Source organism: Micropterus salmoides, unplaced genomic scaffold (genome assembly GCF_014851395.1).
Source record: "Micropterus salmoides isolate LMB-PRFRI ecotype aquatic unplaced genomic scaffold, ASM1485139v1 Ms_hic_scaffold_10, whole genome shotgun sequence".
Classification (NCBI taxonomy): domain Eukaryota; kingdom Metazoa; phylum Chordata; class Actinopteri; order Centrarchiformes; family Centrarchidae; genus Micropterus; species Micropterus salmoides.
Window position 1 is genome coordinate 11,947,629 of NW_024040041.1, and position 211,272 is coordinate 12,158,900.

The window sequence follows — 211,272 nt, forward strand, 5'->3', positions numbered from 1 at the left end:
GACAATTCTTATTCTTTACAAAATGTACTTTGACCAACTTAATCATCAGAAAAGGTTTTTATCAACCAATGTAACTGAAACACTTGTGTCAATGTACTTGACATGAACATTGGCTTTAACTAGAGACCTGAGACTAGAGTCTTTTAAAAGACAGGTCCATTGTGAAGTGTTTTTTAAAAGAAACAAGTGACAAAAGAAAAACACATTCATATGTTTGATTCTCCTGAATGCATCACAAAGCATATTGTTTGCTCTGCTATTGACCTTTCCTTTAGCTTTTCAAGCTTCCAAAAGGCCACTAGACTGTAGCATGTTAATATCCGTTTTCGTATTTTTAAATCCAGAAGCCATATAATCATACCGTCTTTTCAAACACACTGTAACGTGTTATGCTCATAAATTCTCCAAAAGGCCATTGGTCTGCAATATGTCCATTTCCTTTTCTGTCTTTGAGCCAGTCATTATAGTTTGACAAGCTCTCTCATTCATTTTTAACAGCCCAGGAATAAAATCATACTACCCATATTCCTAAAGGCTTAAAGATGCTGTTCTCAAAGTAGCACAACATAAATCAGCCAGGGAAGAGACTACTTGGGGTGAGTGAAATGAAAGGGACAGAATGGAGCAGAATAGACCAGAAAACAGAAATAGTTTTGGCGGATGGAATTTAGTTTGCGGTGGTCATCTAAATTTTTTATTTTTTTCCTGAAACAGTATCTTGATTACTTGCAGTCAGTAGTTTTATTTTTTATTATGTATTCCCATTTAAAACTGTCGACATTATGTTCTGTCATTTTCCAGGTAATGAGGAAATATGTTATTGCAATTTGGGTGAACTGACCCTTTAAAACCACCTCATTAATTAGTGCTTTATCAAAGGGAGCTGCCGTGCAAAGGTCAACCAATCAGCAGCCTATTCACTGTAGTCCATAAATATTATCACAGTGACACATTCTCATTGTTTTGACTCCGAGGACATTATATTTGAAAGGAAACAATGACCTTGACAGTAAAGTACTGAGTTTTCAGCAGATGATTTAGAGCATTCATGTTCATCCATATTGTTCACATCCACATGTGTGAACATACTGTTGTCTAGAGACAGTGACGCACACACTGGAGATTATTCTCCGTTGATGCTGCTCTCCTGTGCTCCCCTCCCTTCTTATTTCCTCTGTTTAGCGTGATTTATCTACTCCGTCTCTTCTGTCTCGCTCTTTCCTTCCTTCATTAATTACTTTGATTCTCTTCTCTTTCTATTTCTGAGACTGGATCATTATTTACCATCCCAATCCGTCTACCCCATCTTCCTGTCTTTATTTATCACACAGCCATTCTCTTGTGCTTCACTGACTCCTACTGTCTGTCTCTCTTTTCCATGATTTCCTAATCACCATTTTTGTTGTTTTCCCTCCCTCTTTTCACCCCAATTATACTCCTTGCAACCTATATTCTTTCTTTCTCACCACCCTTCATCCTTTTCTTCCCCTCCTCCCTCAAACTTCAACTTTTATCCCCTAATTCCCCTCTCTGTCTCTCTCTCTGTCTCTCTGTCTCTCTCTCTCTTTCCCTCTTAACTGTAACAGTTTATCTTTCACAGTGGGATGTGTATCATATCAGAAGCAGAGTGATGAATTTGTGTCAGAGATGGGGATTTTGCAATGGCAGGTTTGTACACAAACAATGTAGCGCATGTATAACAAGTGAAAACGGATGAGAAATGGATTAAAGAGGGGGGATCCAACAAGAGAAAGAGGTAAAAAGAAAGAGATGAGGGGGAAAAGAGGGAAGGATGATTGACAAGGGGAGCAGATTAAAAGAAAGATGCATAAAGGATGCAAGAATGATTGAGAAGAGTAATAAAAAAAATTGAGAATGGTTGGATAGTATGATTGATTGAGGGATAAAGGTAGAAAGAAGGATAAAGGAGACATAAGCAGTATAGTCACCAATGACATTCCTTGACAATAGAGGAACAATTAAATTAAAAATTATAAGCAACAACATTTGTTCCTTTAGCCTTTTTCTTTCCACTCGCTCTTGTCCGATTGGCTACTTGTTGTCATTGGATTGTTGCTGACTGTTGTGACTATCCTGCTGCTGCATTGTTGCTCTGGATGGGGGGCATTAGCTAAAAGCCTGTGACTGTAAATTATGAGGCGAGAAATAGGAAGACAGGGCAGCATCTTGTAAACTGAGTAGCAGGGCATTATTTAAATAAAAAGCTCAAAATGGCCATGGATGGATGGAAAGATGGAAAGATGGAGAGAGGGGTGAATGGGGAGCAAGAAAAGGCAGTGTGGCAGAGTGTTTATATGCATTAGAAACATTTGCCTTTTTAAGTCATTGACTCACACTGAAAATGATTACCACTGTATAACTCAAATCTCTAACCACACCTCTCTGTACATCCGCCTGTAATGTACCTGATCACCATAAGTTTGCATGGTGGATTTTGAAAAACTATACTATATCTAACTTTTCAAAGCTTATTATTTTATGTTTTATATGTGCAGTTTATTACGTAATTTGTCCACAGTATATAGTAGTTCAAAATGCCCAATATTGCTAATTAGGGAATTTGACAAATGTTCTTACAATTCATACAATTAAAAGAGAAGTATGCTATTTAAAATGATGCTGTAAATCCCTTTATTTTAACAAAACATGGACTCCCTTTAATTGCTTTCTGATAAGGCTAAATAAGGATGCAATGTCAAAGTCATCAGTGTATTCTGGACATTGACAAAAATATCTCAGTCACAGAGTGGCAACAGTGTGAAGGTGAAAAAAGATGTCCATGTGACAAAAATAGGTGGTATTAGAAGCCCCTTTTCATAGTAATTATTGTTGTGTCCATGGCACAGCTCTAAGCATAGCAGGCATAGCAGGTATTATTACAGTGTTTGATTTGTTTATTGATTTGTAAAACCGCATCCCTTGTATTTGTTTTTTTGTGCAATACTTTTTTTGTGCTGCTTATTTTTACAATTGCTTTAGTGTTTTGTCCATAATAAATTATTAATTAATGAATTAATTAATTACATTTTTAAGTAATAAAGGACAATGTGTGTTCTCGTTTTAGTGTCATTTTAATTCACAGTACATTATTGTGTGTGTGGAACGGAAGGGGATGCAGGGTTATTATATAATCCAGTTAGGTCAGATTCTGAGGTAAGTATTGTACATGCGGGGCATGGGTAAGGAAGTAGTGGTAGTGGGGTGGGCATCCTGAACAGATTTCATCTAGGGCCCTAAAAATGTTAGGACTGGCCCTGGTATTGTGGCTGTTTTGATTGTGTGGCTCTTATTCCGCAGAACAGGGTTGTACAGTATAAATTTAAATCAGTCAATAGTACAAATTACTGCCTCTTAGTTTAGCAGAGTTGAGCTTCGGTAGAAGTGTCATGTATCCATCTCATCAATTTTGATGAGAATGACCCTTAATGTTGACACCATGTTCATGTTTGTGTGTGTAAATGTGTGATTTGTGACCCCCTGTGTCAACACAAATGCACGTGCCTGTGTGATTTGTGTGTGCAGATATGTCAGTGTTTATGTTTATGTTTGTGTACCTTTAAGTGTATTTTGATGTTCATGTGTGTATATGACTGAGGCCGTCCACGTGTGTCTTAGTTTGTATAAATGGAGTCATTTAAGTGCCTACATAAATGGCTGTGATGATGAAGTGTGTGGATCTTCAGAGTCAGTGCTACTCTGAATAATGCCTGAGGATGCATTTAGACATCTTCAGTGCCTCAGCAATCCATCAACGTAATGGGTTGTTTAAATGTGAGTCTACGTGTGTGTAGTGGAGGTTTGTGTCTTTGTATGAGTGATTGAGTATGTGTGTAAGTCTGTGGCTTCAGACATTTGTGTCCATTTTACAGAATTGATATAAACATGTTGTCCACCCCAAATGATGCGTCATCAATTCTGAAACACCAACCAGCGCTTTAGGGGTCAGATTTGACTTTTTACGCTGAATTTCAAAATTCATTAATTAGTTAACATATTGTTATTATATTCATAATTCTCAAAATGTGAAGTATTTATTGCAAAATCTAATATAATCGAGGGCAACCAACAAGTTATTGCACCATATATTACCTCGAATGTTTGAAAGCCATAGCTAAAGTGAAGCACGTTCCACTGATAGTATAGTTGTTAAACTAGCAAAGCATTGTCCCTCCAAAGCAGCCACAGATGTCTCTTACAAGGATTAGCATGTCACAGGATACGTTAGAGCCGGAAATTAGAGTTAAGTAAAGAAATTAACTATATTGAACCAACACTTGAACCAACACATCTCAAATTTAATTGGATGAGTCTCAGGTATCACCTCTACCATTTGTTTCTCCTCATGTACTGTAGATCCAGCTCCGAGTAAAGGCAGTGTCTTAATGAAACAATAATGAAATCACAATTTTCGTAGGTCCAGGTATATTACAAAAACTAAACAGAGTCTGGTGCAGTCTGCCGCCCCTCTTTCTCTTGAGATGTATAATTTATTTATGATTAGGCTGCTGGAAAAGCTCTACCTGCTGTTCATAACACAAGGGAACAAAACATTGGTTTTACAGTTCTTGTCCTTGCCATTTACACTGCACATACTGTATATGATGTATATACAGTGGGGCATGCTGTTAATCATCTGCTTAAAAATTGCTTCCTATTCACTTTCACGAATTACTTGTGAATTTGTTTGTCATTTACATTCAATGTATTTTATCAGTCATGTCATGTGGTACTGTTTTGTAATGTATCAGCATTAACCTTTTGTTCTTTCCCTGTCATGTCCATTGTATTCGGTGAATGACTGATTCATATTCAGAATTTGACTGACACACAAAGTTGGGGACACATGTTGTACTCACTGTATGCAGCAGGTAGTAACATAATTATTCCCTTTGTTATGGCTCTGTTGCTCTCCAACCTGCCTGCTGTTCATCATACACAAGGAGAAATATGTCATGTTTCTAATTAGCCACTGTTGGTAGAATTAAATAATAAAATTTAAAAAACATACCAGAGTTTCCAATTCCAATTTTTAACTACAAATAATACATGATTGATGACCATTTTTAAATACGGATTTTCTTTAGAATGCTTCTCTTACAGTTCCAGGCAGCCATTAGTTTATAATCATACATGCATACACCATGCATACACGATACACTATATATACACTATATGAATCAACTTTCCAAGTATAAACTTGCTTAAGTTGTGTAATTTATCTAATTAACTGCAGGTTTGCAAATTTCAGAGTTACATTATCAGTGCAGGGCAGTGCTGTGCAGACGTTCAAAATCAATTTGCACTTAAAGAGGTGGTATTATGCTTTTGGCTTTTCCCCTCTCCTTATTGAGTTATATCTCTTTTTTGTGAATGTAACTGGTTTGCAAAGTGAAAAAGCCCAAAGTCCAGGCCAAAGGGAGTTCCCATCTCCCACAGAAAGCACTGCTCTGAACCGCTTGAAAACAGCTAATTTGTAGTCCAGCCCTTCACTTCCTTTACTTGTGTCACAATGAAAATGCGTCATAAAGCTTGCCAAGCAGCTAGCGGGGTCAGGCACGCCCTCAAACCAAGCTAGTCTGAGTGGAGGCCCTTTGGCTCCACTCGGCTTTGTTTGGTTTTCCATTGTAGAAATGTTGTACCTGTACCTGCTTCCAGGTGCTCCAGACTACTGATTGGTCAGTGAGAATATTCACTGAATCATCATTGCGTGCACCAGACAGAGGCCAGCAACAGAAAGTTTTATATTTTACAGTTTTCACATGAAATTTCATCACTAAATCCACTTCTGAGAAGTTTTGAGGTGAGAAATCAGCTGGGTAGATTTTGAATATTGACAGTTTTACTAGAAGTGATGGCGGAACAAAAATGTGCTTGAATATTTTCGGAGTTGAGGAGCTCCGCAAGTGGCTGTGGGGGAAGCCTGCGCTAACCCACAGGAGGAGCGTGTGAGGCCGGCCAGCCGCCCGTCAGAACACCGGTAACAGTTGCAACTCCAACTCTGTTTGGGCCTGGAAATTCACAATCACAACCTGTAAGTATGCTTTATTCGTTGTGAATTATATTTAAAATAAACACGGCAATGTAACTTCAGACTGTTCAAGTGGGGAGTTGTTGTAAACATTGGCTAACACAGCTAAAGTTATAACTATAATGCTAATGTTACACACAATGTGAAACCTACTGAGCAAACGTTCAAATTGTTTGGCCAATTTCTATGTAAAATTGAGTTGAAATATGGTGATTTTTGTTGTGGTTTATGGTAAGATGTGGAGTAACTTATACCATCTGTTACAGTCGCAGTCTGAAGCAGCTTTGATTTGGATCACACTACCTTGTTTCTTCTGACCCGCCCTCTGACCACCCCTCTGCTTCTGATTGGCTAGTAGTTCTTACCTGGGAACTGCGCATGTGCAACTCCCAACAAAGATTTTGTACAAGTAAGATGCATCACTCTGTAGCTCAAGAGCGGAGCGTACAACACATAGGGTGAAAAGAGGAACTGCAGCAATGTGCAGTATGAGAAAAATATGGTGTTTTTGAAAATTAAACCATGTAAACCGGTTCTGGTAAAACCCCTAAATAAGATTTTGAACCTGAAAATGAGCATAATAGCACCTCTTTAAACAGCAGAGCTAATTTCTCTTTGCAAGGAGAGGCAAAAGATTTGACAAGAGATTCATTAGCCTTGGAGCTTACAAGTAATAATAATAATAATAAATTGAATTTTTATAGCGCTTTTCACGAACTTAAAGTCGATTTAAAGAGCAGATAAGGAAACATGACAAAAAAACAGAAAAACAAACAAAAAAAAGACAGTTAGGGATAGGCAGAGGAGAAGAGATGGGTCTTAAGGTGGGACTGGAAAATGGTGAGGGACTCAGAGGTGCGGATCTCATGGGGGAGGGAGTTCCAGAGCTTGGGAGCTGCCCTGGAAAAGGCTCTGTCCCCAAAACTGCTGAGCTTGGACTTGGGGACGTAGAGGAGAGCGGCTGAGGTGGATCTGAGGGACAGCGAAGGTTGGTAGGGGGAGAGGAGGACAGTGAGGTATGAAGGGGCCAGGTGGTGAATGGCTTTGTAGGTAAGGACCAGGATTTTGTATGTGATCCGGTGAGAAATGGGAAGCCAGTGTAGTTGTTTTAGGACTGGAGTGATGTGGTGCCAGGATTTGGAGCAGGTGATGAGTCGTGCGGCTGAGTTCTGGACCAGTTGGAGTCTTTTTATGTAGAGTGAGCTGATACCAAGGAGTAGTGAGTTGCAATAGTCCAGCCGTGAGGAGATGAAGGCGTGAATGAGTCTTTCAGCGGCAGAGGGTGTAAGGGTATTCTGCCAACTTGGAACCACAGTGGATCAGCTATTTGAACCCAACCATGACATACAGCCACAGTGAATGGGCCTTTCGTCACATTTTAACTACTGACACCAAAGTGTAACTATATATCTCCCCCATTTGAGTATCTTCATCTTTATTACGGTCACTCTTAACATCCCCATTTTCGTCTTCAACAAAGAAAGAGTCTCTTCTATTTCTCACTCATCCACCCCTTTCCTCTCACCTCTACTCCCTGTTTCAAGTGGTTTAATTCTTGTTTTGCACTTTCCTCTTGGCCGGGGGTCCTCCCACTTTTCTTCTTTGCTCTCTTTTAGCCCTGTGTTTTTCCTCTCTAGCTCTCCATTCCCTTGTACTTTCATCCTGTCTTCTCAACCCCCCTTCTCACTCTCGATATGACCTAGTTTCTAGCGGCAGCCAACGCAGACATCTGGGCTTCAGCTCACGTGCCAGAGAAGGCATGACACCCCTGCTGGGGAGGAGGGAGAAAGAAGGGGAGGAGGATAGAGTGACGCAGAGAAGGAGGGAGGTGAACACGGGGTAAGGGAAAGAGAGAGTGAGATGGAGTGATTATGCGGCTCAGGATAGGAAGGCAGAGGAATGTAAAATCTGACTGTAGTGAGCACAGATGAATGGGATGCTTTGTGGCTGCAAGAAGTGCATTCGAGGAAGTGAGGAAAAGGAGTTGACACACAGAAAGCCAGCCATGCACAGCTTGAAGCAGACAGGCAGCTGGCGTGTAATGGTTATTAGCTATTGGAGTTAGCATGGCTTAGCAGGGTCACCGTGGCCAAGAAGGCTAAGTCCCTGTGTAATCTCTATGTTAACCAGAGATCACGTCATGTATATGCAGATCAACTGCAAGCTGCAACCCACACACACCAAACACACACATCATACCTTCATCTCTGCCTTCATCTGCTTCCCCTCGCTCTGCCTTTCTACTCCCCCCCCCCCCCAATTGGAGAGGTATCAGGCTGCTGGGACATGATCTAAGCTAGTGAGTGTGTGTAAAAAACAAAACAAAAAAATACCAAGCCCTATTTGTCAACACTATTGTGTTGCCTTATCTAACATGAGACAGTGCTAGACACTGCAAATGCGAACCTGTACTGGCAGACAGTTTATTATTTGGTTGGAGACGGATTAAGGCTAGTAAAATAGAATCCTGCAATTCTGGCATAATTCTGCTGACAAAAAGACGGATTATCGCTCCTCTCGCCAAAACCCGATTTAATGTTAAACATTTCCTCCTAGATTCTCTTTCTGTGCCAATCTCCCTCTCCCTCAGTCTGCCCTTCTTGTCTCTCAGCCCCTTTCTTGTCCTTCCCTTCTTTCTTTTTTCAGTTACCCCTGTTCTGCCTCTTTTACCTTCTCTCATTTTTCTCCCTTGCCAGTATATGGCTCACCTGAGTGTCCCCATCACTCCCCTCCTCTCTTATGTTTTATCCCTTTATCCTCTCATATTTTCTTTTAATATCTCTCTCCCTTCCCCTCTCACCTTCCTTTTATTCCTGTTAATATCCTGTCAGGTCTCCATCACACTAGCCATCCCTCATTTATTCCATCCTGGTCTCACTTGGTTTTTTCCCTTGGGTTCTCTCAACTCTTTGATCAATGCTGACCTTCACTGTCCAGTTTAGACAGACTCTAGATCACTTGATCACTCTCTTCTGCGACACAATAATATAGACAGGTAGTTATTTTAAATAGACATATACTATATACATATGTTGATTGAGATATAGAACATTAATTGAGGTATAATTTTAACAAGCTTAAATCTTTCATTTTTTTCACATTATTTAAACAGTAATATCACAGATATTTTACCTTACCAAAGTTAGAATAAAGCCTGCAAATGTGTTGCAAGGTAAAATAGTTTAACACTTAAGATTTGCCCAATACTGAGAACAGTGCAATGTCATGTTTACTAAGGGACTTTTCACCGCTTTTTGCGTTAAGTTACATTACTCCTTCTCCTTCTAGTAGCCTTACTGTATTACTTACTTATTTCCTCCAAACTGCCTTTCTTCATCTTCATTCTGCTTTCACGTCTCGCCACTCTTTGTCATTATTTCTTCCACCTTCTCCCTTCTGTAATACCCCCTCTTTCTCCCTTTCCCTCTCAGTAGCTATCTTTCTACATCCTAATATGAGGTCAGAGTAGCTGCAGAAAAGGCCAAATTGGAGGTGAGCGAACTGAAAGATGCTGTGGATGAACACTTGATGGGGAAGTTTTAATGCATGTTTGTTCATTTCCGTGTGTGTGTGTGTGTGTCTGAGTGAGTGAGGCAGAGCGTATAATGGGAAGAGATGAATACAGAGGCAAGCAGATTGCCATCTGGTCCCTTTGATATCAGTTAGACTAAATGCAGACGGTTGCTCTCTAAGCCAATATAATCTGGTCATAGTAATGACTTGCTACTTACACCCAAAGAAACCAAGCCTGGCAGTAGGAGATACTGAGAAAAAGACAGCAGCAGGATTGCGGAAGAAAGGGCACTGTCAACAAACATATGGAAGCATTAGTTGAATATTTCTAACTGGCTCTAAAGGAAAACATAGGATTATTTCATAGGTTGACCCACTCTCAATTTAAAGGTTCAGTGTGAAATAATTCTGAGGATCTATTGACAGAAATGCAGTACAATATACATAACTATGTTTTCAGTGGTGTATAAAGACCTTACATAGAGAACAGTTATATTTTTATTACTGTAACTTAGAATAAGCCATTTCTATCGACATATACTGCGGGTCCTCTTACATGGAGGTCGCCATGTTGCGCCGCCATCTTTCTACAGTAGCCAAAAACAGACAAACTACTCCACAGAGCGCATTTCTTCTTGTCTTGTATAATTCCCGCAGTTTAGACGCTAGTCACTACTTTGAATGCGTACGAAGAAGAAGAGAAAATAACAATCTTCAGGGGCGGCAGTAGCTCAGTCAGAAAGGATTAGGCTTAGAACTGGCGGGTCACTGGTTCAAGTCCAGCTTGGACCAGATTTGTGGAGTATGCACTGGTACCTGAAGAGATGCCAGTTCACCTCCTCAAAGGTGGCCTTGAGCAAGCCCCTGCACCCCTAACTGCTCGGAGTGCCGAGTGGCTCACTTTGACGTCTCTCCATGTGTTGCTGACATAGGAGTTTGTGCGTGTGTGTGTTCAGATGTATGTGTATAATACTAACAATAACAACAGAGTGAAAAAACATTGAACTTCCCTTTGAGGTATTAATAAAGACTATATTATTATGTTTAGAAGAAGAAGATCTTCTTCGAAACATAATAATATAGTCTTTGAGTCGTCATCTGGTTTGTTAGTAGAATTTGGACAAGACAGATGTTTGACAGATGTTTTTAAAGCGGCGCTGAAATTATATAGTGCATATATTATATTATAATTATATAGTTAGTGCAAATGTGTCAACTGATAATTAACAGGGTAAATGCCCACTAAAAAACCGAACCGTTTTACCACAAGCTACAATTATGGCTACTACTACTTTGTGTTTCTATTGTATTTAAAAAAAATAAAAATAAACAAATACATTTTGGTATGGACTGTAGTACAGAAACAGTGAGGCTTACATTTTTCTGTTATTTGTCAGCGGTCAGACTTGCACTAGATGTGTTTTTGAGATGTTCTTCATTTACTTTGGCATATCAGTCCAGATGAGGCAACCCTCCCAAGATCTAACAAAATGTATGATAAAAGTACAGTAAAATAATGTTCAAGGCAACCATCATCTACGTATGGTGGTGAGAGAAGCATCGCAGGATGTAAGAAGTCACTGCTTGCTCAGAATTTTCTGGGCAACCAGTGACATCCAGGAAAGTCTAGCATGGATGTGTGGGGCTAGTGATCCCATATGCAGTACTCGCAAGAGGGCACCAAGCAAGAACATACTATTTTTCTGAACTCATTACTACACATAAACACAATCCCAGGTTTCTGTTTAAGACTGTGGATCAGCTGGTAAACCCAACCCCTCCTTGTGCCTAAGTAATGAGGACTGTGAATTGTTTTTATCTTATTTTACCAATAAGGTGGTGTCAATCAGAGCCTCTATTACCCCTACGGCTTCTTACTCAGAGGTCCCTCACCAGCAACAAGAGTTTTAACTAGTTTTATCCCATCGACTTGTCTGAGCTTTTAAAAACAGTATCACAAATGAGAGTGTCCTCCAGCCCACTTGATGTAATACCTACAAAGTTTTTACTGAAAGTAATAGATTCTGTTGGGCCCCATTTGATCTCTGTTTTCAACAGCTCCCTATCTACTGGTTGTTTCCCTGATTATTTTAAAACGGCTTGTGTGAACCCACTTTTAAAGAAACCTGGTTTGGATCCCTCCCTCCAACATAATTTTAGACCAATTTCAAAACTGCCTTTTATTGCAAAGATTCTAGATGAATTGTGTCCAAACAGCTGCTCACTGTACTGGAAAATAACAAATTATTTGAAAAGTTCAGTCTGGTTTCAGGAAGTAGTACAGTACTGACACTGCCCTGCTTAAAGTCACCAATGACCTTTTAATGTCTGCTGATGAAGGTATGTGCTCAGTCCTGGTACTCCTGGACCTTAGCTCTGCTTTTGACACCACTGATCACAACATCATGTTAGACAGACTGAGGCACTGGGTGGAGATCTCTGGTACTGCCCTAGAATGGTTTTCATCCTATCTGTCAAATAGGAAGTTTTGCGTGTCTGTAAACAACTATGTCTCTTCGTTCTGTCCAGTTAAATATGGTGAGCCTCAGGGGTCGGTCTTAGGGCCCATTTTGTTTTCCTTGTATCTGCTTCCCCTTGGACATATTATCCATAAACATGGCATTTCTTTTCATATATATGCTGATGACACACTAATGTACTTGCCTGTCAGATCCACAGACCCTGGAATGCTGAGTTCACTTACCGACTGCCTTTGTGAAGTTAAAAAATGGATGTCAAATAATTTCCTCCAGCTGAACTCAGACAAAACAGAATCAGGTCCCAGCAGATGGCAAACCAAATACTGCCCCAGTAAATCACATTAAGCCTGTTGCAAAGAACTGGTTTGATGGTAATTTAAATTTCGAGCAGCACACCACAAAGCTTGTTCAATCTTGTTTTTATCAACTTAGAAATATAGCAAAAATTCGATCTATGTTAACTTTTAAGGACACAGAGACCATTTTACATGCCTTCATCTCATCACGCCTGGATTATTGCAACAGCCTTTTCACTTGTTTAACCCAAAAATCTATTGATCAACTCCAGACTGTCCAGAACTCAACTGCCAGGCTTTTAACCAGAACAAAGAAATATGACCACATCACCCCTATTTTAGCTTCATTACACTGGCTTCCAGTGTGTTTTAGAATTTACTTAAAAATTTTATTGATTGATTATTGATTTTTATAGCTCTTCATGGCCTCTCGCCTTCTTATATTTCTGACCTTTCAGTCCCATACACACCAGCACATACCTTGAGATCCTCGGGCAGAAGTCTGCTGTCTGTTCCAGAGTCTCGACTGAAAACTAAAGGGGACAAAGCGTTTGCTGTCAGGGCCCCGAGACTCTGGAACAGCCTGCCTGAGGAAATCAGGTCGGCTGAATCAGTGAACTCTTTTAAGTCCCTTCTTAAAACAAAATCTTTTTATTTTATTTTACTTATTTTATATTTATCTTAAACGTGTATTTTAGTCTTTTCAATGTTTTCTTGCTTTTATCTTGTATTGTTTTTGTATTATTGTCTTTACATTTGTTAAAGCACTTTGTAACTTGTTTTTGAAAAGTGCTCTACAAATAAAGATTATATTATATATATATAAAGATACATCAGGCATCAGCCTCTGAATCTGTGGCCTTGGCGGTGGGGGCGCTAAGGCTAAAAGACATCATCGGGAGCCCATGTGAAGGAAGGCAAGGACTGGGTTTGACGCACTTCCAGCAATGGGGAAAGTCCAACTCACGGGAGAGGAGAGCCATGGTCCAGGCTGAAGTGAGGACCATGGAGGAGGAGGCAATGAATGCAAGAGATGCTGAGCTGGGGCCTCAAGGTGCCTGGACAAAATGGAACCTCCCTAAAAGAAAGCTATCATGGGCAGACCTGTGGAAGCTGGAACCATTCCGCATATCTTTCCTGCTGTGGGCAGTCTACAACACCCTTCCAACCCCAGTGAACCTGCATAGGTGGGGATTGAGGGAAAACCCACTGTGTGAAAGAGGGGAAGTATGGCGCACATCCTGTCGGGTTGCCAGACAGCACTGACCCAGGGAAGATACAGATGGTGGCATGACAAGGTGTTAACCGTGCTTGTGGCTACCCTGGAGCAGGAGAGAAGAAGGAAACATCAAGCTAGAGCAATGTCAATGCATGCCATCATCTTTGTTCAGGAAGAAGACAGGCCATCATCCCTGAGCACAGCAAAGCAAAACTTGCTGCAGTCAGCCCAAGGATGGGAGCAGAGAGTGGACCTGGCCTTGTGGTTCACAGAGGGAAAGAAGCTCATCCTCATTGAACTGACTGTGCCATGGGAGGACAACTGCCAGGAAGCAGCAGAGAAGAAACGTGCCAAATACCAGGATCTGGTGCACAAGAGCAGGAACAGAGGCTGGCAAGCTTGATGTTCCCATTGGAGGTGGGATGTAGAGGATTCCCTGCTCAATCGGTATGGAGTCTGTTGACAGAGATAGGAATGAGAGGAAACACAAGGAGATCTATAGCTCATGGATTGGGGGAGGCAGCTGAAAGAGCCTCCTGCTGGTTATGGAATCGGAGGTGAGCTGGAAGCCAGGAGGAGATGGGCAGTGATTTGGCCACCACTGCCGACCCACCAACTGGAGAGTGTTACGGTTAAAGGTCAAAACACTTGAGGAAGGTTGGGTACCGTCTGATGACATCAAGGCAAGGCAACCGTCATCTGCATATGATGGTGAGAGAAGAATCGTAGGATGTAAGAAGTCTGTTTGCAGGAGTATGCAACATCATGTAGCACTTAATTTATTGATGTTGCTGTTTGATGAACAAGTCACAATATCATTCAAAATGGTGTTACTGAATAATTAAGTATATGTCAAAAAACTTATTTAACTTTTGTTTGAGGAAATACATACAAACATATTCCATATATCTGTATAACATTCATTTGACAAAAACTGCTAATTAATAATATTTGGTCAGGGTTTAAAGTCAAGGTAACAGAGGTCAGAGTTTGTATAGATAGGACAGATAGTGTCACAGCCATTAGTGTGATTCTGGGTCCTAACCACGTATCTCTCTTTTTTCCCCCTCCCTTTTTGTTTGTTTGTCTGTGTGTACGTGTGTGTGTGTGTGGTAGGTGTGACTTCACTCTGGGCCCCTGGTGGATCTACAAACCTGTTACCAGTCAACTCATTAACTCCCTGCTCAAATACTCTTTAGTTTCTTGTGACTTGTCGCCAGATTATTCCTAACCACGTGTGGTAGAGTACTTCAGGCCATTTTGTCTCCAGTGTTCTTTTGTGAAGCTTGTTTTTGATGATTTCATGTACTGTGAGCAATCCTCATTGTTAATCCACATCCAGACCCGTTCCACACCACCTCAGTCCAGCCTGCCTCTTGCTTTTGTCAGCCCCACTAAACACCACTTCACCAGCATGTTTGTGAAAAAAAACTGTTAACTTTTACATTGCCTTCTGTGTTCTGTGTCCACTCTCGGGACTGCCAAACATGGAATGTAACAGATGCTTTCGTTCGTATGCACCATGCTACAGTTAGTTGTAGTTCTATGAATTCAAAATTAGAGTACCAGACAATATCACGACAGAGACTGAAAATTAAAAAGACTTACATGAAAAAGCTGCATTTTGTAAATGTTCACAAGTTCTAACTCAGTGGTGGAGGACGTATTCAGATATTTAAATAAAGTAAAAGTACAAGTCCTGTTTTCACAACCCGTTCTCTCTCCCAACTTGTCACATATGAAAACTTTCACGTTGGCATCAGTTTGTGACACACTGGTTAAAAAAAATAATAATGTAATCCTTTCAGACAGGAGGCCGGTGTTCATTTCCCATGTGAAACAAAAGGTCAATACTAATGTTTTTATGTAAGTTAAGTAGATTACGTAAGTTGCGTAAGTTACACAAGTAACATTACTTTACTCACGTAAGTTAACTGACAAGAGAATGTGTTGGTTTTCAAAATAATACTTAAACAAAGCTATATTTAATACTATTGTATTGTAGAGAAAATATACTTTAAGTGTGAGAAGTAAAAGTGCAGAAAATGGCTCCTGTGAGTGCTATACCATTATACATTATATATGTATAATGTGTTATGTACTGCTGAGTACTACTTAAATCTATGGCATGTATCATATTTTATAAGCTTACCATTTGTTTTGTGTGAAGGTTATTAATTTAGTAGTGGAGTAAAAATGTACTTTTCTCTTTTTGAACTGTCTAGTGGCTTATGCCACTGATTTGGGTAAACATAACCTTTAAAGTAAAAAGCAAAAATAAAAAACATTAGACTGCTTTATGTGACTAACGGATATTAAAATCTCTCTTGTTCTAGCAAAACACATCTGGCAGTCCAAGCAGACAGAAAAGACAGAGATGATAAATACTCGACTGGTCTGGAGTGCCATGCAAGCCAAGTGGAGCCAAGCTGAGCTGACCTCAGATATCACAGACAATAAACTCGGCCTCCCTAAATTGCCATTGTACTGCACAGAACAGAACATTATGTTCAAATTTTAAAAAAGCGAAACGATTGCAGTGATAGATGAAAAGAGAAGGGAGAACGAAAGAGAGAGCAGCTCGGAGAGGATAGGCAGGTCAATAGAGAAGCTCACACATACCAGCACAGAAACACAGTGGTACATTCGTGCAAAGTACATGTAAAGTTATATGTAAGTTTTGTTATGCAAGAAAGGGAACAGCTTGATTGACAGTTTGACTGACAATCAAACTGTTTAGTGTTACTGTGTGTGTGTGTGTGTATGCATACGCATCACAGTTTTCTTCCAGTAACACAAGGTGCCCTTGATAAAGCTAATCATTTTGTACCATGGTTATGTGTGGGTATGTATGTGTGTGTGTGTGTGTGTGTGTGTCTGTGTGTGTGTGTCTGTGTGCTTGTATAGTTATCCCCTGCCACCATCTGTTCTCTATAGGCTGATGATCATCTATCTACCCATTAACTGTCAGTCACTCAGTTCCCTGTTGACATCTCTCCTCTCAATATCCGAGCTGGTAAGCTACAACACCTCACCTTTACAGATACATAACAAGAAATAATGTCATAGCTTCTTCAGCCATCCAATTATGTGCATCTGTGTATGTACAGTTGTGGACAGTTAGAATGTTGAATCCACAAGGCATGGATCACATTTGCAGCCCCTCATTTATACACTTCTGGGTACATAAAATGCAGCAAGAGAACGTGGCTATTAAAGTGCTGAAGACATCCCCAACCCACAGACGTCAATAGGTGCTTTAAAGGTGCCCTGTTGTTCAGAAAATTGTGTATAATTTAAGTGTTACTCACCAAAACTCATTATGTGTATCCCTGAGCTTTAACATGCGTGTCAAGTGCATTTTCTTCTTCAAAAAATATTTGCAAAGCCATATCTTCTTAAAAGTTTGAACCTTACAGTGCTCACATCCATGTTTACTTGCTAGAATTCTTCTTCTTTGCCTTTATTGATACTTTGCTTTGCTTTGCATCACCCGTGTGACATTGCATGACAAGTGACAAAAAACAAAACTAAAAAAGGGACTCAATCATAATAAAAAAACAACTAGGGGTCAAAAACTCCACAGGTCACCTTTAACTTTAAAGAAAAAAGCTTATTGCTGTTTCCTTGAAAAATCATTGTCATTGTCTTGTCATTAAGTGTTAGCAAGTATGGGACACTTGACTGTAAAAGGATATTTTAGATTCCAAATAATCACACTTTATTTGGGTTTCATGCCTTAAATCCATGTTTAAATGATGCTTTGTGTTTTGCTTACATAATGTTTTGAAGGGCTATATGTAGTTGTATTTAATGAAATATATCACTTTTGTATTGCCTGTGTGTAAAGGGGTGGTAACCTCACATAAAAACCATCCCCTTTCCAGGTTTTTCTGTTACCTCTGAAGGCCAGTATGACTAATCCTATGGGAAAACTCTGGGTCGGATTCCCATGAAATCTCTTGGCTGTGACTGCAAGTGCGCTGATTCTGTACCGTACCAGCAACAACACAGCAGCAAACACATATAGTCCGCTAAAACCAGAAAAACAACCAGATCCCTGCACAACACAGACTTCATGTAAGGATAAAAAACAACAAGAAAGTTTTATGTGCTGAAGTCCCTCAGGACAAACGAGATCAGATCAACATTGGGTGAAAACACAGTTAACATCGGAAAGGCTTTGCAAGAGATTTGTTTTGAAATTGACAAAACCAGCACACAGTTGGCTTTCATCCTATTGGAAAGATAAACTAACATTACTGCAAAGAAATAAACTGTGATTTTGTGCTTTAGTTGACTTAAGCTAGATAACGTTGGCTTGCTGGCTAATGCCAGGCAGTTGACTGTGTTGATTTTAGCCTGCAAGAAATTTTGTAATGGCACAAAGAAAATGTAGTGCGATTTGTTTATATTAGCCTATAGTGATGCAAGGAAGGAGCAGCCAGCTAATGTAACATAAACATGGATCCGTAGCTGCTTCGTAATGTTCAATTTAGATTTATTGTTGTTTTACCGATACTCAGGTACACAGCCTCTCCACCGTCTCAGTCTCTGTTACTTACGTGACCCACGTAACATACAATAATGCAACATAACGGTGCGGAACAACATTACTTACTGCGGTCTAACTGTGATAAAGTGTGGCAACAATCTCATTTATAATATTCAGTCAGTCCAGCTCACTAACCCTTTTGTTATCATATTATAACGACATTGCTGAGCCTCCTGTGAAAGATAAACAATTAGTTGTTGAAAAGAGTAAAGGAGCTAATGCCCATATATCACGTCGGCTAAATGCAGTCAGTGTAACATTATCATGAAACCAGTTCAACGTCAAGCTAATTAGAATATTACTGTAACATGGCTGTGGGAGTTTATATAATTCTCCAGCACTTTGTGTGAAGCTGATGAGCAGATTATGCTCGCTCATGAGTTGGAGCATGCATGTGAGCACACACCTGAAATCAATCTAAAAACCGCATCGCTAGTGGCTGCTGAAAACCACATATAGCCACTTTAATTGATTATTTCAGAAATCTATACATTTTATCAATAATTTCAAAGATTAATTAAGCATTCAAATATTGTGTAGGTACGATTGCAGTTTTGCTATAATCCAAAGTAAGGCGGTGGAGGAGATTTTAAGGCAGAGTTAGACAACATATATATGTAGATCTCTCTGCTGTTTTGGAGGCTTCATCACATGTCGAGAGAGTGCATACTGAAGTATGAGGAGCAAGGAAACATATCACACCGTGATCATTTAAATAATTGCAAAGTAATGCATAATAGGAATGTCAGTCATTTGTAAAGCTCAGTTGCTGTATCTTTGCATCTCAGCCAGAATAGATTGTTCTGTTTTCCCATTACTAATTTGCTTTTTAGTGAAAACCTTCTGAGAGATCAGTTTTTTTAGTAGTTGCAAAGAACTGACTTTTGTTTCCATTTTGTACATCTATTTTGTGAATTGTTTACTTTCACTGTGGCTTGCATGGACAGACAGGGAAAAAATAATCATCCTGACCTGTCAGTCATTCTTTGTGTGAACCTGAATTGCAAACGACATCTGATACATGACTGTTACACATTGTAATATGTCATCCCCTCCCTTTACCCAACACATTCAAAATGATTTAGCTTAATCCCCCTTCACTCCCATCATTCCTTCCCTTGCCCCCCCATTCTTTTCTCTTGAAAAATTATATTTGGTTCTAGTAAAATATTCATGTCTTAGTCATAGTGCTGATACCATGAATCACACATCTGAAAATACTGGGAGAGCGAGAGAGGGGAATGAATGAAATAGATACAAATGTTATAACAGGAGGAGCAGGAGAGAGAGATGGGACGAGTGTCAGAAAGCAAGGGAAGAGAAGAGGACATGGATAGAGTAATTTATTGGGAACCAGAGGTGTAAAAGGCAGGGTGAGAGACTGGCAGATGGATGAATGGAAAAGGAAAGCAAGGTTACAGAAAGGAGCACAACGGAAAAGAGTTTACACTGGTAACCCAGAGGAGAGAAGAAGAAGGGGTTGAAGAAAAAGAGGAGAGGAATGGGTTTTAAAACTACAGTTGGAAAAGAGTTGGATGAAGAAAACAGAAAAGCAGTTAAAGTTATATTCCTTAAAGCTTTCAGTTCTGGCCGATGGGCAGACACCAGTGGTTACTTGTGGTATCACAAAGTCAGTAAAAACACTGCCCACACCTTGAGCAGCTACTTTGTCAGAAATATAATACAAGAGCAAGTAGGGTATCTGTTTATGAACAATTTATATCAGATTTTTTTTCATGAAAATATTAAGGATTATAACTTTAAGGGAAGAGAAGCAGAGAGGGTAGGTTGGTGACAGAGGAGGGGTATTGTAGAGACAAAAGCCAGAGAACACAGAGAACATAGTTTATTTTTTCCCCCAGAGACATATAATGTCAAGAATTAAAAACTTTTAGGGTAATTTGAAAATGCCTTCCACAGTAATATTATTCATCTAATTAAACATGAAAGGATGTTGTGTGGCAAAATGGCTCATATGACTCCTACTTGTAGCCATTGTACATTTGTGCTTCAACTGTGAAAATGAAAAGAGGATAACACAAGAGGAAGAGGAGGGTAGAGAGAGAAAAATCCCAAAAGATGCCAAAGACATACTGTACAAACAGACATGTGTGGGCACGGATTGCTTAGACCGGTGTTGTGAGTGAACATCTAGCGTGCCAAACAGCAGCGAAAAGTGTGAGCCAGCGTTTTCTGATTCCAGAGAAAATTTGTTGCTGATAAAAAATTCAGCACAGGAGCAAAGTGTTGGCTAAGTGACAGGGAAACTGAGATCCAGTAGGAGCAAGTATCCCTCAAGTGTTACAAAAGACCTGCGTAAGCTCTTCTGAGACAGAGAGAAAAGGGGGAAGGAAGCTGGAGAGAGAAGGCCAGGTGAAATAGGGTCAGCGCTCATCCTCCACTGAACCTTATGAGGGCTGATTATCTCCAACCCTCACAGACACACACACACACACACACACACACACACACACACACTCAGGACCCTGCAGAGTGTGCGTATGTGTATGTATGTTTGCCTCTCTCTCTTCCTCTGTGGTGTTATTAATGCTGACACACTGTAGCTACTGGCTATGTGCTTATCCTGTCCTCTGTCCAACTCTTAAGTTAAGGCAGATCACAGACACTGCTAACATACACACGCAAACATAACCAACATTAAACATATCTGTCCTGAGAGCGAAGTTAAAGGCAAAATGTCATCTGAGAGAAGATTGTTTCACATCGTAACGGTGTTTACTGTAAATATATATAGCAGCCTGTCTGCCTTAGTTTAGCCTTTGGCTATATAGCATATTAGTGCGTATGTGCAGATTGCCTGTTCTATAGAATAAATTGTTATCCAGTCTGTTTGCATTAGTAGCCATTTAAAAAAAATGTCTTGGGGTTACTCTGTTAGCCTCCGGCAAGTTTAACACATTCACACTTTCAAATTGTGGCTGGATTTTTTTCCCACTTTTATATAAGTAATGTTGAATTTCTTAGCGAGATTTCCCAAATGATGGCAACTGGATATATATCATATCTCCATGTCATCAATGATACACATATTTTGAACTTCTGTCATAGCTCAAATATGCTGTCTTTTTCTTGCAGCCAATTTAATGTCTTGAGTAATACAATGAAGAGGGAGTTCACCAATTCAGTGTCTCACACAAAATGGTGCCTGTTTTGTTTTGGTATTCCTTGTCCAGGTCTCCAGTCTTTTTACCTTCATGTCAGGCACCCTTGCAAGCTTTGGTTGGCTGAGCCTGTGTAGGTTGAAGCTTTTGTTTAGCTTTGTCCTCTCCATCTCCTGCTGCAGCAGTATCTTTGTGGTGCCTGGTATACTATTTTCATTTATCTATTTATTTATTTATTTCTATAAACATTTCATGCAGTATGCTCTGATGTTGTGTCCATTATTATGTTTTGGTGTTTGAGCCAGCCGTGCCATATAATACATATATGAACAAACTGCACTTCATGTTGCAAATATTGTCAAATATTCTATTATTACTTTATTATTATCTTTGAGTGCATTTTGAATGTCAAGGCTGACATGAAAAACATGTATAGTATGAAATATTGTACTTTGTTTAACATGCTGTGCATGAGTATGTTTTTGTCCAGCTGATGAAAATTTAAAACATACACTCTGGTGACAGTGCTGCAGCCTGATATCAGTATTTGTGGTCCCAGAATCAGCACCATGGACAGCGGTCGTTCTGTCGATGTTGGTTGCAGAATGTAGTAAAGGATGTATTTGAGCTGAGCAGGAAAGCAGGATGATTTGCATTATGTACTGCAATCCTGTACTACATGTCAACACTACCTATCTAACACAAACAAAAAACAATTTGGGAAAGAACATTTGATTCCTGTAAATACAAAAAGTCACCGGTTTGTAGGATTCTTTACTTTCTCTCGGTTTGATTTCTGCATTTTAAAGAGTTTATTCCTCTTCTCCCCTGTGCCTTTGTCTGTGTGCAGTATAATAGGCTGTAACATTATCTTAGACAGAGTATCATAGTCTCATACAATTTTAAAAAGTAATATAATGAGGTAGAATTGATGGTCTCTAAGCCACCTTTACTTCTCTAAACTTTTGCTACTCAGTTGCAATGACAAAAGGCAAAGTTAGAAGGACTGTCCCAGCTGGGAGGGCCAGTCCACTTCTAATTACCCTGTTCCCTTCCTTCAACGAATTGCTCTCACACAGAGGAGCAGAGGGGCCCTTTTTTCTGTACGTCATTTCCAGAGAGTTACTTACTTATAGTAAGAGTGGAACAGAAGGACGGATGTGCAAAAGTGGAACACAATCCAGCTGAGAAAGCTAAGACTTCATGAAAGGTAGTCCCATGTGGTTTCACTCATTCAGTCAGTTGAAAAATCTCCCAGCAGACCCTGAAAATAATGTTTTTTATAACTAAAATGAGACAAGCTGCACCAAAACCAAGGCTTTCATCCAGTCTTCCATTTTTTGATGGGGACAGAAGGAATCTTACCGTAGGATACACAAGGAGAGTATTTGTGAGCTGATTGTTAAAAGTGTCAAAGTGGTCTATAAACAATCATGCTAAATACCCCCCCCCCCCCCCCCCCAAAAAAAAAGTGTTGTATGTCTTAATACACATTCAACACCTGGTACTTAATTGTTTTACACATACTGACACATGCACACTGCAGCACATGCAGTACAAACCTCTTTAAGTAGTGAGCCATGGCTCAATCAGAGGAAAGACAAATTTTTTAATAATCATTTATGCTACAGCACAGTAGCTCCTGGCACACCTCTCAATTTTCTGGTCTAATTTCATCCTGCTGCTCCAATCTATACCAGCAGCTGTGGACAAGTATAGACATTTGACCTCGGCCTGAGCTTACCGGGTCTAAATGAATTATAGATTGTGAAATGTTAACATAGATTTAGTGGCTGGCAGATGGGACGGTGTTCCTGGATCCTAAAGCTGTAATGAGAGAGACCTTTCTCACACTACTTTCTGCTCACAAGCTTAACGTAGGAGTGTTAAATAGTCTGAAATGTGGCGGCACAGATCATCACCATGCTCTGACGAAACATTAATTGCATAACATAGTGTGAAAATGAAAGGAAAAAGGAAACAGCAAGCAGAAAGTTATACATCTGCTTTCCATGTTTCATTCTTATAATAGCTGTGTTAGGTGGTATGTGTCTGCCTCATTCTTAGGCTGTAGACGTGGGTGCAGAATATCTGAACACAAAAACAATGCTGTCAGTGTTGTTTCTTAAAATACATTTTTATACTAGATTGGGGTTCATCACTCACCTTCATCGTGTCAAATGTTGAAGACAGAAAATTAAACAGGTGTATAGAGCCTTGTATTGTATTGTAATGTATTTTTTGTTTTGTTTTCCAATGAGACGGCATCTAGCAGTCATGAGAGGACTTCATTGTTCAGCTGTTGTGTATTCTTGCTTGCTTCTTGTCATTATGGCATTATCTACCTGCAAGTGATAATAACCCAATACTGGCCAGCAACTGCTCGCCACATGGTGAGCATGTGAGGGAATTTCTTTTTCCATTTCATTCCACTTCTGTCTCTTTCCCAGTTTATTTCTCTGTTGTGTTTTTATTCATCTTCACCCATGTCACATATATATTTGACGTTTTCAATATTTCAGTAATATTTCAGTACTTCAGTACTCCCTTTGAAAGTCTGTTATACATGCCTCTGCCCTTACTGTCCTTGCTTTCTACCTTTTGTCTTCATATTCCAATATCACCAACATGTCCGTAGGGTTAGGTTTGAGCTGAAATGGTGAAGCTGACTTCCTCTCAATATTAGGAGGGAGGTGGGAAAGCCAGGGGACGACACTCAGGTCTAAGAGGTGAAGTGGCAATGTTCGTTGAACTTAAATGAAACCTGCAGTCCCGGACAATGATTTTTCATAATCTTTCATCTTCTCTTCTCCCTGTGTCCTTTCTCTTTCAGCACTTCTATTTTCATTACAAGAGCTTGCCCACCAAAAGGACCTGTTCTTCACTTTTGCTGTTTGACTACGGCTTTTTAATGCAAGAACTGTTTTCCACAGCTTGCATTTAATTTGAAGGTTTAATAGGATACTAATACAAGTGATTTTATTAGTTTTCACCAACTGTCCTTTAGGCTTTTCCTCCTAATGGACAATTGGAGACAAGTGTAAGATGATGAAAAAGTAATGTTAGCTGTAGATTAAAGGATTCATTTTCCTCCCTTCAGAAGAAGCAATTTACTCTCATTCAATCTTGTACAGTATAAAAAAAACAACTTCTACAGGGCAGCCAGATTGGTTCTGTTTCATTTTATTTCCATTGTGCTTCAGTTAAGTGGTTTCAAATTATTACTGCTTTATGCTAAACTGAACTTTTTCTTACCTTTCAATCACAGAAAGGCATTAATATCTAAAACATGTATGTTTCAATATATTCTTAAGTAAGTAGGAGATCCTGCCTTCACTCCCAATGCATTGTCAGTTAACCTACGTAACTTCAATAAAAACATTCACTGCTGGGTTTTTGTTTCACATGGGAAACGAACACCAGTCTTCTGGTTGAAAGTCCAGTTTCTGGCCCAACATCCACCCCAGCCACCCCCTTACTCTGAGTTTTCTGTTAAATATGCTACACCTAATTTTAGCGTTCAAAAGTAACGCTAGAGGGCTTTCCCCACTGCGTTGAACTGTGATGCTAAAGGGCTCCCCAGTGCATTACAAACTGACGGGTCCATTTGTGATGATTGGGAGCGGGAACGGGTTGCCCCTCCACAAAGCCCTACAGATGAATGTGTGCAGATTTGTCCATCCATCCATTCACTAGGTCATGGCTAAGTAGAAATGGTTTCACTATGAGTTCTTTCCACATAACTGAGCTGCTCACCCTGTCCTTAAGGGTAAGCATGGACACTGCTTGTATCTGCAATCACATTGTTGTTTGATCACTACCCAGAAATGGACAGACAAAAATAAATGAGAAGCCTCAACACAAATAGCTCCAAGATAAAATAGAAAACATCTAGGAATTCAGAACTTAAATACTAATGAAAATTAAGAAACGCAGTATTGCTAGCAACTGTGATCACTCCAGAAGTCATGCTGGTAGAGGTTGTGTGAAGATGGAAATTGAAGAGGGGAAGAAGGAAGTATGTGTGATGTGATGGGGAGGGATAGCTCGCTAACTCCAGTCCATAGAAAGACACAGGAAGAGAAAATGGCTGCAGTGATGATTGCATGATGACGAAAATGGGAACTCTTGCACACAAACAAGACCAGAGCAACACAAATTGAGAGTGACACTTTCCCTTGCACATGGCAGACTAGGTCATTTTATTTATCTCTACTAACATCCTGTTCTTTCTCTCGCCCAGTTTAGTTTTTTTCCCATGGAGTTACGAGTGTGGGACGCTCAGGAATCAGATACGTCATCCGTGGTAAAAACGCCACAGGGATTCTGTAATGAAACTTATACACTGGCAGGATTTGCAGTGACTACTCAAATCTGATTTCTCCACTTGTGTGACACAGACCTTATCTTGTCATTGCTATCTAAACAGTGAAATATCAGGTTCTGCTCCACTTCAATCCCCCTGTGAAGACGATGAGGCAGCAAATTAGATTTTTAACAGGTAGTCATTATAGAGGATCCCCATTTATTCTGCATTCTATCCTTCCATCACTCTTCTGACGCTCTTTAATCATTTTCCAAAACTGCACTGAAAGGAAGAAGAGACAAAAGAAGACAAAGAGATGCTACACAATACTCATTTCCCTTTCACGACTTGTTTCTCTCTCTCTGTCTCTCTCTCTCTCTCGCTCTCGCTCTCCCTCCGTCTCCCTTTCTCTGTGTGTGTGTCAGATGGTATTCATGTACCTGATCTATTTTGGAGAGCGGGCAACGGTGGAGACTAAGACACTAAGACACATCCTGCTGGCAAGGACCCTGTTTAAAAAACAGATACACACATGTAGCTTGCAAGCACACACATAACCCGCATACACACACACATTTGCAAGTTCATGCACTTGCTCAGGAGTTTTGTAGATATTGTGTGTGGCATAACTGGTTCATCCTCCTCATTCTATATTCTCTAATCCAGTATCTACAAAAAATTGTTTTTAGGAATTACATTAAAAATGCCCTGTTTTCATATTGTCATCATATCATCATAACATCATACATTTTGACACAATGCAGTGGCTTTGGCATGGATTTTAGGAATCTTGGCGACATAACTTTTGCTTGGCTTGAGGATGGGGACTCTGTTGATGCTCAGAGGTAATTTGTATATTTACTTACTCCTTCCACAAGGAGGTCTGAGATCAGCATCAGTTTTAGAACATTGCCTCTGGATGTGATAGAGATTCAGTGTTTTGATCAAGGCCACTTAAGTGGGGCAGATGTTTGGTTCTAGTTGGTATGTCTTAATATATATTTTATTTCTTTCGATGCTTGGGCTTTGAATATGCAGCCCAACTCTACTTAATTGTTAGTGGATAAATTTAGTGCACCTATACCGCAAAAATGCTAACATTTAAAGCATGTGCGCACAAGCATGCAATTTCCGCTGACATATACATACACAAAGAATAATGACAAAACACAACTGCTATAAGAATGGTCCCACAGAAACTGACTATGACACACTCGAAAAAAACAAGGAGAGAAACGTTACACAATGGCGAAATCACTGCGTGGATACACACACACACACACACACACACACACACACACACACAAAGAGGCATTCTTGTACATACACGGACAAACACAAATCCACATCCAGGGGTGCCATCACTGTGAGCGGAGCCACAGTTAGGGCAGTATGATGGTGTTACACAATGGGCCTGGCCAAGCACGGATAAGCATTTTTATCTGGGCTAACAACAACTCTACATTGAGTACACTGTCATGTGTGTTGAGAGATAGGAATGAAGGATGTTGAGGGATGAAATCAGCTACCGTGGCTAACCTAAGAGGTGTGTTGAAGAAAATGAGACAGGCAGAGTAAAAGGTTTAAAAACGGACAGACAGCAACACAGACTTAAAAGCCTCCTGAAGATTTGGTTAAGTGCAAGCAAACAACTTTTTCACAGCAGAGTTGTTTCACGGCAAGTCTAGAACAGGTGTCAGGTCAGTCTTAAGTCATCTGCGAACTAAAACTAAGTTTGAGGTGGTATTATGTGTCTACCTTTATGAATAGTCCAATTGGTCAGCAAAAGGAAGGGATGGTAGATATTACTTATAGCCTAGGGAAAATCACATGTTCTGTCATAATGACTAGATGACTTCAAACCTGGTAGAGGTCACCTATAGCTGTATCCATCTATATCTAAACATGTCAAACAAAAAAAATATTTTGGCTTTCTTTTTGAAGAATCAATATTTTAAATATTTTACAAAATAAGAACCATCTCAATAAATCAACTACATAAATTGAAAGCAGGAATTTTAAGGCTCTTGCTGTCTCTGAAAACTCTCATGTTTGAGCATCTTTAAACTCTACATTTCAAGAGAGTGTCACAACTGTATCACCACAAAAAGCTAAACTTACTTTGTTTACTGTGAATCAAGATGGTTTTTCAGTCTCAAAAAAAATGAATTAAAGCCTGTGCTTGAAAGGTCTACGGTTCCAATGCAGAGGTCTAAGACTAAAGGGGACCAAGCTTTTGCTTTTAGGGCACCTAAACTCTGGATTGACTTGCCATACAAACCGTTCTTTTAAATTGCTTCTGGAAACACATTTTTATGTAGAGCCATTTTTATGATCTCTTTTAAGTTTATAACTCTTATATAATTTGGGCAAATTTGTCAAGACCTACCACATCTGAGGGTTGTTCCCCCCTGAAAATCATGCTGTGTATTGTAAATAATATAATCATATATACTTGCAACAATTGTGTAAGTTTTAAAACAATACAAATGCAAACGGGCAACAAAAAGCGTTTTAAGTTGACTACCTGCTTTCCCACTTTAGGTCACCTACACACACAAGTCCGGAGGGAGAGAAAGTTTGTATCGCTTCAGTAGTTGTGGAACTCCAGCCAGCTATCAAGGCTATTTTATAGACTTTAAACACTGGATGAAGTGATTATTTTCTCTTTAATACTGATGATGGTGAGTCATTAGGGCTTTCCCCTACTAAGGATTTACATAGTCGAATCAGAATTGTCAAGTCTTGCCTATAGTTGACTGTAAGTAGAATTCTGTGTTTTTGTGCGCAACGATTGTGAGCGCAGGCAGGGTGCGGCTACACATGGTGGATTAGTCAGTGTAACTCACACTGTACATTTAGTGGCTTAATTGTTGACCATTTTCTCTCTGATCGCCTGCCATTCACTGGTATTGTGCAGAGTTTTGCGTGCATGCCGTGCCGCTGACAACTTAGTCACATCCAGTTACACGCATGTCGCGGTTCCTTGCGGGTCTATTTTAAGTAACTCTTTAAAACGATTTAATATTCTTTGTGTGGTTCAGATAAATGATCCGAAAGTCTGGAGAGGTGCGGACAACTTGCACAAGAGTGTTCCTCTTCTGCCACTACACACATACACACTACGCCTACACGTGCGCACTGATGCCCAAGAGTTAGTGTTACAATTTTGGATATATTCACGCACTTTAAAAAAAATGTTTATTTACAGCATTACACCATGAAATGCATATTATAATAGTCAGTATATGAACTTATTGGGAGAAAACTGGTAGGTCTATGTAAAATCAGACGCTGAGCACCACCATATCGCCATAATCGCATGATCCTCGTTTCGCTGCGAAGCTTCGAATGTGAGGTTGACAGTTGATTCAGGCTCCGCCCATCAAAGCATCAAATCTTCAACTATTTGGGGTCAGCCCTATGAGTCATTATTAATTAATCATGACAAAAAAATTATAATAACCAATGTATTTTTATCATGAGTCCACATTGTTAGCTATTATAGCATTACCTACATTGTTGGGTACCTTGTTTAATAGCTTGTTGGATAGTAAGTCACCCACTATAACTAACGTGGCGATAAGCAGTTGCGTGAACTGATAGGCTATTGTGGAGTACGATATTAAGTGACAAATCAGTGGACTTGATGCAACTATCTTTTGTGTTGTTGGCAAAAGTAAATAAAAACAGACATATCCTGTACAAGTACAATTTTGGCTATATGATGTCCCCTTCAAAAATTACCCTGTTAGATGAAATTTACAGACATTTACGCATGGTGAATGCATTTATCAACTTGTAAAACCCAGGTGGACAAATGTCTTCGTGCAGCTCATGCTGATACATTCAAAACATTCAACCATTAACATGTAAAAATGTTTTGAGTGAAAATAAATGAAAAGCTTAGAAGTGGGATAACACCTGCCCACCTGCCCGTACTTACAGATTCCCTTCCAAAGCACATATTTTGGGAAGATATTGGTATATTTGTTAACTTGTCAGAATATTAGTCATGTCAATTATTACGTATTTGCCTGTCTGTGCTGTTAGGGGACTATATAATAGTGAGAATAAATACATTTTAATGCTAACAGGCAGAAGGAGATAATGGTAGTATCACTGGAGATTTAGCTGTACCCAGATGGCCCATGTTTATCTAGAACATCACAGAGGTAGGAGAGGACAGCAAGAGACAGAGAGATAAGGAATAAAGAAAAAGGAGAGAGGAGAGATGAAAGGAAAGTTGAGTTATGCTGTGGTGTAATGTGTGTGTGTGTGTGTGTGAGTGTGTATGTGTGTCTTAGCCAGCAGGCAAGAGATCTGAATGGCTGTCCCAGATACCCAAATAAGTCTCCTCACATAATTCTACATCACAATTGCTTAAGTCAGCAGGGATGAGACACACATGCGCACACACAAACACACTCTTGTGCACATGATCACCTCAGCTTCATCATCCGCCATTTTCATCTCGCCTAGTTCGTCTGCCTCTCTATCACTGGCTATAGCATGGTTAGGTGGGACTGAGTGCTAATGGCAAACCATCTCAAACACAGATACACATATACAGTATCTCAACCCATTCACCCATTATGAAGTTAAAGATCAGAATATACCATATGGCTCCCAGAGCACTTATGATGTACATCATCTGCTGTTGTACCTTATTTGTGCTGCTTGCATATATGTGTGTTTGTGTTTGTGTGTGTATGTGTGTGCTTGCATGTGGCATCCTGTTGAGGCACACTGATCCACAGCAGGCGTTCTTTGATTGTGTTAATGCGCTGTGTTTCTACATTCTCCATGAGCAAACATTTTATACACCCACCCATCCACACCCGCACGCACGCACACACAGCCAATTAACACCTCAGTCTCCCTGCGGTATGCCGCAATCATGCCAAATATTTTTAATCAAATATGAGTGCTCCGTTCAGATAGCTGCACACCTGCACTGCACCCACATTCATATCCACCATCACACACACACACACAAAGATACACACAGTTTCAGTGATATGAAATCATATGGGCTACAAGTTTAGCAACAAATAATTAGGGTGTGTTAGTGATTAGTCTGATGCACAATTAGCCTCAAGCTCTAGCATACTCATTTATCACCATTTGCAAGGGCAATGCGATGGGACGGGAACACTAAGGTACTCATAGGTGCGGAGCACTTTACACGATTCCACCTGCTTTTTGTTGTAGCTTTCCACTGAGTAACATCATGTGCAAGTCCTGAATACCACTGCACCCTACCCTTTCAAACAGCATTTGAAAGGGTAGGGACAGCTACGGTGGCTGACAGCACAAAAAGTGTCTCTTCTGAGACAGCAAAGAGTAACCAGTAAAATAATTAGTTTTCTTTAACTATATTTATTAAGATATTATATTTAATTAATTATTCAGTAAAACGTCCATTGTCACATCATCACTTCCTCTTTAGTGGTTTTGCCTGCAAAATAAAAGTGCAAGAAGCTTGTTTGCTGTAATGCTTTATTTGGAGTTGAACTGAGCTTTTACCTTGAAAAATTCTGACCGATATTAAAAAGAGTCTGTTGCCTGCTTGCCACACCTGAAAGAAACGTCAGAATACATGATTTCCCTAAATGTCCTCTGCCTGGAAATATGGGGGAAATAAAAAAGCGTCCGTAGGTTGATGGATGCGGCTCAAACACTGAAACACAAACACTGCAGCGTATGCTGTAATGTGAGTCTGAAAAACAGCTGCTACAGAATCCATTTGTTGAAGAGAGAAAAAGTAAATTGCCCAAAGGCAGGACTGAACACACAACCTTCAACCTTGGTAAGAGTCCAATGCACTACCAACTGAGCAAACCAAACACAGTACCATTGGCTTCAAATATTACATTCTCACTTATGTGCTGACCCCCATTGTATATTATTACTTCTTCTTTTTCTTTGAACGTACGTATTCAAAGTAGTGATGAGCATCTGCACTGCCTGAATTGTATCAGAAGTAGAACAAGAACAACTTAGTGACGAAACTTGCTCTGCAGCCTGTTTTTTTGTTTTTAGCTACTGTAGAAACATGACGATGCAACGTGGCAACGTCCATGGAAGGGGGGGGATGTAGATATAAATGGCTGATTCTAAGGTAATAAAAACACAACGGTTTATTATGTAAGGTCTTTATACACCACTGAAAATGTAGTTATAGATATTATATTACATTTCTGTCGATAGATCCTCAGAAATATTACACACTGGACCTTTAATGCAATTTCTCATTCCGCATCTCTCTGCCTTTTGAAAAAACTGTTCACAAAATTTTACTTCCCATATAAGGCAAATTAACTTCTACTACAGCACTTGTCAATAGAAATTGAAACCTTTGTGATTGTGAAGTTAAACTTATTATATTGTGAGCTTCCATGAAGATTTCTCATTTACATCATTGCAACTTGGTTTTGTCCATTTTCAACTTCTGTGATCACTGCTGTCTACAAGCTTCTACACCATTCAGTCCTCTCTGTTCTGCTGTAATTACAGACTTGTTTGAACTCATCATGGCCCCTAGAGTCAACCGTGTACTCGCGTCTTCTGTCGGGGCGTGACATTTAACAGAGATGGTTTATGACTCATGGGAGATGGTATTTCTTAAAGGATGCTAAAAATCAATAAACAAAGATATGAGATTGTTTTTCAAGAAAATACCGTCCTTAACCAAACATATGGGATGTGTCACACACCATAATGTTGAGTAAGTTTATGTTCCAAGTTCCAGTATTCAGGGAAAGTGCAGAGAAGTTCTGGTTTCACTTTGACTCTCTATTGGACTTTTGTTCCAGGCTCTAATAAGATTTAAAGTCGCATTTAAATGGAAGCATCCAATAATATTAGCTTCCATTTTAAACCCGAGATGCCAGAAAACTCAACCTACACATCAGTCTGTTCTGTCCATGACTGCTAACCTGCAGCAAATGTTGTTGTTTTTTTTAGTTGCCTTAAATCAAGTCACTAAGTGGGAAATCCTGAGAAAATGGTCAGGGTGCAATAAGCTGCCAGACTGACAGCAACCATTCACCTTGCTGAAATGTCACTGAGAAAGGCATTTCCTCTCTTTCTATTCCGCAATCCAGCTTTGAGTAATACCTAGCTAGCTTGATGGCAAAGAAAACCCCATCATTGTGTTTTCTATACAATAAGAATGAAATTTACAATATGAAAACAGAGCAATAAAAGAAATGGAAACAAAATCAAGGATGGAAAGGAATGGCAGCATAAAGAGACTGAACAAAAAGCCAGTGTATTTTATTCCCGTCTCATCCCCGTGCAGTCAGCTCAGCTTGGCTCAAAGACCACAGTAATTAACTACCTGCAGGCACATTACGGACACCTGCAATGATTTATGGGGCCCTTTATGGAGATGCACAACACTGATAGGTCAAGTTTGGGATTCAAAAGAAGAACCGAGTTAAATTGTGCTCCAACACGAAAGACAGCAGCTGAGTTGAAAGAACAAAACCCCAGAAAACTTTAATTTCAGTTAATGTGCATTAGACACAGCTGTATACAGCTACATTGTTCGCCTCATTCAAAATCTGCATTGGAAGTGTCCACACACACACACACACACACACACAGATGCTAGCCTAAAGTGGGCTGTTGTGTTTTGTTGCTTGTGCCCATGGGCTCTTTTCTCCCTCTGTTCTGTTCATCCCCAGCAGAGAGAAACAACAACAAAAAAAAACTTATCTTCATTATTTTATGTTGAACAGTACTTCACGATATCCATTATGCCTGCATCAGATATTTGTGTGCCAGACAATGCATTTGCAAAAATGCCGATGTGATTTCAAAAGAACGTTCTCATTTTGGCTTTTTTTTTTGTGATTTAGCAGTGGCTCTCAACCACAGAAACTGGAGCAGGTAGCACTGGTTCAGCATGTTGCTCAAGGACACAAAGCAGGACACATGGCTGTTGGTGGAAACAGTGGCAGCTGTGGGGAACAAGCCTGTTCCTGTCAGGAAGGACATGCTTCCCCAGGCTACTATCGCCCTGCCAGAAGGATGATATTCGAGGGAGCTTTTAATGGACTGCATGAGGGAAAAATATTTGTATGGTCCATTTTGCAGTTCATCCAAGGCAACTTTTTGAGCTAGATATCAATTTGTTAAACAAATCAACAAATCTCAGCCATGAGCTATCTGTTATAAGCTTATGTAAGTGAAAGACTTATATAATCAGACAATTTTGAATTCAGTGTTTTGTACCACAGTATTCCATTTTATACAGAATAAGGAGGAATACCTTAATTATGAAGGAAAGAAACTATGGTAGAAATCCCATGTGAATAAATGGAAACAGAGAAGCGCTTCATTCTTATCACAGTGTCGAAGGAAAAAAGAAAAAAAGGAATTGGTTAAATGAATTACCGGCTAATGAAATCTAAGGTGTAGGACTGTAGTATAGTATGATAAATGAAAAGGTCTGTAACTGTGTTGGAGGTGACGGTGAGAAGGTTAAAGTCAATCTGCAAGGCTTTAAAGCTCTTAGTGATATTAGACCCAAAGGGTTGTAATCACACAACCAGAACAGATCAATACAATCACATCACATCCATAAAGTTTATGAGACAGCACTTAATGAAACTTGTTATATACAAATGGAGCTAAGTTATATATTAAGTGTAAGTTTCTGTGAAAATTTCACAGATCTCAGACAATGATGACAATGTTTTAGATCGCTGCATTTTTCACGAAAATGACTTGACTATCAAAATGCTGTCAAATAAAATCTCAGTTTTTACGTGAAATAGGAGTGGAGGTGAAAATTGTTTTCAAAAATCAGTTGTAACAGATTATGCTTGGGAGCGATAGATATCTTTTCAGGTGTCTCAAATCAGTGTGAATTTGCATTTTCTTGCCTGCAAAATGTGCAAATCATCAGAGTTTGCATAAACTGTTACAAATATTTTTCTGATTCTTGTGAACAAAGGGCAGCTCATTCAGTCAGACTAATTCCACCTGCGTGTGAGACAGAGCGCTTCAGGCGCTGCTTTGTGCCCGCTGCGATCACACCGTACGGAACTGAGCAAAAACCAGCAGTAGCAACATCCCCCCTGCCATCATCCCCACTGTCACACATACATAAACACACCCCATCTCATTCACCCGGGGGTGTCACACTGAACACCATACTTTTACCTTCTACCAACCTCCAGAGCTCTTGACTCTAGTGACTTTTGCATGTGGACAAAAGACCCCAGAGTATTTGGTTTAATGTTGCACATTGTAACAAGCACTGATTATATATTTTCTGTATTATTATTACTACAGGGGTAGCAGTATAAGAAGTAGTAATGTATCTTACACTTATTTTACATTGCATTAATTTACTTATCACTGTATGAAATTAATATTTTACTATTATATATTATATATTGTTATTTTATATTATTATATACTCTTTGATTTCTAGTACAGTCTCTATTTTAATTATACAGCTGATATACACAACATTATATATCCTATATATATACCTACACTGTCAGTAGGTTGTATACCTATGTGTATGTACACCTATAAACGTCCTGTATATTGTACACAGTTCACACATCATGGCCACCAGAGTTGCGCTATTGGATTTCTTTTGAACAAAACATAGCACGATTAACATATAGGTATTGCAATGTATATATTGTATGTAGATTTTTTAATATCACCTCTCCAATTTCTTAAAATTTTTATTTCATTTTTTTTATGTATTTCATTCAATTAGTTCATTCTTTTGAAGCATTCTGTGTTGTTGTAACACATTTCCCCTCTGGAATCAATTAAGTTTTATCTTATCTTCTCTTATCTTTTTCAGATGGTTGAGATTTGTCATAAAGGACAATGCAATGAAAGCTTGTAATCTGTTTTTGTTTTATTTCCCACTGATGCAATTTGGATTTTTCTGAAGCAGTGAAATCCTGGGCCCCCAGGTGTTTCCAGGTCAAAGACAGGAACAGTCACAAAGCTCCAGCCTTTCACAAACTGCACACTCATACCAAGCCAAAGACAATGCCTGGCTCATGGCAATTAGCTTACGATGTTTCATTGCCTTGTAATTACTTAATTACTGTATGAGAACTGAATCACAGTCGTACTTCAAACAACATTGCCACTTGAAAACAGACTGAAGGCACATGGCCTCAATCAGTGGTAATTGCTTTTATTAATTTCTGAACAACCAGCGACAGCCTCCACTTTTAAATTGCAATTTGAGGATAATAGATAATAGAAGCTCAATATCCTTGCCTGACATTTACATTGACATTTGCCTGACTTTTTTTATAAAAGGTGAAAGCAAGCAAATAAATGTCTTCTCTTCTTGCAGTGTCAATTAACTTTTCTGTTTAATAATGTGTCATTTAACACCTGACATAGCACTCAACATTAAGCATTTTTCTCACTATTAATATTATATAATACCATTATGGCCACATGCTTCAGTAGCCTATGTTGCAGAAACCTTCCAGTTTTCCATCTTTAACATGTCTTTAACATGGTTTTCACAGCAGGTCAGCTGTTTCCATCATCTGTCACAGGTACAATAAAATCTACCAGATCAGTTTACTGCAGTGGCTTGCAGTGTTTCCCATATGTTCATTTATTTGTGGCGACCGCCACAGATTGATTTTCGATTTTTTTTACTAAGCCTATTTAAAATTGTATTTGATTGCAGAGCGCGTCTCTCTCTCTCACTCACCCGTACCTCTCTCGCTCTCTCACCCTCATGGAACAGCGCTGCACAAATCTGTCCAACACAGCGCTGTCAGTGTCGGAGACCCAGCTTAAAAACAGTTATTAGCCAGCATGCAAGGAGCCTAGCTAATAAGGAGAGCTAAGTTAATGTTAAAATGCAGCTGGATTTTCGAGGCTAGCATGCTGTATATAGCTGGTAGACAATATCGATACACGCATGCGTGCCCCCCCGCCCCGCCACATCATTCTGTGGGAAACACTGGGCTTCAGCCAAAGTGTGTGAGTTATTATATGACAGTAAATGTGAGTAAAAGAATGGCTTCGTTACACAAACAAATTAGAGCAGTTAGCGTTAGTCAATAGCTTTCAAATCAAACCTCTTGGTTTTGACAGATGACTTTAAACAGAGAGGGAGGGTTCATCAATTTACACACACCTTCCTCATAAAGACACAAATCACAAGCTGAGCTTTTTGTTTCTCTCTTGAACAAGATTTCCCCCATGGTAAATAAAAAGTCTCAGAATTATTTGTAACCAGAAAAACCAGCAAACACCACATTCTCTCTCTCTCACACATACACACAGACACACAGACACACACACACACACACACACACATGGCAACAAAATGTTTTGTGCCATGGGGACCAAAGACCCAATTAACTTTATTACTGACATTACAGCTGGAGACAGTGGGATGACAGGATTACCCAACACAAACACACACACACATACACACACACACACACACACACACCGTCTCAACTTATCATCGAGTTAGGAAAAGGTACAACAGCATTTTACATTTTTACGGCCCACCTCCTCCTCCATACACACACACAGACACACACGCTCACATTGTGGTCACTGGCAGACCTGCCTCTTCAGAGTTTAGTGGAGTCTTGTCTCTCCTTCACTTTTAAGTTGTCTTCTTTATATCCTATATTTTACATGTTTTCCATCCTCCACTCCCCCCATCTGTCTTTCCGTGCTCCTCTTTTCGTTCTCCTACTCTGTCACATTTTTACCATATCTCTAAAGACAGTATGAATGCCCTGCTTCCTATACTCCCTCCCATCTCCCCCTGTCCCTCCTCTCTGCCTTCCTTACTCCATTAGCAGACCTCAACAAGCTGTCATCAATCCTGAGCAAGTGGCATCGCAAATCCATTAACCTAAACAATGCAAAACCTTTTATCCCTGCTTCCATCTCTCTCCATCCTCTCTGTCCATCTGTCTTTCATCTCCTGTCATCATCACTCTCGACTGAGTCATGCATCAGATTCCATTATTGTTCTATTACCAAAACAATGGGCTGCCAATTTTTGCCACAGGAGGGCAACCCAAGACACACAGTGCCAGAAAAGCATTTCAAAGTCAAGTGATTACCATTTTGTGGGGTTTTACCTCACTGGGTTTTGGTGGATCATTCTTACACTTAGCTGTAATATATTAATGTGACAGGCATAATTATTTTGCACAACCTTAAAATAAATTCACTAAGACAATCAAGCTGGATTTAACTATGGTGGTAACACAACCTGCTATCAGTGTGGCAATAAAAGCTACATACTGTGGCTGTGGGCCTGGGTCAATGTTAACAAGAGCTAGGGGCAAAGATTTGGACAGGCTCATATAATTTGTGTTAAATTAAAATGACCAGTTAAGAAATGCCTCTGATACCTAAGAGAAGAGCTTTCTTTTCATCCTCTTTTCAATTACATCTATAAAGTATGTGTGATGGTTCCCTGTAGGCCACCATAAGTTGTAGTAGTTAACAAGTGAATAGCTTTAAGCTACAGAAATGATTATAAATAGAAGGAAATGTCAACCCTTACATAAAACAATGAGTATGTTAAAGTTTAAAAATACTGTCCTTTTCTATAGGTGTTAGAGGGAGATTGCTGTAGAAAAAAAACCTGCACGGTGTGGAATATTACATAGTTCATGTGGTAAGCATCCACTATGCAGAGCCAAAGAACTGTAATTCTGTGTTTAAAAAAATAACAAAATACAGTTCATATAAGATTAGCAGGAGGAGATGCCCTCTTAAAAGAATTTCAACCTTGCTGCACACAGAAAGATTTAAACAGTGCTTTAGGATCTGCTACTAGCGTGGACCACTGATACCAACATTATTTATATCTACTGGCATACTGGTTTGGGATTATTTTACCCTGAATTCTCATTAAAACCATGGTCATAGACGCTACCAGGTGAGAAAACAGCACTGCAATGACTCTACAGGACCTGAATTTATTGCCTTTATTTCTTCCTATGTTTGAGGTTTTTTGGAAGTAGATGGCATCATCGTGAGCATGACAATATTAAATAATTTCTTAAAACAAAAACCACAGGCACCATCTCATCTCTACAAACAGTTTCACAGTACATACAGTAGATAAACATTATTTAGGGTTTTTTTTCAATTATGTTTATTTGTGGGTGCAGTGATTGCTCACTTATTTTGATGATGAAAAGATGATGTAATTACGAGCTATTTTTGTCATAATTATCAGATTCAGCAGTATGCACAATATAATTTTCTTATAATTATGGGATTTATATTTTAATTGTTTGTTGTGCGTTTTGTTTTGTTATACATTTCTGCATGGGATTGTGAAATGTGTGCTGAAACCTGCAATGGGAAACACTCTGCTGGTCTAAGGATTATTGCTTTAAAAGTAAAATAATAAGTTAACATTCTATACAATAATCAGCTCTCCATATGGACTGTACAATGAAAGATATATTGGTCACTATAATCATTCCTCTTCTTCTAACATGATGTGAAGAATTCTCTTCTTAATGCAATTTCAATGTAAGATATGGGGGACAAAATCCACAGTCCTCATTCTAAAGTTTATCTGAAGCTTATGTGATGCTTTGGCAGTCAGAGTTAGTCAAATCAAGTAGGAATCTTCCAAAGTTATAGTGCTTTAAGTGGAAAATTCTCTCCATTGTCCCGGAGAGAGTTTCCTTGCCAAGTTGCAGTGGAGACACAGTAACAGAGTGACTATTGCTACTATCTTGCTAAACAATGCAAGTCCATTCATTTTTGATAGCATCCTCTATTTTGCAGAAAGTACTTCAGAATCTATCCATTTTGAACAAATTGTGTGCTTTCAGAGCACACGCGGCGAACTAACCAGTAATATCCCATTTTAAAAGAAGTGTGACGGCATTCGCCCTTCAAAGACGCTTCTTAAGGCGAGGGTCTTTTGTGCGAGCAGACCATTGATTGGAAGCTATAGAGAGCTAAATCACACAACTTTGATCCCTTTTTTCCTCCTAATATTCAGACCTATTCCTTCCTCCCTGGACCCCTTTAAAGTAGTTGAGAATAATTATGAGTTTAGTTGGAAGGGGTGTGTGTGTTTGAAGAGGTAAGATAGGTTTAAAGATTCCCTCTTGGGTGGATATATGCAGCGCAGAAGAGCTTTTGATAGAAAGATCTATGGGCAAACACTTGTGGACTAAGACAAAGACAGACAGACACACACACACAAACACACACACTCACACACACACACAACCAAGCAGGGAGGGCCGGGGGACAGAAGCAGATGTGGGGCTGACTGTGCCAGGTTTTTGTCTCCCAGAATCAAATGGGAGATGATTTTCTGAGGACCAAAAGGAAGAATGGAAAATTACAAAATAAACAAGTGCTCTTTTCTCTCTCTTCTCTTCCTTTCATCTGACCCTCCGCAAATTTTCTGAGATACTGATTTTGGGGTTTTCATTAGTTGTCAGTTATAATCATCAAAAGTAAAAGGAATGAACACTTGAAATATATCAGTCTGTGTGGAATGAATGTATACATTATACAAGTTTCACTTTTTGAATGGAATTACTGAAATAAATCAACTTTTTGATGATATTCTAATTATATGACCATCACCTGTATGTCTTGTGTACCTGAACCTGTGCATCAATGCATCTGCTGAAGAAATTTAAGAAAGATGAAGCTGACCACAACCAGTGTGCTACCTGTATGTGATTCACACCACTGGTAAGTGAAGTAAGTAAATACAAACTGAAAAGTTGCAGCAATACAGAATGTACTGATTGCACAGACAGTGAGAGCAGTACATATCACTAACATGAAGGAAAGGTAGAGCATTCAATTCCTATGTTTAAACATAAACGTATCCAAAGCTTAAACCAGTTTTTAACTTGTCTTACTTTGAATGAAGCTGTGACTGCGTTACACTAACCAAGGCTAGCCAAGTCATTTAACCAAGGCACACTACTGGAGATTATGTGCTCTTGTCAGAAGGTCCCATTTGAAATATAATTGCCTAATAAAAATATAAATTGTGTTCATGATTGCTTTGTTTATTGGTTTGGTTTTAAAGTTTGAACAGGTCCAGAAGGTCAAAACATTGGGAGAACATCAATAGGAAAGTAACCTAGTTCTTTACCCCCATCCTCTTCATTTGTGTTGCAAAACTGCTAATTAAATACATGCTAATTAAAAATTAATTAACACTAAAAGTTAGTGTAGTCTTGATATACAAATTAAAAAGTCTTAATGATTCCACAGATTTTGCTAAAGTAACAGTGCAGTTTTTTTACATTTTAGCAACAGTAGACTATAACTTGGAAACTCACAGAGGGAATGAGAGCAGCAATCAAACCTGTGGTTGTTCTTCTGTATTTATTTAAAGGTACAGCAAAGAGAAATGAGGAAAAGGGGGGTGTAAATAGAAAATAGCAGTAATAGGGAACACAGTGCGAAGATAAGGATGATTATGGGGGAAGGGAAAGGTGTTTGTTAGAGAGCAAATGGAGCAGGTGGAAAACAGATATATGGATATACAAATAGTGTAAAGAGGGAGAGATGGAAGATGGTAAATGTAGCTGTAACCCAAATGGCCTCTTGATGCTCTGTTAGACATAGACGCACACACACACACACACACACACACACACACAGGAGTGCAAAGTCAGTAAGTGGTCACAGCACAAAGGCCTTTCTGGCATCACATCACCTGTGTACCTTATGAAATGCAAACATCTCCAAACAGGAGAATCAAACTTTGTCCATTTCCACAGAAACATTAAAATACACAATATGTTAATGGTTCCATTATTATTGATCATAAAAAAAAAACTTTTGTTTCTCACTATGGTATGATTAGGGTATAAGAGAAAAAAACTGCAGAAGATAAACAGCATGTACGTTTATGAATAGATTCTGATACTGTAAATACAAAACCCATCATATAGCAAAATTTTAGCATTAGCTCAGTGTAAGTGATCAAAGAGACGAAAATGTTGAGTTATCAAGATGTTTGAGTTGTGCACTTAAAAATGAGATATCTCAGACATGGTTGATACAACTGAGGCATTAAAAATGATGCAAACTAACAGAAGTGACTGAGTAAGTTAACACACTTAGCCTGTGACTCATGGATGAACATTATTGACCTTCCATGGTGTATCTGTAAACAGCCCAGTATTACCAGGAGATATATATTATTCTTATTGGATTATTCTGGAGCACACTATTTACATCTCATGTAATTTTTCAGTGCAAATCATATTTTCCTTTCCTGGATGTTGAAATGAATAATAGAAAATAAATAAATTTGTCATTGAACATCCAAAAATGTTGTCACTGAATGTAATTCAGGGTTTTGCCTGGTAATAGGGTTGTGGCAAACACATCTTTTAATGTATATTAATCTGTATATTTGGGAATTTATAAATAAATACTATTATGCTCTTTATAGGTTAAAAGACAGGTGCACTTATTCATAGAGGTAGGATTTAATGACAGGCAGTAGGCCTTCTTCCAAACCTATGATCTTCCTGATAAAAACCTCACATTCCCTACTGATTGTGTACCGATTCTGTTCCTTGAACAGAGACACAAAGGTAAAAGCAATATGTTCAGCTGCAAAAATAATAGTCAATGGAAAATCAGCCAGCATCGTTTCTCATTTCCTATAAAATAATCCTTCAGCATCAACTGACAAAAGCGGTTACTTTTAAATAAAGGTCAGGCAGACACGGAGTCTGGTGTGTATATTGTGAATTTTGACAGGACAGCAAACCTTGTGAATGGTGAAGTTTTATTCTAGTCGCTCTACAGAGAGAGGGAGAGAGAAAGAGAGAGAGAGTGTGAGAGAGAGAGAGAGAGAAACAGTGCCACTGTACAGAAGAGCTCCTGTGAAATTCACACAAAAAATATTGTTTTTACTCTTTATCATTTATAATTCTCCATGATGATGTATTCCAGTATGAATTTACAAGCGATGTATACAGGTGTCATTTCTAAATATATTCAAAATAGTTCCTTAAAAGTCTTTGAGGAAGTATTAGTTTAAAAAAAAGCTCTATTCTTACAGCAAACAATAAAGAAAGAGGTCTCGTATCTTTGGAGGGATAGCAGACTCAAAGTAGAGGGTTGCTTTTTTCTTTTATCTTCTTTACATTTGAAGTCCTGACTACACATGAAGGAGAGGGAAGAGAGAAGCAGAGCTGGTGATACAGTAATTCTCACCTGCCATTGGAGGAAGAGCAAGGATGTCCCATCATACTGAACCAAGCCCTGACCCCCGACCCGCGACCCCATTGGGCAAAACATGATCTGATAATGACCAGCCAATGAGGAAGTTGCACTTGGGTCAGGTCCTCGCCTTCTCCCCCAAAACAGCAGCAGCATCTTCATCGTGTTAAACATAGATCATTTTTTTCTCTCAAATATGTATATACTCACACCTGGTTACAACGCATTAGTGATCATAACATTATAACAAAAATAACTAACAAAAAAAGAAACATAAAACATTAAAATTGTTACATCTGGGGTTGCATGCCATCACCTCATTATTTATCATTAAATGTAATTAAAATACATTTTTGTCATTAAAAAGAGCAGGGTTGTCATCACAAGGGTGTGTCTGAGTGTGTTTGTGTGTGTGTGTGTATGAACATAAATCAGCATCAGTTTATGTGACAGTTCTCTAAAAGTAGAACAAACAGAACAAATCATCATGAGTTCATAAAATGCGAGGGTGCCGTCTGATATTTTTACATGTGCATATTGTTCACTTGTCAGGTCACGCAAGCAGCATGTGGCGATAAATATGAGAATAATAATAAATATGCAGATACAAAAAAAGAATAATGTTGCTCATCAGTCAACATTGGGTGAGCTGATTGGGAATCAAGGAGAGGTTCACTGCAGTATTCCAAGAGTACAAAAGGGTGATATGACCATGGTTGTTAAAGATGGAGCTTCAATTGAAACACAGTGGCTAATGCAGTTGACTGCCATTAAAAACCATGGAGAGGAAAGAGAGAGATTCCTGTTTGAGTAATCCATATAAAGGTAGCTTTTCAGATTTCAGACCCTTAACAGACATCCTCCATTCTGTTAAGGGTACTCGGTTTGGCAAGGAGTGGAGCTGCACTCAACACACCCCTCACTGAGCAAAACGATCTAAGCCCCCTAACACCATCCCTCCTTTCCCTCCTTCTCTTCCTCTTCTTCTCTCTTTACTTGGGTTGCATGAGCTCGGGCAAAGAGCCGAACTGGAAGACCTAGGACTGGTAAACATCAAAAGGAGAAAAGTTTGATCCTGCTTTGCAGCCGCTGTAAATCATGGTGAAGGTTTTTTTTTTCTTTTATGTTTTTTTTTAATACAAAAATCTGTGCCGCATCATGTTCTGTTGCTACGGTTGAAGCTCCCCCAAAACGCACAGAATCATCCTGAGGTATTTTATTTGAGACAATTTGGCTTTGTGAATCCAATCAATCAAGCAAATCAATCAGTCAGTTAAGATGGATACATGATATTTCATTTGACTGTACAATTTTGTACAGTATAATGCTACAAAAAAGTGTTTTGTGGGCACGCGAATACATGGAAGTATGTGCATACGCAAGTCTTTTTAGCTAAGTGTTATCAAGAAGAACAAAAAACAAATGCATAAACAATCAGATTAGGAACCAAGTTTTCAAGTGACGACTTCAAGCTTACCCAAGTTCTGCCATGCACACACACAACTTACTCCCCACTAAGATGGATACATGATTGATCAGCATAACAGTGTTGCCTCTTTGGCTCCATCCATCTCCATCTTGCCTCGCCCACCCACCCATCCCACATTCCACCCACCCATCCCACATTCCACCCACCTCTCCCATCCCACATCCCGCCCAAACAACACTATGAAGGTAAACAAGGGATCCATCTCAGGTAGTCTTCAGATCCTCAGGAGCCTTGGTTGATTGTGGATCAACAGTAATTGAAGATCAATAATTGTTAACCCAATCCCCAGTTAGACTTCAGTGGTTAGATACAGTATAGCACTGCTACTGCTGTACCAATCAAAGTTCAATGTCAAAAAAGAACTAAAGAAATAAAATAAAGTAGTTCCTATAGTTGTCCAACACTCTAGTGATGTGTCATGTTGATCGAGGAAGGGAAGAAGGAAGGAGGAAAGAAGGAAGGAATTGTCTTTTTTTTATAGCTAATACCCTGTTTCTCAGTGGCAGGGAGGTCGGAAGACAAAAACACATCAGCACCCAACTCAAACAAGGGGGTCATGGACTCAGTTGTCATTTCATCCTTTTCTCCCTTGTTTATCTCCTCTTTGCTCTCTTTCCTTCCACCACTTTCTTGCTCTTTTGCAGCAGGAGCCACAGCATGACACTGATTTACTAAGCACAAACGTCAAGGATAAAGGTTTCGATTGTACAAGTATCTATCCACCATATATGGAAAGACACAGTTCCTTTTCAAAAACATGTAAAATATGTGTCTGAGAGTGTATTTGTGTGTAATTTGTCTTTTCCAACACAGAAAAAATCAACACATGCAAAATAATCTACCACTCCTGATGGTATTTTTCAGAAAGCTATGCTTCTCCAAAAGCAAATGTGGGAGAGAGGTTTAGAAACTAATGGCTATTGTGCTACCAAATAAGCAAACACTAAAATCCTACATAGGGGGATCCGGATGCCAGAATCCCTAATAAATCTTATAGTTTAATAGAATAAAAAAGCAATACTTTGCAATTATTTTTCTATGCGCAGCGCCACAAATGAAATGCCCATCATTTGCCCTTTAGGTTTCCCTGCTTGTCTGTCCTTTTCTATCATTCTGTCATTTTGTCAGTCTTTTTTTTTATCTGTCAGTCTGTAAACATTATTCATTAATAGCACCTACATTACTCTCAGCTTCAAGTCACTATCATGTCCCTTAGGCTTAACACATAAAACCAAATTCTGACCAAGCACGCTGATGCCTAACTGCCGAAAACTGCTGGAGGCTGCACTCTGCTCATCCCTTTTTTCCCTTTCTCTCCTCTTTCACTGCCAGGTGTCTCAGTGGCCATATTTGTCAGAGTAACTAGCAGCAGACCGTTGGACTAGCTCACTGTGACGTCTCTGCCCTCCTGGGATGCCTCCATGTCTGGCCACGACATCAAACGTGTCCATCTGGTCTCCCTGTCAGGCCTGTTCTCCTCAACTAGCGAGCCCCAAGCTTGACAGTGGAGGTGGAACGGAAAAAGGACTAGGGGTTGAAAGAGAGGTTATCTCTTCTCTCTCTCCTTCTAATTCCTCTCTCATAAGATTTCTTCCATCCTCACCACACACAAAAACTGCCTCTTCCCCAACAATGCCTTTGGAGTCCTCCTTCACTGTAACTTAAACTTTCTCTGCCCACTAATGGGACTATGCCATTTCCTATCCCTTCTTAAAACCTAGGGGGTTAATGACTCCCCTCACCTTTACACCAGGATACCTTATGGCAGCGTGCTGGCCATGCAGCCAACTCATCGGTACATGGCAGAGAATGGACAAAAATGGTGATATCATCTGCAAAGAGAGTAGTAGTAGTAGTACCGTCATACCCAAGTGGGCACAAGTTCTTTTGGATTACAATGTCGAAGAGAAGAAGAAAAACGTAGTGTGGCTATGGCATCCCTTGGTGGATAACATAGTAAATAAATTATAATACAAACCCAGAGAGGAGTAAAGAAGAGAGAACACAACATTTCTTATATCAACTAAACATCTGACTCCAGACTGGGGATTTTTTTATACACCCGTCTATTGCTGAACTGGGCTGAGTTTAGGACGCCACGTGGGGCCGGGTATGCACTAGTCTTATTGGCTGAGTAAGGCATCACATGCTCTTTATTGTACATGTCATTGGCTATCCGTCCGTCCCGTGAGCAGTATGAAGTGGTGGATTTAACGGATGAGCGGAGATTGTTCGCATCGTTGCGTGTTTTGATGGGGGGCGCTCCAAGGACTGCTGCAGGTGAGGCCACTGCCAGCTGTTTGTAAATATCAGAGGAGCTACGCCCATGGACCAGTCTGCTGCTGGTGTCATCCCTCAGCGAGTGGCTGAGGAAAGGGTTGTCCGAGCCATGGGCCGGATACAGGGACTTGCTCCTCTTGCTTTCCTCCAGATTGTGGTTAAACAGCATTGACTTGGAGCCTGTGCCAAACAGTCTGCCAGAGTAGGGACGCATGCCGAAGAGGTTCGCATAGTGCGAGTCAGATGTGGAGTCCAGGAAACGATCCTTCTCCTTGAGGCTGACGCTGCGCGCAGGTCGGCCCAGGTCTACATCCTTGGGCTTTTCTAGCATGATGTTATCAAAGGAGTGCTGACGACTCAGCCTCAAGCGGTTTCTCTTTTGGACATGCGGTCCATCCGTCTGAGGCCAATACAGACCAAACATTTCATCTGGTTGCTGCTGCTGTTGGTGGTGCATGGTGGGACTGACCAAGGGGTCTGAGAGGAGCTGGTCCTCAGTAATGTCATACAGGTTGGCCATGTGGAGGCATGCTTCACACCTATTATAAGGTGAGCGTGTGGCAGAAGCTGAGGCCGAGGCGGTAGGGGTGTACGGCCCTCCTGGTGGGTAGCTAGCTGGCACTTTGGACAAGCAGGAACGACAGTGTGTCTGTTTGTAGCGATCAATGGATTCATGTGGGGAAAGGTTTTTTTCTTTCAGGCTGTAGTGTTTAGAGTAAGTTGGATCTGGTAGAAGATCTGAGTCGGTGTGATGCAAAGGCGAGGAGTTCAGATGAATGATTGGCTGCTCACACTTCCTATAGTTGTCACTGTGGTCGGAGTAGATCTCGGGATAATCCAAATCGTCAGCAGCAAGGCCACGACTCTCGCGGTAATGAATGGGATCTGAGTGCAGGCTCAGCTCTCGGTCTGAGTCGATTGTGTAGATTTTCTCTCCTCCTCCTCCTCTCCCGGTTTGGTTGGTTCCACCGCTGACCTGCTTTGTCTTTAAGTAGGACAGCTCCACCTCACTGCAGTCCCTTGGGTATTTTGACGGCACCGATCTTTTTTTTAAGTTGTCCTTGGGCTTCAGGTGCTTGTTGTTTTCTGGGTCCTTGTAGGAGGCTGCCCTGCTAGAACAGTCGGAGATGTCAGAGTGGGCTGTGTCCTCAGGGATGTAGCGCTGTGTCTTCATTGACATTCGTGGGTCTGGCATCAGCATGTCAGGCATCGGAGGGGGCCCGGGTGGCACAGAACGAAGTGTGTCCACTGACTTCTTCCACAGGGTCCTGGGCGGCTTGGCGTTTGTCTGGACTGTGTCAGCAGTTACTGCCACCTCTACTGTGTTAGGATTGGCATCATTCAGGGTCAGAGGATGTTGGCCTCCCTGAAAGATGTAGTTGTTAAGGTGGTCTTTGTGGCGGTTAGCAAGATAAGACTGCAGGTCACCAGTGTCCCCATAGATCATATCTTTGGGCGCATAGCTTCGGTTGTCAGCATAAATAAAGTTGCCTTTCTCTGCCATCATGTCCATGATCATGGGGCCAGCTGAGTGCATGAACTCACGTTTGGGTGAATTCATGCGGGAGCCACCTAGGTTAGACATGTTGGTCATCTGTTTGGCTGACTTGATGAGCTTAAGCATTTTGTCCTGGGGGCTAAAGTCTAGATCTGTCTTTTTCTTCATGTCAATGTGGACTCCATGGATGCAACTCCAGATTCCCTGCATGGAGACATATGGATGAAGAAGTGTAGTGGAGAAGGAAATTAGGAAAAGTCAAGTAAAAAAAATGAGGATAGCAGGGGAAAATGAGAGGGAGGAGTGGGAGAGGGAAAGAGATAAAATGAAATGGGAGAGGGAGAATCAAACATTAAAAGGGATTGAGGGAGAAATGGAGAGAGAACAGCAGAATAATGATTACTTATCTAATCTGGCCAAACATATTCGTGCTCTGTATGTTTTATTAAAATGTATGAAATTGGTAGTGACTCAGCAAATCACAGAACCAACAGTTTTTATCACCATTAACTTGAAACTGTAATAAATTAGGCGTTCTTTGCTTTTCTCTGAAGCATACTTGTTCAATTAACAAAGAAAATCCAACTACACCCTTAATAAATATGGAAATTAGTTTTGTATCAGATATGAATCTTCTAAACAAGCATTTATGATCGAGTTAAGAGGATGGTACATTAAAAACAACATGATCATTTAGGAAGTCCTTAAGTGGAAAGGATTTAGAGTTAATCAAAAAAAAAAAAAACATACACAGAATATTGCTAAATAAATAATCCAACCAGGTTAAATAGCCCCACTATCACCACAAACTCCTGGCTTTAATAAACCAATGAAATACCAATGTATATTTTCTGAAGGGGACAAAATGTCAACAAAAAAGTATTCTGCAGCTCCATCAATTTTACAGTACAACTGTTAACAAAAATATATAATGTAATATAGTTGATAGAAATTATCCAGACAAAATAATGTGAATAGAATATGAGAAACTGGTTAGATTATCTCTCAACTCTATGCCCCATGCCTCCAGTCTCTCCAGGGGTGTCACATTCTTTGAGAAGGAACAACAGAGAACAGGATAAATTAACATCACCACAACTGTGAGGGAGGTTAATAGAACCAATCTTTTTGTTTGGACTATCAGCTAAACAACAGCTGAAAATATAATGCCAAAAAGCAATGTCGTAGAGCTCTTATTTTATGGTTTACAGAACAAAAGCAAATTATTTCCTAACTGATCTCCCAGTTCACAAATACATCCTTAAAAGGTATTTATCACATTTATCAAATTCAGTGCTTTCCGGTTCAGCACACATTTTGTGGAGCTTATCAACACAAGATAGGCAATTGAGGATGTCTTTTGCCCTAAATCAATCTTGAGAAGGCCTTTGAAATAACATATTTTTCAAGAACCTCACTTCATCTTCTCTAAAAGTTTTTCTCTAGTCACTACCCCCCTCTGTTAACTTTGAAAACAGTCACACTCTGCCTCAAAAATAGTGCAGAGACACTGCAGTGCTTTTAAGGATGCACGTCCATGTCTTCTGTTCTCACACACAACAAGGAGGAATGCTGACCTTTTAACTGAATGAGAGAGGATAGATTGATTTAGTGCGGGTTGCCGTGATTTCACCCAAAAACATGCTGCAATTAGAATCTATTTTTGTCAAAATTCAGGGCTGCCTCGTGATCCCCTCCTCCCGCCTCCATCCCCATCCTCCCCTCTTATCCTCCTTTGTGCAGCCCTCCCTCCTTCCCCCTTGTTTCACTCACTTTCTTGGTCTCTTAGTTTAGTAGTAGCTCTCTGTATGTGTGCTTGCTTGCTCTGCTCTCTTATTCTGCTGATAGTAAATAGAACTAAGACAGTCCTGCCTGAACTGGATAATGCAGCATTAGCCCCCAGTATAGTTGCTGTGCCTTGGTGCACCTTATAGCCTTGAACACGACCACTATTAACCCTGTCACACCACCCCAGGCCCACATTTTCACACAGCCACATACTCACATGTTCATAGATTCAATAGCTTTTTTTCTGTGTGTTGATGTTGTTTTGCTTTGATTTTTGATTTGTAATTCTGTGTAAAGTCAAAGGACATTTTTGTTCTTCCAAACCACCAAGCAGGCTAAAGAAGGCTTGGAGAACATGCCTGCACACGCAAACGTACACCTCTTATACACAAACTGCTCCTTACCCGACTGATGGAGAAAAGGAGACCTGGCTTGCCAGTGCAGACCCCAGTGAAGCAGTATCTGAGCCTCCAGTAGAAGAGATGCTCAGAGACAAAGGTGATGAGGGAGAGCCCCATGGCCGTGGCCAGCATGTAGAAGACTCCAGCCATGTTGTCCACATCCAGCTGACTGGACATAACCTCGTTCTTCTCATTGTGGCAAATTCCTGTCAGCCACTGGGCTTCTAGTTCCTCCATTTCACCTGAAAAGCAAAAGAACACAGAGAGACTCAAATCCTTTAGCAAATGGCTTATTGGCGTCTGAAAAAGCCTTAAACCAATGAGTTTTAAGGGATCAGTTCAGATCACTCATTTTATTATCCCAGATTAGGAAATTTGCATCAAATTTCAGGTCACTATCAATGACGGGTCCAAGATATTTATAATGTTCTAAAAGTATAATGTTAATAAAAGTATGAGGTGGCTGGTGGGATGATTTCTTTCTGAAATCAGTGACTGTTTTCTTGGTTTTAGTGGCATCCAGTTAGAATCAGGCCCCTTCACACCATTTGAAAAACTCATTTAACACACGCCCATGATCAGATTGATCTTTATGGAGCAGACTGATGATCGCTGTATCAACAGCAGATTTTCAGGATGTGCCTATCCCCATGCTGGCCTCTACAGTCCTTGGTGTGAAGAATGTATAGCAAAGGGGACAGGACACAGCCCTGAAGAGATCCAGTAGAAGAGGAGCGCCGTTCTGACAGAAAGAAATTTGCTCTCAACCTCTGAGATCTACAATTTACATCAAGATTAAAATGAATAAGCAATTCCCTAGCTAACACATGTGGCTGGATTTTATTAAAATATTTATTAAAATTAAAAGTTGGGCTGGCATGTGTGCCAGGACCTTCTAGGTGTTTATAAAGGAAGTTGAGCAATGTGATTGAGGCATCCTTTACTCCCTTCCCAGCACTACAGTACATGCAAATTGCATGGGATCCAGAGGCTCTACCACCATTTCCAACAGTCCCCCTTTTACCAGCCTTTCAAATGACTTCATGACTAGTGATGTCAATGCCACTGGTCTGAAGTCATTTAGCTCCTTAAGGGTTTCCACAACAATGGACTCCTTCCGTAACGATGGAAACCTTTGCTGCTCCAGAGACATCTTAAATATTTAACAAAATACCTCACAGAGCTGTTCTGAACAATACCCAAGCAGTCTTCAAACAAAACGTAGAAGTTCAAACCTTGAAAATACATTATTTAAGGCAAGAAATTACATTCAGGGTTACTACTGAAAAGATCCTGTAAAAGCTGCTGTGGAATCTTATGTGCTTGCATTTTAAAATGTTTATTTTAAATAAATTACTGGTAAATGGTAGGGGTGTGATGAGATTTCTAGTCAGGGAAAAAGCTTTCAACATGGAGCTTCAGCATCATATGTTGCTTATTTGTGTGTGTTGTTAATGTATCAATGTGCTGTAAATGAACAAAACAACCAGTTGCAACGTGAGTCCAGACTCTGACAAAACAACGTCCTGATGGCCATAACTGGTTTTGTTCCAAGTATTTTGTCCACCTCGTCGAACCAAGGGCATTTGTCCTTCTCACCACTCGTACCTCCACTTTTTGTAAGGTTGTCTCGTACCTTTTATGTGCTGCTGTCAGAGTTTTTTTGCGCGGCACTCATTATCCCTCTCTTTCATTTTATCGCTAACCATTTTGTAGACTTCAGTATTCTTGTGTGAGGTGTCCAACAAATGGGAGATGTGTTGTTCTGACCAAATATCTATGAGGCATTTCACCTTCTTGAAGCACCAAGTCAACCTTCGATTCATTTAGTGTTGCTGTTGTCATGGAGATGTCCCACAATGCAAAGCGCGACCTGCACGCATGAGGTAGTGATGACGTAAGGAAAGCCCTGGAAGGGTATGTGATTTGGACCGCTTTTCAATTATAGTGCGGTGTGAACAGGATTGACATATTCAGATTGATTCGGAACAAAGTATCCGTTCTGGAAAAAAAGCAAAAGGGTCCATGTGATCAATCATGACTCAGCAGGAATGATATTAGATGAAAAAAGTTGATCTACAGGAGAAACAGATCTGAAAGCAACACAGAATGACGGAGAGCTGCACTGATTCTGTTATAGTGGAGCTATAGATTTTGAATTGTCACTTGCCAACTGAATTTTGTGTTTCTCTTTACATAAATAAATAAATAATTCAACAGAAGCCGGTGCAGAAAAAAATCATCAGAATGCAGGAAATAAAGTCTTTAATGCTCAAAATTTGCATATAATTTAGCATTAAAGATTTCTTAAAAATAGTGTTAAAATCTCATCTCGTTGTGATCTTGTGAACCCAATCTCAAATCTCATATCGTCTCTAGGGGTAAGTGTCGTCACACCCCTTGTAAATGGTGATATAATCTGCAAAGAGAGTTAGTTATTAGTAGTACTTTAAAAGCAGATGTGACATATATATGGGGTTCTAAACTGAATGTCAGTACTTTTTGATGTTAGTTGAGAATCTTCATGTATTTATATAATTTAAATAACAAAAGTAAGAACTAAAGATATTTGATTAATGTCTGTTGGGTGAATTTAGTTTAAAAATATCTGTGTCGACCTAAAAAGGATGAATTCTAATATTATATATTTTTGATGGTGTGTTTTCGGGGGCAGTTGTTGTTCAAAATACATTTCTTTAGGTATCCCCATCCACTGGGCGTCCAGTCCTCTCCATGTTGCCTGATAAGGCAAAGACATCACTTCTTTTTAAGGTTAGCAGGGGTTTTTTTAAGGTTAATGAAAGAAAGATACAATAGAAAGCAACAAAGACCTTATCTTTTCTCATTCCTCACTCTCTGTTCCCTTCCCTTAGTTCACCCTCCCTCTTTGGCTTCCTCTGTGACATTTGGTGCGTGGCTAATCCAATCTGTGTCATTCAGGGCTGGATAACTAAGGCTGCTAGTGAGGAAAGACAAATATCATGGTGGTGTTCGGCTGGATGTCCTAAGGGTGCAGACTCACTAAGACATAATTAACCCTTTAGAACAATTGAGGAAGGTCTGTCTCCTTAGATTTGCAAACAACATCTTTTTAGCATGACACAATACCTTGCTTGAAATTGCCAGCAAAAGAGAATCATGATAAATAAGATACTTAGGTATCAACAGGTTACTTTGTCTCTTTCTTAAATAGAGTGCATTCAAGGGAAAAGCTGTGGGGAGCTGTGACTGCCTGCACTGTTGCTCTGACTCCAAGGGGAAGTATTGCTGAAATTCAAATTTTCTTTTGCAGTCAGACAGCTCAAGCAAATAGTCTGGTGACCAGTCAGATGGAACACCTGAACACAAATTTGTACAAGTTTTCCCACACTTTCACAGCTTTTAAGCATCTAAGACTGCAAAAAAACCCATTTTTTAAATAATGTGTGTGTGTGCAGTAAACAAACTTTTTGAAACTCTGTCTGCTACATTACATTATTATAAACCACATTCGAGTTCAGGACATTCACTTAAAGTAACTTTCTTCAGAATGCTTATCCGCGCTTTGATATAGCCTAATTCTACCTCATAAATGGTCGGACACAAATAGCTCCTGGATTACATTTTGGTTTAACAAGTTACACTGTCAAAACCCATGAATTTAGGCTGTGGCCAATTCTCCAAGATGCATACACATTATCCAGATTGTGCTGTCTGAAGCTAGGTTTAGAAAAGTAGAGAGATCATAAATTTGTTACATTTCCAAACTATTGCAATACAGTATTCTGACTGTATGTATATTTTGTCAAAATTAAAAGATTTTTAATCCCCAAAGACAAAATGTGACCTGCTACATGTCTGTGTCAGATCTGTCTGTTTGTTCTTCACCTTCCTCTACTCTTCCCCAAACACATCTTTTATCTATCTTCTCTCTATCCAGCCATATGCTTTCCACCCACGTTGTGTCTATCGGATCAAGTAATCTCTGCCAAGACACAGAGTCACTGTCATCTATCAAGGAACTGCCCTCCTTTCACTCCCAATCTCTCTCTACCTTACACACACTCTTTCCTTGTCTTCCTCTCATCCCGTGCTCCCTGCCTCATCCTCTCTTTGACATCTCTCTGGCCATCTCATACGCGCACCTCCTATGTCTTTCTGTCTCTCTCGTCACTTTCTCCCTCCATCTGTTTCCTCTCTATCTTCCTCTGTCACACCAACATTGAAGTTTGAAAGCTTGGATGGAATTAATAATAATACGGAGAAAGAAGAAAACAAAGCAAAAACAAACAAAACACTGAGCCTGATTTTTGTCAAAAATGATCCAGCCATGAAATATGATGGACTGTAGCCTGCGTGCTCTGCAGCCCTGAGAAAATTTGGTTTGAGAGGATTATTGTGACACCAATATTCATTTAATCAACTTCAGTGCACTTAATGTGAGTGGCTGTGAACACTTGCATCAGCAAAATGCTTTCGATGTAAAATGTAAATGAATCTGTCGCTAAAAGCTCGAGCTGTCTTGCTTTCTCTCTGTTTTGCAGTAGGAAATTGTTTATGTAAGAACTTCTGAGGCTACTGTAATAAAGGAATGTGGTGATTCAGATAGAGTAATGCACACACACACACACACACACACACACACACACACACACACACACACACACACACACACACACACACACAGATCTGGTGCTGCAGAGAGGAATATATTAGAATAACTTACACTCTCTTGCCCTCTGTTTAGAGCAGCCTTTTGTGTCCAGAATAACATCAAAGGACTATTTATACTTCGCTGCTTTTCCTTTGTGCTGTCAGCAGACAAGGCAGTAGAGGTGTGTGTGTGTGTGTGTGTGTGTGTGTGTGTGTGTGTGCATGAATTACAATGCTGGCAAGGAACAATGTAACCTTTTGCCTTCTGGAATGGTGTCATGCACTTTGAATTTGTGTATGAGAACGCTGTGCGAGTGTGTTACTCACCATCTCCGATGATGGCCAGGATAGCCAGATCCACCTGTCGTTTCCAGTAGGAGCCTTTCTGTAGAGCTATGCCATAACCAGTGGTAGCAAAGATGTACCTGAGCACAAGCACATCCAAAACACACACACACGCACGCACAACACACACACACATAACACACATTTTAACCTTTAAGCAAATGTTTTCACCTTTATTTCTCCAGATGGTGTCACTGTGATTTGAAATATTTTTAAGGAGATAGTTCATGCATACCGATGCCTATAAATGTCATGAAGTGGAAATATAAGTCACAGATATACAATCAGAATTGCTAAAACAGTTAACAAAAATAAACAAGCAGTCCTAGTGTCTGGCCTTAAAGGGCAGGTTTGCATTTTTTCAGGTGTATCTTAAAACAATCCTGACATGCTCCATCTGTGCACTGAAACACTGTTGGCATCTTTTGTCATCCATCTGCTCCATACCAGCCACAAGGAGATCCCTTCTTATAGCAATGAATGAAAAGCCACAAGCCATTTTGAAGTTTCAGTAGTCTGTGTTAGACAAATCACGTATGCGTCTTGCAAATTTAGTTACTTTTTAACACAAAATTGACACTTTGTGTCACTATCTTACAGCTGCAGCTTAGCAAGGGAAGACTGTGGGAAACGCAAAGAGGAAATACTGCAATAAAAACACTGAAACTTTGGAAGATGCCAACTTGATTTGACTAGCTCAAACTGTTGAGGCCTCATATTATCTTTAGCTGAAGTCGATGCACAGAAAGTGGACTGCCGGTTTTCTCGCCATCACTTACACTGAAATTGCTTTAGAAATGGATCTCTTTGCTGCCAGTATAGAGCCGAGAAGCAATAGATAAATGACCAATAGTACTTTCAATGTTCATCTGAGAGTGTTGTTTTAAGACAGACTTAAAAAAAAGTGTACCATTAATCCATTAAATAATCTTTTTAAATACAATTATAAGCATTATAATCATTATATATATATATATATATATATATATATATATATATATATATACATATAATCCAAGAGTCTCATATTTAGTTATGCAATGACTGCTGCCTCTTTTCACTATATGACTTATTAAATCTCATTCTCATTAAAAATGTATTTGAATGTCAGTCAAACTTATGTGGTGGCACCACATAGCTGCACTCTGACACCTGAAGACATTGGTCTCGGGACCAGTAATTTCCTGGAGTCTCCGATGGTTTCCGGGCAACGGGTCCAGACCAAGAAATTATTCGGCACATAACCCCCCGTAAAATGCAGATTTGTTGTTTTTACTCTTCGGTTTTTGTACGGACTAAACAAACAAGATAAAACATGTTAATTAGTGAACTTTGGAGGAGCTGTTAAGCGAACTTTGGACAGAGCCAGGTTAGCTGTTTCCCCCCGTTCTCTGTCTTTCTGCTAAGATAATTTAGCTGGCTGCTGCTGGTAGCTTCATATTTACTGTACAAACATGAGGGAGGTCAATCTTCTCATCTGACTAACAACAAGAAAGCAAATATGCGTATTTCCCAAAATGTTAATCTTTTCTTTTAATACTTTTCCTGTGAAGACAAAGAACTCATTGAAAAAGCATTTTCTGAATCTTGAGGCTTGCATTTACATGTATCTGTGTATTACAACCATAAACAAACGTAAAAAAAAACTTTACACAACTTTACACAATGGTGTGGCCAAAATAATGGCAGGATCAGACCATGAAGTGAAGACAATCCACAACGAAAGTGTCTTTTTAAAGCATTGAAGCTTTAGTTACCCGCTGCCAATGGTCACCAGCTTACATCCCTCATCTCTGCCGGCCATGTAGTTCAACACTGCAGCATCATAGATAAAGGCATCCAGTTTACTGCAAAGAAGAAGAAAAAAGAACAGAGGAAAGAGACAGAAGAAAACAGACAGAAGGAGGGTATAAAGACAAAGCATGAGGGGTTTCAATCTTTGAGAGTGAGTGAGAAGTGCACAGGAGGCGACAGAAAGCAGAAGAGGGGCTTATTTTTCAGAAAGTGTTGTTTGCGGATCAATTCTAAAGTGTTAAATCATCTCCAATAGGACTGCAATCCAAGCGTAACCAAACACAGAGAGGACACAGTGGGGAGAGGCTGCGGTTCAATACAGCACGCTTCACTGGTGATAGGACCTTGGAGGCATATGGACAACCTAAACAAACGTTAGACAGACACAAACATTTACACCATCTCTCTCTCTCACTGTCTTTCGGCCTCAGTCCACACACACACACACACACACACACACACACATAAATAAGCCGGATGCGAAATGGAACATAGAACCGAAAATATCCCACACTCAGACTGACATTTTCAATGTAACTGATGCCATCACTAACCGCTGCTCTCTCACGCTGTCTGTGCCTGCACACACATGCTCTCTCTCTCTCTCTCTCTCTCTCTCACACACACACACACACACACACAAACACACACACAAGCAGAGAGCCCTGCTAATAGTGCAGTGACTGGTTGGCATTTACTGAATGTCAGATGCAGCCCTCTAACGGAGGCTCACAGCCGATAGTTCAGCTGTGTAATTAGCTTAACCCAGCACTGACTCCATCCACACACAGGCTGTGTGTCCAAACATGTAGGACTAGGCATGTTTGTCGATGTGTGTGCGTGTGAATACACATCACTATGTGTGTGATTGTGCACAAGTGGCTGTGAACTGGTCTGGTGCATATCTGTGAGCATGGATTTGTGTGTGCAGGTTTGGACACGCTATCCACACACACTGTGGCTCTAATGGCTTGGAGAGGGATTCAGCCATCACGATCTGTCACACCTTTATTTGAGTGAATAAAACGTAGCAGCACATATTTTCTTGGCACTTTCCATCTATACCTTTGAATGCAATCTTTAATACGGCAAAACGACCATTTAATATGACTGAATCTCATTTTACCCCACTACAGTGAAACTCTTCAGTAAAGTACATTAACCTGTCAGCAAATAGTATCCGGACCCCAAATAAAACATTTTAGCAGAACTACAATGTAAAACCTAATCCAAAACAACTTCACAAATTCACTCATTTCACACCTGTGAAATATCTTTATAATATAACATTTTGCCCACAAAAAAAAGTTTTTGTGGAGTTTTTGTGGAGTTGGAGTATTACCATGACATTTAGAGTGTCAAATCATAATTCCAAACTCTTAAACACCCACAAACAGAAAGGCAATATTATGTCTAGAATTCAGTTCGAGGTAAAACATGCAAGGCTGTCTTCATGCTGTCATAAAAACTCAAGGGGCTGCGTTGGAAAAAAAAAGAAGAATGAAATACAAACAGTCCCGGTTGAAGGCTCATGAGATGCCATGAGATGTCTTCATGTTGAATCTCTGGAAACTCTGGAAAGTTAACACAATAATAATAACGCCTCTGCTCCTCTGTATCCATATTTGAATGTTAAAAATGTTAATTTGCACAGTGCCATACAGTACATTGTACAAGGTATTCTATTTGTGTGCTTTTACATAGATGTGTATATGACTTGTCAATGAAGTGTGTTGCTGGATAACACTGAGGCAAAGGTTGTAGCATGATTAGTTTTTTTGCCAGACAACCCTTGTATCCCCTTTATGGGGATCACAACTTTGCCAAAATGAAAATTAATGAAGAGGCTGCATTTTTCTTTACAGTTCTGGAGTCAGTTTGGGAACTACAGCCTGTTGGCTTTTTTTGCAACAGATATGAACGCAACAGTTCAATGTTATTAAAATTATCAGTAACACTTCATGTTTACAGCTCGCATTGTAAAGTGGATTGGTTGAGTTTGATTATGGAGTTTGCCTGTGTGGGCTCTTGCTCATAGTCCAAAAACACTTTTTGTTGCAGTTTTGGTTTTTTGGCAACTGACTGGTGACCTACCTACAACAATTAGATGGTTTCTACAGTAAATACAGCTGAACTCAAAACCCCAGAGTGTCCATCTCACAGTCAATGCAGTTGTAAAAGATGATAAATTATATGTTTTCCCAGTGCATGACCTGTGTGCAGCCCTCAAGGTTGGCCACGCCCATGTACTCCGTAATATTAGAATAGGTACCCAGTAGTAAAAAGTACCTACAGCACAAGTTCCTTGTCATCCTGTAGGTCCTACTGTATCCCATAATAATAGATACCTGTTAGTTAAAAAGTACCTACAGTCAGGGTTTCCATTATATGGTAATTAGTGTTTTTTTACAGTGGAAATCTTTTGAAGTCTGACAAATTAGAATCTCTCCGGTCATAATGTCTGGAGAAATGAGATTTACAGCGCTCCAAACTTATGAAGGCATGAATTTCTCAATGGCCTGCAAAGTCAGGTATTTCAGTGAAATGTATCCTGAGTGGGAAAAAGTAGCCAAAACGCTTTATGGCACTAAGACACACACCACCAACTATGTCACTGCTATTATGTAACTGTATCATATTTTATAGGGAAAATGTTTTCTGATTTTCCCTCTGCAAGACAGATGCCGAGCTGGCCTTCTTGCTGTTGTACTAGTAAGTAACAACTGCTATGTCATTGTAGCACTTAATGTTTTGCTGTGTTAGCAAAGACTTGCTAGTTTTTGATCTTAAGTAATGTAATCATCACAAATGCACATGTACCGCCATCCATATTTACAACAGCAGTATATAAATGAATATCACTTTGAAAATGGAGGCACCAAATCACAAAAAATACTAATTAAAGTAATGTTGCTTTAAGGTCAATTAACACAGATAATATTTGACCAGGATTTCTCCTATTTGTCCAGGACATTGAAATCTTCCAGGATAAATGGACTGGCAACCCTGCCATTTCCAGATTCTTACCCCCTTATTCCCTAACTTCACATCTTGTTGCCTTATACCTACATGTATGTATCGCTACGTACATAGTTACACTGAAATTTGCAAAGAATTATGCTGTATGTTGTGGACCATAAAATAAAGTGTTACCATAATTATGATTAAGAATTATTTGTCATTCATTTAGTGAATGACATTTAAATTCAAAACTTTTATTGTACAGAAGTGATTTAGATCCCGAAATGTAATCAAATCAATTAAATTCCCCTGTGCGGTTTTCGTGGCTGTAACAGATTTTGCGTGTAAAGCCTGTCAGCATTATGTGTGATCTGAGCTAATCCAGCCATCGAGCCCCAAACAGCTGAACGCTGCAGTGTTGCTCATCTACTAATACCACTGAATAGAATTATCAATGAGGGTATTACTGACTGCACACACCTGCAGATAGCCTTGTATGTGTACAGATATACATGAGCATGTGTGTTTTTCTTGTAGTATTAGCTTACAGAAGGACGTACATTCGTGTGTGTGTGTGTGTTTACCAATAAGCTGTATCTCAATACAACAACACAGGCAAGAGCAACTGAGAGTATTATAGTTGCTAGAGTGGTTTAGCATGTCTTTACATGTTTACATCCAGTTTACTTATGACTAATGTATGAGGGAGAAGAACCTGAAAGACTGCATAAAATCATGAATCATAATTTATATCCTCATGTTTGTTGTGTGTCCTTTTTCCTCCTTTCTCCTCTTCCCAATCCTCTCCATGAGAAAGCCTGTACTTAAACATGAGAACTCTGATTGGATACCATCCCATAGCCATTAACCAATCAGAAATAACTTATAATCGTATCACCTCATCAAACTTTTTGTCTTTTACCTTAGGTTCTTTCCACCATTTTATCTCTTTTCCCTGCCATCTCTCCATTCCTTGATGTCCCCTCCCTCTGCCTCTCTTCCCATTCCCTTCTATATTCTTACCCTCAATTTTCTATTGAGGGTTCTATTTATGTTTCTATTTATTTCTAGTCTCCTGACCTTCTTTCTCCTGGCCTCCACCCTTCCTTCATTTTCTCCAATCAGGTATATTGCCCTTGGCCTCCTACCCTGCCCACTTTGCTCTTTTTCCCAAGTGATGGTGTGATGTGAGTCAGTACCTCCACTTTTCTAATCATCCAGCCCTCTAAAATTGTTCCACTCTTTACACTGTCCTTAGTTAGCTTTGTGACAAGCCTTCGTCTCTTACACACACACTGTGGAAGTACACTGAGGACAAATTATTTGAGAGAGCACAGAAAAATAACATAACAACATTTGACAGCCCGCAGACACAGAGGAGAATCAGATTTGCACACGCTTGTTTCTGCGTTTGTTTTCTCCAGCTGTTTTGGCAGCTTCTGAGCACACAAACGTTGCTTGCCAAACATTTTTTTTACACATCCAGACATAAGGGTCATGTCTTTGTCAGTTCACACACACACAAAAAATGTTTTGAATATATTGCTCCTCCATAAGGAGCAATTTGTGACCATATGTCTGTTTAGGAAAACTGGAGATTTACATATTGTTGCCTATTTTAGCCTACAGTTGCAATTATTGTACTCGTGTGGATATGCACTGTGGATTCTGGCAATCAAACTGATCCACTTACCGTCGCCCAGTATATCCATACCAGTATACCGAATTTGTGCCACACCTATTTTGAAAATGCTGTCATTTTGAATATAACCTCAACCCATAATACATTTAGTTTTTTTTTTTAATCCGGAGCTGAAACATGGAGCTGGATCGGATAACAATAAACTCAACCATCCCCCATTTCAGGCTCATGAGATTTCTGACAATGTGCCTCATTCATAATTGTATTTATTGTAATGGATGTAATAAGTTTCTCTGTTAAAATTATTAATAAATAAACTGAAAAAGAAGAAATAAGAAAACCCATCCCCTTCAGAAAATCACACTAGAAATAGAAGCTAACACAAAGCTAACACAGGCACTATATATAGCTAGTACCCACTGTTATATTAATTTGACTATAAAAAGTATTCTTTTCCAGCCATTTCAATGTGATTTTAGTCATTTAGTAACCAAATACTGCTCTTTGTCTCCATCTGGTAGTTAAAAAAAACACCACTGTTCCAGTTTTTATTTTGAAGGTAGAAGGAAGGGTGTAACAGGATGACTATGGAAACCTGACGAGGTCATTATAAATCTCCTTTTCCTCATAAAAACATCAAACAGTAGGGAAAAGGAGACAAATAATGACCTCATCAGCTTTCCATAGATGACCCTCCACTTCCAGATCAAACTGAACATGTGACAGTCGTGTGTACTCTCATAGATTGACCTACAGACTGAGTAGAGCTTAAATTTGTTTTCTTCTCTTTTGTCATCAATATACTTCTATAACACACTGCCACCAGTCCCGCTATAGAGACCAGTGCTAAAAATAGCTTCTGCTGTTCCCAATGTGGAAGCCCATTCATCCCCAGTCTCAGAGGAGCTGCCACACACAGACTCAAAAACACACACTATAGTGTTTTTTGAGGTTGAGAGTGAATATTTTGCATAAGTGAAATTGTATTTCATCATTGATCCGTAAATGAGTGTGCTCGTACATGCACACACATAGTGTTTCCATACCCCGTTTTGAGGCTGACAAGTGCGTCCTGGACTCCAGTCTGATGATATTTCACCATGTATTGGTGCATTGCAGGGTAGTTCTTCCTAATGTTCCTCTCTGTGGATCCGTTTGGAACAGTCCCAAAGCGAAACGGAGGTGAGTATGCGTACGGGTTCTGAAACTGTGATGGAGGAAAAGAAGAACAATGGAGAGAGAGAAAACACAGATGGAAAAGCAAGAGTTAAATTGCAACGTAAACACAAGAGAGAACCTGTGAGTGACACAATGTATTCCAAACATGTTCGTGTGTGTATAGGTGGGTGCCAGGCTTAGATGGGTAGGTTATACCAATTGGTATCCTATTAATACAATGTCAGTCAAAGAAAAGCAATGGACTTTCCTGTGATTAACCAGTATTTAAAAGACAAATATCATTTTTTACCACTGTAATAAACTTTATCAATGCTTTTAATATAATAGAAATACCTGCACATGTCATGTTGTAGGGCACTGCGGAATATAGCAAAATAGGATAGAAAAAAACATGTAACCCTTTCATAGTCTTTACAATCCAAGTTCAAACATGGGTAACTGACTTTACCTTAGTTGAAACCTTACCATCGGTCAGATTTACAGTCTTTGTCTTTTTGGGAGTTGTGTTAGTAATCATATTTATATTCCACTTTTGGCATATTTTCTCTGCTTTCAGGCTTCACACGCCTTCCCTTCCTTTTCAGGTCACCCTTTCCCTCTTTAATTTATTCATTATCATTTATTCATTGATCTGATTTATTTGTATAAGACCGTGTACAATATTAATTAAACATAAACGTTACCTTTACTAGATCTTCAGTTGAGAGGCCACTAACTTTTTCCCACTCTCTCTTTTCTTCCTTCTTCTAACTGAATTTCCTTCTTTTAAAATTTCTCATCAGTTCCCTCTGTCTTCCTCCTCCCCACTCTGTGTCTCTCTCAGGTATAATTCAGTTGGTGTACAGGTCAAGGTTGTTTTGTAATAGTGTGCTTGACACTGTGGTAACAACCTACCCAAATGCACTGCGGTAACAATCTGCCCTCAGTGCCAGCAACAGATGAACCCTATCAATTAGAAGTGTGTATTATGAGCTCCACTCTAACCACATAGAGTGCGTGTGTGTGTGTGTGTGTGTGTGAGAGAGAGATAGACAGAGTGTGTGTGTGTAGTATTGAGGAGTGGTTTCGCTACATATTATTAAAACAGTTCTGTAAAATAACATCATCACAAAACAACTTTTTCATTTATCTACATGTCTGTTGTGCTTTACTTTCACACATTCATACAACACATTAGTGAATCAACCTATAAGCAGTGCATGAAGGATTTTATTTGCATATTATTAGCATAGGTGTTGTGTACGGGGCTTGTTAAACATGTGTGTTTGATTGCCAGTGCTGAATTGTTTATGTGAACTCGTTAATCATAAACACATCTAGGCAACATATCTTTATAGATATGTATGCATATTGTATCTGCCTGCACACATGTGCATCTCTGTTGTGTAATCAGGTCAAGGTGAGGGCACTTTGATAAGTCAAACTCCGCTGTGCATGTGTGTGAGTGTATGTGTAAGTAGTGATGTCATGCCGTGTGTGTGTCACCATCATAAGCAATAGCCCAGAGGAGACACTCTCTCCTCACGAAGTCCCTCCTATTGTTTCTCTATCTTTCCCTCATCTTTCCTTCATTTGTGGCTCTTTTAAGGTGGAGCTAAAGGCCAAAAGAGGGCACATACGACATGACTGGGGAATCGCAGTTTGGGAAAGCGCTCTTCTCTTACTGGATAATTGCCAGTGAAGGGCTTTTGAGAACGGAGGCAGCTGCTACTAATGAAAGCTTGATGCAGAGATGATGAGGAAATGAAAGAGCAGAGGCAGAGGAGGGTTTGTGGTTCAGACAGGTGGAGATAAGAGCACTCACTGTCCTGCTACAGTACGTGGCAAAGGCACTCTCACAAAATTACAGAGCAGATCCTGAGATTTTGTTCACAGATGATTAAAAGCAGTTGCTTGCATATTTTTTTTGTAGATTGTTGTACTATTAAAGGTTATATTTTCATCACCATAGAGTGGATGTTTTATATTTTAGATAAATGAATATATTACATTAAATATATAAATTTAAATAATTTAAAAATTCTAACTCTGCGATGGACTGGCAACCTGTCCAAAGTGTACCCCGCCTTTTGTCCGATGTCAGCTGGGATTGGCTCCAGCCCCCCGCGACCCTGTACGTAGGATAAGCGGTTGACGATGGATGGAAAAATTCAAACTTTCTCGCAAGCCTCTGGTTGTCAGGTGACCTCCTAATGCTGTTTTACCTCAGCTCCTTTCCAGCTGTCTGTCCACGTCTCCTCTCCTCTGCTCTTTTGTTTCATGCCATATCTCTTTTGTTGCTCTCTTCCACCTTCATTCTGCTCTTCTCCTCTCTCTATCTCATTATGCAAGTTCTGTGTTATATAAGCAAAGGAGTCCTTTTGTATGTGTGTGTAACTGTGTCTGTTATGTGTACATTTGCATGTGTCTTTGTGCCTTTACATCGCCCATGCATGTCACTTTTCTACATGGCAACTCTCTTAATGCAGAGATTTCCATGGTCCTTGTGTGTTTTTAAGATAAATTGTTTTTTGCTTAGCAGTATTGTTGTGGTGTCACAACAAAGTGTTGACTTGTCAATCAGCTTGTAGACTTTTCTCCTCAACTTTTTGTTACTTGAGTTGGAGTTTTCTTTGAATCTCCTCACACCTTCAAGCTGCTGAACCTGAAAGCAATTTAAGGGTGACCTTTTAAAAGCAACCCAAATATTGGTGCAGCGTTGTGGCAACAATGCATTTTTCAACATCTTTGTATGTGTTCAGACAAGCACGCCTGCTCAAAGGCAGTTGCATCCAAGAGCGCTTGTCATTGATTCCATGTAAATGTGGTGCATCAATCACACTGTAGATAGAAGATGCATTTACCACTTTAGGCTTATGTCATACTTTACAAAGAGATAAAAGAAATGAAAGACACTTTACTGTAGATACATTAATATAAAGAGTGCTTGGTGCCTAAATGAGCAGCTAGAGCATTTACTGAGTGAGTTCCTTAGTGGTTATATCATATGGTCAAAATGCTTTTTCTTTCGGATGAATCTTTGCACGTCGTTAGGAATAAATAAGTTGACACTTTAATGATGGAATATCCAAATCAACCCTCAAAATCCCATCCCAACAGACAGACAGACAGATCGACTGTTTGCAGCTCCAAAACCTGATTACTATAGTTATTATGTCACTGTGAAAAACTGCAACCACCCCAGAACAGCACTTGTTTGCTGAAAGTCTGTGCACGAAAAAACATGCTCTATTATCAGCTGTTGAGAAACCAGAACACCATGTCCTCTTCAGAAAGCAGAGACAAATAAGCCAGCACTGTCCCGGGTGGTCCTACAGCCGAAAACATCACAGACCTGTTCACTTGTGAATGAGACAGCCTGCTTGGTCACTGGCCAGGAAGGATGAGCTCATATCACTTTGTTAATTTTATGGGAAAAATAGGACAAAAGTGCTTATGTTATTAATCCTCTATTCACTTTAGATGAGAGTAGACTCACCTAAGGAGAGTGTATTCGCTCCAGTTGTTTTAATATTTCTAGACTCTACAATCACAGCTAAATCCATTGTGACATATTGTATCTTTCTCTGATTGGCCCATGCAGACAGTGCATCATTTTAGGAGAACCACATATTTGTACATTTGTACATGCAAAGCTGTTGTGTTTTCACTGGCCCGCCTAACCGCTTCATCTGCCGTTTCTTACTTCTCACATCCCTCCCCCCCAACCCTCTTTCTCTCCTCTTTCAATGGGCAGCACGGTGTCCCAGTGAACAGCACTGTGGCCTCACAGCAAGAAGGTCCTGGGTCCAGACCTTGGTCAGCCCAGGCCTTTCTGTGTGGAGTTTCCACGTTCTCCCCGTGTTTGCATGGGTTTCCCCTGGGCACTCCGGTTTCCTCCCACCATCAAAGACATGCACACTAAAATTCATAATTCCGCCAATGTCATTGTTCTTTTTCTACCACAGGAATCACAGGGGGATCATAAGCAAGACGCTTATACGTGTCACCACCCTGAGTCTCGACTCCTTCCTAGCAGCTCCGGCCACCACGACCCGATCAACCCCCTTCATCCCTACCTCCTCGACCCCTTCATCCTTTCATCCTAGAACCTTCTGTCTAACCAAATAAACTACATGTTGTACCTTAATTGGGGTGGTCTAAGTTAGTGAACCAAAAAGCAAAAAATGACAAAATGCTCAAGTAATATTTTGTCCCAGGAGTTGTGACACCAACCCAGGGATAAAAAGTACTGGGACTTACGTTCAAGTAATAAGAAACGCATCATATTGCTCTGTGCCTGCTGGATCTGTAAGTAGGCAACATTGGCATGTTAGCCGTAAGACCACAATAAGCTGATATGGGCTAAGGCTTCTTTGCTCTGAGTTTGTTTTACAGCCTTTCTGCCTCCTAGTGGTCTAAAATCATTCACCGAAAAGTTACCAACAGGCATCTCAGTGGGGAATCTTCTTTGTCATTTTGCTGGTTCCAGATGGCTCAGTGTCCAGCCTGGCGCAGCATATCTGTCTGAATGGCCATTTACCCTTTTTGTCTGGTTCCTTTCTTCCCTGACCCTCTCTGTCTTTCTATATCTTTTTTACTTTCTCCCTCCTCGTGCCATTCGTTTCTCCCTACCTCAGCCATCAACATGACCCATATCTGTCGGCCTGTTGTCTTGTACCATCTTGTGTGTCTTGGCCTCTCTCTATTCCTCAGTCGCCCTCCTGCCAGTTGCTTTACCCCTTATTCCATCCCTCCCTCCCTTTCTCCTTCTGTATGTTGTCAAAACCCTCTACATCAGTTTCAGATGCTCTCTCCTCGGAAGCATATCCCCATACATCTGTCTCTCTCTCCTCAGGAACCCATTTGTGGTCTTTCTTTTCTATTGCTCTACATTTGGCTTGACCTTTTCCTCCAATCGGTCAGCCTGTCTTCCTCCTCCTGCATGGCTAACTTGTCATATATAACTTTTTTTGTCTTCCTTTTCAGTGCATATTATCATAATTGCACCTTTGTAATGACTTACAATCACACAGTGGCACAGTAGCGGTATGATAAGTTTATATTTGTGGAAGAGATTTGTATTATTAATCTGATCGTTTTACTAATAAAAATCCATGCTTAAGCACCAGAACACTATTTCTAAGATAGCTTAGACAGACTATGAAATCAAGCTAATTTTAGTTAGGAGAACCACATTTTAAGACAGAAAATGTGAACATATCAGTGAAATATTAAATTTTGAATGAAAACATGTCTTGTAATCCACAGTATACACATGCACTCTAAATAGTTTGAGCATTTAAATCAGACAAATAGTTGCATTGTCGATCAAAATACAGTCATTCATACAACATACAGCATTTAGTCTACGACAAATTTAAACTTTTTACTACTGCTGCATGTGTCTTCCAAAATGGCCACTCAAAAGCTAGTCTTATTTTAGGGTCCACTTTGTTACTTCTGACTAAAAAGTGTGCAGAACAAAAGAGATGAAAACAACTCCCTCATAATTCTACTTAAGTAATAGATGGAAGATATTAAGGCCTGGAGGGCTTCTAACCTTTTAAATCTTTATGAAAATAAAACTGAGGTCATTGTGTTTGGACCCAGTCGGGCCGGTGATGTCCTTCCTGTGGACCTGGGCTACCTGCAACAATATGCGAAACCTATAGTCACTGATTTGGGTGTCAAAATAGACAATGATTTTAAATTTGTTAAACAAATAAATAATGTTAATAATTGTTTTTATCACTTGAGGCTTTAATCTAAAATTAAACCTGTTTTATCTCGTAAGCACTTTGAGCATGTGATTCATGTTATTATTTCAACCCGTCTGGACTACTGTAATGCACTTTACATTGGAACCAAGCTTCTCTCTTACACTTACAAAACTCAGCTGCTCATCTTATTGTTTGTTTTAAAAAGTTTACTACCACCATCCTGCCAGTCAACTCAACAAACTACCTCTCCTATTTGTTGTCCATTACCTTGTTGTCAGAAAGCCCGGTGACCTGGTCGACAAACTCCTCCTGGATCATGAAGGCAGCCAGGTTGGCAGTGTAGGAGGCCAGGAAGATGACAGCGAAGAAGGCCCACACAGACACTATGAACTTACTGGTGGTTCCTTTTGGGTTTTGCACTGGCACAGAGTTGTTGAAGACCAGACCCCACAGCAGCCACACGGCCTTGCCCATGGTGAAGGAAGGGCCATGGGGGTCTGAAAGAGAGGACATAGGAGCGAGACAGAGAGAGATGGTTTAGAGGAAGAGGAGAACATACAAACTGTAGATAAGGATACTCTCTAGTAAGACATGATAATATCAGGATTTACAGTGTAGATGCAGAGCTTATCAAGACTTGCTATCCAACTATGCTGAAATGTGGCCCACTGTATGTGTGTGTGTTCATGTGCATGCTCACCTTTTCCTTGTGCCAGGTTTCTGTTAAAACCAAGAGGACTGATGTACTCAAACATGAAGACAGCCATTGCAGTCACCAGTAGGAGCATAACAAACATCATCACCCACACTGATGCACTGAATGGCTCTGAGGGAGAGAAAGAAAGTAAGAAGAGGACAGAGATTAAGTATTAATGCATGTTGGATTCAATGTTCATATTTTACACATTGCTTTTTCTGATCCATGCGCACTCACTTTCTTTCTTTCCATTAACTGAATGAATACATCAATCATCATACACGCACACACACACACACACACACACACAGGGGAAAGAAATGTGTGGGTAATAAGCTGACAGTGGGCCACATGTACCCCCCCCCCCCCCACACACACACACACACACACACACACACTCTTGCATATACACAGGCAACACCTCCTATTTGACAGTGTGAGGAGGCGTACAGTGTAGGAAGCCCTGGTGTCAGCATTCCTGTCCTCCCTCTGAGCTCACAACACTACTGCAGAGATTAAACCCTGCTCTAATGTATGGGAGAGCACTGCTGGCACAGGGCTGTGCAAGTTTGTGTGAGTGTATGTGCTGGAAAGCAGCCTGCTAAGCCCTTATAATTGCCACTTTCACAGCAGTAAATGTATGCTGCATACGTGTCAGTGTGTGTACCAGTGTGTGTGTGTGGCTTTGTGCCTGGTGTGTGCTGGCATGTGCATCTCTCTTCACTTTTATGCAGTCTTGCTGGTTGTTTGCGCTTGTGCCAGTGTGTGCCTTTGTGTGCGTGGCTTCATGCATGTGTGTGCAGGAACTTGGATGTCAATGCTGAAGCCCCATGCATCACATGAACATGATTGGGCAGCCATAACAGGGATATACATGGTCACTCAGGTTAAAATCCTGTGTTTAAGTCCCTCTCAGGTAAGTGAGTCATTGAGGCAGGAAGCAGGAGTTGAGCTAAATCCCTACGATGAAAGAGCAAGTATTGACAGCTGTGTAACAGAACTGAATTGTGTTGTCAGCTCTGTGTCTCAGGGAACACACACACACATACAAACCCAGAACAAATACCATTCTACACTCACAAACCGAAAAAAGCAAACAAGACAGATCCTTCTCTCCCTCCCTCCCGAGTCCAACGACAAAGTAACAGTTATTCTGCGACAGTTACCGAGAAAGGCTGACGGGGAGACTGTTCCGTTGCTACGGGAGACCATGACGCTGATCCCGGTTTCCACGAACGGGACGGAGAAATCGATGACCTCAGAACGCTCCTCATTGATCGTCAGAGATCCGACGGCCATGACGGCTTTCTTATAGACCACCTTTGGAGGGCGGGGAGGGGGAGGGTCCAGGGTTAAAGGAAGGATGGAAGAGGAGGGGGAGTGATTCAGGAATGAAGGAAGAGAGATGATTGAGGCCGGAGAGAATGGAAGAGATTGATGCAAAGGAGGAGGAGGAGAAAGACGTGGAGGGAAACAGGGAAAGATTGCAAGGTTGAGGAAAGAAAAATAGGTAGATGAGAGAGAAGACAAAAAGGAGGAATAAAGGGAGAAACAGAAGATACAATGGAGTGGGTGAAATGGGAAAAAGTAAGAGAAGGATTATGTATAAAAGTAAAAAGGTAATGTGATCAAGAGGGGGGGAACAGGAAAAAAGAAAATAAAAATTTTAATGGTATTGTTCAGTCATTGTGGCATTTTAAACATGACCTGACTCTTAATCAATACAGTAAATATACCAGAGGGAGGCACCAATAAATAATAATAATAATAATAATAATATAAATGTCAGGTGAACTTCAACTTTGCATTACGTCTGCCATAAAATAATATAGACAGCAGTTAAGGTTTTAGTCTTAAAATGAACTCTGGGACTGGGACCTTCAAGTTGAAGCTGGCAATTAAAGATATGCAAAGGGCTTTTCTGCAGGAGCAGCTAAGATTTGTTTACTCTCTAAGCATTTACAGATGGTGCCAAAGCCTCATAGCTGAATGGTATTAAACATTTTTTTCACCCTGTGAAAGTTTTGCGAAGTCAACACTTAAAGCTTCTTTTGGAACAGGAATATTCTGTCACACAAACATCTCTAATTTCCTCTTAGCCTCGGCTCAGATTACTCACTTAAAATGTATTACAACTTAAAAGTGAAGACTGATCAATACTCTTACACATCATTCATGACATGCCCCTGCACTTTCTAAAGTACTAATAGGCTGCTGTGTGCTCATGTTGTGCCACGTGCAAGACTATAGGGCAAAAAAGTAGTCAAGTAATCTAAACTCCGAGTTCTTTGGTATGAATATAATTAGATTCATCACCACAAAATGTGCATAAAAATTAATGTCAGCCAGTCACATTAACATTTTAGTGGTTACACATTATTTCCATGTGAACTACATCTGACTTTCATGACGATATCAATGGCTGTAAAGCAGGTCCACATTTGTACTGTAGAATATAGCATGAACTGTATTTATTGTGATGTTTGGTAGCATCCGCATTTGTGTGCCATCTGATATCGACCTGCTGTCTGGCTCCAAGGTTTTTATTGAGTGAACTCTTGTTCAGAATTGGCAGAATCAAACACACATCCACACACTGGGGCTCGTCTTACCTCTCCCACCATCCCATTCCACACGTTGTTGATCTTCTTGCCATGCTTGCCATTGGTTACCAGGTACAGGTCATAGGTGAACTTTACATACTTTGCAATCTTCTTCAGAATATCGATGCAGAAGCCTTTGCAGCACTTCTTGATGTATGTCCCACCAGCCTCTGTCGTGTTGCTAAGGAAACACAAACAAAACGCACACATAATTAGCGGATTACTCTAAACAGCAGCTGCTCTGACCAATTATCAACTGTGGTTTAGTGTTTGTGACAGAAAATGAGAGAAAGGGCACCAAACAGAAGATTTCAGACACTATGTATTTAACATACACTGTGCTAAACTGCAGACTGAAGAAAAAAATGACAGACCATGTTACTCCAAGTGGATGTTTTCTTATTGATTTCAACTTTCATTTCCACATTTATAAACCTTGTATCATGTGTCATTGCTCTTAGGGTTAAAAACAAACCAAACACAGTTTGCTTCTCTTTCCATTCCACTTGTTAATTTTATATGAATGCACCAATGAATAAATATCACCCTTGGGCTTTTTCACCTTTAAGTTCAGGGCTATCTATTCAGGAATGACATCAGAAGACTTGAAAAATATGCTCCTTCTCTCCTTCTACCTCTCTGTCTCTCTAGAGAAGGGGGTTTATGACGGCACTGCATCTGCAAGCCTTGTACCATCTGTGTATATGAATTTGAGAGCAGGAGAGTTCAGACACTGCTCACACACACACACACACACACACACACAGAAGAGTGCACATCAACTTTCAGCCACCTGGGACTCTCATTTAACTTTAAGATGTGTGCTAATTAGGAGAAGATAACCTCGTCCTTTAGTTTAACAACAACCTGGACATAAACTTGATGGAAAGAGAGGGAAAAAAACTCCACACATCCGGCCGTGACACTGCAGTTACCTTCAGAGCTGAAACTCTGTCACTTTGGAGGAATTATGTAGTGCTGGAAAAACATTAGCCAATTTGCCCCAAGTGCAAACTCCTGCGTTATCCTCACTAGTCACCATCGATCTGTCAAACGAATGTCACCCCAAGTGGAATTCTTTCCTGTCTTCAAACTGGAAAGGAATGTACTTTTTATGGTCTAACAGTTTCGCACAAGAGAGAAAAGGTTCATTTGAAAAATCTAAGCGCTGCTCTGTCAGCAGTTGTGAATGACTTTGTTTGAAAAGTTGTGCAATCACCCAGGCTGCTTTCTACAGACATTATCTGTGGCAGCTGATGGAGCTAATTTAAAATGAAATAAAGAAGCTAATTTACATCTAAATGCCAAGTGGCAACTAAATCAGTCTAATTCATTTTTAGAGAGAAAATCGTTTCCTCATTAATCTAAAATAAAGGCTTTTGCAGTGGAAAGTAAATAAGTACATTTATTCAAGGTACCCATCAACGTCCATATAAGACGCCTTTTTAATTTGTTGTATATATGCAGTTAGGTTAGGTTTGGGCACCAAAAATACTTTTTTAGGTTTAGGAAAACATAGTGTTTTGGGTCAAAATAAGTTCATTTCGTGGCAGCAGATGGGTTACATTAGGGTTACTTGAAAGCCCAGGGCGTCTCATACAGACGCTGAAGGGTACCTTGATTATCAAGTACCAAAGCACCAGTATTTGACGGCATAAGACTGGGCTCCAACTACATGATAAAGTGGGACATGGATAGGGACTTGTGGAGGGAATGTGATCTGTGATAATAATAACAGAAACAAGAACAACTAAGTTAAGTTTCTGGCAGATCCAGCTGCTGGGGGCAGTGACACAGCAAGCATATAGGCCAGAAATGTAATAGCTGCATTCATGAACACAGTGTACATTGACCTCACTTGGCCACCTTGTTTATCTTTTAGATTTTACAGTCTTGTTCCTATCCTCACACTCTTCTCACTTTATACTTATATGTATATTCATGTTGTTATTTACTATTATTATTTAAATGGTGTTTTATTGTGTGCTTCTTTTCTTGGTTTCATGATTGCTATTACCTGCACCGGGACCTGAGTATCTCATTTCATTCCCTTTTACATGATCTGGAATGATAATAAAATATCCTTATCCTTACCCTACCCATTTAGGGAGGTCATAGTACAGTTCAGGCAGTGAGAGCATGTGATGGGAGGCTGGTTGTGAAGTTGCCAGGCCAACTTGATATAGAAACACTACAGGGCCTGAGGGGTCTCCAGAGAGGGCAGTTTGGGCATGTGTGTGATTGTGTGTGTTAGTGTGAGTATGACTTGTTCTTAGGCATAGCCTGGATGAGTGAATTTGTGGTTCTGCATGCATGGATAGTCCTCCATCCCCTGATCCAACCCCTCAATCATTCCTCTCTCTCTGCCTCTTTCCTTCCCTCTGTCTATCCCTCTTACTCCAAATGTACACTGTGGATGCTTGAGAGGGAATTGCGCTGTTGGAGGGAGGAATGCAACCAAATGCATTGGCCTGTGAGTGAGTGGACATGTGGCAACAGAAAGTGTATATGTTGTGTGCGTGTTGTGTGTTTCTCCTTGGAGACGCTTTATCGTCCGCCCTACTTCACAGTCATTCTGGATGAAATTCTCTGTTGGCCTCCTCCCTGGTACCCTGTTACTGCTTAATCAGCTCTGTTTTTGTATGCGTGCGTTTCTGTGTAGTGGTTATGGTCAGTAACTTTGCATGCATGCATGTATTCAGTTGTAAGAGTGACAACAAGTGTAAAGCCTACATGCCAATCTTGCTGTAAGTGTGTCTGTGAGTCTGTGTGTTCCAGTGGAGAGAAATAATAATAATTAAATTATCTACAAAACAATTACATGCTTTGATTCAGCAGCACTCAAGCCACTCAGTGACACACAGACACACACACACCCTAAGCCACTTTCACTGTGAGTGTGTATACATTGGGAACATAATATAGTAATGGGCTAGCAGCATTTGAGTGTTAGAGAGAAAATTGGTTAGGAAGAAGTAAATCGCTGAGTTCAGCAGTTGCCTCCATTTTCAGGGGGAGGAAGGAACCTGCTGCATAGATCGCACACTGCACCTCTTCCCATGCTCATGAGAGAAGTGTGTGTGTGTGTGTGTGCGAGAGAGAGAGAGAGAGCTAAAAGAGGAACACAGCGACAGTGCGGTGGGAAATGGAAAATGGATGATGTAATTTTTACCACCTCCTGATTCTCAAATACACTGATATAAAATGGATCATTCATTCATTTTCTGTAATGCTTAGTCACATGTTTCCTTCATAAAAAATTACCTGTCAATCAGGTAATGTATTAGTCCTTACAGGCAAGTCATGCCACTCGGCAGCCATCTTGGCAACGCCTCCAGGCAGCTATTTTGGACTAACAAGACCAGGCTTCTATCTGAATGAATACGGAGAGAGCCAGAAATCCTCACCAGGATATAAAAACTACATGAATGGAATCAGCAGGAAAATCTGATAAAAGTCGCTGAAAAAAGTTGGACGACTTTGCCCCAAAATAAGGTTTACCAAGCGTTTTTCATGACCGGTTATACTTCTACTGTGCATGCGTCACTACTTATGCGCATGCGCAGTCAAAGTAAAAAAGACCCTTATGTCAGTGGAACCACACATTGGCTGAAATATGTTTCCCACTTTGGCTGCAGACGATTGGCTTTCTTGCGGGAGGGGCCCTATAACTGCCATCTTTGCCATTACGGGCTTTCCCCATAGAGTTATATGAGGATGTGACTGAGTGGCATGTGCCCTCTATAATACGTCTCTGAATGTATTCACTGCATCACAAAGAGCCTGCAGTGTATTTCAGTCACTGTCATTCTGGTTGTACTGTAACTGTAATATAACTAATACCACTGTATATTAAGATTTGCGGAATTTATCATGTCCATACTAAATAAAACAGTTACTTATTTCACCACAATGCATTAAAAGTCTTGGAACTCATAGCTTTTCAGCATTGTAAATGGAAAGTTGTTGACTAGGTTCATCTAAGGTTTAGCTTTTCGCTTAAGGGCAGTAAGCGATATTGTAACTGAAAATTTGCTTGATAATGATAATCAGATTATCATTTCAAAAGTGTTGAAATACATTTTTTGACTTTGCCTGTTAATACACATATTTGTGTTTTTCTGGTTTCCTGCACATACTACAGCACATTGACTGGAGCATCGTCTTTGACCTGATTCTGTAAAAGAAATCACATTAAAACCAGTGGCAGACTTACTCTTTGATATGCTTCCTGCAGGGCACAGAGTTCCTCATGCAGGTACCGGTGAGCCTTTCTACGTCCTCCACAATAACAAAAGGTTTCTCCTCTAAAGTGACGATGGACAGGTGGTTGTCGTCCAGCTCAGCGTCACCAAAGGAGTTGAAGCGCGGCCACACTGGGTACTTAAGTGTCAGGCTGCGGTTGTCCAATTTCCCCATCTGGAAGAAAGGATAGGAGGATAACAAAGACGAGATGATAAATGAGTTAAGCTCAACAAGATTGCTAAGATTGCTAAGTCACTCAACGCTAGAACAGTTGAATTTAAATTGTAGGCATTTACAAAGGGTGTGGATCTCATCCAATACTTTGTAATTAGTGAGCTGGTTGGGAGTCTGCCCGAAGACACTTTCTGTAACAGTAGCACTGGCTGTTGTTGGGTTTAGACCCAGGACCTCACATTGCAAAGACAGTGTCTAGCTACTCAGCAAGTCTGTTGCCCTCAGATCTAATGGTAAATAAGCAGACAGGAAGTGGAAGTGGTGGGGGAAATTATGTCCAGTGATCATAACATGGTAAGAAAACCATTTGGAGAAACGCAGTGTTACTTTTCTTTACCTGGTAATTTCCTAACTGCTGTCATCTGTTGCCTAATAACTCAAAGCAGACAGGAAGTTGAGAGGATTACAAATGTAGACACACATTAACATTTCCTTATGTTATATATGTTTTTTGGTTACAAAACACATACAAATCAGTATACATCTTCACAGACCATAATACACGTGACTGTGGGCACAACATAACAGATTAAAAGCATGGCGTCTGGGGATGCATGACAAAATGCACACAAAAGGATATACAGTATGGCTATAAATGCAATCCAAACTGTGTATGAGAAAGAGAGAGGGAGTGTGGCAGTATGATAGCACTGTGACTTTGTTAATAATTCAGAAAGTTTTCAAAGCAATGATGTCACAGATTCCCTATGGATGATCTTTACCCACCCACACCTGTCTATAAATGTATGTGTGTGAGCATGTGTGTGTAAGCATGTTTGCTTCAGACAGGGGAGGCAGGAGAAAAATGACAGAGACAACAGCAGGCAGCAAAGCTTAGCTCGACTCTAAATTATTAATGTTACAGGAGCCTGAAAATGGCAAATGCCTGCACTCACTCTTTCCCTCCATTCCAAAAGTCTTACTTTATCTTCTCTCTCTCTCTCTCTCTCTATATATATATATATATATATTTTTTTTTTTTATTATTTATTTTTTTTCCACCTAGCCTCATACAGCAATAGCACTGTAGTGTGGAGTGGCCTGACTTTACAGCCAATGCTTTTTGTGTATTGGACTCACTAACACACATAAAGGCATAAATGTATAAATGTCTAAGCCAGTAACAAATGGAGAAAGGCTAACATGCTAAAAATTTGTTTTGTGTGTGTGTGTGTGTGTGTGTGTATGCACCCTCACACACGCCCATAATACCCATAATATAGCCATGCTAATCTGTCACCCCTTTGACCCTAGAGTTACAGTATATAAAACAGTGGTTGTTACCCACGCACACACATGCACACGCACACATGTTGTCGCTTAGCCTGCATGCCTGGCTAAGTCATTAACAGGCGAGCCGAGTGGAGGAAGTGAAATTAGCATTTTAATTGTTTTGCTTTGAGTGGTTTTCTATCCTCTGACGGGGATTAGAGTCTTTTCTTCACTTTTAGTCGGCACCACTGTCAACAGCTCACTCTACTGCCGGCTACATATATAGGTGTGTGTGTGTGTATGGGTAGGTGTAGGTGTTTGTGTTGGGGGGCAGGGCAGTACACTGAGATGGCATGTGTGTGGTTTCTCGTGTGTCACCATCACTCTCCAGGGAACATCCGCATTTGTCTATCTGTCTTACCCCAGCTGTTTTGCATTTCACAAGTGACTGCATGCATGTATCTACACACACATACACACACACACACACACACACGCATACACACACATACACACACACACCTGTGTGTGTCTATCAAAGGGATGGGGAGGTACAGTAGTTAATGGGATTGGTAATGTAACAGTGAGGTGGAATTTTTGCATAATAGGTAAGATAGGAGTTGTGTCAGAGAAATGACATGAGAGTCAGAGATGAAAAGAAGGGAAGTGTGTGGGTTCAAAATATTTGGATTGTACTGCACAAGCAGTTTGGAGTCATTTTCTGGTCTTAGTAAGACCCTGAAGCTGCAGTTACCAGCTGTGTGTTGTACGCTGATGTACAAGGGTGTTTTAACTGTGTAACATTATGCCATTTTTTGAAGGTGCGACAAATCACTTTTAGCTAAAGTTTCTAGAAGAATAGCACTTTGTCTTCCTGATGAATTTATTGATCTACTTGTTGCACCTTTAAGTATCAGTATACACAGCAGTGTAATGTACATTATAAATGTGAAAACAGACATACAATCCGCTTGATCCATTCAATTATTAATATAAGCTTTTGAGGATTGGTACTGATTTGGTTGGAATCAATGAACTTGGAGGAGAGATACATGTTCGACTGAAAGGATGGGTTGAAAAAAAGAGAGAGAAAAGATGGGGAGGAGGGGGATGAATAAGCTGACTTCAGCATTTCTTCTGATTTCCTGCTCCCCTCTGCCCTCTTCCTTTCTGTCCCTCCTTCTTTCTAATTAAAGAAAGAGGGGGTAGAAATTAATGCCCAGAGAGGAGAGAGGATTTTCTATATCGACCCGCCGGGCCGCAGAATGCTGAATCTCCCCATATGAAATACCAGATATTACACACACACACACACAATAAATAGAAAATGTGTGTGTGCATGTAAAGTGACAGCAAAGCCAGTGGGAGGTTACGATGATAGGACTTGTGGGATTAGTACATTATAACGTCTCATGGCGGCAATCTTATCGCACCATCACCCTGAGACGATTGTGGCGCCACTAAGTGATGAGGTGACACTCGGCCCCAGAAGAACTGTGTTTCTCAGAATCTTTTCTGAAAATCCCTTGTTTTGCTTCCACTGACCCCTATTCCTTTGTCTTCTCAAACGTGTCTTTTTTTAAGATCTCTCTGTTTTCCTCTACAACTTTTCATCTTTAGGTGTGGGTGTACACACACACACACACTCAAGGGCGACAATCAACCAGAACCCGGCTGAACAGACAGCCGGCTGAAATGTGAGAGAGAATGATAAAAGAATAAAGAAAAACAAGGGTCAGCGCTCTTACACTGAGCACCTTCTCAGTGCCAGTCTCACTGGGAGAGTTATCGCTGTGGCAAGTTGCATTATGGGAGAATGAGTTCCTAATAGTGTGGAGAAACTCATTCAGTCATAAAACAGTATCTGTCACTCCTGTCAAAAAAAATTATGTTGAGAAAATGGATTCTGCTCTCCCTCTCCTAAGCTTGCTCTGTGTGTGTGTGTGTGTGTGTGTGTGAAAAACAAGGGCAGAGAAAAAGAGGATGACAGAGTGGAAGAGCGGGAGAAAACTGTATCTATGGATTTAGACATCTTAAGTGGAGCGCTTTTCAAAATAGTGAGGCCTGCATCAAGAATGCATCAGTGTGTGTGTGTGTGTGTGTGTGCACGTGGGCTTTTGCATGTGTCTGCTCTCCATATTGTGATTCTCCCAGCACAAATCCCATGCTGTCTGTAATAATTATTTTGTGTACTGGCTGCAAACACTGCAGCAGTTCCCGAAGCAATTTACACACTCCATCTTCTCAGCAGGAATAAAACATAACATCCTGGTCCTGATCAGTAAATACACTTTTGCCATTCAGTCACTGACGTCATACTGTAAATCTGCCATGTCATTGATTCTAAAGCTGTGTATTTCCTCAAAGCTGCACCAACCATGACATAGTTGTGTGTTTTTTTTACATGTTCTGAAAGTCCAAGAGTCAATTAATATATATTTATGAATTTCTCCACTCTTGGATGGTTCTGATATATTCAGAAAGTGAAATCCTGCCCTCCAGACTGAAATATAATGTAATTATTATATACTATCGGATATATTTCAATACAATCTTGTACAGACATATGTGGTCCCTAGAGTACAAATCTTGACTTTGGAAATCCCCTCCTTGACCAAAATGTAATTCAAAGTTTTCACTTATCTCAGCCATCCGTGGTTACCAGACAATAAACCCTAATGACTTTGTTGACCTTCTGACTTTCCCTATAGAGCCACCATCAATACATTTTCTTTTTGTCCAGTATTGTGGTGTATAAGTAAATGCTTGCAAAACTAAAGACATTTCTATCAGCTCCAGCTGTACTGATGTTAATCTCCTTTAAACTGTTCAGTACTACACCAAAATTGAAGAAATCTTAGGCTTTCCCTGGATGCAGCATCATTAAAACACATTAATGTTTTGTGATATGGAGATCCACACAAAAAAGTGAAAAAGTATAGCATGCATGCTCCTTGTTTCTACATTCATGTATGGTGAGTACATATGCCACCCCTGGCATTCCCACATCCATCTAAATTCTTTCTTGCTGCTGTACCTGTTCAGTAGTTCCTAGATAAAAGCCTCATTTTGCATAAATCAATCATATAATGCCACATTGGATCCAGCCTTCTGATCCTGTCAGATGCATGTGCACCATTTGCTGCAATCTGCTCTTCTTAAAACAGTGTTTCGCTGAAGATTACATAATCCTCAAAGAAAATTCCAAACACCGTACATATCCAACCAAACAGTTGCAGCAATTTTAAAAGCGGCTCTTCCCAAAAATACAGCACCTAAACAACTGTGTGTGTGTGTGCGTGCGTGTGTGTTGCAGAGAACAGCAGGTGTGTTAAACACCTGTAGTTGGTTAAAAGAGAGAAACGATGCACATGGTGGTGGCTCAGTTCCACCTCGCTCTTCCCCTCTCTGTCTTTGTGTCTTTTTTTTCTCGTGCTCATTTGCTCTCGCTATCTCGACCCATCTGTCTCCATCGCTTGCTCGTCTCGGTATCGCTCCATATAGCTCTCCTCAGCCTGTCTCTCCCTCCTGTGCCTCAAGGGGACACATTTTATATTTTTAGTGCATATCCATATTTTAGTGCAGTTACTGAATTTTTATCTCTTGATCATCATGGAAGTCTCTCTCTATCTCAAAGTGTGTGTGTGTGTGTGTGTGTGTCTGAGTGCGCGGCGCTGATTTCTAGCGCATGGGTGGAAAGGCTGCACCAAAAAGCGGGGGTGGGAGGGGTTGAGGGGGGGTAGCAGCTCCCAATTATGTTAGGTCTTCGTGTCTCTCTTGCCTTCAGTCTCTTTCTCTGCACCACAGTGAAGTGTTACTGATCAATTTCACAGGCTCTCTGTTTACAACAACACACTCTACTTCAGTACACAAACAAAGGGTATTTTGTGTGTGTGTGTGTGTGTGTGTGTGTGTGTGTGTGTGTAAGCTACTTTCAAAGATTGGGTGGAGACTGTGCGGATTGCGGCAAACTAACCCGAATACTGTAATGCGCTCACATACTGCTGTGACCTGAATAAAAACCAGATTGGGTGAAGCAAAAACGGTTTCTGCAGTGTGGAAAGGTAAACATACACACACACACACAATAGCGGTGACCCCTTGCCACCCCAATAACGGAGGTCTCAAGTTTTGATTAGCTGTGGTTTGAGGTGTTATCAGAGACCGCAACAGCAATCACAGATAAAGACAGACAGAGTGCACAGATTATCTAACCTGGGGAAGAAGGGAAAGAAGAGGGATGGCAGAAAGGATGGAAGTGGAAGGAGGAGTAAAGAGGAAAGGACAGAAGGTCGGAGGTGGAGAAGAGAGGGAAAGGAAGAAGAGAGATGTGAGGAAAGATACAAGATGTTATGGGGAAGAAGGAGACAAAAAAGTGTGGGAGATAGCAAGAGAGAGGGAGAGAAATGAAAAGACAAAGACATTACCATCCATCTCCCTTTCTTCCTTATACAAATCCCTCCTTTAGCCACACCTCTCTCTTTTCCCATCCTTCTCACAAACTTTTCGTCACGGCCTCACCCACTCTGAACTATGAGCGATCGGGGCATTAGATATGAGGTATTTAAGCCTATACGAGGCAGCCAGATGTAGGTATAAAGATGTATGGTTGCCATTTAAAGTCCATTACAACAGTGAAACTCAGACATTTACAATGGCCATTTGTTATAGAAGCTTTCTCACATTAACCAGTTAAAGAGGTCATATTATGCTCATTTTCAGGATCAAAATCTTATTTAGGGGTTGTACCAGAATAAGTTTACATGGTTTCATTTTCAAAAAAACACCATATTTTTTGTCGTACTGCACATTGCTGCAGCTTCTCTTTTCACCCTGTGTGTTGAAGGCTTTGTTTTAGCTACAGAGTGAGGCATCTTGCCCCTACATGATCTTTGTTGGGAGTTGCACATGCACAGTTCCTAGGTAAGGACTACTAGCCAATCAGAAGCAGAGTAGAGTGGGTCGTGAGAGGCCGGTAAACACGGCTTCGGTTCAGCTGTACATGTTCCACTAACCAGCTTAGAAACATAGACTGGAGTTTCAGAGTGGTGAGTTATTAATCTGTAACAAATGTATCTTTAATCAACATCTACATCACAGTAACAACTTTATGTCCATTGACTGCCTGGAGGTTAGCTAGTGTTTGGAAGGGAGAGCAGAGGCAGGAGGCAGACGTCTTATCAGCGTGTGCTGCAGCTCAGCGTTTTTCCACTGGTATTTTTGAGGGCATGCCTTACTAGTCGCTTGGCGAGCATTATTACGCGCATTTTTCTCTGTCGTCACAAGGATGAAAGGGAAATGGCTGGACTACAAACAAGCTGTTTTCAGGCAGTTCAGAGCAGTGTTTTCTGTGGGAGACGGGAACTGCCTTTGGGCTGGACTTAGGTCTTTTTCACTTTGCAAACCTATTCCATTCACAAAAAAGAGATATAACTCAATAAAAGAGAGGGAAAAAGCCAAAAAGCATAATATGACCTCTTTAAGGAAATCCATAAGCTTGTTGGTAAACGAGCTTATTGATCAACTAAGTGTACAATGAGACACAGGAGACATTTTCAATGCTGTGTTTAGCTCTCCTCACTGGTTTTGTTCAAAGGGGTCACTTGCTGGATTTAACATCTGTTTACTTAGGTGGCGCTCTTTTATCTCTTCAGCCACAATGGTTATCCCTGCCAACAACCCAGATCCTTATCAAACCAAAGTTTATTTAGTTTACTTTGCATAAACTAGCTCTGTTTATGTTATAATAATAATGTGTCAGTCAGTATCAGAGAAAGATTAATGGAAACATATTTGTACAAGAGCTCCACCAATACCTATAACTGGATATTATTGGCCATTATTATCACAGATATATTGATATTGGTGTGTATGTTGCCACATATGCAAAAAGAAATTGCAAAAACAATAACAGTAATATATAATAACAGTATTGATCATGAACACACAACATGGAAAAACATTCAATAAACAAAAGAAGCACAAACACAGACCCAAACACAAGCAAGAACACCAGGGCCGTAGCCAGGATTTTAGAAAGTCCCCCAGCAGAGCCCCATCTAATTAAAATAATTATTGACGAGCCACAAACCAAAATCCATGAAATGTCCTTTGTATTTAAACAAAACAACAAAATAGCACATTGTATATACTCACCATGTGATGTTCTAAATGTTGTTTCGTAGCCTTCTCTACACTGCCAGGTGTGGGAGAGAATACTAAATCCCTTTTAATTTAGACGATTAGTGTTTTGCCTTAAATAAAAAAATCAAACAAAACAAGTCTAAAGAATATTAGAATCAGCCTTAAAAACTCAGCCTTAAAAACTCAACATGTGTAAAACCCTCGCACCCAAATTCCCAGAAATGCCATGGCACTGTGTCATCAGTGGTAGGTATGGCCCTGAAGAACACACAACAATATGTGCACATTTTTGCACCCACACACGCACAAACCCAGACACACACAGATACAGATCCTACCTTCTCCCACTCTCTCTCCTTGTTGAGAACAATGACCACCAGCTTTGGGTTTTCCTGGTAGCCGTCTTCTGTGAATGACAAGTCTTTGCCATCCCATGTCACATTCATCATGTACCTGAGAGTGAGGGGAGTAGAGTAGAGGAGCAGGGGGGTGAGGAGTAGTGGGGCACAGAGTGATAAGAAGTAGGAGAGGCAAGGACGAACGGGGGGCAGAGAATGAGGAATGGAAAGAAATGAATGGGGGTGAGGAGAAACACATTAGCATGAATTACATTAGCATGTACCTAAAGCCATAGTATGTCCACACGCGCACACACAACCACACCCACACACACACTGTAATGAGCGACCCATATGGCAGGTCACATTAGCTAAGATGGAGGGCAGTGGGAAGATATTCTTGGGTCCACATAGCCTCCACATTAATCATGGCTGTCCTTCTCCACTCTATCTTCCTCACTCCTTCAGTCAGCGGTCATGTACAACAAGGGGGAGACAGCTCCTCTTTTCTTCCTCTTCTGCTCCGTTCTGGGGCCGGGCAACAGGGCACACTTCTAAATGGAACATGCACCCATGTGATGTGTCTTTGAAAAGCCACAGTGGAAGCGCTGCAGGTGAGCTGTTTCATGCTGTGTAGGACATTGTGGCTGCACCGTATGAAGGTGGTACCAATGCAGGGCACAAATTGTGCTTTTATCATTTGACACCTTGAATACTAATCTATGATAAAGACATTTATCAGACAAAAAAAGGTAAATCTGCAAATAACACGGAAATCCCTTTCATTCAGTTTCTTTAAAAAAAAAAATCATCTATTTCTCTCTGATCTATTCCTCTAATTCTCTGCTTGTCTGTCCCTACAAAACTTTAATGTATTATCTTTGATTGGCAAGCAATTGGTTATCAATTTAGGTCCATAATGCCACATTAACCAACACATGACATACCAGATGAAACTGTAATTGTCACTATACTATAACTGCACATTTTCTTGAGATGCTGTTATATTCAGATCCACACAGTTACACAGACCAGCAGTTTAGATGTTTTTTATTTTGTATGTCTTAATTATAACACTTTATTATTAAGAATTATAATGCATATGACAGCATATGACATCATGCATTATCCACATGTCCCTTTAAATTGCAACACACACACACACAAACACGCATTCTACGCTTTGCAACCATCTAAGACATGAAGACAGACTCACACACCACTTTTACACACTAACTCTTCTGTCTGTGTACTGTACATTTTGCTCTCCTTTGTTGTTCATTTGGATTATTTTCACTCACTTGCATGCTCTTATTTCTTTTGACACGAGCCAGCAAAGAAAAGATTATTCACAGCATTAATACTGAGGATGTGATGTAACTCTGATGTAACAATGCCAAAACTTGGGCTGGATGTTTAAAGCTTATTACTATGTTGAGTAGGACATCCTGTAAGGTGAGTTAGTAAACTAAATGGTAGAACTGATAGGGAGCAGGCAAGGATGATCAGCGTCAATCTTTCTTTCTTAAAACACTGATATTTATATTTAGTGTTAAATTTACTTATTAATTCCTGTGTAAAAATCCCCAGCCAGTGACTAGCCTGCAGGTTAAACTTTAATTCAAGTGAAAAGTGTGAATTTACAGCCTCTCAGTATCTCAGTTGAAACCATTTTTTTGTGTGATTTAGGTTGATAAAAGCAGTGCGGTTTTTCATTAAGATTGTGTCTAATGCAGCCTTAAAGAGCTGGTATTATACTTTTTAGCTTTTTCCCTCTCCTTTATTAAGTTATATACCTTTTTTGTGCATGTAATAGGTTTGCAAAGTGAAAGAGCCTAAAGTCCACCCCAAAGGGAGTTCCCATCTCCCACAGAAAACCCTGCTCTGAACTGCTTGAAAACAGCTAGTTTGTAGTCCAGCCGTTTCCCTTTCATCCTTGTGATGTCACAGGGATGAAAGCTAAATTCGCCTCATATAACGCTTGCCAAGCCGCTAGTCTGGCACACCCTCAAAAACACCGGTGGAAAAACACTGAGCTGCAGCACACACCTCCTCTCCCTTAGCTAACCTCCAATTTGCTACTGTGATGTAGAGACAGAGCTTTATGGATGAAAGATACTTTTGTTACAGATTAATAACTCACCACTCTAGCTCCAGTCTATGTTGCCAAGCTGGTCGGCAACATGTGGCCTAAAGCTGAATCGAAGCAGTTTACTGGCTTCTCACTGACCTGCCCTTCCCTGCATCTGATTGGCTAGTAGTCCTTAACTAGGAACTGCGCATGTGCAACTCCCATCAAAGATCATTTAGAGAGAAGATGTATCACTCCTGAGCTAAAACAAAGCCTTCAACACAGGGTGAAAAGAGGAGCTGCAGCAATTTGCAGTATGAAAAGAAATATGGTGTTTTTTGGAAATTAAACCATGTAAACCTGGTTCTGGTACTACCCCTAAATAGGACTTTTAACCTGAAAATGAGTATAATACCACCTCTTTAAAAAATCATGTATATCTGAAATTCATTTCAATTAAACCCTAGACATTAACTTTTCCACATAAGCTAAGTCATGATTATGCACCACTGTTAAAACAGCCTATTTGATACACATAACAGAATTATTATTATAATGACTGCTGTAAATATACGCATCACTAGCTGTTCATGTGAAAATCAAAGAGCATCATTATAGTATTGAACTAAAATAACAGGATGCAGATAGGACAGGCAGACATGAGTGTGTATGTGTCCGCAAATATATTTGGGCTGATGCCCATCGAACAGGTGCACCTGACAGGGCGTTGCTAGGATACGGGCACGGACTGGAGTGTATACTCTGCAAGATGACCCTAAACAAACCCTGAATGAACATCCCTGCGCACACACACACACAGAAACACGGACAATTACTTTGCCCACCTCAAGAATTCTCCACCTAATGTTTCCTCTCCCCTGTAGCACTGAGATCATAGTAAAGTGATCCAATTTCTCTCACTTTCCAGCCTCCATTATATCAGTAATCTCTCTATTCATTAGGGGGGGCGAGGAGTGGGTGCGGAGGTGGTACGAAAGCGGAGAAGGAACACCCGAAAAAAGTGAGAGAGAGAGCATAAAGATAAGAGAGACGGAAAGAGGAGAAGCATGACAAGAGAGGAAGAGGACTAAGCCTCGACAGAGTTAGGATAAAAATATCTCCTGTGTTATTTTTTCCTCCCTTCCTCTTATTTTGGAGTAAAAGGGGGTTTGCAATGGGAGGGGCGCACTGCACCCAGCACTACACGTTTATTGCAGCAAGCAAATAAGAGCACAAATATACACTGCATTACAGCAGCCAGGGCCAAACACAAATGCAAAAATCTCCATTTAAGCTGTTTTCTTAATCCTGCACTCGTGAACAATGAAGATTAATTTTGTTAATTATAAGAATCAATGACATTACCAAAGCTATTGAGCATTTTCTTACACAGACCAGATTTCACAACAGCCAATCTTTCTTTCTGGCAGCAGTACTATGTCCTGTCCTGTCAAAGGCTGCATTTAGACAGCAGGCCAAAGTGACCTAATTAAATGTTTTGCCCTTAAGTGACTCAGATCTGATTTTTTATAACAATGTGAACAGCCCAAGTTACACAAAATCGTTTACAGGTCAGATATGGGCCACTTTCACATGTGGTCCAAATCAGATTCAGGTCAGATTTTTTGAAATGCGACCCTAAGTCTGGACAGTCAGATGATATTCATGTGACTTTCCAACCCGTTCTCACTCCCCGACTCTACACATACGGACATTTGGTCAAGAACCATCAGCGTCAGTTTGTAATGCGCTGGTTACATAGTTCATAGTTAAAGCTAAAGGGGTTAAAAAGCGACGCCAAAGGGCCTTGACCAAGCGTCAAAATGTGACAAGTCGGGAGTGAGAATGAGTTTGTCTCTGACGTCATTCTATAGCGACCGTTGTCACAGTGTTGCGTCACCTGCATGCTTCTTGTCGGAAACCGGAATCGGAAACAGTAGAGAGAGAGAGAGTTATAGGGCTTATACGCGTCCTGTGCCAGAAACTGTAATCAATGCAATGAAAAGGACACAAAGTTGTGAACATTTGTCATAATTTGGAAGAAATACAGGAAATCAGAAGAACTGTGACCTCGGGAGGAAACCAGGAGAGGGCATTGAAAAATGGGAGGCTACAATGAAAATGGGGAGGGTATGAGCTAACCTCTGTTTACCTCTGTTAGATTTTTCTTTTGTGCATGCAGGTTACTTTCAGACTGTGGCCAGTTCCCAATAGAGTCTGATATGGGCCACATTTAAAAAATGATATGAACAGTTAATCAAAAAAAATTGAATCTGGGCAAAAAAAATCTGAATTGAGCATTAAGGCTTCTGAGTTGCTCTGGATGTGCGCATGTTTATAAAGGCCATCCTTTGTGATAAGAACTCTAAATTCTACATTTTATCTGAAGAGCCTTTACTGTAGGGAAAAGAGTCTCTGCAAAGATGTTAAAATGAATTGTATAATGTGTACATGGCCGGATTTACTAACACCCCGAATAAAGAGTACTAAATTGCGTGTGCATTCTAAAAAATTGCACGTGTAATTGTAATACCTGTTATGGGTGATTAACTAAGAATTATCGCGTAGATGATGAAACAGGTGCAAACACAATGGAGGTGGCAGTATTTAAATTAAGGTTTTGCATGTTTTAATGGTTTCCGCCATGGAGAGTCGGGAAGGAAAGCAGCCACTGTGTAAAACCTTGGTTTATTTCATTCAGTGCTTCCCAAGTATGTGGAAATTGTATGTAACGCCCATCCTGGCTAAGATTGCACTACGTAGTTGAAACCCCAGCAGAAACAGATACAGTATGCTGGAATGACCCAGACGTGAGGACAGGGTGCGAACTATGGGGGAGTCAGGGGGAATAAGACTTGAGCTCCCCTAAAACATTTGTGAAATTTTGGGGGTTCTGTAAAATATTGACAGTATGCTTTTTGACTCCATATTTCTGTATCATCATGAATCATGCGTAAAATCAGCTGCTTCATCCAGTCAGAGGTAACGATCACTGACCGTCTGCAGCGTGCCTGGTCGCTCCGCGATCTCCTGGCCCTGGCCCTGTATGCCCCAACGCCCCATTCCCTCTCCGATACTTACAATGGGGTGTCACTATTACGACCAGTGTGAACAGTTGGTGATCGTTACCCCTTGCTGGATGAATTTTACACATGATCCATGCACTACTGCAGCTGGGGGCTCTCCGCAGCGCCACGCGACTCTCTAAATTCTTCCTTCTCACGTAGAAAAGAAGTCAGGTCGAAACAACAACAAATGTTAATACAATAGTGTTGCCAAAGTTTCAAGGAAAATACAAAAATACAATTAAATTCATATAGTTCATCGAATAAATAAAATGTAATCATTTTATTTCTATATATTGGATATAGAATAACATTATATATATAATATTATATTTTTAATTTCTTTTATTACGCCTGTGTCTCCTCACAACAATAACAGCAGCCATCTCAACACTTGGTGGTTTGCACCTTCCTTTCAAACGTATACAGATGCTGCTGCACTCACATGAAATTGCTTTTAGTCTCGTTAGATCACATTGCATGTAGTAAATAAAGGTATTTGTATGTTACCCTCCCACTACTTTGCACAATAAAATTGAAACGTCCCTAATTGCATATTCATTAAGGCAAAAGTAGTAAATGAACAGGCGCTATCTTGCACTTTTGAAAGACGTCATTGCGTGCACACCATTAGTAGATCAGCTTACATGGTAATTTGCTGGTGATATCAAGTTTGCACAGTTTACATGTTTTTACTCACACAAACCTTTAGTAAATCTGGCCCAGTATAGTGTATGTGTGTGTTTGTGTGTGTGTGACGTGTGTTAAGATATAGAGGTTTATCCCTCGTCAAGACAAGGATCAGTCAGAGCAATGATGTATACTGTCAGCACCCATGATTTATACCAAGATCATAGACATAGTCTTCTCTGTGTGTGTGTACCATAGACTGTGGTGTGTACGTGTATGTGTGTGTGTGTGTGTGTGTGTGTGTGTGTGTGTGTGTGTGTGTGTGTGTGTGTGTGGAGGGGTACACTGATAGCAGCTATCAGTGCTGATTTAGGTCTTTTAAGATGACACAAGGGTAGGTAGTCACTTCAAAACACACTCAGCCTCAGGTGGCATGTGTTAAGTGTGGCATGAATGATGACTGTACAAGGTGAAGTAGATGCTAGCTTTGCAGTGTCTGCCCCTCCTGTTGTCCCTGGTGTATGTGCATGTTTGTGTGTAGATTATGTTTGTGCAGTTATTTTTTCTGTGTGTTTGGAGCAGTACAAGATTAATGCTAACAATTAAATTTTGTCTTTTCCAAACTTACAGCTGCACCATAAAATGCAACATGTCCACACAGCGACTTCAGCAGGACTTCTTTTGTTGCACAAAATAGGATTTATTTGTGTATTGGCTTGGGATCCTTTATACTGTAGCTGAGTTGAGTGAGAGTGAGTATCATGGGTTTTCTCCAATGTGCAAATCCCCTACACAACGTTGGAGCACCTTCCTTAGATAGCCTTACCTCAGATGAAAAATTAATAAACCTCCTGTGCAATGGGATTTGCAGTAGTTCACATTGCGACTAAACTCCCTTCATATCTTCAGCTCAGCTGTTCCATCTCTGCCTGTCTCTTCACGCTCTTCATTTATCTCTGAGATGTAACGCGTCATCTGCTATTCCTGCTTAATAAACATAATACCGACAGCTGTTTTGCCCTACAAAGCCAAAATGCAGCAACAACATATCAGGTCAAAACCAGAATCTGTCTTTTGAGATCTTTTTGACAACACAGTAGCTAAATCAGACCAAAAAGGAGGCAAAGTTTACACTAGAAAGACTAGTCCTCCTGCTAAAAGCTAACTAGATGCCCTATAGGTTGTCCAAAATGACTTGTTTCCCTTTATTTTGTATGTGTGTGTGTGTGTGTGTGTGTGTGTGTGTGTGTGTGTGTTCAGGCTAAGCATCAGGAACTTGAACTACAATTAGCTCATTGTTTTAGGTTTAAAACAGAGGTATCCACTGCTGCTTTGCAATGAACTTTTTATGTCAATAATATTAAACAGTTTTTTGTACACTCACACACAGACACACCTGTAAATGTACAGATTAAGTTCTTCTGTTACACGCATGGTTACCTGCAAGGCATGCTAATACTTAAGCTGACAAGAGAGATTTTCATGATTGCAGATATTCTCACTCATGCCCACAGGTATTAGCGACTCTGTCTACCCAACTCCCCCTGTTAGGGTGCATTCTTTCTTTTAGAACTCTGTCCAAAGAAAACCTGTTTCTTATTTGGTAATCATGCATTTTTGCTTACTTCCTTATTGTGTGATTACACTCCAACACAACACAGTGAAGGTTACATACAGTAATATACACACTACATTAAACACAGCAGTTTATTTAATGGGACTACCCCCTATAAATTTTCCCCACATCTAGTGAAATATTTGTCAGGTCACATCTGTCAGAAGTCGCAAGGGAACTGCAAACAGAAATTTACAGTATGTCTGGCAGGACGTATGGAATAATAAATTAACACACATTTTCACACAGAGGTAGTTAGCAAGTCATTATGCCATTATATATCTATCTATCTATCTATCTATCTAGAGAGAGAGAGAGAGAGAGAGAATCATTATGTATTTAGTTTAAACATACTACTCTACAAGCTTGATAATTGCTTAAAAACTTATATAAAATGTGCTGCATTTGTCACATGCATCTTTTAAAGCACATGCACATGAGGCAATGTCTCTGCACAGCTCACATGACAACAGCCTGGGTCTCAGTCTCAGTATGTGTGTATGATGTGTATGCGCGTACACGTGTATTTCCTGAGTTCTGACCCTCATATATCAGGGCTAGAGACTGAAATTACCTGTCAGAACAAACTACTACCAACACGCCTTTCACACACACACAGTCACTCACAGACAGACACGTACACACTGATAAATAAGTGCTAAAGTCTTTTAAGGGACACTGTTCACTACAGCAAGGTGAGTGGTACACTGTAAATCTGTCATGGCAGAACATTCTCTAAAGGGGGGGTTATTTCTCTTGTTTCTAACACGCACACGCGCAAGTGCATGCACAAGCACACACACTCACACATGCATAAACCCATAGCATATTTTATATGGAGCCCAAGTTGTTGCTTTGCCTGACTGCTGCGCAGGTCATTTGTCTCCTATTGTTATTTAATTTAATATTTTCAATTCCTCTGCAAAACATATTCATCTTGAATGTGTCACAGTGGATTTATCATTACAGCTGCCACAGGCAATGTGAGTGAGGTAAACCTATACTACACGGCCCTTGTCAGACTTCTGGGATATCAACACCACCTATTAATAATATTCTCTTCAAAACAAAAGTTTTGTTCTAATGTGACATGTGGCTCACTTAAGGACAGAAGCAACATCCACCCTGAATCAAATTGTTGTCACAAATCACAGTTGAGTCTGAGAGGCATTCAAGTATGGAAACACAGACTTCAAACTGAATGCCAGATGAATAGGTAATGCTGTTATTTACATCTTAACAACAAAGCAGTGAACCCACTGAAGAACTAAGGAGAAGACAAGGATAAAACACTATAAATACTGCAGTATGTATACATTTGTACATACAGCCTATCTGCTCAACTCAGTAAGTGTGAGCGCCGGCCATGTCCTCTTACCTCCCCTGACAGCCTTTGATGGTCTAACAACCCACATTGGCCCGCTGCCCCGACCTAGCCTTGACCAATCATGTTTCTCGTGTCTTGGCCCTGAAGCCCTATTGGCTGTGCTCTCTCACCCACAACAAAGCCATCTGTGGTCACCTCATAACCTGGGTAACAACCTGAGGCAACAGAGCATGCTGGCTCTGGATATTTGGTAATTCCCTTTGGTGTATCTGTGTTACCTGACAAAACAAGATTAGTGTGAAATTGGTATTTAAAGTCCCATAGATGTTGTTACCCCAGAAAATTACCACCATTTATGAGTGGGGGCTCCTAAATTTTGATGCTGATCAGTGCCAGTAACTCTTCTGTTGCCTCTGTGACCACTGAGATTTCAAGCTGTCTAAACAGGCAGAGTTAGCTTAGTCTTGTTTTTGCTGGGGCTGCTCCAATCTCCCAGGCCCCCTTAACTATCCATGGTGTACAACACTTGGTTTGGTTTCTGCAGAGCTCAAATAAATTCTTGTTGAAATGTGGAGGGACTCTGAGACTGAAACATGTTCACTACTGGTGCAAATTGGACAGGACATTAGGTGGGCAGATAAGCACCCTTTGATGTAACGTTAGCCACAATAAGCCAAAAGAGTTTCTGGTTGATTTATTGACCAAGTACATAAAAATGTTTCAGGCCAGTAAAAATTTATAGACAGCTGCTGCAAGCTGGCCTCAGAGGAAAATGTTACACTTCAATCTCGATTTACTAAACTAGTTTAGCAGAGGAAATAACTGGGACTTAACTAGATCTAAAAAGGCCCTTGTTACACAAAAGAGAAAATACCATCTCCTCTTTTTTTCTCTCTTTCTCTCTCTCTATTGTCCTCAATGTGTGCTCTCAGTCTCCCATCTATTTCTATTATCAAACTGAAGATAACATTATGCAAACTTTTAAGATGATGTTGGGTAAAAAAACAATAACTAAGTCTCTTGACCATCAGAAGAGCATATCAGAAAATACATCTTTCAAAACGGATTCATAAAGGACAAGTTGCTGCTCTTTAGTGTTAGTTATTTTTAACCATATTTCAAGCCTTCATCAAAGATAGAAGCAAACTAATGAATGGTAACATGATACTAAGATGACTTGCACACATGTATACATGTATGATTTACAGTGTTTGCCAAAATGATGATCAGACTGTTAACACTTGTCATAATTTTTAAGCATTTTAATTACAAGATGTACGTTTCTGACGTTTGTTAAGACATAAGATTTGCAATTTCACAAAAAAACAAAACAATATTGGGATGTAAACACAGGTTGTGTGCGCCTGTCCTTTGCTTTGCCAGATGGAAAGCCAGACAGAGCTGGCAGGACCTACAACATCTCCCACTGGCTGCTGGAGAGCAAGCGCAATATGGGAAAGAGAGCACAAGAGAATGAATGAGAGATGGAGGAATAAGTGAGAAGAGGAACAGAAGGACTCATCAAGGAGCTCTTCAATTTTGGAGAGCACTCATTTGTAGCAGCCTCCTGCTGTTACCCGAGTCCCAATTCCTTCCCTTTCCCCATTTCTTCACTGTCTAAATCACAAACTCCCTCCTCAATTCCCATTCAACTCTTTTACCCCCCCCCCCCCCCCCTTCTCATAGCTGTAACTTTCAATCCCTTGGTCTTTTATCCACTAATTGCATTTTTCTTCAATCTCAATTCTCAACTTAGACTTTGTGGAAACTTGGTGGAAGTCTCTAATTACTGAGGACAAGGTGAAAACAAAAGCCATGCATTCAAACTAATATACCCGCACACACACACACACACACACACACACACACACACACACACACACACACACACACACACACACACACACACACACACACACACACACACACTTCTAAGTGCATTAACACAGCTACTCTCTTGATGATATAAAAATACACAACACTTCATGAAATCTTAAATAATTCTTCCATTTCTATTTTTCTCCCATCTTAAAAGACACATAACTTAGTGTATTTCTTACTAATCATTAAAAACAAACAAAAGCACTCTTTTCTTTACTTACTTATGTAGCGCACTGGGTGGCAGCTTGGTCGTCTTCTCCAATTGGCCATAACAGGAAGTCTTGGCTTCAGGGATGTCACCAAACTCCTCCAACATGGCTGCTGCTGCTGACGTTATGATTCCCAGACCATCCCGAACCCGAGCCTCCAACGGGTAGTCCCAGTCGTCGTATGACACTGAAATCATTCCTGGTGGAAACTCGTCAGGTGTTATTTCTGGGTTCCCAGTGGTGAGTGATGGCACAATCCAGATGTATCCAAATCCAGTGAGGCCGAGTGAGCGAGCCTCCTCCAGGACGTAGACCGCCTCATCCTTGGAGCAGTAGAGCAGGACCACTGGGGACTGGACCTTCTTGAGCATGATCTGAGACCGGCTGTCTTCCTCCACTGCGTCCAGAATAATGATATTCTGCAGATCCCAGCCCACAAAACTAAAGCAAGGATAACAAGGACAAGAGTGAAATGTTAATATTTAACTAATAGACTATTAACTTTGCTCAGGTGCTGGCAAGGACAGTTATAATTATCCATGATAATTAATATCATCGTTAAGTGCGATGTGAATGCTAATAGGCAAAAAATGCTTATTGTCAGGGGAAACACATTAGGGCTACATGGAATGCAAATGCTAAGGCTGGTCGTATATAATGATGCTCAGCAGGTTCCAGCCCAAACAACTAAAGGACAAGGAGAACAAACACTTGTCTGTTAATGTGAAAGGGCCAACGCAGTGGTCAAAGTGCTAATTAGTGACAACAGTAATCAGAATATAGTCCTGTTCTCAACATGGAACCCAGCATCCGTCACATCTTTTAGACAAAAAAATAGGTTCATAAATATTACATTGCTCCTGCACAACCATGTGGCTGAAGATAGATGTTTTTACATAGAGATTTTCCTCTATGGAGTGTTAAAACTGTAACTTTCAAAGCAACTGTGAAGGAAAACAGATCTGTGTAATTCCAAAGCTAATTTTTAATGTAGTTCTGTAGCCAGAGTTAACAAGCTCTTATTAAAAAGGTAACACATTTATAGTGTATCTCTCTCGTCCAGTGGGACTGACTGCTCTTTTTCACAATGTCAAGAGAATATTCAGCAGGTCCCAGTGTGCAAGGCTAAAGAGCAGCAGAAACAGAGGAAATGGCAGTTCTGTTAGTAATTAAAGAAAGTAATATGTCATAAACTGGTAGCATGCTGTGGTATCAGGAGTACAGGTCCTTGATGGCAGAGCTGGCAGAGAGAGGGCCAAACGCGGGAAGGCACACACACGCACACACATACACCCACTGGAGACTGGAGAGTGTTAAAAAGCATAAACGGCAGGGAAAAGTGGGAAGCAGTTAACCATCATGCAAGATTCCAACAATAGACGGGTAGTGTAACATAAGAGTGATGTGGGACTTGCTGTCCTCTTCTTGCTGTCCAAAGTGATAATGGTGTACAACTCCCAGATGACAAAACTAGTAAAGAGAGACAATGATACACAGAGACACATTAACAGAGAAAGCGAGAGAAAGAGAGACAACAGTGGCAATAACAAGTAGGGGACAATGTAGTACTTCAATGTTAAAAACAATAGAACGGAGATACATTTCCTGTTTTCTGCAAAGAAATTTGAGAACACACACATACAAATCTTTGCTTTGAACCCAACAGACCACCTACCAAGTGAACACTCATCCTCTTCTGTAAAAAATCATTACTTAATAATATAGTTGTGGATACTTACAAGGTAGATGTATTTATATTTTAATAAATGTAATTGTATAATGATATTACACTATAAAATCCACACACTCTTTACCTGCACATCACTTTGGCTGAAAAGTATGTATGGTGTGTGTCTTACAGATAAATCAAAATGTGACTGAACAACTGTTCTCATCCAAAAGCCCAATTCTGTCCCCTTTGATCTGCATATTATACCGACAGGCAGACCACCTGCTTGCCAGCATTCATCTCCACCAGACAGCTGTGTACAATATCAATAAAATGTCTTCATACTCATGTTATATATCTAGACCTGGTTTTCATGTAAATCACAGCACATACTAAAGTTGCCATGGTCAGGTCAGCCTTGACTCCCTGAGTTGATGGGTCCAATTTTCTGCTGTGAATGATGGACGTTCTTTGGTATTAAAACTGTCTGCCCATGACTAAGTCACCGTGAACCAGCTGAATGCTGACACGGGAAATCGACGATGGATAATTGCAGGTAATTGAGCTTATTATTTCTTGCTTCATTAATGATATTTATGGCTATTATTTCAACATTGAGGTCAACATCACTTCAGGCGGGTATGAATATTGACAATAGGGATGTTTATTTACTTTTCTTCATCACTAATGCTGTGTAGGTGTTTTGCACTAAAGTGTAGTGGTGATCTAAAGACTCATGAACAAGGGGCTTGAACTTGTTTAAAGCTGGCAAGGAAAATGTGTACACGATCTGATTCCTGCATCGCAGTTTTTGATATGTATATTTTCATAAAAGCAACAGTTTACCTCACTTACCATTTTGAGATGCAATCACTTCTTCTTCCTAATAATACTCCTGTAAAACAATCACTGGACTGTGCATCCTTGTGGACCAAACATGGTTTTTAAAAAGTGTTTTTTTTTTACCATTTTAATTACCAATTTCTTACAATATAATTTGTTTCTCAAAGTGGAAGTTAACCTGATAATGGTCTCCCAGATCAGAATGTAAAAAGCGTTTCAACATATTAGATAAATTGTGACTGTGCAGACATTTTTTAGTAGCTCACGCTTCCCAGTTTCCCAAACACCTGGGTGGGGGACAAATTCATAATATTATTCAATCAGCTGGTTAACTATATGTTGCCACTCTACTTGTGTTATTGAATGCAGACACAAGCAGAGCGCTTCTGAACCACTGTTGGGTTTGACATGAAGAGTAACTGCTAATGAAAAATACCCTCCTCAGCTGGGCTTTAATAAATCATGGGTTCAGGCACCAACCCTTGCCAACATCTCAACACTGCTGAACATGTTTCATTAATCTGACATTTTTTTTGCTAAAAATTATGGCTTGTGGTTCTCTTCAGCAGTTTTTCCTCCAGCATCAGTCAAAATGACCTAAAGGTGCGGCAATCAGCCAAACTGCATGTGTAGTAAACCTCCCTGTCATCTACATTCATTTTAAGAATGCTGATTGAATCCTTTTAGGCTGGGCTGTCTTTGAAGTATACCGTATGAGTGGAGGGGATGTAAAATACAAGGCCCAAAATACAGGGTGCAGTAACTCTTCTAGAAAGTAAACATGCCCATTTCCGGGGAAATTTGCAGTGATAATAGAGATTACAGACAAAATGGGGAAAATGGGCTTGGAGAAATGCCCAGGCCAGGATGGTATTAAATCTTACTACAATGCATGTTATCTTCGGTTTTTCATTTCATTGAAAGATTTTGGGGAATGAGGAGAATGCATAGTTGTCACCGCTGTCTGCAAACACATCCACATCAGGACAAGTAAAGTCCAGGATTTCATTACTTCTTGAGTAACAATATGATGCTGCATCATCTTGTTGACTGCTGTTATCCAATATAATAACAATCAAATATACAATTTAACGAGACGGAAATAAAAGCGGTGTGAAGCAGGTGTCTAGCTGATCCTACCTGTTGTCCACAGTAGTTTTTAGGACGTTGATGAACTCCTGGTAGCCAGGGAACTTTGACGTGACAATGGAGAAGATGTGCCAATCGTATTCCTCCATGATGTTGAGCATCAACAGAGCCTCCTGTTGGATGGAGGCACCAAACTGGAAGAATGTCGACTTTACATCCTGAAAAAAGAGAACATGAGAGAGGGATGGAGGGACAAAGAAAAGGGAAGATAAGGGGAGAGGAAGAAGAGAATTAGTTTATTGGATTTCTGCACCTCAGAAATATCAATCAGAGCATCAGAGCATTTAAACTTTGGCATAATATGAGTACACAGAGTCTCTCTCACTCAGAGTCTCTCTCTCTCTCTCTCACTCACTCACACACACACACACACACACACACACACAGGTCGAGAGTAATAAGCTTCTTGTGGAGGAAATATATGGATGAGGGGCTCAGAACAATTTAATTATGCCCAAATTTGATTGGTGCGGTACGGGAAGGCTGCAGGACTCCGTGGGCCTGGTCCTGGGGAACGAGCTCTACATTCACTCCAAGTCACACATATCCACTCCATTAAACCTGACTCAGAATCATTTGCCACTTAATTCAGCCAAACTGAGACATGGGCTTGGACAGAGCAGACAAGCACTATTACAGGTGGACAAATTATCTCTGTTCATTTGTGTTGGAGGTTTCGTTTAAATGACCTCATTATGGTGCAGGCTATTAAATGAGGTGAAATGAGTCAAAATAAACAGTTAAAAATATTCAGGGAAAAAAAGAGCGCACCAGTACAAAATGTATAGACTGACAAAGCTTTACCATGTCTTTGGTTGTTTGTTGCATGATTTGTTGTGTGTGTGTGTGTGTGTGTGTGTGTGTGTGTGTGTGTGTGTGTGTGTGTGTGTGTGTGTGTGTGTGTGTGTGTGTGTGTGTGTGTGTGTGTGTGTGTGTGTGTGTGTGTGTGTGTGTGTGTGTGTGTGTGTGTGTGTGTGTGTCTCTGTGTGGATTTCTGTTACCTTGAAATGTCAAGGAGTTCACACATGGCTTGTCTTGACACCACTTGTCTTTGGCACTCTAATTATGATGACTTGCAGGATAGTGTGTGTGCACATCTTCTGTGTGTGTGTCTGTGCATGTGTGTCTGTGTGTGAAGCTGCAACCTGACAGCTGGAAAAAAAAAAGAAGAAAAGAACAAGGGCTAAAAGACACAAAACAAAAGGTTGCAGCCGGAGATATGAGACAAATGAAGAAAAGGGGATTCTGCCCGTAAAATGAACAAATGCACCACATGCACTTACACACACTGACATACGTAAAGGCCCGGGCGGCATGTTGACACTGCCTGCATCTACAGGAATTCATCCACGGTGTGACTAAACTTAAAAAAAAGAAGACAGCGTTGGTGAGTTGGTGTGATTAAGCAGCAACCGTAATGCTAGGAGCTACTGTGCAGTGTAATGCAGTCCAGCATTAGCCTCAATCCTACAATATATCCTGTAAAAGTCAAGTATAAAACACAGACATGTGATCAGGTATGATGTAGTTTCATTAACATTGATCTTGACTGAGCTTCAGCTGCAATTGTGGCCTTATTGTGGAACATATTTCTTAAAATCCACCTGTAGGCTCTGGTTCTAGTCTGCCATGAGGTGACTGAATGAATGATTGTTGAGGAATCTGTGAAAATGTCAACCAAAAACTTAAAAAACAGTGCCATTACGCAAATAAGACACACACTACCAGTACACTGATTCAGAAAGAAAACTGTGTTAATGAGCTCATTTCCACAAAAAGGTTGTGTCCAATTTCTAGTCACTTAATACAAAAAACAAATGAGTACATGGCACTTTCCAGGTCAGTTCATTCCAGTAGCCTACTGGTCTGCTTGTCCATTACTATACAACTCTTTCCCTGTAGACAGAATTACATTACTAAGATGCAAAGAAGATCTAACTGATTGGCCTTGATTGATGGGGGCAATAGGCACAAGCAGAAAGCAGGGCAGAGCAGTGGACTGAATTTGTAACCATATCAGTACACTGTATGTAGTTTCATCGCTACGCATGACCTAGCATTTCCTTTTCCTTTTTCTACTGTGTTGATAGCCTCTGTATAATGTGCGTATTCACTGTTTGCATTATTTGTGTGAGGGTGAGTGTGCGCCCCCCCCCGTATCAAGACTGTTGAGTGCTCTTAAATGTTATTGTATCTCTATGTGAGGATGGCTCACCAGAATCAAGTGCTCTTCAGAGGCTCTCTGTAAATGTGTATGTGTGTGTGTGTGTGTGTGTTCTAATGGGGTAGAAACTGAAGCAATCCTTGAGCATGGTGGGATAGTATGGAGGTCATGCTATAAGACGTGTCACTTCCTGTCGTCATCACAGCAGCGGCCGACACTTTGCTGCAATATACAGAAGACTCTGACAAGCACAACGCCAGTCATGAAATACAGAAAATACAATAAAGTGGCAGATGTGTATGTGACTGTAGCCCTCTTCACATGGGACTGGTATCACCTGGGGACCTCTAGCAATTTGTAATAATTGCTGTGGTCGTCTCTGATCTTAATCCTGTGCAAATCTGCCATGTTAGTAATTTGTTAAGCAAAGATTCCACCGCAATACCTACCATGTTTCGCAAAATACAAATGTCATTTGATAACATCTCATGGAAATGGGCATATCTGTGATTTGGGGTTTTCTTCACACCTCTTTCCTGATGGAAAATTATGAAGGCGGTGTTAGCAATCATAAATGAAACTTTTGACAGCATTTTGTATCAGGAGGCTTTATTATGGGATTGTATGGAATAATGTTTTTAAAGTCTTGTTATTGATATTTTTGTCTTCTTTAAGTACTCACATCTACACCCGACAAAACAGTTGGCTCACATGTGCTTTCAGTGTTTCTTTCCATTTTATTGACAAAGGTTTATCTGTCTGTTTAGCCACTGGTTATGAATAATATCTACAAAATTCTTCTTTAATATTATTTTGCCAATATTTTGTGTGTGTGTGTGTGCGTGTGTGGGCGTATGTGTCTGATTGTGTCTGACTGTGTGAAAGGATTCAAGCTCTACTTACCCCAGAGGGAGGACACCAAAATCTATCACTGAACAAAACGGTAACCTTGCTTTTACCAAAGGAATCTCAAATGAGACTGAGCACGTGCCTGCTCTCATTTAAGTGGACAAAACCATGTCTCTTTATTCTTCACGGGATCTCAGTATATCAGACCCAACAGAAACCAAATGCACTGAAGAGATTTGGTTGAGGTTGGGCTGAATATTCTCAATTTATATGCCTGCATGATCATAAATACAGCTTGGAATGAGATATTGATGAGACAGGCTTCGTTATGCTGTCTCTAAAATAGGCAGTTTAGGTTGGCCTGGCCTATAATTCTGAGACCACTGGCACATCTATTGAACACTTGACTGAAGCAGACTCTTAAGGACAACACTGACAACAAAGAACTGAATAAAAAATCAGCTCTCTGTCTTTATTCTCACTCTCCTATTGAGGAAGTGAAGACAACCAACTAATCCTGTTTCTGTCATCTGCTGTCTCACCATTGTTCAAATTTCTCTTTCCATGATAAACACAAGCAGTATGTATTTCTCATATAACTCCAAATTGTTATGTGTGCTCCTTCATTATAGTTCATATTTTTTAATTGCATGTTTTATTATTGCTCACTACATTTAATTTATTTTCACAGTTTTCGTTAAAGCGCGTGAGATAGAGGGAGGTGCCAAGACACAAATGAAGAGTGGATCTGTAGAATAACAGATGAAAAAAAAATGTTGGAAAATGCAATCCATGATAAAAGAATTAGCTACACAAACACAAAAAGAAAGCAAATCAGCCTGAGAGTTGGAGGCAGAAAAAGTTCACAAAGACATGAAATTAGAGGATGCAGGGCAGACTCAGAGAAAAGAGGAGAGATGGATGGGTGGAGAAGAGACTGCTGGAGTGACTAAGCAGCGTATGATTGTTTCTAATTGGGACGGCTCACAATTCGTGACATCAGAAAACAGCCAATCATATCCTTTCATTTCATCCTTGTCAAGTGTGACATGTCTCTTGTTTCCACGCACACCTTCAGCTAGCGGCACCCACACATACAAACACAACACACACACACACACGTACATAAACACACTGTCATTCACAGCTCTTTTCCTCTTGCTCTGTCTATCACAATCTCCCACTCTCAAATCCCACACTCTGTTGCATACACACAAACAGCCACACACACAAATCACAATGACGCACAGACACAAACATGCACCTGCCCCGCGGGGCAGGACAGTGTGTCTAAGTTGAGATAGAGGGGAGTTATAAATAGTAATACTCATATCCTCTGCTGCTGATAGCATCATGCACTGTCTGGTCGGATGACACACACACACACACACGTGTACAAAAACACTCACGCACACGCACAAATAAATTGAGCTGAGTTTGTGAGGGACACGCCAAGGTAAAGGCCTGATAGTGCACATGCATGGCAGTACCTGCATATATTTGTCAAATAAGGGATGGCATATATATCCACATATCACTTCTATCTGCCACAGATACCCTGTTATCTGCTGAGTTTAACAGCTCTGCAGTGTCCACTGGAGGAGAAACACACTGATATGACAAAAATTCCTCGGTGGCCAGTTACTAAATATAAACAGACAGGCATAAAAATAGCTGCAGCAAAACAAAAGAGCTCGAAATGTCTGTGGAAACAAACTGAAATGCCAAGCAGACAGCACTCACCAAATAAACCACACAGATAGAGTCACTACAGCCAAAACCACAAATAAATATTGTTCTCTCAGAAAGTGAATGCTAAAACAACTCATTACTTTATACAGCAAATGTCGTTTACCAGACTGAGGTTCATTGTTTGACAATATTATCTTCTGACAGGAAATCATAAAAATCTTTTGCAAATCCAAAAGTAGCAGTACTCAAACCAGAGAAGGCAGAACTCATCAACAAGGATTTTGCCACTCGTGGTCAGTGTAAAGTTGCCCAGTGTATCGTTGGGTCCTTAGAGCCAAACATATGAAAGGTGATGATCTTATATGACATCTATACATCAGACACATTCTTTGTAAAATACCATAAATGTTGAATCTAGATTTACAGCTTGGCCAGACTGTAATGTTTAAAACTATCCTTTTGACGATATATATATTGTAGACACCTTTAATTTTGCAGTTTGGCCAACAAACAGGTCTACAGTGTCTCCGCTTCTACGGGGCTGGATTGGCGCTGATACAACATCAGATGGTGCCAAACAGATCCACTGAGGTAAGAAAATGTATACACAAATTCCAAATGTGCAAAAAGTATCAACATATAGCCCGGCACCACTCGCTTCTTCCTCCCACCATGCATTTTGGAGGGGGAAAAATGGTTGAATAGCAAGCCAATTAGGAAAGTTGACACTTTGCTGAAACGAGTGCTGCTTGGTGAGCTGGATGTATACCAAATTAAAGAAATGAGGATTCAAGGTATATTCTCTATGTTTGCCAAATAAGCAAGACATCATTAAACTGACAATTTCCAGCTGGGGGAACAGATATTATTAAGAGAAAGTGAAAACGGCCTGCTATTGGCACCAAGTAACGATCACTTTTTTTAATATCCTCTGTCAAATCCAGACAATAAAGATGCAGATAAAATGAGAAGAGACAGTTCATAAAATATTTTAACACTTTTTTTTTTTACTAAACAGGTACAAGTCATAATTAGAAAGATTGGACATGACATCTTGATGTGTGGAGTAAAAAGGCTCTGTCCGTGGTGCTGAACACTGTGCAGACTTGCAGTTGTAATAATAACTTTATTTATGTAGCACCTTTCAAAACACTGTTACTCTACTATTACTCTACCATACTTTTCAGATTAAATAAATATAATTATTAAGACAGCAAAGACAAAACAGGGATTTGAGGGAAGGCAAGTTCAGTCAGCGGAGGCAGCTAGATGTTTGGTTCTGCACTATAGGCCTACATGGGTACCATGAAACATTGTCACTGTATGGTTAACAATATTTTCTCACAATTAATGCTATTTTTTAAACAATGTCTAATTAACAATAAAATGTAACCTGTGATGTTTTATCTAAAATTCCCTATTCTCTTGTTTTATGATTGATTTGGATGATGCAACCTACTTGGGTTGTTCATCTACATGCATAGACGGTACAGTATAAACTCTGCCTTTTATCAGATACCACATTTTTAAGTTGTTTTTCCACTCATGTCCACACAACTTTCCACAGTTCATGTGAAAACCTCATAACGTGGACAATTTGTTTTCACTCCAATTACATGTTTTATGCGTGGTAAGAAAACCATCTGAAATAATTAGTTTATGGTCCCGATGAAAACCAAATTTATGGTTTATTTTAAATGGAACGTAGGCAACCATGATAAGATGGACATACATCATACAGACTTGCACACAAACACACATGCAATTTGCACAAACCTGTACAAAAAGCAAGTCCCCGTATGTTTTTCTTTCCATCTCTTAATGACCACAGAGAAATATCATTGCACTAACAACATCATTGCACTAACAACATTGCTTTAGTAGTGTCTTTTGCTTACAGCACATTTTGTGAGTTTATTGCATTCCTCTGTAAATGGCTCTACCAGACTCTTATGAAACTGTGAAAGTGAATTCAGTCTTTACCAGATTACAGTGTTTTAAAACAATAAGTGGATCCGGTGATGGCACTATGAATAGCAGTGTGCAAGTGTGTGTGTTGTGGAGAAACTACTTGGTGTTAACAGAGGGGGGCAGATAGCCTTTGTTTGTGTTGGATAATAATTATAGGGAAACAGTTAGCCTTCAATTGCAGTAGAAGCTACATACACTAGGCTGTCTTTGACGTCACAGAAGAATATTTTTGGCATGAATACCGTCCATTTTAGTAGATAACATGCACAGAGGGAGAAGCAGACCTATTCAAAGTTTATCACACAGGAGCAGTGTGTGTGTGTGTGTGTGTGTGTGTGTGTGTGTGTGTGTGAGTGTGTATGTGTGTGATTGCTGCGGTTCCTCTGTCAGGACTTTTTAACAAGCATTCGAGCCCCCACGGGGAAACACTGACAAAATAACATCATCCCTTTCTCTCTGTCTCTATCTTTGTCTCTCTGTGTTTGCCCTCTTCTCCCACTCACTCTCTTCTAATAAGTCCAATATCTTCCTCTCTGTGTCTTCCTTTCTTTTCGTTAACTCTCTGTCCAGGGGCTCTGTCTTTTCTTGCCTCCCTCTATCCATCTTGCCCTCTCCCACCCACTCCCTATCTCTTCTAATAAGGCCAATATTCTGCTACACTCCTCTGGGACCTAACCTTACACCTAAACTGGAATAGCTGTTGTCAGTGCAAGGAGTATAACTTTACATTTATTTCATTTTATTTTTTTATTTCTAGCATAATTTCCACTGTGACTAATTATTTATCTAAAGATGTGGGCTGTCAGATTATGTAGATATAATATAGTGGTTGCAATGCTAAAGGGGACTCCCACAAGGGCTCACACGATAAATCTTGGGGGTTGAGAGATGGTCTGCACGAAAGGAAAGCATCCGCTACACACAGTCATGTTTATTTGATTTTCCTCTTGAGGATTGATAAACTGACAGATATACATTTTTTAAATAAAGCAAGAAAAAAGAAACACTCTTTGGTCACAACTGCTAGATATTTGCAACTGGTGGCAAGTGGTTACAGGTAGGGTAACAAAGTAAGGAATACTGCTGTAATTTTTAAACCACTCCATTCCTGGTAATCTGATTACCCTTTCTCCCCTGCTCATTATTTATCTCTTTACTATTATGCCTGAATGCCTTCACTACACTTTGACATATTGTGTATTTCACAGCTGTCACATGCACATACATTGTTGGTATCATTATTACATTCTCCACAGCCATAATAGTCACCATTATAAAAATTACCATCACTGCCAATATTGTCATCATCAACAGCCATAACCATCATAATTATTCTGTGCATCTTAGCTGTCATATCCATCATGCTTTCCTAATTCCATCAGTTTCCCTCTTTCCTGCTGCTTTCCCTCCATTTTGTCTCTATATTTTCTTCTTTTTGGGGGGCTTTTTCCTACCCTCTTTCCTTCTATCCTTCCTAATTATGCACCCCTTTCCTTTTTCCTTAGTGCTTTTCTCTCCATCTGTACCACCTCAAACTTTGGCAGGATTTTGAATGAACACAAAAGGGAGAGGAAATGAAATCCCACTGGATGAGCAGAGGTGCTAATCACAATAAAATAGGACTTTGAATTAGGAGTCGCAGCACACCCCGATCCTCAAAGCAGCAGCGCTTTATTGAATACATACATATTTCGACAAGAAACCTCTTTGTCCGGATTACTTGTTGAAACATGTTTTCTTTTTAAAGTAATGTAATCCTGTATGGAGGCACTCAGTGTGTAGGCGCCTTAAAAGGTTTAAAAGAATTGAAGCGTTTAAGATGAGAGTTCAGTGTAAGGCAACAGGATGTAGAGAGATGAAATCATGAACCTAATCTAAAGAGCTGTTTATTAGGAGAGATAATGCACAAGAAAGCAGCGTATATAGTTCAAGCAAACACACACACACTTTCATTCACACATAAACATGCACATTAACTCAAACATGAAGTCAAAACAACATGCACAAATACATGTATGGTCATGCTGTGATGCTTGTGCATACACGCGAACCCATGCTCTCTTTATTCAAAGTAAAAGGAATTAATAAGTCTTGTGTCTGTGTGTGTGTATCTGTGCCAGAGGGCTGTGTATCATGCTGAGTTCATTCCAAAGCCACAAACAACATAATATAAACCTCAGCTCAAACAGAATGGAACAACACCCATTGCCCAGGCAAAACAAGAAAATCACAGGCCTCAAAGGTCTCAGGTGATGTGAGGGAGCACGCGTACTGGTGTGAAATCATTTTACTCTAATGTCAGGAACAACATCACTGTAGCTTAACAGAAGCACAGCAATGACAGAATGAGTTAGTTCTTTCAGCTGGGGGGGGGAAGCAAGCAAAAATGTGCAAATCACTAAGAAATAGAAGATGTTCTCACCAATGGCTTTCGGCAAGGTAAAGCTTATACTCTCACTTTTTCACTAAATATGTAGCCAGAAGGTAAGACATGTTACAGTAGCAAGGACATGCCATCTCCAATCATATTCTACTCTAACATACCATGTGGGGGCAAATCAATACTGCTTAATGTGCTGATAGTTTTCCCCACAGAGATGCACCAGTCAGCTGTTATGGTCATGACTAACTACACTGGCCGTGTCACTGATTCATCACTGCCACCGACAGACAGACGCTTGACACAGAGAGACCTACTTTGAAGGGGGCGAAACGGAGTGGGGTGGTCGGGAGGGACGGATGGAAGAAGTGTCAGGAAGATAGATGAGGAAAAGGAAAAGAGCGATGTCAGGGAGCAAGAGTGGGCAAAGGAGAAAAGAAGGGAGGAAGATAAAGAGGTAAGGGTGGACTGAAAACAGAGAGAACACAGAAAGTAAACATATTCTAAAACATTATGGAAGTGCAACGATAGGACTGACATCAACCTCATGTCTGTGTGCACATCGTCGAGCTGGAGTCAGGCTGCGTTTAGCCTGGTTGGGGTACAGTGTTGATTTTGATCAGGCATGTTGGTCAAAAACCTGACTATTTCACTCTGATGACAACGCATCAGGATAATGCTGTGCACACATCTACCAGCTCAAATAGTTTTTCATTTTTGCTTTTATTTATTTATTAGACAAACAAAATACAATGTGTTCATCTAATCCAGACAGAGCCAGGATAGCAAGCCCCCTGCATCCACACTTTATGCTAGACTAGGCTAACCATGTTCTATCCCCAGCTCCATATTGTAAAGCCCAGAAATGAAACTCATAGGATCTTCTAATCTAACTCTCAGAAAAAGCAAAGAAGAATTTTTCCCAGAATGTTGAACTCTTCCTTTAAACTCACATCAGAGGGTTCCAAATCTTGCTCCCTGCTGCACTCACTGCAGCACTCTGCTATATTCAAATCTCATCACACCCCCACTCAGACATTCGTTATTAATATTACACAAAAAGGAGGAGGAGAGAGAAAGATTAAACAAGAGCAGTCCTCTCACATGAATACACGTGCCCATGTAAACTCTGGCTTTCCTTTACATTAACAAAGTGAAATATAAGTGCTATACCCACAAACGGCATCATCATCTCTAAGCTTTCCCATTTCCATTTGATTGGCTGCCAGCGAAGCCTGCAGAGTAATTGGCTGCATTTCATTGGCCAAGCAGACGGACAGGACCCCTGGGAGGAGTCCATCAGGCAATTTCTGTTTTAAACACACACACACACACACACACACATGTACACACTCACATGCACGCATGCATGCACACACACAGGGCCGGAGGGGAACTCCCTAATGCCTAATGTACCTTTTGCTATCACAGATGGGTCACTTACATTTCTGGGCACAAGAGCAATGAAGACAGGGAGATGAAAAAAAAGTGGAGTGGAAAAGATTGGAGGAGAAGGGACAGCAGGAAAGGCGATGAGGATTGGATAAAACAAAGGAAGGGAGAGACCAGACAAGAGGATAGAAGAGGAAGTGGACAAAAAGAAGTTCAATTCAGCTCATAGATTTTGTATGGCAGTATAAAAGGAAAACAATCATGCTGAATAATAAAGAATGAACACCGTTAGACACACATCAAACTGCAAGAAAAATGAAAGTGTGTGGAGCACATCCGCATGATATTCAGTCAGATTTTGTGAATACAAATACATGTCTATCACATTTACGTATCTATGAATGTATACATACGTATACATATATATCTGTATGCATTAACATGAATCATTGGGCATCATTAGCCAAAGCTGGGCTGTCGTGTGCCAAACATTATACCTAATATCTGTGGCTTCAGTCTGCCCTTATTTGGGCTTATTCAGCATGTTGAAAGTTGAGTTATGTAAACCGAGGTTCAGGAACAGAACCATGCCTCTCTCACTTATTCGACCACCTGCGCTTCATTCAATTCCTCCAATCAACCAATCACCCAAACCCTGCTTGTTCACCTCTTTTAATGGGCAGCATGGTGGCCCAGTGGACAGCACCGTGGCCTCACAGCAGAAGGTTCTGGGTTTAGACCTTGCTCAGCCCAGGCCTTTCTGTACAGAGTTTGCATGTTCTCCCCATGTTTGCGCGGGTGTCCCCCGGGTGCTCCGACTTCCTCCCACCAGGAAAGACATGCATGCTAAAATCCATTATTCTGCTAAGTAATCATTTTTTCTTTTTCTACAACATGAACCACAGGGGGGTTCATAAGACCAAGCCGCTTATCGAGATGAGCCCCCACCCTGAATCTCGACCCCTCAGGTTCCTAAACCCTAAACAACCTCCTCGACCCCTTCATCCCTCTTTTCTCGACCTCTTCATCCCTCCATACTCGACCCCTTCATCCCTCGTCTCTCGACCCCCGTCATCACTGTTCTCGACCCCTTCATCCCTCCATCGTCAACCCCTTCATCCATCTTCCCTCGACCCCTTCATCCCTCACCCCTCGACCCCTTTTCATCCCTCCCCTCTCGACAAGCAAAGCAGCAAAGCTTTACAGTACCAGCCATTTGGCATTACAGAGCAGGATGAGGCTGCTGTATGCACACAGTGGTGTGAAATGGTTAAACTAATTTGTTCTGTATCTTTCTTCACTTCTCCTTAGAGTCGCAACAATTAGTTGCTTAAGCGATGAGTTGATCAACATAAAATAATCAACATCTATTTGATAATAGATATTGTAATTTTTTAAGCAAAATTTGGCAGCAACCTGTATGTTTTGGATGTTTGAATGGTTAAAGAAGCAATTTCAATATGCTGCTTTTGGATCTGGAAAATTGGCAAAAGGCATTTGTCCCTAATTTCTTCAAAACATTTCAATTTATTGGTGAAAATGAATTGAATAACAGATTCATTGATAATGACAATAATTATTAGTTGCATAAGTTGGTCACCAGCATGAGTTGCTGGTGATCAACTTGCAGTCAGCTGAAGCCTTGGCAACACATTCTAGTGCAACTGAGATGAGTGTTTGACCAGTTAGCCTCATATGGTCAGCTTGGTGTTTCAGGTCATGACACGTTAGAGGCTTTTGTTTGGTATCAGGTTATTCTTTCCTTTCCTTTCAAGAGATAAATGTATGATAAAAATAAGTCACTGGTCATAGTCATGACAGTATGTAAATGAAAAAATACCTTTAACCATCCATTTGTCTGGTAAAGCTGTTTAGTTAGTTTGAATACGAAGAAGAGAAGTGTTGAAAAAAAGCTAACACTAACTAAAACACAACTACAACAAGCACTCACTTAATTATAGGGAACATTTGTTAACAGCTAAGTGTGATGGAAAACAAAAATGAGTCATCCATGATGGTGGTTAGAGGCTGACAAACATCTTGGAGGATCAGGGTCGTCCTTATGTGGCCTTGCTGAGGTCTCTCGTATGAGGACCAAGGACAGTAATACCATCTGACTTGAGTCGTGAGTGGAGAGGAGCATCTGTGGATCATTGTTCACACAACAGAGGGGGAGAGACTCAACTGGGTCACACACACGTTTGTACAGCCAGGTTTGAGCAACATGGCTTTTTAAAAGCAGACATTAATATTTTTGAATAAAGCTACTAATTCTAAGTTTGGGATTTGGTGTTTCCCCCAGAAATGTATTTTTGACTGTGTGGGAAAGTCTTTATACAGCATTTTGACCACTACAGGTGCTTCTAAGATTACCACTGGGACAAAGTGAGGAAATTGCAGAGGAGAGGAGAGGAGAGGAGAGGAGAGGAGAGACGACAAAGTTGCTGACCCACTTTGCAGCTCTCAAAGTTTCAAATCCTCTTTAAAGAGAAAGTGAGTTGTGGCCAAGAATTTTGCAAGACACACACACACACACACATCGTACATACAGTGCATACACACATGTACAGACATACACACATAATCACGGGCCTGAGACCCCAGACACTGTGAATAATGAAGCAAGTGCTGCTTTTATTTAACACCGCATTAGCTCTTTACATCACCTAATAATGGCAGCACGGAACCACGCTAACACACACACACACACACACACACACACACACACACTCTTCTGGTAGTGCTCGATACGGTTTGTTAGTTTTCTCATTTGACTTGGTCTATTTTAGTCCTGCAAAACCCTTTCTCATTCCTCTTCTCTCTGATCCTCCTTCCATTGTCTCTCTCTTATCTGTGCTTTTCTTTTTCTTCATCTTCTCTGCTTTTTTTTTTTGCCTGTTCTCTCCTTTGCCTCATACCTCTATTGGTATATCTCTTTCTCTATTCCCTCTCTCTCTCTCTCTCTGTCTCTCTCTCTGAACATTTTGTTGATGTCAGTGATAAGATCAGCCTGTGATTGGCTGGGCCTGATAAGAGATAAGACTGTGATTTGTTTAGGGAGTTTTCTCTTCTCATCACACCCCTGAGGACTGCAGTGATATTAATGAACATGCATATGCATCTATTTGCACACAGACGCACATACACTTTGCGTGTGGGAAAACAGGAGGGAAGATTGAATGGAGATTGGGAGTATGAAAGAAGGAAGAAAGAGAATGGAAGAAATACAAAATAGAGAGAGAGAGAGAGAGAGAGAGAGAGAGAGATGGGGTACAGTGGTGAGAAAAACAGCTGCCCTAATTTGCAAATCAAAGACGTTATGAGTCACGTATTTACAGCCAAATCTGCCAAAGGGGAGAATATTTCTCTCATTTTTAATTCATTTCCCCTTTTCATGCCTGCCTTGTGCTGCTTGTTTGTAAAATGCTGTTCTTAAAATAAATTATACTGGGCCACTGCTACCATTAAATATCCATTACTGTTATCCCATCAGTCCATTCTTATCTGTTTTCTGATATATCTGTTTTCATGTTAGTTACTCACAGTAGTGAGAAACAGCCTTACTGTTAAAGAAAACTGCAAGATGTGATGCTAAATTTCATTTTCAGGTTCCTTCTTTTGTCTTTATTAAAGGGTAATTCTAGTAGTTTTAAATATGGGACCTTTTTTCACACATTTTGGAATCTGCGGTCTGTCTTCAGTCGGCAGCCGCAAACCAGCTGTAGTGGCTGCAGCGTTCTCCTCTGAGGCAATTATACCTGTCAAAATATGAGTATGTTGTGTTGGAATAACGTTACCCTTTTAATGCCTTGAAAACCAATTTTCTTAATCAGCTGCAAACTATAAACAATGGGCCCCTATATGAGCAGCACTATTATATGCCAAATTTAGAAGAAACACTAGTTATTCCACATGTCAGATTCCTACCTTAGTGTTTTGCCACTGGTTTGAAGTTTACTTGATGTCAGGTATTTCCATGCACCAGAATGTAAAAATATAAAGATTGCAATCACAATCAAATGGCAGTTCATACATTAAAGTCATAAAAAGTATTAACACCAAAAAAGACAGCAAAACAGAGTTCATCTAATGTTTCCTGTCTGGAGAGGTTTACCTGGACCCAGACATCATCTTGAGCCAGGACCCTAGCTCATGTAAGGGTTATTTATTTCCTCTTTTACACCATATTTTACCATATTATTGTAGAGGAAGACAAAGAACGTTATTACCATCATTATCACCAGCAGTTACATGAAGCCTGTCTCTGAAATGCTGAAACTGTGTGAGTATGTTTGTGTGAATGCACGCATGTATGTATGTGAAAAAAAGAGGTAAAAGGCAGGTGAAATGGAAACAACAGACTGCTTGCATTTCCTTCTGGGGCATTGCCATTACAGGACACGATCACTGACACACACATATTCATTAAATTGTGCACATTGTAGCCAATTATAAAACTAAAGGCTAATGCTTCAATTTTAGAATTACTGCACAGAGATCCCCATGTTTATGTGGATGTGTGTGCACACTAATCTCCCCCCAGTGTCTGGAGGCTGAACAAGCTACACATGCAATTATGTCTCTGCATGCAATGAGGAGAGAGGGTCACATGCTAGCTTCACAGAAATATAATAATGCATTTTTCATAGGACTGTGCAAACAATAGTGGATGTTATCTTTCTATTGTTGTTTATTTGTTTTCTTATATCTCCTGTATTTTAGGTTATCGATTTTTGTTGTTCTTCCTATTTAAAACTCTTTCAAAAATCACACTTAAATATGTGCTCACAGATTTGGGAACATCTGTGTGTGTAGGTTGTCATATGTGGGCACAGACAGAGATAGAGAAAGAAATGACCAAGACCTGAGCCCTGGGGAACGCCACAGCGATATCTGCTGAAGATGGATTCTCCCTAAAGATAAACTAGAATCTGACAATTAATATGTAACAGTATTATTTTTGAGCATTGTCATCTGTTTTTACAAGATGGTCATTCATCTTTGGCTATGTTGCTGTCCATAAAATGATATAGTTTAATAATGTTTGAAATCGAAAATCACACACACAAACCAACACCGGCACACTTTCAGCTGTATATGTGTGCAAAACTGGGCTGCAGAATATGCTTGTCTCCATAGTCTTAGCTATCACAGGGACATTAGGTTGGCAGGATGACAGACAGAGCTATTGAAAGGTTGGTATTTCACCAACTGCCGTGCAGAGTGAAAGTTCTAGTGCCCCAAAGGAAGAGCAGTTAACCTAAGTGTATACCTAATCTAGCGGCTTAGATGGACAAGTGCTGCAAGTTAAAAATGTATTCTGGTGGAGCCTCACATACTGATATACATACATGGCTTAGGCAGGTAACACTGGGAAATAGTACCAACTGCAATGAAACCTGTAAGTACAGTCTTGTGCTGAAAATTGAGGTTGCAACACTTGGCCTTCATTGGGGTCTGTGCATAGCTTTTTGTTGTAAGGGAGAATCTACTCTACTACTGCTGTAGCATGCAGCTGAGTAGTTTGCTGTTTACAGTGTGTCTGATTAGATATGTCATTGTGAGAGTACATCGCACCATGTTTGTGGGCACCACCAAGCCAGGGACTGACAGCAGTGGGACCAACTGTGACCTCCTCGTCCCCTTTTGGAAGCACTAAAGCGTCTCTTCCATTTTCCCAAGAGTGGTCCATTTTCAAACACACAGCAGTGTCCATTTCCAGTTCCAAACATTGAGCTGTGTTTATCTTTAACTGGGCAGTGAACTCTTACAGCAGATCTTCTAAACAAAAGAACCCTAAAAGTCCCTTCCAATGTAAATTAAACTGGATGGCGCAGAACAAGGCATTATAAGGTGTCGTGAGAGCAACAACTGACCATTCTGAAGTTACAGTAAGCTACTGAAGTGGAAAACCTGACATCAGTGATCAATCAATTGTTATAACCTGGTTACACAACCAATAATAGATTCCTGACCATTTGTGTTCATATGCGTCCTTCTCTTTGTCCCCTTTAGTCGTCTCTCTCTTCCTCTCTTTTTCTTTTCCTACACTGCCCCCTCTCCTCTCCTCTTTCTTGCTCTCCCTCTGCAATACAGTCTTTATCCTATTACAGCCTCCTTGCTTCTGTGGAGCAGTTTCAGTTGTAGACACAATGAAAACTGGCAGGATACATTACTTAGCACTGCACTCCTCCCACCCTCTCTGGTTCTCCCTCCCTACCTACCCCCTTTCTTCACTCGTGCTTTCAACAATGAATACATTTTTTCATCATAATATTTTTTTCCACCCTTCCTTTGAGTTTGTTTCGCTTTGTCTTGCTCCAATTTTTGCTTCCATGGTTAGTTTTCAATTCATTTTTGTTCTGCAGCTGGCAGACCTGTCTGCCAATGACTGATTAATCATAACTATGTATCTGTCTCTTCACCTTGCGATATGCTGATCTCATCCGCCCTGTACTGCTTTTGTGTTGTTGCCAAAGCTAATGGTTAGGAACAGTCTCAACTGTGTCTTTTCACCCTTCTCATTTCTTCATAGACATTCAGAGAAACACTTGCAGCAACACTTATTTTGTGGAAGGAATTCAAGTTGGGCAATGAAAAATGCATAGATAAGCATGCATGCACAGTGAATTCCTTCTGAATGAATAAAAGTGGCCAGAGGTAACCTCTTAACATTTGAGTGAGTTGAATAGGGCCCCAGGCTGTATGCACTGTATTGGTAGTAATCAGCAACCACTGAGCTGAGGATTCTTCCCAATGCATGTACTTCTCTAATGTCAGCTAGACTGCATAAAGTGCTTAATTCAAAGACTACTTTTTCAACAATAACTTGCAGTCTCTATAGCTAAAGTCAGTGTATATTAGGTGATTTTGAGTTCAAACCTTCCATTAAGAAGATATGCAAGCTTAAAAGTATGTGATATCGAGAATCATAAAGTAGATATTTGACTTATTTTTGCTGATGATACTCTCTTAAATAGTTTAGACAGTCATGTAATCTAGAGCTGCAGAATGATGTATACTGCCACTGTTTGTATCTTCAGAAAATTCCAACCTGGGCATGCTCTCTCAATCCTTCTGTCAGGTGCTGGAGGTATGCTTGGCAGGGACCCAGAGCAGTCCCTGCTGATGGGAAGGGCTTTGAATAAAGCAGAGGTTTTATTTGACGAGCCCTGCATGGGGACCTGATGGCCGACTGGAATGCTCCCGGGGAGAGAGGGTTGATCTCTTTATCTGTCCGTCCTGTATCCTATTAGAGTATCACCTTCCATCACACCCTCCATTCAAAGGATGAGAGCAGCTTTTGCTAAGCTGCACGCTCCCTCTCGCCCTCTCTTTTTACATTGCTAACAGCCTCTATCTCCTCCTCCTCCTCCCTCCCTCCCATCTCTCTCCTTCCTTCTCTCCTCAACCCCTCAGTCATTACCCCACATTTTCACTACTTTCTCACATTTTCTCACTCATAACATTTCCTTCTAACTTAACGACAAAACAGGTCGCTGGTCACTGGCTTCCAAAAAGACTAATTTTTGACCGTTTTCTGATCTGGTGCTTAAATTTGACTGTAAAAATTAGAGAAAGGTCAAAGTAGTGGTTAAACACATTGACAGTCATTAGGAAAAAGGAAGCAAACAGTGCTTATAGTGTCCAAGTTACCAACAGGTTCTGCATTATTATCGCACTTCTGCTTCTGGGAGACACCTGACAAAAGACACATGGCCACAGAAGAGGACAGGTAAAAGTAAACAGAGTTTGTTTTAGACATCTTAACAACTGACAAATTATGTCAGTTATGTGGTAAGACCAGTCTCTCTCTCTCTCTCTCTTTCTACTCCACACTTTCTCATTCTCTGTCACTCCCTCATTTTCTTTGTTAACTTTTTTCCAAAGTAGCAGCTGCTGGCAAGAGAACTGCTGAGGCAGCACTGGATCCAATTTTTGAAGCACCACACAGACCCCAACAAACAACTGATATCCAAAGCACAGTGGCAGAGAGAGGAAGAGAAAGCGAGAGGGGTGAGCGTGACAGAAAAGTTGCCAATGCCCAGAACTGCCTGCCAAGAATCGATAAAGGATAGACTGATGACTGTAGAACAACCCCACTGGTACAACCAGCTGCAAACCACACACACACACACACACACACACACACATACACACACAAAGTAAACCTCACAGAAGAAGGTCCACTGATCTTTCATTTCTATTATGCATAGTAAAAAGCACACACAGGAGTTATATTACTGAAGCATCACAATACCAGGAGCCCTGCAGCTGTCTTGTTCATTCATTCAGCTCTATGTATTTGTGTTTAAAGCAAGGGAGAAAGCGTAAGAGGAGATGTTGGTCTGTATCTATCAGTGTTTGTGTGTGCACGTGAGCATGCGTGCGTGTGTGCAGCAGCCAGATTGACACCATTATGTCTACTCTCCCTCCCTCCACTGCATAAGCCAATTCGCCCTCATCACTCTGCTATTAAGCAGCTTTGCATCGGTACAGCTATGACTGTAACTGCAAGAATGTGCGCTGTGTTTGTGTGTGCAAGAGACAGGGTGGTGGGTGGGAAGTAAGGGAGTCATTTTGCCACAAAAAATCTACAGTATGTTACCCTCGTTTCACCTCCTCGCCGACCCAGCCTTGAACTTTTAATAACAATAAAACAATAATGTGAATACAACAGAACTGTGAACCACATTCTAGGCAAGTGTACAATAAAGCATCGGACTTTAAATACTTTACCAAATGCCATTTATTTACCACAGGGAGTTAAAAATGGCAAATTCAGTCATGGGTTATTGAGACGGGTAAATTGCAGAACTGATTTTATTATATGATTAAAGCAACATCTACCCTGTTTATTGTTGTTTTATAACACAACAACATCCTTACAGTTGCCAATCTTAATTTAGTAACACATTATTGGTGTTTTATCAGTACTCAAATATCTGCATTTTTTAAATAATATTTAAACTGTAGCAAATTTGTTAATCTGGTTATTGAGAGAAACCTCCTTATAAAAATCATTATACTTTACATACAGTCCATTGGTAAATATGAACCTCCTGTAAAGCATTTAGTCCCCTTGATCCCAGTGCTTCCCTTCTCCACTGCAGTGAAGTCTGCGCACAGGACTGTGTGTGTGTGTGTGCGTGCTTGCGTACTGTCAGGCTCACTAGAGGCCAAGAGGCAATCAATAAGTATTTGGGCAACAGCTCAACATAATTATAGAGGGATACTGAGAATCACCCTGACTGGACACAGTGTGTGTGTGTGTGTGTGTGTGTGTGTAGTTGCTGCCTGCCAACAGTCACACTCTCCACTCTCTTTGGATCTCTTTCCCCGCAGCCACCAGCCCTCCCAACTTCTCTCTGTCTCTCCATTGCAGTGTTGGTAGATAATAAGCAGTGATGGAAGAATTTCTCAGATTTTTTACTTTAGTAAAAGTAGCAATGCCACAGAGGTAGAAATAAAAAGTTGAGGTCCCACAGTCAACATTAAGTAAAACTACAAAAGTCTTAGCTTCATCAAAAGTCAAAGTACTCATGATGTAGAATGACCCATTTCAGAATAATGTTTAATATATTATTGAATTGTATTTATTGATTTATTAGTGTGGACATCTTAATGTTGCAGCTGGTAAAGGTCGAGCTTATAAGTCCTTTATATACTAGGGTGGCTTGTGAAGTCTTATCTTAACCTACAAGTACGCATTATATATTTGTAAATATTACATTTTGGATTATTTATACGAATCTGTAAGTAACTAGTAACTGAAGTTCATCAAATAAATGTGGTGGAGTAGAAGTATAAAGTAACAGAAACTGGAAATAATATATAAAAGTAAAGCACTTCATAATTCTACAGCACTTACTTTTCCACTAATGATAACAAATAACTATGGTTAACTAGCAGTTGCCTCAATTCCTGCACCCTGAACCCTTATGTGTCTGATACATCACTACAGTGACCATGCGACAGGAGCCTCGTGCAGGAAATGCAAATTTTAATTTATTTCCCTTTTCTAGATGTTAAAAATGTTCTGGCAAGAACAGGACAGGCAGATAATTACATACAAATACAAAAAGCAAATGAATCACTGATTCTGTGTAAGTAAGCTGGTTTTGAAAGAACTGACCATGACTCTATGAGATATAAAAGTATTAATTCTGAGTTGCCGTAATGATTTAATTACACTGGAAAGGAGAAAATGAGGTAGCACACCCATAGAGTAGTAATCACGGCATTAAAGCTAACTGCCCAGCATATTTTCGACAAACACACAGCAGCAGCAGGGTAGCGTGCGTGTAAGAAAGTGGGATTTTGATGACAGTTACATCTGTATTTGACAAACAAGCCCCTGAAGCATAGCGCAGCAGTGATATCATTGCAGTACATAGCAGACATGATGATATTTTCTGAGCGGAAGGAGTGTTTCAGAGGAACATTAAAGTGTGCTGTGTGTGGATTTACATGCATATTACCCTTTAGGTGTGTAAGTGGGTGACTGAGATGGTAAGCAAAGGATGACAGAGATATATGTATGTTGCATACACAGACACGCAGGCACATGCACGCAGTTACAGTAACATGCCAGAAACATAATTATATATAGAGAATCATGATTGATTCTCACAGCTCTCAGGGCATAGCACACACACACACACACACACACACACGACTGCAAGAAGGATGATGAAGCTGCTTTCATCCTCTTTGCCCATTCATGTGTTTGCGTGTGTGTGTGTGTGTGTGTGAGAATGTGCGTGCGTGTGTGTGTGTGTGTGTGTGTGTGTGTGTGTTAAAGTGTCACAAGGAGGAAGCTGAGAAAATCACATCACTTTGCTTGCAAAGCCCCATGGGACGACAATCACAGGGTATTTCAAGAACTCTTTGAGAAGCAGACTCACCAGGGACCCAGGTGTGTGTGTGTGTGTGTGTGTGTGTGTGTGTGTGTGTGCGCGTGCGCATGTGTCAGAGAAAGAGAGAGCGAGAGAGAGAGAGTTATCTGAAAAGCAGGTACACTGACTCAGGACATCTTTGAACTCCGTCACTTTCTGAGCTTTATTTGCACTCAGATTACGACAGTCAAAACAACCGTCAAGTGGTTGGGATGATAACAAATTGGCTGACCATTCACTGTTAAAACAGCTTGACTGAACTTTCCTCACATCAATACAAAGCTGCAATTGGAGCTTAATAAATGTAGATATAGAGACAAATATATATATATATCATAATCTTGAGCAGTAACAGTCATGTTTCCTCTGAACTGTGAAGTTCTAATGCTATAAAAAACCATAGGGATAACAGCCAATTTGTAACCTAATGACTGAAGGATAAGAGCATAAAGGAGGATGGTGGAAATGCATTCTGCTCATTGCCAAACCATTAAAACAAAGAGTAAAATTTTATTCTCCAGAAAGAAGTTGTGCCTCTGTCATTAAATTCTCTATATTAATCAAAATCACTGAGTGGTTAGGGTTACTTCAGATGTCACTTCCAACATTGTGAATTTAGCAGTCTGAAAGTCTAGGGAAGATAGCAACCCTAACAAAGAAGCAAGAGAAGGAAAGCATTTCAGTTAAAAACCTTTATTTGTATTATGTGCATATGAGCTTTTTGCCCAAAGTGATTCATCAATAATTGTATTTTGACTGGTTAAAAAAGATATGTTTCAGTATTTTGTTCCAGAGTTTGCCAACAAATTCTTGTTTAAGGAATATCTTTAAAATCACCTATAATCCATAATCATTATATAATGTGAAAACCTGTTAGGCTAAGCAGATCATTGTTTAAATGGTCGAAAGTGTCATATTTTACAGCCACAGTTTTCATCTGTATGAATCTTGGATACTAAATATAAACCAGGATTAAGGTTTGGATGATATTCTTATCTCCCCCCAGTGAAGAACGTTAAAAGTGACACTTCTCTCCCTTCCCTCCCATCTTTGCCTCTCTTCCTTTCCTCTCTCTCTCACTCTCTCTCTCTCACTCTCTCTCTCACTCTCTCTCTCTCTCTCCCACTCTAAATCCTGTCTTATCTCATCCTGTCCTTCCCTCCAGCTTCTTCTCATCATTCCACTTAAACTCTTTCACTAATGAGTTCCTCCTCATCCTCCCCCTTCCCCCTCCCCTCACCCTATCTGCCTTTTGTTCCAGTTCTGTCTTCCCCTGTAAAGACAATGTAAACACCATGAAGGTGGGAAAGGGAACAATCACTGATTTGTATGTTACTAATTCTGTCTGCATCCTCGACATTTCTCGTTCATTTTTGCCATCTCATGACTGAATGTTTTGATTTTCTGGGGGAGGTCAGCAGGAGAGGAGCAGGGAAGGCTCTTGAGTTCAGAATATTCACCCTGGAAAAACAGATCCTAATTAGGTGGGTGGTTTTTATGAGTCGGCGTCATGGTCAGTGGCTAAAAATGAACTCTGTTTTACATATAACAAAAAACCGTCTGATGCACCCTTGAAAACACATCTAGGAACACAAACACTGGTCCATGCACATCCACATGCAAAAGAAAGATGTCAAACACGTCGTTTATCAAGAGATCACACAGATGGCAGAAGCGATGTCATAAATACATTAAAAAAAAAAAAGAAATGAAATGACTAATTCGAAGGTAATAAAAACATAACGATTCCTAATGTAATCATAATACACCACTGAAAATATAGTTATGTATATTATATTGCATTTCTGCGAATGGGTCTTCCTAAATATTACACTGAACCTTTAAATACTAAAATACAGACAAAATCAGTAAATGACAGTGATATAAGTCAGATAACTGGACCAGAGCCCAGCAATGTTGACTGAAACTATGAGACAGTTATTAGCTAAACATACCACAACACACACACACACACACATATGAACACACATTGAAACACACAGTTGGTAATCCACGACCAGTGTGACTGATTATATTGATGACTCATGATACTCATGGGTAAATATGCTTTGTGCAGGCATGGTGAACTTGATCTTGCTCAGATATTGTGTGTGTGGAAGTGTTTTGAGGTCTGGGTTGTCGTGTATTAGGACTAACAGTGTTGTTTTATTACAAAATAATGAATGTCGCCAAGCTTCTTTACATACTGTATTTACTCTATGAGTATTAAACTAAAATAAATATTGTTTGGGCATATTCTAAATAAATAAATCCTTCATTTAAAGTGATTCTAATGAAACCAGTTATCCTGGCATAGAATATGTGGTATGAACACTGAAAAGTATGAAATTTAAGCATAATTTGCAACTCAAATCTGCAAGTACGTTTTCTCCAGGCTTTCATTGCGAAAGTGCAGTAAAACTGTAAAAGATCAACCTCTAATGTGAGTTACAAAACTAAACCGTTCTGACCTAAAAGTCATGAATAGGAAGCCTGTGGTTTCAAGTGTGGCTTAGTTCATAAATAAAAAATAAACGATATCCCACATATGCTCTTTCTTTCACCTTTATTGTCCTGAATATTTGATCCTCTGGCAAACTGTACATCCACATGGAGTCATGAAAGTCGCAATGTGATGGTAGAAACTGTGAAACTGTGTTGACTTAGCAAAAGAAAAATCTGAGGGGATGAGCTTCAGATGTGACGTGATAAAATCATCAGGGGTAGAAGAGTTTTACATCCACTTTGAACAGAGCAGGTTAGTGTTAGAGTCATATTGAATGCAATGGAGCTCGTCACTTCTTTCCATTCCTTTCCACTCTCTTTTTCTAAATCCTTCTCTCCATTTCTCTTACCATCACTCAGCCACTGCAGCTGAGAGAAGGCTGATGACCCTGCAGCAGTCTGTATGTGTGTGTGTGTGTGTGTCTGTGTGTGTGCCAATGGTAATGGCTATACAACAAACTCCCTCTCTGAAACTTGGCGAACAGGGAATTTGCTTATAGCACTGCCACGCAAAGTAAATGTAAGTAGCAAGCACCACAGAGCATTAATGGCAGATCTTATACACTTTAATGCACTGCTGCTTTCTCTAACCCGCCCTACTCAAGCCTTACTTACTGTGCTGAGAACTAAATATATCTATTAGCTGTCACAGAGGCACAAGGTTTGCACCAAAACACCTACTTTGCTCCAGTTTTTCAAAAAAATGCTGCAAGTGAGCTACAGCAGTGTCAATCCAGGATATAGGCAGAACTGGGGAACTGTGTAACAGCCGCCCCCTGTACATGTCGGCTACAGAGTGATTCGGGCTCAGACTTCCATTGACATTCCCCACAAGTCACAGATTCTGTGGCAAATAAATCTGTACTTATATTTGACTCAGAATTTTACTGTTTCATTTTGTAATAAAATAAAAGGAATTTTGTCATATTACTGTAAATGAGCAGGCATTCCATTAGTGTATTTTGTCTGCATGAAGACATCTTATTGTATTGGTTTTTATAGTGTGCTGTTGCATATGTGTATAAGTAAAATCGTAGATGTTTGATTGTATTGTTGTCGTTTTATATGTGTACTGTCAAACATGCTATCCTGCTGCCTTTGCCTTTAAAAAGAGGTTTTATTTCAATGGTTCTTCTGGCCTGGTTAAATTAAAAGATTAAAAATAAACAGCAATTTTGTACTATTTAATATAAAAAAGGAAAGGAATTACCATTATTGGGAATATAGAGTGTGACGTTCAGAAATCCATTTCACCCAACCAGGTTAGGTGAAATGATTATAATATGTCAATATACAGTAACATTTTGCCTTACCACACCCTTTACACAGGGTGCCTAGCAAGTTGCACAGTGATTGGATATACTGTATGTTGGGTATGTTGTGTTTTGTCTGAACTGGCTCAGAGACTTTGCATGTTCCACTTTCCATGATAATCAAACTTACTACTGAGCTTTTCAAATTTTAAGAATTAGCCTAAAGAGACGATACCACTATAGCACTATTTGAAAATTACAGTAATAACACGTATACAGACCTTGGATTTTCCACTTAATATCATTAATTTTACCCCTTGTCAGACTGGCCCAAACAGTCACAATACACTGATGATCATTTCAGCTGAGCCCAGGCGTTCAGGTATCTTTCAATCCATCTTTCCCTTTGTGTCGAAGGTTTGTGAATCTCTGTCCCTTTTTTTCTGGTTGAAGGAGGCAAAGACTCAACTCGGCTGGATGGCAAATCTTATTTCATGGTTGTTACACACACACACACACACACACACACACAGAGACACGTACACACACAAAGTCATCCTTTCGTTAGCTGCAACAGGCTAATTGGACTTAGGCAGAGGGAAGCCTGGGGCGGGAGGAGGAGAGACAGGAGAGGGTGAGGAGGTGAAGATGGAAGAAGAGGCTGTCATTATGAACACTGTGGACGATGGAGATAAAGGTTTGTGTTATCAAATCCTGATGCCCCAATACATCCTTCCCTGCCTGATGAAAGAGACAGTGATAGTACTGATACAGAGCTCAAGAGAGAGGAAGAGAGAGAGGGAGGAAGGAAAGAAAGAAAGACAGATGGGAAACAGCGAATGAAAAGAGGAACAAGTCACAGAAAACGCTTAAAGAGAGGAGGAGTGTGTGTAGTATATTTGTGCGTGACTATGCCATGGGTTAAGTGTGTGCATGTCAGTGTCTCATAACCAAGGTCAGGTTGCCTGTAGGCAGTTCATCCCAGTTGGCCCTACTAAACACAGTTACACATTCTCCTTTCTCTCCCTTTTCCCATCCTTCTTCCCTCCTCCTCCTCCTGCTGCACCACTGCTCTTCTCTGTTCTTTCCTCCATTTGTTTCTTTCCCCTTTCTTCCAACTCAGATTTAAACCTCTTTTTTTTGTTTACTTCCCTTCCTTTCCTTTCGCCCCTTCTTGCTCTCTCTTTCCACTGCAGAAAAAAAACTCTACAAAAACAGTAATCTCACAATAGCAGCAAATCTGTTTTGGGACAAACCCTCTCTGCTTCCGAGATTCATTTCTCTCTCCCCTCCTATCTCACCAAGAACTCCTTCAGGTTTCTCGCTCCGGCTCCCTGTTCCTTTATCCATCTCTATCGTCATTCTCTCACATGTCTCCATTACCAGGTCAAAGACTCTCCATTATCAGACATAGCACCACTTCTTCCTCACAAATACTTCAAATTCACTAAGCCTCATGCTGCATTCATTGGAAGCTCAAGAGAGAGGATGATGCATCTTAACATCAAACCTAAACAAACTCAGATAAATATTGTTCACTTTTTTAACAGATTGATTGATTGCATTACTAGTGTTACTAGTGCTGTGTTTAAATTATCTCAAATTGATATCAATAGCACAGCCTGTAAATAAATCAACACATTTGTTTTCCAGCCTGAATCTCAGTCATTATGATAAATACAGTTACAATTAAACTGTAATGTAATGTAATTCAAAACCTTCTCTCTCTGCTGCCGCTTCTTGATTCATCTTCTCAAAGATGCCTCTCCAACACTACGACGCCCGGGCAGAGCATCCCAGGCTTCAGGGGTAGCGGCAACAAGGTCTAACAGTGGGATGAGAGGTTAATATACCACTGCTCCCCCTCAGAAGCTTCCCACTGTTTATCATCGTGCCTCTTTGCCACTCATTGATACAAGCGCCACGGCATTGAGCATAATAAGGCCCAAGCTCCATGTGGAATCGAGACGTGTTCACACACATGTTTTGTACTATAAGTTGTTGGCAAAGGAGGGATGGGCAGTTTTTTCATTGCTGGCAGATGTTTCTCAGCCATTGTGTTTGCAAAACTTGACCTTGACTGAGAGGGAGCATGCACGAGGAGGGAGGCTGCACAGCGTGTGCACAAGCTGTGACTGACTGTCTTAGAGACTCCTCCTAGCTCTGATTGGTTGTTTTGACCTGGGAGTGGTGGATTCTTGCAAATGGCATTAGGAGCAGTAGGAGGACCCAGAGGAACCATTTTTTGTTTTGTTTTTTCTTTTTTACAGATTATCTGTCTCATGTACTACTGTCAGGATATAGTGACAGTTTCAGCAAATATGCCAAAAAGTTATTTTTAAAAGAATTCCCTTCTGCTACTTTAAGGTAGCATCAAACCAGACTTTAATTTTAGATAACACCATGAAAGTAAATGGAGAAAAAAAAACGTAAAACGTATTTAAATTAGCATAGAGAGAACAGAAAACACTATTTCCTTGTGGTCATGGTTAAATATTACTGTCCCAATGAGAAATGATGAAAAAAAAAGTTTTAAAAAGGAAACTTTCCTCAATCTTTAAAAGCTTTTGCATTTTCAAAGTTGTTTACAAAACTGGCAGCTCATACCACAAATGTTGGTTTTGATTCAACACCAATTAATACCAAGGAAAGTACGGCAAATGCTGATTCCAATACTCTTGTTAACTTCACATGTCAAACTTTTGGTTATGAGTAATTAACACGGTACACTTCATGCCTAAAATCTGACAACAGTATGTCTCACTTTGGCCAACCTGTTCACATATGGTTCGTAATGTAGTGGGAAGCCTCCATGTGGAAAAAAAAAAACAACGTTAATTGATTTTAGTTATGTAATTTACCTAGCGAGTCTTCTATAAGTCATGTAAGTAGTTATTTTAACCTAAACCTAACCAAGTAATTTCGTTGCCTAAACTTTTTTTTTTTCTAAACCGAATTTTGACATTCATTTTCACACTGTTAACAACGTGCTGACTGTTAACAACGTGCTTGACAACATTAACAAATAGTTTTACTTGAAAGTTAACAGGACGTTGCATATTTATTGTTGCTTGCTTGTCGGCTTAGGACTTTGATGACAGCAAGTGGCAATGATATGTATGCTATCAGTCAATGGGAGAAAAAATGTTTTTTCTGCAAAACACAGAGGACGGAGACTACGTTGTTTATATTTAGTATTGATCCTACTCTTCTAAAAATCAGTACTTTGTACACAGGTACCACAATATCAATACTTATATTATCAAGGCACAAATCATTAGTGCTCAAGTTTCAGTCTCAAAACTGAAAGCACTCACAAACATTGGCAAACAAAAACACACACACATAACATCATCTGCTGAGTGTGTAAAACAAAAGAGGCAGACTTTATTGTCTGAATAATTACTTTACATGCCGCGCTCACTCTGGAAGCAACCCCAACACACGCAGGAAAACAAAACACACTCTGGAACCGTCTAAACACACACCCGTAGAGTGGATTACACATCTCTCCCTGGTCGATACCAAATAACGTTATGCCGTTTTAGCCACCAGGAAACAACATGATAAAGAAGCAAGAATCTGTGTGTGTGTGTGTGTGTGTGTGTGTGTGTGTGTGTGTGTGTGTAGGATGTTTTATCCTCATGCTTTCAACTTGGGATGTTCCTACATTCCCCCCATGTTCAAGTACAGCTTTTACGCACACTGGCGTATCTAACACACTTATCTAGGAGTGTATGATCCACAGTAATAAAGCCCTGCAGTGTGCAGGCGGCTCTGCCTCTATTGGTGGAACGTTGTTGTGACGTTCCTTGGAATAACCACAATTGTATTTTGTTTGTGAGAAGTAACGAAGTATCACACAACGTTTTGTCAAATTAAGTAAGTCTCTTTGGTGTGGACTGTATATTAATTTGCCTGGACACCATCAATTTCCTTTCAAGTGACTCAGAAACCAGGTTCCTTAATATGTGAATTGAACGACTGTGTTTTGCTTGCCCCAGCTTGGGAGCTGGTTCATGCTCCAAGTGAAGGAGTATCTCGGAAAGAGCTGTCAGATGTGTCTGAACAAAAGAAAGGAACCATTGGAACAACTTTGACTAGAACACATGCCTCCTTTCAGCTTGACACCAAGTCTGTAGGCTCTTGAATCAGAGTGGAGAAGATGACAAAAAAAGGTAAATCTTCTTCCATGAAGATAGTGAATTTGTGTGCAAGCTTCACAAAGAACAGGAGCAGCATCGGATCAAGACACTTCCCTGTGGTGATGTTAAGGGCACGTCCAACTGGGAAGAGACCTTAAAGTACACGCAAAACACATGATGGGGAGGGATGACATATCCCATCTGGTCTAGAAACACCTTAAGAAGCCCCAGGAGGAGCTAAAGGACATGGCTGTGAAGAAGGACATTTGGGCTGTTCTGCTTCTTTCACTGCTGCCTCAAAAGTTGGATAACTAACAGACAACAATTTAATGGGTGGATACTTCTGACAGATTATTATTTGCCTCATAATACAATATACACTCACCAGCCACTTTATTAGGTACACCTGTTCAGCGATCCATCTTGATGCATTTTTTTTTCTGTGTAAATTCTGGATAATTACTAAGCATTTCGTTTACACATTGAAATCCAAAAGAAATGCCTCCTCAATTGCTTAAAAGGACTAGTTTACATCCCTGATTTACTTTAGTAGCCTCAGCTCCTCCGTGGTCACCAGCGTCCTTCCTTTAATAATCAGTTGTCAGACTCCTCTGGACACTGAAATATAATTTAACTTAACTATCAGGATGTACAGTATGTGTACAGGACACCAGTTTAGCTTCAACCTGCTGTTCTCATTCCTCAACAAGTTAGGTAGTAATGACACGCAACTAATTAACATTACTCCGTTACTAATTTAGCTAACGTTACACTGCAGTCAAAACCGTGCTTTACACACCAGTGTGACAATTTAACTGGTGGCAAAATTAACTGGTGATAGTCCCAGATGTACCATATGCGTGGCTACAGGATCCATTGACTGCAAACCAGGAAATACGTTCCGATAACATTGTTTGTCTCCGTAATGTATCGTCATGTAGATATCTGCTTCTGAGTGTAGTTTGCAGGCTACATTGTTAGCTGCACAATGCTCACGGGGACCCCTCCCACCTGCAAATGAGTTCAAAGCGAGGACTTTGAGCGTGATCATGGAGGTGACTGTGTCGCTGTTCAAAACTCTGCAAAATGTCAATAAACCGTCCACATCTTCATGTTGTCTGTCTGATTTGTGCCATTGTCGGTTTAAATGTGTTCTTAGTTTCATAAGGAAATAGGCTGAGGTGTTTGACGCTCAGATGGACGGATGGAAAGTGGAGACGCTGTTAGCTGTGCAGAGTGCCCAGATTAACCTGTGACACAGCTTCATACCATCGATCACCTTTATATTCCGCTATCTTCGCCATCGTTACCTATATTGACTTGCCGGTCAACATTTGTATCATGTATCCTTATTTTCCTGACGTCGAGTTGCTGTGAGATGAACAGTTTGTCATTCGGCCTGTAAGTGAAACAGTCTGAATGTTTAGCACAGCGTGCAGTCGGCTGAGACAACGGTAAATGCTCAAGTGAACTTGTGATACAACAGCTGTATCTACCGTCGCTCATTTCACTCACTGATTTAGCAAACACACACAAAAGTTGCAGCAGGGGTGGTGTAGTCTATATACGATGTAGCATGGTCTGTGCTCACTACTGTAAAAGTGAAGAAACATAAATAAAAGTTTTTTTCCTGCACAAAATGTGTGTCACTTTACTTAAAGCAAACAATTACGTGTTATAAGGTCTTATAATTAGTTCATATGGTATTATGTCCACCTGTAATATATTATACAGGGATAGATATTTTAACACTTTACTTAAAGCAAACAAAAACATGCTATATAGGCTACCTTTAAACACTACTATAAGCTATTATTCCATTTTATATCACTAATTGTAAATGGTGACTAAAGTGTATTTATAACGAGGCAGAGTCGGTGGTTATAATGTGTTATGGAACATGGTCGGAGATTCTTGCCGCACATTATAAAACATTAAATCAAAAGGTCATAATACGTTATGAACTTTGCCATAGCGCCTAATGCATGTTTGTAAGTGATTATAACAACTGTTATAATGTCTTATGGACGCATTATATCGTGTTATAAATATATGCATAAGTCATTATAGCGATGACCTTCATAGAAAGTGTTACCAAAAGTTCATTGGTCTGATTAATCTCGATTTCAGCTGCGACATTGAGAGGGTACGGTCAGAATATGCAGATGGTAGGGTTAGAAACCACATGAAAATATGGATCCATCCTGCCTTGTTCACTGTACTCCAGTGGTCTCCACAGACACCAGATCTTAATCTAATAGTGCACTTTTGGGATGTGGTGGAACGGGAGGAATGATTTGCATCATAGATGCGCAGCAGACATATCTGCAGCAACTGCATGATGTCAATATAGACCAAAGTCTCTGAGAAATGTTTCCAACATCTTGTTCAAAGTAAGCCACGAAGAATTGAGACGGTTCTTAAGGCAAAAGGGTGTCCAACCCAGTACTAACAAGTTGTACCTAATAAAGTGGCCAGTGAGTGTATTTCAGTGCTTTAACTGTCAAAAAAGGCTGTTGCAACCTTTTGTCAAAATTAGAAATTATGCGAGTAAAGAAAAGCACCAAGATACAATGTCCACAGAGATCTTTTGGTTTTATATTGCTGGCTAATAAGTAGAAGGTTGCTAATCTGATCCCACTGTCACTGCAGCTCCAGCTATCCACTGCTGACCGGAGAATGACTGGTGATGTAGTTGTCAGTTGAGGACTCTGTGAGCAAGACAGTGAACCCAAATGGCTCCAAGACCACAGCGCAGTGTGCTCATTAAGAAATGCAAATGCACTGAAAGATGAGTGTGTCTCAGGGGAAGAGATTCTTATTTAATCAAAACTACCAAGCAGCTGAAGCACCAAAATAAACTAATAAATACAAAAAGAAAACCTCTCTGGTGCAGGGCTTAGAAGCACTGATCTACGGAATTCCATATGAAAAGCCAAATTCCAGTAACCTTGTGTAAAATGCCTGCTAAAGTAGTCTCAGATCTTAATCTAGCCTGCATGCATGGATTGTGTTGTAGCAGTCTTATTCATCTCTTGGTAGATCCTTTTATATCCTCACCAGTCAGACTGGCGAGCTCTTGGCAATACAGAGAATATCTTCAAGTCGATCAGGGCTCATTATCCTATCTAATAAATTCATTATCACATAGCCATGTTTCCATGTGACCAGAGGCAGACCTTCACTGACAGTATTTCACCACAAACCACAGCAATTCTAGGGCAAAATCTTCATTTGGCGTGTTATTTTCTGTATTTACATCATGAGATGGTGTGGTCACATTTCATTATCAGGGACCCGGCTCTGCTCAGCAGAGGGACAGATGCTGCCAACACAGAGACAGCTTTGCAGCGCTAGCCTCCGCTTTCTGCCATGGACATATGTGGGTTGCCGGGGGCTGTGGCTGTCACAGGCTGTAGCTCTTCTCAGAGCTAGCTGATGCGAGCGGATGGGGTCGATGTGATTGGTTGATAAGAACAGAGCTGTTTCGTGTGTGTGCGTGTGTGTGTGTGTGTGTGTGTGTGTGTGTGTGTGTGTGTGTGTATCTGTGAGAAAGAGAGAGAGAGAGAGAGAGGAAGACAGGCAGAGTGGTTGGTCGAGGGCCAGTGTGCTTTTTTACTGCATCGTCAACATCTGTAAACAACCTACACATTCACTGAACACAAACACACACACACACACACACAAAGCAGCCATGAAAAATGTGAGAAATAAAATCACCGGGAAAGGAGGAATAAAGGAGAAACAGCGGTGGTGTGATTGTGCAGCTCAAGAGAAAGGTCAGAAGAACAAAGGCAAAAGAGCCAGAAGTGGAAAAGAATGAAAAGAGATGGGCGGACAAGACGGAAGATAGTGAGGGAGGCAGCGAAGGAAAAATGGAGTGATGGGAAAGGGAATAAAGAAGAGAGCAAAGGGAAGAAGGACGGGAAGGAGGGAGGGAAGAGAGGTTAGCTGGATAAGTGGGGCAGTGCTGCAGCGTGACACATCAGCATTCTGAGCACAGCGGCAGAGAGTAGCGCAACGAACGCAGTGGCACCCACAATCTCTCTCTCACACACACACACACACACGAGACACAGTCATGTATAAAACACACAAGCTTTTAACATGTACCGCACTGCCAGGAAGAGCGTGTGTCAAACACGTTATCTCATAAAACACACGCAGAACCAGAAACAGAAACTCAGGGTGTTCCGATAAAATGTACAAATCACTGGGTCGCATAATCTAGTCCAGCACACACACAGACAAACACACGCACAAACGTAGAAAATAAATAGATGACAAGTGATACCCAGTTTAAACTGCCTAAGCAAGAGCACTGCAGAGCTACAGATTGCTGGGTGTTCCCTGAAATCTAGCAGCATTTCTACACGACTACACGGAGGGGATGGTGACGTGACTAAAGCAGCCTCTTGTTGCTCTGGGGAAGATCATTCAACTCTTTTCTGGCTGATTGAATAAATGTTTGATTGACTGAAATGAAAATGCTCATACAGAGCATTGGTAGTTCCGATAAATGAAAAAATAATAAAGTGTGTGACCAGTTGCTCTGTTTGGAAAGCTCACCTGTTGCAAAAAATGCCCGAGCACTCGAGGTTAACACACTTCGCATGTGCTTCTATTGAGCAAATGAACAGGTGAAACAGCAGGTGTCTTGTTTTATGGAGCTCATGGAGAAAATTTGGGACATTATTAGCTGCATAAATGGGGCATTTTACTCCACAAATAAAATCATTATAAGAGTTCAGTCAGAAAAAAAAAGACTTAATGTGAACAACTCCAAAACGATTATTGTAATATTAAGGCTAAATCAACATCAAATTGCTGGGAAGAAATCTGTTATGAACTCCAGAGACAGTGTATTATAGTAACATGCACAAGTGCGTCATGCTCAGCTAAAGTTACAACAACGGGAATCAGATTTCTCTTGACTCCCCCCTGTCCCCTGTTGCCAGAAACTTGCAAGGGATGACAGGCTAACTGTGTGTGATGAACAAGCCACCTGTGAGTCATGTGACTCTTGTTTACACTAGGTGCAGGTTACTGATCTGGCTAGAGATTAAGATTACCAGTAGAAAGGGTGCAAAAGTGAAACAGCAGTGCTTTAGCTGATTTCAAGCCCTGATGTGTATGATTTAAAATTAAAAAACAAATTTTCCCAGTTATAATATGAAAAAGACAGAAAGCAATGCACACTAATACATTCCTCACCTTCCTGACCAGGGACACTGAGATAAATATACTGAAAGCAACACATAAGCCTGAAACATCTTATAGACACATAAAAAGCCCATAAATGCAGGCTTCTTTACACAGGCTACAAATATTAAAACCCTGAAAAAGAGTGCACAGTTGATTTTCCCCATGTAAGGAAATCTTAACAAAGTTCATGAACGGCCAGAAGTAAAATGATTCAACAAGCAAAAAATGAAACTTTCAATTCAGGTGAGTGTATCCAGGTCAATGCTGGTAGCAACTACATCTGAGAGCCAGACAGGTGGGGGTAAAGGTCAATATCCACATTAACTTCAGAGCTCCATTTACTGACAAAATCTTATACTGGCTAAGAAAGAGACAAGTTTCAAAGACATGGATTAAGTTAAACGATCTGAGGGAATCAAAGAGGGGGTTGCCTATAATTTGACTCCAAATCAAGAAGGGATGAGTGAGAGCTAGTGTCCGTGCTACACTGTAGTACTTAAGGAAAAATGCTTGGCAGACAGCAGAGTCTGCTTTTAATTCACTTTCAGTCACTTAAGGGAAGTAATGTAAACCTAAAATATTGACTACCAACTTTTGGCGTAAGAGAGGTTTATCATATTCCTATTATTAAATCATTGTAAATGAACGTTCTGTCATTAGCAAATGAGTGTCACTCTTGATTTCTATTTCAATCTGATTTAACTGAAAGTGATTTTCTCCCTGCATTGGTAGATAGAAAGAGTCTGAAACTGTAGCACTACTTAAGAAGTAAGGACGTTCACTACAGAGGTTCAAAGCGGTGTTCTATCTTTTGCCAGGAGCTCATGTTACAGCTATAAAATCAGTAAAATGATCAAAGAAAAGGGTACCGATTTGTGCACTGTGAAAGATTAGATCTGAAAAGGGGTTTTAATCGTATTGTTATTTTTACCATGTATTTCTGTGCATCATTAAGATGTAATACAAAATATCATATCATACACATACATTTTGTGTACCAATTATATTTGCAGCTCTCTGCTTTTACGATTTAGTGTGTGTCGTGTCAAAGACATACATCATTCAGACACATCACGATCACAGCAGGGTGCAGCTGAGAGGCGTGGAGTTTAAATATGATAACGAAGCATTCTTTAACTCTGTGTATCAGCAGCGTGCTGCATGGAGTGGAGTGGATGTCCAGGACTGTAAATGTGAGTAATTACAGCCTCTAGTGGTCAGCAGGGAGAACTACACACCTCGTCATAGACACTTGTACTGTCATAACAAGGTGTTAACACATTAAACAGTAAGTTTGATATGGATTTTTTTATGTTTGATGGCTCAACACAGTTATTTCCTTCAATACAAAACTCCCTTTCACCATGAGCCTCTTTTCATTGTGCAAATATGTGCACACATATACATTAGGTTCACACAACACACATACAGACACACTGACAGGTAAGGACATTCACGCCGTACAAAGGCCTCTGTCCTACTGAAGTGTCCTGGAGTGAATCCCTACCACCTGCATGACTGACACTGTACCTGACCCTACAACCACTGTGGAGGGAGCAAAGACAACTGTTATTTCCATCACTTCAACCAAATAATCCTATGTGTAATGTAAATGTGAATCTTCACGTACTATAGAAATGATAAGAAATGATTCAGTGCGGGGCAAAATGCTCCCTGACAGGTTGGTGTACCTGTTACACTTCAACCTGTATTTAATATAAACAGAGTTTCATATCATATGGGGAGATTCGTACAATAGTAATCAGTGTGAGGAAAAAAAAACTTTGATCAGAAAACAATAGAGTATAAAGTCTGAGCATTTATGTGCCAATACTAATGTGTTCAATGAACGTTCACAAAAATAGATTAATTCCCTTACATCAGGTCATATTGGGAACAGCAGATGGAGTCATGTTTTTGGTGTTTGACAAAGGCATGAATGTATGACCTGCAATGGACTGGCGACCTGTCCAGGGTGTACCCCGCCTTTCGCCCGATGCCAGCTGGGATTGGCTCCAGCCCCCCGTGACCCTTATGCAGGATAGGCGGTTGACGATGGATGGATGGATGGATGAATGTATGACTATGACCTAGAAAAAAAGACGCTTGCAAGGACAGCATTAGCAATGTTTATCATTTCTGTCCTGGCCTTGGTCACTGAGGAGCCTTCATGACTTACAAGAGCTTGGGCATTTGTCCATGTACAAGGCTGGAATCCTGTGACTCTCTTTCTCAGTTTCTTTCTGGCACTGAACCCAGCAATTTGTCCAAAACCTCATTACTAAATTTCAGGGGAAAGGTTTTGGTGAGCATACATGATTTTGTTTTTTTCCCACAAATGGCACGCTTCACGTACAGTTTTGCACATTCACACATGGCAGCTGCCCAACCAGTCTCTCAGCAGAAACTCGACTGTCATTGCAGAGGTAATGGGACAGTGACAGACGTTAACGTTCCCTGTGCAGATTTTCCCAGTCAATCCATGGTGTCCAACTGGCAACCTTCCCAGCACAAGGCCATTTTATCCACTTTGGTGCCACTGCCACCCATGAAAAGAGGGTTCTTTCAGTAATGATAAGCTTGGAGGAGATGTAGAGGCTTCATTCAAGTTGCTCTCTCATCTACAAAAAAGGGAAAAGGAGTGCCCAGAGACGGAAAAGACTGAGAGTGTCTAAATCTACTTTATCCTGCAGTATTAAAGGTACACTGTGCGTGTTTGTGTGTTTTTGTGTGGATAGACAGAGAGGAGTTGACCTAGTTAGTTGTGTTCTCAGTCTCTTTAGAACTGTAACACCCACAGCACTTCTGCCTCAATTTAGACTTTAATAACAATAACACACACTTTCGCTCTCTCACTCTCTCTCGCTGTCTCACACACACAGACACGTACAGAGCTATGTGCATGCACATTATTACTTGACAACTGAAAATACAGTATGTATGTATGCAAACGCATTACATATCATACACATGGTACATGGTGGAAGACCTTCAAAGGGGCAATAAGGTAGACACATTTGTCAAACTGACATGCCATGAGAATATAAGAACATGAGCCCAAATCAAAGAAGACAGCTTCAACCTGCTGCTGTGACACTTGAAACCACTACGTGTGCCTCCACCATGTTAGGAATGTCAGGTGAAGCATTTCACCCTGCTTCAAACTACAGCACAGGAAAGCAAAGGAAAGGGAAGGAAGAAAACCCAGAATGTTTTGTTTTTTTTGCTTAATACTGGCTTGGGAAAAGAGAAAAAATACATCCTCTTACTTTATTTTGTCAAGAAGTGTCAGGGTTTGATACTGTATGACTATCTGCAAACATGACCTAACTGTATGACATTTGTCAACAGAAGCTGCTGCATAATTAGTACACGATGTGGGGCTCTCACCCTAATTTCTGACAGGAGGCAAGGTGGTGTGTTGCACAGGCTTGATCACTCAACTTGAAAACTAAGTAGTGTCAGCTTTGACGACAGGCGAGCATGTTCGATGACTGTGATACAACCCAGAAGCCATTTTGATTAAAGAACTTGACATGTTTCTTCATGTTGTTTTGAATACTGCGAGATGAATAAAACATATTATTGCACGGTCTATGGCTCAGTATTTTATTTTCACTCTATCATGCTTGCATTTACATAAATTTGTGTCCTTTTTTTCTAGGGCAACATAGCATATTTCCTGTTCAAGTTGTTTCTGCTCTTACATGAGTGCCAGATGGGTAAGGTTTGCCGTAGTGGCTGCCAAATCAAATGAAATTCTTAGAAATGTTTGGAATCCACACAGTCTAACTGAATTCTGCTGAAGCTTTAAACACCATTCTTGCAGTACCGCAGCTCAACAAAGGCATGTCTTGCAAAACTATTTGACCCCATTCTGCCAGACACTTGATACATTATTGCTGTGTGTCTGTCAATACAAACAATATGAATGAATGTCTGGATATTTGTTTGATTCATAGTAGACCATTTTGTGGGGTTCAAGAGAAACAAAAACCTACCAAAACATCAGCAAAATTATTCTGGTTCACTTTCCTGTCATGTTGTATAACGAGAGTATAATTAATGAAGACGCAAGCTGAGACCTACATTTTCCTCCACCATAGTGATTCTCACCCATCCCAACTGCCCCCTCCTCAGTTACCTTGTACTTCATTTTTTTCCTGCTATCATCCCCCAACTCTCCTGTCATCCAGCCCCCAAGAGGGAGAGGCAGATGGCGGGTCTGGTAAAATAAGGTGAGGAGAGGACGAAGGGTGGGTGGGAGCTTAGAGGACCAGATGAGTAAATGGGGTCACAAATGTTGGGGGAGAAAGACTGATGGAGACGGGACGATGGAGGAGACAAGGGAGCGAGAAAGCATTTGAGCAGAGAGAAGATGATCAAATGATGGGGGTAAGATGATGGCAGGGAGCTTGAAAGAGGAGCAGCAGGAAAGGGGGAGGGGATGTCAGTGAAGTAAGAACTGGGGCGTGTAGAGCTCCTGTTTGATATGTTTCATTATGGGAATAATTTCCATATGCTCTATGTGAGCATAAAGACACACATAATGTCAAAGCAGACACTGCAGTAGTTACACATCCCAGTATGTACGATCACACCCCTCTCGCTCTCTAACAATCTACACACACACACACACACACACACACACACACACGGACACATAACGCCGTCAAGACACAGGCTGGACCTACTCATGCCATGCATGTGCACATGAGTGTCAGCCTACTTAAGCATTCATTGGCATGTGAACGTCAAGCCTTCCCGTGCAAATGCTCAAACACACACACCTACACACACACTCTCTCAACACTTAGTTTAAAGAGAATGATTTTCAGACAAGACTTAACATTTTCTGTCTGTATTCTGGGTCATCATGGGTTTTAGCATGATGACAAAACATAGTTAATATGGTTTTGTATTCTTTGTCATTTTAATATCAACCTTTATATCTTGTAGGCATCTGTATAAGTTGTGTAACTGTTTGACATTGACTGCATTCCCTAAATGGTGAATGTGTACAGGTGGACCTGAGTTTGCTGGAGAAAAGCCAGAAGAAGAACATCTGGCATAACCTGGACTGTTTTTCCAGTATGTGCTTTTCCGTTTAAAGGTGGGGTATGCATTTCTAATCCGATACACTTCTTTTTGTCAAATTCAGCAAATACCTCCTCACGGTCCACTAGGTTTCCGTTCAGCGTGCACTGAAAGAAATCTGGTGTTTGTTCACAGCCCTGGCTCTGTAAAGGGGAAACAAACAAAGTGGCTCGGACGGAGCCACACAACACTATTCCAGCCTTTCCAGCCATGATTTGTGTGTCAGGTAACATTAAATGTCTTGCCCACTTTGCAGCAGCAAATGTTGCTACAGTTTGCTAACTCACAACTTAGCTAACGTTGGTTACATTACTTGCTGTGTCGTTGTTGGCTCTATATGTTAGGTATTAGATTTCTCCAGAATTGCATACGCCACCAGGCCATGTATGGTATTAGATTCACACTGTACCCCCAAACTGGTGTACTTGCACACTATAGAAAGGGTTGTTTTTCCTTGTTATGGGCAGATTCTGGGATGTACTTCTATAAAATTTTTAACTATTCTTATCGGCAAACTATGGCACGCTTGCCAGCATGGGCACGCAGAGACATTTTAAGTGGCACTTGAGACAGCAAACTCAATCCTACAATATTGACATGTGCCCCTACGTTGTTTATTATTAGGCTACATTAAGTTGGTGAAAAAACAGATGATCAACCACCATGATGAATTAATGCTGGCATTATTATTAAGGTTGTCAAAATGATAGAAATATAGAAAAAATAATGCCTCTTATTTTAACGCAGGATTAATCTGTTAGTACTTTATGATCTGCAACCAGGCTGGCCGACAGCAGAACGCTGTGTGTGTCTGTGAGACTGGCCCAAACTAAAACATTCAATTTTGAAGGGGGATACGAGCAGCCCCTCCCAGCTTGGACTGATCCTCATTTTTGCTGTAATCTGATTGGCTCAACAGAAAGATCAAAGGAGTTTACTTTCCATCCGGTTTGTGTGATAAGTGCAAATGTGACAAATGTTAGTGAAAAATGTGAATTTAGAAGAAACAATGTTGGCACAAGAGGAATTTGTAACAATTTTAGCCTTCTGACCGACTGTACACATGACATGTTGGTAGTTAACAGTATACTGTGACTTAAGTGGTCCAGCTCAGGTTTGACCTGCTCTTGTTCAGTGCAGTAGTGACTTGCTTATACAAACCCGAGGAGGCACGTGTCATCCTAAAGTTTCATGAAGGTCTTCAATACCACAAAAACACTATTAGTATATTTATTAAAAATTGTTTTGGCATTGTTATTGCATATGAACAGTGAAAAAAGGTTATGAATGTATGGGAAGTAAAAATGTTTAGCTAAATAAGTTTGTTTATTATCATTGATGTACTCATCTACCAAAATCTATTTGAATTGGAATATTTTAAATTCAAACAAGTTCCAAAACTTGTATGATTATTATTTTGAATCGCTTGACAGCCCTATTTATTATATGTTTATTATTAACAAGGTCAAACTTCAATTAAAATCTGACTAACTATCAGTGCAGAAATTAAAAATAAATGACATGTGCATTAACAAACGCTGCTGGCACTCTGGATGTCTTCAAGTCTCATCACAGAAAAGGTTGCTGACCCCTGATCTGGGTGAATAAAAACCTAAAAAACCTGAACTGAGACTTAACTCGTGGCCCAATTAATTTCCGCTTTATCTGATTCAAGATGAAATAATATCGCTTTCAAAATAGTCTTCGAGGAGATTTTTGGTATCTATCTATGTCCTATTGAATCAGAAAATCTTCTAGTTGCAGGAGATTGTGTTGCTTGACAGCCAAAAAATCTTATTTCTCCCATTGTGTTCTTTAAACTGTATTTAATTTGCTTACACAAAAAGGGCTTAAAAAGGAATCTCAAGTAAAGAATAAAATTCACAGGAGCTAGAGTTATGAAGAAAAAACATCTACTGATTGTAAAGACACAATAAAGCACAGGTCCTTTCCAACTGCTTTGTACAGTATTATCAACCTAAGAAGATGACAATGTAAGAACATCCTACTTATAAATAATCTTTTTTTGTTTTTATGTTCAGAATAATGTTTGAATAAATCAAACGGCACTGATACAGAAGAAGAGCTAGAACAGAAAAACAAGAATACCTTTATTTCTAATGGCTAATTGTATCTATTTTTGATAATATATTACAGCACTTTTGATCCTTGGACTTGGAAAGACTGTGCTGAAAAGGTCTTCTTATCTCAGATCAGAGCACCACACATCATCCACATTGTTTTGCCCCACTCGTATTGGTTCACAGGGTCAACTGGGGACTGCTGGCCCGGCTGGTTTGTCGATACAGAACACCTATTGATTACACTCCCATCGATTTATTTCATTGGGAATAGCGCAGCCAGATTGCTCTGTGATGTGCCTGATAATACAAGAACTTGAACATCTGTCATTCACTAATCTGTTACTAAACTTGTCCCACCTGACCCACCGTAATCTTCTAACAGTGAAATCATCACTGGATGGGTACATGCAAATACATGGAGCCCTGTGTGCAGACAAATGCATATACTGGTACACATGCTTACTTAGAAAATTACTCACACAGGGAGATGATACAAGATAAGAGACAAACATGGATAAGACGGCCACTGTGTGACCTCCTTACTCAGCATATAAATTGTTCTGAATCCTCAAAACCTAATTTCACCCAAATATCAACATTACACCATCCATAATCCACTCAACCAATCACAACTCAATCACACAGTGAGTAAAGCTCTGACCCCTAGAGGCAGCTTCTCTGTGTGTGTGTGTGTGTGTGTGTGTGTGTGTGTGTGTGTGTGTGTGTGTGTGTCTGTTTTTTGCTATTAAGATGCTGTGCCTATACACAGTCTGCTATTTGATGGGTTCTCTAGAAGAGTCATGAAAAGTCCCTAAACTTGATCAAAGAATCCAACTTTAATTCCAGTGAAATAATAAAAATCCTATCCCTGCAATTACTCACACAGCACCTGCAGTTTCAGGGAGTAAAAGGAGACAATCAAATCATTTGAAAAACAAAGCAGTTTTTCCAAAAGACAAAGATGAAGTACACAATCCATACTGTGGTAAGCTTTTCCTGTTACCTTGCTCCTGCTTTAGTGTACAGTAACATTACAGTCCACCTACAGTAATACATTAAGTAATGCTGTGGCCAGCCAGGAGTTAAAAGCTCATTTGGTGAAAGAGACTAAAAGTCAAGCGAGCCAACGCAGAAATCGATGGAGCTAATGTGATTTAATAAGAAGCTCTCTTTACTGAGATGCTGGTGAGCCTTGATAGATATCTTATGCTGCAATTTCATTTGGAACACATTCAGAGTCATGCAAAGGCATTAACAACAATTATAGTGGGAGCGTGTGAGGGAGAGAGAAACTGAAAGACACTCGGGAATGACAAAGAGAGCGAGGAAGAGTAACAGGCAGCTACTGAGAGGTAATACGAAAAGTGGTCAGACAGATACAGGAACAAAGGAAATCCGTGGTGGATGTGTTAGTTCATAATATGAAATGAACTAGCATTAAAACTGTTTGTAAGTTTGATGATCTACTTTATTGTCAGTAATATATGACAATGAGTGGAAAAGTAATGAAGTGATTAAGCATTCCTTGTAACGGCTCAGTATCACAAACCACTTTCCAGGCATGAAAATAGCAACTAATATGTTTGTAATAACACCAGCCGATTCAGAGTTAAACAGAGGGATTTTATTAAGAAAATCTTCAGCACACATATTCGTTAGACCTAGGAACTAAGATTGCGGCACCCTCACATAGTATTTGGCAGTCTGATCTCAAATAATCTCTACAATCCATTGTCTTCAATTATTCAAAAAATACTGTAAGTTTTAACTATTCAATAATTAGCAGTTAGCTGTGACTTGCGTCTGTCTCTGTTACCTGGCAACCTTAGGGTGACGACAAGAGTCAAGTCTGACCAAGAAATATTCATATAATTACCCGTAAAACCACAAATTGTAATTTTGTTAATTTTTGTTAATTAGTGAGCTTTGCTGGTAGGAGGTTATTGTTATCTTCAGACAGAGCCAGGCTATTTGACTTCCCCTGGTTCAAGCCTTTATCCTAAGTTAAGCTAACCAGGTGCTGGCTGTATGTTCAAAATTAACTTACAGATATGACAGTGGAATCAATCTTCTTATCTAACTTAATGCATATTTCCCAAAAAGCCAAATCATTTCTTTACAGCTAACATTTGTTTGGCTGATTATATTGATAGAGAACAATCGAAGTACTTAATATTGACCCATAGCGGCTGCCCAATGGAATATCACTGTTAAAATCAGGATACGCATGGAACCAAAATAATCGATAAATTGTGTCTCAAGCTTAGATTTTACACATAAAATGACATACAAAAACACACACAAGCCCACAGCAAACACATCCAGAGCTCCACGCACGAAAGCGTGTGCATCTGTGGGGTAATTACCTTACAATAAAGATAAACAAGGGATTCAGGAGGTGGGGGGATGGGGGGGATTGATGTACTGCAAGACTGTTCAACTGTCATGCATTTAACAAAGGATAATGAAATCTCCCCATTGTCCCATTTTGTGCAGGGAAATGGAAAACGGTGCAGTCCCGTGTGTGTGTGTGTGTGTGTGTGTGTGTGTCAGATAGAGAGACTGTGTGTGGGCATGTGTAACGCATGTGCAAATGAATGGAAATGAACTGTGTATGAGTGTGTTTGCAGTGAATTATTCAACAGTAGAGATATTGCAATAATAGCAGAGTCAGCAGAAAAACTGCAGGGCCTCTGTCTGCCAAGATCTGTGTGTGTGTGTGTGTTGTGTGTGGGGGGTGGGGATATATGAAAAAAAAGGAGAAACAGGTAAAAAGGTACAGGGCGCAGCCAACTCCCTTGACTTTCCATGTCCATTTTTCTATTAAGTGAATATTCCTCATATTTGTATCACTTCAATGTTACTTAAAGTGTGTTACATACAGTTTGGTTTACACAACATTTAGGTTTAATGTGGAGAAAAACAACTCATCTGCACGTGCATATCTTTGTTGCATTTTTATCTTATTCTTGAATTGAATATTTGTGCTGCAATGCAATAATGTGTAAGACAACTTGTAGGATACATTTTACATGTGAAGTTAATTGGTATATGTTTCCTTAATTCCCTCATCAAATCAAAGACACCTCTAAAGATCTCATGGAATATGAAGTTTTCATGGTAGGTATGAACAAAATGCTAGTAAAACATGCTAACAAAACAATAATCTTTCAAACACCAACTTAAGCATTCCTTTCTTTGCTGTTTCGGGTGGTTAAAACAATGCAGCAGCAGCAGCTCTGCAACCTGGTAGGGCAACAAGGAATTTCTGCAATGGCTGCATTTGATTGTGTGTGCAGGTGGCAGTGCAGAGATGAAAACTGAGAAATTAGGCCAGAGAGAGAGGGGGGGATATAAAAAGAAAAGTAGAAAAAATAGAAGGTAAACAGAGACATAAACATACTGATAAAGAGGAGGAGAACAGGATTGCAAGTGAAAGAGAAAATAGACAGAGACAGTGGGAGAGAAAAATGTATCAAGCTGTTCCAGCATCAGACAGAAGGGACACTCACAATTAAAGCCAAGCGATGCATAACAGGTACTGTGTCATTTGGTAATCACTTAGTGTATCATAATTGAAATGTTTTTCTTTGCTGTTGCTTGTCTGTTGTGTTGTGATACCTTTGTGTTTAATTGCAACATAGTACTTTTACTTTGCAATGGAAAGAAGACAGCAAGAGCGACGCAGACCAGCAGACAGGCAAAGGTGTGTCTCCAGCTGTGGTTTTAATGGTGTGTGTGAGCAGAGCAGATGGAGTCGTTAGCTCCCTGGGCCATCAGCCCAGTCTCTCTCTCAACCATACATCATCACCGATGCATGCCCAAACATCACCTCAGCATTATCTCAGTTTGCTTCATCTAAACATATGAATTACCTTTTACATAACCTACTATAGTGTGAATGTTACTAACTGCTCTATGTGCTGATGTGACCATATCCACTTCCAGTCATAATTGTACCTGTCTTGATGTTATTTTCCTTGTAAAAAAAAAATAAATAAATAAAAACATTACTGCATTTCTATACAGACTTTGTGTTTAGTAAACCTTTAGGAAAAATGCACTCAAAAATGTAAATCAAAATTATCTAAAAAGTATGTACACTTTCATGCTTCTGTTGTCCTGTCAGCAGCCAATGATGTACACACATCACAAGAGGTATTGTCACATTCCTTGGTAAATTACTGTACTACTATCCCTTGTCCGTCTGCTTTAAGGGCCACTCCAACTGAGGACAACAAAAATAAGTGATGTTTTAGACAGAAAAATAGCATATTCTATATATATTAGAATTTCTGTCACTGTAGGTTAATAAAACTCATGTCAATGTGATTACAGGTTTACTATTATGATGCATTACCTAATATAAATACAGCCTTATCTATTTTTAGGTTATTTTCTTTCCCCAGACTAAACATCAGGTGGCAACAAACATGATCCTAACAGCCATTTCAATTCTTCTTCTTCTTCTTCTTCTTCTTGGTGGGAATCCACCAAGAAGCAGGTCAGTGACCCAAAATCTGAAAATCCTATTCCCCAAACTAAAATTACTCACTAGCATTACCACACCACACTCACTGCATGACCAACCTCCAGTGAGTTACCACAAGTTGCATCATAGCCTGGGTGGCATTACTGACGCAGGCCTACAGTAGTGGTAGTCGCCAAATGCACCAGTAGCACTCTTTTGTTCATGGCCTAGTACACTGCATGAATAAAATGTAATTTCATAAATCAAATGAGCATATTGGCGAGACCATTCAGAGCAGTTTAATGGTTCCAAAGCCACTGACTGAGGACCCATTTTAGCTATAGAGCAAAACAGCCAGGGGACAGGGAGAAAAGAGGGAGACAGGGAGGGAGAGTAAAATAATAGAAAATGACAGAAATGCAGCCAGAGAAATAAAGGAGGAAAGGTGGGAGGGAGGAGAGCAAGTGAGTGAGGGAGAGAGGTGAGTAAAGCTCCTTTGTTTCTCTCAGAAACCCATGAGGGAAGTATTTGAAAAAGAGAGAGGGAGACAGAGAGAGCGACTGCACTTTACACTGCACTGCGCCATGCTCCTTTCTCCCATTATGAGTCTTTCTCCAACCTCTTTCAAGTCTCTTTTTCACATGAGCATACACACCCAGATGCTCACAAGCACCCACTCGCACACACGCTCAGTAGTGAGTTATAGAGCTAGATAGCCCCCTAACCATCCCCACAGTGGGACTGGCAGAATCAATTATGGATAGATTTCAAAGGGAAGAGTGCATATGTCTATGAATTATAGACTTTCAGCCACACACTGCACACATCACACCGGAGTTACGGCGCAAAAGCACAGCACATGTTAGGAAAGGCCAGCGCAGCACTGCACTAAATAGATATACAACACAATGCGGTATGGCACAGCATGCACATGTCGCTCCAGTGAAAATGATGAAGGTACAATGATGAAACTATCCTGGATCACACTCTGTACACGCTATGGTTTCCAGTCACTTCAAGAAATTATTGGAAAATCAAGCTGTGCTGGTGCAGGTGGTATGTTGGTTCCATTCTTGATGATATGCGAAACGCAGGGGGGGGGCTTCTGCAATGACTGCAACTCGTTAAAGCATTTCCTTGTGGCTCGGATAATCGGTGCTGTGAGTGATGGTGCAACATGCCTTGACAGGTCTCACAGAAGCAAGAAACAACCTTTTCATTTCAGCTCTTTTCATTGTCACCTTTACCCACTCTTGTTTTCTGTTCATTCTCTTTTGGTGTAAGTGTATGCAAAATCTCAGAAAGAACAAAACAATTCTTTCTTCCTGCAGTATGCTGCAGAGCTTCTCTAGCGCAAACTACGATCTTCCTTCACAGCGAAAGATGCGATGTTTTCACCTGATTGGCTGGCAGGCAAAGTTCCCCACGCAGACAAAATGGGTGCAGCCAACTTTTTCCTGCATAACATTAAAAGCTGAATAGATTAAGAGGGCTCATCCCCTCCTCTCTTCCGAATTGGCTGCAGTTGTAATGTAGCACAACATCCCAACTCAGCCTTGGCCAAGAAAACAGACACCGGCACAGCTGTACGGAGTAAAGGATGTGATAGTAAGTTAAAGCCTAGCAATCCTATTGGTCAAAGTGACATTCTAAGTGCGCTGACGACTTTCATAATACTAGCTGTATTTCACTGGTTGCTATGACAACCCTCCTGGTAAGTGCAGCTACAGTACTTTGTGACCTTTTTTGTTTTCTCTTGATTGTCATTTTCATGTATGCTAATTATTTTGAAGCAAACTACTCATTTAGTGCGCAGGCTTTGCAGCTGTTTCTTTCTTAATGCGCATTACCATCATCATGGATGTCCTCTTGGGTATTACCACTGTGGCGTGCTTTCTGTATCAGTAAGGCACAGCACCGCATGGCCTGGTTTGGCACTCCTTATTGCAGTAAACCCATATTCTGCCTCTCAAAAATAGCTCTGCTCTGTGCACCTCAGCTGGAAATAGCCCAGCTTTGGCCCGTTCAGCTCAGGTTGGTCCCATTTTGCACAACACAATGATGACTGATTAGATTTATCTCATCAGGATCAAGGCTCATGCCTTACAGAGTGGACAGCAGAGAGGTACACTATGTAATGAATATGCTCAGACACATTATGTCATTATAAAACACACCTCTGCAGTAAAACCCACAACAAATTTGGGCCAACTGTGTTGCATAGAGATAGACAAATAGACAAAGGTGAGGAGGAGAAAAATAGAATGTAACAGGAAGAAAGGGAGACCGGAGGGATCTGCTGGTTGACAGTATCTTTAATTGATAGCGGTGAGGGCGGACATGTCAACGCTGTAAATGAGATGTATGGAGATGGGAGACAGAGAAGGAAGAAGAGAAGGGGTGGTGGGGGGGAAGAGATTTGACCTTTGCTTGATAAATCACTACAAACTTATTTTCACATTTTGATCCAATTTTTTTATATAATTTTCCTCTTGAAATTTAAACGGCCCATCCAGACCCACATCAGGCGTACATGTTGGAGACCATATGGCTCACTCCGATGCCACTACACGAAAGGAAAGGAAAGGAAAGGATCACTGACATCCTAGCACTATTAGGGAAGATAAACAGACGGCTCACTTTCTATTCAATAACTTTGGTTCAAATAAACCTGTTCCCTCAGTAAGAGGCCTGTAACGAGGCCAAACTCACAGTATGTATCTCACTAAAGTAAGTACACCCCTTTTGGGCCCAAGTTGGACATTTTATATATATAATTTACACTGTATACAAGCTGTACACTGTACACTGCAAAATGTAATTTCTTCAAATCAAATATTTACACTAATGTGACGGGTGTACAAACGTTTGTGAGATACTCTATCAGTATGTTATAGAGAGTGAGATTTCAGTGTTCGGATTGCTTACTCTGGAGTATTTACATGGGACGCCATACTTTCATGGGGATTGTGGTTTAGACTGATTACATTTAGAGGGAAAAGAGTAGCCCATGTGACCGCAGTCCGTGAGTCATGGCTTTCACTACAGAGCTACTCTGTACTTAGTCAACTCAGCATGACAGCCACATGATCTAATAACCCAATAACAAGAAATACTGTAGGGAAGCTAATTTTGAGGGGGAAATGATCAAATAAAGAACATCTAAATCTACATCTAAATGTATTTGGTTGGTAAATCTGTGTGAACAAGAGAAAGTGAAAGCATTGGTTGTAAAAGCTCAATGGTAAATAAATAACTTGAAATAATTTAATGAAATCATAGTGTTATGCTGTAATACAGTATGTATATATCTATCACCTGCTGGTCACGCATCACAGGCTGCAAGTCTAGCAATTTCCTTTCTTCTAAATGCACAGGGTACAGTATAACTCACTGACATAATTTATTCAGTTCAATATCAAAGGAGAACTAATTAAACATCTCTGCATTTTTCAACAGATAATTTAATTATTAGACAAGGTACATTATGTGTCTGACATCCACAAACGCACACCAAAATGGCAAATGCGTGTAAACATTGCCAGGAAAAACACACCCGCACAGAAAAGACATTAGTCTCTTGGTTATAGTTGCATAAACACATGTCTTGGTGGTGGAAAGAGTGTTGAATCCTCCGTTGAGATTTTTTCAGACTGGCAACAACAATATTTCTCTTACAGCTCTGTCTTTTTCTCAGTATCTCACTTTTTTCATGTCTTTCAGTCTCTGTCGCTCAGTGACTCTTTGTCTCTGTTTCTCTCACCAGCTTGTTTTACACTGTATGTGCATACGTGTGCTGTCTGAAAGGGAGACGTCTGTATTTGCATGATAAGATCGAGCAGGGGAACAAAAGTGTGCAAAATCATGTAAGGGTGAATTGTATAAATTATCTGCAAAGCATACCGGCAGTGTCACAATCAAATTTTGTGTTTTCTATTGTCAGAATAGAAAATTGCCAATTCAGTATTTTTTATTGCCACATTTTATTTTTTACAATGTGTCTACTAAGGGCCTGATTCTGTTTTACCAATGCAACCTATTCAGGCATTACATTACGTTATTACGCTAAAAGCAGATAGCAGATCTGTCCTATTGTTCATTTTTAAACAATAATGGACAGTATGCCAAAATCAAAAAAGGCATAGTAAAATAAGTCCCTCTAACTGGACAACTGCAAATAAAATTTCTGCTAAATACACAAACTAACACAAATTAAGTTCAGAACATCTAGTCTTTAAACATGATTTTTGACAAGTTGCCCTAGATTTAAATTTAGAACTGAATAAACCTCCTATCTAATGTCATCTAATCTGAGCCCCTATTGCACCTAACTCTGCTTGATTTCTTCCTCTCATTGTGAAGTGACATTGCATCCGCCCTTCCTCTTCACCTATGGGTGCTGTTGAACAGGTTAAGCAGAGGAAAATCAGCCCTCCTCCATATCATTTGATCATCATTTTGAACCTTCATCTAATTGTTCCATCTCCCTTAAATCGTTCCTCCGTTTCTGCGGTATTTTGAGGCTTAGGGAGCAACAGTGACAACCCTGTGTATCTCCATATTCATTGTTCTTGCCATTACTTTTACCCCCATGTGCCTCCCTCCTCTCCTCTTTTCTTTCTGTGGCTCACATTCTGTCTCACACTTTTTTTTTCTTTTTACATTTAATCAACCTGCATCTCATCTCTAGCCCTCTGACAGATGTCCCCCATTCTCTTGCCCACTATCCATTTCATTCTCTTCTCCATCTTCTCTTTTTTAATTTCTGGCTATCAGTGTAACCCCTCCCCAACCACACACACACAAACGCACACACGCACACACCCTCCCCGCCACTCTTCTCCTCTCCTTTTAATCGTTCCCTTGTATCTTTCTCACTCCCGCTGTTATAAATTGATGAAAGAGTTCACATTGTTATTCCCTCAACAGCATTCACACCTTAACACACATACACACATGCACACACACATTGTCCTACTGTTGCCTTCACACCCCTGCTGACATCATGGCCAGCAGTGTTTCTCTCCATTAGCACCAACAGCAGTACCACCATCACAAACACATGCACACACAGGCATAAACAATAAATATAGACTACACAACCAGACGTTTAAAAACACACAAAAACAAACATTCAAGGACAGACGGCACCAATATTTCACAGCCACGTCCGAACAGCATCTTTTAACACTTGCCTATGGCTAATGTTGACTTTCTAGTCTTGCACGTAAATTAACATGCTAAATCTAAATTAGCATAGCATCCGATAAAGCTACAAGGTACAAGGTAGATTTATTATTAAGTTTGTAACCCCCTTCTGCTATGTAGCCGACAATATAGAGTAATATAAAAGCAATAACAAAGCCCTAAGAAAGCAAGTAGCCTTGAGCTCATACTATGCTAACCACGGGCTAACACCAAAGTTTATCTGTTTTATCTGTTTCCATTAGTGTAGACCCAAATTCCATGTGAAGGCTGAATTTCCGGTAACACTGAGGCTAGACAATCAAAATTCCCTACCCCCTGCAAACTTAACAAATTCTATGGTAAAATAATATCTCATCAATTATTTCAAAATCTGTAAGGTAGAGCCTCTGTTTTTGTCCAGAGTTCATAGGTTTACATTATTCACTCACTCAGACTGGTTTATATACAAGCTAAAAGTTAAGCATTGGCAAGACATGTAGCCTATACGGTTTAACCGCCAGGGCAAAGCAAGCCTAAATTATGAAAATACACATAGTTGTCCATGTTTCTCAGTCAAAACTTCTTGTCCCCATTGCCTGAAAAGATTCCATAGCTTCACAGCCTTAGAGCCGGGAGCTGAGCTGGACCCCAAGACAGTCTTTGGCCATCATTGTTCAAGCCCATGAAGATAAGCCATTAGGCTCCTGCACTGTGACATGCCATTGAAGCCCTGCCTCCCCTGCTCTAATTTTAACGAAGGATGAAAAAGTAGGGAAAGATGTAAAAATGAAGGGGGAAAAAGAGGGATTAGTGAGAAGAGGAAGCACTGTCCCTCACCCTCTCTCTCAGGTCCCCAACTAACACTTGTCCAGACATAAAGCATTTTATCCTCTTCTCTGCCCTTCCTTAATATCTCACACTTCAAAATGTTCAAGCCCTCTCAGTGTGTGTGTGTGTGTGTGTGTGTGTGTGTGTGTGCGCGCGTGCCCATGCCGGTTTCTGACTTTCTCTCTTTCTTCCTCTCTCTCTCTCTGTCTCTAAGGGGTGAGAGGACTTAGCAGGCTCTCATAGAGCTGTTGATTTAGCATTATGTGCTTTAATGCAGGGGGCCAGGAAGGGAGGAGTGCTGACTCCAATACACTTTAAATCCACCACATGCCAATAGATAGGATGACACCTGGACCTCTAGCTGGGACACTCTGTTGAATAAATTAAGCAGCCCTCATCTCTACATCGATCTAAATGAACCTGCAGTGTGTTTGTGTGTGTGAGTGAAGGGAAGGCAGTGAAGTGTGGGCAATGGCTGACGGTAAATGCGGGAGGCTGGTATTTTGGTAATGTGAATGGTGTGTGTGTGTGTGTGCATAATCTCTGCCCAGGCCACTTTTCCAAGCATTGATTGTAAGGTTAAAACAGCTCAATAGAAGTATGGCAGCTGTGATAGCATATTTAAGATAATTAGCTTTGGGCACAAGGGGACATATGCATACAAAAATTGTCACAAAATGCACAAAAATCCATCCCTTTTCCAACTATCTTCAGATTACTAAATACTTTAAATAGCTTTTTTAGTATTGCGGTATGATGCTGAAGGACTCACAAAAGATATATTTTAAAAAATAATTGTCAAAATCAAGTCAGTGGAGGCCAAGATAGCTTTACTTGTCTGCCCTATGGGTCAAGCTCAAAAAATGCTGAATCACACATCTCCCATAATGCAACTCAATAGCATATTTTGTTAGGCCCTCCCCAACTCCACAGCCCCATTTTGTAATGCAAGCTTTCTGTTGTGTAGTTTCTCAGGCCAAGCTGAAAATCTTCCTCCAGAGCCACAGTTCAAGGAAGTCTAGATGCACTCAAGTGAAGTTTACTTGCCTTGGCCAAACAAAAAACAGTAAAGCCAACAAGGTTACTTAACTGGACCCCGTTCCAGAAAACAACCAGACTTAGGACTGGTAAATGATGATTTGGAAAGTGTTGCAATATGTTGAAATATTGCGAGCCAGGTGTGAAGTTTGTTGGAGAAGTTTTTAGGAGACTGATAAAAACTTACATGTTTGCAGTGTTTGATGATGCTTGGACGGGGAGCTACAACGTGTTAACACATGCAATGCCAACATCAAATCTCAAGGATACTTCCTGGTCAACAATATTTATCCCTGTGCTATCTCATACTGTCTATAGATTCTTCCTACCATCATCTTTTCCAATTGCCAATCTGCCTGATGTTTAACCTCCAATTTATTAACTATGTCACGTTGAAATCTTCTAGTATTACTAATTTGCATTCTAATCAATGGGGCCAGTAAGATCTTCTAAACATATGAGATTTCCAGAGAATTCCAATATCTGTTAGCCTGATGCCTGAACTTCAGTCTCTCCCTTATCAGTCCAGCTGCTGTCACCCTGACAATGAGTGAGACAGAGGCAAAGAACTAGAGCTGGAAGGTCTGTGAACCTACACTGGTAGGGTCTGCTAATGACCTGTACATAAGCCATATTTCACTTGTTACTTGAACTAAGCCCAGACTGAAAGATGTTTTTAATAACAGAATTCATGTCATGTCAGACTAAAGAGGCATACACAAGACACAGTTACCAAGAGAAATTAGCACGATATATACTAGCAAAGAAAGTCAGTGGTTAGACAGGGTAGTCATTGGCTAAAACTTCCAACTGGCAGCAAACACAGCAGGCAGTGCAGGCAAAAGTTAGTTCCATGGACAGATCCCTGCCTCTGACTCCCTCAGCAGCAAGGGAGCCGTCTGTGGTATTCACTCTTGTCTGCTCTGGTTGCTGATGCCCACAGGATCAGGACCAAAGAGAGCTCCGCAGAATGCAGCTGTGACATAACACAGTTGTGGGTCACAGTTAATTATATACTTAGTCATTTACACACACTATGAAGGCACATTGCATAATGACTTGATTTATTAAATCTTTGTTATTTGATTATCTTTGTTTATCTAATTTATTTTGTAATTGTCTTGGAAAGGGGTTCTGTTTTTGAGGCCCTATGGTTGGGGGGGTGTTATTTCAATTTGTCATAACATTGGTGGTGACTGGTGGTGTAAACTCATTTGAGAGTCTAACAGTAAGCCTAGTGATGGCTATGAAAAACAAATGTCTATCGATAAATGATTGACACATCAGCATGGGTAAGAACAGAAGGGGGAGCTTCGAAAGTGAGTTAGGGTTTCATCCTGTAAATGTAAAAGTAGCCCTTAGACTCACCTCAACAGCTCTTGAAAATGCTTAGTAGCTCCTGCAAAACTGCCTGGCAGATGTTAACACGGTGACCTCTGAACTGAATGTGAACAGGGAGCTTTGGAAGATAACATGTTTGAAAATGTCATCAGTCACCTCCGCTCCCCTGGGGATTTCTGACAAAGCGTTGTTGAGTTGTTTGTTGGCCCGGAAACGCAGTGGTCCAGCACCTAAAATGGACAGCTTCACTTCTTCCTGTGATCACTGGGTTTTGCACGACAGAGAATGGATTTGTGTGCAAATCATCCTATTCAGTGCATTTAGCTCACTTTTCATCTCAGCACAATGAGCCTAAATACGGGCCTAAAAATAGTAACCACCTCCAAAATGGCACTGAAACAGTTTGAGTTTCACAATCAACGTCTGAGTGAGGACAAAAAGAAAAAGAGACAAATGCATAAAAGAGAGGGAATGGTGTGAACTGAGTGGCTCCAGAGAAAGAAGAACATTTGATGAACCATGTCTATTTCTACATAAAGTGTAAGATAATCATTCTGTCAGCCTCCAACAAGGTTTCTATGTCTCCCTCCCATGTATCCTCTCCTCTTGCGTCTTTTTGGTTTTCCTGAACCTCTGCTCATCTTTTCTCTCCCTTGTCTGTGTCATCTAGTCACAGTCTGAGCTGCTGCTCTGACTCCGTGCTGTGCTGTTTGCATGAATTACACATCTGTGTACACACACAGACACGCACACACTGTGTATGTGTCTGTCATGGGGAAACAAACCATTTGATTTGCTACTGGGGTGATGAAAAACAACCTAATAATATGTGCACTCATTGCTAATGCATGTGTGACTCAAGAAAAAGAAGTGTGTGTGTGTGTGTGTGTGTGTGTGTGTGTGTGTTTTGATGTGATGACAAAACCAATGCCCCCTCTTTTGTCTGACTGAGTTTGATGGTGAAAACATCGTCCATCCTCCACACAGTATAGAGTGCCTCTGTGTGTGTGTGTGTGTGTTTGTGTGATGACGTAACACAACCTACTTTGCTTCCTTCCTATGCGTGTCTGTATTTCTATATATGTGTGTTTTACAGACTCCAAGACATACTATTCAGTGTGTCACCATGATGACTCAAACGGATGTACAGTACTTGGATATGTGCGTGTGTCATTTTGGCTTTCTTCTTATTCTGTGTTTGATGAAAAACTACACTATGGTACACTTGTGCAGTCAGTCAGTGTGTGTGTGTGTGTGTGTGTGTGTGTGTGTGTGTGTGTGTGTGTGTGTGTCCTGAGGTGAATCCAGAGGCTGGCAATGACCTGGTGTGGAGGCTGACTAAATAGGCACGTCTCAGGAGCTGCTTCCTTATTTTCCATACAGAAAACTGAAGATACACTCACACATGGTTCCTTCATTTTCTTAATCTTAATATTTATATAGTGCTAAGAATCAACAACCTTAACTGCAGCTCTATTTAGCAGTCAGCTTTTTGTTTTGGTTTGCTTGTGCGGTCTGGTCAAGTCCCTCCTGCTGTAACTGACTCCCTCAATATAAAACTGTGACCATTTCCCACACACAGGCAGATATATACCACCTATCAGATATTGTTCTCCAGGGAATAATACAGTCTTGTCTTACAGCCAGGTGTTAATAAAGATAACTCTAATTGGGTGCTCAGGTTGTGTTTCTGATAAAGTTAGGAAGGGAATTCTGTCATATTAGCCATAAAATTGAGTGGATATATAGTTCATATGGGCTTTCTTTGTTGTCTGCCTTGGAGTTAACTTTCTTTCAGACAGAAATCAGTAATGTATCTTTGAATCAATCTTGAGCCCTTCCAAAATGTTGTGGGAGAGGCAGATTGTTAAAAAAATGATCAAAATCAAACCAGCAGAGGTTGAGCAATCCTGATTTTACTGGATCCTATATTTCAAACTTTGAATTTGTACATGTACTCATCCTGACAAGTTTTACTACATGATATTTCCTACACTAATGTACAACAGACTTCTATAAATCTTGAATAATAGCATTTACTTATTAAGGTCAAACTGTAACATTAAATGATACATCAAGTTAAAATAAAGTGTACATAATCAAGTCAAGTTAAGTTTTTATTTGCTGCGTTTCACAACACATTTTGCAGTTAAAGTGATTTTGAAGACATTTAAATGAATGTCTGTTAAGTCACTACTTATCGCAGAATCAGATCACACAATGGTGACTGAGCCTATGGTCTGCTGATTAAAGCCCTCACAATTGCAGTATTACAAACTGGATGTTGGTGGTGAACATACTGCTGCCGCTTTACATTACAAGCATTTAACTGGTGAAACACTAGTTGACTTTTATTAAGTAGTAGGAAATGCATTGTTTTTCAGTGGGATTCTTTCATCAAAAAGGCTCTAAAAAATAAAGCCATTTTCACCAGTTTCTGATGGTGGATCAGCTTGAAATATTGCAGGCAGTAAAGAAACTAGAAAGAGCAGCCACAGTGAGCTGTTAGATGAAGAGCTTCACGTGACAGACTGCACTCCTCCAACTTCTCAGCAAGGTAACTCCTTTCACTGTGCCCTGCTGTTCGCAGACTCATGCCGTGTGCAGCATAAAATCAGATCAGGGTTGCTCACAGAATGATGGAAGAAGGCCAATTATTGCCTGACGTCTTTATTAAAACGACAATAGTTTGTTTTGCTGCCACCTGTAGTATGAAACCACACTTGCTTTTACCTTCAGTAACCACTACAGTTGGGCACCATTTAAATTTTAACAATTCCAATTCTACTTATAAAATCCAGTTCTTATCAAATCTTGGTTCTGGTCTCAACCCCTCCTCCATAAATCTTGTCACTTCTCAATGACATTCATCCACTTTCTACTACTCTCTTTTCTACTTTCATTTTGCCCTTCATGGGTAAAGTGAAAGGAGTTTCGGTACTAGAGGGGTATCTCTGGGGACACGTATCTAAGAAAAATATATATTGGAATAAATTGTAGACATGATTCATTTACTTTCAATATAAAAGGTGAATGTCATCTCATCTGTGTTTTGTACCTGAGCGTGAGACGTTGGTAATGTATGTGGGGAGTCAATGTAGCTGGGAGACCACAGCGCGTTCCTTCAGATTCAGGCCATGTTCATAATATTGGAGGTGCTTTCTCACTTGCACAAAATATCCTTAATGCAGGTGTTGCATTTTGCTGTTTCAACTTTGAACCGGTTCTTCATCCCCAGCCCTAGTAACCAAGACTGAAATTTTAAGGATTACAGATTTAAATTTCAATTTGTTTTCTCGTCAGCTAGTGGGGATGTGATGATGTTTTCTGCTGCAGCACAAGTCACGGATTCAGGCTGCAGTAGCTAATTTTTTCAGTAAAATTCGGTCATAGCACAGCATTAAAAATACAGAGTATACACAGTGAACACACACCGGTATTGTCGCAGTAACTGACAAACTTAGCTGCTGTGTAGGAGGCTTCTTTAACCTTCCTCAAGCAAAAACAGTACATCGTCTCTTCTCTCAACTTCTTTAACTAGATTCATTTCTGTTCCTCTCTCTCCCTGAGTGACAAAAGGGGCTGCCCAGTAACCAGGGGAAACGCTGTGTGATGTCACACACACCCTCACACAGGCTTAGTCATAGAAAGCAGAAACCTAAATCCTCACACACACTCACACACACACACACACACACACAAACACACACTCGTATATGCACACATGTACACACAGTGGAAAAGAGTAGGAGAGATTAGGCACCCCAAATATTGATAAGATATTTTTATTCTTTCATTCACCCATTCTCATGCTCCCTGACACACACACACGCACTTTGCACTCCTTCAGTTATTTGTATTTAGAATAACGAGTCAGCAGAACACAGGGTTATGTGGAGGTTGACGTACACACACAAATGCACTCGCAGGCCACGGTTAGGGTTGGGTTCTATTGCCATCTTATTCACTTTCTCTGACTAACTCTTCTTTCCACTGCTGTACGCCCTCTTACACCGAGCGCAAGCAGAGAGTGCTGTGGTCATCCCTCTGTTTTCTCTCTCTCTCGTACCTCAAGGAGAGAACAAAGAGCTGTCTAACTGCAAGACAGGGCCATAATTCCTTTTAATCAAATCAAAGTGGAGAATTGCATTGTATTTCTCAGCTGCAAAAACAAAATTATAGATTCTATATACATACCTGCAAACGGAAAAAAAGAAACCCTCATGTGGATCTTCCCGACTTTTAACACTGTCTTTTCCCGCCCCATTCAGACTTCTTTCTAACCCTAGGAGAGTCATTGTTGCAGCACACAACAGCTTCCCTTTTTTAAGAGTAGGACAGTACCAGCTGGGTGGAGATAGTGCTTGTTTTACAGTGTGCCTTCCTCAAAGCCCAATGTCAGTCTACCTGCACTGAGTGTGCAGCAGAAGTGGGCCAACCTTAAAAAACAACAAAAGAAAGCCACATGACAAAAGGCCAACAATGTGACCAGCAGCTAAGCTAAAGCATTAAGCCACATTATGTCTGCAACAGTGGGAATGCAAGTCCTGTACAGAGGCATTGGTAATTAATGCTGCTGTTGCTTATACGACAACTAAATCATGAACTTATAATGGGTTACGTGTGTTGAGACATCTCAACTACTGTATATTAAATTTAGAAAGATAAAGTTAGTTGAGCTGAGTAAAGATGACACTGCTCAGCTTTTTACTGCACATTCTGATGTACAGTGACAAAGAGACATAAAGTAACAGGATTTCAGTTAAGTTAAATGGAAATCTGCTACACAAGAGGCACAACCATGTGCAAAGGGGCACAACAGCATCAAGTGGTGTGAAAACCAGGATTTGAGAAAGGTTTGGCTTTATGCAAATGTCCCACAACGCCTGGGAGCAAAGCCTCAGATTAAACAATACAACTTTTGTTGATTCCTGTATGTGTAAATTATGACTGCAGCTGTCCCGCCTCTTTAAATCTGTATGTCTGAAGGCACAGATGCCCTATCTGTCACATCCTGGACAACTGCACTCTTTCGTGGCAGAATTGTCAATGCCCACTTGTCACATATCAAGCATTTAAATGAAAAATAGTGATCAAAACATTGTCGATATTGTTTAAGTGGTTAAAGTTTTAACTAAGGTTATGTTAATCAATTACTAAAAAATCTCCCGGCCAATCCGAGTCCTTCATACTGCTAGTCATTAATAGATTAATTCAATAATATATTACTGAATAAAGAACCATTCTCTGTGCTGAACCACAGTGTAATAAAAAGCACAATTGGCAAAGCAGGTAATTCAAAGGCAATTATAACCAACAGCTACAACCGACACTGAAAACTTTTTTTTAATCTTCCCACAACCCCTTTTTTGGTCCTGACACTCTGTTGGACAGCATAGTGCAAAGAGACGCACAACGAGAGCCGGTTAAAGGCCTGGACTAATTACCACTTGATGTGGGTTCAAATCCCAAACCAATCTCTTTAAAATTGAAACAGACTGCTGATTTATTAAGATGAATGCCAGGCACAAATGGACACACACACACACACACACATATATACACACATACATACACATATATATATACAATACACACGCCGACTCACACATACTTGGGAGTCAAAGAGGAGATGAGGTGTGGGAGAGATAATGACAAGAGTGTAAAAGGGTTAATGATTGTCTCAAACACAAGGCCAGCAAGACTGCTGCTGTTCATGCATGCGCAAACACACACAGACACACACTTGATGAAATTGCACATGATAAATTCATGAGCTAACTCATGCTACAAATCTTCTTGTCTTGCTCTGTCTCTTTATGTCATACACGGCTGCCTGTCAGAGAGAGGAGGAGTTGAAGGAGAGGCAGAGATAATAAAACAAATGAAATGATGTGGGAGATTGAGGTGCGAAGAAAAAGAAAATATGTGGGGAGACAAAGTTAGAAATAGAGAGAGTGATAGTGTTTGAGCCAGGGGTGCAGCTCTTTGTCTTCCTAATGGAGCCATTACCTAAGGGTGTGTGACCTCTACGGTTCAGTCTTACAGAAGTGCAAACGCGTGCACGCACATACACGCAGAGGACAATGTAGATTATGGTATGAGCAGCACTGCCAAAAGCTGAAGGACTAGCTACGAGACTGTGTAATCTGTATTTTATTACCAGAGTTTTTACTCGATGATGTTACTGTACCTGCCACTCTGTCTGTCTCTATTTCACTTTCCAGTTCTCCCTCCTCCACATCCTCCTATTCAGCAAATCTCACTCTTTCTTTTACATCGCAATTTGAAAAAGAGGTTCAATACATTTAAACAAAAAGAATAATCCTGAAAAAATCAAAAGCCTGTAGGGCGGGCCATTGTTTATTCTATCTGATTTCTCCTACTGCTCTGCCTGTATGATCGATTTCCTCTCTACTATTGAAGCTCTTTTCTTCTCCTTTCACCCAACCACAATTATTCCTCTTACTCCCCCCAATTCACATCACTCCACCCCTCTCTGCCCTTCTTCCCTTCTCCTCCTCTTGCTCCTCACTTCCATCTCCTACTTTACCTCCATTGCCACCCATTATATCCCCTTGTTTCCTCTTCACTTTGCCTCCACCTAATTTAAGTTAAGTGACCTTTTTGAAAAATGATAATAATATGAACACACACAAACACCCACTAATGATACCCCGAAAAGATGTCTGGGGGAAAGAATGCACTATTTAGAAAGCACATACTCATTAATATACCTGTGTGTGTGTGTGTGTGTGTGTGTGTGTGTGTGTGTGTGTGTGTGTGTGTGTGTGTGTGTGTGTGTGTGTGTGTTTGTTTGTCCACCACTACAGGACATGAAATGCAATTACATCTGTCCTTGGGAACATTTCAATAGCTCGATGTCCGCTTCAGGCAAATTAGCTATTCTGCAGTATCACACATGTACTACAAAGTGTGTGTGTGTGTGTGTGTGTGTGTGTGTGTGTGTGTGTGTGTGTGTGTGTGTGTGTGTGTGTGTGTGTGTGTGTGTGTGCGCTCTCTAGTGCAATAACAATTGAATCTGAACATTATAATCTACACAAAAGTGTCGGAAATAGAAGTTATATAATACTACATGCAACTGCAACTGCAGAACTTGAAAGCACCACATTCAAGAACATGTCTTGCAAATGAATTGTAATGCCTTAGATGTAAAATAACAACAAAGTATCATAAATCTGATGGAGATACAGCAGTAAATGCCACACACACACACAGAAGGCAAACAGAGGGAAAGCAGCCTGGGTGTTTGTGCATCTCTCTTATTGTCAGCACTCTGACAGAACGTAATTGAAGAAAATAAAAACCCCAGAGAAGAGGATCAATTACTTGGTGTACAAGACCAGAGAGATGTTTTCATATTAGAATGATAAAGTGTTGCCCGAAGTATAATGCTATACAGGCAGAGAGGAGAGAGAGAACGAGCGAAACAGAAAGAGAGAAAGATAAATGGAGTGATAGGAAGAAACAGAGAGAGAATGATGGAAGAATTAGGAGACAGATGAAGTTTGACGGTAGTTTACCAATTTGCCTCAGTGGAATGGGGGGGTGTTGTCTGTCAGGCTGTGTGTGTGTGCTCCACACAGTACACTTTGAGTGTCTGAGAGCAAACTGAGCTGAATTAAGTTGTAAATTGGAAGGGTGTGATTGTTCCCAGTGCTGTGAGACTCACTTATCATTCAACTGCATCATCTCAGGCAGCCTCAGCGCTCGGTCAGAGAAACAGTGAGGAACAATGACGGGCCTTATTCCATTGTGTCCATATACCGTTTATATGAAAGAGAGAAAGAGAGAGGAGGAACGTGGAGACATAAGTGGCCGAGGGACAGAGGGAGCAAGGGAGCGAGGGAGCAGGACACGCAGTGAAAAATAGTGAAGGAATGAAAGGAGCCCTCTGATTAAGAATGGAGGGGTGCGATGGGGAAACCTCACTGCTCTGAGTGACTTCAATAGCCATTCCTCCCTCCCATGGCCCATCGCTGCCTCTCAATTAAATTGTAATCAATGGAAAAGCCTCATTATCTCTGTTGCCTGCAATGCTGTTGCATTGATCTCTGTCCCCCTGGTACGGCCATATGAAGCTAAATTTAAAGGCTCTGGTCATGAGCACCAGTTTTGGCGGATACAGGATATCAAACACAGGCTGATGAGGTGCCATGTACAGCACACATAATTGCAAATGAAATGTCCTCATAATGGTCTGGGTTTTGAAGCATCAACAGGTGAGATCTTCTTTGAATAATGTAAAAAAAAAAAAAAAATGTAAACAAATAAAAAACAAACACACACACATATATATATACACATACGTACATACATATATATACATACACATACTTACATACATATATATACATATATATAAATAAATAAATGTAAAAATTCACACATTTTACCAATTTCATCTTTGTTAATAGAGCATATGGATTTGCAGTATCAACCGTCATGCTTTTGTCCTTGTATGGCTTGAGAGTGTCACACTTTTCCTTTATTCCAAAAATGCATAAAATCGTCCTATATCTCTTTGCCAAATGACGCCTGGTTTACTATTTAGGCTGTTATTTTTGTAGAGCTTTGAAAAAATAAATAAATAAATAAACAGGCCACAGGGTATGGATCACAGAAACTAATAAAATGTAGTAAAGCAGGGGTTCTTAACCTTTCTGGCAGTCCGACCCCTTTTTGAGGTTGAAAATTGTCTTTGTTTTTTTGATTTCTTTTTTTGTCTATACTAGCATTCTCCCAACCCGTCGCGACCCCCCAGGTTAAGAACCACTGTATTAAAGGGTTATGATACAAGTCAAACATATAAATTAATACATCAAAAAAAGATTAAGTAAATAATTAAAATAGAGCTATAGTGAAAGATAAACAGAAAAATTTAAAGACAGTATTTTATCAAGTAATTGGTGGTTATAGAACAATAAAATAATTTAACTTTATATTTAATTTTACACGCCAGCTAACGATATTATTTATTGATGTGTTCAATTATATTTTCTGACATGCCTGACAACCTTCTACAACATTTTGTCCATTCAAATAGTGCAGCATATTTTTAATTAATTGACACGAATATCTGTCTGATCCTAATGAATTGAACGCTGCGGAGGTTTCATGTAACAACTCCTTTCTGAGGTAGAACAACAGTGAAGAAGTGGTTCATCGTTGCAGGCAGTGCACGCCGGCTGTCAACTGAAGCCTGGCTTTTCAATTAAATGTGGAGGCATTTAAAAAAAGAATATATGCACACACACACACACACACACACACACACAAAGTACAATAGGTGTGAGGGAGAGTTAAAGGAGAATGATATGGGTACTTTCAGACAGAGACAAGGACAGAGGGGGAGGCCTGTTTAGAAAGCACCTGTCGACGACCCCTAAGGAGCAGACAGATGATTCGCCACAGGGACAGGAACACCTGACATCACACACACACACACACACACACACACACACACAGCATCTTAAAGAGTATGGGACTGCAAGCTGAGAAGGAACCTTGAAAACAATTTACCCACCTCACACACAAAGTGACTTTAAATTGCTATAGCAGGTGGAAATAGGGAAAGAAAGCACAAAGCAGTGGGGGTGAATAAGAAGAAAGATGTAATCCCATCATAAATGTTCTTTTAATTATTTTATATTATATTTTATTATAAGCTTGTTGAGGAGAAGAAAGCAGGATAGCATATGTTTGTTTGCCTAAAAACAGTCACGCCGGGCTAACAAGTTACAACAGCTAAATTAGCTAATTATCAGACATTGTGGCAGGTGTGTGTGGGGGGGAGAGTATTTTGCTTTGGTTGCTGAAAATAGAAGAAGAAGATACCCCGCTCTAAATGTATTCTAATGATATCTATCATAACCATTATCGTGGGTGGAGAAATGTTGTACTAACTGTTATTTCATTAAATTCTCATTCACAACATTTCCTTGATTATGACAAAAAGAGGTAACAGAGAGACCAATTTCTGTTGCTGTGATCACGCGCCAGAGCCTACTCTGATTATTTGTCAGTTGGTGACAGATACAAAGTTGCTAATTAAATTAAAGTCTCCAGCTAGAATGGGTGTCTCAAACATGTGTTTGTATTCTGTAAAGTCAGACATGCAATTATTTTGACTATAAATGACCAATTTGTCCAGTGTGATGGTCTACAACTTATCTTTGTTTGTTGTTTAAAACACAGGCTTTAAATGGCTCCTGAAAACAGAAATGACAGTCAAGAGTGGAAACAAGACAAGTTCAGCTTGAAAAAAAGCTACACAGACAGTATGCATACTAAGCACTAAGAGAAAGAGAAAAAAAACAGAATAAAATATAAAAGAATATTTGGATAATTTGGCAGTTGTTTTCTTACAGCTATCAAAATATCAAACTGACTAATCACACATGACTTACCAAAAAAAAACAGCATTGGTCATTTGCTCAAACACTTTATCTTTATATTTTCCTGACAAGCACCTAGTTAAAGTATTTTCACTTTTCAGTAGCAAAGCACAAATCACCTTAGGTATGGATGGTCCATAAAGCAGGTGCCACTGGAGGACGCAGTTTGCATGCCACCTCCTGATGTACCACCATTTCTTAACCATGATAGTGGTTTCCCTAACCATACCCATTACATTACATTACCCAAGTACATTTAGTTGCCTGAACTGAACCACATCCTAATCATAAAGGTAGAATATCAGATAACACTCACTGACTCATGAGTCATTTTTGGTAATAAATGGTAAGCGATATCTTGCTTGAGGAGACACATATGAATTTATAAACCTTTTTATGATTAAACTTATTTCAGACTGTGAGTGTCACTTTCTCACGTCTTTCAGTGCTCAAAGTTAAAATGCAGTACAGTTTAAAATGCTACACATGCAATATTAAAGGTGTCACTATGCTTTATTAATCGTCTTTAGTTACATTGGTTTTCTACACTAGCAAAGGTGTATTGATTATTGGAGGCAAATCTTACTGTTGAAGTGTGGGTATAGCAAAGTACACACACAGAGGTGAATGAACTACTGTATTGGACCCTAAGTAGCTATAGGATAATGCTCAGCACAGACACACACATAAAATAGCAGAATGCTAAATGACTGGCTTCAGCTGGCCTTGGTCTGGTAAGTGTGTGCATGTGTTTGCAGACAGTAATAAATTAAAGCTAGTATACTGCAGGGGAGACCACAGTTAAATGAGAGAACTTTTAGTCTTCATCAGTTGCTAACTGTGCTTAACATTGTGTGTGTGTGTGTGTGTGTGTGTGTGTGTGTGTGTGTGCATGGCTACAGGTAGAGTGTGGCCTCTCTCTACCTGTCAAGCCATATTTCTCAGTGGGTCTGCACTAACAATGCCCTCTCCTCCTTGTCAAGGTTGGACTAAACTAACATCTCAAGCACACACACACACGCAACATACAAAAAAGCTTGATCATGCTGCACCCACATGCCTGAGCCAACGCATAAATGTTAAACACACACAAAAACTCACCTCGTCATGACTCCTCATCAAGCCTCTAAATGAGCTATTGAAAGTCAGTGATTTCCATTCATTCAAACCCCCTAATAACAAACCTCAATCTCTATTCATTCAGGAGCTTCAGTATTCCAGCACAGAAAGCCAGGGTCGGCCAGGCAGAGCGTGGGTTTACTGCAGTGAAGAGAATAAAGGATCACTTCTCTCAAGGACAGCTTACCCAGGCTATCACAAAGTGGTGGTTTACCTGGAGACGATGTTGGGAGGAAGTTCATCATAAGGACAAGGAGTTGGTTTGTTGGGAAGTTGTGTAAAAAAAGTGTTAAGGTCTGGAAAGAGTTGGACACCATCTCCAATTTAAAGAAATGCCACTAGCTGTACACTTTTCCCAGATATGTTGAGTATTGATTCTGCATTATATTCACAAAGTTTTGTAAAATGTCTAAGGGTGAGGGGTGTTAAATGTAAAGTGCCCTTAGGTTGCTAGAACCACTAATTTCCTTTATGGCAGCTTCGGCACTGATGTTACATCGACTTAAGCTTAGGCAATTACAACTACTTGTTTTTGTTAAGGATGATTGATGATTTTTTCATAGAGTGCTTATAGAGCTAAAAAAAATAACAGGTTTGTGTCAAAGTGCTTTACAACAAATAACTGAGCAATAAAGATTATATTTAGCATTTAGATGGAAAATAGGAGGGGGCCAAGGACTGAGCCTTGAGGGACATTGCATGAGAGATACATGGGGGTAGAGGATGACTTGTCAACAGTGACAGAGAAAGTCCTATCTATGATAGAGAGTGAATCCAGTAGCAAGCTGTGCCAGAGACTCCAACCCAGTTGCGCAGATGGATAAAACACTATTTTTTCAGCAACTTAGTTGGAACATTATCAAGGGGGCTGGTAGTGGACATCATACATAATTTTATTAAGTTGGGGAAGGGGAGTGATTTATCTGGTGGGCTCTTGTGCGATATCCTTCTCAGAGGGGCAGATATTCAGTATAGTAATTTTAAACTAAAAAAAGTAAAAAAAAAATGTTTTAAGTCTTCGTAGTTAATAAGTAAGGGGTCTAAGCTAGGTCTATGAGGGGGTTTTGTAACAGAGTTAATCGTGCTGAATACAATGATTGGGTTATGGCAGCTATTCTCAATAATTTTGGAAATATATTTTGCTCTTGTATTCTTAACAGACAAATTTTGTCAGAAGATGTTTTAGACTTGAAGCCTGTCTTTCCGCCACTTGAAGAATAAACAATGGTTAAGGTATGGTTATGTTAGCTAAATTAAATCTTAGCTCAGGTTAGAGCAAGACTAGGATCTTTTTTAATTATTAATACAATTGACTACTGGTATGAGACAAGACTCAAACTCCATCCACCACGCAACAACAAAAAGACCCTGACCCTTATTTAGTAAATGTCTCACTACTTCCTGCATGGCAGTAAATGTTGCCACCTGACAAAGACTGTGTACTACACAGTGGTAAAATATGAATGTAGTTGGGAAAATGGGTGTATGTTTTGTCCCTTTTGTCCCTTACAGACACGCAGGAGACTTGGGAAAATCACAGTGCTATAGCTAAAATACCTCTCTCATACTCTCATCACAAATACTATGGATTCACTCTCTCTTTCTCTCTATCCCTCTCTTTGTTTCACCCCCTCTCTTTCTCTCTCTCTTTCTCTCTCAGGTGTTATGGCAGGTAAAAACCCCATTTCCCTGTTCCCCTTGGGGAGCGCTGACCTAACTGTTGGTGCTCCCCGGAGCCCCAGCTAACTCTGCAGACCCATTTGTCAACGTTGACCCTGAAACACTCCCTCCCTCCCTCCATCCCCCTCTATCCATCTTCCCTCCCTTGCTATTCACCCTTCTCTGGTACTTCAGCTATTTTTAAATCCTCCCCTATGTCTTGCTGTACGCCTGTCCTCCCAAAAAGACTATAAAAGCACCAAAGGCTGGATAATATGGACAGAAAGGGGGAGTGTAAGGGAAAAGGACAGAGAGAGAGAAGAGGAAGAAGGGTGATGCTGAAGCTGAAGGGAAGTGGAACACCAAACTAGAACGTACAGGAATAGGTGCTAAAATAATGTACTGTACAATAATGTTAACTTTTTGGGTTCACAAGTCCGCATATAGCCATATTGGGCACTATATAAATTCTGTTGTTAGAAAATCTTAAATCCACACTAATCAATATATTTATATGAACAATGACTCAAATGACTACTTCTAATGTGAAAAGTTGCTCATAGTAAAGAACTCACTGAACATTATAGCTAGACTCTGCAATTTGCTATCTTTTGGTTTGTTATTACCCCACCTTTCCCCGATGTCAGCTGGGATTGGCTCCAGCCGCCCGCGACCCTGTACGCAGGATAAGCGGTTGACGATCGACGGATGGTTCATTATTTTGGCCCACAACTTTACTGTTTTGGTTAAGTCTCATCACTCTAATCAATCTTGTTTCCAGCCACAGCAGGCAAGATGTATTCAGCTATAAAGCTCTAATGAACCAACTGCACAGCAAATTGCCCAGGACCAAGCGACTGCTTAAATAGGCAGCTGATTGCTAACACCTTTGCTGTAATATTGTGATGATATGTGAAAAGCTCTATTAGAGCTTGTTCATGAAGTGTTTATAGAATTCAAGTTTCTGCAAGTTGCGTACATACTTCTGCTAGTTTTTTCTTCGTTTCACACTTAGCTTCTCCACAGTAACTCTGCAAAAGACTAAATCTCAAAGATTCATTCAGTGGCATAAACTGAAAATATACTTTATCTAAAACTTTAAAATAAAATAAATAAATAAATAAAATGCATGTTGGTAATTGTTTAATATCCAAATCAATTGCTTGGAAAAGCAACATATTACGATTTATCACAAAAATCTGATGAGCAAGTTGATTGACTCTGGAAAGTTATAAATGTTGTTTGTTGATGACACAATTTATAAGGAAAAAGAAGAAGCACAGACTAAACATGTTCAATGTATTAATTTTATTATTTCTTAACATCTTAATAATAATGCTGCAGCCTTGTTACCTTGAGTACCATGAGGACGGATGTGAGGGTCACACAGTGCTGGTATTAGCAGAGTTTGAATACAGTAATCACAGTATGCGGGCAGGATGCGCACTGACTTTTCTCAGCAAAAACCTTATCGCTAATAACCACACACACTATCAACTTAATTAAAGACTATCTCTTTAAAAGCCCCTCTGCCTCTGCAGTATTTCTCTGTACTTCTTATTCTATAACTCTCTCATTTGTGCTCATTCCGTCTTTCTTTCTTTCTCTCTGTTCAAGGAGAAAGCTGTTGAGTCACTCTTTCATTGTCCCCATTCCCTTCCCTCTATCTTTAAAGTCAAGTCCACAACACTACAATCTGAAAGCGAAAAGCTCACTGCACTACGTCAGTTACATGATGTGACATGACACTTTAAGGACTACATATTAAGGACTCCGCAGTTAAAAGAACCGAGAGTGCTGAGACAAGTTGAAAATGACCTGAAAACTAAAAATAGTCCTCTCCAAACAGTCGTTCACAGCAGCATTTAAACTGAGAAAGACTAAAATGTAGAGGGTCACATCCATAGCCACTGAAGCCTACATTATAAAATACTATGTAACAGTGTCTTGCAGAATACTTACAAATCATGTAGCTGTCACACTGACTTATTGCGAACTATGTCCACTACATGCTTCATACCTTACCTTAACACATAAAACATTAGGTGCGACAACTTAAAACACACAATAAGATGGATACAAGCATGAGCTGAGGCTATTAATATTCTGCTACTTTCACTTCTGGAGGGTTGAGTTTGTTTGCTGATGTGAAGCACGTGTGGCTTTCAGTATATAGTCAGACACAAGGACACTCCAGTTTCTTGTCAGGCCCAACAAGACCTCTTAAGTTGTCTTTCATGTTAATGGATGTGATGCAGCATCCTTTTTTTTTTCTTTAAAGTTGACGTTTTAAGAGCAAAGTGCTGGCTGTACATTATGTAAACTGAGAAAGTGAGGGGGAGAGGCAGAGAGAGACAAATAAACTGAGTGTGCCAATAAAACATGAATAATGCCATTTTCCTGAGAGCCCCCCATGGTGCTCACAGCTTGTTCGCTGCTTGTCACACAGGGACAGTCTTACAAGTCATCCCTTTTTTTCCCACCCATCCATCCATCCTTGTGCCCATCTAGCCCGCTACTTCAGAACAATTAAGGTTGACTTCATGCTCCACGGGACTTTCCATCATAATGGAGAGATGAGTGAAACAAGGAAGAGGCTCGTCTGAGGGATATTTAATTCATGTCACTCTCACTGCCTGCATCTCTCCGTTCCCTGTCTTTTAGCACAGCTCACTGCCCCCAACATGGTGCAGTGCTGGTCTAGGCTACACTAAACGCTAAGGGAGAGACTATGGTCCATTCTAATGGCACTGTGTTGTTACGCTAGAGGAGCTCTGCACAGGATGCAGTGAGAAGGCGAGAGAAGCAAGCCAGCCCTACACTAACGTGATTGTGCTCGTTCACTGCAGACACTGCGGAGTAATCTGGAAACAGCATTTCTGCATGACTGTGTGCTGTATGTATACTTGTGTGTGTACAGTGTGTGTGTTTGTGTGTCCTCTTAAGTCAGAAATAGATGGAGTATAAAGGGAAAGAAATTGAGGAAAAGAAAGAAAAAGCAGTGCCATTAAAGAAGAGAGAGGAGAAACAGTCTGTTCCTGAAACCTAAAGCAGTGGAGGGTATGGGACATAGCTTTGTTAAGTGCGGTGTGTGTGTGGATGGGTTTGTGCACGTGAGCACAAACCCAGAGGAGGGAACCTAGGGTGCAGCTGTTGCCAACTCCTTTCGACATTGCTGCAATAGATACGAGGAGAAATCTCTCACTACAATCTTCAAACACTTAACAGGGCCGCGATGGGAGAAGAAAGAGGGAAGGGAGGACAGATAGACTTTCAAGATTAGATGAGAAATGAAGATGAAAGGGGGAGATGAGGATAGAATAAGAAAGCTACACAGGAAGAGCTGGTTTGATAGCCTGCACCATGTTAAAAAGTCCCAAAAATCCCAACAATTATAGCCCCCAAATGAAAGCTGAGCCTTTGTCACTTTTGTACTGTTTTACAATGAACTATTTAAGCATTTTCTCTAAAAATCTAACAAAAAAAAATGCCTCCTGTCTTGTCCATCATCTGCCTCTTTTTCCAAGATGAAGTTTGAGGTGTGGGGAGTCCATTTTTTTCACGGCTCCTCTAATTGGATCACACGTAAACCAAGTGACTGTTGTCTGACCTCCCAGCACGGTGGATTTTTATTGAAAATCCCAAAGCAGCTCAAAGGGAAGACAATGTGTGGCTTTTAAGAAAATCGCTGCAGAAACACGCCTGGAGAACGGACTGCACCAGTAATCACAGACACTTTACTTGACCAGAAAAAATTGCCATTCAGTGACATGTGAGAGCATATAGTATAAAGCGATGGTACCTGTGTCTGTGCATGTTGCACCACTCAGCATAATAAAGCCTTACAACTTCATAACAGATTCCTAATAACTAAGCATGACCAATCATGGGTCAGGGCTCGAAACCCCTGAGCAGTCTAGCTGGCCTCATTTTCATGGCTGCCATTTTTAAATTGCTCTCAAGTTAAAAGAAATCTCATAAAACTACAAAATTTGCTTATGCAGCAGGTGAATAGACCAGCCTATAGCCAGCAAAAACTGAAAATACTCACAGTTGCAATGGGACACATATATACATTTTGATATTTATGATTTGTTAACCAAATATGTAAATTTGACAAGCAAAAGACAATTGGGGAAGAGTTTAAGATAAAAGCTGTCGATAAAGACAAAGTATTATTTCTTTCTTCAAACTTTGAACTGACAAAGCCCTTTTGACAAAGTTAGCATCACTTTAAGGCACTTTGCACTGTATGTGTGTGTGTAATATTTGATTGCAAAATAGAGCTACACTGGTGGCCATTTTGAGATGTTCTCTCTGCCATCTATTCTAAGCTTGTTGCACTTTCACTTGAGCTGAAGAAGCAAAGTTGTTTTTTTTACAGTATGAATGATATTCCAACAAATTTTCAAATGGAAAAGGCAGAATTTCAAAATGAGCATGGGTGGACAGGATATACCTTTGAATAACATTTGGGTCAAACTATAGAAACAATGTTAAATCACACACTGATGAATATTATTTCTAAAAAGGTATTATATGCCTAAAATGTATCTTTAAAAAAATCAGGTTGATTCCATTGTCTCTGTCTTCTTTACCGCGTTTTCATTACACACCACCCACAGCGTTTGTTGGGGATCAGCCCACATATGGAGTTATACATTTGGAAAAGTTGGCTGCAGCTGCAGGCCTATGTTGTAACTTTACAACCCCTAACACAACCAGAAAACCTTTTTCAGCTGTCCATCATAACCAAGCTGTCAATCTAGACTCCCCCCTCTGATTGTCAGGGAGGATGAAATCAATGGAGTGATGCATTTAGTGTTAGAAATACACATTTATGTCAGCATAAATAAGCCATCAGGTCAACATCCCTAGAGGCAAAGTTAGCTGATGTTTATCATGTATCTCAGGAGCATGAGTGACAGTAGGTGGTTATAATATAAAACAGTCTGAAAAATGCACATCTCACTCAAATCTCTGTCTCTCTCCCTCTGCTATAACTGACATTGACAAGTCCTCTTGAAAGATGCTTCTACTTAATAAGTAGCTGTCGCTCGTAATGAAGCAGTTTGCAGCATGCACCAAGAATTAAGGTCCACTGAGGTTCTGCAGCTTAAAAACTGAGCGTAGACAATTTAATCAGACAATTTCAACATTCAGAAAATGAGGAAATGTGTCTTTGAAGACTTCAGCAACTGGAGCTTTTTAAATTAATACCCACGCTGAATTGCCTCGTGACACAAAGATGAGGAATGAAAAGACTTTCACAGCCAGCAACTGCATGCATGTGTTATCTGTATATTAGTCAGGCTTAAGCTGAGATGACAAAATTTTCTCTTCCAAAGCTGTGATAGCTATGTTATTCTCTGTGTGCCTCTTCAGTCTCTCGGTCGCCAAGCTTATGTTATATTTATGTAGGGTATTTCTGTCGGCTTACGGTGGCTGACAAGAGTCGAGTCAAGCAGATCAGAAATTCAATTTACTGCTGAGACACTTAGGTTAATCAACAAGAAACAAGGGGGAGGGGGGGGGGACTGGAGAAACACACCCACCCAAAAATGCACTTACACATTAGTCTGACAATCGCTCATACACAAAACCACAAAAGCACACAAGACCAACAGACAGGAGGATTAGTCTGATGTTAGCCTGTTGTTTGTTTATCCTTGTAACGACAACACAGAGTGACAATACGTCCTAGTTGGTACACACAAAAATTTGTACGATAATAATGGCTCTAGCATTAAACAAATTGTTTGAATAGATCTTAATGTAGCAGCTTGAAAGTGTTGAACTTATGCAAATGCTCCTGACGGGGGCCTCATCAATTCCTGCACGCCGCCGCCCATCATAAGCATGCTGAGCATTGGCCGGACGTTATTAGAGCAACGCTCACAGCACGAGCAGCTTCTGCAAAACAGAGTGTGATTTGTTCAGTGGGAAGACAACGGTAAAAAAAAAAAAAAGGAGCACTAAGTAACAGCAGAGGGATAAAATGGAGAAGATGAAGTATGTAAGGAGATTTAGAGTAAAGTAAATGCCTACACCAGTACAACATCAAAATGTTTTGTCAATTAATTTAAGAGTGGAAAAGATGCTTTGGATTGCATGGGTCATAACTTTTGGTTTTACCGTGCCAGGGCTACCATTCAGTTGATTTTATTTCAGCAAAGGGCTTTTACAGCTTCTGACCTGACTCCTCTACCTGACTACAGCTGACACTGTTAAAATGCACTCCTCTTGCCAGCATCTGTAAGCGTGGGTAATACTTGACTTTGTGTGTGTGTGGGGGGGGGGGGTTGGGGGGGGGGGTAGCGTGCATGTTGCTGCATTTTCTGTAAACACCACTGCTGTTCCTAAGGCTGACGCTGAGGAGCTCCTGAGAGAGGAAGGAATGATGGACATTGTGAGAAGGAGAAGGACGAGGAGGGGCTCACAGGGCCAGTACAGCTCAAACTATGTAGCACAAATACAAACTTTCGATACTTTGGAACAGATGCCATCATTGAAAGCCAGAAAGAAGAGGGAGATGAAGAAAGAGGGGAATGTACTCACAGAAAGAGCTAACAGCTCTATTTCCTCTAGTCCCACATATTCATTGAAATCGATTCTTTTTGAGAAGCGAGAGGCCATTCCTCATCTGCGAGACAACTGCATCTAGCTATTGGAATAATGCACACACTCCAACATACAGTAGCTGCGCACATGCTCAGATAAGTGTTTCATATTTACAGTGACATACACACGCTTTCATACACACACACACACACAATAGTTAAACACGGCACGAATACAAAACAAACTAAAAAGTAAAGGGTGACCGGAGGAATCTCACTGAGGACAGCCTTACTGAAGTAATAGGATATCTGACAACACCCCAGTGATGTCATTATCGCAGTCTGGGCTCACACACACACACACACATACACACACACACACACACACACACACACAGAGCCAATTATAGACACGCAAATACTAATTGCCTTTGTTTGCAATATATTAATAAAGTACACACAAATAGTATCGCGGCACATGTCCATTTGTGTGCCAAACAAAAACAAACGTCTCTACACAGTAATTTGACAAACTCATAAATGTCCAGAAAGTGTTATTTCTATCCACTCTCTCAGTCCCTCTCTCATGCCCTCCCTTCCGCTCTGATTTGCTGTTTGACACGAGCAGGCAGCAACAAACATGAGAGTCCTGTGTGTGTTTGTGCGCGCGCGTGTGAGTGTGTGAGTGAGAGTGTGCATGTAATTATACCTCCTGAGGGGAGACAACAACAGGGATGGATGAATAATGTCCTTTGATCACAACAACACACACACATGTTTGCATTAGCTATATTGATGCTGGCAGTTACATCGGGTGTGTGTTTAGTTAGTATAAAAACTTTTTTCAGCCACAAGCTACCAACCACCAGCCGCCATGAAACACACACACACACACACACACACACACACAGGCACAAATACAAGGAGTATTAGAGCACTAGAGTTTATCAATATGCGTGATCAGAAAACACAGTTCATTATCCTGGGATCTATCGACAAATCTCACTATCAATAACATTACATAAATACACTTGCAACTCGTGTTTACTAAATGTGTGTTTGTGCGTCACTGTTTAGTTAAATGGAAACATTGAGCAACAGTGGCTGATACCGGGTTTCCCTTTAAACTTTCCAGTCCAGTCAGTTCCAAATGTAAATTGTAAGTCACCCCTCTTAACCCAACAATAATAATATAATTGTATATTATAATATAATATAATATAATTGTTGGGATTAGCCCCTTTAACTCTTAAAGGAGCTAATTGTAGTTTTCAGCAGCTGTACAGTTCCACATTGCAACCACTACCTTCCCAAGCGTGGGTGTAGTCCTGGTTGGAGTCCCCTAACACCACTATCGCCTAGCAGTTGTTAATGATATCCAGTGCAAAAACTACAGTTATAGGACTTGCCACATTACTTCACTAGCTAGCGCAATCCATATTACTATCCTGTGTCCCACTGGTATTTTGTTTAGCCAATAGTGATGCAATGCAGGGGCAGCAGGTACATTAGCATAGATCTGCCGCTGTTTGCTTCATAATGTTCAATTTAGATATATTGCATACCGATACACAGGTAATCCTTCACGCGTCTCAGTCACTGTAATTTACGTGACCCACATAATCTTCAACATAATGGCGCAGGACATAGGGCTGGATGATGTGGCCAAAAATGTCAATAAAACAATAAAATGTTTCATATCTTATGATATCGATAATTATCACGATAAATATCACATCATTATTTCTTTAGAGTTTAAAGGCTGATTTTTGCTGCTGAGTGAAAGTTGAAGAAACCTGATTGTTAATTGTGGTTTAAACTCTTAATTATGGTCAACACTTGATGCCAAACAGTGGATCCCTTCACAAGTCTGAGGTAGAACATTTAAAACAGTAATGATCTTTGCCAACAAATATGCATGAGTAAAATTAAGTAAATGCTTTTTCAGTCCTTTTTCCTCAACAAAATAAACATCTTAATAAAAAAATTAAGTCCTAATTTTTGTATGATTCAAGCAAATAAAGTTAAACATTTACTGAATATTTATTCAACATTTGTTATGTTGTTATTGAAAACAATTATATCGTGATAATTATTGTAATTGTTTTATTGTCCAGCCCTAAGTTGACGGGAACACAATGTCTGGATGAAGTAAAAATGCTTTCAGCTGTCTCTCTTCTGTCTGGTGTCTGTGTTGCATTAGGCCAAACTAGTGAGAGAAGATATAGAATAATATTTAGAGTTACTCCACACTGAATCTCGCTTGGTGGTAAATCACTGACCCCTGTGGGTTGAAAGGTATAAACCTAAGTTGTGACCACACCCAGCTGTGATGTAACACTGCACTAGTGCTTTATGAATAAAATAAATTATTATTATGACTCACCACTGGTTGGCAATGTTATTTCCCTGGGTGCAGTTACACCGTAAGTGACTTATTCCCAATTAGAGACCAATGTCTCTTTTACAGAAAAATCACTTTGATTTTGTTGAAGGATAACAAACAACAAAGTGACAATTTCAAATTCTTTGATAGTTCAAAACCTAATCTGAGAGTCTTGGGATATGATTTTTGTGTGTGTGTGTGTGTGTGTGTGTGTGTGTGTGTGTGTGTGTGTGTGGCAGCTGAGGTGACATCACTGTACAGGAGCAAAAGCAAGTCTGATGTGGCACCGTACAGAACACACACACACACACACACACCCCTGCAGTGTTACACTGCTGAGAAACATTAAAGAGCATCACAATATTTTCCGACTCTTTGAACACTTTTTGTTTTATTCAGAAGCATAGTGTTTTTTCTTCAAGAAGCACAACAGAGAAGGACATCTCCCTTCGCTGCTGTTAACACACCTGGTGCATACAGACCATGATCAAACTGTAGAGGCATGCTAAAAAAAATGATGACAGGAAAATGAAGAGAAAAGAAAACAGCTACAGAAGATATCAGACACATCAGACGGGACATGTCAATAGGCAACTTTATGTTAGGGAAGACACTAACGCAGACTTAAATACGGAGCGAACAGCGTTCGTGACCAACATGATCCAGTTGCCATTATTGATTACAGAGCAAGTCAATCACCATTTAGTGTGAGAATTACATGAAGCCAATCAACAAGCCAGGCCAGACAACCACCCACACAATTACGGCGGGTAAGGGCATGAGAAAAGCGCAAGAGAGGAAGGAGAGAACAAAAGCAACAAAAACACAAAAAAGACAAAAATAAATAAAATAATACAAATATAAAAGTGTGAAGGTAAGGGATATCAGCAATGAAAACAAAATTATACAAACTGAGTTTGTTTCCTTTTTCTACCCATCCAGTTTGAAGGAGCTGCCAGGATGGCACCTTCAAGCTGAATTGTTGAGTATGCAGCAAGCGAAGACAATTCTTTCCTCAATCAATAATGTATTCTTTGCAATATAGAAAGTGATGCATTATTATTCAACAAAGGCTCAGCGATGTATGGAAGGGACTAAGAGAGGGAGCTACTGCAACATTCATCTAATTAACAAGCAAGAATGAACGAACTAGAGAAGGGTAGAAAGGGGGTGGAGGAACAACACAAGTAGAAAGAAGAAAAGCAGAAAAGTACGGAAAGACACAGGAAATGAGGCATAAAATGGGTCTTTTTTTAAATGGGGAAGCTCTCAGATAGTATTCTCTAGAGAGGATGATGTGGAAACGGCTTTGACTGGAAGTCATCAGCACCTAGAGATTTAGCCTCTAAGTGAGGTCCAAAGGAAACTCGCACGCACACACACACACAGAGTAAAAGTATATTCAGTGCACACTGAGGCATCAGAGCATATATACGCAGGGAAATTTCACACACGTCTATGCACACAGTGCAAGTATGAAGGCGTAATCGTGAAAAGACAAACACACTGAGGGTCTTACAAGGCATAATCATTGGAGGCGAGCTTCTCCTCATATTTCACATGAGGATTAGCAAAAATCTGCATGGAACAAGGCGGCAGACTTCGCTACTTATACTTCAGAGGGTACCGTAAAAACCTTAACCTACAGAGGGTGAGGAGTTACATAAACTGTAAAAGAAGGGTAAAAGACTATGTAAAGTTTACAAGGGGAGCATACTGCAGAGGACACCAGAAGAATCCTAATCCCTGTTTGAGAGGAAAACACTCTGCAGCTCTCACTAAACAGATTTAACTGTTGTATTTATGTGTGGGGGGGTGGTTATCACACACTTAAAACTACCACAGCCATTATCCTGCTGACTCATAAATAAATAAGTGATGCCAGGACCTCTAATTGTGCAGTCTAACATGTAAAGTTGTTGAGGGAGAGACAAGGCAGACTGACTGACTAAAGTTTATTTCCAAAAACGTACTTCAGCTGCATAGGGATAAAAGTATGACGATAGTGCTAGTGCTAAATTGTTAGTTGATAATTGATTGTTTGATCGATAGATAATTGATCTAAAGCAATTCTGATAATATATTAAATTGTTTACAGATATGTCAAACATTTGCTGAATCTACCTTCTCAAAGGTGAGTGTTTGTTTTTGCTTTCTGATTTATATTGTTAAAAACTGAACACCCTTGGAATGTGGACATCATATTAGAGTGGGGTGATGAGGAGACTGTAACCTTCCTCAAATACATAAAACTAATACAAATGCCAAATTACCTTCACGTTTTCTACATTGTTTTTCACCGTTTTATCATTTAATTACGTCATCTTGCTGTACTCTCTTCATTGTTTTAATGACACCCGACTAGAATAGCACCACGAGCTGTTTATCTTGATGAACCAATTCATCAAGATAAACAATATTTATATTGCAGTAATGGATGGAAACATGCATTATTTAGCATTTTCTTTCACAGATCTTCTCAAAATTCGGTTAAAATTTGCGTTACATTTGGATTGAAACCTAGCTAGTGATTATTTCCAAAACACATTTAAATGGCTTGAAGTTAGCACATATAGACATTCAAGTTGGGAGGTAAAGGAAAACAAAGGCAAGACAAAGTGGTGGGTTGAGCACTTCAGAGTGGATTATTTTCTCCTCATCTGTTCCTCACTCCCGCTGTCAAGGAGCTGAATCGCTGCTGTTTCAATGACACATACTGACAGGGGACATGTGGTGTGTTTGTCTGTGAGTGTGTGTGAGTGTGTGTGTGAGTGTGTGTGTGTGTGTGCTGCTGAAATAGCTGGTGTGTGGCAGGTGCCAATCAGGACATTCTGTAATTCCCCCCTGCTCAGCCTCGCCTCTGGTCAAGATGAGGGATTATCCCTCACCCCATCATTTCTCTGCTTCCCCCCTCCACCCCCTCTATTTCAACACTCCCATCCTCCCTCCTCTTCTGCCCTCCCCCCTAACGCCTACTCACTTCCCCTCCACTTATAAAAGGTGCCACATGTAGAATTACAGGATCAATAAACCATTACCACAGTAACTTTAAGACATTTGTATATTTACTGTAAACAAACAAGATAGTCGCTGAGAGGTTCTACAGCCTCTACCGAACTTTGTACTCTGTAATGTTTTATTGTGGGCCACAGGGCCAGATTTCGTGTGAAATCTGCTGGACCGCCAAAGAGAGAGATTTCTTTATGGCATGAAATAGGAGGAAGAATGCTATTCTTTCAGCACGACTGGAGCTAAAGATTTGTGATTTTCTTGCACTGGTGGATCTTGAAGAAAAAGAAAGGTTTAAAGAAAAGGAATTTATCCACTGCAGGCGAACTGAAAGAAAAGACAAACACACACTTGTGGCAGTAGGTTGTTGCGAACATGTGGTAGTAATTTTAATAGTAAAGAAATATCCAATATCCAATACCATTGGATAAAACATACTAGCTTCATGTCTTCATGGATTCAGTTGTTTACAATAATTAAAGGTACTGTATCTGTCAATAATTTGACAATGATAATGACACACTGATGTTTCAAAATGCTATTAGTATCATTTGTAAGGATAGTCTAAACTGTATGATAAGCCTTCTTTGATCTTCTGGGCAAATAACACAGATACGAATATCCCCATTGTGAATCTGATGAATCCCGGTAGCTAAACACTGCCTCATGAATACACAGTCCCGTGTGCCTATTCACAGTTCAAAGTGATTGCCAGGCGAGGGACATTACCTTTTCCATTGTGAGAATCAATCTGTACTCTTGCACCTTGTCTGAGGGAATCCTGCATGATGAATGGAGCCTTCCAAGATTACAGCTCACTGCATCACGCAGTCGTGGTTAACCAAAATACTAACACCCACTCCTTCCATACAGCCTCCCCTTTTCCTCTTCAGTCATCCTTTCTTCTTCCCTTCCATTTGTTCTCCACCTGCCTTTCAAACACTCTTTCCTTCCACTCCTTCTTCCAAAGCTTCTCTGCTGATACTTACCTCATCCTCCTACCCCCTATTACTTCCCCCACATTATTTCTTTACACTAATGCTAGCCTGGTTCTGTGTTTCTTTCTCTAGTCAACAGCCACACTGATATTTGAAAGGTGCAGCTAACTGGTAAGTCTTCCCTCCAGTCTGCTAGAATGACAAGATGTCAGTCCCATTTTAGAGGCTCTCGGCAGCCCCAACAACCAAAAGTTGACAGGTGATTGTGTGCTCGATTTTGCTGCTCAGTTCAGCAAGGATGCAAAGCCAGAACCTTTGGCAAATTACTCAAAATCAAAGCAATCATTAAATCGTCACTTCACTTCAGCCATTCACACATCCAGTCTACTCCATCTCCATATGCTTTGCACAGCTTCATCCAATCATCAACAACATCCATGTAGCCAAACATTCTTCCAGCAACAACCCATCCACTCATGATCCTCATACACTGCTCCATACCTTATCAGCCATGATCATGGACGACCCTCCATGAATGCCCAGGATGGGTATGAGTGTCTGCGAGGACATAAAATCCAAAATCTGGGCTATGGCCTCTTGGTCAGTGCCATCCCCAAACACCACGCCATGGATCTTAGTCCCGGACATCAAATCACACATGTGGGTGATGATGCTTTTCGGGTCGGTCTCGTTGACCAGCAGGGTGACCACGTTGACGTCGATGGGGTCCTCCTTGCTCCACAGCGCTCGGATGTCCCGGTCTGAGATGTAGCGTGTGCGTCCCAGGATCACCGCAATGTTCAGGACTGGCACTTTTTCTGAAGCGCCGCCAGTTCGCTGCTTTTGTGCCGCTACAGGGTCCACAATCAGGGTCACCGCCACCAGGAGAGCCAGGGATAGCAGCACACTATTATTACCACTGCCACTGCTACAGCTGCTGCTCCTTCTACTCCTCCTCTTACTCCTTTTGCTGCTGAGGGACATACTGCCAAACCACTTCATCCCCTGCATGGAGAGAGGATGAGGGAAAACAGATGAAGACAGACCAAAAAGAGAGAAGGAGATGGGAAAGAGAAGTGTGAAAAGATGATGGCAGAGAGAAAAAAGACAAGGGAGATAAATTGTTAATGCACCGCTCTTTTAGCCCACACATTTAGGTTGAAACACATAAACCTTGTGGGGAGGGAGATGGCCTTGAGAGGAAGTTGTGAGAGAGAGAGTGAGAGAAAGAGAAGATGACTAACAAGTATATACTTTCTGGTCACGACTATTGGGATCAGATGATTCAGGAGCAAGCTGTGTTGTTCGGATAAGGCAGGGAGACATTTGCAATTTGCATTTCATATTATAGAGTTGAATCATATGGGGAAACATACATAGCGCCATGACTCTACACCAATGTTGATCTTTCAGTCTGTTGGTCTGTCCACCACTTTGGTCCAGACTGAAATGTTTCGAATATCTCTAATATTGGATTAATTTACGTGACATTTTGTGCAGAGATTCATGATGGCCATAAGGTGAATGCTACGTTAGGGATCACTTAACTTTTCATCAAGCTCCTTCATCAAGAAAAAAATTGTATTTGTCTTTAATTTATGACCAAGTACCAGCAAAACTATCAGGCATTGCTTTCAGACTCAGCCATAGTATGTGGTGAGTGCTACTTAGCAAATGCTAGCATGCTAGCACGCTTAACTAAGATGTTGAACATGGTAAACATATCTGCTACACATCAGCATGTTAGCATTGTTGTTATGAGCATGTTAGCATGCTGATGTTAGCATTTAGTCCAAGGCTCCGCTGTGCCCGAGTACAGCCTCACAAAGCTGCTAGCATGGTGGTAGGCTCTAAGTCTTGCTCATACATAATTAATATTTCAAATTTGGACAAAACATTCTCAGCTTAACAGAAATCAAAAAGATGAGTCAAAGATTATGTTCTCACTGGATTAACCCCACCATCATGAACTTATTAGTGGTCTGACAGTAAATAAATCTTTAAACTATAAACTGGTGTAGTAGCCTATGCCATAAGCCTTAATGAAATATTTATTTGAATGTCAAATAAGAAGGACAACATATTGCAAGCACAACAATGTTGGAGTTGTATGATAAGAACTGACATATACAAATGTCTTCTCAGCCATCAAGAAACTAAGTGAAATCATCATGCCCTATGGTGCTGATGCTGGTTTGAGCATTTCTGCACCTGTATATATTTGATTCTCATATACTTTTTGTATATTCTTATATACAAAGCGGCCAGACACACAGAGAGATCATTTTGTATCACAGAGGTAAGTGAGAGACAAATTACATAATGGCTGAAAGGAACAGACTAAACCAGGGAGTGCTATAAAAAGCTTGGGATGCCACTGCAGGAGGGGGCAGAGGGATCCAGGGGGGGGTTTCCTCAGTTGAAACAAATGTTTGTGAGTTTTTGAGAGTGTGCGTGTGTACATGGATGTTTGAGCATGTTTATATGAGACAGTGATAAAATCACTGGTAAGAAGGTAGCAGCTGTTACTCGGCACCAACCACAGCAGAGGAGCACAGTGACATCATCATCACACACAGATTACAATCTACACCACCCCTCTCCTTACAGAGATAACACTCACTGGACCTCATTGGACATCTAGTGCTCAAAGAGCATAAAACATTGTGTTTGTGTGTGTGTGTGTGTGTGTGTGTGTGTGTGTGTGTGTGTGTGCAGGTGTCTAGGTGTATCATCATGTGTAAGGCATATGAGCAGGTGTGCTGAACAGTAGAGCGTGAGCAAAATCAGAAGGGCATGAAACATATGGTCACATAATGTGTCCATGCGCACTGCTGACGATTTATGGATTCACTGACAGGACCGCGTGTTTTTGCATTGTGCAGAGCCCATTGGTGCATGATTGATTCACACGAGCTGTCGTTTATCAAGCTGCTGTTGAAACCAGCACAGATTTAAGCACTGAGATCACAAGTTCATAAGAAAGACGGCTCAAACTGAAACTGCCACCCATTAATATAATCATCACTGTGAAAAACAAAGCAAGACATCCACATGTTGCTAACCAATGTCTCTTAATCAACCAGTAAAATGGACTCATGCAGATATGATAATTACCAAGGACATGATGTTTTCAATCCTGATTCTTTGTCTATTTGTCTCTTAGTTAACAGTATAGCTCAGAACATTAATAAAATATTTTTATCATATTGGGTGGATAGTTAGGTCATGAGCCATTGAACAAAGTATTTAGTTTTCGGTGCAAATCTAGATACAGGTGAAAAACCAAAAATCTCTTTGACTGCTTTTATAAAATTGCATGACCGGACATTTGAGATTTTTTGCTATTTTCCCATAAGCTTGTGCACTTTCTTGAATGGCAATAACATGTCATGTGCGTCCGATGATTGTATATTACTGCTATCTGTCTATGTTGATGCAGATCTGAATCTACTGTAGTTGCAAACTTAGTGTATAAATCTTTTGTAGGACTAAAATAGTACGTTTTGGCAGGAGTGCACACTCTGTGATTTCTAGTTTTGGTCTTGTTGCAGGTTGTGTGAATACACCACTCTGTATGCACCTGTTACATATACTTTAAGGTACAAAGATAATGTAGATTTATATTTTTTTAAAAAGCCAACTACTAAAAAAGAACCAACTACTTAGGAAAGCAATTCATTCCAAATTGTTTTCTGTGTCACCTACGCCTGCCAAATGCTGTTTAACTGGCCTTCTGAGCTTTTTCAATTGCCAGTGAAAACTGCGACTTCACTATTTGTAAGTATGATGATTGTTTGAGATTATTTTCTGTGGGCTAGGATTTGTCATACCTTGTGATTCTGTAATGAAATTGAGACCCCAGTGGAAGGCTCTATTGTGTGCTGAATAATTCATGTGGGCTCACTGTGTCATCCTGGGTTTTTAAAACAAGGCGAGAACTGCTTGTCCCCCCTGCCCAACTGAGCATAAACACTGTTAGAGCAGACCTCAGGATGAATCATCCAAATCTCAGTCCATTCACTGCAGAGAAACCACCACTGCCTAATGGATTCCTAGCGTCTCTTTAAGAAAGTTGGCATCTTCCTTTGGCCAAAAGCTCTAGCTTTCCATGAAGGCTTGTACTGCCAGTTTGTGAAATCATTAAATTCTATAGGACTGATATTCATTTTTCAGTGGAACGATGGAATATTGTCTTTAAAAAAACTACTGAAACTGTATAAAGATGTTTACTTCATTATAGTGACCAGCTCTATCCTGCTTCATTTTCATACATTTGCACACTTTCACACTGAGACGCAGACTATAACCGCAGTTTCTTGTACTGTTGGTCGTTAAAGAGTTTCACCAAACATTTCCAATCTTTTACTTGGTCTTAGCTAGAGAACAGCACCACTGTTCGCTGGTTCCACTTTCAGCTCTTGCTCACGAGCACTTGATCAGGACGTGGACTCTTCCTGTCAAGAAGAATTAAACTCAAGCCTTCCAGCCAAAGTGTTTGCAATTACTAGGCCATCCTGCTGCTATTATCATTTTATTTATTAAATTTTACTATTATTAGTATTATTATAATCACATCAGCTGGACCGTCAAACTGTGAAAATGCTTTTCATAAGCAGTTTCTGGAGGTTACAGGAAAGTTATGAGGCCCACACAGTCTGGAAAATCTGAGCAGAGGAGCTGAATGAGACACCAGACTGCATCAATACTATTACATAAATGCCTGCATATGTACTGTATTCATACTGTGCATACAGGGATTTGGGTAAATGTTCTAATATACCCATGTTTTGATGAATACTAAGTATGAACTGAGTATGAGAGAAAGCTACTAGATAATTTCAGGACATGCAATATCCTTAAAAAAAGAGAGAACATGTACACATTTAGGGTAGGCAAAGTCATTGCACATGGGAAAATCAAAATTATAAAAAAGGGTCAAACTGGTACCAATGTGACATATTATGGTATTTATAGTAACAGGCGTGTTCATTGTTGACAGGATTATCTTCTACTTCTTGTGGTGCGGAAATCTGACCAAAAAAGTGTGTTTTCATTTTCCCCTCTTTCCTGGTCTCAACCCTGCAGCATCACAGGGGGATTTTAGGAAGAGAGGGATAGCGGGGAAATAGACAGAAGATGAGAAAAACAGGCAGATGAAATAAAGGCACTGCAGAGAAAAAAAAGTAGAGACAGAGCCATACAAAAGGAAAGAGGAACAGAGAAAGAGAGAGAGAGCGAAATAGAGAGAGCATCCCTAGCCAAATCGGATTGGGGCAGTTAGTCGTCACACAAAGGCTACTGTTTCTTGGCACCACAACAGTGAATGATGTTTGGCTGGCACATCCATACTAGTGGCTATCGTTCACACACGCACACACACATATGCGCAGACTCATATTTCCTACCTCAAACAAGGCACAAAACATGACTGCTCTCTGTGCATGCACATTTTCATGTAAGTCTAACATCACTTTCTCAGTGAATAAGAAAGTCATTCATTTTTCCACTCTGTCCTGTGTGATCCTTTTCAGAAAATCACACACACACACACACAAAGAAAAGACAGACACACACACACCCCCACACACCTCTGCAGTAAAATCTCTCTTGCTACACCATTACCACAAATCCCACATAGCTTCATCGCCTCAAAGCTCACGTTTCTGCTCCACACACAACTAGGTTTCACATCAATAGTTTAGCCACATTATCTTTACATGATGATTAATATGATTACATTTACTGCTGCAGTCACATTGTCATTGTCTTTCTAAATGGCATTAAAATTAGATGAACATACTGAAGACACCCTATGGATATGATTTATTTAGTCCACAATGGTTTACATCGAAGATGATGTATGCTTTACTATGCCATGGCCCAGAGGACACGTGTGTGTGTGTGTGTGTGTGTGTGTGTGTGTGTGTGTGTGTGTGTGTGTGTGTGTGGGTGTGTGTGTGTGTGGGTGTGTGTGTGTATATACTTTCTGGCTTGAAGGAGATAAACGTTAATATTGTATGGGTGTTTTTTTCCCATCCCACATTGGCTCCTCTATTACTCTACATTCATTCATCGCCCATTCACTTATCTGTCCATCCTTCCCTTCATCTTTCACACTGCTTTCATGCCTCTATATTTCTACCCTTTTCAACGACTTTCTCTCCCACTGCATTGACTTAAACAAGATGTTGACATTAGTTATAATTTTTCCCCCTTTACATTACAAATTACAAACCCCGCCATGGACTCATAATCTCTCTACTGTGTATGTTCATTCTCATAGCAACACTTCTTCATCTGCCATGTTTTCTTTTTATTTCCTCACCCCTCAGTTCCTCAACTTTCTTAGGTTAGTCTCTCGATATTTTTTTCCCCACCACATTGGTCCACACATTGGTCCACAAACCAAAGTTCAGATGAAGTGCATGTGTTCCCATTTAAATGTTCACTGCTGTTCTGTGGATACACGCAGCCACGTTCCAAAATCTTTTGGAAAGCCCTTAATGGAGTTATAGAAAGTTCAGGAACAGGACCACGCCTCTCTCTTACTAATTCGACAACCTGCGCCTCATTCAATTTCTCCAATCCAACCACCCGTGCTTCACTCATTTCATCCACCTGTGCCTCTCTAATCCAATCATATGCACATACGAGCCTGTCTAACCCCTTTCTCTCCCGTTTCTCAGTTCTCACATTCCTCCCCGCCAAACCCTGTTTTCTCACCTCTTTCAATGGGCAGCACGGTGGCCCAGTAGACAGCCCTGTGGCCTCACAGCAAGAAGTTCAGACCTTGCTCAGTCCAGGCCTTTCTGTGTGGAGTTTGCATGTTCTCCCTGTGTTTGTGTGGGTTTCTTCCCACCATCAAAGACATGCATGCTAAAATCCATAATTCTGCCAAAGTAATCATTTTAGTTTTTGTTTGTTTCTACAACAGGAACCACGGGGGGGTTGATAAGCAAGCCACTTATCGAGACGAGCCCCCACCCTGAGTCTCAACCCTCGGGTTCCTATCTGCTCCGGCCACCAAACCCTTAACAACCTCCTCCATCCCTCCATTCTCGACCCCTTCATCCCTCTCTCCTCAATCCCTCCATCAAAAATACTGTTCATTATCCAAATAATGTAATAATAATAAACCTTTTCAACAGTGGAGGCTGTGAGTGGTTTTTGCTTGACTTGTTAAACATCGGTCATTCTCTCAGCTATTCCTGTCAACTTTAACCAGATGTTTGTGTGTGTGTGTGTGTATAGAGAGAGAGAGAGACGCACAGAGGTTCCCTGCCGGATTTAAAGCAGAGATGTTGAGGTTCGTGGACCGCGTCTTTCTCCGTAAAGCACAGGGTAGCACACCTCTTTCTCTGGTTTTGGTTCATCAGTCTCTTCCTGCATCCATGCTCTACTATCTCATGGCGGTGTGTCTGTCCAATTAGTCAATGACTAATTCTAAAATAACTCGTCTTTTTATTCATCTGGCTCAAAATATTTCCCCTCTCTGTCAACTTATTCCTATTTTTCTCAGCTCATTCCATTCCCGGTATCCTTCCATCCCTTTCTATCCCAAGAGTTTCATACTGAAATGAGATTCTGCCATTCAAAGAAAACAGACTGCAAGAAAAAGTCCCAGGCATGACATCAAAGTATCCCCCATGCTGTCTGACTGACAGTTGACAGAGTTGGTCAATGGGAAATGTAGTACTGAAGCAAAGAGTATCTAGCTCCATTTATTTTGCCAAATTTAAAAGGGGCACTCTGCTGATTCTGCACAGCAAAATCAGTTTAAAGCACAGTGAACATAGATGTATGTGTCCTTGGTAGGTCTGGAGGAGCTTTCCAAAGTCCGGCCAGGTGGAATAGTCGGAAATAACCCCCGGTGATGTCATCAGGATTCTTTTGGCTTGGGAAGTAATACACAAAGTATTCCCCATCTCTTCTGACATTCTTCTCCTTTTGCCAGCTCATTCCTCTATCAATTTTCTCCCAGCCGTTCCCTCATTCAATGTCTCTCTCGCTCTCTCTCTCTCTCTCCCAGGCCCCAGCCATCTGCTCTGTGTGCCCTGACGTGTGCATGAGCACCCATGAGAAGCCCAGTGGAAGTAATCGTCTGTTACCACTCAGGCTTCAACATGTTGTCTGCCCACTGCACATACCTCTTTAGCTCCCTACAAACCCACTGTGTGTGTGTGTGTGTGTGTGTGTGTGTGCGTGTGTGTGTGTGTGTGTGTGTGTGAGAGAGAGAGAGAGAGAGAGAGCAAGACAGACAGACCGACAAAGGAAGAAGCAAGACCACATTCTCTTATATAATGAATGAATGTAAACAGTGTTGCCCTCTCTCTTTTTCTCGCTCTGTTTCGTTCTCTCTCTGCACCTGATGCCCAACACACACCTATTCCTCCCTGCTATATTTAAAGATTACACACCATGCTACAGTGCGTCTCCTCACTCGTTTGCATTTAGTTCTGTTAGTGCTAAATGCACCAGTCCGTTTCTGCTTCATTACCCTGCAGCAGGCCCATATTGGACAATTGTCTTTCTTTCTGAATTTCACTTTGCTTTGTTGGCATGACATGCAAATACGTTTATGCTGCCAAAGCATGTAAAGGAAAATTGTGGATAAAGAATGGAATGGTTGTTATAAACAGATGTTTGATTGACAGGTTATCGGTTAATCTGTCTCTGTTGCTTTATGGTAACAGCCAACAAGCTTTGAGTGTTTCTGTGATCCTTTCTCGGAAGCCACCAATGAAGGCCAGATGATTTCAATTCAGCCATGGACAATGCATCTGAATTCCAAACACAGGGGTGCTGCTTTGCAGGAGCACACTGTTCGGTAGCCTGCTTGACGGCGACTTGATTTGAACCCTTTGCATTTTTTTTTTACTCTGATCTCAGAGCTGTCTTATTAATGGTTTCTTCATCTATGTGAAAATAAAGGTGTGTTAAAAATCAATCACCTCCATATTTCTCTCACACACAATCTCACTCTTAAATTCTCATACTCGCAGTTTCTATCTACTCATAGTTGACAATAATGAATGCAATCAATGAAATAGTCTACTTAAAAACAATAATGTGTCTTTCTGAGATACAGGCAAGCATACACACTCTTGCCAAACAGTATACAACAGGAAAAGCATATGGCTAAATGGTTATAGCTTACAGTAGGACCTCAGTCTGCATTTGGGCTTTGATACATTTCATTTTTCTGTCAAAAAATATGGATAGATAGGATGGGGGGGAGAGGAGAGAGAGAGAGAGAGAGAGAGAGAGAGAGAGATTCTCTGTGATAGGAGAACTGCGCTTCAACAACGTGACTCAATCCCGAGAACAGGAGAGGGGGAGAAGAAGGGGGTGAGAAGAGATGTAAATTCATTTGGATCTTCCCATTAAGTTCAATGGAACCAAGGCAATACACGTGCGACCCCTACTGGTGCACCGTTGGTTTGCTTCTTCCACTCTTGGCCAAGACGCTCCTTACATAGTGAAAGATTTTATTCAGGGCAAAGCGCGTGTTCACTTTGTCACGTGCGTCACAGGCGCAGGATCTGCCCCTAAAATCTCATCATAACTTACAAAATAGGCGTGTGTTCTCGGAGATGGCTATAATGTAACATGGACTGCACGTATGGGATGGAGAAGAGCTGGAAGTTGTGCCAACCAGTGGCGCGACCAAAACTCCGCAATGTATTACCCAACCTCAGGATAGATTCAAAGCACATCCATATTTTATTTTGTGTGGCGTGTGCTCTGCGTTAAACTCATCTTCTTTTGGTTGAACCGGCTTCACCGCGTTTGTTGGCTGTAGGCTACTGAATGGTAACTGGAGGATGTTGGGTGCATGTGCCCATCTACCAAAGGGTGATTTTGATGAATTCCACCTGTTCAGTGATTGTGTGTGTGCACTTGAATTTTATGGCAAACGAATAAATGTGTTTCGCATGTGTCAGCCGGCTGAGAGATGTTGTGGCTCCACAGATGCGCTTTGAAGCAGCCTGTGCTGCGCTCACTGCGCCACCGTTATGAATTATGATTCTTGACGTAAGAGCTGAGAGAAGAGAATCAGATTTTTAGTTTGTTTGTTTGCGTCTTATATCGCCTGCCTCGCGTCGTGTAAATCCCAGTTGGTCGTGTTTTAGGGACAGCTGTGCTCTGCGTGGTGTGGGTGCCGCACTTTGGATAAGGGACGCCTGTGGGCAAAACCTGCACGGCGCCCGCAGATCAAGAGAGACAGAGGCGGTGGGCGATCATCACAACCCTAAATTCATAGAGGAATAACAGACACGACAAAGTACTTACAGCTTCTCCCTTCCACAGAGCTCCAAAACAGTGGTGTGAGATGACATTGCAACAGTCCCGTCTCTCCTTTGAGAAACCATGCAGCCTTCTGATGGTAATCACACTCACTAACACTGCACAACAGGAGGAGAAGAAAAATCACCGAATCTCTGGCGATGAATTATTTCCACAAAACTGAATGGAATCCCCCCTGTTATCACTTCACAAGCGCGCAGCTGAGAATAAAATCACTGTTGTTGTAATCCAATCTTCATTGTGTGTGCGCCTACTGCTTCTCCACTGCAATCTCTGCTGGCCCCGCGCATTGTGGGGGCTCAACCTGCCTCTGTATGATTAGAGCTCCCGGTATCCCGTTATTCCTGTCCCGGGCGAGGAGATGAAGAGGCAGGTGAGCAGCCGCTGGACGCACACATAGACGCACACGCACGTTGACTACTACAGTAGAAGCTCCGGCAGCCTGCAAACCGTGCATGGGACGCGCTCCCAACGTCTCGCGCTCTCTCTCTCTCTCTCTCTCTCTCTCTCTCTCGCTCTGTCGTGCACGTGTGTGTGAGAGAGTGTACGCTTGTGCAGAATGTGCACGCGTGCGTGTGATTTTCGCGTTTTGTCTATGTGTATGCCTGCGCGCTTCTGCAGAGGCAGGGGCAGCTGGATAGATAGACGGACGTTCGGTCCGTCGGTCTGTCGCTCTCCCTCGCTCTTGCTCTCTCTGCGCTAAAGCTCCTTCAGGAAGTAGCTCAGTCAAAGAGAGACTCACACAGGGAGAGTTGGACTAAATCACAAATGAGCACGCAACAAATTTTACCCTCCGTTCTCAGATATTTTAACCCATCTCCATTCTTGTTTTCCTCAAGAATAACTCTCTCTTTGCCAACAGCTGTCTCCCTCCATTCATGCCTTTTGATTTGTATACAATCCAACCGAAATAACAGCAAACAGAGCAGATAAGGGGATGTTAAGAAATGTACACTAACCAATGGTGCAAAGGAAAATATCATTTTAATGCGTGGCTGATGAAAGTCAATTGTCGCACCTTTACCCATCACTGTTGAATTAAACAGGAAACCGATCAAGTAGTCTCTACCTACAAAATAAATAGTTAAGCTAAATAAGATAAATACAGGCAACAGGTATTGCCGACAAATTCATTTCATATTTCACTGTGACGTGAAATCTTCATTGTTAAAATATTCAAATTTTATTTCTTCAAGAGGACTTGTTTAAGGCTTAAATGCAAACTTCATGCAAAGTGTTGCCCAGGTGGACTGCTTCCGAGCTGTAAAATTGGAGGCAAAATTTGGTATACCGCCATCATGCTTCCATCCTTGTTAAATCATACTCTGAATAAACCAAACTTTGTTGCAGTTCAAGACATAGAGTAGGCCAATGTGTTAAAGCAGTTCTCTAGTGATTTAGGCCAAAGGTGGGAGACTCAGGAGAAGGGTTTTAAAAGAGGGGTCAAAACTGATGCAGCAGAGGCAAGAAATCCTGATTTTGGTCAAAAATGCTGGCTTCTATACACTGCAAGTTGGGCCCTGTGGAGTTTAAAAGATGTACTGTGGGCAACAGTTAGATTACTTGAGACATTTCTTCAGCCTTTACAAGTACATCCATACTGTTTTCATGGGCTGGGTACCCCCATAAACTGGACTTGATATGTAAATGTGGAGTTCCCTGATTATGGTAACTGAGAATAAAGTGACAGAGACAGCATTAAAATACATATGATAATTAGAAGAAGGAGCTCATGGCCCCACCCATAAATGTAAGATGGGAGGGGTTTCATGAAAATGCCAGGCCAAATGTCAGATGCCACTTCCACTCAACTTTAGGATCTATCTATTTATCTATCAACCGTACTGCATTTAGCGTCTTAGCAGCTCAGCAGATATTTACCCCTCCATGACTACGAAGCTGTGAATTCCCACATCTCTCCACTGTACAAGGTCTCTCTCTTTCTCTCTCTCAGCATCAGAGAAATACAGAGAGAGGAGATGACAGAGGGAGGGGGTGTTGCATGCAATAATATGCGCTTCACAAATGGGTATATAGTCACAATTCACACCTGACTGAGCAAACGACTCAAATGTTTGGAGAGTCTCACAGAAATCTGTGTGTGTGTGTGTGTGCGTGTGTGTGTGTGTGTGTGTGTGTGTGTGTGTATGTAGTGGTCACAGAGTCTTCTATTTTCAAGATTCTTGTCAATCGAAATAGAAATCCTTGCTATTCACGCATCTGCAGCTTTAAAAATAATGCTATTTTACAATTCACAATTCATTAAGGAGCCATAGCCACATTTATTATTAGTATTATATTATTATAAGACTAAACAAACAATTTACAAACACCTATAAGTAGCAAGGATGTGATAAAAATGTCACAGAATGCCATTGTGACATCAAAAATGCCATGAGGCTTACTGAACTCATTACTGGGTATCACAACACATTGTACTTAACACATTATAGAATGTCCCAACAGGTATACTACTGTGATACCAGTTTAGTTCCCTAAAAATCGCATAATGTGAATATAAAGCAGTCTACAGTCTATAGGGAGACTCTAAGGATATTACAATGGCGATTAGAAGCAATGGATTAAAATGTTCTATCAAGTACTACAGAGTACAGATGTTGCAGGATTCAAATTGTAATACCTTAGAGTGACATTTTATAGTATTGTGTGTTTGTAGCCAATTGTGCAATCTTCCCATAGTGCACTGCAGTCTGCCTGCTCAGAAAACCAACTGTATCCACTTTCAGTATTGATTTGACACATAAATGGAGATGCAATAGCCTATATTTGATCAGTGAGCTGTCTTTGTGATTTACAGTTATTTGTTAGCAAGCTGTTGGTCTTTTTACAGATCACAGGACGCCTAAACATATAAGGAAACATGCTTTGCAACACCTTTTTGTTTTTTTCACAGTGAATTGAGGTAATCACACAGTGCTGCCATTTTAGTTGGATTCATTAACTGGGTTCGGTTTTTTAAGGGCAATCTAGTCTTTGCAGGTTTAAACACATTCAAAGAGCTTTATTTTCTTCAAATATATTGTTAATGGTATTTCTGTTCCTTGAGATAACAAGCAGAGTGACAGATAGTAAGCAAAGTGGCAAAGTCATGCCAGATTTTCATTTATGAAGAAAGAGGCGGCAAAAGTAACACATAGAAGTTTAAGTGCTGGTAATAGAATATCTGACCACAGGTGGTTTGATACAATTAGGGGACAACAACATATTTGCATCCATTTTGTAATTGCTTATCCAGGCCTTTGTTGCAGATACAACAGGTAAAGAAGAACAACCCATAAAAACCCTGTGACTTCCACCAGGTGTAACTGGAGGAGGGTACAAACATCAGCATGTCTGTTGTTTGTACTTGATGTGAAGGTACTTTACTGCTCTGACTGTGTCACACCCTGCTGCAAATTGCCCCTGTGCAAATCAGATCATGGTCCACTGAAGCCAGAAGGACAATGCTCCCCCCACACATTCCCCGCAGTTTGGCTGCATCTTCTTGTACATGAATGTCACAGACAAGAATAAGGGCATGGCACATCGGCACATCCTTTCTGGAGGCCAGTACATACACACCAAATGCCAATAATTCCTGCAGCAAGTCTTTCAGGATTAAATAGGTAACACTGTCCCAAGCACTGTCAAAATCCACAAATCTAGCACAGACAAATCTCTGCAAAAGCTCTAATTGTGTTGCATTGGTTCCTTAAAAGTCCCTACTCCTGTAGTAGCACTTCCCAGGAGGTGCTAAGGCGCCTGTATACTTCATCAGCCCCTTCCCCCACTCCTTTCTGATGTCAGAATTCGGGTGGCTGTGTCAAACTATTTCTGTAAGTTTACGCAACAGACGATCCGACATTCACGGCAACTTCATGCTGTGATTGGCCAGCTGTGAGGTGAGAAAGCAGCCAGGGTATGGACTTGTCTCTGGTACTCTTTTTTCATTCTTTACACAACCTATTTATGTCACTTTGCATGCGACCAACTGAGTGCAACACTGTGAAGGCCTTCCAGGAGAGACTGTCTGAACATGTAGGCTCTTATCCCCATATTTAAACAATATCGCCCCTCCCCTCTCTCCATGATGGCCCGCTTTTTCATCCCCCTTCGACTGTGGCAGCTGAGAGATATAAACACTGTTGCTTTCTGCCGTGGTTGGACAACATGACTTACGAAGATAGTTCTTTGGTATCTCATGCTAAAAAACAAACTCGGACTTCCCCTCTTTGCTATGTGGCTGCCTTTCAGTATGTTTTATGTGGGCTGTACTCGGCTGAGTTATTGAGGTTGACCGTCAATTCCCCAGCCCTCAGTACAACAGTCTGATCATCAACAATTCAGAAGGTTTTTGTGATGAAAAACGTTCTGTTCTGACTCCAGCTGTGAGTGGACAAAGCTGGACGATCACAGCAGTGAGTGGGTGGGACCGAAGGTGTGTTTGTGTGTGTGTGTGTGTGTGTGTGTGTGTGTGTGTGTGTGTGTGTGTGTGTGTGTGTGTGATGGCTTGGGGATACCAGTGGTGGCAGACATGCTGGGCTGCCATGTGTGTGTAGGGGGTGTTTGTGTGTGTGTATGACATGCTGAGGGAGGGAGAGGAGGGGTGTTACCAGGTCACCAAACAGCTGTCTGGGAGACAGAATGGCCGCAAGGGAAGTGCAACACACACACGCTCACACACACGCAAAGGGAGGGAGTGTAACTCAACCACAAATATTAAACAGACAGACAGGGTAACAGATGCTACCGTACCTAGCGCCCTCAAACACACACACTCACACACGCCGCTGCAATATAAGAGATCAACTAGTTACCCTAATATTTCCTGATGTTTTTGTAGAGAGTATGATTCAGCACTTCCTGTGGTTTTCCAGATGCAGTTATCTGATAATAGAAATCAATTCCTAATTTCGTTCTCTCTCTTTCTCACGCGCAAACATCCACACCCCCCCACACACACACACACAAACACACACACACACACACACACCCCAAGTACAGTACTCATCTATGCTTGCACATAACACATGATCAAGAGCTTTCACTGAGCGAACACACACTTACATAAATAAATATGTGCACACACATACTGCACACCCTTTAAGGGGACTTACTCTTACAGGGATAAAAAGAGAGAAGAGTGTGACAGAAACTGACATACCAGAGTTAGGGGGTTAGAAGTTAGAGCTTATATGCCATAGGAAGGCAGATAAATGAAGACAGGGAGTTGTCAGTGTTGAAATAGAGAAAGAGGTGTAAAAAAAAAAAAAAAAGCGTTATGTGTAGTGATGAAGAATACATCGCTAGGGCTTTTATTGTTCTAATAACCTGACAGCAGCTTTCTGTTGCTTAGTGAGCTTTTATTTCCTTTTAAGTTGTTGATATTTCATGTAAACATATTCACAAACAATTTTTAAAAAACATATAGGCTAAATGATGCTCTCTGTTGAGAAAAACCTCACATTTCAAAATGTTTAATTAACTTCATGTCCCCTTAAATCGATATATGCAACACTTTGGAAATGAACTCCCAAAATGGACTCTGGATGGAGAAACAGAAATAATCAGCATCAGCTACTTATTAGGAATCTCATTGCAATATAATCATTGAAGTGAAATAACTGTTTGTATTCTTACTTTGTGTTGCACTCAGTAATACAAGATGCCAGGTATTCAGCATCCACCCACACCATTCTCTGAACATTTCCATACTAAGCACCTATAAGCCTCATTAGCTACCAATGGAATAAAATGATGAGATCAGAAATGATTCCACTTCCCTAAGCAGCATAACTTCATCCTTGATTCTTACTGCACCACTGGTTGCATCACAAAATACCACAAGTCTTGACCTTTTTCCTGCATCCTGGCACAGTTTGTTCTATGAACTTTGAACATCAAGCCTCTCCATGCCACCATGCCCAAGGTTTTGTTGTATTTTTTTGTTGTGGTATTCCAGTGGTTTATTTATTTATTTATTTTTTTAAACCTGTCCTGCCCAGCAGCCTGGTATAGAGTATGATGAGCTGGATACCATATTGTGCCAGACAGATTTTACTTTAACAAGAGAGTAATAATAATAATATTCTCCTTTGTCTGTTTTAATATTTATTTAATTATGTATTGATTTGTCACCGGGCCAGACAGGGGGGCAGACATGGCGATGGGGGGGCACAAACAGACAGCACAGAGAAAGGACAAGACCTGTAAGAGAAGGGGGATGGAAGGTGGGGACAACAGGGAATAGCAGAGGGAAACACCAATTGCAGAAAGCAACAAAACCTGCAATAGAACAGAGAGGGGGGCTTGGGGAGGAGAAAAACAACAACAAACAAACAAGCACAAACAAAAACAAACAAACAAACAATAAAAATAATAATAATAGTAAGAGACAACCAGCCGAACAGCAGCAATGAACAGCTGACATAGTATGACAACTAAGAGAAAAATGAAAACAAGAAATAGTCACGCACAATAAATAAGCAAAACAGCACAGCCACGAGAGCTGGAATAATAACAATTAATTTAAATAAGTAACTGAAAGAAAAGCATCAGGAATAATTCTACCAGGGACAACCTAAATTTGTTTGTGTCTATGTGTGAGACTATGTGTATCTGTGTGTCTGTATGTGTGTGTGTGTGTGTGTGTGTGTGTGTGTGTGTGTGTACATGTGTGTGCGCATAAGCCTGTTAAAGAATGTAGTTGTTAGTGAGAGTGGTACGCCACGACTGTACCACACCTACCCCAGCAACAGGCAGGCAAGAACCCCAGTAGCCAATAGGGGTGGGAGAAATAAAATAAATAAATAAAATAAATAAATAAATAAAAAATAGACACCCAGATGCACCGCGATGCAAACGTGAATGACCCCGACCCAACCAACAGACGCACCAAAAAATTTATAAATAAAAATAAATAAATTTTAAAAATAAATAAAAACGATCATACAAATGCCAGTTGACAACGCAATGCCGACGGAATGCAAGAAGCGTAAACCACAGAGGAGCAGCGCCCGGACCAACCGCGGCACGCACACAACGTAGACCAGTGCTCCCCCCCACCCAGCACCCCACCGCCGCGCAGCGAACAATCAAAACGCCCAAATGCCACGCAATCATCAACATCAATGCCCAAGTGACGAGCCCAACACCCAATGCCCGGCAGCCCCCCACGATTCCCACATGCAAGGTCGGGTAAACGAGAGAGAGCGAGCGGCAGAACACGACAGCGAAAGCCAGTGGAGAGAAACACCAGCAGCAAGTCCCAGCCCGGCAGCAAACGCGTCGTGCAGGACACCGTGCACCCGCCAATAAAAGTCCGCTGTCTCCCCCAACCGCCAGAAAAACTAAGGCTGCCCGCGCCAGCCGACATCCCCGATGCACAACACGTCCCCAGGTTGCCGTGCAACACCAGCCAAACCAGCAATGAGGCAAAATCAACCAGCTCAGCTGCTTGCCACCACCAACCCACCCACCCGTTAAGGGCCGAGAACTCCAGGCACAAGCCCAGAATAAACCGGAGCACAGCCCTGCCCCGCACCCACACCATATATACCGAAAACTAACTATACCTCAGTATCCAGAGGGGTCCAACAACTGGCCGACAGAGAAATGGGGAAGCATGGATCTGAAGCCAACGAAGCAAACCAGGGACGCAAACTGGTCCCTCCAAGCCAACGAGGAAATGCCTCCCCCGGACTCCAATGCACAAACTAAAAGCCCAGCAGCCATCCAGAGACCCTGCACAGGGAAAAAGCACAAGGCATCAAGATGCATCAACAATCGCCCTACAATCCCACCGCAGCCCTCCAAACCGCAACCGGATCAACCCGCGCAGCGCCCAGAGACCCCCACCCCCAGTAGCCAGGGCACCCCGCGACCCCCCAAAGCGCAAAGGACCCCAGACCGCATGTCCCGGGGGAAACTGCAACCCGCCCCAAGGAAGAACAGCAGAAAGCCATGCCGGGAAGCTCCACCGCCGCCAGGGAGCAATAATGCGGGAGAACCAGGCTAACAGTCCCCCAGCCCTGCCAGAGGCATCCCTCTCCAGAGTGCAGGCAGAGCCAGCAGCCCCCGAGCCCCGTGAACCCGAGGCCGATCTCATCCTCGGACGGGGGCCCAGCCCCCCCAGTCAACCACCCCCAAGGAGGAGCACCAACACCTACCCCGACCAAAACCGACCATGTGCCCCAGAGACTCCCGAATGCCCTACACTGTGAGAAAGCTGGCAGGGGGAAGCAGCGGGAGCCCCACCCCTGCCGAAGAGGTCACAGGCGAGGAGAGGAGACAACGGGCCCCCACGCCCAGGGACACACCACCCGCCCAGAATTAAGCAAAGCCAGAAGCCTGAGTCCCCATATCCCGAGGTCCAGAGCGGGCCCCCATGCCAGGGGAGTCACGACCCCCCCCAGATCAGGCAAGGCCGTCAGAAACCCCACAGCACCCCCGACGCCCCGGGGCTCCAGGGGCAGGACACGAGGCCAATGAGAATCCCCCCCACTCCTTCAACCTGTCTGCCTGCCTCTGTAAATGTATTGTTTTGTGTTGGATGCATGTCATGGATTGTGAAGTGTTGTATGGTGGAGTAAAGATAAGGTGTGTGGTAACTAAGGTGCAGTTAAAATTGGAGGGTAGTTGTGATACAGGCACCCCACAACTGTCAGGTAGTGGAGCCTCCCATCGTGATCCTACCACCCCCCAAGCCCTCTGTGTCTAATGTGTAATTAAAATTGAGGGGCGGCCAGTGGGGGAGGAAGAAGGGCGAGGCCGCAATAAAGCAGCCCCTCCCACCAAACTTCCTGCAGCCTGCCCGCCCCCAGAGTCCTAAGGGTGAATGTAGTGAGACATGACCAAAGGGGGGAAGGTGCAGGAGGTCATAGGGAGGCTATATTATTCCAGTGGTTTAAACAGTTTGTTAGAAAACCCGGCGTGCTCTTTATAGACTTTCAGTTAGTGTAGAATTTTGGTTGTGTGATTAGTGTACACAACATAGTGCAACAACTTTATTTACTGTTAAACTTTGATTAATTGCCCCTCTTTATTCCATACAGTATGAGCATTACTTGTATAAAAAATATATTATAAATAACATTAAATACATGTCATTCATTTGATCTAGCTCCGACAGACGGCTTATGCACTTTTTTTTTGTAGGCAGCAATGTAACAAGAACAAGCATACCCAACATTCACAATTTGGATAATTTTTTTCTGAAAAGCTGTTTTGAATCTTTTGATCGGTCAACCCCTAAAGAGTAAAGGAATATAAATAATCAAGGAACGGACACATTTGGACTTAACAAGCGCTTCAAAGGTCCGTGCCAAGTTTGGTGCCGATTGGACTTGCGGCTTCGGAGGTGTTAATTAAAATAGGCTTTTCAGTTTTCACGATTTATCGAAATGAAAACGTCGCGCAGAGGCGTGTCCTATACCAGAGGAATCGGCAGCATCCCCTAAACACGTAGACATAAGGTTTATGAATGTGCGATGTTGTGGCGCATAGTTATGAGGCAAAATGTCATTTGGTTGAAAATCCCATTGAAATGAATGGGATTGTGCGATGGTATTTGTGTTGAAATTATAGCGCCACCTATAAGGTTTACAAAATAGGTTTTTCAGTTTTCGCAATGTAGCGAAAAGTCTAGGTGGAAATGGGCGTGGCCTATACCAGAAGATTCAGCTTGATCCCTCGAATATGTGGATAAAAGGTTTTTTGTATGCGCTTCTGTATGCGGGAGTTGCAGGGATTTGAAAGGTCCAAATTTTGAACCTTGCTTGTAGCGCCCCCTAGAGGTAGAAGTGAGCGATTTTTTTCGCCTGCCGTCGTCTCGTGGGTGTGAACCTATCCTGTGAGTTTCGCGTCTGTAGCACTTACTGTCTAGGCCGCAGTATCGGAATTAGGTGAAAACATACGGAAGAAAAAAATAATAAAAACGAGAACTATTACAATAGGGTTCCCAGCTCCGCTGGTACTGGGAACCGCAATGCCTTGCAATTGCGGGTTCCCAGCCCACTCGGGCTTGGACCCCTAATACATTTTTTGAGCCATTAGAACAGGATCCAGGGATTTAACATTTTCATCTACGCTTGAGAGACAATGGTCCAGAATTTCACATTGCTTTTCAGTAGGAAAACAAACACTAGTCCATGAGTCTTGAGCCTGGTCCATAAACATAAGTCGTGTGGTCCTTGACATATACCTACAGAAAACGTCTATTTTTGTCCCACCGTACTCAGTTGAATATGGCCACTAAAAGGATCAGCCACACACCTCTCAACCATAGCCGATGTACTGGCAAAGTAGAGACTTCATCTTCCACCAGAAGAAGCCACTCACACCACAGGTCTCGCAGGTGTCATCTGTGGCTACCTCCCCTGTGTTGTCCAGTATCAAAGCAGCTATTTTAGAGGAGAGGAGTAACAGAGGAGGCATCGCAAAGTCTCCAAGCAAAACCAGCTAAATTTGTCATCTCACTGGTACAAGAAGAAGATGCAAATGTACCCTCTGATACAGCAGCTGCAACAGACAGAAGTTATCCTTTACCCCAAAGGACACTGAGTACCATGACCAGCCAAGAACCATCAGACCTCTTCTCAAATACATAGGCTTATATCTAAAACCAAAATGCACACAAGTCTCAGTCAAACCTCAGTAAGAGCTTTGTAAAGTACAGACTCAACACTCAAGCTAGTATTTAGCATTTACAGCCCCTGCTTCCACTGTTATGCCAAGTTGAATCAAACTGAGTCTTTCACCTTTCTACAACTAAACAGACAAGCTATGTACAGAATATACTACAGTTTTTCTCAAGTGTTTAAACACTATAACCAGGCTAGTGAACTAAAATTTCAAAACCATAACTCCATTTTTCAAAAAGAACACCCATTTCTCTAAACTCTACACACAAATCCCTTCATTTCTCATTGCCCTCACCATGTGGTCATTGAGAAAGCACTGACATTCAATATTGTTCACTCAATCAGCACAGGTTGAGCTTAATTAGCACACAACTACCCAGGTGGAAAAACAAGGAGTCATAACTGATAACACACCAATCAGAACCTTCAATAGATAGATAAAAGGGCCGGAGTTAGTTCATTCAGAGAAATCTGAAGGAAAAGGTAGAGGACACCAGAGAGGAAAAGGAAGAGGAGGAGAAAAAAAAAATCTCTGGCCTATCCCAGACCAAAAACAGGACGCTGGGGCAGAATAATTTGTTCTTTGGTGTGTTGTACTGTATAGTACTCTAAGGAATAAATAATGTGTGCAAATGTATACATTTGTTATTTCTTTTGTGTTCATCATGTCAAAAGATTTTTGAGGGGAGAACCACAAGCAACATCACTTATAACCATTTTTGTACTATTGTTTTGAATTTATCTCACCAGTGTGTAAAACTGTTGTAATGTGTGTGTTTTTGAGGGCTCATGTGTCATGTCTCAGAGCAAAGTTTGGTCTTTCAGCAAGATTTAATGGTTTTGAGATGAGAGCTTCATTTTGGCCTGAAAATAGGATGTTTGGGGAACTGGGTGAGAAGTTGTAGATTTGTGTTTAGAGTTTCGAGAAGATAATTTCAAGAAATGTGATTACAGTTTTTCTCAATTGTTTACACACACATTCTGGTACTTGAGACACAATGACCACAACATGTAACTCATTCACCAACCCCCTGAACCAATTCTGCTAAACTACAAGCACAATTCCTGCTTTATACTCAAATTGCAGTTCTAAAACACACTTTTTCAAAACACTACACACAATTCTCTGCTTTTCACAAGGAACACACTGCCATTCAAATATGCACACTGACTCATCACGTCACACAGTTTTCCAATTAGCAATCAGAGCTTTAGCATAAAAGGGCAACAGGTGAGCTCTTCAATGGAGCAATGGATGCCAACATTGGAAACAGAGGCAGAGCCAGAGGAGTGAGAGTGAGAGTGAGAGTGAGAGTGAGAGGATGGACGGCCGGCCGGCCGGCCGGCCAAGGACCGTAGTCTCTGATGAGATCCGACCCACTTTGGTTGATCATGTGGTCAACCATGGTCTAACAATGAGGGAGGCTGGGCAAAGAGTACAGCCAAATCTGAGCAGGTACACTGTAGCATCCATCATCCGGACTTTCTGAAATGAGAATAGGTAAGAAATCTAATCTCACCAGCAAATTGCAGTACTGCATATCAATACAGTACTCAATGAGTACAGTATTGCCTGTGGACTGTTCTGTAGGACTGTAAAAATACTGTAAAGTATGTTTCAAGTATTTAATACTTGAAATGTATACCTACTTTGTATTTACAGTATTTTACTATTTGTTTGGCAGAACTGAAAGATTACCAACACAAGGTGGTCGGGAACGTCTTCTGTCTCCTGAACAGGAAACTGAAATCATAAACATGGTCCTAGAAAACAACGCCATAACATTACAGCAAATACAAAGAAAAATAATAGAAGCAATGACATATTTCAAAATATTGATAGGGTAAGCTTATCAACACTGGACCGTGTCTTGCGCAGAAACCATCTCAGGATGAAGCAGATCTACAGGGTGCCATTTGAACGCAATTCAGAAAGGGTCAAAGAATTGCGACATAACTATGTGCAAGTGAGTCCCACAATTGATGCATACTCTCAACTCTGTATACAGTAAATTATACATATTTCAATATTGTAATCATAATGATTGTGTTTCACAATAGTGACCACTTCATGTCTATTTCTGATATTGTCATGTGTGTTTCAGAGAGTCCTTGAGCTAGAGGTGGCTGCAGTGGAGCACCAGTTCATCTTCATTGATGATGAAAAGACGAAAGAGGGGAAGGAATGTCATCGGCCAGCGTGCCATTGTTGAAGTCCCTGGCCAGCGCGGAGGGACCATCACAATGTGTGCAGCGATTACCCACCGTGGCATCATCCATCACCATGCTACCCTTGGCCCCTACAACACCGCCCATCTGATCACATTCCTGGACACCCTACACAACACATTCATTCCACCAGATCAGGTAGATGGCCCAGAGCAGCTCAGGTACGTTGTCATTTGGGACAACGTAAGTTTCCACAGGGCTGCTCTGGTTCGTAACTGGTTCACTGCCCACCCATGCTTTTTAGTTTATCTCCCTCCATATTCTCCATTCCTCAATCCTATTGAGGAATTTTTTTCTGCCTGGAGATGGAAAGTGTATGACTGAAATCCACAAACGCGTATACCTCATCTCCAAGCTATGGAGGATGCATGTGGAGATATAGCAGCTGATGCTTTTCATGGCTGGAATCGCCATGCTAGGCAATATTTCCCCCGCTGAAAACATTGCTTGTGATGTGGATGAGGTGCTGTGGCCAGACCACAGCATAGTTAGGTTGTGTTTTTTTTTTACCCTAACTGTGTACAGTAAATTCTTCTGTTTTGTATGTAGTGTATGTGCAACTTTGTGTTGATTTGGAATGGGATGTACACTGTGTACATTGTTTTTGTGGGACAAATAAAATATATTTGTTACCGTGTATTTGTGTGTTCTGAGTATATAAAAACAATATTCTCAAATATTTTACAACACACTTATGTATGTACTGTCTGTAGTAAGTGTAACACTGAACAAAAAAAAAGGCCTAAGTCATTATGATGATTGGAGAAGTGTTTTCCATTCATCATAGTGTTTTACATTGAGCACATCAGTGTTCAACTGGTTCTTATGAATGTCTATTCATATGATGGTTTGAGTGTCATTTGAAAACAACACCATTTTGAGAAGAAATAACATCGTTTTGAATGTAAAGTTTAATTTTGCAGGAGAATTGAGGGGTTTTGCCCAGTGTGTGTGTGTGTGTGTGTTTTGATTTGTGTGTAGAGCTCTGAGAATATGAGGCATTCTTTCAGAAAATGTGTGTAAATAATCAAGAAAAACTGTAATAAAGAATGAACAATGAAAGTGTAGGCCACAATGATGAAACAAGTACAAGATCACAGAAAAAGCAGACATCATTTTGTAAACATAAACATAATGAAATGATTGCAATGACCACATTGATTTCCTGTCTTTCTGAACAGGTAAGTAGCTACTCACTTGTGTCTCTTAATGTCAGAGACCATCTGAAACTGATCACTTGGGGCTGAGTGAAGACATTTTGCAATAAGGGATCCCTTTGAATAATGTCCCAGTGGCATATTTAACTTGTCTCAGAGCATAATAGTTTCATATTTTAACCCTGTTCAAAACAATTAATGTCTGCTGATTGCGAGTCTTTCATTTGGAGCACGTTTCTGCCTGAGTTTAAAAAAAACAACATTCAATTAACTATTGTTGTTCAGACAAGGGAGCCAAGGGCTGTTTGAATGTGGGATACAGTTTTCAATCTGTAGCCACTCTCAACAGTGACATTAACCTCAGAGTCTTCAGTAATTCAAGTGGTCTGAAGTCCCAAAAATGTATTTCGGTGGTACTCGGATCCAAACTCAAATAAGCATTACTTCGATATAACTCAAAATCAAACAAAACGTAGCATGCCATCTATACCTTCAATAAACCACAATATTTTCCCAATATTCTGAAATTTCCAATTTTCTAAATGAATGAAGATGAAATTCTAAATAAAAGAAAATAAGCTCTCTGAAACTTTCTCCTTCACACACACAATAACATCTTGTCATATTTTATTGATCTGTACTCTTATTCTTTAAACCCCTGTAAGGGTATGTCAGAGGTCAGCCACAGCTACACAGCACCACCCCTCTGTCTGGTGGGGATTCAATGTCTTGCTCAAGGACACTTCAGCAGATTAGCTGCTCACTCTAACAGGAATTTACACCCAGTTTTTCCAGCAAAGGCTCAATGCCCTGCTGCCATTCTGGATGCCACGTTTCTTTTGTAGCTTTTCAACTGCTGGCCCAACAGACAAAGCTGTCACATCATCACCTGACAGGGCTGCTTCATACTGAAGCAGGTGCTAAAGGAAGAAACTTTTTCAAGAGTGATATGACTAATCCTAAGTGGTGTTTTGCTGAACAGCCAAATGTAGGCATCCAATTAAAAGCTGATAGCTAATGTTTCATGGCATTATAATGATAGAAAACCTGCCTGGGCTGACAGCAGACTGTTACCAGTTGACAGACTTTTTTGAAAAGTAGATAAGTGAAGCGACATATGGAGATGAGTTTGAGTCTATCTGCAAGGTTGGCTTTTTAAACCACGCTTCAGAGAGAGTATGAGCCAAATAGAGAGATGTTTCTTTAATGGTTGCAAGCAAAGTCAGACTTTGAATGGCGCTTTGACCGTCTAATTTCAGTTGCTGAGACGCAGAGCTGCATGTTAACACATCAAAAGGCAGTGCTCTCTGAAATGACTGTACACCTCTAAGACTGATTCTATTACAATTGGGAAATAAATTAAAATTGAATTTGCAACAGTAAATCCATTAGCCAGACAAAGGCTTAAATAAATAGTGGCATTTTAAGAAAAAAGCTATTAGCAGGCACTGTGGCTCATGTCAGAGGAGACGGGCAGGAGGCTTTTTATTTTTTCTTTGAATCTGTCATCTTGACCTTTACTTCTCACAGGAACATATTAAAACTGACATTGCTTCACTGACAAACACACATGCAATCAAACACATGCACACTCGGGCACACACACACACCACACACACACACACACACACACACACACACACACACACACACACACACACACACACACACTTCTGCCTTAGAGATTATGGTCACATTTTTCTACTGTGTGTATGATGTACAGCAGCACCATCTAGTGTTGCATTGAATTAATATAATGTAGTCTGAATTCAAAGTCCTGGTGGAAAGATGGTGCAGCAAAACCATGTGAGTTGAGGGGCTGAAAATAGAGTTCGCAGCTTTCAGGGCTGGGATTTACTCCTTTCTGTCCAATCAATTCTGCTGAAGATGTAATTGTTTTTTCTGTCTTATGAAAGACGACTAAACTGATTTGGATCGTTTGGTGGATTATTTTAGAACACAGCTCATGTGTTATCATTACACTCTAAGGGAGAAACAAAAAGAAGAAACCTGATTTATGCAAATATATTCCATATTAAAGACAGACGGTCCTTGATTTAATACTTAGTACTCTGATGATGAGAAGCTTCATTGATGTAAAATGATGTACTGTATTCTATGTGGGGCTTTCACCAACTCTCAGACTCTGTATTTGACAATCAAACATTGCCACCTGGTGGTTGTGATACTTCCAGAAAGAGGCAAGTGTATTTGTATAGCACCGTTGAACAACTAGGAAATAGAAAGTACTTTACATGAGACAGAAAGACATTAAGAAAACATATAAAAGACAAAAGGTAATATAAAAAGAAACACATAAATAAGACTTTAAAAAACAAAGAAAATTAAACAGATAATAAAAAATAACCATTAACAGACTAAGACAACTTAAACAATAAAAATTACACTGCAAGATATGAATAGTTGAGAGGGGTCTAACTGCAGACCTCTGTTTTGGAGTCACTTTTGAATGCGTTTCCTGTCAAATCGCACAATTTTATTTTGTATTTTTTGCGTGTTTTTCTTGTCCTGACTGTGGAGCCGACCTGAGAGCCGAGCCTATACCGGAAGCGACTCCACAATGGAGGTCTGCAGTTAGACACTCCTGGAATAGTCTCATTCAAAAAAAGTTTTTTACAAAAGCCAGTGGCAAACAGAAAAGTTTTGAGCCCTGTTTTAAGAGAAATGAAAGTTGGAGCATATCTCAAGTTTTCTGGGCGTTTGTTCCAGATATATACACCAAATTTGTATGCTGCTCAATTTAATTCTCCAAGCTACTATAAAACCCCATAAACAAAAAGGTACACTTCCATGTTCTCAAGAAACACACGGCTCAGTCTTTCGCCTCACTTTTCAAACCTGCTAGTGACAATTTGCCAATTCTTTCTAATACAAATGCCCACTTTAATCAGCTATGACTTTAACCAGTTTTGTTTATCTACCCTGGACATGGTTGCTCCTTTCAAAACAAAACTTAAATCCACTGTCAAATACCCCTTCTGGATGAACGAGGACATTTGTAGCCTTTAAAGAACCTGTAGAAAAGCTGAACACAGGTTCATTACTCACTGCTCGAACAACTACTAATTTCATTGAAAGGTAAATGAAGCCAGGGACCAGTATTCCTCACACAGCTAATCTCTGACAACCAGCACAACCCCAGAATCCCGTTTAATACCATCAGTCAGCTTGGAAACTCGACTTCCCCTGCACTCAGCTGTTTCTTCTCCAGCTGACTACGACCAAATTCTCACCTTCTTCATAGAAAAGATTTATCATATTAGGGCAAATATTACTCCTCCCGCCAGTAGCGTAAGGTAGTAACAATGGGCCTCAGTGCAGGGTGTTTTGATAGGCCCTTAGTCTCCACAGTTGGGAAGCGCGCACGCGCACACACACACACACACACACTGTGTTTGTGTCTACAAGGGAACCCTATATTGACAAATTTGTGTGGCTTTTTTCCTTATTGTGCAGGGTTTAACAACTGCTAAGATTATATGCAGTAAATACCTAACCTACTTAAATCAATTTCGATTCAATTGTGGTGAATAAGAAAGAAAAGCAGCCTACTCATACACAACACCATTTGGGCACCACCAGGCCAGCTACTGCACACACACGGTTTTAATACCCACAAGCACATCCACAATATCAAACAGGTGCTCATCGGCGACCTGTCAGCCCAGATGATAAAAGCATTTAAAACAGTGGCAAGGCAGCCACACCAAATGAAAAAGCTCTTGTACTCAACTCTTTGAAAGGCATCCGAGGAGCCTTGCATTGAGCAAAATCTTTGATAATGTCCTCAGTACGAAAAATCCAAAACAATCTTATTTAGGAGCTTTGCGACCCTCTCCTCCTGTTCTTTTCTCTCCTGTCTCTTCTTGAAACTACTTTTATGTTTAAATAGCATGACTGCTAGCTTGTATGTGTGCTCTACTAGTCTACTTGTCAAAGTTTGCCTTTCACCTGTTAGCTAAACGCTTGTTGTCTTGTCACATGATCAAATAGAAACTTAAGATTGGGCAGCCACATATTACCCAGCAATCATCACTGCAAATGTAGTTTTGTTACACAAATATAGTAAAGAAAATAAGACAATATTCATTCTGTGGAATCTGTGGACTATATTTTTTTTAGAGCTTTGCTTGCTAAAAACTTAGCTTGCTTTTGTGGGTAAAACTACTGACTGACACCACAGTAAAGGGGGGTATGCACATTCGAAGGTATACATAGGCTACCACATGAACTTGTTATAATTCTGGTTATAGGAGGAGAGCTGCATTCCTACTTCTGCATGAGGAGGATAGTTATAGTTTTTACCATGTAGCTGACAAACTCCTGCTCGTAACCTGGCGGGGCCGCTCCCGTCAGAGGCCCTTGTACGGTACGGCCCCTAGTGCAGCTGCACTGTCTATACCTATGCCCCTGCCTCCTGCCTCTGCAGTTGAACTCCCTTGCTCCTCCTCGGATGTGTTGGATTGTTTTAGACCAATATCACTGCGGGATCTTAGGAAAACAGTGTCACTCTGATCCCCTCAGCGAGTTCCCTTGATATTATCCAAACAGAACTGCTAAAAAAACAACCAGTCAGTCCTGGCCTGCTGACCTTCATCAAAAGCTGTCTGCCCTCTGGAATTGTACAAGATATTTTAAAAACTATTTCAGTGTCCAGGCTAAACAAAGAGGGATCGAGCCTTTGCTGTCCTGGCTCCTCGGATCTGAAAAAGCGTTCCACTGAGCAACAGATCAGCTGACTGTCACTGCTTTTAAATCTACTCTTAAAACATACTTTTACAGAATGGCTTTTTCATTTATTTCATTGAGTTAATGTGTGTGCGTATGTATGTTTGAATGTGCATATGTTTCATTATTTAGCACTTGCTAGTATTCCCAATGTTGCTTATGTTATGAATTTTCTCACCTTGGAAAGCACTTTGTGCGGTTTGCTTGAAAAGTGCTCTATAAATAAAGCATTATTATAGTATGTGGTGCACAGAAACTACATGCAGCTTTTTTAATGTTGACTCCAGGAACAGTGAGCAGTTGAGAAGTTGGTTTATAATGGAATAGCAGATCAGAAATGTATTTTGGCCCTAAACCATTCAATGCTTTGTAAACCAAACACAGTACTTTAAAAGCAGTTCTTTGACAGACAGGAAACCAGTGTAAAGATCTGAAAATTAGATGGACTTGGTCCACTTCATAAAGAGGACTTTAGCAGCAGCTGTCTGATCGACTCTTTAGAGAGACATGTAGAGACCTCATAACAATATTCAACCCCACTGAAGATAAACACCGGGATACGTTCTTCTAAATCCTACTGAGATAAGTCCTTTAATTACTGATGTACTCTTAAGGTGGAAATAGGCTGATTTTGTTATTATCTTAATATGGATGTTAATATTTAGGTCTGAGTCCATGACTATATCAAGATTTCTGGGCTGGCTTGTGCTGTTGAACTGTTGTAATGTTAGCGACTGGAGGTGAGCACTGAAGTTCTCCTTTAGGGACTTAAAAGTTTATTTAAACCTGTTATTTAAACCTGAGCAATTTACCTGGTATGCAAATCACAATAAAGGCAGTAAATGATTCCCTTGTCTTATTTATGTTGAAGTGGAGAAAAACACACATTTATTGTGTAACCTGTGAACAAGAAATAAAATTATAATGGGCTTGTCAAAAGAGCGATTTACATTAAACTTTATGTAAATAAACTTTTTAACACAGTGCCCAGTGGTTAATCTGGTGATGTTAATTCATTTACACGAGTCCACTGATTAGCATGTTGTGCTACAAGTGTTACAGGTAGGTATCACCCTGAAAGGATATCAGATTAGATGTCTATGAAGATTCTCAGTCATCCAGGTCATAGTTATCCAACGAAGGTTAAAGTCAAGGGCAACTGGACTTGGTTGAAGATACTGGAAGATGTTTCGTCCCTTATCCAAAGGACTTCTTCAGTTCTGACTGACTGGCAGGGAAACTCAGCTATTTAACCTCAGTGGGGTCGTTGGCCCGGGTCATCGATACCGCTGGTTCATTAGTGTTCCTTGTTGCTGTGACGACAGTCGTTACAGTCGTTAAGACTACCTGTGGCCAAGACTGAACGACCATCGTTGGTATCTTCACCTGAGGCCAATAGGTTACGTTTGTTGAGTTTCCTGGGAAGTGATGAAAGGACAGCATTGTAAGTGGTGGATAAGTGGTGGCGTAGACCCCCTCCTCTGTTCAATGACGGCTTCTCAACCCTGGTATAGATGACACCTCTTTCAAACCATCCATCTTCTCTGTCTAAAATGTGCACCTGGTGGTCCTCAAACGAGTGTCCTCTGTCCTTCAGATGTAAGTAGACTGCAAAGTCTTGACCTGAGGAGTTGGCCCTTCTGTGTTGAGACATGCGTTTGTGTAGTGGTTGTTTAGTCTCCCCAATATACAGGTCTGTGCATTCCTCACTGCATTGGACTGCATACACTAGATTGCTTTTCTTGTGTTTGGGTGTGCAGTCTTTGGGGTGTACCAGTATCTGTCTTAGCGTGTTCTTGGGTTTAAAAAAAACAGGGATGTTGTGTTTGTTGAAAATCCTCCTGAGTTTCTCTGATACTCCAGACACATATGGAATCACAATGTTTGCGTTTGACCTTCTTTTCCTCCTCCCCTGTAGTTTTGTTCTTCTTGGATCTTGTGGCTGTCTTCACAAAGGTCCATTTAGGGTATCCACAGGCTGTAAGTGCCCCCTTCAGGTGGTTCTGTTCCTTCTCTCTGGCTTGGGCGCTTGTTGGTATGTTTTCCGCTCTGTGGTGCAGTGTTCTCATGACCCCTAGCTTGTGATCCAGTGGGTGGTGTGAATCGAACAGTAGGTATTGGTCTGTGTGTGTGGGTTTTCTGTAAACACCAATCTGCAGGCTCCTGTCCTCTTCAATGTGTACAGCGCAGTCCAGGAAGGCCAACCAAATCTTCTCGTGTGAACTTGATGTTACTGTCCACAGAGTTGATGTGTTCTGTGAAGGCTTGCACTTCCTGGCTTTTAATTTTGACCCAGGTGTCGTCCACATACCTGTACCAGTGGCTCGGTGCTGTTCCTCTGAAGGAGAAACTCAACAAACGTAACCTATTGGCCTCAGGTGAAGATACCAACGATGGTCGTTCAGTCTTGGCCACAGGTAGTCTTAACGACTGTAACGACTGTCGTCACAGCAACAAGGAACACTAATGAACCAGCGGTATCGATGACCCGGGCCAACGACCCCACTGAGGTTAAATAGCTGAGTTTCCCTGCCAGTCAGTCAGAACTGAAGAAGTCCTTTGGATGAGGGACGAAACATCTTCCAGTATCTTCAACCAAGTCCAGTTGCCCTTGATTTTAACCTTCGTTGGATATCAGATTAGGTGTTACTGTAAAAGATATGCCTGTCTTGTGACTGCTTGTGCCCAGGTAACCTCTAGTATAATTCTCAGTCCCTCATTTTGCTGAAAGCACACATTTTTAATGCAGACGTGGGACCACACAAGAGGAAAACAAACTTAATGTTGTTAAGAATGTACTGTATGTGAGGTCTTGTTCCCTATCGTAAATTGAATAAGCTTGGAAATAGTTGACATTTCTAAACTGTTGGAGAAATAAGCACTTACTGCACACACAAGAGTATCTGGAACAATTCAGGAGACATCACAACATCAGTGCCGAATACCTTGTTCTCTTTTGTAATCATCTGCACCTTTTAAAAAACATCTGATTTCAATAGTTAATATCCCCCTTTAAGGCTACACTGTGATCTACCTTGAAGTGACACCTAATCCAAACACCTCAGCGTGTCTCCTACAAGAACAACTTTGTAACAATTAACTTTCGCAGTGTGTTGTCTGACAAGAGATCCAGACCAAATGAAGACACTGCAGATATTGTAAAAATATGATGTACTCGC

At 40.6% G+C, this 211,272-nt stretch overlaps 1 protein-coding gene across 2 annotated transcripts; it reads right to left on the minus strand.

Moving 5' to 3' along the window:
- Positions 1 to 44,433: 44,433 nt before the first annotated feature.
- Positions 44,434 to 189,789, minus strand: grin2aa (glutamate receptor, ionotropic, N-methyl D-aspartate 2A, a). 2 transcript variants are annotated; one of them, XM_038696447.1, is made up of 15 exons: positions 189,304 to 189,789; positions 179,509 to 180,012; positions 98,410 to 98,576; positions 94,770 to 95,198; positions 83,960 to 84,074; positions 76,003 to 76,205; positions 71,796 to 71,967; positions 70,350 to 70,503; positions 69,187 to 69,312; positions 68,754 to 68,983; positions 62,652 to 62,812; positions 56,966 to 57,055; positions 55,191 to 55,288; positions 50,235 to 50,473; positions 46,288 to 48,246 (listed from the first exon to the last, which is right to left on the minus strand). In XM_038696447.1, the coding sequence occupies exons 2-15, from the start codon at positions 180,007 to 180,009 to the stop codon at positions 46,288 to 46,290; spliced, it is 4,644 nt and encodes a 1,547-aa protein (XP_038552375.1). In that variant the 5' UTR covers positions 180,010 to 180,012; positions 189,304 to 189,789. The 2 variants fall into 2 exon arrangements, with proteins under 2 accessions (XP_038552368.1, XP_038552375.1); XM_038696440.1 differs by lacking the exon at positions 189,304 to 189,789 and having other exon boundaries at positions 44,434 to 48,246; positions 179,509 to 180,018.
- Between the last annotated feature and the right edge of the window lie 21,483 nt (positions 189,790 to 211,272).

Excerpts from the sequence above, each read along its gene's own strand:
- grin2aa (XM_038696440.1), bottom strand. The coding sequence starts at position 180,018 with ATGCAGGGGATGAAGTGGTTTGGCAGTATGTCCCTCAGCAGCAAAAGG. Across the intron at positions 69,313-70,349 it reads CTCCCCGTCAGCCTTTCTCG|AGCCATTCAGTGCATCAGTG; the intron begins GTAACTGTCGCA and ends TCTCTCCCTCAG. Across the intron at positions 68,984-69,186 it reads AAACCTGGCACAAGGAAAAG|ACCCCCATGGCCCTTCCTTC; the intron begins GTGAGCATGCAC and ends CCTCTCTTTCAG.